This window comes from Cervus canadensis, chromosome 8, assembly GCF_019320065.1.
Source record: "Cervus canadensis isolate Bull #8, Minnesota chromosome 8, ASM1932006v1, whole genome shotgun sequence".
In the NCBI taxonomy this organism is placed as follows: domain Eukaryota; kingdom Metazoa; phylum Chordata; class Mammalia; order Artiodactyla; family Cervidae; genus Cervus; species Cervus canadensis.
This window is the reverse complement of record NC_057393.1, coordinates 29730490-29962736: the sequence shown is the minus strand read 5'-3', so window position 1 is coordinate 29962736 and position 232247 is coordinate 29730490. Positions and strand designations below refer to the sequence as shown.

Sequence of the window (232247 nt, the reverse complement as noted above, 5' to 3'; positions counted from 1 at the left end):
TGGCTTAACCATAAGGTTCATCTGACAATTTAGAAAGACCTGTAGTGAGAATTGGGGAGGTTAGGGAAGTTATCAGAATAACAGTTTCTTTCAGCAGAGGCCGTAGATATGGATTCTAGTGATGAAAGATGTTTTTCCTATGAGCAGGTCTCAAATGGTGAAATTCATCACTAGCTTTTTTCTGTGACTTTCATATTATAATCTCATTCTACACAACACCCCTCTGGTAATAGAACTGATGTTTCTGTATTAGGAGATTAACTGAATCATAATGTAGAGAACTTGGCCTTGGTCATGAAGCTAGTTAATGGAGCCTCTATAAATAGCATGCACAGATTTGGGTACTAATGACCATATACTGAAAACCTTGCCTTTTTATTAATGTGTCGTTTCCCTTACTTTTAAATCTTAACTTCTTTCCTTACTTTTTCAGATACCATTTCAACATAGAATATTTGCCAAGGAATTTAGGAGAAATGAAAGACAAACTATTTAAAAACTAATAGTAACCTCAGTGTTTTCCACTAGTAGTAATTTCTGTTAACAGTTTTAATATTGGCTTTGGAGTATAGATGCAGATATGTAAGTTATCACATACACACATAGTCATGTTTAGTATTTTGGCCTAATCCTCTGCCATGCTTGGATTTCACTCTATGATCCTTCAGAAATAAGAGCAGGGTATGTTATCATCTCTATTTTATTTAAACAGAGTAACTAGGCTTATGAGAGATGCTATGAATTGCTCAAAATTTAATAACAAATTAATGTTATTTATGAGACTTAAATGCTAGACTATTAACCTCCAAGTCTTCTGCTTTAGGATGCTTCTAGAATGTGGATGTAGCCCAGAAAGCTGTAGTCCTGGACAAATCAGACACACTTGAAATCATATCCTGGCTTCCAATTTAAGTTAACTTAATTTTTTGAACTGTAATTCTTTGTTTTTTTTTAATTCCTTTATTTGTAAATCAGGAATAATATTAGTTTCTAATTTAAGAATACAGTAAAAGACCAAGTACATAGTATGTGCCCATTAAATGTTTTTTTCTTCTAGGTTAGCTTTCTAGTATCAATCTTTGATAGTTTAAAAGTTTTTCCCAGGAAGCTAGGCATTGAGTACTGAAACCAATATTTTGTGCCCTCCACTACATGAATATAAATGAAGCGCAAGGTACACTTGTGAAAATGAAAGTGTTAGTTGCTCAGTCGTGTCCCACTCTTTGCGACCTCATGGACTGTAACCCGCCAGTCTCCTCTGTCCATGGAATTCTATAGGCAAGAATACTGGAGTAGGTTGCCATTCCCCTCTCCAGGGAGTCTTCCCAACTCAGGAATTGAACCCAGGTCTGCATTGCAGGCAGATTCTTTACGGTCTAAACCACCAGGGAAGCCCAAGGTAACCTCTTACGTTGATTTCATTTTCTTCACCTAGTCCTATGTTAAAATACTTACTCATTACTTTATATGTATATGTCCTCTCATCTTTATTACAAATAATTTGTGACTAGGGAACCATGCCTTCATATTTTTATGCATTTCTCATTTAAACCATCAAATTGCATATCTGTATTGATTTACTTTCTAGTGGAAAAAAAGCACTGGCTTCCTGACTTTGGTTACTATGCTGCTTATTTTCAATTTGCCCCATCAAGACCCACTTTGTACTCTTTTCTGTAAACTGAGGCCAGCAACATAAAAGAGATTATATACACTGTGATCTGATAGGATTTATACCAGGATGCAAGGCTAATATAACACTCAAGAATCAATTGGTGTAATATGCCATATTGATAGAATAAAGCACAAAAATCACATGGTCATCTGAATGTGGAAAAAGTATTTGACAATATCTGACACCCTTTCATCTGGAAGTTCACGGTTCACGTATTGCTGAAGCCTGGCTTGGAGAATTTTAAGCATTACTTTACTAGCGTGTGAGATTGTGTGGTAGTTTGATCATTCTTTGGGATTAGAGTGAAAACTGACCTTTTCCAGTCCTGTGACCACTGCTGAGATTTCCAAATTTGCTGGCATATTGAGTGTAGCACCTTCACAGCATCATCTTTCAGGATTTGAAATAGCTCACCTGGAATTCCATCACCTCCACTAGCTTTGTTTGTAGTGATGCTTTCTAAGGCCCACTTGACTTCACATTCCAGGATGTCTGGCTCTAGGTGAATGATCACACCGTCATGATTATCTGGGTCGTGAAGATCTTTTCTGTACAGTTCTTCTGTGTATTCTTGCCACCTCTTCTTATCTTCTGCTTCTGTTGAAAACAGTGTCAGACTTTATTTTTTTGGGCTCCAAAATCACTACAGATGGTGATTGCAGCCATGAAATTAAAAGATGCTTACTCCTTGGAAGGAAAGTTAGGACCAACCTAGACAGCATGTTAAAAAGCAGAGACATTACTTTGCTTTGCAACAAAGGTCTGTCTAGTCAAGGCTATGGTTTTTCCAGTGGTCATGTATGGATGTGAGAGTTGGAGTGTGAAGAAAGCTGAGCGCTGAAGAATTGATGCTTTTGAACTGTGGTGTTGGAGAAGACTCTTGAGAGTCCCTTGGACTACAAGGAGATCTAACTAGTCCATCCTAAAGGAGATCAGTCCTGGGTGTTCATTGGAAGGACTGATGCTGAAGCTGAAACTCCAGTACTTTGGCCACGTCATGTGAAGAGTTGATTCATTGGAAAAGACCCTGATGCTGGGAGGGATTGGGGGGCAGGAGGAGAAGGGGACGACAGAGGATGAGATGGCTGGATGGCATCACCGACTCAATGGACATGAGTTTGAGTAAACTCTGGGAGTTGGTGATGAACAGGGAGGCCTGGTGTGCTGTGATTCATGGGGTCACAAAGAGTTGGACGCGACTGAGTGACTGAACTGAACACCCTTTCATAATAAAACATTCAGCAAAACTTGGAATAGAAAGGAACTTCCTCAACCTGATAAAGAGCAACTAAAAAAAACAAAACAAACAAAAAAAAGCAGAACATATAGTTAACATCAAACTTAATACTTTCTTCCTAAGATCAGGAACAAGACAGGATGTCCACTCTCACCACTTCTACTCGACATTGTACTGCAGGCCGATAGCCAGGGCAGTTAGGCAAGAAAAAGAAATAAGCATCCAGATTAAAAAGAAAGAAAAAACATCTATATAGTTGCATACAGGTTTCTTAGGAGACAGATAAGGTGGTCTGGTATTCCTATCTCTCTTAAGAATTTTCCACAGCTTGTTGTGATCTGCACAGCCAAAGGTTTTAGTATAGTCATTGAAGCAGTTGATGTTGTTTTTGGAATTCAGGTCAAGAAGCAACAGTTAGAACTGGACATGGAACAACAGACTGGTTCAAAATTGGGAAAGGAGTACTTCAAGGCTATATTTTGTCACCCTGCTTATTTAACTTGTATGCAGAGTATATCATGGGACATGCTGGGCTGAATGACTCATGACCCGGGATCAAGATTGTCGAGAGAAATATCAACCACCTCAGACATGTGAATGATACCACTCTAAGGCATAAAGCAAAGAGGAACTTGATGAGAGCCTCTTGATGAGAGTGAAAGAGGAGAGTGAAAAAATGGGCTTAAAACTCAACATTTAAAAAACTAAGATCATGGCATCCAGTCCCATCACTTCATGGCTAATAGATAAGGCAAAAGTGGAAACTGTGATAGATTTTATTTTATTGGGCTCCAGAATCACTGCAGATGGTGGCTCCAGCCATGAAATTAAAACTCTTGCTCCTTGGAAGAAAAGCCATGACAAACCTAGACAGCATATTAGAAAGGAGAGATATCATTTTGCCAACAAAGGTCCATATAGTCAAACTGTGGTTTTTCCAGTAGTTGTGTATGAATGTGAGAGTTGGACCATCAAGAAAGCTGAGCACCAAAGAATTGATGCTTTCAAATGTGGTGCTGAAGAAGACTTTTGAAAGAGTCCCTTGGACAGCAAGGAGATCAAACCAGTCAATCCTAAAGTAAATCAGTCCTGAATATTCATTGGAAGGACTGATGCTGAAGCTGAAACTCCAGTACTTCGGCCACCTGATGCAAAGAGCCGACTCATTGGAAAAGTCCCTAATGCTGGGAAAGGTGAGGGCAAGAGGAGAAGGGAGAAACTGAGGATGAGATGGTTTGATAACATCACTGACTCAATGGACATGAATTTGAGCAAACTCTGGGAGATAGTGAAGGACAAGGAAGCCTGGTGTGCTGCAGTCCATGGGATTGCAGTGTCCAGGCATGACTTAGCAACTGAACAACAACATTTACAGGTGACATGATCTTGTATACAGAAAATTCTAGAGAATCCACACAAAAATTTTTTTAAAGTTGAGCAATATACAAAGTCAATTGTATTGTTACACTAACAATAACAATTCTAAAATTCCATTTATGATAGCATCAAAATGATAAAATGCTTAGGAATAAATTTAATCGAAGAAGTGCAAAATTGTATGTTGAAAGCTACAAAGCATTTTTTAAAGGAATGTATAAAGACCTGAGAATAAGGAAATAGATGGAAAGACATGCCATGTTCATAGATTGGAAGATTTAATATTATTAAGTTAGCAATATTCTTCATGGGTCTACAGATTGAAGACAAACACTGTTGACATCCCAGCTGCCTTTTGGGCAGAAATTAACAAGTTGATCTTAAAATTCATCTGGAAATGCAAGGAACCCAAAATAGCCAAACAATCTTAAAAAGGAACAAATTTGGAGGATTTATACTTCCAGATTTCAAAACTTAATGCAAAGCTACAATAATTGATACAATGTGTGACTGGCATAAAGATAAATATATAGCTCAATGCAATAGAATTGAGAGTCCAGAAATAAACCCTTTTACTATGGGCAATTTGTTCTTGACAAGGGTGGCAAGATAATTCCCTGGGGAAGAAGTCTTTTTACCAAAGACGCTGGATAACTGGATATATACTTATAAAAGAGTGACGTTAGACCTCATATCATGTACAAAAGTTAATGCAGATACCTCATAGACATGAATAAAGGAGCTAAAACAAAATTCTTAGAAGAAAACAACAGTAAATCTTTGTGAACTTGGGCTAGGCAAAGCATTGGTACAACAGGAAAAGCGCAAGTCACAAAAGAAGAAATAATGCTTCAAAGGGTAACATCAAAAAAGTGAAAAGACAACCTATTGAATGGAGAAAATATTTGCAAATCGTGTGTTTGATTAGGGGCTTGTATCCAGAATGTATGTTAAACAAAAGACAAACCAGTTTTAAAATGGATGAGGATTTGAGTAGACATTTCTCCAAATAAGGTGGACAATTGACCAACAAGCACATGAAAAATGCTCAAAAATCATTTATCATTAGGGAAATACAAATCAAAACCCCACTGAGCTGCCAACTTCACACCTACTGGAATGACTGTATCCCCCAAAAGACTGGCCATATCAAGTGTTGGCAAGGGTGTGGAGCAAGTACAACCTTCAATGCTAGTGGCAGGATTATAAAATGATGGAGCTGCTTTGTAAAATAGTCTGGGGATTTCTCAAGTGTTAAACATAGAGTTGCTATGGCCCAGCAATTCCATTCTTAGTTTATATATATATCTACAAGGGAATTGAAAACATGTCCACACGGATATTTGTACATGAATATTCCTAGTAACATGACTCATCTTTCTGAATCAGAGAATAAATCATTTTGCAACCCCTAATGAAATAAATCAGCCAAAGACTGTTAATGCTGAAACCATTAGGTAAAAGGTTGATTGGGAGCCGAATATCTAAATAATGTTGAAATATCACCCTGTGGATCATTTGCTAGTCATGAAAGTAGAAACTTGACATTATAATGGTGAAGCTTTCTGGTTGTGACCATTTTAACCCAATCAAAATTAACATTACCAGCAACGGAAGACAGGATCTGAAAGGGGAAGAGGTCAGCCAGTGTGCATATGCCGTGTTAGGAAATTGCAGTTTGGCAGTTGCCCAAAGAGGAGAGAAGAGTTGGAACACCTGGAAAGTGGCTTTGACAAAGTATGATGATTAGCTATTGATCAAATGAGTGAATTATTAATGCAAACAGCACCAGATCAATACGGTGACTGACTATCCCAGTTTGCTTGGAACTTTTCTGAGTTTGCCCATAAAAGTCCTGTATCCTAAAAAACTTCCTCAGTCTCTGGCAAACTGGAAAAGTTTGGTCATCTTACCACCTCAGTAAAACTACCTTTGCCTCTTCCCCCGAGTCCTCACCTTCCCTGCCCCAATTCTGGACTTTGTAGGGGAGAAATTGAATAACAAAGGAAACTGCTAAAAGGAGTGACATTTCTCTCTCCAGCAATAGCTGGTCCCTGAGCCAAAAAAGGAGAGGGGCTTTAAACCAAGTGTGAGTTTCTTTTGTGGGTGGTGAAAATGTTCTAAAATTGATTGTAATGATGGTCGCACAACTCTGAATATGCTAAAAACCACTGAATTGTACATTTAAACACTGAATTATATATAATTTGTATCTTAATAAAGCTGTTTTTAAAAAGTGAATGTGAGAGAGTTTTAAATTAGATTAAATTAGCTTGGGCCTTTTAAACCTGAAAGAGACTGAAAAGCTATAGGAGCTGCCCAAGATGTCAAGGGCAAGAAAAGAGGTGTGATGGTTTAAGACAATGGTGGAAACAAAATACTGTTTCTTGTTTGTTTTGCATTTAGTTTATATCTCTCAGTAAGATGGCTACACTGGTTTATTCCCTGCAACTAAGGGTTATGACTAAGACACCTGAAGAATATTCATTCCATCTTGTCCTGTTTAGATGCTAAATTTTATCCTTGGAAAAAAGTCACACAAAGAGCTGTGTGTTTGAATTGCATTGCTCTAGCTCTCATAGAATTAAAAAAAAAAAAAAATCAAACCACATTGGCATTATGCCACTGGTTTATAATGGAGATGTAATAGAAGACACTTGTATAATAAAATATCCCTATCAGTGTGTTATTGAGGTCCTAGAGGAGACATGGTTTCTTAAGTATTAGTCTGGGGAGTAGCTGGGCTTCTGAACAGTTGGTTTGTTTATATCTTATGTATATGGAATTATGTTGTTATCAAGGTATTTTGTATGCTTAACCCTTTTCCTTACTGAAGCTGCCACTGAAAGATAATGATTTCCTAATGGGATTGTTAATCATGTAGCACCCCCTGGAGCTTATGGGAGAGGGCACATTGACCCAGGCTAACCAGTTAGAATGCCTCATTCCTTTGTCCACATTGTTTAGTCCAGAGTTGGGACTAACCACAAAGAGGGCCAAACAGAATCCAACCAAGGACTTTTCTGGAGCTGTCAGAAAGAGATGCTCTCTTTTCACTAGAGTCACTAGCTGTAAGACCTATGTAAGCATAGTTTTTGAGGCCGTCTTTGCCAGCAGGTAAAAAGAGGCTACTTAAAAATGAAACCAACAGGGACATCCCTGGTAGTCAGGTGGTTAGAACTCGGTGCTCCCAACGCCGAGGGCACAGGTTCAATCCCTGGTCAGGGAACTAAGATCCCACATGCCAAAAAAATAAAAATTATAAAAAAAAAAAAAGAAACCAACAGAAAAGTAAATGTCCAGATAACCTTGTTTGAGTCTGTGGACCTAATCTGTGCCTAAAGGTAGTTCCATTCACAGACTGTTCTGTTAAATAAGCCAATAAATTTCCTTTTTGTATTTATGCCTGTTTGATTTGGATCTTTGACACTTGCAACCAAAAGAGGCTTGACTGATAGAGTTCCTGATTCAGTTTTCCTCTTTAAACTGACAGAAACTGAGTCAAATATGTATCCCACAAGTAAAAAGGATCATACTGAATAAATTTTGTGTAGTGGGCTTGTCCCTTGTTTTAACTGTTTCTATCGTTTCTCTTTACTCATTTTATCTTGCTATATTTTATATATTTTTAAAAGTCACTTAAAATCCTTTTTATAATAAGGCACTAAATAGTAGAGGCACTAAATAGGTTCCTATGTTATCTTTAATCTGGATTGGAATAAAGCCAAGAATTGATTCCTAGTAGACAGAATCAGTTTCTTACCCAAACTTTACCTCATTTTTTCTCCCAATTCTGATTTTGTTGTAGCAATCACTCTGTGTCCCATGTTATTGAGGAAAGGCCAACTTCACCCACAACTTCAGGGATGGGTCTGTGTAATCTATAAGGGTTACCTTATTTTCCTTGTCAGGAATTGATTCAGAAATGTGGGCCACTGGGATGCCAGGAGACGTTTGCTAGTAGCTTCTATTTCTAGGACACTTGCTGAAAATGAATTAAAATGAATTTAAAAAAAAATCAAACCACATTGGCATTATGCCACTGGTTTGTAATGGAGCTGTTATGTGTTATATGTGAATATGAGTCTTGAAACAGTTGCAGCTGTCCTATGACCTGTTTGAGAATGAAACTGATGCCAGAAGAGAGCAAAGTCAAAAGAATGTGAGGGAAAGGGAGCACAACCACTGGAATAAATCAGTCCTGCGAACTGCATTATCTCTGGGCTTTCGGTTATGTGAACCAATATTTTCCTTCAAGCCACTTTAAGTTGGGTGTACTCTTTATGAGGATCCTAATGTAATTGGGCTTCCAGGTAATGCAGTGGTAAAGAATCCATGTGCCAATGCAGGAGACTTGAGAGACTCAGGATTGATCCCTGGGTTGGGAAGATCCCCTGGAGAAGGAAATGGAAACCCACTCCAGTATTCTTGCCTGGAAAAATATGTTAACAGAGGAGCCTGGCAAGCCATAGTCCATGGGGTCACAAACTGAGCCCATGACTGAGGACATTGAGCATAATATAATTGGAGAATATAGTTTTAGCAATGATTTTTTTTAGATTTGACCAAAAGCAAAAATGGGACTACAAGTGGGATTACATCAAACTAAAATCTCTGTACAGCAAAGAAATATATCAGTGAAATGAAAAGGCAACCTATAGAATGGAAGGAAATATTGGCAAGTCATATCTGATGAGGGTTAAAATCCAAAATATATAAAGAGCCCATACAACTCCATAGGGGAAAAAAATTGATTTAAAATGGGCAGAAGAATTGATCCAAATAGACATTTTTCCAAAGAAGACAAAGAAATGATCAACAGTTACCTGAAAAGATGCTCAACATCACTGGTCATCAGCGAAATGCAAGTCAAAACCACAATGACATATCACCTCATACTTGTTAGAGTGACTATTACCGAAATGACAAATAATTGTTGGTAGGGATGTGGATAAAAGTAAACCTTTGTGCACTGTTGGTGGGAATGTTAACTGGTGCAGTCACTATGGAAAACAGCATAGAGGTGCAGAATTAACGTGAGCCAGCAGTTCCACTTCTGGGTATTTACCTGAAGGAAATGAAGCTGCTGTCAAAAAAGATAAGCATATTCATTGCAGTATTATTTACAATAGCCAATACATGGAAACAAGTGTCCATCAGTGAATGAATGGATACAGAAATTGTAAGATGCTGTACACCTAAGACTAACAGCTTTGTAAATTGACTATATTCCAATAAAAAAAATTTAAAGAGTAATAAGTTGTAAGATACACACGTATACATATATACACAATGAACTATTATTCGGTCAAAAGAGATGGAAAGAAATCCTGCCATTTGCAACAACATGAATGGATGGACCTTGAGGGAGTTGTGCTAAGTGAAATAAATCAGACACAGAAAGACAAATGCTGTATCATTTCACTTATATGTGGAATCTAAAACGATAAAGGGAACTCAGAACAGATTGGTGGTTGCTAGAGGTGGGGGTGGGAAAAAAGGGTAAAGGTGGCAAGAAGGAAAAAATTGGAGAGTGAGTTTCCCCTCCAGCCTTTGTTGTGAAGGTTTCATAGCAACCTTCTTTAGCAGAATTAAGAACTTTCCAAATCTCTACAGTCTGACAATTGCAAAGGAAATATATTTAGAAAAAGTCTTACTGGTAACTCACTGGCTTGACTAAGTTCAAAGCCCTCTAAACCTCCTTACAGCTTAAGCCAGTCAGAGTTCAATGAAGTTCAGACACCTATTTTAGAGAATGCACTTTATACTTAGAAATTGCTCAGAAGTCAATTACAGTTCATGTATTTGAAAACAGGACACCCATAAACAAGTCATCCTGTTTTTTCAACTCATTCACAGCTATCTGCTCACAAGATGCCAAAAAGATGGTCCTTACCTTTATAGGTCAAAGATGAACCCCAAGTCGAAAGTAAAGATTATGAAAATAGCAGTTTTATTTATGTGGCTCATATCGATATGCCTAGCACTGTACTTGTTGCTCTATGGATACAACTCCCATAGTAAAAGAATTTAAAGTTGAAATTATATGATTGAAAGTTCAGATTTTTTTCTTTTAAATAAAATATGGACCTCTTCAAACTCCTTTTGCAAATAATACTTGGTAATCTCTCTCAAATATGTCCCCAAATATCAGGTGAAAAAGCTAAGTGCTAGCAAAAGCACTCCCCAGATTTCTCCGTATGTGTGTGAACAAACATGAACATACAGAGAAATGCATTTTTAAGTCTTGACAGTACACTTAAAGATACTATCCAGCAAATTTTCACTAATTTGGCCATTTTCATGTTCTCAGTTCACAAAACTGTCTATAATAATAATAGCAGGAGTCCAACCATAAATTATAAGAATGCATTTGGTATTATGAGTTTAAGTAATTTCCTAGTAAAAGGCCACCATATGTTAAGGTAGTACCATCCCACTGTGATAAGAATAAACAGCTTTATCTTGACAGGTTGTTTTGGTGCTGTTTTGCTAGAACGCATATTCCACAGAATTCAACATCTTACATATAATTTCTTTTAGCTTATTTTCTTCATTCCTCCACTTCTTCTGAAAGCAGCCACTATCAACAATTTCTTTTGTATCTTTCCGGAAATTTTTATAATTACTTGTATTTAGTTGCTGGTAAAGCTATGTGGTTTTCTTTTTTTTTTTTTTTGCTATGTGGTTTTCTATGTGATAATTACAATACTTAGATTGCCCCTCCCATGTTATTTTTTGTCAGATGTCTTCCCTGTTTGGTTACTTTCATATTGTATAGGTGTCCCTCAGTATCGAGGGGCGATTGGTTCCAAGATCTCCCTGGATGCCAAAATTTGCAGATACTTAAGTCCCATGTAGAAAGTGGTGTAGTTTTTTTCTGTAACCTACGCACATCCTCCTGAATACTTTAAATCATCTTTAGTTTACCTATCGGAGAAGGCAATGTCAACCCACTCCAGTACTCTTGTCTGGAAAATTCCATGGACAGAGGAGCCTGGTAGGCTGCAGTCCGTGGGGTCGCTAAGAGTCGGACACGAGTGAGCGACTTCACTTTCACTTTTCACTTTCATGCATTGGAGAAGGAAATAGCAACCCACTCCAGTGTTCTTGCCTGAGAATCCCAGGGACGGGGGAGCCTGATGGGCTGCCCTCTATGGGGTCGCACAGAGTCGGACACGACTGAAGCGATTTAGCAGCAGCAGCAGCAGTTTACCTATAATGCCTAATACAATGTAAATACAAATAGTTGTAAATATCACTATAATGTAAATACTATGTAAACAGCTGCGACTGAATGGCAAATTCAAGTTTTGCTATGGAACTTTCTGGAATTTTTTTTTTTTTTCAAATACTTTTGGTCTGTGATTGGTTGAATCTGTGAACGTGGAACCCAGGGATACAGAGGGCTGAGTGTTTTATAAAAGTCTCTTGAAAATTAATAAAACAAAAAAATTGTGTAGACATTTTTCTATTTTCTGATATCACCTTTTTTTCCCTCAGGACTCAGAAGAGTATTACTCTCTCCAGTGCATAGCTCTTTATGCTAGCCCATTTTCTTCTCTTGTTTCATGACCTATCAAAATATATTTTATCATGTGATGTGAAACAGAGACCTAAATTGTTGTTATTATTTTTGGCTGCCCCACTAAGCTTGCAGGATCTTATTTCCCCAACCGTGGACTGACCGCGGGACATGGCAGTGAAAGTGCTGAGTCCTAGCCACTGGAACTTTTTTATACTAAAATGCTTGTGTCTAAAAAACATTGAACTACTCATCCAATTCTCTCTAGTTTGTCAATGGTTAAAATTTTATTCTTTGACTTTACTAGGGACATTTTTCTGTACCATCAATAACTAAATTTACTATTTTTTAAAGTACATGTTTTTAAGTTTTTTTTAATTAATTCAGTCAGTTCAGTTCAGTTCAGTCACTCAGTTGTGTCCGACTCTTTGCGACCCCATGAATCGCAGCACGCCAGGCCTCCATGTCCATTACCAACTCCCCGGAGTCTTCCCAAACCCATGTCCATTGAGTTGGTGATGCCATCCAGCCATCTCATCCTCTGTCATCCCCTTCTCCTCCTGCCCCCAATCCTTCCCAGCATTAGGATCTTTTCCAATGAGTCAACTCTTCGCATCAGGTGGCCAAAGTATTGGAGTTTCAGCTTCAACATCAGTCCTTCCAACGAACACCCAGGACTGATCTCCTTTAGGATGGACTGGTTGGATCTCCTTGCAGTCCAAGGGACTCTCAAGAGTCTTCTCCAACACCACAGTTCAAAAGCATCAGTTTTTCGGTGCTCAGCTTTTTTCACCATCCAACTCTCACATCCAAACATGACTACTGGAAAAACCATAGCCTTGGCTAGATGGACCTTTGTTGGCAAAGTAATGTCTCTGCTTTTAAATATGCTATCTAGGTTGGTCATAACTTTCCTTCCAAGGAGGAAGCATCTTTTAATTTCATGACTGCAATCACCATCTGCAGTGATTTTAGAGACCCAAAAAATAAAGTCTGACACTGTTTCCACTGTTTCCCCATCTATTTCCCATGAAGTAATGGGACCAGATGCCATGATCTTAGTTTTCTGAATGTTGAGCTTTAAGCCAACTTTTTCACTTTCCTCCTTCACTTTCATCAAGAGGTTTTTTAGTTCCTCTTCACTTTCTGCCATAAGGGTGGTGTCGTCTGCAAATCTGAGGTTATTGATATTTCTCCCGGCAGTCTTGATTCCACCTTGTGCTTCTTCCAGCCCAGCGTTTCTCATGATGTACTCTGCATGTAAGTTAAATAAGTAGGGTGACAATATACAGCCTTGACGTACTCCTTTTCCTATTTGGAATCAGTCTGGAGGATAATTACTTTACAATATTGTGATGGTTTTTGCCATACATCAACCAACATGAATCAGCCACAGTTATACATGTGTTCCCCCATCCTCTTTTTTTTAAAAAATCTACATAAATATTTTAGTAGTTGACTATTTTGTTAGGCTTTAGGTCTAGTTCAATGAGTTCATTAATTATTTAAATTTGTTCTTGGAAATTTGTTTATTCTTCCAGAAAAATTTCACTGTATTTCAGGTTTTAATATGAAAAAATAAGTTTACAATTAGTAAAAGTATTTTTAAGTTATTATTAGTTTAATTACTTGTATGTCCTTTTTGGTCTCTGGTTATTCTAAATATTCCTGTTTGTTTTACAGGACAAAAATGTGCAAATTATTTTGGTGAAGAGTTTGGAAGTAATTATTTGATTACTTCATATTACTGTTTTTAGCTTATGCCATAGGAACATGAATATTAGACTCAATTAAAAAATACAAAGGGAAAAGCAATATTTTTACTGTTACCACTGGATATCTATTTTAAGATATTGCACAAGAAAGAAAACCTTTCTTAAGTTCATGTGTAATCATTAACTAAAAGTATGCAATTCTTTGATTATCTTGAACATTGAACTTTTGTAGATTCTTCAAAGTTACTTAAGTGTAACCACTTATTAATCAACATTTGCTTACTAAGTAGAATGATCCAGCATATTTTTCCCCCAAGTCGTTATGATCCAATGTTCCCTTCTACTGGATTATCTCTATGCAATCAATTATTTACAGAACACACACACTGAGTCATTAAGAAGAGATTTTTGGAAACTGTTTAGAAGAGACCTGGGAGAAATCATTTTACTTAAGACCATCAGAGCTAACACCAGAATCCAGCCAGCTTCCCTGACACCTTTACATGTTACAGTCTTTCTTAGTACAGTCTTTAAATATCAGTTATTACACTTTAAAAGAGAGAAGTCACAGAACACCCTATCTGATAAAACAGAAGCATTCCTGAAAATGTGTATGTATTTGACATATTCAGATTACATCTTCAGGGCAGTAGGAGAGCTTGTGATTTAGAGAAATCCTGTGGTATATACTTTGATAAAGGGAATCACCACACTGTTTTTGTCTTTTGTGTAAAATTTTACTTACATTAAATCATAGCATCTTGGAGGTCTTCTGGTCATACTTTCTCCCCAGAGCATACTTTCTCCAGTCCTTTCTACACTGTAAGAAGTGGGATGACATCTGTTGATGTTTTTGCTGAACAGATATGGAGCATTATTCTTTGTGAGTTGTGGGATGTAGGAAAGTGTTCTGAACCTCCGTTTCCTAATTGGTAAAATTGGAATAAAAATGCCTACCGCATAGGATTATTGTGAGGATTAATTTAGATAAAATTTTAGAGTACCTACATAGAAATATATTTGTTATTTAAGAAACCCATGTGAGGTTGATATGTAAGATGTTCATTAAATGGGTGTTCTCTTAATGCCTGTAGATCTTTGATAAAAATGTTGAAGGTGCTAAAGCCACTGCAGACTCTTTTGCAATGCTAATAGAGATTTTCTTCAGGTTATATCATTAAAATCATTTTGTCAATTTCCTTAACTATATAGTGGTTCAAGCAATTAAAGGTCCATGTAAATATGCTCTCATTCTGTCCATAGAAAACATGATGTATCTTGTCAGGTGCCTTGCTGAGTTCAAGATATACTATACCTACTGCCAATGTAATAATCACATCAAAAAAAGGAAATTAAATTACAAAGAGTGTCCTGTCTATGTTTTCCTCTAGGAGTTTTACTGTATCCAGTGTTACATTTAAGTATTAGTCCATTTTTATTTTATTTTTGTTCATACTATTAGAGAATGTTCTAATTTCACTCTTTTCATGTAGCTGCCTGATTTTTCTAGCACCATTTATTGAAGAGACTGTCTTTCCTCCATTGTATACTCTTCCCTCCTTTGTTGCAGACTAATTGAAGATAGGTGTATGGGTTTACTTCTGGGCTTTCTATCTTGTTCCATTGATTTGTATTTCTGATTTGTGCCAATACCATGCTGTTTTGATCACTCTAATTTTATGGTATAGTCTAAAGTCAAAGAGCCTGATTCCTCCAACTGACAGTGTCTTTTACAGAATAGAAATTTTAAATTTCAGTAGAGTCCAGCTTGTTAATTTTTGTTTTCTTTCATGGGTCATGCCTTTGGTGTTGCATCTAAAATGTCATTTCCAAACCCAAAGTCATCTAGATTTTTCTCCTCTGTTGTCTTCTAGGGGTTTTATGGTTTTGCATTTTACATTTATGTGTATGATCAATTTTGTGTTATATTTTGGGGAATGGTATAAGATATGTATCTAGATTTTTTTTTTGCATGTGCATTTCTAGTTTTTCCATTATTTATTGAAAATATTATCTTTTCTTCATTGTATTGCCTTTGATCCTTTGTTAAAGATCAGTTAACTATATTTATAAGGCTCTGATACTGGGCCCTCTTTCTGTTTCATTGATCTATTTGTCAATTTTTTCTATCGTACTGTTAAAGTCTGGTAGTGTTAGTCCTCCAACTTGGTTTTTCTCCTTCAATATTGTGTTGGATGTTCTGGGTCTTTTGCCTCTCCATATAAACTTTAGAATCAGTTTGTTGATATCCAGAAAATAACTTGTTGGGATTTTATCAAATTGCAAAGAATTGACATCTTGACAACAGTGAGTCTTCCTAACCATGAACACGGAATATTGCTCCTTCTTTGCATTTTTCATCAGGGTTTTGTAATTTTCCTCATACATATTTTGTTAGATTTATTCCAAGGTATTTCTTTTTTGAGGTGCTAATATAAATGGTGTTGTGATTTTAATTTTGAATTAAATTTTGATTTGTTCATTGCTGGTATATAGGAAAGTGATTGACTTTTGTATGTTAGCTTTGTGTTGTGCTACATTGCTGTAATCACTTACGAGTTCCAGAAAGATTTTTGGATTTTTTATATAGATAGTCATGTTACCTGAGATCATCTTCCTTCTCCCAACTAGTGTATCTTTTCTTTCCTTTTCTTTTTTTTTTTTTTTGATTAGCTATGAATTCTAGTTTAATGTTGAAAAAATGAGGTGAGAGGGACATCCTTGTCTTGTTCCTGATCTTAGTGGGAAAGTTTCTAATTTCTCATTATAGGTATGATGTTAACTATAGGTCTTTTATAGACCATCTTTATCAAGCAAGGAAATTCCCTTCCTCATTGCTCCTAGTTTCTGAAAGTTTTTATCATGAGTGTGTGTTGGGTTTTATCAAATTATTTTTCTACTTCTATCTATGGATATGATGTGATTTTTCTTCTTTAGCCTGATATAATGGATTACATTAATTGATTTTTGAATGTTGAACCAACCTTGCATACCTGGGATAAGTCTCAGTTGTTTCTGATCTATAACTCTTTTTATACATTTTGGATTTGACTTGCAATTATTTTGTTGAGAATTTCAGCATCTATTGTTTTATGTTAAATCAATTAAGAATAAGAAAAATAAAGATTTTTATTTTACCTTCACTTATTCCTTCTCCAGGGGCTTCCCTGGTGGCTCAGTGGTAAAGAATCCAGCTGCAGGATTTGATCCCTGGGTCTCCCTGGAGAAGGAAATGGCAACCCACTCCAGTATTCTTGCCTGGGAAATCCCATGGGCCCTGGGGAGCTATGGTCCATGGGGATGCAAAAGAGCCAGACATGACTTAGTGACTAAACAACTGCATAACATTCCTTCACCGATTCCTTCTCTTTCTTTATGTATATCCAGGTTTCCAGCCTATATCATTTTCCTTCTCTCTAAAGAATCTTTTCAAAACAATTCTTGCATGATAGGTCTATTGGCCTCAAAGTGAAAATGAAAGTAGCTCAGTTGTGTCCAACTCTTTGCGACCCCATGGACTGTAGCCTGCCAGGCTCCTCTGTCCATGGAATTCTCCAGGCACGAATACTGGAATGGGTAGCCATTCCCTTCTCCAGGAGGTCTTCTCAACCCAGGGACCGAACCCAGGTCTCCTGCATTGCAGGCAGATTCTTTACAATCTGAGCCACCAGGGAAGACCATTGGCCTCAAATTCCCTCAATTTTTGTTTTTGTTTGTCTGAGAAAATCTTTATTTCCCCTTTATTTTTTTTAAAGACTTTTTTTTTTTAATGTGGACCATTTTAAAATTCTTTATTGAATTTGTTACAATATTGCTTCTGTTGTATGTTTTGGGTTTTTGGCCCTGAGGCATGTGGGGTCTTATTTCCCCAACCAGGGATCAAACCTGCATCCTTGCATTGGAAGGTGAAGTCTTAACCACAGGACCACCAGGGAAGTCCCTCTCCTTCGTTTTCTGAAGGATACCTTTGCAAGGTACAGTATTCTGAGGTTTTGTTTTGTTTTTTTCTCTCAAAACTTTACTCTCTACTTACTTGCATTATCTTAGAAAAGTCAGATGTAATTCTTTACTTCTCACTAGGTAAATGTTTTTTCCTCTGAATTATATTAGGATTTCTTCTTTATCTTTGATTTTCTGCAATTTAAGTACATATGACTAGCTGTAGTTTTGTTTTTGTTTGTTTTGACATATATCTTGCTTGATGTTCTCTGGGGTTCCTGAATCTGTGCCTTGGTATCTGATATTATTTAGGGGAAGTTCTCAGTCATTATTACTTCACTTATTTCTTTTGTTTCTTTCTCTTTTTTCTTCTGATAGTCCCATTATGTATATGTTACACATTTTGCAGTTCTCCCAAAGTTCCTGAATATTCTGTTGTGTTTTTTCTTCAGTTTCATTTCTCTTTGCTTTTCAGTTCCAGCATTTTGTATTGAGATATTCTCAAATTGAGATTTTTTTTCCTCAGTTGTGTTCATTCTACTAATAAGCCGATTACATTCATTCTTTATTTCTGTTCTTATTTCTATTAAGTGCTTTGATACCAGCATTTTATTTTGATTCGTTCTTAGAATTTCTGTCTCTTTGCTTACATGGTCCATCTGCTCTTGCATGCTATCTACTTTATCCACTAAAGCCCCTGACATATTAATCATAGTTGCTTAAAATTCTTAGTCTGATAATCCCAACATTCCTGCCATATCTGAAGCCTGCTTCATCTCTTCAAGCTGTGTTTTTTGCCTTTAGGAATGCCCTGTAGTTTTTTCTTTCTGGCCACTCTGTGAGGCATGTGGAACTTCCCAGAACCTGTGGCCTCTGCAGTGGAAGCTCAGCGTCTTAACCACTGGGCCACCAGGGAAGTCCCATATGCTCTGTAATATTTTCCTGATAGCTGGACATAGTGTACTGGGTAAAAGGGACTGCTGAAGATAAGCCTTTAGTAATGTGGTACAGTCAGGAGTGAAGGGAGAGGAAGTGTTCTATGATTCAGTGATTAGGTCTCAGCCTTTTTAGATTGTGCCTTTGGACTGTGAACTTCACAAGTGCTTTTCAGCTCCCTCCCTTAGGTGAGACAAGAAGGCTAGCGTGGGCTGGAGTTGGGTATTTCTCTTCCCCCAGGTTGGTTCAGCTTAACCCAGAAGGTTAAGCTCTGAAGGCAGACTGTTAAGAAAGAATTCTCCGGTATATTTCAAATGATTACTTTTCCCTTCCTCTTGCAAAAAACATTAGGAGATTTTTCTCTGATACTCACTGTGAGAACCTCCTCAAGGTACAACTCATAGGTGTGTGGGGCTCCCCTATAACTTGAGGGCCCTGGATCTGTTTGTTTTGTTTTGTCCGCTCCCCACAGCATGTGGGAATTTTAGTTCCTGACCAAGGATTGAAACTATGTCCCTATATTGGAAACATGTAGTTTTATCCCCAGGACTGCCAGGGAAATTCCCATCCTCTTGAATCTTTTTGATGTCTCAGACTTGACTGAGATCCAGTCATTCAGAGGAGATTTTTTAAGATCCAGAAGCAAATGAATGTCGTCTTGGGAGGGATTCACAGAATTGCTTTTTACTGATTTGATTAAAAATTTTGATGAAAGTAAGCTGGAATTGCTGATGTTCAACCTTAGCAATGTGGACATGAATGACTGAAGACAGTATTTATTTACAAGATGGGCGACTCCCCAGACCACCCTATCATTCAGTGGTTCTGGAGGGCTGTTCTGCTGATGGATGCTGAGAAGTATATCTAGTTACTGCAGTTTGTCATGGGAACATCCTGAATAACTATGAATAGATTTGCCTAACTTTATGGTTCCAGTGGTCCTCAGGTGTTCACAATAGAACCATGGGGGAGTCCTGAAAAACTGCCCAGAGCACACACGTGCCTTGAATTACCTCCAAATGAACCCTTTGGAAATTTACAAGAGAAATTTCTCAGGGCTGTGGAGGATCCTCAGGGATTTGAAGGTGGATTAAGCGCCCCCAGCCTTGGGATGGTTGTTTGTGGGTGTTTTTGTGGAATCCTGCTTGCACTTTTGTATTTGCCTAACAGACTTGACAGAGGCAATGGCAGAAGAGCAGTCTCAGGGAATGACTCTTGGTCTCATGTGCACTTGCCCAAGTTCAGATGTGGGATCTCAGTCCCAGGTCACATTCTTGCATTTTCTACCACAAATTATCAACAGGGTAATATCCACTGAATACACTAATTATGTTTCTATTCTATTGATGTTATGCTGCTGTAGGCAAGGCCCTTAATATTTTATATATTTAAAAAAAAAAAACCCTCTCAGTGACCCTGACTCTCAAAAACGGAACCTCTATCAATTAGTCAATTATAGTTCAGCTTTCTCTACCCTGGCACTGGTTCTGCAGAAATTGCAGTTCATGGATTTTTGTTCTAGTAAATCATGATTCCCTGTACTCACCTGACTCCCCAGTTTAGGGGGCAGCAGTTTGCCCTGTGAGCTCACTTCTCTTGTCCTTCTAAGAAAAGTTGCTGACTTTTCAGTTTGTTTAGCTTGATATTTGTTAAAATGGATTGATAACTTTCAAGCCACTCACATGCCAGAACCACCCACTTCTTTTTTCATTTAATATTATGTGTATATTCCATCTGTGCCAGTACATGTTCTATAAGCATTTGTTCTGATGAAATTTAGATCCTCTACTCTCTTCTTTTGGCTATGCAAAATATGTAAGTACAAACAAGTAAAAATCCTGCTTGTCTTGGTCGACCACAAATTGACACCTGCCATGGGTGCTTGCCATCTACCTCTATAAGAATTAAATTACATGCTGCTGCAGCTGCTGACCTCCAACACCCCCTGAAGGAGTTTAGGGTGGTAGAGCAAAAATGAGGCACTCTACTCCAGGGAACTGACGGGACAGGTCTTTAGATAGATATTATCAGAAGCTCATTTTATGAGTCCAATTCTTGTATCTCCTCATATCTAAAAAAGCTCACAGTGACGATAGTTTCTCATGACGAGCAGAAACTTCACGAGACCAGCAGAAACTTTCTACAAAAAATATGTGCTTGACTGTATGTACTCTCCCTCTGCCAACATCACATATATACTGTCTTTTCCCCTACCTCTTTGGAACAGTTTCTCAGAGATATCTGAGGTGTTGTTCCCTGGGCTACAGTTCTCACATTGCCCCAAGTAAAACTTAACTTGTAACCCTCATATTGTGAATTTTTTTTAGTTGACATTTTTAAGCATGATTACAATTTATGTTAGTCATCTTTGATTCCTCTTACTTGCAATAGATGGCATGAGGGTTTTCATTTTATTTTTAGAAAATGATCCTGTTCACACCATGCCACTCATCGGGTCTTCTCTTAAAGCCTGATGAATATTACCAAGCATAGCTAATTTGCCCTCACAACTTACTTGCTAGCCAAATCCAGTAAATAAATCCTCCTCCATTCACTTGAGAAATAGAGGTCTAACATCATTATCAGAGAATAACTTAGGTCTTTTGTTAGATCTGCAACAATGGTGTTGCTTTTCAATTTTTAAAAAAACTTGCTTAGAGTTTGGCAACTTGTAAATCTTGATTTATGTAATGGATCATTTAAATTTTTTAATTGTCTTTTAGTAACAGTTTCTTCTTTTGCCTGAGAGTTCTGAAGGGATGCAAATTGGAATTCTGTGTTAATTTAAAAGCTTTAGTATGCTAGCCAAGGAAAGCTGACCCCTGTATGCTGGAGGTTTGTTGCTTTAGTTTTTAAGCTCCTTGGATATTGTCCTTCACTGTCATTTAGTCACTCAGCCGTGTTCCTCTCCTTTGCAACCCCATGGACTATAGCCCTCCAGATTCCTCTCTCCATGGGATTTCCCAGGCAAGCATTACTGGAGTGGGTTGCTATTTCCTTCTGCAGGTGATCTTTCTGCCCCAGGGATCAAACCTGCATCTCCTTCATTCACAGGCAGATTCTTTACCACTGGACCACCAGGGAAGCAGATACTATCCTTTATTAAAGCCAGAATTTCCTACAGAGGCTTATGCATTTTTTTATCATCCCTGGTAAAGGAATTTCATTTTGCAAATGTTGACAACTAATGTGTAAACATGAAAAAAGCTAATGGTTTAGAGGGAGGAAGAAGGCTCTGAGCCTTAGAATTGCGCATTGGTATATATGCAGTATACACAATGTACTATAACTCTGATCAGAAGCACATGATGATAACAACTTCTGAAACATAGTTTTAAATGCCAGGAAAGGTAACCCAGCAGGACCCTATATGGCCTTTCTGGAACAGACCCCTCCCTTGTATCCTCTGCTGAAGTACCCAGATGATAGTATCTGATACACGTTTTCTGAGTTGTTTCACAAATGTTAAATTGGAGACGACTCTTGAGAGTCCCTTGGACTGCAAGGAGATCAAACCAGTCAATCCTGAAGGAAATCAGTCCTAAATATTCATTGGAAGGACTGATGCTGAAGCTGAAACGTCAATACTTTGGCCACCTGATGAGAAGAACTGACTCATTGGAAAAGACCTTGATGCTGGGAAAGATTGAAGGCAGGAGGAGAAGGGGACGAATCTCATAAAATACCACCACCTGGGAAACTTATTGATTAAAGTTCTATATTGATTCTTATTTGGGAAGAGATCAGGGAAGGCCTTCTGTCTGTGTCACAGAAATTAGGCAGTAGTCTATTGAGGCAGGCATCAGAAAGACAGATATCATCTTTAAGGTGAGCGCCGGGGGCAGCTTTTCGAAATCCCTGAAAACCTGATCTGCCTTGCCTGTCAGGCTTTCTCCTCGTGACCTTGTCATGGGTGGGATCTCATGAGCTGGCCTTTTCGAAACCCCTGAAAACCTGATCTGCCTTGCCTGTCAGGTTTTCTGCCTCATGACCTTGTCATGGGTGGGATCTCGTGTGCCGGCTCCCGGCATCTCCCCCTTTTTTATTTTTTAAGACAGCTAGATGGATCTCAGTTGCGAGCTTTTGAGTGCTCTGCCAGAGAGTTCTGACAATGCAAGGAAGGAAGTAAAACTAGGGCTGCTACAGCAGCATAACTGAAGATAGTTGATAGGATATTTTTTCCAGTAATAAAGTTAGAAAAGGTATGAAAAAAATCATTAGCAGCTCCTGCAGCAGTAAAGTCCAGGCGGGAATGTTCTAAGGTTTTTATCTGACTGTGAAGCTTTCCAAGATCTAAACTAATGCTGGAGCTATTCCATACAGCTGAAATATGATTTTTAATGCTTTCCCAATTGTAATCTGTATCATTTACTTTCAGGGGTGTTACACAGATCCATCAATAGTTGGCGTGACAGGATAGTGCTAACTTTACCCTTAAAGCCTGCAACTCAGTTCCAATATGCATGACTGCTTCTTTTAGGGCATCTATTTTTACTTCTAATTTTCTATCTATAAATTCTTGTATAGCTAGAGCTAAAGAAACATTTTTTGACATATCATTGACATATTGAGCAGTACGTACCTGTTGAGTCAATGATATCGCTGCCACAGTGACAGAGGTAATTGCTGTTATCAAAGCTGAAATCCCTAGAATAAGTAGTCTTACAAACCTTTGGGAACGCATTAAATCTTGTAGTTGTTGCAGAACGGCTAAACCTTAATTGTCATACCAATAGGCATTCACTGTGACAGGCACCATAAGGTAGGGGGGACGTTGCAGCACCACAAAAGAACAAATATTATACTGAGGGGTTAAACAGGATGAAAGCATGCATTGTTCACAGTAGACTATATTTGGTCCACCTGAATAATTCATTTGTATATGAAGCCTTTTTGAATCATTAGTAAACAAAAAAACATAAGGGGAGGGTAAACAAGCCAGCACAGAATAGGTGGAATTGTTTTGTGGCCAAGATAGAGTAACAAGGGAGGTGGCAGCAAGGGCTCTCCAAATTTCTGGTTGCCAAAAAGTTTTACCCTTAGTTGTATAGGACAACATGGGGGGAACAAATTGATTATAATACCATCTGCTGGCCACCAATGGCCAAGGGAAGGAATCATTTTTTCAATTGTTAAACCTACTGACATGGTCAGAAACAGATCCCAGATTCTGACTTGGATTTGGATTGCTCCAGTCTTGTACCGAATAGTTTCTGCCTCTTGGTATTCTATAATCTATTCTCGAATTATAAGTACAAGATTTTCATACCGGATATCCCAGGCAGTTGTGTATAGTTTTCCATACGACATCTGAAGGAGCAACATCAATACAATTGGGATATTTTGGTGGAGCATTAAGGAACAAGGATTTATAGGGGTCAAGGACCCCAGGCATATGGGCCTGTAATATCCAAACCAGCCGATCTCCTGTTTTATCTGAAAATTTTGGTGCTGGGGAATCTGTCAAAACTGCTTTCTTGGAGGTTCCAACACACCCCTCCTTAGAGGGAGTGATAAGATCTCTTGTATGACTATGGGGAAGTTAAAGCAAAGGGGAAGGTCATCCGTTAATCCCCTAAAAGTATAATGATCTTTATTATAAGAAGTATAGGATCCTCCCAAGAGTTGAGGCTGGTCGGGGTTGACCCGTATAGGGTCATTGTTCCAAGTAACTACTTGGAAGGTGAGGGGATCAGGGAAATATGCCCAGTATTTTTCTGATGTAGAAGAGGTAGCACTTGCCTGGCAAGACAGTAAAGCAAGCATAGCAATAAAAACCCTTTCGGGAGGGGCTGAGGATCCCTGTAGAGAAGCTATTACCTGTGCTAGATGGCAAAGTGACTTAATTTGCCCCCATGTGGGTATGGAGGCTTGTTGAGTTGCCCGCGCAGGACGTCCTGGTGGTTTCCATTTGTTCTTCCGGGATCTCCATTGCCGGTTGTTTCAGAGTCTGCTGGACCTTCTAGGTGGGCGGCGGAGGCAGGGGCAGAGGAGTGTCCTTCTTCTTTCGTGGTCGAAGCAAAGGGGGAACCGGATGTCTGGGGGACTGTGACATGGTGAATCAGTCTGTCCGGGATCCAAATTGGCTACTCAGCACCCTGGGGGAAAATACAAGCACACCCTCGGCCGCTGGTTAGTAATGGGTCAGGACCCCTCCATTGTCCTGAAAGAAGGTGTTTCCATTTAACCAGAGGTTTTGTACTCTGCTGCTCTGGACTCCAATGTCGGAGCACTGCAGTAACCCCAAATGAATCAGTGTTTAGATTGCTTATCACAAAAAGAGCGTGTTGTAGAATATGGTGAGGGAAACTATACTTAAATTCACCTTTCTGTAGTTTTAAAATTTGAGTTTTTAGGGTCTGATGTGCTCTTTTTACGATGGCTTGTCCCTGTGGGCTATAAGGGATACCTGTGCTATGTTTTATATGAAACCTTGTACAAAAATCTTGAAACGATTTAGAAGTGTAAGCAGGGGCGTTGTCAGTTTTAAGACATTAAGATAGCACAAGTCTAACAGTGAGGGGTTATTTTTGGTAGAAGCAGAATGAGCTTTTATATGTATTTACTTTAAAGTAACAAAAGATTTTAAAAACAAATATAAATCACTTAAAGGCAAAGAAATTCATAATCTGTTATTGAAAGATTCATTCTAAGAAAACTTTGTTCTCTTAACATAGAGAGTAGACTAAATTCCAGTCTGTTACCAATTTACCAGATAGCAAACAAACAAAATTTTTCAGTTAATCTTAGAAAAGTCTTTTTTATAAATCTTGAAGAACTAGCAGTATTTTTTTTTTTAAAGGCATGAGAGTGAAACCATACAAGGCATGTTTAAAATCTAATTAAATAATTGACAAAGTAGCCTGGTCATTGCTGTGACTTATAACACTTTAACGTGATAACTAAAATTATAACTGACATTTTACCAGGACACATCAGATTTTCATGAATTTCACATAATTTCTAGGATATCTATATAAGTAACATCAACCATACAATATAACCTGAGAATATTTATCACTCCTCCAACAATAATTCCCATGCAATTTAACATGTCAAATGAACTCAGGTAGTTTAATAGCTCTTTGGGATGTCTCAGGGGCCCTCTGAAGCATCCCAAAGTCAGCTAGAAGTCAAGCCATTTAGGCAGTTTTGTCAATAAATATCAAAAGGGTTTATAGTACTCTGTCAGGTAGATCATATAGATCACTGTGAAATAATATATTTACTTAGCCAAAGTAAAAAAGATTTTAAAGGTAAACATAGAACAGATCACTTCAGAGGTAAAGAAACTTAAAGTCCATTATCAAAGGCAGTTCAACGTCTCAAGAAAACTTGTATTTATGCACAAAACTCTTCCCTCGGAGTGCACTTTCCATCAAACCTTCTTAACATTTTCTGTACCCATTACTTTGTTCTCCCATTCTGAAACAGCCACCTGTAAGTTAGACCTACTTCCTTTTCCCTTCATAAAATGTAACTTCATTCCTCATACCTTTTTTACTGAATACACACATCCTACTTTCTTTAAGCAACCAAGAATTTACCTTTATATTAGCATTCTATAGATTGGTGAACATAAATACCAGTGATAATTTCTAAAAAAATTCTAATGAACATCTCAGGATGGCATCAAACATTATTTATTAATATCTAAAATCTTTAGTTTCTCTGTAAGTTAGTATTCAGTAATGAATGTTTCAGAATCTTATTTTATTTGGAAATGACCTAGCTATTTAATAAACTTCTGTTATTAGTTTAGCACAACTTTAGAAATTTAGGTTACCAAAATCTAGAGAAACTGTTTTAGACAGACATTTTTAATCTTAATAAAGTTCAAAAGCTCATATCTCATTTACCCCCCCCCCCTTTTTTTTTGAAGTTTCTTTACTTGAGGTACTTTCCTTGCTGACAAACTTGTAACAGATATTACAATATAATGATATTTAACTTATAATAAACCTAGGCATAATGAAAATATTTTACTTGATGTTAATTACTCTAAGACATGTCTATATTAGATAGGTCAACAAACAAACATTAATATCAGGTATTTAATACTGAATATTTTCTAGTTTACCTGAACCTGGAATTTATTGTTTAATTTAGAATTATTTGATTTGTAAGCACTTACCTTTTTTTTTTAAGTCAATTAATTAGAGCTCTTTTACAAATTAACCTAAAAATATTACCCAGAGACAAAGACATACCAAAGCATATTTAGACAGACACAGTGCAAGATATAGCTTCATTTTTTAAGTTTGGTCATGAATTAGATATTACAATATAAAATTTACTAGTTTATAAAAAAATTGAAATAAATAAAAATTTTTAAAGGCTTTTTCCCTTTTTCCCTCAGTCTCAGGAGTTAGAGATGGTCTAGATAAATATTCCTGAGAGCCCTGGTCCTGAGAGCCAGGAAAGAAAATCAAGTTCTAACAAAAAGCAAAATGGCCATCAAAAATCACAACACAGAACACAGAGTTAAAACACACACATATAAACCTGGCAGTCCTCATCAGACACTCCCTTAAATACAAGAATACAGTCTCTCAGAAAACCTTCTATAGTGACACAGAACTTTAGATGTCTTCAAAGGTTTTAAGAGGAGGAAAGGAAAAGAAGGAGGAGGAGGTGGGAAAGGGGGGCAAAAAGGGTGGCCTTACAGACGTCTCCTGCCACCTGCAGACACCCAGGCGTTACGGGACTTTTCCCTGGGCTTCCAGAGAAGGGAGGACTGGAACTCGGCCCTACAGGAATTTGAGTTCTCTGCCAAGAGGAGGTGATCAGTCTCCAATCCTCAGCTCAAGCTGAGGCCCTTTGACCAAATTCCTGCATCCAGGACCAGGGGATTAGAAAAACGGGAAGAATACGAAGGGCTAAGGAGAGGACAGAGAGAGGGAAGGGGAGAGAGGTCAATAAAGTCTCCTGTTCCTTACCGATCGGGGCACTCTGGCCAGTTGTCTGCGTCAGGAGGAGACCAGGGACAAAAGGGTCCCAGTTGCGGCCGCTGGGTCTGGTCCATTGGCAGGCAAGCTGGCCTCTGAGTACCCCGGGTGGTCAGGATGTCAGTCTCAGCGAAGAAGAGTCCCCACCAGGTGCAGGAAGGGGGACCCCTTCCAGGGCCTGTAACTGAGCTCTTATAAATGAATTGTCAGAGACACGTGTGCTGACAAAGCAAGAGATCTCATTGGAAAGAGCACCGGGGTGAAGGGCAGGAGGGTAAGGGAACCCAGGAGAACTGCTGTCTTCTGGAAAACAAGGACATTGCTCCTGGATAAACGTAGAAAAGAACTGAACACTGGTCTTTTTAACTTTAATTCCTCTGCGGTTAAGGAGTTGCATTATGATTCCAATAAAAAGCTGTCTTTCTTTTGACCCACTGTTACCCATTTTTGTTACTAATTAGAAGAAAAAAGAAAAAAGGAAGAGGCTTAATTTAGAGAAGAAGGAAAGAACCTGAAACGTACCCACCTTTCTTACCCTACCTTTCTTATGCAGGGGGCCCTGTAGCGCCCTAGTGGGGTTCTAAAACCTAAAGCCTACCCACTTTCCTCACCCTACCTATCTTATGCAGGGGGGCCCGCGGTGCCTTAGTGGGCTCCTAGCCGTCCCGAAGACTGAACAATGCGGGGGATTACCTTCGGGTTCCCTATTCGTGGCGCCACTTGCCGGGGTCCAGCCTCAGCAGAATCCAGGGGGTACCCTCAGGATGAACGGCGTCGGCGAGAGAGAGAGAGAGAGAAGACACGTGAGACCAGCCTTGATAGGGCCAAGTCTGCGAGGGAGAGAGAGAATGACCAGACGGGGGTGTTTGCAGGGTCTGGCAGAGTCTGGCAATTCTTTATTTTTTACCATAGCTTTTATACCCTAAGTTAGTACATTTCTAAGGGGAAGATAGTTTAACATTAGGTCAGCTTGTCCTTCACGAAACCAGGGTGTTTTCTGCATACTTCTTTGTACATTATCTTCTGGCCTTGGGGTCTATTAACATTTTATGCAAGTCAGGTGAATGTAAACCCATTTTCTGTTTCTCTGGTTACCTTAACTGAAAGGTAGCAGTCTCATAGGGCAACAGTACAGAGTAGAAGTATAACCTTGTTAACACAAAAATTAATCCTTCTGCAGAAGTTGTCAGTTGCGTTTATCTAAGAAGTTTACCCCACACTGACTCTGCGGCTTCAGTGAGGCAGCCTCTGCCTAGCACTCCTGGCTGACAATTAGCAACCATCTCATTGTTACCACACTAGGGCTAAGTTCTTATTTCTCTAGATCTTTAACTATATTAACAATGGTTTCTATAACACAACCTTAGCACATTAAAAGCAAAACACAGCAAGCAAACGTCAACCCAATAACCACCTTTAGAATAATTTTCCTTATGTTTTCTAATAGGACTCCTTCACCCCTCAAAAATGCTCTATGTCTATTAGGGCTTTTATATAATCAGGTTCTTTATGCTATTTTATGATTAAGATATTATAAGCAATCATGCATATTAGTACCAAGGGCATAAATGCATTCGGCTAACAAACTACCAGCAAAGGAGTTTAAATTAAAACACTCCTTTCACCCTGGATAATCTCATAAAATACCACCACCTGGGAAACTTATTGATTAAAGTTCTAAATTGATTCTTATTTGGGAAGAGATCGGGGAAGTCCTTCTGCCTGTGTCACAGAAATTAGGCAGTAGTCTACTGAGGCAGGCATCAGAAAGACAGATGTCATCTTTAAGGTGAGTGCCGGGGGCAGCTTTTCGAAATCCCTGAAAACCTGATCTGCCTTGCCTGTCAGGCTTTCTCCTCGTGACCTTGTCATGGGTGGGATCTCGTGAGCTGGCCTTTTTGAAACCCCTGAAAACCTGATCCGCCTTGCCTGTCAGGTTTTCTCCCTCATGACCTTGTCATGGGTGGGATCTCGTGTGCCGGCTCCCGGCAGATGACAGAGGATGAGATGGCTGGATGGCATCACTGACTCGATGGACATGAGTCTGAGCAAGCTTCGGGAGTTGATGATGGACAGGGAAGCCTGGCGTGCTGCAGCCCGTGGGGTCAGAGTAGGACACTACTGAGCGACTGAACTGAAAATCACCGCAACATGGAAAAGATTAACTACTTGATGATCAGGAGCACATAGCCCCCAGACCTCCTGGAGTCTTAACCCCTCTGACACCGCCCTGTTACCTCACCATCAACCAATCAGAGAGTTGTGCACAAGCTGATTGCCTACCCTGGGATGCCCCTCCCTCAGGTCACTTTTTAAAATGCTTTGCTGGCGCCTAGGGATGGGTTCTGGTGTTTTGAGCAGTACCTCCCCTGGACTCCTTGCTTGACGGCCTGTAGTAAGCGCTTGCACCTTTCTTCAGCACTCAGTAGACTGGCTTTACTGTGCACGGGCGAGCGGGCCCAAGTTTGGTTCGGTAGCAGAAATGCCAGAATTATGACAAAAGCAAATACACAAGGCTAACAGACACAGATTTCCTGTTGTCTGCCACCGGCCACAAAATGGATTCCTGTCGAATGCCACTTGGCAGAAATTGCCACTGATGAATGGTCAGACATCCAAAATCCCACATCACTGGTACCAGAGAAGACTAATTTGATCAACAAAAATCTGAAAAGCCACTTGGCTAGTGAGAGCCAAAAAGCTCAATACTGTTTATGCCACTCACCAGAAGAGCCAGGAAAGGTAAGCTGTGGACGTCACTCCGTTGGAATGAGGTTCATTTTCAGGCATGTGCTTCTCTTGGGCTTTGATAATAGGACTCAGGTGGGAAAGTCGGTAAAGCTTTCTGGGTGGTTTCCTCTCATCACTGCTTCCTACTTTCTGTTTTCTTAGGACATATTCTGCCCTGCTGCCTGCTCCAACCCCTCCACCCCCCACTTGCCCTTTCCAAGGATGGTTGGGTGGGGTGATCTTACATCCCATGAAGGTGGAATTGCATTAAAGGGGTTCTCTTAGCTCTTCTGCATCTGCCCTAACTTTCTGTAGGTGAAAGCTTAGAAAACCTCAGTGTTAACTCTCAGCTCTCCTAACTGCCTCCTTCCATTTTGTTGTACTGTTCTCAGCACTTGGTAAGACTGGTGTGGTAAAGAGTTGGGGATTGTGCAGTCTTGAAACCCCACAACTTAGATGGGAATCAAACCCAGCCAAAACTGAGGTTGGGACTTGAGCCCATGGGCTAGGACTCGAATCCACTGTCTTTTAATTGATATCGCACACCTGGTCTCAGGACTTAATGAAACTCAGGTTCTCTATGTTTCAGCACAGAGGAATTCAGGGAGAGGCAAAGCGATAGGTAAGAAGTGGGTTTATTTAGAGATACACACTCCACAGACAGAATGCTATTCATCTCAAAAGGTGAGAGACTCTGAAATAATGGGGTGGTTAGTTTTTACAGACTGGGTAATTTCATAGGTTGATGAGTGGGAAGACTTTTCCAACTATTTTGGGAAAGGGACAGGGATTTCCAGGGACTGGGAAAACACTTTCGGCCTTTTATGGTTGGCCTTCATACTGTCATGGCACCTGTGGGCATGTTATTTAGCATGCTGATATATTACAGTGAGGGTATAATGAGGCTTAAGGTCTAATGGAAGTTGAATCTTCTGCCATCTTGGACCTGATCAGTTCTAACCAGTTTGTGTTCGACTGTGTCATTCTTGAAGGGTTGTGCCCTGCCCCCTTCTCTCCTGTTTCACTCTTTCTTGGGCTCCTCTAGATTATATTCTGTCAGCCCCACAAAAGACCTAGAAAAGTCTATTAAAAAATAGACTGATTTCTCCTCAACCCCCTTTATGGTAGACTACGCCTCCCTGCTGCATTTCAGCAGAGATGAAAGCTGCTGTGGCTCTTTTCTGTCTTATAAAGGTCTTGTTTCCAAGGTTTTGTTGGCAAGCTTTTCATTAAAGGGTCAAATAGTAAATATTTGGAGCTTTGTTACCCAAGAGGCAAAATTGAGCAGTCTCTCTTTTTTTCTCTTTAATTAGGCTGTGCTGGGTCTTAGTTGCAGCATACAGGATCTTTGTTGCTGCATGAGGGAATCTTTTAGCTTTGGCATGAGAAATCTCAGTTGTGGCATGTAGGATCGATCTAGTTCCCTGACCGGGGAAAACCCAGGTCCCCTGCACTGGGAGCAGAGTCTTAATCACTGGACCACCAAGGAAATCCCCAAATTAAGTAGTTCTTATTGAAAGGCTGCTCATATTGAAGAGTCTTGTTTGTTCACATTTTACAATTAAAAATGTAAAAATCAGTCTCAGCTCCAGGGCCAGACAAAAATATAGGGGTCAGATTGATTTGTCCCATGGGTGAAAGCAAATTTTTGTCTAGTTCATGTAGATTTCTTTGTGTCCTCACTGGTGAGTTTTTAAAAAACCTATATAGTAATGTCATCTTTCCAGCTTGTTTCTGTTAGTATAGTCAGAGGACTGTGCCAAAAACCACTATGCTAATATCATGCCTTTATCTGATCCTGGATCTGATCTCATTCCAAGACCTAAATCATTTTCTGCTGTTACAGACACATAGAAAAGTGTGGAAGTTCATCTCACAGCTATCTTCTCAAAAGATAACTAAATGACTTTGAATAAAATATATACATTGTTCAGGTGTTAATAATCCAGAACATATCCACTGGTACTAGTGGTAAATATTTTTGTGAATTTGAATGACCAAATTATATTTAACCTTAGACCAATCATTAAAATATAGTATAAATTATACACATATGTATGTGTACGTTAAAGTAGACATTATTCTTTTGTTAGTCTCTGTTGATAGTCTGTATATAACCACAGAACAAAGGGCTTTCTTGTGTTGACCACCAAAATGGTTCCACTGAATCCTCCCAATGATGGTGTTTGCACTTTAATATGTTGGTAAGCATGTCTGGCTGCCATTATTGTAGAATGTCCTAATTTTTGAAAGAACATTTGCCTTACTAGGGGAAGCAGGTGATGGGGAATGTCCAAGGAGTTTCAGTCTAGGAACACTTAGAAATGGTTCAGTTCAGTTCAGTCGCTCAGTCATATCCGACTCTTTGCGACCTCATGGACTGCAGCACACCAGGCTTCCCTGTCCATCACCAACTCCCAGAGTTTATTCAAACTCATGTCCATTGAGTCAGTGATGCCATCCAACCATCTCATCCTCTGTCGTCCCCTTCTCCTCCTGCCTTCAATCTTTCCCATCATCAGAGTCTTTTCTTTTTTTTTTTTTTTCATCAGAGTCTTTTCAAATGAGTCAGCTCTTCACATCAGGTGGCCAAAGTATTGGAATTTCAGCTTCAACATAGAAATGGTTAAGATGGTAAATTTTACATTACACATTTTTTACCACAACACAAAAAAATTTAAAGATATTATTACATAAATAATTATAATGATAATTATGTAAACATCAGAAAATACAAGCAAAAAGGAAAATAAAATCACCCACTACGTTTTATTGCATGGATGCATTAAATCATATGTAGATTCACATTTGGACTTGCTATTTTATAACCTGACTTTGCAAGCAAAGTTTACACTATGTTTAGTTTTTTTTTTTTTTCCCTGGCTATGCTGGGTCTTAGTAGCTGCGCATGGGCTATCCATGGTTGCCGTGAGCAGGGGCTGTTCTTCCTTGTGGTGGGCTCCTCACCGCGGTGGCTTCTGTTGTGCAGCATGGACTCTAGGCACGTGGGCTTCAGTAGCTGCAGCTCCCAGGCTCTGGAACTTGGGCTCAGTAGCTGTGGCTCATGGGCTCAGCTGTTCTGCAGCATGTGGGATCTTCCCGGACCAGGGATCGAACTGGCATCCCCTACATTGCAAGGTGACTGTTAAACACGGACCACCAGGGAAGCCCTTACACTATTTTTAACCATGTTTTAAATTCTATGTTCTTAATTGAAAATGCAGAGGAGTAGGATATTTCACACTTCTGCAAACTCTAAGACCTCAAGGCAGAAGTGCAATGGCACATTTAGGGGTACACGCCTTTCTGTTGATGCTTCTCTTTTTAGGTCATGTGTCCTCGGGAGAAGGCAAGTCTCCTCCACTGCTGATTTGTCAGCCAGCTTTACTGACATCTTTCAGTGGTTCCTTTTACATATAAACCCATCTTTAGAGGCTTCTGGTACTTTGAGGACAGGTGTGTCTACCTGTCTCTGGGGCTTTTCAGTCACATGTCTATCTACTTGGGTAATGTAAATACACATCTGAGCAAGGTTAACGATTAAATTGTTGAGTTGAAAGGTCAGAAGACCTGTTGTTGGAACATCAGAATAGGAGATAAAGAACCTCTTGAAACTGGCCTTCTACCTTCTCTGAGGAAAAGAATAAGAAACAGCACAGTCATACGAGAGTCTTCATCCCAGAAGTGATCCAGGAATCATGCTGGATACTTTCTGCAACTCTAGTTTTTGGGTAAGAAATCACACTTATTCTCACTGACTCTTCTCAGCTCAGAATAAGTAGAGTAGCCTAGAGTAACCACTAATAAGAACTAGAAAAGTTAGATATGCAGTTTGTCTAAAGTTCAGGGGTTTTTTGTTTGTTTGTTTAAAGATAAGTCATAATATCTCCAGAGGATATTCTATGTGGGAGAGATAATATATTTATTTTTCTAAGATACGTTTATCACATCCCAGACTCTTTTCTCGGAATAGGTAGCTGCAAAATTGCCTTCTCTAAAGAAAAATATGGAAAAAGCTTCCAATTTCATTCATCTTAGGAGGAATTGTTTGTGGAGTAGGAGGAAGAAGAGATGATCTATGTTTGAGCTTTGCTGAGAAATGTTGTTGTTGAAATGATACTGATATGTTCTAAAGGAACTGGCAGTTAGTGAGATGGACTAGAAGTTGAGGCTAGGGATGCAAATTTGGGCATGAAGAGCACTGAGACAATTTTTGAACCGTTAGAGCAGAGAATTCAAGACAGGGTGCGTAACAGTACCACATGGTTTAGTGAAATAGAAATTTAGGGATTTTGAGAAAGTCTGATTGGCAGACTCCTAGCATCAGAATCAACTGGAGTGCTTGTTAAATTAGCTTAACCATCTTAGCAATTCTTTCACATTCTAAAGTTAGATAATTTTACAAGGAGAGTAGGAATGAGATAGCAGAGCACATGGACACTTCCCATCCTAGAAAGAAACTGAGCCCCAAGGTGCTCGAGGCCCAGACGTGCATGATGTTGAAAGCTCAGCTTCCCTGTCCACCAGTGCCAAATTGAATCTCAGAGACAGAGTTCTGGGTGAAGTAGAAAAGAAGAGCTTTATTTCTTTGACAGGCAAAGGGGGCCACAGTGGGCTCTTGCTCTCAAAACCATGTGTCCCACCTTGCAGAAGATAATGAAGTTTTATAGTAATTGTTCAAAGAGAATGTGACCAGCTCCTGGACATTCTCCTGATGGGTTGGTGGTGAGAAAAGTAGAAAACATCATTGTCTCCAGCTGGCCTGGGGTCTGAGTGCTTGTGGGCAGCATGCTATCTTTAATCATTAACTTCTCCCACCTGGAGGGGGTTTCGGTATCTGCAAAATAGCTCAAAGATATTGTGTGTATCTGTTGATGGGGAAGCAAGGACCTTGCCCCAAGGCTTCTCTTGACCAGTTTGTTTTCCCTCATCTCGCATCCCCTCCCTTCCCTAATTAAAAACTGCTTGAATCTGCCCATCAGAACTCAAGGAAGTTTCTGGAGGGTTGAATGGAGGCTGTTTCCTATAAGGCTTTGTGCCCAGGAACCCCACTGGGTCCTGCCCAGTATCATGTACACCACAGGAAAGGGGGCTTACCATGCCCCAGGATGACATGAAGTCATCTCAAGAGAATTCTTAGAATCATTTGACAGATCATCTTGGTCAGGGAACCTCAATCTTTAAAGAGTGTGCAAAGAGCTGTACAAAGCAAAAAACGTCTGCAGGAAGAGAAAGATCGACCCTCACATGACTCAGATATAAGCACTGGTGCCCCCACCCTCACCTCACAAGATACTTCTGTTTATTGCAGGATGTAAAGTCTAGTAGGAAACTTGCTGGGAATAAGCCTTCCCTCCAATACGCCTCTGCTGCTCCTTAGCCTAAGGCCCCTTCAGGTTCCAATTTAAGCACTTGGGGCCGTAGGAGATTAATTGCCCTAGTGTAGCTAAGCGCTCTGCTGCCTGCAGGTTTGGTGTTTGCCTGTGAGTTCGGTCAGTACTAAAAACTAGAATAAGTTTTTATATCCTAGGATTATTCTCCTCTTTGGATTGTGGCATGGTCCCTCTTCTTCCCACAACTTGGCAGATGTAGTGAAATTAAATTTGTATAGATGGTGGAGAAATTCACTTAGAATCACAGAAAGAAAGGTTTTTAGAGGTTTGCATCATTTGGTCAGAAAAGTCACCAAACAGCATTAAGTAGTGATGTTTATATCAGTGGAGTTGGATAGGAAAATACAGCTAGTTGAAGGGTCAGGCTAAATAGGGATATAGAACTGAGTTAGAACTGTTTGGAAGTGAGGGTAGGGGTGGTAGTGGACTGGGGTTGGTATTCTCTCTTCAAAAATGCATATATCCAACAATCATTCCATTCTGATCCCCCAGAATTCCTCATTGTTGGATAGCCCGGAGGTGGACCTGCCACTTTGTTTTGAGCAGACTGTTCTGGTGTGGATTCCCTTGGGCTTCCTTTGGCTCCTGGCCCCCTGGCAGCTTCTCCATGTATATAGATCCAGGACCAAGAAATCTTCTATAACCAAACTCTACCTTGCCAAGCAGGTAAGGGAACTCCACTATTTTCAAATGAATTTTGTAGTATGCAATAGAGAACATTTCTTGGTGGTTCAAGTGTCTTCTTCCCTGTCTGTGCCAGTTTTCCCAGGTTCTGCTGCCTCAGGTAGAGCCATGCTCTGGAGACCCCTGCTTCCATCTGCCCTGTGCCTCACTGACCCCCTGCCATATTCCCTAGTTAAGATTACTTTGATTATTGCATAAGAATGATTCTGAAGTCTTATGGATATTGGACTCCAGACACACCAATGATGAGTAATCAGTCAGTCAAATAGCTGTCTCTTCAGCATTTGAGAAGCAAACACTGGATTATCTATCTTTGCTGCATGTGTGTGTGCTCAGTTGTATCCAATTCTTTGTTTCCCCATGGACTGTAGCCCACCAGGCTCCTCTGTCCATAGAATTTTCCAGGCAAGATCACTGTAGTGGGTTGCCATTTTCTCCTCCAGGTGATTTTCCCAACCCAAGGATCAAACCCACATCTCTAGTGTCTCCTGCATTGGCAGGCAGATTCTTTACCACTAGCGCCACCTGGGAAGTGCATATATGTATCTTCAAGCTGTTCTAATTAATCAGGAGAGTATAATTCAGTTGGCATCTACCATGAGGTAAAAATGAACTACCAAAAGTGTCTCCGCACCACTCAGGCAATCTGAACATCATTCTTCTCCCCAGACTTGGATCTGAAATAGGGCTCCTGTTCCCCCCAAAGTCAACCCTGGGTCTGGATGGTCGCTCACCCTAGAGGGAGGACGGATGTGTGCTCACTGTGACCTGCCTGAGTAGGGAAATAATCTAAAGGGGCTGCAGGAGAAAGCCCAGGAGGAATGAGGGTAGGTGCCTCTTAGCTGGCTGCACTGATTAATGCAGAAACGATCTTGTGGGAACTGAGAGATCTTCATTTGAGCTTGTAAAGCGACCTCTTAGTAACTATTACCTGCTGCTTTTCACTGGGGTTTTTTCCTATCTTATCCTGATTATTAAATAGGATTTTAGACAGACAGATTTGGTGTTCTATAAGCATACAGATCAATGAACCCAGCTTGTTGCAGTCTAAAAAAATGCAGGAAGAAATTTGTCCAGAGGAAGTTGAATTCGCACTGACACTCTGCGGTAGTGTTGGGCCTTGTCTCCTCTGGGTAGAATAACAGTCTGTGAGGGCTTGGACCTGGGCCACTGTCTCCCTCGTAGAGCCGAGTGCCTGGCACAGGGCCGAGCACTTGGCATGGCATTTGCTGAACGCTGGTATAAATCCATTCCAGGAACAGGAATGGGATCAAGAGTGGGTCACTCTGAACATCGAACATCATGCTTCAATACCTTGGAGATGAGACAGAGCTTCTGGCTAGTCAGTCAAGTTAGAGAGCTTCTATCATTTTCTGGAGCTTCTAAGCAAAGGTTGGATAATCAGTAAATCAGTATCATAGCTATTAACTTTAAAAAACTTTATTGAGAAATAACTCACATATCTTATTAATACAATCTTACCCATTTAAATACAGTTTTTTTAGTATTTTCATGATCTGTGTAAGCCATCACCACAGTCAATTTTAGAGCATTTCCCCCCTCAAAAACAAATCCTTTATTCATTAACCCATATCTCCCCACCTCCCCTAGCCCTAAGCAACCAATAATCTATTCTTTGTCTCTGCAGTTTCCGTATTCTAAACATTTTATATGAATGAAATCCTATAATATATGATTGATTGGATTCTTTTACTTGGCATAAGGTTTTCAAGGTTCATACATGTTGTTCAAGGCTCAACCATGATATTCCATTATATGGCTATATCACGTTTTGTTTAACTTTCATAACACAAACCTCTAGATAAAACTCAATAGATAAAAATAAAAGCAGTGTATTTGGTTTTTTTTTAAATTTCTATAACTAATGATCCACTTACCCTTGCTCATAGCTTATAATTTATACTTTTTTTTGTCCTCCACCCTGCGAGTGAAAAGTACAGATTAGTTTCCTGTTAAAAATTTCAAGATAACTGGTTTATCCTCTGAAACAGTCCAAAGTATAACTCCTCAGAAAATAAAAATTCACTCCTTCTATGAAATTCACCTTCTTCTTGGCTCAATCCTCAACTTGATTTCATTTCTTCACTTCCTATTCTACTTGCCTTTGGGCTGTTCCTCTCTGACTCTCTTTTTCAAAAAAAGTATTTCACTGCATTGCTTGGCATGTGGGATCCTGTTCCCTAACCAGGGATTGAGGGATGTTAGTTCCCCCACCAGGAATTGAACCCACATCTCTTCCATGGGAAACATGGAATCTTAACCACTAGACTGCCAGGGAAGTCCCCTCTGACTCTTTTAAATTGTTATCATTGTTTGGTCATTAGTGCAGTGTTTATCTTATCTGGACTAAGTCAATTTGTTTGACTAACCTGATGAGAGACTACCAGTTTGTTCAAAGGTGCACCCTTTGCTAAAGGGACCCTGTGCCCAGTAGGTGATTTCATGAATTGAATTAAAAATGAGTGAGTGAATGAGCTCATATTAAGTCTCAGGGGAACAAAAAAGGAGTTTTGTTCTAGAGGTTATGAAATGGGCTGAGGTCAGATATGCAGCAAAAATGGGCTTATTGTTGAGCCAGTGAGATATGGAAATCATCTTCAAGTATTTGTAGAAGCTTAACATAGGAGATTGTCTGGCTCATTCTGAAAGTGTCAGTCAGCAAGATCAAGTTAAGTTGGTGTGGGTTGTTCCAAGGGAGCTAACTTTAGCTAAACATACAGAACTTTTTCTTGTGTGTGGATGATTTAGCTTTTTTATCCTTTACTCTTGTATAAGTGTAAAGACAGAAAATCAAAGATACAGAAATTATTTTCCATTCAGCTGTATCAAAATTTAAGAACCTAAATTTGAGACAGCTTTATCAGTTGACTTTTCTTTGAGAGGGTTTTAAATAAGTTCAGTTGTAAAGACCATTACAAAGGTGGAAGAACTTTCTAATAGTAATAACTATCTGATAGTAGAATGGTCTCCTGGGGGAGATATAGTTCCTGAAATTGTTGAAACTGAAGTTATACATTTGTCTGCCAGAGAAGTGATGAAAACAGACACCCTATGTAATGGGTCAGAGGTTCAATCAGAGTGCTTTCATAAAGCCCCGGGGAAAGGAAGACTGTGCAGAGGTGGAAAGATACTAAATATGGCCAAACCACTTTTTTTTTTTTATAGTACCAATGAGGTTGTGTCTCCTTAGGAAGTTGAGTTCAGTAAACTCCATGTGCACTTGAAGCTCCTCCAGTGATTCAGAGGTCGAGTGCATAGCCTATTTAAGGACTTGGTAATCATTAAACAGGGCTTCTCTGGTGGCTCAGCGGTAAAAAATCTGCCTGCAATGCAAAAGATGCAGGTTTGATCCCTGGGTTGGGAAGATCCCCTGGAGAAGGAAATGGCAACTCACTCCAGTGTTCTTGCCTCAGAAATCCCATGGACACAGGAGTCTGGTGGGCTACAGTCCATGGGGTCACAGAGTCAGATACAGTTCAATGACTGAACAACCGCAGCAATAATTAAACAACCATAATGTTCCCTTGAATGGGATTAAAAAATTGTTTCTGATTATAAAAAATGCATTGCTATAGAAAGCTTGATTATGTGATTATTGTAGAAATTTTGTTGACTCTAGGGAAATAGAGGATGAAATCATTGATAATTGTTATCACTCTGACTTCTGTTTTTAACATTTTGGGATGTTTCCTTTTACTCTCTTTAAAAAACTAAATAAAAAAAGACAAATGAAAAAGACACTTCCCTCAACCCTCTACCTTCTAGTTTTATTCTCCAGAGGCTGCCATTTTAAATTATTTTGATGGCTACCTCTGTATCTGCAAATAATGTTTTCATTCTGTGTTTCTTGATCCATCGACTTCAATAAAGATCTATTTATATACTCTATAAAAGACAAGGAATTTATTCATTGACCCAACTCCCTAGCTTCCTTTGCCTCTTTTCTTCTTTCTCTCAGTCCTTGAATCCTATATTCTCTATTAATTCAGTCCTTTAATTAGTTTCTGTTCTTCTGTAGGTTATACCTAAAAATCTGCCATCAATTTAATTTAATTTGTCATGCCATGCAGGGCCTGCAGGATCTTAGTTTCCCAACCAGGGATTGAATTAGGGGCCATGGCAGGAAAGCCCAGAATCCTAACCACTGGACTGCCAAGGAACTCCCCTCGTTTCAGTTCAGTTCAGTCGCTCAGTCATGTCCGACTCTTTGCGACCCCTTGAATCGCAGCACGCCAGGCCTCCCTGTCCATTACCAACTCTCGGAGTTTACTCAAACTCATGTACATCGAGTCGGTGATGCCATCCAGCCACCTCATCCTCTGTCGTCCCCTTCTCCTGCCCCCAATCCCTCCCAGCATCAGGGTCTTTTCCAATGAGTCAGCTCTTCGCATCAGGTGGCCAAAGTATTGGAGTTTCAGCCTCAGCATCAGTCCTTTCAATGAACACCCAGGACTGATCTCCTTCAGGATGGACTGGTTGGATCTCCTTGCAGTCCAAGGGACTCTCAAGAGTCTTCTCCAACACCACAGTTCAAAAGCATCAATTTTTCAGTGCTCAGCTTTCTTCACACTCCAACTCTCACATCTATACATGACCACTGGAAAAACCATAGCCTTGACTAGACAGACCTTTGTTGGCAAAGTAATGTCACTGCTTTTAAATATGCTATCTAGGTTGGTCATAACTTTCCTTCCAAGGAGTAAGCGTCTTTTAATTTCATGGCTGCAATCACCATCTGTAGTGATTTTGGAGCCCAAAAAAATAAAGTCTGACACTGCTTCCACTGTTTCCCCATTTATTTGCCATGAAGTGATGGGACCAGATGCCGTGATCTTAGTTTTCTGAATGTTGAGCTTTAAGCCAACTTTTCCACTCTCCTCTTTCACTTTTTTGCCATTTTTTCCCCAACAATTTTAAACTCTAGTTCTTCCTTTCTTCTTTCTTAATTGAGGTATAACATTGTATAAGTTGAAGGTGCACAATGGGTTGATTTGATACATTTATATATTGCAATATGATTACCATCATATCATTGGCTAACTAACACTTCTATCATGTCACAAAATTATCTTTCGTGTGTATGTGTGAGAGACAGAGAACATTCAACATCTAGTCTCTTAGCAACTTTCAAGTATGTAATACAATGTTTTGACCATAATTGCAGTGCTGTGTATGACAAACTTGTGGTTAGAAGATAAGTTCTGGAGATCAAATGAGATTTTTTTCAGTTTATAGTCTTTTTAAAAACTGAGGCACAATTGACATATAACATTATTAGTTTTAGGTGTACAGCATAAGTTTGAAATGATCACCGCAGTAAGTCCCTCACCATACATAGTTGCAAAAACTTTTTTCTTGTAATGAGAACTTTCAGAATCTACTTTCTTAGCAACTTCAAATATGCAGTACAGTATTGTTTACCTGTAGTCACCATGCTGTACATTGTATTCTCCGCTTGAACACTTTTGCGTAAGATAAGAAAATTAGTGCCTCCAAATTTCTTGGAGAACAGCCTCATATAAAACTTTCAGAAAAAAAAAGAATAGTAAATAAAGCCTTTGGGTCCCTGCTTTCTAAAAATGTTGATCTGCATATGGAATGCTAGGTTCAAACATTTTTTTCAACTCTATAAAGATGTTGCTGTGTTATTCCCCAAATCTTGTGCTACCAAGTTAGAATTCTTCTCATTCCTTGTTATCCTCTCTAGAAACTTTTATCCTCTTTATTCTTGATGTCCTGAAATTTCATGAGCATGTTTACATGGGTCTTTTTTCATTCAATGGATTCTACACTGTTAATCTAAAGACTCATGTCTTTATCATCTCTGGAAAATTTTTATTTACTAATCTTTTCATTTTTTCCCTCTAATTTTAAAATTTCATCTCTCTAGACCTTCTTTTAGACATTAGACTCTGAATTGATCCTCCTCAAATTTTTTTTAAAGATACTTTAAAAAATTCTTATTTTTGGCTGCTCTAGGTTTTTGTTGCTGTTCATGGGCTTTCTCTGGTTGCAGTAAGGAGGGGGCTATTCTCTAGTTGCAGTGTTGGGCTTCTCACTGCTGTGGCTTCTCTTGTTGCAGAGCACAGGCTCTAGGATGTCTGGGCTTCAGTAGTTGCAGTGCATGGGCCTAATAGTCCCATTGTATGTGGAGTCTTCCAGACCAGGGATCGAACCCATGTCCCTTGCATTCGCAGGCAGACTCCCAACCGCTGGACCACCAGGGAAGTCCTCAACTTCTTTTCAGAATTTCTCTTTTTCCCTGTGTTCTGAGAGATTTTCCTATTTTTTTCTTTTAATCATCCTAAAGGGCCTTTATTTTAGCAATAATGGGTTTGATTCCTAAGAATCAAATTCTTAATTCCTGAACAAGAAAAAAAAAAAATTGGCCAAGCAGGGTGGCCTGTGAGTTGTTAGCTCCTTGAGTAGGGATTGAACCTGTGCTCCCTGCAGTGGAAGCACAGAGTCCTAATCACTGGACCACCGGGGAAGTCCCCTGAATATACCTTTTTCTGACAGCAACATATTAATGGATGCAACATCTTCTCAAGTCTCTTACAGGACATTAATTTTAAAATAATTTAAAATTCTCTTCACTTAATTTCTGTTTGTTCCATCTCAGAATCAGTTGTTCTGTTTCATTATCTTGGCTATCTTCTTCACTAGTATTGATTTTTCTCAACTTTTGGTGGTTATTAGTGTTCTGTTTGCATTTATAAATAGGGGACTAAGTCAATGATCACTCACCTAGAGCCAGATCTTGGAATGTGAAGTCAAGTGGGCCTTAGAAAGCATCACTACGAACAAAGCTAGTGGAGGTGATGGAATTCCAGTTGAGTTATTGCAAATCCTGAAAGATGATGCTGTGAAAGTGCTGCACTCAATATGCCAGCAAATTTGGAAAACTCAGCAGTGGCCACAGGACTGGAAAAGGTCAGTTTTCATTCCAGTCCCTAAGAAAGGCAATCCCAAAGAATGCTCAAACTACCGCACATATCACACGTTAGTAAAGTAATGCTCAAAATTCTCCAAGCCAGGCTTCAGCAATACATGAACCATGAACTTCCAGATGTTCAAGCTGGTTTTAGAAAAGGCAGAGGAACCAGAGATCAAATTGCCAACATCCGCTGGATCATGGGAAAAGCAAGAGAGTTCCAGAAAACCATGTATTTCTGCTTTATTGACTATGTCAAAGCCTTCGACTATCTGGATCACAATTATAAACTGTGGGAAATTCTTCAAGAGATGGGAATACCAGACCACCTGACCTGCCTCTTGAGAAACCTGTATGCAGGTCAGGAAGCAACAGTTAGAACTGGACATGGACCAACAGACTGGTTCCAAGTAGGAAAAGGAGTACGTCAAGGCTGTATATTGTCCCCTGCTTATTTAACTTACATGCAGAGTACATCATGAGAAACACTGGGCTGGAAGAAGCACAAGCTGGAATCAAGATTGCTGGGAGAAATATCAATAACCTCAGATATGCATATGACACCACCCTTATGGCAGAAAGTGAAGAGGAACTAAAACGTCTCTTGATGAAAGTGAAAGAGGAGAGTGAAAAAGTTGGCTTAAAGCTCAACATTCAGAAAACTAAGATCACAGCATCTGGCCCCATCACTTCATGGCAAATAGATGGGGAGACAGTGGAAACCGTGTCAGACTTTATTTTGGGGGGCTCCAAAATCACTGCAGATGGTGATTGCAGCCATGAAATTAAAAGGTGCTTCCTCCTTGGAAGGAAAGTTATGACCAACATAGATAGCATATTTAAAAGCAGTGACATTACTTTGCTTTGCAACAAAGGTCTGTCTAGTCAAGGCTATGGTTTTTCCAGTGGTCATGTATAGATGTGAGAGTTGGAGTGTGAAGAAAGCTGAGCGCTGAAAAATTGATGCTTTTGAACTGTGGTGTTGGAGAAGACTCTTGAGAGTCCCTTGGACTGCAAGGAGATCCAACCAGTCCATCCTGAAGGAGATCAGTCCTGGGTGTTCATTGGAAGGACTGATGCTGAAGCTTAAACTCCAGTACTTTGGCCACCTCATGCTAAGAGCCACCTCATTGGAAAAGACCCTGATGCTGGGAGGGATTGGGGGCAGGAGGAGAAGGGGACGACAGAGGATGAGGTGGCTGGATGGCATCACCGACTCGATGTACATGAGTTTGAGTAAACTCCGAGAGTTGGTGATGGACAGGGAGGCCTGGCGTGCTGCGATTCAAGGGGTCGCAAAGAGTCGGACATGACTGAGCGACTGAACTGAAGTCAATGAAGGTATGGCTGGAGTAGGTTTCCTGGCAACATCTAGATCTGCTTCTCCAGGTGGCCTCTTCTTGCTGGGAGGACTGTCTGTGAGCTCTGAGTCCTGAGTGACTGTCTATACCCACTGGCTTCCCTCAAGAGCAGGATGCTAGCTGGTACCTCTCTACCTCCGTCTGCTGAGTGAAGATGCATTTACTCTGGAGCTCCATTACCCACCCTATCCTCCTCCCAGAAGGATTCAATTTCTTTAGCAAATGCTTCTGTTTTAGCTGGCTTAAGGGTGCTAGTGGCAAATATAGTTGTCTGTGGAGTTGCCTGATGGTTTGGGGGTGGGTAAGAGAATAAAGTGACTGATATAACTGTGCCAGTTCACAGAACATCAACGGAGACTCACTTCTGTCCTGTTTTCCATTCTTAATCTCTGCCAGGGTGGACTAGAAAGAATAGATTTATAGTAAGTTAAGACTCTGTCTTGCAAGTTATACCTGTTGGCTTAAGCAACACATTTTATTATCTTATAAAACAGGAAATCAAGTGCAGCTCCTGGATTTGTTAATATAGCAATTCAAGAATATCAACAGGAAAAAAAAAATATCAACAGGTTGATTATTTTCATCTTTTTTTCTGATAACCTCAGCAAATCAAGCCAGTTATCAAGCCGGCACATGATTGCAGGATGACTGTGGCAGCTTTCACATACAAATGCAGTCATGCAATATTTGTCCTTTTGTGTCTGGCTTCTTTCACTTAGCATTGTGTTTTCAAGGGATTCCTTCATGTAGCATGTATCAGTATTTCATTCCTTTTTATGGCTATAGACTACACAATTGTACAGATTCAACATCTTGTTTTATCCATTCATCAGTTGATGGGCATTTGTGTTTTTTCCAGCTTTCGTCTATTTGAAAAATGCTGTTAAGAACATTTGTGTACCAGTTTTTGGGTGGACATAGATTTTCAATTTTCTTGAGTATGTATATGCTTAGCAATAGAATTGCTGAGTCATATGGTAAATCTGTCTAATATCTTGAGGAACTGACAAACATTTTCAAAGTGGCTGTACCCTTTTACATTCCTGTCAGCAAAAAAAAAAATTTTGGAGCATAGTTGATTTATAATGTTGTTTTAGTTTCAGGTGCACAATATGGGCTCTAACATTCATCCACACCAATACTTGCTATTCATCTTTTTGATGGAGAATATTATATATCTACTATCCTAGTAGATGTGAAGTGGTATCTCATTATGGTTTTGATTTGCATCTCCCAAGTGACTAATGATGTTGAGCATTTTTTCCATCTGCTTTTTGGCTATTTGTATACCGTCTTTGGAAAAATTTATTCTTTGCATAAACCCTTTACGCATTTTAATTGGGTTATTTGTATCTTTTTGCTGTTATAGAGAGTTCTTTATGTATTCTGGATATATGTATCACTTTGATCAGTGAGGGAAACCTTTTTCAGAAGCCCCCACAAGCTGCCCCTCAGAATTGTGGGCATATCTCTCTTTGGCCAGAATTGTTTTACACGTCTCTGGCAAAAGCAGTCCCAGGCCAGAGGAACAGGATCACCAGGATTGGTTTTAACTCACTTCATAGGGTTGGAGATAGGTGCAGTTTCTACCCAAGCTTATGACTGAGCTGAGTAGCGTACATATTTTACAAAAGTGGGGGTTCTGTTAGGAAGAAAATGGCTTTGAGGAGGCAACTGTACCAGTTAGTGTCCTCACAGGAGGCAGATGACTGAGGCAAAGTAACATGGTGACAGGAGGTTGTATTTACAAAGAAACCTGGGGCTTAGCAGTGAACTGTTACCACTCCAGGCTCTAAGGGACAACGGTGGAGAGTGAATCTGCTGGGGCAGACAGAAGACACAAGCGTAGTAACCAGTAATGTCTATCTCAGGGCCCCCTTTCACTGCTTTTTCTTGTGTATATTTTAGACCACAGTTTTCTCTGCTCTTTTACCTGATGCTATTGACTTGTTTGCATTTTGTTTTCTAAAACTGCCTTGTTTACCAAGCTCACTCACCCTCTTCCATTCATAGTCTCAGTACTACTATGGATTTATTTCTTGGGTACTTCTTTACCATCATTTCAATGGGATAGGAAAGGCTGGGAAAAAAGTATACTAAACCTGATATTTTTTAAAATGCTTTTTACTGTGGTAAAATTCACATAACATAAAACATACTATTTTAACCATAGTTAACTGTACAGTGGTACTAAGTGCAACTCTTACCATCATCCATATCCAACATTTTTCACTTTCCTAAACTGAGACTCTGTCCGCACTAAACACTAAGTTCCCATTCCCTCTCCTCATACTCCCTCCTGCCCCTGGCATCTACCAATGTATTGGGTTGGCCAAATACTTTCTGACTCTATGAATCTGACTATTCTAGGTACCTCGTATAAGTGGAATCAAACAGTATTTGTCTGCACCTACTGTATATTGAAATGTATTTTTATAAACCTGATATTTTGAACTGAAAACCCCTATCTTTTTCTGTGCATATTTAAAAAACATAATTGAAGATGGATGAAACTGGAGCCCATTATAGAGAGTGAAGTAAGCCAGAAAGATAAAGAACATTACAGCATACTAACACATATACATGGAATTTAGAAAGATGGTAACGATAACCCTATATGCAAAACAGAAAAAGAGACACAGAAATACAGAACAGACTTTTGAACTCTGTGGGAGAAGGTGAGGGTGGGATGTTTCAAAAGAACAGCATGTATACTATCTATGGTGAAACAGATCACCAGCCCAGGTGGGATGCATGAGACAAGTGCTCGGGCCTGGTGCACTGGGAAGACCCAGAGGAATCGGGTGGAGAGGGAGGTGGGAGGGGGGATCGGGATGGGAAATACGTGTAAATCTATGGCTGATTCATATCAATGTATGACACACACAAAAAAAACATAATCGAATTCATTGAATGCAATGTTATGGTCTACTTTTTTGCACCTGAGTGTTAAATCACTTCACTCGTGTCCGACTCCTTTGCAACTCTGGACTATAGCTCACCAGGCTCCTCTGTCCATGGAATTCTTCAGGCCAGAATACTTGGGTGGGTTGCCATTTCCTTCTCCAGGGGAATCTTCCCAACCCAGGGATTGAACCCAGGTCTTCTGTATTGAGACAGATTCTTCACTGAAAGCATTGCCTAGTGTTACCAACATTATTCTTAAAACATAATTTTTCAACATAGTTTTGATGTCCAAAAAATAGCTTATCGCATGAGTATACTATAACTTATTTTAACAACTCTTCATAGTAATGGCTTCTCTCAACTGTAAAAAGAAATAATAATCACAAGCCTCAGTTAAGTAGGTGGAAAACCAGAAGAGGGAGTTCTCACCCACTATAACTATAGCAGAGCCCAGCAAAGAAGAAGAAAGCCTCTTCTTTGTAAGCAAGGACTTGGCCAAAGAAAAACCATGGCCTCCTTGTTTACTGTAGCCCTTCCAATTTCCTTTTCCTCTTTATGAAAGTGTTCTTCCCATGTCATAGGGGCACTTGCATGTGGCTTGCCATGGTTTCAGACCCCAAAATGCAATCCTCTGTTGAATAAATTGATTTTTGCTGGAGAAATATCTGGCACTTCTTTCAGATCAATACAACAAATCCCTCCACCAATGTTTTGGTTTATTTTAGGTTTTATAAATTCTTCACTATAAAGAAAGAGACTCCAGTTAACATTCTTGCGCTTAAATATTTGCCTGCAGTTCAGATTATTTCCTCAGAATAGATTCCCAGAAGTAGAACTACTCTATCAAAGTATACAAGCAACTTAAAACTTTTGAAACATAATGGAAAAATTTTTTAATTTAGGAAGGTTTTTTATCACCTTATAATCTCACCATGGAAGTGTGTGAAAGTGCTTATCTCTGTACTTTTGCTAGCACTGAGTAACATTTTTCTTTAATTTTATATGAAAAAATGACATTCTATTTTATTTTGCATTTCTTTAATAATGTGACTGAGTTTTAAAAAATGGTTGAGAATACAACTTTTAAAAAATGCATACTGTGAGAGTCGTGAGTTGTTTTATTTGGGGCAAAGTGAGGACTATAGCCTGGGAGACAACATCTCAGATACCTCTGAGAAACTGATCCAAAGAATTAGTGGGGGAATGTCAGTATATGTGTGATTCTGGTGAAGTGGGAGTGCATGCAATCAAGTACATATTTTTTGCAGAAGGTTTATTCTAGTCATGAGGAGCAGATGTCTCCATAAAGATTTTAGTGCTTTTCTAGATATGAGGAGATACAAGAATTTGTGTTCATAAAATTAAACTCCTAAAAATATAGTTTTAGATAGAAGATAGTTCCCACTGGTTGCCCACCACCACCACCCTGAGCACAGAGTGCCTCATTTCTGCTCTCCACCAAGAACTCCTTTCAGGGGGTGTTGAAAGTCAGCAGCTGAAGCAGTATATGATTTAACCCTTGCAAAGGTAGATGGCAAGTGTCAATTTGTAGTTGACACTTTATTTTTAAATTGTCTGTTCACTCAGTTCATGTTACTTGCTCATTTTTTTAAAAATGGGAGTATTCATTCACTTTTTATCTTTTGAACAGATAATTTGCAGAGGGTTTCAAAATTCAAAAGCTACAAAAGGATACATGATACTCCTTGTCATTCATTCCTGTCTGAGGTGGCAACCATTGATACTGGTTCCTTGTATACTCTCAGAGATAACCTGCTGATGTATAACATTTTCTACACAAATGTTAGTACTAGTCTCATATACATCCTTCTGTGTCTTGGAGGTCCTCCCGTTTTAGCACTTAAGATCTGCTTCATTCTTTTATCTTTGGCTGTGTTGGATCCTTGTTGCTGCTTGGGCTTTCCTCTAGTTGCAGAGAGCTGGGCTACTCTCCCTTGTTGTGCACGGGCTTCTCATTGCAGTGACTTCCCTTGCTGTGGAGTGTGGGCTCCGAAGTGTGCAGACTTCAGTAGTTAGTTGCAGCACACGGGCTTAGTAGCTACAGTTCCCAAACGATAGAGCACAGACTCAATAGTTGTGGTGCATGGACTTTGTTCCATGACAAGTGGGATCTTCCTAGATCAGGGCTCTAACCCATATCTCCTGCATTGGAAAGTGGATTCTTTACTACTGAGGCACCAGGAAAGCCCCTGCTTCTTTCTTTTTAATGATCACTTGAGATGCTGTTATTTGGATATACCACAACTTACATCCCCTACTTGATAGAAATCCAAGTGGTTTCTAACCATCTGCCATCAAAAGCAATGCTGCAATGAGTATGTCTATAGGATAAATTCCTAGAAATAGAATTACTGGGTTAAAAGTATATGGACTTAAAAAAAGTATGTGGGCTCAATTGCTTTGTAGAAATTTTTTTTTTTTTTTTTTTTTGGTTGTGTTGAGTCTTCGTTACTGTGTGTGGGCTTTCTCTAGTTGTGGAGAGCGAAGGCTCCTCTCTAGTTGCGGTGTGTGGGCTGCTCATTGTGGTGGCTTCTCTTGTTGCAAGGCATGGGCTCTAGGCACTTGGGTGTTGCAGCTCTCGGGAAATAGAATGTGGGCTCAGAAGTTGTGACTTAGTTGCTCCCTGGCATGTGGAATCTTCCCAGACCATGGATCAAACCCATGTCCCCTGCATTTTTATCCACTGAGCCACCAGGGAAGTCCTATAGGAATGTTTGACAATGTAAATTGGTCCTTTTTGATATGGATTGCTCAGTGTATTTCTAATCAGTTTGTATGAATTTAATATACGTAAGCCTGTGGCAAAGGTTTCTTCCTTTTCCTTAGCCTGGGGAGTGGTCTGCTGGTTTGTAGTCTCTTTATCCAGGCATCCTCAAGGGTGAGTGCTTTAGCTCTAGCTGGCACTATTTTATCTCCTAATTTACCTAAGTAAGTAAAGTCACTCAGTTGTGTCCGACTCTTTGCAACCCCATGGACTGTATGTAGCCTACCAGGCTTCTCCCATGGGATTTTCCAGGCAAGCGTATTGGAGTGGGTTGCCATTTCCTTCTCCAGAAGATCTTTCCCACCCAGGGATTGAACCCGGATCTCCCACATTGTAGGCAGATGGTTTACCATCTGAGCCACTAGGGAATTTACCTAAAGGCAAATATAAATTATTGTTTAAAAAGCTATGATTTTTTTTTCCCAAAAAATCTTTACAGTCTCCAGTGAGGAAAGCAGAATATACTTAAGAAAGATGCATTCCCCTTATAAACATGTCTTTGACTCTATGCCTTGCTAAGAAATAGCACTTGTCTGATTAAAGGTGCTTTTGTCTTCCTTCTTGGCTGGTTTTCATTATAAAGGGCCCAGGGACTTCCTTGGTGGTCCAGTGGTCAGAAATCTGTGCTAGCACTGCCGGGGGTTGTGGGTTGGATCCCTGGTCTGGAAGCTAAGATCTTGCTTGCTGTGCGGGGCAGCTAAAAAAAAGAAAAAAAAAAAGGGAAAAAGAGGTGGGGGATGATATCGTTGCCTGAGCTGAACCGTTCTGTATGAATGAGGCTTATGGAATGAGTAGGCATAGATGGATGGGAAAAGGAAGCGGTGAAGATGGGGAGCTGATACTAAAAATGTTCATTTTGAGGAGTTGAGATACTACTGGACCTCCTCAATGGAGGTAATAATTTTCCCTTCTGATGGGTGGGCCATAGTTCTTCAGAACAACATGTATCATGTCTTATGACCTCATAAGACAAATATTGACATCTGCAATCATTAACTTCAAAGTTTATATGAGAAAGTGGGATATTGACCTAGGAGAGGGAATGGTGCCATCCCAGTGGAGGCACCTCCTCTGGAGGGGTGGAGGAATTCCCCTTTTAAATCTATTTTATTAGTTACATATTGCTATGCAATAAATTATCCCCAAACTGGATGAGATGGTTGAATGGCATCACCGACTCAATGGACATGGGTTTGGGTGGACTCCAGGAGTTGGTGATGGACAGGGAGGCCTGGCGTGCTGCGGTTCATGGGGTCTCAAAGAGTCGGACACGACTGAGTGACTGAACTGAACTGAAGCAGTTTAAGAATAAGCACTTTTTTTTTTTAACTTCACAGTTTTCATGGGTCAAGGATTTAGGAGCAGGTTATCTGAGTTCAATGTCTGTCATGAGGCTGCAGTTAATACACAGGCTAGGACTAAGGTCATCTGAGGGCTTGATTGGAGCTAGAAGCTCTGCTTCTGAAATGACACACCCACATGGCTTTTGGCAGGTCTCAGTACCTATCCAAGTAGAACTCTCCAAAGAGCTACTTGAATGTCCTCACAATGGGGCTGGAAACTTCCTTGTGGTGAGTGAGCTGAGCAAGAAAACAAAGAGGAAGACATTGTTTTCTACGCCCTAGTCTTGGAAGTCACACACTATCACTTCTGTCATATTCTACTCATTACAAGCAAGTCAGAGTTCACCCCATACTCAAGGGAAGGGGGAACTAATCTCTAATTTTTGAAGGAAGGAGTACCAGGGAATTTGTGGACATATTTTAAAATCATCGCACTCAAGACTTCCCTGGTGGTCCAGTGGTTAAGAATTCTCCTTCCAGGGGCCTCCCTGGTGACTCAATGGTAAATAATCTGCCTGTCAATACAAGAGACATGGGTTCAGTCCCTGATCTGGGAAGATTCTACACGCCGAGGAGCAACTAAGTCCATGCACCACAGTTTCCGAGCCTGTACGTCACAACTACTGAGCCCATGTGCTCTAACTACTGAAGCTTGCACCTAGAGCTCATGCTCCATTACAAGAGAAGCTCATGCACCACAACTAGAGAGTAGCCCCCGCTTGCCACAACTGGAGAAAGCCTGCAGTAACGAAAATAAAATAATAGCCAAAAATAAAATAATAAAAATCCTCCTTCCCACGTATGGGACATGGGTTTGATCCCTGCTCACAGAACTAAGATCCCACATACTACAGGGCAACTAAGCCGGTGAGCTGCAACTACTGAGCCCACACACCTCAGCTAGAAAGAAGCCCCCACACCGCAATGAAGGTCTAGTGCTGCAACTAAGACCTGACACATCCAAAACTAAATCTTAAAAAAGTCACTTCAACATTCCTTAACATTTATCATAGCATACTTTGAACTTTATCCCATTGCTTGAACTCTATGTATTAATTGAAGAAATACTTATTGTTATCTGAATCACTTTATCATTTTTATTGAGCTGTAGTTGATGTACTATATTATATAAACTATAGATGTACAATATGATTCACAGTTTCAAAGGTTATACCCCATTTATTGTTATATATAATCCCTGTGTTACATAATATACCCTTGTAGCTTATTTTATACCTAAGAGTTTGTACCTCTTAATTCCCTACTGCTCTTCTCTCTCCCCACTGGTAACCAATAATTTGTTCTCTATGTCTGTGAGTCTGCTTCTTTTTTGATAATAGAAAGGAATATAATATAAAAATTCACTAGTTTGATATATTTTTTGGATTCCATATATAAGTGATATCATACAGCTATTTCTTTCTCTGACTTATTTCACTAAGCATGGTCCTCACCAAGTCTATCCATGTTGCTGAGAAGGGCCAATTTTCATTCTTTTTATGGCTGAGTAGTATTCTATTGTGTGTGTGTATTTCAGTCACAACTTCTTTATGCATTCATCTGTTGATGGACACTTAGGTTGCTTCCATATCTTGCACTGCCTACCATTTTTACCATCCGTTACTGGGAACCATTACGTTCTAAAGAATGATATCCTCCTAACAGCGGTCTTTTGCCTTCTCAGGTGATTGTTGGCTTTCTTCTTGTTCTGGCAGCCATAGATCTGGCTCTTGCACTCACAGAAGACACTGGACAAGCCGCGATTCCTGCTGTTAGATATACCAACCCAATCCTCTACCTGCTCACATGGGTAAGGCTAATCATCAGTTCTACCCTGTTTATCTTCTCATAGCCATCCAGCTGAAATTCGCTCTTGTGGAATGAGATTAAGTTCAATTTCATCTACCTTTTTCAAAGGGCCTATGTAATAGGGTAAGACAAATGTTAGCTTTTCATTTGCTTTTAAACATGAATTTATAATGCTTTCTTCTTAGGGTAAGTACTAGCATTAATGACTAAGATATGTACGTTATGGCTTCATATCTTGCCATCTAAGAATCACAGATGAAATCCAAGTTTCTTGATGTAAAATAATTTTCTAAATGTTGTAAACATTATTTTTAAATTGGTGACTCTTAATCAACAGATCACTGAGTCTAGAGCTATTTGTATAGATTTGACAAACTTATGTCTTTCCTACAGGCATGGTTTTGGGGGCGGGGAGAGGGAGATCTGTACAGTGTTGGAGAAAACTATTAAATTTACTACCATCATTTTGTTTTATTTATTTATTTATTTGGCCACACCATGTGCCTTGTGGGATTCTAGTTCCCCAACCAGTGATGGAACCCAGATCCCTAGCAGTGAAAGTGCTGAGTCCTAACCACTGGACCACCAGGGAATTCCCATTATCATCATTTTGAAAGAAGAAGATATAACATAATTGTTCAGATTCCTAAACTATCTTGAAAAATCAGAATGCCTGGCAACTGTGGGCTGACATTCCCACAGGGCAAGTCAGCCAGGACTGAAGCAACCAGTCACTTTAGACCAGGCTCAGTGCTATCCTTCAACCTCACTTCACTTGGTAACACGGTGTGCCTGGCCCCTGTAGGGAATTTGTTTTGTTGTTATGAAACAGAGAAAGGTCTAGGCAGCAGTGTATTGGAACGGACTCACAGAGCTGACTGTGCCTCTCCTCCCAACCCCAAGTTTGGTGACATGAGGCTGGAGATTGAAATCCACCATGACACTTGTATTTGTACCATGGAAATTCACACATGCCTCAAATTCACGCCTCTGTTTTCAGAATGCCGGTTTATTAGCACAGCACTGGGTCTAGGAAAACAACATTGAATTCATTTTTGTTAAGTGAAATAATGTGAGGCAAAGTTTTTTTGTTGTTGTTGCTAATTGGTTAGTCTAATATTATTAGAAAATATTATGATACAGATACCCTGCACCTATTCAGAATTTTCCTCCCCCATCTGATTGCTGTAGTGCCTAAAATTATTTTCTTGGTCTTTGGAAAGATTCTTCTGGCTCCCAAAGTTACCCCATTTAGGGGGTGACCCTCTGTGTTCTTGGCTGACTCCCCACCCAAATGTGGTGAATAGAGACGGGATTCAGTTCAGTTCAGTCACTCAGTCGTGTCCGACTCTTTGAGACCCCATGGACTGCAGCACAACAGGCCTCCCTGTCCATCACCAACTCCCGAAGTTTACTCATGTCCATTGAATCAGTGATGCCGTCCAACCATCTCATCCTCTGTTGTCCCCTTCTCCTCTCGCCTTCAATCTTTCCCAGCATCAGGGTCTTTTCAGATGAGTCAGTTCTTTGCATCAGAGAAGGGATAGGGAAAGGAGATTCCAGACAAAGCACCTGGGTCCTGAAAGAGTAAGGTGGGTGGTATCAGGGAGGAAATGTACTAGTTGGCATCAGATTAGTTACAACAGTCTCCGCCTTCAGCCTCCATTTCTCCCCCTGTTCTCTGACATCTCTCTTGCCTCTTGTCCTTGGATGGTGACACTATTTTTCCAAACATGATGTAAATTTCTCTCTAGGTCCTGGTTTTACTGATCCAGCACAGCAGGCGATGGTGTGTGCAGAAGGATTCTTGGTACCTGTCCTTATTCTGGATTCTCTCAATACTTTGTGGCACTTTCCAACTTCAGACTCTGATCCGGGCACTCTTAAAGGTAAGGAGGAGAGGGATGGTGCCGTGAGGAGGTACTCCTGGGCAGCTTCTACATTGGAATAAATGACATCAGGCCAATTGATTTCCAGGGTAGGATTGTATTTAGGGGATTTGATAACAGACTTTAATCACGAGCATTGATACATAGGGGCTGTTTAGATTGAATTCAGATAAAAGGCTCATTTTCTTTGTTTTTTCTCCCTCATAGGACAGCAACTCTAATCTGGCCTACTCCTGCGTGTACTTCATCTTCTATGCATTCCAGATCCTGGTCCTGATCCTTTCAGCATTTTCAGAAAAAGATGACTCATCAAAAGTAAGACTTGAAATATGACCACCTCATATGTTATTTAATTGGATGGTATCTTGACAAATGTAACTCTGAGATGTCAAGGTCTCATGAAGGTCCCACAAGCCCAGAATACAGTAATAGAGATGATTTTGTGTCACAAGGATACAAAATGACTAGAATTTGGAAACATTAACTTTTATATTGACCCACCAAGCTTCAGCATAGACAGTTAATTCATATATCTATGCCAAAAATCTGGTTATCCTTCTACTGGTGACCATTGCATGTCCAAACAAACACATTGAACAGGCCACTTCAGTGTCATATCTAGTTTCTAGCACAGCATCTATTTAGAAACATCAATTTCTGATTTTAGAGTTCCATTGAATTCCTGTTTCTAATTGATTTACTTTCTGATTTTTTGTGTCTTGCAGAATCCTTCAACCACAGCTTCATTTTTGAGTAGTATCACCTTTAGTTGGTATGACAGGTAGGAAATGCCTGGAGTGTGGCTTATCTCTATCCTTCACCCCTCAGATCTTCGTTTTAAAAGTACCTGCTGTGGCCTCCATTTCTCCTCTACTTAGAGTCAGAGAATGTTGAAATATACAGATCAGTTTATTGCATTCCCTTCACGGGGCAGATGGGGAAACTGAGGAAGGAGGGAATTTTTTTTTTTTTTTTTGTAGCCTGGAGTGGAGAATTCCACCCACGCTAAAAAAAAAAAAAAGACAGAAGGAAAAGGAGGCAGGAGGGGACAGGAAAAGGGAAATTTGGGGGCAAGGAGTGTGGCACAGACTTGGGTAAGGGATGAATAGCTGTCCTGGGCTGCCAGGAGATCTAGAGCAGCCATCCTTGGCCTTTGTAGTTGCATGGACCCCTTGGGCAGCCTGGTAACACCCATGAATCCCTTCTCAGATATTGTTTTAAACATGTACAATAAAAGACATGAAATTGTAAAGGGAAACAAATATACTGAAATGTAGTTACTGAAATAGTCTTTTAAAATCAAATCTGTGATATAGTAACACTTGTGCCTCTTTGTGAATGCATTAAATAACAAGACCCAGTGCTGGGTTTTAGTTTCATAGCAGTGATAAGTGTACATGATGAGTGTACATGAGCCATGAAAACATCTGTGGTGTCTCCTGGTAACAAAGGCACAAATACTCTGTTTTACAACTGTGGTTGGTTGACTACATTCGTATTAGAACTAGGAAAGGCTGCGTTTCAGTTAGAAGCTAATAGGAGTAAAGATGTAATTTGTTTTCCGTCCATGTTCTTGAACCCCATGTTGAGGAGCCCTGATCTAGAGAGACACTATAGAGGCGGCCTCTGGGTCTGCTCATTTCCTTAAGGGCCTCTTGGAGGCCCCTCAAGGGATGTCAGGGCAGCAGAGAGGCAGCCAATATATGAAGAGAAAGGAGCAGGATGTGGATAGGTGATGCTCTTTTGGTTCTTAATTCAGTAGAACCCCTTCCCTTTCTCTCATTGTTTTCTCCCACCTTCCATCACCCCTACCTTCTCCCTTTTCTGCTCTCCCCATCTCCTCTTTAGCCCTCTAAAGCCCTGCTCCTCCCAGGGCTAGGAGCTTGGGTAGCAGGGTAAGGGAGAAGCCCCATTCTTCTGTCCCTCCATCCTGGAACTGGATGGTTTTGACAGAGGCAGAGAGGAGGCCACCTCTGGCCCCCCTCTGCAGGGCCTCAGCCTGTGGCTCACTCTTGTTCCAGCACTGTTCTGAAAGGCTTCAGGAAACCTCTGACACTTGAAGATGTCTGGGATATTGAAGACGCAGCTAAAACAAAGGCACTAGTCAGCAGGTTTGAAAAGTACATGGCAGAAGAGCTACAGAAGGCCAGGCGGGCGTTCCAGAAACGGCAGAAGAAGAAATCCAAGCGGAACCCTAGAGCCAGCATGAACGGCTTGGACAAGAACCAGAGTCAAAGCCAAGATGTCCTTGTCCTGGTAACTTTGCCATGAGTGTCTGTTCAAATGTCCTGCATGTCATTGGTGTCCTGGTGATGGTGATTCTGTCCTTACATTTCGATAGCACTTTACACTTTGCAGTACATTTTATATTAGTAGTAGTCACAATACTATCACAGTACCTTAGTGATGGATGCTTGGGGGTGTAATGTAGTACTATTCTCTCTCCTTTGGGGTATATATGAAATTTTTCTCAATGTCTTTTTTAGCAGAAAAATAAAACAATACCTTAGCATTGCTAGAATTTGCATGTTGGTGGGATTTAGTGTTAGCTAATTTATTTTTTTATTCACTTGAAAATATTTATTGAGTATCACTGTGCATTGGAGACCATTCCGGACACAGATATAAAGAGTCCTGAAGGAGTCCTCATCTTTAGAGAGCTAGAAAATAACTAATAAACCAGTACATACGTTACCCTTTCAGAGCAGGAGGTGCTATTAAGAAAACATATTCATGTATTTGGGGTGAAGTGCTTCCTTAGAGTAATAGCAGAAGCTTCAGAGGAGGTGATATTTTGGCAGCGATCCAAGCGATGAGAAGAGCCCATCAGAAGGAAGCCTGTTCCACTCACAGGGGGCCAGGTTGTGAGGCTGAGAGGGGAACATGGTTGGTTTGTTTGGAGAGGAGAAAGAGAGTGCGGGAACATGGAGAGAGAGAGGCTGAGTGTGCAGGGAGGTGAGTGCAGGAAAGAGGGCGGGTATAAAGTGGTGTAGACCCTCATGGGCCATGGTGAAGAGTCTGGATTTTAAGTCTGATGGAAAGCCAGGGGAAAGTTTTGAGCAGAGGAGTAATGCAATCAGATTTACATTTTTAAAAGTCCACTTGGGCAGCTGCCAGGAGAATGAATGATTGGGGTGAGTGGGGGCAGTGGAAGCTAAGAGGTAGGCTGAGGCAGTTGTTCAGGCAAAGAGCCTGATAAGATGGGACCTCAGTGACAGCCATTATAAGAGGATGCCACTGAGCCTGAGAATCTGGAATTGGGGGCCTGGTAGGACAGGAAAAGGAAGTACTGGGTGAGTGGTGGTGACACCCCACACCGTAGATTCCCAGGGTTGCTGAGACAAAGCAGCACAAACTGCATGGCTTAAAACAACAGAAATGTATTGTCTCACAGCTCAGGAGGCCAAGGGTCTGAAATCAAATCATCAGGAGGACCACGCTCCCTTCAAACCCTACAGAGGAGAAAGCTTCTTTGCCTTTTCCATCTTCTGGGTTTGGCCAGCAGTCCTTGGTGTTCTGTGGCTTTTGGATGTGTCACCCCACTCTCTGCCTCTGTCATCACATGGCCTCTTCCCCTGCCCCCCATCTGTCTCTTTTCTTACAAAGACACCAATCATATTAGAGTAGGACCCATGATGCACTCTCATGAACTCATCCTGACTTGATTACATCTGCAAGGCCCTGTTTCCAAACAAGGGCACAGTCTAAGGCACTGGGGTTTAGGACTTCAACATTCCTTTTGAGGTGGATTCTATTCAACCCATAACATCCCACAATAACCTCAAGCAAGAGGAGAATGAAAAGTCTTCTAAGCATCTGAAATATATATTCATATATATGTTAGCATGTCCATGCCCTTCCCTCCCACAATGCCCCACAGGCCCCCCTCAGAGTCTGTTCTATGTTTTTACATGCTATTTTCATCTGCTTTGTTGCCTGTTTTCCTAATTCAAAATCGATTCTAAGCATCAGTTAAGAGGTGAGAGGGGAACAGTGACAGCAGCTAAAAAGGTGGATGGGACCAGGCAGTGAAGAGAAGACTCAAATCTGTTCATTGATGGCCGGAGGGATCAGGGGCTAACACTCGGGAGCTGGTCAGTGAAGACAAAGTCTTACACCATGCACTTCTGCAAGCACTGCTTGTTTGGTTTTGTCCCCAGGAAGAAACTAAAAAGAAAAAAAAGAAGTCTGAGACCACAAAAGACTTTCCCAAGTCCTGGCTGGTGAAGGCGCTCTTCAAAACTTTCTACGTCATCCTCCTGAAATCATTCCTGCTGAAGCTGGTGTATGACATCCTCACGTTTCTGAATCCTCAGTTGCTGAAGTGAGTCCCCAGACCCTGGGCTGTCTTTTTAGGGCCTCCCCTGCCACTCTGCTTTTTGCTCCTTGTATATGCACGCAGGAGCCTATTACTAAGTTTCTAATTTTTAAAAAATGCTCATAATTTTCTTCCACCTTACAGCATTGTGTTCGTGAAAAGCACATGGCATGTTTCAAGGTCTAAAACAATATGTCCTTTAGCCTTCCTCGTTCCCATGTACTTTTCCTCATAGGAAGCCAAGTACTTCTTAGGGGCGTTTCTTTAAACAGAATTGCTGTGAGCTGAGATGTGTCCAAGAGGTGGGCCTCATACCCCAGTAGAGGCTTGTATGCAGCCTTTGTAACCTCATTGCTCCCCAGTCAGGCATTAAGTGGGCGGTTCCAGTTAATCATGACATGACTTCAGTCTGCCAGGATCTATGGAATACACTATCCTCCAGGGCAAACCCTTCTAACTCACGCTGGATACGTGTCCTAATTCCTTTCCGGGAATAAATCAACTTGCCACACACACAGCTCCTTCTACCAGGGGGTAGGGAAAGAGAGGGTCGGAGAAAGCATGGCAGCGGCGGCTCTGGGCAGCCCACAGCATCCTGTCTCACAGCCGTGGGTCATCAACACTTAGCCCCGGCTGCTCGTCTCCAAAGGCGGGAGTGCTGGCGTGGCGGTGGAGCTCAGTCTTCCAGGAGCACTGACCAGCTGCAGTCACTTCAGTTACCTCCAGGGTGGGGCAGGGCAGCTGGCTGTGCACCGTGAGGGGAAGGAGCCCTCGGAGGCTTGCTGTCAGCACTTACTTGGTTTTGCCCTGGCAGGTTGCTGATCGCCTTTGCAAATGACCGTGAAGTATATCTGTGGACTGGATATCTCTATTCAATTCTCCTCTTTGTCGTGGCCCTCGTCCAGTCTGTCTGCCTTCAGTGTTACTTTCAGCTGTGCTTTATGCTGGGCATGAAAGTGCGGACCACCGTCATGGCGTCTGTATATAAGAAGGTATGTGGGGTATGCCAGGGATCACCAAAGAAAATCCCCTGAGTAAACACGAGCCTTTGTTCCACGATTGAGGAAAACTTGATGGAAGTGATAACTGACCTCAACACTGAATTTTGGCGAAACATACAGCCTTCTTTAGATATTTCTTTGGAAATGAAAATGTGTGTATATAGACACAGAATATGTGTGTGTGTGGCGGGGCGTGGGTGGTGGTGGTGGAGTGTACCCTACTGCAGGGGAAAGCTGGCAGACTCTTCTCTGCCCAGGATCTTCCTTTCAGCCTTGAAGGCTGGCATACCATCTCTCTCTTTTTTCTCTCCACAAGCTGACAACACCTTAGGATAGACTGTGAAGTCAGAAAAGAAGCTGACCAAGGGCAGACTTTTAAAATCACTAACATTTAAACCAAGTACTATGAGAAACTGGGCTCATGAGACCTGGTGTATCCATCTCAAATCACAATTTTACCATAGACTAGTATACTCTGTGAACCAGGGCTCCATCTCCCTGGACTGCCTTTTGCCTAGTGATTTCTTTTTCACTCTTGAGTGGCAACCAACTCCTCCTCTGCCTGATTCTCTTTTTGGATTTGTAAATATCAACACCCTCACTCTGATTATTAAATTCTGCAGACTTGGGAGCTTTTCCATTTCCTTAAGATAATTTTGCCCATCTTCCCTCTGACCTGTTGCTTTATTATTATTATTTTTCCTATTTTTCCGCATGCCACATGACATGTGGGATCTTAGTTCCCTGACCAGGGATTGAATCTGTGCCCCTTCAGTGTCTTAACCACTGGACTGCCAGGGAAGTCCCTGACACATTGCTTTTAGTGTTTTATTTTCTCAGAGCAACTTTATTCCCCTCTGTCCTAGACACCAAGGTGAAGTCTCATTTTTTCCCCTTAAGAATTGAAAATAGACAAGTGTTGTTGTTGTTCATTTGCTAAGTCATGCAACTCCATGAACAGCAGCATACCAGGCTTCCCTGTTCTTCACCATCTCCCAGAGTTTGCTCAAACTCATGTCCATTCAGTTGATGATGGCATCCCACCATCTCATCCTCTGTTGCCCACTTCTCCTCTTGCCCTCAATCTTTCCCAGCATCAGGGTCTTTTCCACTGAGTCAGTTCTTCACGTCAGGTGGCCAAAGTATTGCAGCTTCAATTTCAGCATCAGTCCTTCCAATGAATATTCAGAGTTGATTTTCTTTAGGATTGACTGGTTTGATCTCCTTGCTGTTCAAGGGACTCTCAAGAGTCTTCTCCAGCACCACAGTTCGAAACCTTTAATTCTTTGGTGCTTGGCCTTGTTTATGGTCCAACTCTCACATCCATACATGACTACTGGAAAAACCATAGCTTTGACTAGACAGACCTTTGTTGGCAAAGTAATGCCTCTGCTTTTTAATACGCTATCTAGGTTTCTCATAGCTTTTCTTCCAAGGAGCTAGTGTTTTTAATTTTGTGACTGCAGTCACCATCTGCAGTGATTTTAGGGTCCAAGAAAATGAAATCTGTCACTGTTTCTACTTTTTTGCCATCTATTTGCCATGAAGTGACGGGACTAGATGCCATGATCTTTGTTTTTTGAATGTTGAGTTTTATGCCAGTTTTTTCACCTTCACCAAGAGGTTCTTTAGTTCCTCTTTGCTTTCGGCCTTTACTGTAGTCATCTGCATATCTGAGGTTGTTGAGATGTCTCCCAGCAATCTAGATTCCAGCTTGTGCTTCATCCAGCCTAGCATTTCGCATGATGTACTCTGCATAGACGTTAGATAAGCAGGGTGACAATATACAGCCTTGACGTACTCCTTTCCCAATTTGGAACCAGTCCATTGTTCCATGTCCAGTTCTAACTGTTGCTTCTTGACCTGCACACAGATTTTGCAGGAGGCAGGTAAGGTGGTCTGGTATTCCCATCTCTTTAAGAATTTCCCACAGTTTGTTGTGATCCACACAGTCAAAGGCTTTTTAGTATAGTCAAAGAAGCAAAAGTAGATTTTTTTTTAATTCCCTTGCTTTTTTGATAATCCAGTGGATGCTGGGCAATTTGATTTCTGGTTCCTCTATCTTTTCTAAATCCAGCTGTACTTCTGAAATTTCCCAGTTCACATATTGCTGATGCCTAGCTTGAAGATTTTGAGCATTACCTTGCTAGCATGTGAGATGAGTGCAATTGTGCTGTAGTTTGAACATTCTTTGGCATTGCCCTTCTTCGGGATTTTGAAAACTGACATTTTCCAGTCTTGTGGCCACTGCTGAGTTTTCCAAATTTGCTGGCATATTGAGTGCAGCACTTTCACAGCATCATATTTTAGGATTTGAAATAGTTCAGCTGGAATTCCATCACCTCCACTACCTAATGCTTCTTAAGGTCCACTTGACTTCATATTCCAGGATGTCTGGCTCTAGGTGAATGACCACACCATCATGGTTATCCAGTTCATTAAGACCTTTTTTGTACAGTTCTTCTGTGTATTCTTGCCACCTCTTTTTAATCTCTTCTGCTTCTGTTAGGTCCTTGCCATTTCTGTCCTTTATTGTGCTCATCTTTGCATGAAATGTTCCCTTGGTATATCTAATTTCCTTAATGAGACTTTTAGCCTTTCCCATTCTGTTGTTTTCCTCTATTTCTTTACATTGTTCACCTAAGAAGACTTTCTTATCTCTCCTTGCTATTCTCTGGAACTCTGCATTCGGTTGGATATATCTTTCCCTTTCTCCTTTGCTTTTGCTTTTCTTATTTTCTCAGCTATTTGTAAGGCTTCCTCAGACAAGCACTTTGCCTTCTTGCATTTCTTTCTTGGGGATGGTTTCAGTTCACCACCTCCTGTACAATGGTACAAACCTCTGTCCGTAGTTCTTCAGGCACTCTATCTACCAGATCTAGTCTCTTGAGTTCCCTTAATAATTGAAAATGGTCAAGTAAACTTCAGTTTAAAAAATAAAAGAAAGAAATAAAAATAGAGTAGTGATTCTAAGCCTGATGAGAAAATTCATCCAGAAGGAGATGATACTTTTAATAGGTCAGAACATCAAACAGTTAGTTGCCTCTTCTTCCTTTTTTCATCCACCACTGAAGTGTTCTATCATAGCAATTTCTCTGTTAAAGTTCCTGGTTTTCTCCTTTGCCTTCCTCTCTTAAAACTCCAAGATGATTTTTATCTTTCCTGAGTAGATGCTGACTGGACGAGAGACCCAGAGAGGTGATCCAGATGTCTTAAGATCAGAAGTCTGGTCAAGTTCTTTGAACCCTAGATAGCCTCACACTGGAATTTGTCTTCTACAAATTTTTTAATCCCTTTATTCCTTCTGGAGTAACTGTGTTTCTGTTGGTTTGCAGGATATGAGGTCACTATCCAAGCTGTCTCAGATATATCTGTGAATGTACACTTTTACAATTGTGAGAATACATTCCTGCCTCTTTGATTCTTAATATATTCCAGGCTTTGCAATTGTCACAATTCATACAAAATGTGTAAAATAGAGCCTTTAATGAGACACCCATTCAAATAAATATTGCTCCTAAAATAGAATTTAAAATTGACTAATTTTATGTTTAGATTATACTTCATTTATGAAATGTTGTGAAATATATTTTACATCCATTACCAATTCATAGCTCTGTGAAGTAACCGCATCATCGCTGTTTTAGAGAGAAGTAGGGCTTAGATCATTTTAATGACTAGAATCACATAGACAGGCCCTGACTCCAGACAAGGGCTATTGGGACTATATGCTTGACTTTTTCACTCTATTGAGATTTATTGAGAAAAGAAAAGTATAGCAATTACCTTGAAAGGTAGTTAGATAATACTTTTTTCTTTTACTTTTCGATACCAAAGGGGGGGTCTAGCAGTGGACTGATTTCTCTAGAACCTTGGTAGCCTAACATTTTGGGAAATTTCCTTCTTTTTACTGTACAACAAAGCATCCTGATATATTCTAAAGACTACATTGATGGATTAAGATGACAGAGCTTTTAGGAGGAGACTGAAGGTGGTAGCTAGGGCCACTCATAGCCCATACACTGCCTTGTGGGAATTAGGCTTTCCTTCCTTCGGAAAGATGTGGGCCACACCAAAGGGTTGCTTGGTGAGCGTAGTGTCAGCTGATTTCATGCAGCTACCCCCTCAGCCCCCACTCTCTTGTCTGGGAGCATTTGTACAAGACACTGCTATAAGTCACTGACTGTGGGTCTCAGCCTTCTCATCTCTCTGAAATGATGGCTCATGATACAAGATTCAGGGATTTAGATAGTGCCCTCAAATTTCCTGACAATAAACAAGTCATTTTGCTTCCAGTATGTGAGCCCCACAGTTTTCCTCTCCATTCTAAGGTCTCTGTCCTTCTTGGGAATGGCTGCAGCCTCCTTACAGTATGGCTCCAGATAACATTGCCCCATTAAAGTCTGCAGGGACAGAGTCAGTATAGGCTTCCTCCCTTCATTCCTCTGTTCCTTCCATTCTTCAGTATTTGATTTCCCCACCGCGTGTAGGTGATTCAGTAGTGAATTGGGCAGGGGTAGCTCTTGTCCTTAGAGTTTTCTACTGGTGGAGAAATAGGAAAACACAATTAGAGTTCCGTGTGATGAATGTAATGGCAGAGATAAGCATTGGGAATACACAGAAGTATCTAACCCAAACTTGGGAGTCAGGGAAGGCTTCTCAGCAGTTCCACCTAAGCTGACACTAAGGGATAAATAGGAATTTTCTGGGTAAGGCAGTGTGTGTGGGGGGGGAGGGCATGTTGGGGACAGTGGAAATAGCAGGAAAGACTGGTCAAGAAAGAGAACACTAAGATTTAGCAGCCAGAAGATCACAGCCCCTTGGAAGTTATGGCCATATGGAGCCAATCCTTCTACTGTCTTTCACTTCCTTCCTGAATCCCCTCTCACTTCCCAGTCTCCTTGGCCTTGTCCATGTGTCTCAATTCCAATCTTTATTTTCAGGCACTGACTCTATCCAACCGGGCCAGGAAGCAGTACACCATTGGAGAAACAGTGAACCTGATGTCTGTGGACGCCCAGAAGCTCATGGATGTGACCAACTTCATCCACCTGCTGTGGTCAAATGTCCTACAGATTATCTTGGCCATCTACTTCCTGTGGGCAGAGTTGGGACCCTCAGTCTTAGCAGGTGTTGGGGTGATGGTGATCCTAATCCCAATTAATGGAGTACTCGCCACCAAGAACAGGGCTATTCAGGTAAAGAAACAGTCACTGGGGATATGTACATGTTCTTCAAAGTCTAAAGTTTTCTTACTTTATTCTGACTGGTGATTGGAGTTTGGGCAAGGCAAGGCTCATAGGAGACTTGCCACTGTCCCAAATGAACTTGGCTTTATCTTCCCTTTCCATCTTCTGACCACTTTTAGGGTTTATATCTCCTGTCTTCATTCATGTCCCTAATTGGAGAGAGAAGAGCTGCCCAGGGACCCTGCATATAACTTTTACACCCTGCTATGCTGGGCTGCTCTTAAAAAGGAATTATGACCCTGGTTCTCTATCATAGCACTATAAACTAGCCACACAGAGCCATCACAAGAGCAACCCAGACTTTATGCCTAAATCCTGGCAATAGACCTTGTTCCCACCAGGTAGCAGAGCTCCCTGTGGACAGTCCTTATCTCTGCCAGAAATCATATTCTGGATGGCTGAACTCGATGGTATATGTGACTTATTTGCACTCACTGAGTTACAAATATTGGCCAAAAATTCATTTGGGTTCTTCCTAATGCAGAAAAACCTGAATGAACTTTTTGGCCAACTCAACATTTTAAAAATGCTTACTGCACACCCTATTTCTGGGGGAACATGGCAGCAAATTAGACAAGGCTCTTGCTCTCATGAAACTTACATTCAGCTTGAGGTGGAGATTCAGGCCATAAATAAGTAAAAACAAGGAAAATGTCAGTAGTACTATGCAGGGAATCAAACAAGGTGATGTGATCGTAGGGAGTGGTTTTAGGTCAGGAAAGGCCTCTGAGGAAGAGACATTGAGCTGAACTCTGGAACCTGAGGGTGAGGGAGGAAGACTTGGGTAAAACCTGGGAGGAGGGCAGAGTCAGGCCAACACTGTTCAGGCTCAGAAGGGTGGTGAGTGTGGCAGGAGCAGGGAGAGCAAGGAGGAGAGTGTACCCATCACTGGGTACCTCAAGTTCTCACCGAGCAACAGCTGCAAGTACCACTGAGATGTAGCATCTGAAGCAAACCTGGACCTGCTCACGTGGATGCTTGTTCTGTCTGTTATTCTTTCCTGGCAGGTTAAAAATATGAAGAATAAAGACAGCCGTTTAAAGATCATGAATGAGATTCTCAGTGGGATCAAGGTGAGAAGCTGAGCGTGGGCATGGTGGGAAGCTCTCTGGGCACGGTGACAGCCGCAGTAGCCTCTTGGCCTTAACAACCTGCTTGAGGTTGTGGACTCCTGCCTCTGAGCCTGGGTTGTGTCCCATGGCTCCTGATCCATCCAGCCACAAGTCTCCTGTTTCTTCTGCTACTCCTCTCAGGCCTTCTTTTGATCAAGATTTCTATTTATGTATCTTAAATAGCTTGTTTTGTTCTTATATTTTACTATAAAGGTTGTCCAATGTGGACAAAAGTCGAGAGAATGCTATAACGAACCCCCATGGACTTACCACCCAGCTCCAGCAATTATCAGCAGGACCTAACCTGTTTCATCTACATCCCCACTACCCACTTCATGCCCTGCTAGATTATTCAAAAGCAAATCTCAGATAAACACTTTGTGTGTATTTCTAAAAGAATGACTTTAACGTAATCACAATACCAATAGCATACCTAAAAACAAATCCGTCTTTGATACCATTAAATTTCCTCAATTGCCTCATACAAGTGTTTTTTTTTTTTTTGCAATTATTTTTATTAGTTGGAGGCTAATTACTTTACAATATTGTAGTGGTTTTTGCCATATATTGACATGAATCAGCCATGGATTTATATGTGTTCCCCATCCTGAACCCCCCTCCTACTTCCCTCCCCATCCCATCCCTCTGGGTCTTCCCAGTGCACCAGCCCTGAGCACTTGTCTCATGCATCCAACCTGGACTGGCAATCTGTTTCACACTTGATAATATACATGTTTCCATGCTGTTCTCTCAGATCATCCCACCCTCACCTTCTCCCATAGAGTCCAAAAGTCTGTTCTGTACATCTGTGTCTCTTTTTCTGTCTTGCATATAGGGTTATCATTACCATCTTTCTAAATTCCATATATATGTGTTAGTATGCTGTAATGTTCTTTATCTTTCTGGCTTACTTCACTCTGTATAATGGGCTCCAGTTTCATCCATCTCATTAGAACTGATTCAAATGAATTCTTTTTAATGGCTGAGTAATATTCCATGGTGTATATGTACCACAGCTTCCTTATCCATTCGTCTGCTGATGGGCATCTAGGTTGCTTCCATGTCCTGGCTATTATAAACAGTGCTGGTGATGAACACTGGGGACACGTGTCTCTTTCAATCTGGTTTCCTTGGTGTGTATGCCCAGAGTGGATTGCTGGGTCATATGGCGTTCTATTTCCAGTTTTTTAAGGAATCGCCACACTGTTCTCCATAGGGGCTGTACTAGTTTGCATTCCCACCAACAGTGTAGGAGGGTTCCCTTTGCTCCACATCCTCTCCAGCATTTATTGCTTGTAGACTTTTGGATAGCAGCCATTCTGACTGGCGTGTAATGGTACCTCATTGAGGTTTTGATTTGCATTTCTCTGATAATGAGTGATGTTGAGCATCTACAAGTTTTTTTTATTTTATTTTTTACTGTTGGTTAGTTTGAATAAGGATCCAAAAACTGTCCATGTGTTGCATTCAGTCAATAGTACTTTTAATCTACAATAGCCCCTTGCCTGCCCCCTTCCTGGTCATTTGATAGAAGAGTTTGTCTTATTTCCTATGCTTACCTGTAAATTGGTGGTTAAATATAGAAAACTTGAGTAGATTTAGGTTTATTTGGGTTTTGTTTTTGTTTGGGATGGGGTTGGAGGGCAAGGGGTTGGGTAGTGCTGTGTGCTTCCAAACTTAGTGATGGTGAGTGTTTATGGGGTCTAGGCATTGTCAGCCTAATTCACCCCTTATTCTTTCACCAAGAGCAGTGATTTGTGGCCCTGGCAGCACATTTCAATCTCCTGGGAGATTTGTAAAACCCACTGAGGTTTGGGCCTTACTGCAAACCATCTAAATTGAACTCTTGGTGGGGTGGTGGGGGGGGGGGGGGGCGGTGAGACCCAGGCATGTATATGTTTTAAAAGCTCCCTAAGTGATTCCAATATGCAGCCAAGGTTGAAAACCACTGTCATAAAGGTTTTAGCAGCCGCTATTGATCACTGCCTTGTTCTATTATTTCATTGCCAACGGGTGATGTTTTAATTCCTTTGTTCCTTTGGCATTGCTCAGTGGGAATTCTGTAATGAAGAATGATCTTTAATCAACTAGTTGGCTACTCTAAAATAAAGGACAGGTCGGATAAATATACACTTCTGTCCTCTATTCACTAGCTTTCAAAATAATACATTTCATCAAATTCTTTTTTAATATAGACATTTTTTGAATTCCTGGACTTTTTAAAAACTTTTTATTTTGTATTAGGGTATAGCCAATTAACAACACTGTGATAGTTTCAGGTGAACAACAAAGGGACTCAGACATATATACACATGTATCTGTTCTCCTCCAAACTTCCCTCTCATCCAGGCTGCCACATAACGTTGAGCAGAGTTTGGCTGAATTGATGGACTTTAATATTACCCTACACCTCTTGAAAATGAAAAGAGGCCCCTTTGAACATCTGATATTTCTGCACACAGAGCTCTGATATGCCTTCTTGCCAATGTGCAAAATGAGAAGATAGACCTGATTTTGAGTCTTAGCTCTTTCCACTCACTAGATGGTGACTTTGGGCCAGGTACTTAGTCACTCTCAACCTGTTTCCTTATTGTTAAAATGGATACAATAATTCTGAAAGAGTAAGCAGCTACTTCTTCCTGGTTTGCCCAGAACTTTCCCGGTTTAGCAATGAAAGCACCAAGTCCTGGGCAGCCCCCTTTAGTGCCAGGCAAAGTTTGTCACACTTAGGATTAAGTAAGATAGAGTACATAAAATGTGTACCTTGTAAGCTGTCAACACATGCAAGCTGCCTTTCTGTTGCTGTTCAGTCACTAGGTCATGTCCGACTCTTTGTGACCCCATGAACTGCAACACACCAGGCTTCCTTGTCCTTCACTATCTCCTGGAGTTTGCTAAAATTCATGTCCATTGAGTCAGTTACCTTTCTGTAATCACCCTTTATAAGCTGAATTTGTACCTCCCCAGTTTGGGGGAGTATTTCCTAAAACCTGTGTGGGTGGGTTGTATCTGAAATCCGTCTGGGGCAACAGTGTAAGCTGTGCTCTTCTCTATTATTAGATCCTGAAATATTTTGCCTGGGAACCTTCATTCCAAAATCAAGTCCACAGCCTCAGGAAGAAAGAGCTCAAGAACCTGCTGAGATTTGGGCAGCTGCAGTCTGCAATAATGTTTCTCTTATACTTGACTCCGGTGCTGGTGAGTGACAGGAGTCAGTGGGCGGGGTCAGCTTCCTGGAGAGAAAGGTCTGTTTAGAAAGATGAAAGGTGCCTAGCACTTCTAGGCCTGACCCTGAAATCCAAGGAACTTTGACCCACTTCTTAAGTAATCATGCTGTTCTTCCTACCTCACTGCCCCTAGATCTAGTTTCACCCTTATGAACAGACAATTTAATTACCTGGCTGCCTGGAGTTAACTACAGGGAATTCAGCATGAATGTGGTATCTAGGCATGGTCTGCACGGGAAGGCTTCTCATCTGTAGGAGAAGAAACGCTGATCATAGGAGCCAGGATTCTCAAGCTCTGGTCCTAGCAATGCCATTGGTTGACTTTGTGACCTCAGGCAAGATATTTCCTCCTCTTCTGGGCTCAGATTTCTCTGTAACATGGAAAGGTTGAGATAATCCCTAAGACTCCTTAAACCCTGATACAGTACTTAGAACAAGGCTGCTTGATCCCTTTTGGGAATAGATCACTGATGGCTCTTCTTTTCCAGGTGTCTGTGATCACATTTTCTGTTTACGTCCTGGTGGATAGCAGTAATGTTCTGGATGCACAAAAGGCCTTTACCTCCATCACCCTCTTCAACATCCTGCGCTTCCCCATGAGCATGCTTCCCATGCTAATCTCCTCCATGCTCCAGGTGGGTAGGATCTCTCACTGCCAGTTGAGTGTGCTCAGCTGCTCAGTCATGTCAGACTCTTTGTGACCCCATAGACTGTGGCCCACCAGGCTCCTCTGTCCATGGGATTTTCCAGGCAAGAATACTAGAGTGGGTTGCCATTTCCTTCTAGCCCTGGTTAAAAATCTTAGATTCCAGAATGACTGGTCTGTCCTTTCTCATATCCAAATTCTGCTGGTGAACCTTCACTTAGAGAGATTGGTTCGGTCTCTGGAGACCAACAGCATGATTTAGTAAAGTCACAAGTTCTTTGAACCCCCATTTTTCTGACTATAAACTGAGGATAATCATACCAATCTCATATACCTAACAGGGAGACACAGTTTTGAGAGTGTTTCGTGAGCCTATGATGATTAGCTCTGCTCCTGGAACGTTTCTAAGCCCTTTTCTTGGTTCAGTTTCCTCCATATTTTTCCAACACTCTTAGGATATTTATAAAGCATTGGGGAAATATGGCACAAAAGGAGAGAAAAGGCTTCTCTCTCTCAATTAAAAAAAAAAAAAATTGGTCTTTTTGTTGCAGCATGCTAACTCTTAGTTGCGGCATGCGGATCTAGTTCCCTGACCAGGGATCAAACCTGGATCCCCTACACTGGGAGCACAGAGTCTTAGCCACTGGATCAGGTGACTTCCCTTTGTCCAAAGACTTCTCTTTGTATGAAACCACATGGTGGTAAAACCAAATGCAATCTGGGAGCCTCAAGCTGTCAGAAAACTAAGTTTGGAATCCAGTAGGTTTAAGATGGTCCAGAGGGAGTGTCTGGGTCCTGAAAACTGAGCACAGTCACTGAGATGGACCAGGTGTCAGATCTCAGGAGGATGTTCCCAGGGAGGTGGCAGACTGGTGAGGCAGCCAGGATGACAAAGTGTGGTGACCTGTGTTCATCCGGAGGTGACTGGCTTCAGAGAGTTCAGGCCCTAGGAAGGAGCGGGATTTAGGAGGAGCTCTTCTGGTCCTGGAGGGTGTTAAGAAGGCTGGTAGATCTGGCTGAGAAAGAAACAACACGCTCTTTTTAGAGTCGGATAGTTTATCACACAGATAGCAAAAGCAGGATCAACAAAGGTGACAACTCTCTGCAAAACAAAGGGGCCAGATGAGCAGGCAAGTGGGCAGTGAGGCCCTCTACAGGAGCTGATCCATACCGCAGCCATGCAGTTCTATAGCCCACAGTTAGGCAGAAAGTGCAATGCCTGCTTAGTCACTCAGTCACGTCCGACTCTTTGTGAGTCTTTGAACTGTAGCCCACCAGGCTTAGATTTTTCAGGCAAGAATACTGGAGTAGGTTGCTATTTCCTCCTCCAGGGGATACTCCCGATTCAGGGATCAAACCCACATCTCCTGTGTCTCCTACATTACAGGCAGATTCTTTACCTGCTGAGCCATCGCGGAAGGCCCCCAAAGTGCAGTACTTCCTCAGAACCCAGGTCGTGACAAGAAGCTGTCTCATGGCAGCCTGCCTGGAAGGGAGGAAGTGAGAAACATCCTTGTAAATCCCCCCAACTTCTCCTGTTCCAGGGGGACCACAGGGCATCCTGCCAGTGCTTATGTTACCTGCAATTTAAGCCTGGCCTAAGTGGAGATATGCCAGGTCACTATGGTTCCATGGCCACTTCCTCCACAGAGGGTCCCAGTAGTGATTCAGGACACTGCCTGGGTCATCAGAACATGAACTCAAAGAAAATGCCAGGAGCCCAGTTACCAGAATCAGACAGAAATTTTATCTTGGAAGAAGGCAGAAGACACTTTCTGAATCTAGGTCCGAAGCCCCGAGACAGCACAGGAGAATTAACTTCCCACTCACCCATACCACCACCACCGCAGTGAGTTTTCTGAGCGGCTAAAATAGAGCCTCTTAATTTTCCTGTGTTCAGAGTAGGGTGGCTCCCAGGGCTGAGATGTGGCTGAGTCAGGAGTGGGGGAGTTGGGGAGTGGGTAAGGGGCCAGAGGTTCCAGCTGTGGCAAATCGCAAATCATGGGCAAGAAGCCTGGCAGGTTGACTGTCTGCTTCCACATCCAAGGCTGATGACGAAGTCACACTCCTTGTGCTTGTCATTGAACTTTGTTCCTCTGTGTCCTTCTCTAGGCCAGTGTTTCCACAGAGCGGATAGAGAAGTACCTGGGAGGGGATGACTTGGACACATCTGCCATTCGACATGATTGCAATTCTGGTAAATGAATTTGGAAGTTGCTTCCCATATATATTCACAGTGCTGGCACCAGGACTTTGATATACAAGGGCAGAGCAGCAGCCAACTGAAGGAAAGGGAAAGCCAAGGGACTTATCTTGCATCTATATTTGCACTGGTTATTACTTAAATTTTGTGTTCATTTAGAACAGATTTCTTAGCCAGCCAGATTGCCAAGCAAAGCTGGGCCAGCTGTTTTGAGAATAAGTGGGGAATCCTGCAAAGGACCTAGAAAACAGAAGTCAGGATGGAGCCAAGTATGTGGAATTGGGAAGGGGGGCTGAAGTGAAAGAACACACAGGTTCTAAAGGTTTAAGGATTGAGGGGCATTCATAGGCAGAACAAGCCATGGTTCTGGAATCCAGGGCAGGAGTGGCTGGGTTTACATGTGGAAGTGGAATTTATACAAGAGACTAGGCAACAGAGGGCCTGGGAATGTACCCAGAGTGTCTGTAGATCAAGAATCTGGGCTACCAACTGGCTTGGGACTCCTAAGTAAATAAAGGACTTTGTATGCAGGCGATGCTTGGTCTCACCCCCGGGGCTTTCATTTGCCTCTTGTCAACTCCTGATTTAGCACCAGACAGAGGAAGGCTCTGCTGGAGGAAGGAACAAGGGACACATGAAGACTGAGAAAAGGCAGACAGACATGTGGGGACCTACATCTGACTTAAAGACAGGAATTTTTCTCAACAGATAAAGCTGTGCAGTTTTCTGAGGCATCATTTACCTGGGACCATGATTTGGGTGTCACAATCCGAGAGTGAGTTGCCTCCTTTTCTTCTTGCTGTATTTTAGGATTCTCCTTGCTGGTCTTGTTATAGGGAAATTCCATATAATATAACGCATGGGGAAATGAGCTGTGCACATGTTCAGTTAGATACTAGTGCAGGTTAGACCCCGGGAGGGATGAACTGACAGCAGTCCCTAGGACTGCACCTGCCCGCCCCCCACCGCCGCTTTCCTCCTGGGGGACAGTACAGCTGAGAACCTGTGAAGACATTTGTTCTCCAGATTGTGGATGGAGGTCGTGCAGGCTGGCGGGTAGCCTAGGTCTCTGGATGTGCCAGAGGATACTCACGAGAACCTGAACTCAATTTAAGTTCATTTATTCACTTAAGAAGAGTTATCATGAAGGGCCTGCCTTCTTTGCCCAGAGGGGATGATGAGAGCTGCTTCTATAATCAACTTCAGGTCTGGAATTTTTCATCTACACAACCCCTCCTCACATTCTGCCCTGTAGGTCACCCCCTGCCTTAAGCCAACCCTTTCTTGCCACACTCCTGCATATGTAGTGTGTTCCTTCAGCGCTACGTGTATGTGCCCCAGCCCCATCACTGAGCACAGGCCACAGGGTGCGCTAGGAGCCCGAGCAGGCCAGGCTTCTTTTTCACAGCTGAGCACACCTAATGGTCTTCCTGCCACACCCAGGACTTTCCACACTTCTCTCCCGTTTCTCCATCCTCTAATATGGACCCTGGAGCTTGCCCCAGCATGTGTCAGGCCAGAAGCCCTGAGCCCTCCTAACCTAAAAGCCTCAACTTTACAGAAAAGAGAGTGGACGTAGCTCCCCCTTTGCTAGTAGTAAGTCTAGAAGGAGCCCAGCTGGATGGGCAGGTTCAGAAAGCCTGAGAACAAGTTTCCCATGTTCCTAACGTTCTAGGAACTCAACTATTAGGGCCAAAACAGAGAGTTTCCAGGAGCCTGGCCCAGTGTGGGCCCCTACCCAGCCACACTCAGCCAAATCTCGGGAAGAGGGCAGGGCATCTGTGCTCTCAGTGAGCATTTTATTGAATGGCTCTTCTCATTGAATAGTCGAGTTTGGGATGCATTACTCTGTCCCAGCCCCATTAGTTTAGAAATTGAGAGTCCAGGAGAAGTGAAACTCTAAGATCACACAGCTCAGCTGTGGAGAGTTGGGATTTGAACAAATAGGGTCTTGTTCAATGGTGCCACATAGTTCTGAAATTATTTTTCCATTGGAAACTGGCTTTTTGCACAAACAACTTATAAATTAAGCCTTACTCTCTAAAGTCTTAGAGAAAAAAAAATTAAAGGACTACTTTGGAACTTTGTATATCCAAGATACATTTTCCAATCTTGAAGGAAAATCTTCTTTGGCATCTGAGAAGTGGCATGAGCATCTGCCCTCCACTTCCTTCAAGTACACTTCTGTCTTTCAGTGTGAACCTGGACATTATGCCAGGCCAGCTGGTGGCTGTGGTGGGCACTGTGGGCTCTGGGAAATCCTCCTTGATGGCAGCCATGCTGGGAGAAATGGAAAATGTCCACGGGCACATCACGGTCAAGGTGAGAAGGAATGCCAAGGAGAAGACTCCTGACATTCAAATGTGGGCAGCACTAAGACTGCTGCCTTCTCACGGGGAGAAAGAATCTGATAACCACTCCTGTCAGGTTGCTGTTGGTGGGGCCTCGGAGACATCTCGGAGACTTATAAACTATAGATTCTTTGCCCTACTCCACATGTACAATCATATTCTGGGGTAGATTCTAAAAACCTGCATTTTTAATGAGCTCCCCAGGTGATTCTCATGTGCATACTGCAGTTTGAAAGCTGTTGAAAGATGTCTTCTTTCAAAGTATAGGTAATTCTACTATAATCCATGTTTCTGAAATCCTCCTGATCTACAAAATTGTACAATAAAAATAAGAGGACTTGGGGGAAAGAGCTGGAACAGATTAACAAAAACATATGTAGCCAGGCTACCAACAAAAACAATAAGAGCAATAACAATAAAAACAGTATCATTGTAAAATCTCCACTGACTATTGCACCCAGCTTCACAATTAGTTCTGGGCCTCTCACCTCTTCCTTTGAGAGCTGGGTGTTCAGTGCAGTTCAGTTCAGTCGCTCAGTCGTGTCCGACTCTTTGCGACCCCTTGAATCGCAGCACGCCAGGCCTCCCTGTCCATCACAAACTCCCGGAGTTTACTCAAACTCATGTCCATTGAGTCAGTGATGCCATCCAACCACCTCATCCTCTGTCGTCCCCTTCTCCTCCTGCCCCCAACCCCTCCCAGCATCAGGGTCTTTTCCAATGAGTCAACTCCTTGCATGAGGTGGCCAAAGCATTGGAGTTTCAGCTTCAGCATCAGTCCTTCCAATGAATATTCAGGACTGATCTCCTTTAGGATGGACTGGTTGGATCTCCTTGCAGTCCAAGGGACTCTCAAGAATCTTCTCCAACACCACAGTTCAAAAGCATCAATTTTTCGGCACTCAGCTTTCTTCACAGTCCAACTCTCACATCCATACATGACCACTGGAAAAACCATAGCCTTGACTAGATGGACCTTTGTTGGCAAAGTAATGTCTCTGCTTTTAAATATGCTGTCTAGGTTGGTCATAACTTTCCTTCCAAAGAGTAAGCATCTTTTAATTTCATGGCTGCAGTCACCATCTGCAGTGATTTTGGAGACCCAAAAAATAAAGTCTGACACTGTTTCCACTGTCTCCCCATCTATTTCCCATGAAGTGATAGGACCAGATGCCATGATTTTAGTTTTCTGAATGTTGAGCTTTAAGCCAACTTTTCACTCTCCTTCTTCACTTTCATCAAGAGGCTTTTTCATTCCTCTTCACTTTCTGCCATAAGGGTGATGTCATATGCATGTCTGAGATTATTGCTATTTCTCCCGGCAATCTTGATTCCAGCTTGTGCTTCTTCCAGCCCAGCGTTTCTCATGATGTACTCTGCATATAAGTTAAATAAGCAGGGTGACAATTTACAGCCTTGACGTACTCCTTTTCCTATTTGGAACCAGTCTGTTGTTCCATGTCCAGTTCTAACTGTTGCTACCTGACCTGCATACAGGTTTCTCAAGAGGCAGGTCAGGTGGTCTGGTATTCCCATCTCTTTCAGAATTTTCCACAGTTTATTGTGATCCACACAGTCAAAGGCTTTGGCGTAGTCAATAAAGCAGAAATAGATGTTTTTTTGGAACTCTTTTGCTTTTTCAATGACCCAGTGGATGTTGGCAATTTGATCTCTGGTTCCTCTTCCTTTTCTAAAACCAGCTTGAACATCTGGAAGTTCACGGTTCATGTATTGCTGAAGCCTGGCTTGGAGAATTTTGAGCATTACTTTACTAGCATATGAGATGAGTGCAATTGTGCGGTAGTTTGAGCATTCTTTGGCATTGCCTTTCTTTGGGATTGGAATGAAAACTGACCTTTTCCAGTCCTGTGGCCCCTGCTGAGTTTTCCAAATTTGCTGGCATATTGAGTGCAGCACTTTCACAGCAGCATCTTTCAGGATTTGCAATAACTCAACTGGAATTCCATCACCTCCACTAGCTTTGTAGTGATGCTTTCTAAGGCCCACCTGACTTCACATTCCAGGATGTCTGGCTCTAGGTGAGTGATCACACCATCGTGATTATCTGGGTCGTGAAGATCTTTTTTGTGCAGTTCTTCTGTGTATTCTTGCCACCTCTTCTTAATATCTTCTGCTTCTGTTAGGTCCCTACCATTTCTGTCCTTTATTGAACCCATCTTTGCATGAAATGTTCCCTTGGTATCTCTAATTTTCTTGAAGAGATCTCTAGTCTTTCCCGTTCTGTTGCTTTCCTCTATTTCTTTGCACTGATCACTGAGGAAGGCTTTCTTATCTCTCCTTGCTATTCTTTGGAACTCTGCATTCAAATGGAAATATCTTTCCTTGTCTCCTTTGTTTTTCGCTTCTCTTCTTTTCACAGCTATTTGTAAGGCTTCCTCAGACAACCATTTTGCCTTTTTGCATTTCTTTTCCATGGGGATGGTCTTGATCCCTGTCTCCTGTACAATGTCACGAACCTCTGTCCATAGTTCATCAGACACTCTGTCTATCAGATCTAGTCCCTTAAATCTATTTCTCACTTCCACTGTATAGTCATAAGGGATTTGGTTTAGGTCATACCTAAATGGTCTAGTGGTTTTCCCTACTTTCTACAATTTAAGTCTGAATTTGGCAATAAGGAGTTCATGATCTGAGCCACAGTCAGTTCCCGGTCTTGTTTTTGCTGACTGCATAGAGCTTCTCCATCTTTGGCTGCAAAGAATATAATCATTCAGATTTTGGTGTTGACCATCTGGTGATGTCCATGTGTAGTCTTCTCTTGTGTTGTTGGAAGAGGGTGTTTGCTATGACCAGTGCGTTCTCTTGGCAAAACTCTATTAGCCTTTGCCCTGCTTCATTCCTTTAACAGAGAGGGAATGTTTTCATGGCATCTCCATCAGCACTCTTAGCTTCCCCATAGAGCTAAATTTAGGGGATATTATAGGTACTTGGAATCATTTCACCAGCCACTACTTGCACCCCAAAGAGGCATGTCTGTAGATTTTTTAGCTTTTCTTCTTAAGATCTTCACATATTGCCAAGCCATTCTTCTTCATTATAAGAAAACATGCCCCTGATTACTTAGCATTGAAAAGCCTGGAAAATTTTTAAGAGCCAACACTTCTTCCACATTATACTGACATTTATTCCCTGATTTACTGGTCATTAATGAGATAGTTTACATTAAATAAACATGCAGCATAGCAGAGCAGACTCTACAGATTTAACTCTGTCTACTAACTCCTTTCAGGACACTTTTTCCTGCTAATTCATAAGCAAGTTTGTCCTCAAACCCAAGGGCATTTACCCTCTGTCTTTTCTTTTGACATGATCAGATTCATGCATCAGCCTGGTGTCCAAATTTCCATCTCTGAGTCCTTGCTTCCTAAGATGTCATCTATCTGGTTTACCCCATCAGTGCTGGCCCTCTGTTGGTCCTAGTAAACTCACCAGGGTCTGACTAAAACCCTGTTCTAGACGCAGCATGTGCATTCATCCTTCAGCTTTCAGATCATGGCTAGAGAGTGAAGGTCCAAAAAGGAGACTTTAAATGATGCATGGGATGTTGAATTTTTCTCCCTATTTGGTGCAATAAATACATGCACCTTTATAAAGATCAGTTGTCCAGTCAGCCTGACATTTTTTCAAAGCTACGTTCCATTTGTTCCTCCCACCTCCACCAACCCCTCCTTCAACCCTGCATTTCCAGAGGTACAGAGCAGTCATGTGGTCTGATCCTTCCCATCCAGGGCTCTGTAGCCTATGTCCCACAGCAGTCCTGGATCCAGAATGGCACCATAAAGGAAAACATCCTTTTCGGATCAGAGTTGGATGAAAAGAAATACCAGCAGGTTCTGGAGGCCTGTGCCCTCCTCCCTGACTTGGAAGTGCTGCCTGGAGGAGACATGGCTGAGATTGGAGAGAAGGTATTTGGGACACGAGGGGATCCCAAAGGGTGAAGGAAAAGAGCGGGGATGGTGAAGAAGTCCATGACAGTAAAATAGTTGATCAATTTTGGTAGTCAAGTCTGGAACAAATATCAGAAAACTTGAGTTTGCACAATATTTTGTGCAAATAACTCAGAAATTTAAAATTTTGTACCTGAAAGCAAATATAAGAGTTGTGTAATCTAAAGGAAAGATAATGAATCTAGGACCTGGTTAACTAACCAGCGGCTAACCCAAGGTAGACCTCACAGGTAGAAGGCCAGAGGCAGACCGGAGCTGTCTGAACTCTAATTCTGTATACTGATGTGGGCCAGAGTAGGGCTCTAATAATCTGCAGTGAACACATAGAAATCTAATACATTATTAAATGCCTTTCTTAAAAGTTAATTTTTAATGACCATTTCATATTATATGAATATAATATAATTTGTTTACAAATCCCTGATTACTATTTATTTAGGATGTTTTTATCCTCTTTCCCCATTATTAAAAATGAATATAGCAGTCTTTTGGGGAAAGGTCTTGAGGTTAGGAGACTGCAGATACAGTTCTTGTTTCTTAATTCAGCATACATTTCTTGAGTACCTGCTATGTGCCAGATACTATTTTAAGTGCTGGAGTTATATCCACAAACAAACAGAAAATCCACCCTGATATAGCTCTACATTCTCCTGGGGCAGGAAACAAAAACAACAACAAAATAAGTAAATTATATGATATAAAATGATAACCTGGGCACACATTTAATTATTAGATTTAAAGTTATTTATTTGAATCAAAGATATTTATTTGTATAAAGGAACTTGTGTTACTGAACCCACGTCCAGCTGCCCACCATGCAACAAAGCCAGCCTACTGACGCTGAGTTGTGGTACAGCAAAGTACAGCGTTTATTGCAGGGCCAAGCAAGGAGAATGGGCAGTTAATGCTCAAAAGACTGGAACTCCTCCGTGGCTTTCAGGAGAGGGTTTTTAAAGGCAGCATCTGGGGTGAGGGTTGCAGCTTGTCGACTTTCTTCTGATTGGTTGGTGGTAAGTGACAGGGTGCTGTTTCAGGACTCTTAATCATCGACCTGGTTCCAGCCAGTTTCAGGTCTAAGTGCTTATGGTCAGCGTGCAGTTATCATCCTCCAACTGCATGAGAATTTTTGTTTCTGCAGAACAATTTAGAGATATGCAAGCAGATTGTTACATATACCCCTTAAGGAGGAGCTAGGGCTCTGTTTTATAGCTGAACTATTGTTTCTTGATTGCTTTTCCTTTGTTTCTACATTCTCTCGCTTCCCTAATTAGTAACTGCTTGAAACTCAGGAAGGCCAGGGAGACTAAAGCTTTTTTTTCCTACAAATAAGAAACAGGGGACACAGAGGGGCTTTTGTACCCAGGAGGTTGCCCTGCAGGGTCCTGCTTTGTTTCAATCCTTCCTTTATGTTCCTTAATTTGAGGGGAACAGGTATGAGCCAAGAATGGGAATAAAGTTTTGGATAGAGATGTTTATCATAAATTCAGTAGAAGAACTCAGTTTTAGGGGGACTCAGTTTCAGTACTTAATAGAAATTATTTTCTTCCTCAGGGTATAAATCTCAGTGGGGGTCAGAAGCAGCGGATCAGCCTGGCCAGAGCTACCTATCAAAATTCAGACATCTATATTCTGGATGACCCTCTGTCAGCTGTGGATGCCCATGTGGGAAAACATATTTTCAACAAGGTCTTGGGTCCCAATGGCCTATTGAAAAGCAAGGTGAGAACTTAAAGTGATGAAGACATGAAGAAGGGCACACGTCTTCTAGGACTGCTGATCCTAAAGCAGATTTCCTTATTTTCCTGTCCTCCTGAGGAGATAATATCATGCTGGTCTCGCAGGAAATGGCCTGGTGAGGTCTCCCATCTAGTGGTCATAGCTTATGTGAGAACTGGGTAATTTGAACCTTATTCTCTGGTTCCAACACTGAGCCTCTTATTAATTAAGGATGATTAATTATGATTTAAAAGTCCTTAGAGATCTGTGGTATAAGAAGAAATATATTTGGTTTTGTCACTAGTTCCTGGCGTAAAACTTGTTCAGTTGCTAAGTTGTGTCCAAATCTGCAATCCCATGGACTGTAGCACGCCAGGCTTCCCTGTCCTTCACCATCTCCTGGAGCTTGTTCAAACTCCTGTAGACATGAGTCCACATGTGATGGGAAGACAAGTGATGGGAGAACTGGAATTTTCAGCCCCAAACACCAGCCTCTGGAGAGAGGAAGATGGGCTAGAGTTTGGATTATAAAAATTCTTGAATAAGGAGATTCCAAGAGCTTCTGGGTTGGTGAGAACATGAAGGTAGTGGGAGAGCATAGAAATTCTGCTCAAGCACTCCCTCCAGCAGCAAGTGTAGAGTGGGGGCTGGCAGCACTCTATCTTGTGTTTGGCTTGTTCCCATCAAGATTTTTTTTAATGCTTCCACTCAGGCTGGCAGGGTTGACAGGGCGGCTGTCCCTCTGAGGCCTTTTGCCTCTCTCTCTCTCGGATCAGTGAGTCAACAGGAACTCACTTTCCCTCCTATCTTTGGTCCTGGTTTCTGTCCTTAAAGCTAATTGGCTGCATTCATTCTTGAACTGAATACCCACTCTGGGCCTGGTTCATTGCAAATACTGGGCAAGCAGATGAAAAGTTTTCATCTCTGCTCTCAAGTGACTTATCTAATTGGCAGACATATCAAAAAGCAAGCAATAGTGTTATAACACAAGAATTATTTTTAATGGCAATCTATACAAACTACTATCTGGTGGGTTTCCCAGGTGGCTCAGTGGTAAAGAATCTGCCTGCAATGCAGGAGACTCAAGTTTGATTCCTGGGTTGGGAAAATCCCCCTGGAGAAGGAAATGGCAACCTACTCCAGCATTCTTGCCTGGGAAATCCCATGAACAGAAGAGCCTAGCAGGTTACAGTTCATGGGGTTGCAAAAGAGTCAGTATGACTTAGCAGCTAAGCCCCAACAACAGACAAACTACAGAGGAAACATTGGAGAAATACCCAGTTCTTGCCTCGGGACTCAGGAAAGGCTACCAGAATGGTTGACTTTGAGCTGAGACTCAAAGATGGGCATCTTCTGCATCTTCCTGATACGAGTGACCTAGTGTCTGTGGGGCTGTCTGTAGAAAGCAGAGGCAGTGGGCTTGGGCTATTGCTCCAGAGGCTCATCTCAACACCATGACCCCTATTTGAGCCTTATTGCTCATCTGCAAGTGTTCATCTTTCTTTGAGTGGAATCCTTGTGTCAGGAGTCAGTGTGGTCCATAAATAGACAACAATACAAGGAGTGCCAAGTCTTCCACACCAGGGAGGGCCTGGGCCAAAGACAAAGTTCCTTGCCCTGTAATGTTTCTAACATGCTAAAATAATCTGGGCAGTTCTTGTTAGACCAGTGGTTTGCTGGTTAGTGAGAGGGCAGTTAGTTTTGCGTGCCTCAGTTGTATTGATAACCCTTGATCTCAAGTGACATCCCTAAGCCTAAATCTTGGCTGCCCAGAAAGCTGGAGGGAAATATGTGCAGGGCAAACCTCATTGTCACTACAGGAAAATAACTAAATATATTCATGATGACAAGAGTCTCATTTTACACACAGGGCCAGATTTTAGGATGAGATGCTGGCAAATAAAGAGGAAGTAAAAGAAAGAGGTCAAGTGGTCAGGGCCACATTTGGAAGCAAAACCCCACAGTGACTCTGGTTTTCCTTTTCAAGAGTAAGCTAAACAAGGTGGTCACAGGATCGTCAGCACAACTTACTGTTATTTTTACAGACTCGAATCTTGGTGACACACAGCATTCACTTTCTTCCCCAAGTGGATGAGATTGTGGTTGTGGGGAATGGCACCATCCTGGAAAAGGGATCCTATAGCACACTGCTGGCCAATAAAGGATTGTTTGCTAAGAATCTGAAGACATTTGTGAAACACACGGGTCCTGAAGATGAGGCCACAGGTATGTGAAGAGGATTGGGATAGGATAGAACTTGTGTGTGGACGGGACAGGAGTAGAAAACTACCACTATTTATCTACTAACCTGTTCAGTACCCAGTGAACTAGATTTGGAAGTGAATTAGCCAGAGATCCAATATCTGTTCTTTCTGTATTTTGTGTCTCTGTAAAGCAACACAAACATAGAAATTTTTTATCTGAGCCAAACTAGGGGCCTATCCGGCTCATCTGGCCTCTGACATGCAATCATAGGGTACTCTTTAGAAGACGGGGCTTCCCTGATAGCTCAGTTGGTAAAGAATCTGCCTGCAATGCAGGAGACCCCAGTTTGATTCCTGGGTCAGGAAGATCTCTTGTAGAAGGGATAGGCTACCCACGTATTCTTAGGCTTCTCTTGTGGCTCAGTTGGTAAAGAATCCATCTGCAATGCGGGAGACCTGGGTTTGATCCCTCGGTTGGGAAGATCCCCTGGAGAAGGGAAAGGCTACCCACTTAAGTATTCTGGCCTGGAGAATTCCATGGACTGTATAGTCCATGGGGTCGCAAAGAGTCGGACATGGCTGAGTGACTTTCAGTTCAGTTAGAAGATGACTGGAGGTATGGGGTGATTAGCTCTTGTGGGAGAGACTCCGGGGGCAGAAGGGACCCCCTTTAAGGGAATGCCCTGCTTCTAGTCACATATTCCACCCTACCTATCCAAACTCACTAAAATCACTTCCTGGACAGCTTCATAATACCTGGTATTAATAGTGTACTGCTAAATCGTTGCTAAGCGCTAACAAAGGAATCTTGACTAACATACCAAAAACCACTGGGTGTTTCAAACCAGAACAGAATCATGGTAGTTGCATAGTCTCACAGTATACCACAGGAATGGCCCCTACCAAATACATGACCACTGGGGTCACTGATTAGTTCCAGGCAGTAATGGAGCCTTAGTCTCTGAGGTCCCTCCCAAGAACCTGCCAGCAGTCATCCCAGGCATGGTTTTGGGTATCTGCTTCAGGTGGCGATTACTAACAGGAGGTCAGGACTGAGAAAGCAAGATCTGGAGCGTGCAGGGGCATTCTGAGAATCAATCAGAAGAGGCAGAAACTTCAGAGCCTGGAAGTAGGAGCACATTCAAGCCTCGAGGTCAGAAACATGTGATAGTTTCAAACCACAAGAGTCAGAAAGAAAAGCCTAGAGGGAGGTGGGAGGGGGGATCGGGATGGGGAATACGTGTAAATCTATGGCTAATTCATATCAATGTATGACAAAACCCACTGAAATGTTGTGAAGTAATTAGCCTCCAACTAATAAAAAAAAAAATTAAAAAAAATAAAAATATATATAAAAAAGAAAGAAAGAAAAGCCTAAACCAGGAAGTCTATAAACACTGGCAAGACAGGTCAGAAACAAAGACTGACCTTTGGTGTCTTAGGTGACCTTAGGATGGTGTGGGCTACAGGGATTGGGAGCCAGCCGAGGAAAGCTGGGCAGGGATAACAGCAGGAAGGAAGGGGTCAGAGCTTTCCATCAGCCTTTATGTGCTCTGGGGATTGGCCTGGAGAAAACAAAAAACACCTGCCTGGGAGCTGAAGGTCTCCAGCAAAGGGCAGGGTCTGATGCTGGATCCCTCTGAGTTACTGCTCAGGCAACCACATCACCACAACCTACACAGTTTTCTCATTCTAACTCTAAACGTTTTTCTTCTGATTTGCCTGGATCTGAGTTCTGTTTATCTAAACCCCTATGGGTAGACGGCCTCTTTGAAAAATCCTGTCTTTTGTGTACAGAGTTTGCAAACCCTTGTTTTGGGACACACTGATAGGCCATTTCTGAGAAGTTGTGTAAGCCACAGTGCCTGGCATGCTGTTGGCGTGGTTTCCAGGGCTCAAGGTACAGACCCCAGACGGCAGAAGAAAGGAAGGGGCAAGAGGGCAAGGTAACCCGTGTCAGTGTTGGCTCGGTGTTTCCTAATTAGCCATTGTAACAAACCGCTACGAACTTCGTGTCTTACACGACAGAAATGTATTATCACTCACTGTTCTAGAGGTGAGAAGTCCCAAATCAAGGTGTCAACAAGATTTGTTCCTTCTGAAGCTGACAGGGAAGGATCTATTCCAGGTCTTTCTCCGAGTTTCTGGTGGTTTGCTGGCAGTCTTTGGCATTCTGCTATAGATACACAACATCAACCTCTGCCTTCATCTTCACATCGTTTTATCTCTTATGTGCATTTGTGTCCACATTTCCCCTTTTCACAAGGACATCAGACATATTGGATCAGGGGCCCATCCCACTGGGCCTAATAGAGATGTTCTCTATTTGGTGAGAACTTTCCTTTAGAGACCCAGATTCAATCCCTGGGTGAGGATGATTCCCTGGAGAAGGGAATGGCAACCCACTCCAGTATTCTTGCCTGGAGAATTCCGTGGACAGAGAAGCCTGGTGGGCTACAGTCCATGGGATCACAAAGAGTTGGACACGGCTGAGTGACTAACACTTTCTTTTCACTTCCTTTACACCTTGAGACATGGTTTCCTGTTGTTTTCTGAGCATACTTATCGTAGCTGATTTAAAATCTTTGTCAGTAAGTCCAACACCTGTGCTTCCTTGAGTACAGTTTCTGTTGACTGCTTTTTTTTCTTCCCGTGTATAGCCCCATACTTTCCTGCTTCCTTGTATGTCTCATTTTTTGTTGAAAACTGATCATTTTAATTAGTTTAACAGTTCTGGAAATATAGGCTGTCTCCTCTCCTTCCTCCACCAGGGTTTGTTGTTGTTCCTCCTCCTAATGTTTAGTTTCTCGAACTAATTATGTTAAGTCTATATTATTTATCTCATGTGGTCATTGACGTTCCTGCTTGGTTGGGTTAGTGGTCAGATAATGACCAAGAGGTCAGAGGTTTCCTTAAGTGCCTGCAACCAGTAAGTCACTCAGCCTTTGCTGAGAGGCTCTGTGGAAATGAGCGGTGGGGGGACATGTCTTTTTTAATAAGCCAGAAGGCAATTTACAGTTCCATCTCTGTCTTTGTTGCCTGCTTGCCCAGAGTTTGAAGTTAAACCAGAGGTAAGGGAATAAGACATTCTCAAGTCTTTCTTGGGTAGGTGTGCAACCCTATACATGTGTATGACATACTTGATTGCTAAGAATATACTGAAGATATCAAAACTCCCTATGAATATCTTATTCCCCAGATTTTTTTTTCTTTTAAGTTCTTGGTCAGTTTCTTATTTGCCCCAACTGTTATCACTGACATGGGCAGTTGAGATGTTAAACAACTGCTGATTGTTAGAGCCAACTCCAAGTCAGGCCCAATAAAGACAAGCCCTGTGAATGGGGTTTTCCAGAGGACTGCCAGACTGGTCAAATAATGACAATTGTCCAGCAATGAGGTTTTGGGAATGTTCTGAACCCACACTGTTCCCTCCAGCAGCTGCTAGGTTACAATAATTGTAATTGGTTTACTGTTGGTTTTCTAGACTACAGCAGATCTAAGGAGAGGGCAATGGAAATAGGGTAAATTAAACTACTACAAAGCTTACTGTTCTTTCTGAGATTTAGCCTTTTTTCTTAAATAAGTGCTCCTTGGATTTTTGCAAGCCTTTGGTTAACTTCAAAGTTATGGAAAATTTGGTTTTGATAATTTTTGGCCATTATGCTCACTGCTTTTACAGAAGTCTCAATTTCTGGAGGTCATTACCATTTTCACAGCCCAAGCTGTTTTACCTTTTCAGGGTATGCTTTTTAAAAATGCTTTAAATTATTTGAATTTCAAGCAGAACATTTTAAATTTGCACTCACCTTTTTAGTCAGTTCTGGAGATTATGATCTACTGTTTGCCTCCTATAATCCTTAAAAGTTCTTTCCTGCTCCAAAGGAACTTAGAAGTTTCTGGAAATACTCTTCTTTTTGCCTTTTCTCTTCCAGTGAAATATTAACTCATCTTTCCTTTATTCTGGTATTTCTCAAAGAGATGCCCTAATAAATAGTATTTCTGGAGTAAAAGATTCCAACCTGTATGTACATCTGAGATCTCTTGTCAAGGCCAACAAGACCAGAAAAGACTTCACTCCTTGTTCATGGGGCTGTGACAGCTCTATGCAGCTCTCTCCCTAACTTTTGCTGTGTCTCCTAGTCAATGAGGACAGTGAAGATGATGACTGTGGGCTGGTGCCCAGTGTGGAGGAAATCCCAGAGGATGTGGCCTCCTTGTCCATGAAAAGAGAGAATGATCTTCGTCGAACACTGAGCCGCAGGTTGGTCATCTGTTCAGCTGGCAGCCCCCATTACTTCCATAGTTCCCCTTGATCATTCTTTTTCTCTCTCTCTTTTTTTTTTTTTTTCCTGAGTGTCCATATGGATGCTCCCAGCTCTCCTTTTGTTTCTGAGCATGGGGAGGAGGGTTGGGGTGGTGTGTTTCTCCTATGATCATCTGCTCTGAAATGCACTGTGATGCAAACAGAACGACTTTGACACCTGCTTCCAAGAAGACACTTGGAAGGAAAACCTCCCCTCTCAATCTTTCAGATCTAGGTCCAGTAGCAGGCATCTGAAGTCCTTAAAAGACTCCTTGAAAATTCGGAATGCGAATATCCTGAAGGAAGAGGAAGAACCAGTGAGAGGACAAAAACTCATTAAGAAGGAATTCGTACAAACTGGAAAGGTGAATGCCACAGTAAAAAGTACCATTCAAAAAAAAAAAAAGTACCATTCATGAGAGGTGATAGAAGGCTTGAGATTTGAATATTTTTAAGTTTGATGATTTGAATATATTTGAACATATTTATAGAGGAATATGTCTTATGTGCTCTGCCAGTCTTTAAATTTACCATTGAAATTTTAGCAGAGGCTCTAGACACTTTATCAAATCGTACTTCCATGAAGAATGACACATGTCCTGTGAACATCTTCCTACCACACTTCGCATAGTAAAAGCAACAAAAATGAGATGCAATTCTGGGAGCCAGAGAATACCAATCTATCAAGCTCATAGCACACAGTTCAAATTAATAAAACTTAAGACCAAGCTCTTAAATTTAAGGTATTAAACATTAATAAAACAAGGTCTGTGGTGTAGCCTTATCTGTCCCATTCTGTTTTTATATCTGTTCCTCTTAATTTCATCTAGAAGTTCATTAATAATCTGATGGTTATTTACCCTGAATTGTATTTCGGCATTGATTATTATCTTGCCCAGTATAGAAATGTGATACCTTACCAAATTTTGCTACCTGCTATCCACTTTTCCAAAGCACTGCATTCCCCTATGATTGATATTCTGGTAATTCCTCACCAAAATTCAATAATATGTGTTAGTTGCTCAATTGTGCCTGACTCTTTGCGACCCCATTGACTGTAGCCTGCCAGGCTCCTCTCTCCATGAGATTCTCCAGGCAAGAATAGTGGAATGGGTTGCCATTCCGTTCTTCAAGGGATCTTCCCAACCCAGGGATTGAATCTGGGTCTCCTGCATTGCAGGCAGATTCTTTACCATCTGAGCCACCAGGGAAACACAAAATGCCAATAGGAATTCTACTAACACTGAGGTGGGGGCTTTGCAGGTGAAGTTCTCCATCTACCTGAAATACCTACAAGCAATAGGATGGTGCTCGATAGTCTTCATCCTCTTGGCGTTTGTAATCTATTATGTGGCTTTTATTGGATCAAACCTCTGGCTCAGTGCTTGGACCAGCGACTCTAAAATATACAATGGCACCAACTATCCATCCTCTCAGAGGGACATGAGAGTTGGCGTCTATGGAGCTCTGGGAATAGCACAAGGTATGTGTGATGGCTACAACAGTTGTCCCTGAGACAATCTGTCAGGTCCACTTTGCCTTGACTTGGGAAAGCATTTGCCATTGTGTCCCTAGCACAAGTCTTCAGGGGTCCCTGTGCATGGTGCTGACTGCACTGCTTCCATTTCTAGGTTTCTTTGTGTTCATAGCGAATATCTGGAGTGTCTATGGTTGCAACCACGCATCAAACATCCTCCACAAGCAACTGCTGAACAATATCCTTCGAGCACCCATGAGTTTTTTTGACACAACACCCATAGGTCGGATAGTGAACAGGTTTGCTGGTGTAAGTATCTCAAGGGCTGTAAGACGCATTTATGGCTGAAGATCTTTCTGTTTCTAACAGGGAAAGAATTCTCATTTTCCCCTAGACAACACTGGGCAGTTCCAGTTCTTTGGTCCCACTCAGCATGCAGATGTTTCTGGAATACCTTATGCATGGTCCTAAGGGTCGTGGGGATACAGGGATGAACCACTGTGGCCCTTTAAGTAGGCCACCAATGAGTGAGGGAGATGGCCAAGGAAATAAAGGATGATGATAGAATATGGGAAAACCAGGAACAACAATGCGCACAGTGGCATTCTGGGAGTATGAAAGAGTGACAGAAAAAAGAGGACCAGCTGTATCTGGATGACCAAGGGTGGGAAATGTCAGAAAAGGTGAGATTTATGTGGTAGAGGTTAGCCAGAAAGATGGTGGAGGGAGAGGGGGTGGGCCGGAGGCACTAGAAGCAGGATGTGAAGGACTACTCTGCAGAGGGAAAAACACAAGTGAAAGCAGAGTCACTGGTTCTGACAGTGAGTAAAAGTGATAGTGGGACAACCCTTGGTCACCGCTTGGTCACTGCTTCTAGTCCTGAAACTCCCATCTTTGACACTTTACAAATAAGTAAATGAGGTCTGGGTTATAGAATCTTGTGGTTTTAATGGAGTTCTGGAACACTGTCTCCATTGGCTGCAGATTCTAGAACCCTTAGCATTTGTTCATTCAACATTTATTGGGTACCTTCTATGAGCCAAGGACTGTACTGGGGATTGAGATGCTCAATAAATGCAAAGGTCATAGATGGCTCTCTACCATGGACCAGACTGAACTCATTGATTCTTAATGAATATGAGGTGGAAATTTCAGGAACAGAGGAAACCAGACAATTCAGAGTAATATTCAACTATCACAACAGAATTTTCAAACTTTTGTTTGTAGAAGAGGGCACACATTTTTAATAATGTCTTAGCAGCTCTGAGCCCTTATGTGTTTGGTCTTGTAGCAGACACAGAAAGTCTAGCTCCCAGCCTACAGCCAGGTTTTGGGGACATGGCAACTACTTCACAAGTGGGCTGGCCCCCACTTGTCACCTTCCTCTGCAACAAAAATGGTGGGCATGATGTCACTGGAGACAATTTACATGGGCTTTCTGCTGTTTATTAAAGCCTTAAAAAGGACATAATTTTGGATGGGGAGATTTCTCACAGGAATTTTGCAAAGATTGCACACTCTTTTCCAGGGTTGTAATATATATATATGTATTATGCATGCTCATTCACTTTGGTTGTGTCTGACTCTTTGTGGCCCTATGGACTGTAGCCCATCATGCTTCTCTGTCCATGGGGATTCTCCAGGCAAGAATACTGGAGTGGGTTTCCATGCCCTCCTCATAACTGTGTCCAGGGTTGAGAGAAAAAAAGTTCTCACTATCAGTTCTGTGCAGATTACTTTTGACCATTAACTGGCATAGATTATCCATCCTTCCTTCCTCCCCTACCTCCATCTCTTCTTAAAGGCTCAGCCATCGGCTCCAGGGGATCTGGGATCTAACTCTTATGGTCTGAGTCACCTCCGCCACAAAACTCAGCATACAGTTAATGATAATTTCCTTTTTCATGCAAAAACAGCAAAATATGACTGTTGCCTAAGTAACTCAATATAAGTTTTCTGTGTTTTCTTTTTCAGAAGATTAATTATGTATATACACATATAATTATCTTTATATATAATATGTATATATGAATAATAATACATATCATATATATTAAACATTATATATACATTTTATAAATATAAAATATATATAATAATACATATCATTATTTATTTGGAACATGGGAAAAAGGAAACTATCATTAATTGCAGAGTGAGTTTTGTGAGGGAGGTGGCTCAGACCTTAAAGGAGAATTAGATTCTGGGTCCTCTGGAGCAGGTGGCTGAGCCCTTAAGAGGTGATGCAAGTAGGGGAGGAAGGAAAGATGGAGAATTTATACCAGATAAGGGTCAAAATGCAGAAAGTGAAGAGGAACTAAAAAGCCTCTTGATGAAAGTGAAAGAGGAGAGTGAAAAAGTTGGCTTAAAGCTCAACATTCAGAAAACTAAGATCATGGCATCTGGTCCCATCACCTCATGGGAAATAGATGAGGAGACAGTGGAAACAGTGTCAGACTTTATTTTGGGGGGTTCCAAAATCACTGCAGATGGTGACTGCAGCCATGAAATTAAAAGACGCTTACTCCTTGGAAGGAAAGTTATGACCAACCTAGACAGCATATTAAAAAGCAGAGACATTACCTTGCCTGGTTAAGGCTATGGTTTTTCCAGTGGTCATGTATGGATGTGAGAGTTGGACTGTGAAGAAAGCTGAGCGCAGAAAAATTGATGCTTTCGACCTGTGGTGTTGGAGAAGACTCTTGAGAGTCCCTTGGACTGCAAGGAGATCCAACCAGTCCATACGGAAGGAGATCAGTCCTGGGTGTTCATTGGAAGGACTGATGCTGAAGCTGAAACTCCAATACTGTGGCCACATCATGCGAAGAGTTGACTCATTGGAAAAGACCCTGATGCTGGGAAGGATTGGGGGCAGGAGGAGAGGGGGATGACAGAGGATGAGATGGCTGGATGGCATCACCAACTCGATGGGCATGAGTTTGAGTAAACTCTGGAAGTTTGTGATGGACAGGGAGGCCTGGCATGCTGCGATTCAAGGGGTCGCAAAGAGTCAGACACGACTGAGCGACTGAACTGAACTGAAGGGTCAAAAGTAATCTTCACAGAACTAATAGTTGGTGAGGGTTTCTTTTTTCCTCTCAACCCTGGACAGTTATTTGCATTCTGATATGACTAAGCAAATTCCCTACCACAACTGAGAAGGTGTAAAATGTCCCAGGAATTCATGAGCACACCATCTCTCCTCCTGTGTCCCTAGGATATCTCCACAGTGGATGACACCCTCCCCATGTCTTTACGCAGCTGGGTCTTGTGCTTCCTGGGCATCATCAGCACCCTGGTCATGATCTGCCTGGCCACTCCCATCTTTGTTGTCGTCATCATTCCTCTTGGCATCATTTATGTGTCTGTTCAGGTAGGTTTGGAAATGGCTAGGTTTCCCTCCTTCTCTACTCATAAAAGCTTAAGTTCTCTTGTGTTTATGGCTAGTCACTCCCCACCCCTCGAGCATCTTTGCCATTGAGTCAGATATTAACATACCATCTTCACGATGGTGAGGTTGTTGGTGGCTTCTGGAAGAGGCGTGCTGAGGCTGCTTCCTTGGTTGGCTTAGGTTGATCTACTTGGAGATGTCCCTCAGCAGGAGCCCAGTCTCTTTCACTTCAGGGTAGTTCTCCTTTCACTGGGGTGTCTGTGGCGGGGCGGTGGGTGGGGGGGTTCAGGCTCAATTCCAGTGTGGTCTTGAGGGCACAAGTAGTTTGACAGCCAAGCCTCAAGGGAAACTAGAGCAAGTAGAAAGGGCTCCATGCCTGTAATAAGGGGAGGGAATGAGGGGACGGAAGCTGTAGAGAGAATTCTTGTCCCAGCAGCTACCTTTGGGATGAATTGATCACCTTGAGAAAATAATGCTGAAGCCCTTCAGTGAAGGGTAGCCTTGTGGCTGTGATAAGTTTACACTCCTGGGCTTTGTGTTGAGTTCCTCAGGTACATTGTCATCTCTGTTAGTAACAAACCAACAAATAAAAGGCAGGATATTTGAGGAAACTTCCAGGTAAAACACTTTGAATTCTGACTCTCCCATGCCTAGCTCTCTCCCTAATTTCAACAAATCCTCTGGGCTTCCGTGGTGGCTCAGACAGTAAAGAATTCACCTACAGTGCAGGAGACCCAGGTTCAATCCCTGGGTTGGATCCCCTGGAGAAGGGAATGGCTACCCACTCCAGTATTCTTGCCTGGAGAATTCCATGGACAGAGGAGCCTGGCAGGTTATAGTCTATGGGGTCACAAAGAGTCAGACATGACTGAAGCGACTTAGCACGCATGCATCAGCATACCTTTCTTGAGCCATTTATTGTCCATCTCTCCTTTCCAAACCCCTTGTTCCCCAGCTGCCTTTATCCCTTTAGAGACCATTTTTCTCACTACTGTCAATTAGAAATATGTGAAAAAAAAAATATGTGCAGATTCTTGGGACCATATGGATTAGGCTGACAAAACTCTTTAGATTATTCCAGATTCTAGGGCTGTGGCATAGTGTCTTGCTTTCATGCTCCCCTGTTCCCCACCAACCCCAGATCCTCCCATCGTCCTCTTCCTCTGAGCCTCTCTCATCTCTCCTCTAGTGAGAGACCAGATCAGATGTGGTCTTGTTCAGATGTGGGCTCTGGCCTCAAAGTAATGAATGTTGGTCATGGCCACAAGGGAAGAGGTAACAACATATGTGATGTGATCGTGTGACAGAGTCTTCATTTTTTTGGGTCCAGATATTTTATGTGTCTACTTCCCGCCAGTTGAGACGACTGGACTCCGTCACCAGGTCCCCAATCTACTCTCACTTCAGTGAGACTGTGTCAGGTTTGTCTGTTATCCGCGCCTTTGAGCATCAGCAGCGATTTCTAAAGCAAAGTGAGACAGCGATTGACACCAACCAGAAATGTGTCTTTTCCTGGATCACCTCCAACAGGTGAGACTGCCCCCGGATATTCACCCAGACATGTGTGCTTTGCAGGTCTGTGTGTTTGATGTTAGCTGTGGGAGGGAGGGGTGGCCCGAAATGTGAAATTCACTCTGGCTAAACACGCCTATCATGTGAGAAGAGAGGAGAAAGCATGAGCTTCGGAGTCAGACTGGTCCCTGTATCTGCTCTGCTACTTCCCAAGCGGGGGGAGTTGTCTTGACCCCTCAGGAAAAATCTCGTTTTCTTTGTTTTTACAATGACTGGAACACAACCTATCTCATGGGCTTATGGAGGAAGTCACATGACACTGCTCAGCATTTTGTAAGAGATACTGTCCAGGTGCTGGGTGAACCAGACATTCTGTTTGCTTCCCTGAGACTGGATGTGAGGCTATCCACAGGCAGGACAGTTTTTGTAGGTGGGAAAGAAGCAGAAGTTGGAGGGAGGAGAGCTGGAAAATTTTAGGTAAAATCAGTAATGACAGAAATGAAAAGCTCAAATCCTGTGACGTGAATCCAAAAAGGCTGAGCAGTCTTGGTTCCTCCAGCTTCATTAGACCTTGGCATGTCCTTGGAGGAGGGAGATCTTTTCCAGGAAATGAAAGTTCTTGAGTGGTTTCTACACTGTCTTGCAGTGTGAAGGGCAGGCTAATGATGCTTAGTATTATTTGGAACATGAAGAGGTCAGAAATTTGATTGTAAAGATATTTTATATCTTAGATACTTTCCAAGAAGGAAAGAGTCATTTTTCTGTTGGATGCCCCTTGTAAAATATGTATCATATTTATTTGTAGATGTGCTAGAATTATTTGTACAAATTTAGGTAAGCACATTTTACTGTGAAAGTCAGTTTTTATAAATTACATCAATCGATATACTATTCTGTTCTCTACAAAGCCCAACATATCTCCCTATTATCAGCTCATACCTAACTTCTCTCCACCTCCTACTTTTTCTCCATCTTTTTAAAATCATGAAATCAGACAGGGAACATTGAACCTTCCTGTGGTGACTACTTTCTAACCTTACATATGAATTCTTGATGCCATTGTTTACCATGCCTATTCAAAAGAACCCATTTGGAACATTTGTTAAAATGCAGATCCCTAAAAGTCATTCCCTGAATCTCCTGGGTAAGAGTCCACAAATTTTTGGCACAAATTTGTATATTTTTAACAATATCCACCAGATGATTCTTATGATTTGGCAAGTTTGGGAGGCACTGAACTATAGGATTCCCCTAGTTTAGCAAACTCTTCCAGTATCTTTAAAAATGCAATTTATTTTCCAAAATCCAAAATTTAAAAGACTTTAGGAAAACATGGCATAGTTAAACTGAGGCACCTCCTAAGAAGGCAGTCCTATCAACTCAAGCCCTCTCAGAATGTCCTGGGAGCCCCACGCTTGCTGGGTAAGGTAAGGAAGGTGACACCTCTCAGTGACACCTCTTTCTCTGGTTCTGTTGCCCGCCAGGTGGCTTGCAGTTCGTCTGGAGCTGATTGGGAACCTGATCGTCTTCTTTGCATCCTTGATGATGGTTATTTATAGAAAGAACCTAACTGGGGACACTGTGGGCTTTGTTCTGTCCAATGCACTTAATGTGAGTCTGGTTGGGAGTTTGGCTGAACTAATGCATTATTCTTAAATGCATGGTATATCCTAATTTAAGGATTAGTCTAGGGTATACCATGGAGTCCATCCTCTGGATTCCTTTTTAGATCCAGATGGACCAGGAGAGACTGTGGTTCAAACCCTGTCTCCATCTCTTACTAATTGTGTAACCCATGGACATGCTCCTTAACCTTTCTAAGTAGGTGCCAGTGTCATCTGGGAAACTGGATATATATTTTGTTTCTCTGGGGATTTAAGAAAGCAATCTCGTGTGATTCAATCTAATAGTTTCCCATCTCTTTGCCTCTTTACTTGATTATAGTCAAAAGAAAAAATAAGTATTTCTTTTATAATATAGCAGTAACCAGAAAGTCTTTTGAACAAATAACTTCTACATTTATTTTGTTAAATCACAGAATAATTGGAGTTCACTTTAATGAAGAATATAGAGTCTAATAAAACTATATAATGCATCCCCCACTTGACTAAGGGATAAATATCAGACATTATTTCTTACTGCCTAAGACAGAGACTGGCACCACAGTAAAATTTTAATAAACAATACTCATTTAATGAGTCATTTGGCCATCTTTTATGGAAACGTTCTGAACTAATATTTTGGGGGTCTGCATAGCTACCAGAAGGCTCTACATAGTGCTGTTTTCAGTTGGAGTCCATAAGACCCAAAGGTGATCGTGGTGGAAAAGGACTCTGTCATTCACCAGAATCACTGGGTTCCTTGTGCCACTGCCCTCTCATCCCCTCAATTCTAGGCTTATTAACCTAGAACAGACAGGGCGAAGAGTTGGAGAACTATTAGACTGAACCAAAAGAACATCATTCAGATATCAACAATTTATATGGTCCAGCCGACATCAAGTGGTTACCCTTAGTCCCCAGCCTCCTGAGCTTTCCCTGTCTCTAACTACCATGTGCTCAACAAAGATTCCTGAGAGTATGTGCCAAGCCTATGCTTTTGCCTGTAAGAAGACTGCATCTTAGAAGCTTGCCTCTGAGTGACCCACAGATGCCCTGGACTCTGGCCCAGGTCATGACAGCCATCTTCCTGTTGGTTAGATTTATCTCTGTCATGGCAGGAAGGCACTTGAGTTTACTGGGGTAACAGAGGACAGGGGTCCTCGTGGATGTCCCACCTTGAGGGTTGGCTTCTCAATCGAGCTGTTGTTCATTGAGAGCAGAGAAAGGCAGCAGCTTTTTAGAAGGCCTTTTCCTACTCCATGTCTTTCCTTATGCTTTCCCCATTGGAATGCTACCCCTAAACCCTAATGACTTATAGGTGGGAGAGCCAAGTTCAAGTCCCAAAACACTAACAGCCAGTCTATCTAGCCTCAGTTTTGGCGCCAGGCCACTCCAAGCCCCTGGTTTCTTTCCTGTGAGCACCACAGAGTTGAGCACTCAATTGTCCTCCCACCATTCGATGCTCTGGCCTCATTTCCTCCCCCAAGGAGGTGTGGATTGTCTCTTATCCTCCTCCTCGCTGTCTTGTAGAACCCGGCTTAGTGCTAGGTACCGAGGAGGCACTAGATTAACCTCGTGGTTTGACTGGTTGGGTTGCTTTGAGCCTCAGATGATCATCTTCTGGTCTCTTTGTAGATCACGCAAACCCTGAACTGGCTAGTGAGGATGACGTCAGAAATAGAGACCAACATTGTGGCTGTTGAGCGAATAACTGAATACATAAACGTGGAAAACGAGGTAAGGAGGAATCAGAGGAACCCAGGGACAAGGCTAAAAAAAAAATGCTGATGCTTTCAGAATGCGTCTTCACTTTATCTAAAGATTTCTCACAGGGTCATAAAGGTTCTCTGTAAGTTTCCCTTGCTCTGACAGAAAGGACCTAGTTTTTTGAAACCTAGAATAGGTAATGGTTTGGGAGAAGTCAGGTCTTGGGATTGCATGAAGTTAAATGGTGGCTTCATTCTCAGAGCAACCTCTTAGCATAGGGTTTCTTTAATTGAATAAGGTAGAAACCTTCTCAGCCATCCTGGTGGCTCAGATGGTAAAGAATCTGCCTGCAATGTGGGAGACCTGGGTTAGATCCATGGGTCGGGAAGACCCCTGAAGAAGGAAATGGCTGGAAGAACCAGTCTAGTTCAGTCTGTTCAAAGCAAATGCTCATAAGTGGCTGGGACACTGCTACTCTGTTCTGTGACATGAATCCTAGGGGGGATTGTTGAGTGAGTTGTCACCACGTAAAGCACTTTTCCTCCTGTCTCCTGGCCAGGCACCATGGGTGACTGATAAGAGGCCTCCAGAAGGTTGGCCCAGCAAAGGGGAAATCCAGTTTAGCAATTACCAAGTACGGTATCGACCTGAGCTGGATCTGGTACTGAGAGGGATCACCTGTGACATTAAGAGCACGGAGAAGGTAGGTGAAGCTGAAGAAAGGCCTGGGTGAGTGCCTGTGGACATAGAAAACCATTTCTTCATTCAATTGAAGTGAGTAGGTGGGAACACTTCTGATGTCCTGAGGTGTAGGGACACAGTGCCACCACTAGAGGGCAGGATATCCACAGAGGATCAAACAGACTTACTAAGCTCTTAAGGGCTCTCTTGCTCAGCCCTCCCCTGCCTCCCAGCTGGCATCCTCTTCTCCTGTGGCAGATGGGCTCATTTCCTATAAGCCTCAAGACTTACAGAGGGGAAGTCAGGAAGCAGCGACCTGGGGAAGGAACTGGTGGAACGCCTGTGTGGATGTTGTCCCTGCAGAGAGAACGGGCTGGTTCTCCTCCTGCTGTGCAAAGTCCTAGTATGGAGTTCTTGTTCTCTGAGGACTTGGGGTCTGATACAGGGCCAAAAAATTGTCTGGGCAACAGTGCTTAGGTCCACGTTCTCAGACCTGATGGCAGGCCCAGTCCTTCCCTTCTCCTCACGTCTAAACAAGATTCTTAAAAATATATTAATTTCCAGGAATAATTAAAACAACAGATGTGTACATTTCCAGTAGTCAATGTAGTTGTCAGCCAGCTACAAGTCAGGGGGTAGGATGGGAAGGCCATCCTTTTCTGACATCTAGGCACTTTCCCCCCTCCCCCTGCCACCAAAACCACAGTCTAACATCTTAAGAGATGCAGTAGCTAATCACTGTCTTTTCCACTTTTAAGTATGAATGCCCCAGGCTAAATTGTTGTCCCCAAGAATTACACGATGAACTAACACGCAAAAAACTGTATTTACAGATTGGCGTGGTGGGCCGGACGGGAGCTGGGAAATCGTCCCTGACAAACTGCCTCTTCAGAATCCTAGAGGCTGCAGGAGGCCAGATCACCATTGATGGGGTAGACATTGCTTCCATTGGGCTCCACGACCTCCGAGAGAAACTGACCATCATCCCCCAGGTAAACTCTAGGACGTACTCACATGCAGCTGGTTCCAGAGGAAACATGCAGCATCTTCTTGATGTATGTTCATTTAGCAGTGTCATTTCTGTTGTCTACCTGGGATACCTAAGCTAGTTCCCTAAAATACACCACTTCCAGAACTTACAAAAAGTAGTTTTTGCATTTTGGAGGTAATATGCTTGTGTGACTCAGTATCTAAACAGTAGGTGGCAGCATCACAACAGAAGTCAAGTGGAGCAGATGATTATCTGCAGCCCATCGTGGTTCGCAGGACCTTTGCAATCAGCATTAGCAGTTTTGCCACTGAAGCTTGAAACCATTAAGCTTTATTCTCTGCATCTGATGTGGTTACAAGAGAGGGGAGAGAATCTGCAGCAATTTTTTTGCCAGTAAGTGGAACAGTTAGTGTATCAGCAAGAAAGTCTTCCCAGAAGCCTTGCTCTCTGGACCCTTCCAAACAAGAATGCCCTGGAGGCTCTGGGTGTGTGGTCCTGATCGGAACCTGTCTGCCTCTGCTTGCTGCAGCCAAGTCTGGGGGTGGCTTTGGCTGGTCTGGTGTTTGCTGCCTTAGTTACACTTTTCTGTAGCCTCTTCAAGAGCATAAGAAATTCTTCTCTTGTGACTGCACTACTCTTTCCTGTGCATGCCCTTATTCCCTCCACCTTCATTCACACCATGAGTTTTCAGTCTGTGTGTGGAGGAGGTGGGATATTCCTCTCATCTTTTTAAGAGATGCTGAGGCAAACTTGGAGATCTGTAGATGAATTTCAGAATGAAAACAAAACCAAGGACTCCACTTCTTTTCAAATAAATATTTTATTTATTTGGCTGTACCAGGTCTTAGCTACAGTACTCAAAATCTTTGATCTTTGTTGCAGCGTGGGGGATCTATCTAGTTCCCTGACCAGGGATCAAACCCAGGCCGCCCTGCATTGGGATCGCAGAGTCTTAGCCAGTGGACCACCAGGCACATCCCCCAAGTACTCCCCTTAATGCTGTGTTTAGCTCAAAGCTGTCATCAGGGAAATCGTGCAGAACCTTGACCACTAACTAACCAGCTTTCCATCTCAGACCTGACTGCTTTCTTGGCCACAAAGACCTGGTTCTTTTTCTGACATTGGCCCCAATAACTACCTGGTCCCTTGACTTGCAGGACCCCATCCTGTTCTCTGGGAGCCTGAGGATGAATCTGGACCCCTTCAACAACTACTCAGATGAGGAGATTTGGAAGGCCTTGGAGCTCTCTCACCTCAAATCTTTCGTGGCTGGCCTGCAAGCTGGGTTGTCCTATGAAGTGACAGAGGGTGGTGACAACCTGAGGTAAGGTTTCATACCCCACTGCTCGCACAGGCTGTGGATGCGGCAAGGGGACCACTCCTTTTGTTGCTCGTGCTTGGTGGCAGCTGGTAAAGAATTTTCACTCTCCAGGTCTAATTCCTAGTGCATAAAAGGAACCTGTTGTGAAGATTAAGACCGAAGTGAATGTGCTTGAAAACCTTTGTTAATAAACAAACCCTCATGAGACATTACAAATGTGAGTTTGCAGATCCCACTCTTGTGCGGGTTCTGAGGTGCACTCAGGCCGAAAACAATCCCCAATGTCTGATCCAGCCCCAGAGAGACTGATGTAAGTGGTGTGAGGCACTGCTGGAGGTGTGAGTTCTAAAAGATGCCCAGAGGCCCTGATCTAAGGGGCACCTGGATGATGGAGACGTGCAGTCTGCAGGGTCCTTGTAACACCATAACCCAACACCAAGATTCTTTTGGCTTCACAATCCTTTTTACTGTTTCAAAGCATTTCTACACATGTTGACACTTCACAGTTCCTGTTGGCTAACAAGCTGACCTGGCATTTCCCCTATGACAACCTGTTTTTCCCCTCTACAAACTGGTGGTCAGTTCTTAGCCAGAGCCAGCAGCTCAAGGGTGGGTCTTCCTGCAGTCCCTGCATGGTGAGCAGGGCTTAGACCATTAGCAGCTGAAGCTCAAAAAAGGGAAGGCTCAGAAGCTCAGTTAAAGGACCTGCCACTCTGGCCTCACTTGGGAGCTTGCTGTAAATACAGAATTTCAGACTCTGGACCTACTATCTGGAATCTCCCCTGTAGCAAGAGTCCCGGGTGATTTGTGTGCACACTAGAGCAGGGAAGCAATGACGAGCAGGTTGAGTCCTTAGTAGGTGGCACGCTAGCATCACTAGGCAAAGTCCCGTGCCCAGGCTGTACCCCAGACCAGTGGAACCAGGGCCCCAGGGATTCCAGTGTGCAGCCCCAGTGAACGCCTATGAGCCCTGGTAGAGAACACCCTATGTTTGTTCTCCCTCAGCCACAGACCTGGGAACTAGCAGAACTGAGGTAGGTCTTCAGGCCTATTAAAAATGCTGTTCAAACATTCAGTCAACAAATATATATTGAGCACCTACTGAAAAGACAGAGGAAAATGCCATAGACACACCCATGCCCTCCTAGAACTGACGTGCGATGGAGAAGACAGACATTGGACAAGTAAATTCTGCACAGTAAATGCCTGAGGTGTGCAGGGCCATGGGGGCCGATCTGGCAGGCTCTGATAGGGCCCAAGGACAGAATCACACCACCCTTCTTGGACCATGCTGAGACACATGGCATTACCAGTGCCTTAATTTCAGATCTGGGGTGGTGGATGTTGAAACTTAAACTCTTTGATCAGAGACTAGAGATCAATCAGCTTGGAGATCAAGCCCTCCACAGCTAAAAGCCAAACTGATACCTCAGCAGCAGCCTGTTACTATGAAGTCCATATGAGCCAGGCAGGATTTGGGGAAGTTAAAGAAACAGTTTTGCAGTATCTGTGTTCTTACATTACGGAGAAAAACTGGAAGTTCATCTTGGGTGACTTCTCATCTCCTGCAGAAATTTTCTTGCAAGGAATTACAGAACTTTAGTCTAGCCACCCCCTGTTTAATATGTTCCCTAATGGCCACGGCAGGAAAGAACAATTAGCAAATTCCCGAATATTTCCTCCACATCATTTCCCAAAGCTTCTTAATGTAAGTAAGAGGTCCAGCCTTCATTACTGGCTTTTAGCAAATTAAAGCTATTTGCATCTTACAGGCATATTTGAATTCCACATACACTGCATCTCACACCAAGACATCATCATGTTCATTAGATGTTCATTAGCAATGGTCTCCAATCAAGGCAGAAGGCCCCAAACAAATAATTAGACTTGAGGCTAGAATTACACATTAAAATAAGGAATGGATTTACTAAGAGCACTAAGAAATGCCACTGGGGCATTCTTGTGTGGTGTCATCCTATAGTAATGATGTCAGGTCAAATACTGCTGAAGCAAGCTTGGTGGCAGCCGTCTTATTTTGAAATTGTTGCTGGTGTACTGAGATATCACTGTAGCTAAATGCAAGGTACTAGCCCTGGGCTAGTGTTTTCCAAACTTGTTAAACATGAAAGTCTCCTGGGGTGTATTCAAAATACCTGTTCCTCAAAATTGTGCAATTTGCAGAGACGTGGATGGACCCAGAGGCTGTCGTCCCGAATGAAGTCAGCACAAAACCTATTACTTATATGTGGAAGCTAGAAAAATAAGACAGGTGAACTTACTTGCAAAGCAGAAGCAGAGACAGATGTAGACGATGGACGTATGGATAGAGGGGGAGAAGAGGAGGCGGCATAAATTTGGAGATTGGGATTGACATATATATATATATACATACTACTATGGATAAAATAGCTAATGAGCACCTACTGTACTGCAGAGGGAACTGTACCGTCCTCACAGGTTTGTGAGGACCTAAATGGGAAGGAAATCCAAGGAAGAGGGGATATATGTGTATGTCTAGCTGATTCACGATGCTATATAGCAGAAACGAATACAACTTTGTGAGCAACTATACTCCAACAAAAATTAATTTAAAAAATACATATCCCTAGCCTCCTCCCCATTCTGGGAATGGAGACCAGAAGTATGAATTTTTTAATTAAGTACCTGGGGTGAGTCTTCTAATTAATTAAAGGTTTGGAAAACACTGCCCTTGGCAACAATGAAGAGCTAGTGGAAGAGGGTAAGGCATTCTAACGGAATAGAGGTGTGTGGGTTTTGAAAGTCTGATCTGGGACGTGAAATGTACCCTCTCAGACCCTCAAGCCTGGGTACTCCCTGGTCCTTAGGGGCTAATGCTTGGTTTCTTCCATTGCTGCAGCATAGGGCAAAGGCAGCTACTGTGCCTGGCCAGGGCTCTGCTTCGGAAATCCAAGATTCTGATCATGGACGAGGCCACTGCTGCGGTGGATCTAGAGACAGATCAGCTCATCCAGATGACCATCCAAACTGAGTTCTCCCACTGCACAACCATCACCATTGCCCACCGGCTGCACACCATCATGGACAGTGACAAGTGAGTAAGGAGACAGCCTCATAGCTGGCTTAACCCTTGGTCAACAGTGATAGCATCAGTTGTGAGATATCTTTACAGAAGACTTAACCACCAGCATTTTACTGTGAAGAAATAGAGGCTGAGAGATTTCAAGTAATTTGCCCAAAATTATACATCAGGCTGACAGGGTTAAGGGAACTGTCTTGAAGGTAAAATGGGAAACTGTGTGTAACTATTAGCCAAGTATGGGCGGTGGAGGCCCAAACCAGGAGTGGCAGATGTTGATCCGGAGACCTTTTAGACTATATAGGGTCTCAACTGCTCCCCAGTAAACAGAATCTTTCTGTTCCTTCTATCTCTGACAATTGAAAATGGGGATAATGTCAGTAATCTTGAAATTAGAATAGACTCCCTTTTAAAATCAATGTGTTGGTGATGGACAGGACACCTGGCATGCTGCAGTCCATGGGGTTGCAAAGAGTCGGACACAACTGAGCTACTGAACTGAACTGATCCTTAAACAATGTGTATACTTAAAAAAAGAAAAAAGCTTACATGAATAGACATACTGCATATATTCCTGTTTTGTTCAGTATTCCACATAGAAGTCATCTGTGTTGATGCAGATGGCTGTGGTTCACCCTCGCTCCTTTGTAGCCTGGAATGAGTAAACATACTGTTACCAGATTGGCTACCTTAACCTGCTGCAGCGTCCTAGTCCACAGACTCCTCGTCTTGGCCAAGGAGGTTCTTTCTCTGCTCAGATTCCCAGTCAGTAACAAAAGTGATGCTAAGGCTGAAACGGCATAAGCTTTATTCGATGGCCAAAGAATGGAGAAGTGGAAATTAGTTGGCAAATCAACTTTCTCAACCCCAGAAAAGACACCAATTATATACGATAGTTGATGTAGAAAGGGAAAGAATTGGAAAGAGTGGGAGGAATATTCATGACTTATCTGAGACCAAGGTTGTGATTTGGAGCCAAACTAATGTAACCCGCCTTTTCAGTCCTTTCTGGGCTTTTCCGGTTGTTGTCATAGCAACTGTCCTTCTCAGGTGCTGGTAGGTACATCATTTAGCATATGCTAATTCAAACCAGTCAACTGTAAAGGAAATCAACCCTGAATATTCATTGGAAGAGGACTGATGCTGAAGCTCCAATACTTTGGCCACCTGATGCAAACAGCCAACTCGCTGGGAAAGACTAAAGGCAAAAGAAGTGGGCAGCAGAGGAGGAGATGGTTAGATGGCATTACCAACTCAATGGGCATGAATCTGAGCAAACTCCAGGAGACAGTGAAGAGGAAGGAAGCCTGGCATGCTGCAGTCAGTCCATCGGGTTGCAAAGAGTTGGACATGACTTAGCAACTGAGCAAAAGCAATAATATATTACAGTGAGCACATAATGAGACCCAAGGTCTACTGGAAATCAAATCTTTCACCACCTTAGAGTCTAGTTGGTTGTAACCAGTTCTTGTTTTTCTCTTTGCAGTGTCCTCCTGAAACTTAGATAAGAGCAATTGGTTTCCATTCGAGGGAGGGGCAGGGGTATGATTATGGGGCAACCACTTTGGTACAATGCCATGACTTTAATAGTAAGTCCTGGTTATTCTTAAAAATGCCAAGGTTTGAGACACTGCTTTCTAACACTTTCTTTTCTGTTTCAGGGTAATGGTCCTAGACAGTGGGAAGATTGTAGAGTATGACAGTCCTGAAGAACTGCTGAAAAACCCTGGCCCCTTTTATTTTATGGCCCAAGAAGCTGGCATTGAAAATACGAACAGTACAACGTTCTGAGGGCAAGTCTTATGGGTTAGAGGACTATTTAGATCATTTATTTTTTGTGAAGCATATCATACATATAGAAGTGTGCGCAAAATGTATGCTTTAAAGAAGGATCATAAGTGAGCACCTACGTCCTTACTAAGATTTAAAAAAAAAAAAATCAGTATTACCAGCAACATCAGAAACCCCCTGATGATTCCACTTTGATCATTCTGGCTGGCTACCCACCCACCCTTCTCCAGAGAAACCACCATCTGATTTTTGTGATAATTATTCCTTTGCTTTTCATTTTGGTCTTACCATTTTCCTTAAACATATATCTTTAAAACAAAAAAACTTAATGTGAATGGCCTGATTCACACTGCATGTATTCTTGCTTCTTTTGTTCAGTATTATATTTGAGATTCATCCATGTCCAAGCACGTAGTGAGGCTGCTTCATTCTCACTGCTCTGGAGTACAGCAACATGTGAACAGGCCTCAGTTTATCCAGTTTAGGTTGGTCAGCAGTGGGGTGATTTCCAGGGTTTGTTGTTTTTCCTGTTATGAACAGTACTGCTATGAGCATTCTGATACACAACTCCTAAGACACGTGTAAGAGTTATAACGTATAGCATAACGTATAGCAATGGGAGGTATGCATAGGTTTAAATGCATATGGTAGGTAATGCCAATTTAAAACTTTTTTTTCCCCCAACTTGATGAGTGTGAATTGGTGTCTCCTTGAGGTTTTTAAATGTATATTTCCCTGGTTACTATTGAGGTTTCCATATGTGGTGTCTGCTGGTTCTTGTGCATAATGCTTTATCTTCTTGGATGCCTTCTGAATGTTTACCTTAAACTGCTCAATCTCTAGCATTTTTTAAAAAACTGAAGTATAGTTGATTTGCAATATTGTGTTAGCATTTTACCTGTGAACATGCTTTGAGACCTGAATTGAATCTGAGCTCTCTTAAGAGGAACTGTGAATGTTTCTGCCTGCCACCTGGGGGCGTTACCCAGAAGAAATTTGAGTTAAATACTCCACCGAGAGGTTCCAAACATGGTTGGTGGGACTTCAAACCACAATCCTGTGTGACAGCCAGCTTGCACAACGGTTGAGGTGTCCAGGTTTCAGAAGTCCCTGGGAGCCTTGACACATGACCCTTCTCCTTCCAGGCTTTTTTGTGTCACGTTATTCTGGGTTCAACATATTCTTTACCTCCATTTCAGCGATGCAGTTTTGGAAGATTTTTATTCTTTCATCAGTGTAGTCATTTGTTGACCGAGATGCTCAGAGACTGACACTTCCTAAACGAGGGACCTGGACAACTGTGAGGCAGGATTAAGAAGAGACTTGTTTACTACTGTTTGCTGGTCCCATCAGCATCACTCTAGCAATGCTTGTTTCCCCACAGCGGCAGTTTTTCTAATACTCATAATACCAGGTGGTCATGACAGCACCCGCCGAGCAGTGCCCCTTCTGGGAAGTCCGGGCTTCAGTTTTAGTGCCTCCAACCTCTGCCTTTTTGTTCCCACGGTGCTATGGGTCGTGTCTGCTTTTGCATTTGCTAGCTCTCTGGTATTTGCTTTTCTTTGGCCCTTTCTCCAATGCCTATTTAACTATTCTTTATGTTGTTCTGTTAACCTGTGATTTCTGTCTCTTGCCTAACCAAATGGGTAGAACCTTGGAGATAATGCAGTCTAAGTCTCTTATCCTTCAGCTAAGCACCAGACTGAGAGTGGTTTTATGAGACCCACGATCAAAACTTGTTTATGGCAGAGGCAGGACCAGAAACCAAATTCCTGATTTGATTTAATGATTCCTTTTCCTCCTATAACGGGAGAGGGTTTTTCATCTACCTTCTCCTGTGGATGCAGATACAAGAGAGGGGAAGCGGTCTTTTTTCTCAGTCATGCTGACTCAGACTCAGTGAAGGTGGTGGGAACCAGAGCAGCCTGGATCCAAACCTTTGGTGATGACTCCTCCCCTCCAAATCTTCTGTTAACCCAGGACTCCGTAACCCAGTCCACACTCTGGACCCACTTACCATGATCACTCTTTCCTACTTGCCTCCTGAAGTCCTCTTTTTTGCTTGTCCTTGAAGCATTAAGATGTCCCTGTTTTTGTCCTTGACCTGCCTCCCCGAGTTCCTCCATTTTCTCCTTAATTTCATACACTCAGTGGTTTCAACTTCTATGCATATGATTCTCATTTCTAGCCTCTAGTGTTGAGATTCATATGTTCCATTGCCTCTGGCATTATCACCTGGATATCCTTCAGGCATCTGACACTCACTACTCTGACAGGTCCTCTACTTCCTCTGTACTTTCTAACTCCAGTGGTGACATCACTGTCCACTCGGTCCTACAAAATGAAAACCTGTGTAGCACTCTCAGGTTTTCTTTCCTGATCAATCAGCCACCAAGCCCTTCCAGTTGCACCCCTGTTGCTCTTGCCATGGTTCAGATTCTCCTCACTGCCATCCTGGGCTAAGAGCATAGGCATCCTTGCCTCCAGGGCTGTTTTCCTCAGATACACCCACCCACAGCTACCAGAGCAATCTATTATGAAAAACTGACCATGTTACCCCTCTGCTTAAACCCTTCATTCAACAGCAACCAGAATAAAGTTAAAATCCCCTAGTATGGAATAACAAAGCTAACATCCAATCCAATCTCATGTTAAGCTCTAGTGACATTAAAACACTTTTAGAATCCACTTGCACCACCCCCACCCCCACCACCCCCCCCCCCACACACACACAAACTCACAATTACTGTCTGACTCTAGCCTTTTCTATCCCCTCTGCTTGGAATCCCATGATTACCTCTAACTCACTAAGACTCAGTAAGAAGTCATCTCCTGAGAGCCTTCCCTGATCCCCTCTCTTCTCAACCCCCATACTAGCTTCAGCACTGTGGTGGATTTTCAATCTGTGGGGCAGCTCTGCATCTGAAAGGCAGTTCTCCATGGACTCCTCCAACTTAAGATTCTGGGTGGGCAACCAGGGTGCGGCCCTGTGACAAGGTTCCACTAATCTGACACACCTGTGCCAGATGTTGATTCAGGAGCTGGAGACACAAGCACAGGGGAATCTGTCCTGGCGAAAGTAAGAGTCAGTGTCATCATCCAGGGGTAGCAGTGGCGGTGACTACAGCTGGGCGCAGTGACGCTGTGTGATAGCAAGCATTGTTCCTGGCTTCGAAGATTCAAATTGGCTTCCTTACCCTCCCAGAGGGCCAGTGAGCCACGTACTATCATTTGAAAACTTCCTTTCTGCTTAAGTTTACGAGTTGGGGGGCTGTTGTTTACAACTAAATAATGCTCCCCAGCAGCACACTTAATTTGCTTTTACTGAACTTATTATTTTGTTAGATAGTTTTTTGTTTGCATTTCTCTACTAAGCTGTGAGCCTCTTGAAAACAATTTCCTACTGTTTTGTTATCTCCAGTGGCTGGAATATAGTAAGTCCTCACTTTTTTTTTTTTTTTGAAAATCAAAAAATTATAAAGATTTTCAAAATAATCTTTATAAAAATGTAGCAACAGGGTTGATGCACATTGGTGACTTTAAAAACTAGCAAACGATATTATACAAACACTGATGATCCCTAAACTGCTACAACTTAGATTTAGTTAGCAAAACCCATATTCAACTATCAATGTGGATTTATGTTTTCCACATAGACTAGATACTAAATTGACTTTTGGAAAGGTTTCATATTCTTTGAAGACTAGACAAAAGTTGTAAAAATGAAGGGAAGAAATGGATTGTAAGAACACTCCATTTTCATAGTATCTCTTTTTACTTTGTATGCAAGTAATCTGTTATGCTATAGAATTTAACTGTTTCAGTATAAAAAGCAACTACTTAGGAAAGTAGTAGAAAAAGCGGGAAAAAAAGAGAGTATACAGTATTTCTTTCAAGACTGCTTTGGTTCTCACTGAATGAAGAATAGTCTTCCTTTCTTCAACTCTAACAGTCAAGCCCTTGGTTGACACAAGCCCTTGGTAGTCTCCTGAATGGACGGTCACCTTGGTCCTCGCCATGACAGCCATCTGGCCATTCTGCCTGATGACTGCTGATTTCAGGTCCACTTGTCCTGTGGATGTCAGGCTCCTCCGGAGCAGCAGTCTTTGGAACATTTATCTGTTGCTCAAGTCCACAGCCACTTGTTCCTCTTTGGGGAACAACCTTATTGGCATCCATCTTATAAAGACTGTCAAGGTATTTTCTGGTTGTACCTCTGAGCACAGCTGTCTCCCCCGGTGCTTGGTGCTGTAACGCCCTGGACTGCTGGCTCCTTTGTTAGCTGGCACCCAGCAGCAGGTCATTGCGATCTGGTTTGTCAGGGTTTACATTCTGGCATCATAAAGATGCCTCCTGGTTCCATAAACATGTGCTAAGCTGATGCATCTATTAGTTCCAATCTAAACAATTCCACTTTGGCTAGCTTTTCATTTTCCTTCATTAAAACGTCTAAAGTTTTCTGCATACTTGGCTTTAGTGTTAATGGGTTGAACAGAATCCTTTTGTTTTATTGGAACCTAGAGTTAGGGGTATGGCACAAAGGCCAAATTAGGCCTGCTATTTTTATAAATAAAGTTTTTGCAACACAACCATGCTTACTTGTTTCTGTATTATCTATACCTGCTTTGTGTTACAATGAAGTTGTGAGACACTCTGGCCTAAAAAGCCTGAAGTACTTACTATCTGGCCTTTTATGGAAAAGGTTTGCAAATTCCTGCTCTAAAATCAACAGTGTAGTCTGGACTGGATCATGTTTCCATTCTCAGATAATTTGCCTCAAAAATGTCATGTGGCTCCAAACCTGCAACAGATAGAATAATGGTCCCCAAAGACGTCCGTGTCTGAATCTTCAAAACCTTAAGGATTTACCTTACACAGCTAAAGGGACTCCGCAGATATGATTAAGGATAATAAGATGGCAGGCTGTCCAGGTGAGCCCAGTGTTATTACAAGGATCCTTCTAAGAGAATGAAGATGATGTGATGACAGGAAGAGACAATGGAAGATGCTGTGCCACTGGCTTTGAAGATGGAGAAAAAGACCATAAGCCAAGAAACATAGGTAGTTTCTAGAAGTTGGAAAAAGGCAAGAAAACAGATTTCCCCCTGAAGTCTCCATAAATAATGAGCCCTAGCAACCTTGACTTTGGCCCAATGAAACTGATTTCAAATTTCTGACCTCCAGAACCGACAATAAATTTGTTGTTTTACACTACTAAAGTAGTGGTAATTTGCTAAAGCAGCAATATGAAGCTAATACAATATTGTAAGTCCAAGTAGCTCTGATAAAATTGCTACTATCCTTTAACTGAAGTCAGTTTAATAATTCATTGACCTTCACTGAATCCCACTGTAGTGTGAATTTGTAGAGAGGATTATGTCATCTTTAAATTCCAGCTAGGGACTTCCCTGGTGGTCCAAGGAACTGGTCCCTTGGTGAAGACTCCGTGTTCCCAATACAGGGGCCCTGGATTTGATTGCTGGTTGGAGAGCTAAACCCCACACACTGCAACTAAGAGTTTGCATGCTGCAACTGAAGACCCCGCATGTCACAAAGAAGATCAAAGATCCCACTTGCCACAACTGAGACCCGGCGCAAATATACATTAAAAAAAAAAAAAAAGCTAACTTTTAAAGTCCAGCTGGAAGTGAGTATTGAATTCAGTGCTCATGGCTCTCACCCCTTCTATCAAATTGCAAAGATCTTATTCAGCTTAATCCTATTTGGAGGTAAAATTTTGATCTCACCTGAGAGGCTGCAGGAAGGTCCTTTTTTCAAGAGTCACGGTGATGCTGATGACAGGAGGCGACCATGAGAGATCAGGGATCTTTCAGCTTTGCTGGTCCTGAACCCGGGGAAGGGCTGCCACGGGAAAAGATTAGAGCTTGACTCCTCTTGGAGTCCCAGGGGACACCCAGACAGGCGGCTAGCCCTGGTGACATGGTCCTGCTGATTCTGTAGACCCCCACAAGTCCGCTTGCTCCCAAGAAATGTTCCTGAGTGGAGACACTGCTTGCTTCTGCCACTACACGCCTTACCTCTGGGACAGCACTGTCTGTTCCTTCAGGTCACCTGTGAGTGGTGGTAAGGAATAAGATACTCCTAGGCAGCTTGCAAGGGCGGCAATCTGTTGTAGAAAACTCCCAAACTGATACACACAAAACACTGTTGTGGATCTCCCCTGACAACCACAGTGGGCTGCATGAAAGGAAACAACGCAAACTAGAGATGGGAGAGACGAGCCCTGCTCTGTGGTACTGAACCGTCTGCCTCACCCAGCCCAGGTGAAATGTGAGAGCTTCATCAGTGCGATGTACTAATAGATGGGAGAGTTTAAAATCCTGTGAGTAGGGCTTCCCTGGCAGTTCAGTGGTTAAGAATCCGCCTGCCAATGTGGGAGACACGGGTTCGATCCCTGATCCAGGATGATCCCACATGCCGTGGAGCAAAGCCAAAGCACCACAACTATTGAACCTGTATTCTGGAGCCCAGGAGCTGCAACTACTGAAGTCTGCAAGTCCTAGAGTCCATGCTCCATAACAAGAGAAGCCATTGCAATGAGAAGCCCACACACCCCAACTAGAGAGTAGCCCCTACTCACCACAACCATAGAAAGCCCAAACAGCAGTAAGGACCCAGCATAGCCAAAAATAAAGAAAAAAAAAAAAATCCTGTGAGTTGTAACGACCAGAGAGATGATTTAGGAGTAAGTTATATGATACTCAAGGTTTCTCAGTCCTTAGGGCTAAGGTTCTGCAAGGGAAACACAAGTCAGAGCACAACTATGTTCTTTTAGAGCCTGTTTGTACTCCTGACCCTGAAACAGAATGGACACAGAGTTCCAGCTTCACAGTTAGTTAAAAGAGTGAAACAAAATTCAATCTTTATTAAAACCATGTAATTCTAGAGCTCACAGTTCACAAAAATTTGCAGAATCATCTTATTTGTTCTCACAATAATCTTGAGAGGGAGATCCGTAATCTACACACTTTAGATGACAGGAGATTCCCACCACCACTCCCTGTTCTCCGAGGACACTTGGGAGAAAGCATCACTGAAGAGCTGCCTCCAGGCAAAAAAGGGAGCACACTCATGACAGGAATTAAGCAGGCAAACTGGATTTGGAAATTTCTGTTGTGTCAGAAACATATGACACCCTTTCTTTCCATTTTTTTTTTGGTAATTCCTACTCTTCCAATGGTAGGCTTCCCTGGTAGCTCAGATGGTTAAGAACCTGCCTGCAATGCAGGAGACCTGGGCTCGATCGCTGGGTCAGGAAAATCCCCTGGAGAAGCGAATGGCAACCCACTCCTGTATTCGTGCCTGGAGAATTCCATGGACAGAGCAGACTGGTATGCTACAGTCTATGGGCTTGCAAAGTCAGCCATGACTGGGCAACTAATACACACTTTTCCAATAGTGAAGTGAAGGGAAGTCGTTCAGTCATGTCCGACCCTTTGCGACCCCATGGACTGTAGCCTACAAGGTTCCTCTGTCCTTGGAATTTTCCTTCACTTGTGGCTCAGCTGGTAAAGTATCCGCTTGCAATGCAGGAGACCTGGGTTTGATCCCTGAGTTGGGAAGATCCCCTGGAGACGGGAAAGGCTACTCACTCCAGTATTCTGGCCTGGAGAATTTCAGGGACTGTACTGTCTATGGGGTTGCAAAGGGTTGGACATGACTGAGTGACTTTCCAATAGTAGAAAGTTCTTTTAAAAAAATAGCCTACACAGGTAAGTTTAATGTGCATACAAATCACCTGCAACCTTGACTCAGAAAGTTTAGGGTGGGGCCTCCATTTCCAGTGAGCTCCCAGGTTACATGGGTGGTGATGCTGCTGGACTGAAGACCACACTTAGAAAGGCAAGACCTAGCAGCCACTATGGAGAACAGTATGGAGATTCCTGAAACAAACTAAAAAATAGGAGGAAATATGCAGGATCCTCACCTGAGGAGACACACAGGACGGTAGGCTGGCGAGGGAACACAGCCCGGCCTGCTCTGGGAGGAGCATCCCGTCGCCTCTGAAAGCCTGACCAAGCCCCACTGATGATGGACACAGGGGAGGAAGACAAGGGAGCCTGGCTACAGTACTTTGGCCACCTCATGCGAAGAGTTGACTCATTGGAAAAGACCCTGATGCTGGGAGGGATTGGGGGCAGGAAGAGAAGGGGACGACAGAGGATGAGATGGCTGGATGGCATCACCGACTCGATGGACGTGGGTTTGAGTAAACTCCGGGAGTTGGTGATGGACAGGGAGGCCTGGCGTGCTGCGATTCATGGGGTCGCAAAGAGTCAGACACGACTGGGCGACTGAACTGAACAGTTCCAGTAGGTGGAGCCCTTGTTCTCCCAGTGCAGCAGCAGCAGCGGCTGCTCGCCCTGAGAGCAACCTCTACCAGAGCCCTGGCAAGGTGGGGGGCAGCCTGAGCCAGCAAGGACAGGAGCCTGCTGAGTATAGGGAAGAGACACGCAGCTGCCCTTCCAAGCAGAACCAGAGAACTTCCTGGCATCTTCATCAGCCATGGACTGAAAACTCACTACGGACACCTACCTTGTCTGGTTTGCACTACCCAGGCACAGCTGGCTCAGCTTGCAGCCTGGCCAGCACCTCATCCTACTTACGGTACATGCAGTAAGTGGGAGAACCCAGGTCTTGCAGCCCTGCTCTGCCATTTACTAGCTGTGTGGTCTAGAGCTACTTGCTTAATTTTCCTTGAACTTCCATTTGTCATCTTCAAAATAAACAGTGATACATAAAAAACAAAAAAAACTAAAAATTGGGCTATCACATGATCCAGCAATCCCATTTCTGGGCATGTGTATCTGGAAAACACAAAAACTCTTAATTTGAGAAGATACATGTACCCCCATGTTCACAGCAGCACTATGTACAAAACAGTCAAGACATGGTAATAACCAAAGTGTCCGTTAACAGATGAGTGGATAAAGATATGGGGCATATAGACAACAGAATACTACTCAGCCACAAAAACAGAATGAAATAAAGCCATTTGCAGCAACACAGATGGACCTAGAGAATATCATATTAAGTCAGAAAAAGATGAACATCATACCGTATCACTTATATGTGGAAACTAAAAAAATGATAAAAATGAACTTATTTACAAAACAGAAATAGACTCACAGACATAGAAAATAACTTATGGTCTACCAAAGGAGAGAGGGGGAGAGATAAATTGGGAATTTGGAATTAACAAATACACATCACTATATATAAAACAGATAAACAACAGGGACCTACTGTATCAGCTCAGAGAAATAAAGTCAACATCTTGTAATAACCTATAGTAAAAAAAAAAATCTGATACATATATAACTGAATCATTTTTCTGTATACCTGAAATATTGTACATCAACTACATTTCAACAGAAAAATAAAAGTAAAGAAAAAGACCTAGCAGACATGTTAAATGTTTAAACAATACTTATCTTTTCATAAACTTGCTCCCATCCCAATGATCTCCCCTTTGTTAAGGATTCCATTTCTCTAATTTCATCTTTATAGGATGCTGCTTTTTTCCACTCACAAGCAATCTGAAATCCAAGCCAGTTAGCTTTTTTTTTAAATTAGATTTTTCTGACCTTTGATCTGTCCTCCCCTCAAATCATCCTGCTATCATTAAGCTTTCCTATAAACAGACAATCTGCTTAGGAAGCTTAAGTAACCAGAAGTTTCTCATCAAATCTAAATTCCTTGACCTGGACCTCGGGGCTCTCTAGTTTGTTTGCTATGTGCCAGGCAATGTCCTAGCACTCTCCATGTACTAACTCATCCCACCCTTACCACAACCCCAGGAGGCAGAGAGCAAGTATTATCTCTATGTTAGATAAGGAAGCTGAAGCCCAGGTTGGGTAAGTTGCCAAGGTCACAATGCACTTGAGTGTCTGCAGTCAGTCTGGCTCCAGAACAAGGTGGAAAGGTTCAGCCCGATCCAACTTTAGATTCAGGCTCCATCAAAACCTTGATGTAAAACTTGGGCAGGTCACAGTGTCACTGGACCCCATCTTCCTTCCTCGTAAAATAAGTTAGCCTCGCTGGCATATAAGCTTTTTCTCCAGAGTCTACCTTTCACCCACGTTCTCTACTCCTTAACCGTCTCGGGCAACTGCTTCATCGTCACCACCTCCGCCAGTGCTCCTGCTGCTTCTCCCCGCTCCCACACCCAACCTGGCTTGAGCTGCTGTGTGACCCTGTTAGTTCAGCACGAGTGCATCAGTTTCCATATCTGTAATGGCTGGGAAATACTTACCTCTTAGAATTCCCAGCTCTTCTGTTTTGCTAGGATTTTACTGAAAGAAATGGCTTAAAATGCAGCATGGACATATTTTGAGTATAGAGTGTTTCTGCCGAAATCATATTTGAAAAGGAATTCCTGAGTTTCTTCACTTAGCCTCTCCCTTTTCTTGAAACCTGAGCATCACTGAATCATCAAGAAGGTACCCCCAGAAACATGAGAAGTTCAGGCTAAACCAGGAAGAAAGTCAAGAAAACATACTTATGGCCCTTAAAATGCTTTTATTTATAAAATAACTACTTAAATATAAACATCTCTAGATATAAACACTATTCACGAGAGACTCTTGTGTTGCTGCCTTCTGATCAACCAGCAGACCCTGGGGTTGCCAAGGAGCCCCCGGGTGTCTCCCGACTGACAAGACTTTAAGGTGAAGGTGCATTTGGAGGAGCAAGGGCTGTACGCTGTTCTTCATGTCCTTTCTTGCAAGACAAAATTCATGATTTCCTGTTCCAAGGCAGGCTTTCAATCTGGGGCAAACCTTAAGAATAAGAGCCCTGCTCATATACAAACTTCAGGGGGGATCTTAGTGTTAGGATCAGTAAACATCTTCCTGAGGTGGAGGAGGTACAATCAGGCACTTTAGATTCTGTTTGGCTTAGACCATGGTCTCTGAAGCAGGGGGCACTGATGAAACAGAAAATGCTTCTTTCCAAGTCTAGGATAAGCTACTTCGGGACTGCTTACCCAAATTCAAATGAGATAAACGTGCATTACGTTCTCTTCATCTGTGGACAGTAGTGTGCTTGGAAGAAGGGAGAGGCATCCAGTCTCCCTCTGGGCTGGACTGGCTTCAGCCCATTGCAGAATGAATCCCCCGAAGGGAACAGTGGGAGCTCCGATCCCGTTCTCCCAAGAAAGTCTATCAACTATTGAGCTTCAGGAAAGAAGCCAGGAAACATTATCGTACACAGACCATATAGAGATGGTGTCAGCAAGGTGCGGAGGATAGCACCTAATGTGAAGAGAACCTTTCCTATGAAGGTTCAGGGGAAAGGAAGATTCTAAACATTTTTTAAAAGGAGAAAGTAGTACTAGGTTGGCCAGAAAGTTCGTCTGGGTTTTTCCATAAGATCTTACAGAAAAACCCAAAAGAACGTTTTTAGCTGACTCAATAGTTGAATTTTGCCCAATCTGGAAATGTGGTGAAATAAATAAGAAAAAGATGACAGATGACAGTGTTTTAGGGATGTTTAGAAATAAGGGGTGTGTGTGCGAATATGTGCCAGACACTGAGGTTTTAAAACACCAGATTTGGTACAATGTTGACAAACTTCTTGGCATATGCAGAGGCGCAGCCTGAAAGGGCTCCCAGAGAATTCATCCAAGTCGGTTTCTGGTCAGTTGATCATGGAGCATGGGGCCACCCCACTCAATATGGCACAACCAACATCAACTTCTTCTAATGCTATAGCACAGCTTCTAGCATAAATTGGATACTGGTCTTCTGATTGGAAATCTCTCATTTCCAAAGGCTGATCCCAGGACTTGCTTCTCTTTTCACGGTCACTGAATCGCTTGTAAGCACCAGGGTCCATTTCAAATTCTAGAGATTCTAGTGAGCATCAAGGCTGACAACCCAATCGAAGAGAACAAGACTTATGCCCCACTGTGCCATGGTTAAGCAATGTGGCAGGGCCAGTGTCTCAGGAGCAGGAGCCCTCTTGGCGGATACCAGAACCCTTCAGCAGAAGGAAGTGAAGGCAGCAAGGATGAGTGGGAAGCAGAACAGGCTCAGGTGTATTCAGCTTTGCGGATATAATTGGATGGAACATAACCCTTTTTCCCATTGACTTCAGCTAACCACCATTCTGTATTTCCTGTAACATCTTTAAACTCTAGGATCTGGAGTCTCTGATTGGCTGACACACTCAGTTCATTTGGGTTCCGTGCCTTGAAGGTATAAACAGCAAAATAGACCTGTGAGAGGGAGAGAAAGTGAGTTAGGAAATGGGAAACATCTGAGAGCAAAGCTACCCAAGAGAACTTCCCATGGTGACGGGTACCACCTGATCTGGACTATCCATTATGGCAGCCCCTAGACACACGGCCATTGAGCACTTGAAATAACAGCTAGTGAGATGAAATAACTGAATTTTACGTTTTGTTTAACTTTACCTAACTTAAATTTAAATAGCTACATATGGCTGATGGCTACCATAATGAACAGGACAGCTTTAAAGAAAACCAAAATTCACTTATTTTACTCTTTCAGAGTTGCCTTAAAAAGGGAAAAAAGCTTCAGTCAGTATGGAAAATGGATGAGACAAGAGGATGCTCTTTCATACTCCTAACACAGAAATTCTGTATTTAAAAATCTTTACAAAACAACAAAAAAAACCACATCTAATCTAAAAGTAAGAAAGGATGCTCTCTAGATGCCCATAACAGGGCTAGGAAGGAAAGCGAAGGTGGTGGTCCGTGATCAGGAGGAGGAACCATGAGGCCCGCAGGGGCACAGAGATGAACACACACCCAAGGGTGCTCAAGGGCTGGAGCTGATCAGGTTAGAACTGAGCTCCTTGCACAAAGTCACAATCTCAGAAAGGGCCATTTCCTGGTCCATTTCCACCAGCCCACTGGTAGGTCCAGAGCTGCGATGTGTGTCCTGGGCTTGTAACAGAACCACAGTGAGCTCACTGATAAAGGTAAGACACACTTGGAGACTCATGGTGGCAAGTGAGCAAAGGCAGGTGGCCAGGGATTCCTCAGCTGTGGATGTGAAAGTGGCTTTAAAACATGTAGGTTTGAAATGTTTATGATACAAACAAGGGGCCATTACAAAAAGAACAGGAAAAACTGAAACAGAATCAGAATTCTATTCCTGAATTCTAGAAATATAGCTACTTGAACAAGAAACTAAGTAGATGAGTTAAACAGCAGACTTTATACCAATGGAAGAATCAGTGCATTGGAAGAGTGTGAAAAGCTTCATGGTAACACCAGGTAAACGCTCCACAACACTATCACCTGTGAAGTCAGCCACCGAAGGTCCATTAGAGTGGAGCTGCCCACTCTCACAGCAGTGAGCTTCTGCAAGTCCTTTAAGGATTTATCTGTGGGTCCATCTCCAGGGTCACCCCCAGGCCGGGGCAGGCCTCGCCCACTCCTGAGAGCTCATCACCTGCATCCACAAGCACCGCAGTAACCATGGAAACCGGGCGCACTCACCTGGTTGCCTTCTGCCTCGCTGTTTGCTGGCTGATCGTGTCTGTCGTCCAGAGACAGCGCTGTTCTTGCGCCTGCTTTTACGAGGTCTCGACCCTGCCCATTACGCCCTGGCACAGAGGAACCAGCCATTTCTGGATGCCTGGGGCTTCGGGAGTTCCTCGGGGTAGGGGCAGGCTGGTGAAGGTCTCTGACCGCATCGCCCGAGTCCCAGGGCCTGTGCTGGGAGGGGGAGTCTGGGTCCGAGGGGCATTTGGAAGGACTGCCCTCTGAGTTTAAGGATGCGCTGATTGTTCCTTGGTCAAATTCTGTCTGGGAAGATGCATCTGGAGGCTGTTTCTGGCAAGGCCCTGAGCTAAAGGACACAGCCATGCTGCTGGGGTTGAAGGTCAAGGTGCCGCCACTGTTCTGCCGCCGCGGGAACCTGGGGGAGGAGCCGCCGGACTCGGTGGGGGACTGGCTGCCCACCGAGGCGTCGGAGTGGCTGCGGCGCGCGTTGTAGGGCTTCAGGAAGGAGCTGTACACAAAGCCCTTGGTGACTGCGGGGAGGAAAAACAAACACCAAGAGCTTTTCGTGGGAGGGGCAGCCGGGAGGAAATCAACAGAGAAACTGTGGCTTAAGGTCAATACTGAGAGGGAGACAAAGAGAACAGACACCATCCCAGGGCGCAAGGCGGATGGCAGAGATGAGATGCTGTGGCTGTCAGTCCAAGTGAGTTACAAGGGGCTTTGCTGAGAATTGAGAGACAGTAACAAAAATGACCATACACCTGAGCATGAGCAGGTGAAGACATTTTATAACAAGAGCACCAAACCCTGGGAGCAAAGGCTAAGGGGAAGACTTCAGTAAGGATGTGTTCAAGTCTATAAGAGTGTGGTTAAAAGGGATTTAAAAACCACCCTCAGCCTGACAGAGCCCCTCCCACATGCCTCCCTGCCCTCTCCATCCCTGGTTTAGGAATGCGGTGGAAATACTACTAGAGTAGGAAACTGCTTATATTAGTTAGAATACACACTTGTTCATGTCAATAAATTACCTAAGATGAGGACAGAGAGGGCCCTCAGCTAAAACCTTCAGCACAAATTAGGAACTGAGATCTCTAAACCATAGGAAAAACTGTTATAATATTGAATAAGAAAGAATTAATTATCTGTGAGGCAGGGACCTGGAGTATGTAACCTCCACTTGAGCAAGGGTCATCCCTGTCTTGACCGTCAGTGTGCTTCCTGGACCTAAAAAAAGGCCAGCTTGCATTTGTTCTCTTTTCTGAGTGATGGCAAGAAGTCCCCTAGGCAGACAGCAAGGGGTGGAGGGTCTAAGAACTGATCCTGATGCTGTGAGCTTTCTGCTACCACTTTACTCATCAGGACTGTAGAGCTAGGAACCCAAGGAGAGGGGAGCTCAAACAGTCTGAATCTTTACTAAGAGGCCATCGGTCTATCAGTGGCTCTCATCTGCCATCACCCTGGGGGCCCCTTCCTTTGTCCTGCCTTTCCCACTTCAATCTTTATTATTTTGGGTAAGCAGAATAGGGGGTTGAGAAAGGAGGAAAAAAAAATCCACAAAACACTTTTAAAGAAACTGAGAAATATTAAAGTTTTCAGTTCTCATGGTATGAATATGGGTGTTTATTACAGAGGCCACAATCCTTCTCTAAAACACTTGGGGCCGGATGTATTATGGAATTCAGATTTGGAGATTTAGGACTGGGTCAACAGCCCATAGTCAAACCCATTCAGGTTTCTATAGCAAAACATGACTAGTCACACCATAAGGGAAAAAGTAAGGGGTCATAAACAGCCTCTCATCATCTGTTCAGGTTTTGTCACCAAATGAGTTCAGATCAGGGCAGGTTTGGGCAAATCAATTCTTAAAAAAAAAAAATCCTCTGATTTTCAAAGCTTTTCAGATTTTGGAACTGTGGAAAAAGAATTATGGATTGGCATTATTCTTTGTATTTTACAAAAACAATTTTGCACCCCTTCCCCACCCCAACTCCCACCAGAAAGAAGAAGAAGAAAAAAAAAAGCTGTGAGCTGTTTTTAAAGTCATTTCCTAAATAGTCATGAGGTAAAATTATTGGGGGGGAGGGGCAAAAAACCCTATCTTAAATTCATATGTTCACAAAACACATGTAAAGAACTTATGGTTCACTCAGTGGTGGAGAGGGCAAAGGACCCTTCAGGCAGGATTCAGCGCCTGTAAAAGTTAAAATAAGGTAAGATCTTGCAAGGGAAGTAACAGAGTCTTCTCTGGAATTTAAAAAAAATAAAAATAAAAAACTGGTTTTGTTCTGTAATGACTTGAGCCATTACACTCTCTAGAGATGGAGAAAACTTTTAAGGTTATTTTTCCCTTTAATCAAAGACTCTCATATTTTCTGCTGGCCTACACAGGATTCAGGCACAGCTCAAATCACTCTTTCCCTCATTTAGAGTCATGGTAATCTGTGTCTGGGCTTCCCTGGTGGTTCAGCAGTAAAGAATTCGCCTGCCAATGCCAGAGACACAGGTTCAATCCCTGGGTTGGGAAGGTCCCCTGGAGGAAGGGCATGGCAACCCACTCTAGTATTCTTGCCTGGAGAATCCCGTGGACAGAGGAGCCTGGCAGGCTACAGTCCATGGGGTCACAAAAAGTCAAGATACAACTTAGCAACTAGACAACAACAATCTGTCCTCTACTGTTCTTACCTCCGTTGTCTATCAGCCAGCGGTTCTGACTGCCCATGGGGTCCTTCTTCTTGATCACACCCACCAGGTCACCTTCCAAAAGTGAGACATCCAGGTCCTGGGCTGCATTGAAGTTCCGTTCTGCCTGGAAGAGCTTTTCAGGGGGATATCTTGCCAGGAGCGAGGCCCGAAGTTCTTCTGACTGGAGCATATAACTTGGCTGAAAGGTAATATAAGAGACACCATCATCTAAACCCCTCCCTGGCTATTACCCCAGCAGTTGTATGTAATCATGTATGTTGTCAGTCTCAGAAACAGAGGTAATGACAGCCAGCTGCTCCCAGTTCCTATAACATGCTTCTGCACTGAGTCAGCCTGTGTAGCTGGAGGAAAACCATAATCTCTTAGGTCACGTTTTGGTGCCTTTACAGCTAGAGTAAGAAAATTTAACACATCCTTAGTTTTAGATCTGTTATCCTGTGATAAAAATACGTGGTTAAACTGCTACCTAAAGAATCAAAACAAGTAATATGAGTAGGTCTCCTTGTACTCTGCTATATGATTCTAAACAACTGAGACTTTCCTTATCTTGGCTTCTCATCTCCAAAAACAAATAATATTCATAAAATAAGAAAAAGTAAAGTGATAAAAAATGTGATTCCCTTTTTTAAGATCATTGGAGGAGAAAATGGCAACCCACTCCAGTATTCTTGCCTAGAGAATCCAAGGGACAGAGGAGCCTGGCAGGCTATATCCCTGGAGTCACAGAGAGTCAGACACAACTGAGTGACTATCACTCACTTTAAAATCATATAAAAATTTTTAAAATTAACTTATTTTTCAATTGAAAGATAATTGCTCTACAGTCTATGGGATTATATGGGACAAAAACACTGAAGCACAGACAGATCAGCAGTCTTGTAGATTATGACCCCATATGTCTTACCCTACTTTTCAGAATGTGGAAGAATTGAGTTCAAAATGAAAATAACTCCAGGTAAAAAGTGATCAGTCAATAACTGTTTGGCAGTATATCAGATAATTACTTTTTCCAATACATGATCAAAAATAGGGAGCCTGGCAGAATTAACATATCCTTAAACCAGTTCCCTTAATTGACTGATCAAAGTATTAATATTAATCCTTTATTAACTCCTTTCACTGTAGAGACTAGGCACCAAGACTGCTTTTCAGAGGGTATTTGAAGTCTGTACCAGCTGGCACACTGCTGGTGCCTAGTGATAATAAGTAAAGAAAGAATGAGCACATGACAGATTTGAACTCAATAACCTTTGTTCTCCAATTATTATAAAATATTTAAATTCATTAAATTGTTAGTCGGTAGAGACAGAGCTGAATTAATCAATAACGCTGATGATAGCTTACTTGAATAATGCTTACTACGTGCCAGGCCAATGCCCAAGTGCTCTACATACTTTAACTCATTTAAATCACCAAACAACTCTATGATGTAGCTAGAACAATTATTGGAGCTTTAGACATGAGGAAACTGAGGCACGTGCTCAAGGACACTGAGTGAGTCTCTGTCAGAACTGTGATCTGAACTCAGGCAGTCTTGCTCAGGAGTTTACACCTTAGCCACCAGGCCATATGAGTGTCTCTGGTTCCACTCACCATGCCGAGGAGTGGCTTTCGGGTGGACTGGCGGTCCATGGTTTTCCTCTCAAATGGTCTCTTGGCGGTGGGAAGAGACTCTGGGAAGAAGGTGAAAACCTGGAGCTGCTGCAGGACCCTGCTGTGCTCCTCATGGAAGACGGCAATCAGGTTCCCCTCCCTACCGGTGACTTTGAGTAGCTGGAGTCCATTCACAAGAACAGAGACAGAGGGGAGAAGAGGACACACGTAAAGGACCCCAGGACTGGCACAGTCTCCTTGAAACTCCTCAAGTGTGAGCCACCAACACTGTAGCCAGGAGCCCGCAGGCCCAGTGGCCCGGCTCCGCCAGGGTGGCTCAGGAAAGCAACCATTCAAGGCCCTGGGATCCCAGCACCATCAAGGCATCAAGAATTCCACTTCCCGATGGGCTGGACCCAGTGATATAGTTAATCTGCCTAGCTTAATAATGGCTTGACAACCCTGACGTGTATTCCCCAAAAACTTGGGGAGAACCTGGGAGTCCCCTTCTCCACAGGGAGGGAGGGTCTCACCGAGAGCAGCGGCTTCAGTTGCTCCAGCGCCTGACGCACGAAGTCACAGTGGGCCTCTGCGTAGCCGTGCACGCAGTTGCTGAAGAGGTCCTGCGCGTACTGGTGGAACTTGGGCAGCTCATCTAGCAGCTGGGCATTCAGGGCCTCATAGTTGTTCCGCGCCGACTGCAGCTCCTCCAGGGTTTTCTTGTCCTTCAGCTTCTCCGCCCGTTCTGTACAGTTATAGAAGTCCAGAAGCTTGTCGAAGCGTTTCTGCACCAGCTTGTGGGGTCCTGTGAACATGCTCAGTAACTGATTCAGGGGAGAGATGACCAGCCGCTCTGTCCTCTCTTTCTGTGAAAATGAGAAAGGCATGGTGTTCATGCCTCTCTTGAATTTGTTATTTTTAGAATACTCTTAAAAAAAAAAAAAAAAATACTCTTCAGGTCGCTTTTGTTCCATCTCGCACCACCTGCTTTGCTCCAAGCTAAACCTGTGCAGATCCAACAGCGTTCTGCCTACCTGATACCAGGTGTCTGCACACCAAGCTTCTCAGCTTGTAACTCTTCACCCAGCAATCTGCACACACCAAAGAGTACACAAAACAGCTACACAGTTGACAACAAATGCTCAACTACATACATTAACATGATGTTGCATTATAACCCAGATGTGACCATCTGTCTGGTATCACTGATGTGTACATGTCTATACATAACCTGAATTTAACTTAAGGTTTAATTATTAAAAGTAGAATTACCATATGATCCAGCAATCCCACTCCTGGACAAATATCCAGACAAAGCTATGATTCAAAAAGATGCATGCATTCTCATGTATTCATAGTAGCAGCACTATTCACAATAGCCAAGACATACAAACCACCTAAATGCCCTGCGACAGATGACGGGATAAAGAAAATGTGGTACATAAACACAGGGGACTACTACTCAGCCGTTAAAATAAGAATAATGCTATTTGCAGCAACATGGATGGACCTAGACATTATCACACTAAGTGAAATAAGTCAGAGGGACAAACATTGGATCATACCACTTATATGTGGAATCTAAAATATGACACAAATGAACCCATCTAGGACACAAAACAAAATCAGAGACATAGAGAACAGACTGGTGATTGCCAAGGTGAAGAGGGTGGAAGAGGGAAGAAGTGGAAGTTTGGGATTAGCAGATGCAAACTGGTATATACAGAATGGATAAACAACAAGGTCCTACTGTATAGCACAGGGAACTATATTCAGTATCCTATGATAAACCATAATGGAAAAGAGTATGAAAAAGAATATATAAATACACACACACACACACATATATATATAACTGAGTCACTTTCCTGTACAGAAGTAATTAACACAATATTGTAAGTCAACCATAATTCAGTATAAAATAAAAAGATTTAGTTGTTACATAAATCTGGGGTAGAGAAACCTCCACACACCCATCATATCTTTTCTACTCATAACTACTTAATAATAAATCTGTTTTCACTTTTCAAAGATTTTTGTCTAATTCTAAAGGGATAGATATCAAGGGCACAATATGGATACAAAAAGAACATAAATAGGTACTTAGTAAATTTTTACTAAGATTCTACTGTCAGAATACCTGTAAGCATCCCAACTATCATGTTTTCTTTAGCTTTAAGCATTCAGAGACCTCCAAGAAACTATCAAAGCACATCCATTTCTACTCAGGATATCTATCTATCTATCTATCTATCTATCTCCATTTAGAGTTTCCCAAGCAATCTGACACTTAGTAGTCTTTATAAGGTAGTTTGTGCCATTTCAAAGATCTACTTGTTAAACTATTAACTGTGCCGAAATATTCCTTTTAAAATCATTAATCCTTTAGTTGTTTTCTTTTGATCAGTTATCAACAGTGATACCAGGTTAAATTTCTGAGTTTTCCTTTGTCCCCTGAAATTGGGCTGGTCACTAGATAGAACCCTGGGAAAAGGGCCAATGCAAGAAAAGTGGGCTGAAGAGTCACTCACAAAGTTTGTGAAGAGCTGGTCACTGATGTAGCGATGCACCTTCTCGAACTGTTCCAAGTCTCTGTGTCCCTTCTCCACGCACACGTCCCACATGCTCACGGCAGCTACCACCTTCACACATGCTGATTCCTGCGGCCAGTTACAAACACGGGTAAGACCAGACAGAACTTCTGGCCTCCATCATCCACTCTAGATAGCAGTTAGCAGTCAGAATCAAACTGACATGCCCGTCCAAGGGCTGTCACCCACTGCTATGGAGACAAGCCTTTTAAGACCTGGGGGCTCTGGTGTCCACTTGCTATGCATTTAGAAAACATGGGGGAAAAAGTGGTTAATAGGGAGATAACAAAGCTAGAGGAACTGTAGGAAGAGTCCTAAGGCAAGGGAAATACACTTGGTCAAATCTCTCACTTTAAGCCAGTGTGCTACTGAAAAGTCTTATAAGCCCTGATCTTTACTTAATCAAATTTTTATTTCCTTTTTTGGCCATGCCCTGCAGCATGCAGAATCTTCGTTCCTCAATCAGAGATGGAACCCATACCCCCTGCAGTGGAAGCGCAGAGTCTTAATCACTGGACTGCCAGGGAAGTCCCCTTAATCACAATTTTAAAATAAGGAGAGTTTGCTATTTTTTTTTTTTTTTCCACATGTGGGAGGCCATCTCTGATGCAGAAAAGGCTAGAAAGAGATCTCTTTGTCATCAAGCCTTTGCCAGCTCCTATATAATATATGTGGCAGAGTCAGGCCCATTTGAAAACTTAACAAATGTGCCAGAAAGAAAACCACCACAATGGAGAGTTTGCTATTTAAAAGAAATGTAGGAAGCATATCATATCAGTGGGGATTACTCAATAAATGCTAATGACAGACAACTGGATAAAAAACAAAAAGCTGGATTCCTACCTCAAACCTTATGTGCTAATGTGAATTTCAGCTAGATTTATGACTTTAATATAAAAGATAAAATGATAAAAGTACTGAGATATAGGAGATCTTTTAAAAAATTATCTTGGAATGGAAAAGACCTTTTAAAGTATGACACAGAATGAAGAAACCATAAAAGTTTTATCAGATTACACAAAAATAAAACTCTTCTACATACAAAAAAAACCATTTTAAGCAAATTCAAAAGTCAACAAACTGGGGGGGAGGGGGTATTTGTAAACCATCATCTCAGATAAAAGGCTATTTCCTCCAACATATACAAAAGTACTATAAGTCAATAAGAAAAGAACACTAAGTCAATAAATAAGTGCCCCCAGAATGTAAACTGATACAGCCACTATCGAGAATAGTATGAAAGTGTTAGTCACTCAGTTGTGTCTGGCTTTTTCCCAGCCTGTGGACTGTAGCCTGCCAAGCTCTTCTGTCCATGGAATTCTCCAGGCAAGAATACTGGAGTGGGTAGTCATTCCCTTATCCAGGGGATCTTCCCAACCCAGGGATCAAACCCAGGTGTCCTGCACTGCAGACAGATTCTCTACCATCTGAGCTACCAGGGAAGCCCAAGAGAACAGTATGGAGGTTCTTTGAAAAACTAAAAACAGAATTACTGTATGACCCATGAATCCCAATCTTGGGCATATTCTCAGAGAAAACCACAATTCAAAAAGATACACACAACTCAGTGTTCACTGTAGCACTATTTACAATAGCTGGAACATGGAAGTAACCTAAATATCCACCAACAGAGGAATGATAAGGAAGATGTGCTGTATGAACACACACACACAATGCAATATTACTATATTACTCAGCCATGAAAAGGAACAAAACTGTCATGTGCAGAGACATGGAGAGACCTAGAGACTATTCATATGGAGTCTGCTTGGCTGTGCTCAGTCATATCTGACCCTTTGTGACCCCATGGACTGTAGCCCACCAGGCTCCTCTTTCCATGGGGATTCTCCAAGCAAGAATACTGGAGTGGGTTGCCATTTCCTCCATACACAGTGAAATAAGTCAAAAACTGAAAAAAAAAAAAAAAATCATATATTGACACATATATGTGGAATCTAGAAAAATGGTATAGATGAATTGATTTGTAAAGCAGAAATACAGACACAGATATAGAGAACAAATGTGTGAATACCAGGGTGGGGGACGGAGAAAGAGGAGAATGGGATGGATTGGGAGATTGGGAGTTACATATATATACTACTACATATAAAACAGATAACTAATGAGAACTGATTGTGTACAGTCAGGGAACTCTACTCAATGCTCTGGGATGACCTAAATGGGAATGAAATCCAAGGAAGAGGGGATACACGCATACATGTGGCTGAATTACTTTGCTGTACTGGAGAAGCGAACACAACACTGTAAAGCAATATACTGCAATAGATAGCTAATAATTAGTAGATAACTAATGATAAATAAATAATAGAAATGCCCTCAAATATACCCAAATCACAGAAAAGAAATACAATGACTTAAGTCATCAGTATGTGAACCAAGAACTTCCAGTTGTACAACCGATGTACAAGCTGAATTTAGAAAAGTCAGAGGAACCAGAAATCAAATTGCCAACATCCACTGCATCATAGAAAAAGAGACTTTCAGAAAAACATCTACTTCTGTTTCATTGACTACACTAAAGTCTTTGACTGTGTGGATCACAACAAACTGGAAAATTCTTAAAGTGATAGGAATACCAGACCACTTTACCTGTCTCCTGAGAAACCTATATGCAGGTCAAGAGCAACAGTTAAAACTAGGCATGGAACAATGGACTGGTTCAAAATTGGGGAAGGGGGTACATCAAGGCTATATATTGTCACCCTGCCTATTTAACTTATATGCAGAGTATATTATGCAAAATGTGGGCTAGATAAATCACAAGCTAGAATCAAGATTGTTGGGAGAAATATCAACAACTTCAGATATGCAGAGGTTAACCACACAAATGGCAGAAAGTGAAGAGGAACTAAAGAGTCCCTTGATGAGAGTGAAAGAGGAGAGTGAAAAAGTTTCTTTAAAACTCAACATTCAGAAAATGAAGATGATGGCATCTGGTCCCATCACTTCATGGCAAATAGATGGGGGAAAAGAAGTAGTGGCAGATTTAATTTTCTTGGGCTCCAAAATCATTGCGGATGGTGACTGCAGCCACAAAATTAGAAGATGTTTGCTCCTGAAAGAATAGCTATGACAAACCTAGACAGTGTATTAAAAAGCACTGATATCACTTTTCCAACAAAGGTCCACATAGTCAAAGCAATGGCTTTTCCAGTAGTCATGTACAGATGTGAGACCTGGACCATAAGAAGGCTGAGTGCCAAAGAATTGGTGCTTTCAAACTTAGTGATGGATAAGACTCTTCAGAGTTCTTTGGACAGCAAAGAGATCAAACCAGTCAATACTAAAGGAAATAAATCCTGAATATTCACTGGAAGGACTTATGCTGAAGCTGAAGGCCACCTGATGTGAAGTGCAGACTCACTGGGAAAGACCCTGATGTTGGCAGAAAAAGAGAAAGAGAAAAGAAAGAAAAAGGGAAAAGAGAGCAGCAGAGGATGAGATGGTTCGATAGCTTCACCAACTCAATGGTCATGAATCTGAACAACTCTGAGAGATAGTGATAGACAGGAAAGCCTGGCCTGCTTCAGTCCATGGGGTCACAAAGAGTTGGGCACGACTTAGTACCTGAACATAGCAACATTCCTTTGGCAGTTTTTGAATTATGCACCATTTTACTTAGTTAAAAAACGATGATAATAATAAGAAAAAATAATTTTTTTAAAAAGCAAAGAATCTCTTTTAAAGGAAATTATTTCACAGGATGAGACTTTCCTGTGTGAGGGACAGGGGTATATGGTATATTTATATAAACACTAGTCTATTAAATAATCTCCAGCAGATCTTCTTGATCCCGGAATCAAACCAGGGTCTCCTGCATTGCAGGTGGATTCTTACCAGCTGAGCTCCCAGGGAAGCCCTAATTTCTATTAAATCAGCAGAGAAATTACAGATATTAAGAGAAAGGGTTCTAGTTCTGGATCTGACTTCATGAAGGAAGCCCTGCCTCAGGCAAAGAAGACCGGGGCCTCCATGATCTCCTAAGTTCTTCCAACTCTCTAGACGTATTCGTGGCTCTAACAGCCTTAGAGGCCCACGGACAGTTGTAGATGAATACGATTATTAGGAAGCATGCCCCCTCACCCCCAATAGGAACCACTGTCTTACTATTTGATCTTCAAAATGATTCTGACAAAATGAACTGTGATGAGTGCTTCTTATATAACTGGATATAGGAAACAGGGGAAAAAAGGGTGAAGACTGAAAGAGATGAAGGAAAAAGCTAGGTTCCCTTACTATATGAATACAACAGTGCTGATCTTCTGATGTTTAACTTTTAAATAATCTGCAAGAATCCCAGTAAAAAGCTTGTCATGATATAATGGTCATTTGAGTCCAGGTTATTCCACATTCGTTAAGCAATATGCTGGATGAACAGCAGAACGGCTGGAATTAACACTGTCAGCAATTCTAACAAGAACAAGGTCTTTACTCACCCGGATGTGCTGGAGGTAGAGAGACAGGTCTCGGATAAAAGACTTGATCAATCTTTCTTGCATTCGGAAGTTTTTCTCTGTTTCTTCAAATACTTCATCTTTAATCTGTTCAAAGTAAGTAAGTGCTGTTAGCAAATGTGGACTCTCTCTCAGCTGATCTTACTAGAAATGCATCTTTCTTAAGCACATCTTTTGTTTAAATTATAAGCCTTTGATGTTTCTCTGAATCATACGGAATTGGACTTAAGCACTTCTCCAGGCTTTGACAGTGCTCCTGAGTACACACAGGCACGCCTGTCTCCACCCAGCCCCCCTTTGCTCCTGACAAAAGCCCCTGGCTGGTCAGGCTGCTGGCTTCACTGGTGCGGCTGCCCGGCCAGGTGTGCCCTCGCTCTCCCTGTGCCAAACCTGCCCATCTCCTTTAAAGCTGAGGTTAAATCCTGCCAACATGAAGCTCACTCTCACGGAGCTCCCGTTTACTTAAGTACCACACTGTGTAGAGATCAAACTGCAAAGCTTAGCAACTGATTCTTTAGTTGGTATTTTCCACTGACTGTATCACATTCGCATGGTTCAGCACATGAAGTCTGGAGACTCTGGATCTTCTCTGTGGCTGTTTTACAAGTCACTCAGATTTTAGACTTTAAATTTCCTTACATGTGACTTACGGTGTTGAACTAAGTGATCTCCTAAATCACTTCTACCCTCACATGTCCACAATTTTGTCTCCGCAAACAGATGATAAACTCCTTATGGGTGTCTAAAACCATGATAACTCTTACATGGTGACAGATTTGGTTTCCTGATTTGTCTTTGTACACGTTGTAAGCAGCTTAAGGCTCAGATGGAGGGTTGTGGGGGGCAGTAGATTTAAATAAACAGTAAAGGAACTTCCCTGATGGTCCAGTGGCTAAGACTCCATGCTCCCAATGCAGGAGCCCTGGGTTCAATCCCTGGTCAGGAAACTAGATCCCACATGCCACAGCTAAGACCCAGGGCAGCCAAATAAACAAACAGTAGCTGTAGGGTGTTTTACCTACCAGCTAGCAAACACCAAGAGGGTACTAAGAGGGGAATCTTACCAATTCACACCATGTAGGCTGCCCTGTAGAGCCCTGAAAAGCAGCCAAAGACATGCTGAACCTTCAAGGGCAGGAACCTCACCTGTGGAGCAAAGCCAGTGAGATGCTTCAGGTGACTGCTAACCCGGTTGGATTTCTTGATGATGGAGTGGATGTTCAGTTTGGAAATTTTCTCCATGAGGCTATCTTCATCACCCTTTCGGTACTTGAGAACTGGGGAGTGAGTCAAACTGGTGAGTGGAGAAAGCCCTCTTCCAAGCATGGATAGACTACAAACGAGACTAACAATCCAACTAAAGCTAGTGCTTATTTTCAAAGAGCTTATGACTGAGTACACAAAATGTTAATCCAAATCACCATTTATGGACAGATTGGATACCCAGAGAACAGCAGAGACTGGAAAAGATTAGAGACAAGGAAGGAAGGTCACAGAGGTACAAGGAAAAAAGCCTAAGATCTGGAGTCAAGGCAACCTGAGTTCAATGCCTGGGTCTGTCATTTCATCAAGGTGTGGCCTTAGGGAATTCCTTGATGGTCCAGTGGTTAGGACTATGCACTTTCACTGCCAGGACCCAGGTTCAATCCCTAGTCAGGGAACTAAGGTCCTGCAAGCTGTGAGGCATGGCCAAAAAAAAAAAAAGTGTGGCCTTAAATATTTCACTTAATTTCTCTGAACCTCATTTTCCTTTCCAATAAAATGAAGACATTAACAGTACCTGCCCACCTTAAATGGTCTCATCCACAAATGAGATATTTATAGCCAATCATCTCACACAGTGAAATGCTATGCAGGAGTTGTCTGACTGTGTGTCATACATCAGTCAGTCTGCAGAAAACCCCAGAAATAACAGAAGAAGGATAGCAAGGGAAGTCTGGGTGGCAGAGAAAGGCATACTTCACTGTTGTAGGAGATGAAGATGACATTATATGAAGAGATATGAACCAAGACAATGGGCTCGATGGCCAGAGGGCTTTAATAGCCACAGCCAACACTACACATAAACATGGGTGACATGGCTGAAGCAGGAGGGGAAAATGGTTTCAGATAAATATGCAGAATAGTAGAGAGACAGGCAGAGAGGCTACATTATAGATTCTTTGAGGATATGAACGATAAATCAGTTTATTATAGCATGGTCACCATGCTATACTCATTGAGTATTCAAAATCAAAGTTTTGACAAGAGATTTCATGAGACAGAAGACATGGTTCAGTTTGTCCTCTATCATAAAGGAAGAGTGGGTGGTTTGTCAACTGACTGCACAGTTTTGGGGGTAAGCGGAGGGGCTCAGAACAGAGGTAGGACTGATAGGGCCAGAGAGGTAGGGAAACGGGGCTTTTCTGAAAGAAGACAAGAAACTTCTAGCTTAAGTGGAAGCAAACATGCAAAGAGATCCAAGAATGGACCAAAAGGGACTCCTTTCAATAAGAAGGCAGTCACTCAACTTGAAGGAACTGTCCTGATCAGCAGCCATTCTCTAACTGGTCTTCATATCTCCTGGGAAAGACTCATTGCTATAAGCTTTGTCACAGATGCCTTATTTCCAACATGCATGGCTGTGCTTTTATCATCATCATTGCTTTCTTTCTTTCATTATCTCATTTTCCCCAAATTCTATTACCATTTCTTCATCACAGCACTATTACCTACCATCTGCCTGTCCACCTCTGGTTTAGTAATTAATTCTTTTGAGGAGGAGAACATTCTCAAGGGCGTGCCTCCTTTTCAGCAAGTACGTTTTTCTTACCCAGGTCCTTTCGACGTTTATACTCATTAATGTTAACGTTGATTTCCTTGACTGCAAGGACTGCATTGGTTAAAGGCACTTTATCTGGGTGGGATTCAGGGGTGGAATTCAATAACTCCATCAGCAGCAATGGGTAACGCATTACTCTCTGCACTGGTTTGATGAGGAAGGAGCCCAGGTTAATATAATTTGTGCATCCCCTACAAGAGAAGGGAAAACAGAGACTCTGGTCAACTGTCAATAACACCGGGTCTATAGCCAGTATTTGTTACTCCTAATACAGCTCTGTTCTCTTACTCTACTTCCCAACTTCATTCATTCACATTTACCAGGCACCTAACAAGTATCAGGCAGTGTTCTAGCGTGGATTTAGCAGTGAACCAAAAAAGTCCCTGCCTGGTGGGAAGAGGCAGACAAAAATCAAACCAACATCATACAAAGTGTCATTTGGTGGTAAGTGCTATGGAAGAAAATATAGCAAGGCAGGGGACTTGCCGTGACCTCTAGCTTCTGTCTATGAAAGAAGAAAAAAAAAAAGCGGCAATAACTCACCATTCATTGTACAGGCTCCTATAAGGCAATGAGCATGAAAAGAAGAAACAGCTGATTAGAGAAAATACTGATGCTGATTTTCACATTCCTCTCAGAACATATTAGTCCAACTAATGCCTATTAGCTGGGCAGACAAAAAACACACGAGATAAAAGGGGAATTGTGAATGTTTATGGTGGCATTTCTAGTCTATTAAAAAAGTCAGTAAGCCCCTAACTTCACTCTGACCTATTCAGACACATATTACATCCTCACAACTTGTCTCCCTAAGACATGAGAATCTCATGATGGTTAAGACCAAACGATCTTCCTGGCAGCTTCTTACCTGAAAATGCTAACCTTGTATGTATAAATAAAACTGATTTTAATGGATAAAACTACAAGCAGGAAGCTACATAAGATTTCCATGATACAGAACAGGAAAAGGGCAAGTTACACAGAAGGAACTCCAATAAGGTATCACTTATACTTAAAATACGATAGATTTATAGATGTCATAAGAAGTCTAGAGAGACATGGGAGTGACTTCCAACAGGCAGAACTAAAGAGCTATGATGGAATGAAGTGCTCAAAACTCCTACTTAAGATCTGCCAAGGAGTCCTGAAGATGCTTCTGGATCTTCTCATCCTTCTCATAGATTTCCAGCAATGAGATGGCCTCATCGTGATTCTGGCAGTAAACCTTGTATGTTCCTTCAAGCTCATCTCGGTGATCAAGAAACACAGGTCCTGTGGAAGATACACAGACACAAAGTGTTTTCAGTAACTTTCTTCTCAGCATCTTAAATGGAAGCTATATAACCAAACTTTAATACCAGATAATCCTATCCCTTAAACAAGAATCTGTTTCCCTGTAATAGCTTAAAATTCTACTTATTTAACACAAAATTAAGAGAACTATCTCATCCATGTATTTATACGTATACACATACACACACCCTATACACATACACACACCCTATACACATACACACACCCTATACACATACACACACCCCACACACACGCCCACATACCCAGTCCCTGAAACAGCCTCCAGTCCCTTTTCAGTCAGGCAATCAAGTACTCTCTACATAGTTATGTGATCAGAACCTATAAAGACCCCTTAGCTCCCAAAGCCCCAAATCTCCACAGAGATAAAGAGATGCTTCTATGGCAGCAGCTTCTAATCTTTTCTTTGTGCATAAATTAAATACAAGGACTATAAATGAAGTTTATTATATTAAAATATCCATAAAACTCCCTGAATCTATGATATAGTAATATATGTACTTCTTTATAAAACACTGAACAGCAAAACACAGCAATGAATCGAGTACACCATAATTTCAAGTATGACGAGTGACCTAAGAAACTGGTAACATGGGTTGTTTCTGGGATTTCGAGATACCTGCAACAACTCAATGTGATAAGAGCACGTGACTTTAGTTGGTGAGAGTCACTGTTCCCTACAATCATATCTTAAATCAGCGCTACATTTTTGTTATAAACTTCTATCCAAGTTGGTGGACTCCTTGAAATCTACCCACAGACCCCCCCCCCCCCCAGTCTACACCAGTCAGGCAAAGGAACAGTTCGTAAACACACTTCCACAGAGCCGTCGCACTTAGAGCAGCTGCCTGAGCATGCAGACTTCCCTGATTTGTTAAAACTCTTGCTCTTGCCCCTCTTCCCTCTCTCAGTGAGCCTGCTCCTTCCTTCTTCAGCTTGCACTGCTCCCCAAAAGACAGCGTCCTCTCATTCCTGAGCTTCTTCCTCAACATATGGCCCTACTTACTGCTTCCCTACAGGAACCTCTCTCTCCCAGCTGCTCTGGGCATGAACCACTCCCTCAGGGAGCCCCAGCTCTCTCTGGACAAGGTCCCCTGTTTCCTCCATGTCATGTCCCATGGAACTTCCTATTCTCGTGCAGAGCACTTTTCACTTAAACGAAATGTGTGTCCTTAATTATAGCTCCTTCCTCCAAGAGCCTGGACTATGTCCATACACATCACACTTGTGCTGCTGTCCCTGGCAGCCTTACTTTGTCTAACCCTGCAGCTCAACAGGCCCAGGAGTTTAAGAGTGGGGCTGCTTCCTCTTGACCTTCAGGGCCACCGTGGAGACCCTGAGCCACCAGTGTCTCCACCCACTTTCACCAACTGATATCTGCCTGGCTTCTTCCCTTCGTATCCTCCACCCTCCCTGCCCCCCCCGACCCAGCACTCCTAGAACCTTCAGGCTGACACCCATGACTCTGCACACATCTCCATTCAAGGGTTTCCAACCCCTCCCCCGATTTGTGACTCTTCTACATCAACTACAACCTAGTAATGCTATGCCTTAATTTACAGTGTCTTTTCAAAGTTAGGTCACAACCCATGAATAGGTCATGGAATCTACTTTATGGGTACGATCAACACATATTTGAGGAGACAGAATGGAACAGAAAAGAACAGAACAGAAAACACTGGCCACAGTGAAAGCATGCGCACACACACACACAGACATGTATCCTGGCCGTGATGTAAAATATATTTCTTTCTGTGGGACAGGTTTAAGATAATTAAAAGCCAGTTCCTTACATATTACCACATATTCAGAGTCTCCTGGTACTTCTTCCTCATCTCAACCTCCTCATGTTCTAAGTCATCCAAGCCCCCGAACACCGACTATTCTCTCCTTCCCTGTGGACCCTTGGCCTGCCTGCACTAGAATTCTTCTCTAATCAGGCTTATAAGTTAATTCAAAGACACTTCCTCCAGCATCCTGAATTACCTTGGAGTTTTACCACATTATCCACTGTATACTTTCTTCATTTCTATTCCTGGGTGATTAAAAACTGCTTGGGAGGCATACTTTTAAAAGGGGAGTTAAGCATACTGCAGAGCAGTTTGTTTTTTTAAAAAAATGGAGATGGGGGACCAGGGTAGAGAAAATACATATGTCATTTCTGTTATGAATCTCCAAAAGGAAATATAAGAAAACTAATAACATGAGTTGTTTCTGGTTGAGAAAAGCTAAGTGGCAGGGACAGATAGAGTTTTCATTAAGCAGTTCTTTGTACCTTTCAAATTTTAAGCCATGTGAACATATTAAAAGCAAGTTACACTTAAAATATATATTTATATATCAAAATATATATTACATATTAAAATAAACTTAAGAAAAATAAAACACTGCTTATGCAATTCAAGTCAATCTGCCCTTTGCAAGTGGCTGAACAATGTTTTAATTTGCCTTCTCTGACTTTCCAGAACCTTCCCTTATCAGATATGCAAAACCTTGTCCTTTATTAATTCCCCCTGAGTGCACTGCCTGGCCTCCTGTGGACCAAGACTGAAGCTCCCAGCCTGGAGCGCTCATTCAGCCTCAGTTTTGCCTACTGTATATCATGGTCACGGCACACTGTCCCTCCTTGTAAAGCTAACCCTCCTCTGAGGCCATAAGCCCTTTGGTTCCCAGGCCCTCTCCTCCCCCATCCTCTGCGTGCCTTCAGCTCATCTCAGTCTGCTACCTAAATTCCTGGTGTCTTAGGGCAAGAGGGGAAGGGGAGAAACAAAATGGCTGAAATTGTATGGGGTGAGATTATGGATATTCTGTTTTCATTTCTTCTTTTATTGTTGTCATAATATACAGGTAATAACATCATTCTATAAAAATGGGGTCACCATGGTTTCCTCCAGTCAATGTGTGCGTCTCCTTCCTCAACTTCCCTGACCTCTGGCCTTACCTCTGGCCTCTCCAGGGAGACTGAGAGCAGGACCCCAGTCTTCAGTTTCTCTTGCTATTCCATAAAGTACTATTAATACATAAGCAGCTGTTCTGTACAGAGGCTAACAGCATATGCAGAGACAACAGGAAAGACCGGAGTTTGAATGTCAATCCAACAGAGTACTAGCCATGTAACCCTGGGCAAATTACTCCCCTGCAAAAGTCTCAGTTTCCTCATCTGTAAACTAAGATTAATAGCAGGTCAGCCTCATAGGGCTGTTGTAGGGAACAAGTGCAGTCAAGCTTGGCATATCCTGAAAGGGTATGTGGAATTAAACCCTGGAGAAACATTAACAAAGCTGCACTATCACCTACCATCCCACAGCCACCACCCCTTTCTGCAGGAGGGCAGAGGTCTGACTATTCTTATATCCACTTCTCTCCCTGGTGAGTCAGGTCAACACCACCTAGCTTAAGTCAACATCATGAGCCCATTCCCCTCTCTTGTGATCTTTGTAGGCATATGCATGTGACCAGTTCTGGCCAATGAAAAATAGAGAATTCCAGTGAGGGGGCTCTGGAAAGGTCCGCTTATCCTTAAATGACACAGGGTCACTTTTTCCTTCTGTTGGATGTTGTGATATGTGTAGTGGGATGGTTAGAACTGTGATAGCATCTTGTCACTTTGATTTTAATAAAATACCAAAGTGATAGGAAGTCCCCTCCCACATGGTACCAGAGCTGGTCTGTATGACCAGTAAAATATGGCAGAAGCAATGGCATGTCACATCTGAGATCAGGTTATAGAAGACACTGGCTCCCATCTCAAGCCGCCTCTCTCTCTTGGATCACACAGTTTGGGGAAAGCTAGCTGCCACCGCCATGAAGGTGAAGAGGCCTACATGGCAAGTAACTGAGGCCTGATGATCTGAGTGAACTTTTGGGACCAGATCCTTGATTGAGCCCCAGATGATGGAGGCCCAAATAACAGCTCGACTCCAACCTCATGAGAGACCAAGAGCCAGAATCACCTAGCTAAGCCACTCCCAGATTCCTGAACCAAAGGAAATGTGACCTGTTTCTGTTTTAAGGCACTAAATTTTAGTATAATTTGTTTCACAGCAATAGATAACACAATACCCTTGTTTATAAGAAATAGATAATTGTTTTCCAAACGTTTTTGACAATGACCCACGTGAATAAACACATTTTAAATCATGACTCAGTGGACATATATGTAGAACTGAAATAAAAATTTCAAAAACTGTAGTTATTATTTACAGTGCATTCTGATATTTTCTATTTCATTGGAACTATATATATACTGGGTGTTAATTTTTTTAAATAAATCATTCAGCAGATTTCTTTATTAATAAGAGTAAAGATAAAGAAAGGCAACCTTTTGAAGATCAATTCTCCATGTCACTTCTACATGATTTGGGACAGCTTTTATTCCAGATTAGATTTCCAAGGATGTTTGTATAACAGACAGCCTTGGAAGATAGAGACAGATTCCCCTTCCTGAACAGATGGCAGCTTTGTTCCTGACCAGAATAACAAAGACAATGTCTTCTTCCTACACAAAGTTGGACGAATCTGCCAGTAGCCTACTTATAATACTGGGGTTTATCTAAATGTGATTGGTTCCTTAGCTGTAAGATAAACCCACTGAGTTACTGGGTCCTAAAATGATCTCATGACCCACTAACAGACGGCAACTGTCAATCTGAAAAATATCACACCATGTAACAACAAAAATTTCTTCTATTGCAAGCATCTGATATCACCACAAAGTAGACCAAATAACCTTGGAACTAAGTGACTAAAACTTCATTTTCCCAGTAAAACTATTAAATACCAGAGCTCTTCTCCTGTCTCCTACAAAAGAAAAAGAAAAAAAACAAAACCTGTTTCTGAAATAACAGCAGGGGCTCATACCTATGGTATCGCTGATTTCCAGATCAGTCAGTAAATGTTTTGAGACCTTAATCACCATCTGCATATTTCCAAAAAGCCCCTCAAAATCAATGTTTGGTATCTGAGAAAGGAAAACAAAACAAAGATGCATGGAAATAAAATTAATAGCGTATCATTCACATTAGGAACATCTCTTCAAGGATGATACAAAAATTGCTCAAGGTTATCTTCACCACTCTCATGAGGTTTCCAGAATGGGAACATCTAACATCACCTTCAGTGTCACCTTTTGTCCTTGATCCAACTACTTTCTGCTCCCCCACCCCCATTACCATAGTAAAATGACTGTAGAACCAATTTCTGTAACTGCATAATAATTGTACAATTATTATACTGAGACACAAATTCCACCCAGGACCCCAAATCTGATGGCACCATCCACTTCCTAGAGTTCTTGTGAGTGACTGCTCCAGGAGTCCACACCCAAGCTGAGCCCAGGTGGTCAAGTAACAAGCAACAGGATTGACTGTAAATCCCTAGGATACTGTTAACCTTCCCCCTGCCTCATCTCCAGCATTTAAGAGAGTGTCTAGCATACACTCATTAGTAAGAGTTTCTGGAATAAACCTGTAAATCAGATGCTACAGCCAGGAAAACCATCACCAGACTTCATTATATTAATATTACTGCACAGCTTCCCAGTAAAGCATAAAGTGCTAATTCTAGACTCACTAGAACTGTTTTCAGGGAGCCACAGAAACAGGAAACGTCCTAGGAGTCATTGCAGTAACTTAAGTTAGTAAGTTAATAGTGGACTTGATAAGTGACAGGATGGTGCTCCCGTACCCTAAGCCTAAGGCCTGGAGAACCATGTTCATGGCAAAGTTCACTTTCTCCCATAGTTCCCACCTGTGCCTGTTGCAGGGGTACCATGATCCGCTCAATACACATCTCCAGATCCCGGATGTAGTCTCTTTCTGTCTGAAGAAGTTCCTCTATCACCTTGGCTCTCTTCTCTAGCATCCTTTGCTCTGGGTTTTCAGTGGACACAGAACCAGAAGGGGCCATCAGTGATGAAGACTGGGAGGAGAGAAGCGTCATTTCTGGAAGGAAAAAGAGAACGGGTCAACAGCTATGAAAGCAGGCCTCTGCAACAGTTTGAGTTGAAAAGAGCACATTCTTTGAGAACCGAAGGTCTCATGATTGTTGACCATCAGGAAATCTGATCCCCAAGTCCATTCTAATCACAAAGATGAAGAGCTGAGCAAGCTTGCAGACAGACCTTCTCCCATCGTGAGATACCATTTCTAGAATCTGTCCTAAAAACAAGCAGCTGGCCCATTTTATGAGGACAAACCAGTGGCCACAGCAACCTTGCAAAGGAGGCTGAAGGAGGTGCTGTTCTTATAAAGGACTGTTTTCACTTAGGTATAAAACCTGTTTCAGGAACTTAGCAGCAGAGATTCCAAGCTGGAAGTTATAAACACTGATATAGCACATGTTAAAAAGAATATTATGGAAACATAACAATGCCAGCTAAAGGAAAGACAAGAACTAGGTAGGAATTATCTGAGATCTGGGTGACTGTATGGCCTACCTTAACCCAATTACTGTGATGGCAGATTAACATTAGTATATAATAAAATATTTAAGAATTGTTTGGGCTTCCCTGATAGCTCAGTTGGTAAAGAATCCACCTGCAATGCAGGAGACCCCAGTTCGATTCCTGGGTCGGGAAGATCCTCTGGAGGAGGGATAGGCTACCCACTCCAGTATTCTTGGGCTTCTCTTGTGGCTCAGCTGGTAAAGAATCCGCCTGCAATGTGGGAGACCTGGGTTCGATCCTTGGGTTGGAAGATCCCCTGGAGAAGGGAAAGGCTACCCACTCCAGTATTCTGGCCTGGAGAATTCCATGGACTGCATAGTCCATGACATCACAAAGAGTCAGACATGACTGAACGACTTTCACGTTCTTTCTCCCTGTCAAAACAATAATGAAGACTCACAAGCAAGTTCTGTTACTTCAAATATCCTGGAAGATACAAATGTACTATAAATATGAAGTTCTTTAACAGTATTTTCAATCAAAAAAAAAACCTCTGCAGCCACAAAACATGATCTAAAACTGAAAACAAATGCATGTTGTCACTAGCTTTTACAAATACCTGTTACTTAGATATATATGATGAAAGATCTACTATCTTATATATAAAATGAGATGGCATTTATTTTAAATAGATGTTAAATGCTAAAATAAACAACAAAGAAAATTTCAACAGTGAAGCAATCTCTGCTGTTTATTTCAAATTCCTTAAGATCCACTTTAAAAAATGACAACTTTGGTAAGTAAACATACTAGCAAGTCTGAGTAGGATTACAAGAATATTTTTACCCAGATCTAAGAAGTGAAACGGAAAAGGCAATGGCACCCCACTCCAGTACTCTTGCCTGGAAAATCCCATGGATGGAGGAGACTGGTAGGCTACAGTCCATGGGATCACTAAGAGTCAGATACAACTGAGCGACTTCACTTTCACTTTTCACTTTCATGCATTGGAGAAGGAAATGGCAGCCCACTCCAGTGTTCTTGCCTGGAGAATCCCAGCGACGGGGGAGCCTGGTGGGCTGCCGTCTATGGGGTCTCACAGAGTCAGACATGACTGAAGCGACTTAGCAGCAGCAGCAGCAAGAAATGAAAACACAAGTGGTCAAACTATTAAACTTATGGAAAACTAAGCTTTCACAGCAGATTTTAGTCTCCAAAACTCTTCCCCACTGCCCCTTCACTAAGAATTTAGGAATTCCAATGTTTAAAAAGTGTTAACTCAGATTCTGGTTTCTAAAACCCAATCTCCAGTAAAAGGAACCAGAGTTCTTTGGAGAAATGGCTCTTTCCAAGGCAACAGAAAGGTAGATGAGTCTGAAACATGGCAGAAAATAAGGACACACTGAAGTAAATGATGGGACTGTGTTGAAAGGGCAAGGAACCAAACTAAAGGGGCTCCCACTGGCCAAATCTGTACAATTCGAGTATCAAAATAAATAAGCACAGCAATGAATTTTAATCACACAGCAATGAATTTTAATCTGTTGACTAAAATAAGAATCCATAAACTCTCATCAATAATATATACGTACATAAATAAACAGGGGAGAAGAGAAATGCTTTTTCTTACGGTAGAATGTCAGCTAATAGATACAGAAGAGGACTTCCCGGTGGTGCACTAGATGAGGATCCGCCTGACAATGCAGGGGACATGGGTTCAATCCTTGGTCCGGGAAGATCCCACATGCCAAGCAACTAAGCCTGTGTACCACAACTACTGAGGTTGTGCTCTAGAGCCAGCTAGCCACAACTACCAACCCTGAGTGCTGCAACTACTGAAGCCTGGGTGCCTAAAGCCTAAGCTCCACAAGAGAAGCCATCACAATGAGAAGCCTGCACACCACAACAAAGAACAGCCCCTGCTCAACCCAACTAGAGAAAGCCTTCACAACGTAATGAAGACCCAGCACAGCTATTAACAAATAAATAAAATTATAAATATATATATATACACACATATATAAGAAATAACAGAATTAGAAAAAAAATCAGTATTTTGCAGCCATCAAAATAAAATTTAGTTCAGGCACAAGCCATCAATGGATGATTCCAGTGTTAGTGATAGGGTTTTGATGATGATCAGGATATCTGCATAGTTTAAAACTGGTTACTATACATTACTTATTCAAAAATGAAAAAGTGACTCTAAAGTGGAGAAATAGGTAACACCAAAACCTACTATTCAAAATTAACACTACCAGTTAAGGAAAAAGACATCATGTGCTTCCAAATGTCATGTCTAGAAACAGCACAATATCCCTATGTGATATTCCAGTCAAAAAAACATAATCTGAAATGAATCTTGAGGAAACATCACACAGACATAGGGATCTGTAACCTTCAAAACGTTATGTCATAAAAGACAGAAGAAGCCTAAGGACAAATCCCCAATTAAAGATAACTGAAGAGATGACAAGTAAAGGCAATGTGTGATCCTGAACTGAATCCTGATCTCAGGGAAAAAATGCTAAAAAGGACATTAATAGGACAAACTGATGAAACTGGAATACAGTATAGACTGTAGATTGGCTACATGATTAAACCAATTAAAAATTTCCTGAAAAAAAAAAAATTTCCTGAAATGGACAGCTACATGCAAAAGAATGGAATTTGAACATTCTCTCACACTCTATGCAAAAATAACTCAAAATTAATTAAACATCTAAATGTAAGATCAGATACTATACAACTCTTAAGAGGAAAACATAGGCAGAACACTCTTTGATACAAAGTGCAGCAATATATTTTTGGATCTGGTTCCTAAAGTAAATAAAAGCAAAAATAAACAAATAGGACAAATAGCTTTTGCAGAGCAAAGGAAATCACTGACAAAATAAAAAGCCAATATTTGAAAGGGGAAAATATCTGCAAATGATATGACCAAAAGGGATTAATACCCAACACATATAAATAGCTCCTACAACTCAATAAAAAAAATTTTTTTTTTTAATGGGCAGAACGGAATAGACGTTTTTCCAGAGAGGAAATGCAGATGGCCAACAGCCACGGGAAAATATGCTCAGCATCTCTAACCTTAGGGGAAATACAAATCAAAACCACAACAAGGGATCACCTCACACTTGTCATAATGGCCATCACTGAAAAGAACAGAAATTAACACCTGTTGACAAGGATGTGGGAAAAAGGGAACCCTCCTATACTGTTGGTGGAAGTGTAAATTGGTGCAGTCACTATGGAAAAGAGTATGGAGGATTCTCAGAAAACTAAAAATAAAACCACCACATGACCCAGCAATTCCACTCCTGGGTATATATCTGGAAAAAAAAAAAAAAAAAAAGACCAAACAAACACTAATTCAAAAAGATACATGCACCCAGGAATAAAGCATAGCAGCATTATATACCATAGCCAAGACTTGGACGAAACCTAAGTCTCCACCAACAGATGAATGGCTAAAGGAGATGTGGTATACATACACAATGGAATACTACTTAGCCATAAAAAAGGACAAAAATGTGCCATTTGCAGCAACATAGATGGACTTGGAGGGCATTATGCTAATGAAGCAAGTCAGACAAAGACAAATACCACATGATATTACTTATATAACAGAATCTGAACAATACAACAAACTACTGATTATAACAAAAAAAGCAGCAGACTCACAAACATAGAGAACAAACTAATGGTTACCAGTGTGGGCAGGGAGGCGTGATGTAAGGATAGGAGAATAGGAAGTACAAGCCATTGGGTATAGGATAGGCTCAAGGATGTACTGTACAACACAGGGAATGTATTCAATATTTGGTAGTAACTGTAAATAGAAAATAATGCTTAAAATTGTATAAAAAATTTTAATTAAAAAAAATTCCTGAAATGGCACATCTATTATGGTCATGTATGGAAATATCCATATTATACACTGGTACTTACCAAGGAGCACAACATATGCAACTTAGTCTCAAATAGTAAAGAAAAAAAGTTCATGTGTGGGTGAGGGTATGGGTAGAGAAAGTGAGAGAATGAAAACAAAAAATGGCAAAATGTTAAATATTGGCAAATATAAATAAAGATCTGTATACCACTGCAATTTTCTATAAATTTGATACTATTCAAGATAAAATTTAATAAGACAAAATTTGAAATTTTCTTTCTGGAACTACTTTTTTGGATAGAATGAATGACAAAATTTCAAGTCTTACTTCAGAGTGTTAAATTATGACTAAATTAATTGTAGTCTACATAAAATTTTCAATGGCCTTATTTTAAATTTTATTTGCAATTTCAAACCTATGGAATTTCAGTCCCAAATACAGTTGCCAGAAGCAGCAAGTTGAGAAGAGAAATTTATTTTCAACACAGAAATTTATTTTCTCCCTTTCTGAAAAGGGAGAACACTTACTGAATTCCTACCATGTGTCAAGCACTTTATATGTTATGTCCCTCTACTCATTTAATATTCACACCAAAACTCTGAAGTAGTATTATTATTCCCATTTAACAGATAAGAAAACCCAGGCTTTGAGAGACTGACCAATTTGTCCCAGCCTCTGTAGTGAGTAAATAGCAGTTCTGGGATTTGAATCTAAATATATTTAAATCCAAATCCTGAATTTAATCCACTTAATCCTGCACCATTCTGCCTCCCTAGCCTGGAATTTCAACTAGAAAATGTCAGGGCTTATTTCCCTCAAACCTTAAAAATCCCCTGGAAGCTATTATCTCCCAGGAATCAAAGTTCTATTAACTATAATACATGAAAGTATAAGATGCCAGAGCACTCATCAATTTGAACCCAGCAACCTACACTGAGACTCAATCAGATTTTTATTTATATTTAAAAAGAGAAAGAAATCATAATAACAATTCTTTTAAAATATCACAAAGCCATTTTTCCCCCCTACAGGTGGGTTTATAAACTTTTGAAAATACTTTAAAAAACAGAAAACATCCCTGAGGGATGTTTTTGCTAATTTGCAGTTTTCTGGGCACCATCCCCTGGTGGCTCAGATGGTAAAGAATTTGCCTGAAATTCAGGAGACCTCGGTTTGATCCCTGGAGAAGGGAAGGGCTACCCACTCCAGTATTCAGGTCTGGAGAATTCCATGGACTGTATAAGTCCATGGGGTCACAAAGAGTTGAACACGACTGAGTGACTTTCACTTCACCCCTGATAAAATGCTAGGCACTTCTGAAGATACGTGTCATCTCCAGGCTCCACATACACATTAACACTCAAAGATTAGGTCCAACTAGGAACATCTGGCTTGAAATGGCTCCAAATGTAAAACTGTTATTCCATTATTCCAAACATACACTAAGGGGGAAAAAAGATCTACAATTAGTTTGCCAACAAAGGTCCATATAGTCAAAGTTATGGTTTTTCCAGTAGTCATGTATGGATGTGAAAGTTGGACCATAAAAAAGGCTGAGTGCCGAAGAACTGGTGCTTTTGAACTGTGGTGTTGGAGAAGACTCTTGAGAGTCCCTTGGACTGCAAGGAGATCCAACCAGTCAGTCCTAAAGGAAATCAATCCTGAATATTCCTTGGAAGGACTGATGCTGAAGCTGAAACTCCAATATCTTGGCCACCTGATGTGAAGAGCCAACTCATTAGAAAAGATCCTGATGCTGGGAAAGATTGAAGGCAGGAGGAGAAGGGGACAACAGAGTAGGAGATGGTTGGATGGCACCACTGATTCAACGGACATGAGTTTGAAAAAGCCCCAGGAGATGGTGAAGGACAGGGAAGCCTGGCGTGCTGCAGTCCATGGGGTCACAAAGGGTTGGACACGACTGAGCAACTGAATAACAAGTTAGAGAGAGCCCCCTACCCTGAGAGCCCATGAAACTCACACTCCCTTATTATTTAACTGGGGAGCCTTGAGAAAGTCCATTTTCACCTCTGGGCCTCAACATCCTCATTTGCAGAACTGTTGAGCAAATTAAACAAGGTAATTACTCAACCCAAACTAGTCCTTTTACCACAATGGGCCAGAAGACGCCATCTGCACTAAGTAAAGGTAAAATGCACCAAGGAGAAATGATTCAGGTACCATAAAATTCCACTCTTCTGTAAGAACAATAAAATCTGCGAATGGGGAAGCACTCCAGAGGAAACTGAGGCCCAGCAGCACCAGCTAACAACAAAACGTGCAGACTAGTCCCACTCTCCTCCTCAGGCAGCCCTGGAGGTGATAAGCAGCTGGAGCTGGCAGCACAAACTTCTGACTGTGATAAAACCAATAGGGATGGGTGTTTGTTTCTTTTGTTTCTTTTTGTTTCATTAACCCCACGCCCACCCCCCCAAAAAATCCCAAGACATCCCCATGCCCTAAGGTTAGTGCGCGGTCCCAGGCTCATTCTGAAGAGTTCCTAGGAAGCGATTCAGTTAACCGGCAGCTTCCCACAACTCTACCCACCACATTCCAAAGCAGAGTTAAAGAGAACAGCCACTCACTCTTCCCTTGCCTCTGAAAGCTGGCTCTTTGCTGGGGAAAATCTCTCAACTGGCGAGGTTCCAAGCGGCACTTGAAAGAGGCGGCCAACTGTTCTACCTGCTTTTGTGGGGGTTTCAGCAACCCCGGACATACCTGCAGCACCAAAATGCTGGTGCAAGAGTTCCCATGGGTCCAAGGCCAGGCTGGCAGAATAGAATCTTCCCAGAGCTCTGGAATGCTCCACAACCCCCTAAAATCCTTTGAATAGGGTAGGCATTTCCCCCAGGCTTTCCCATATTTACATATGAATCGTTCTGAGTCCCCCAGGCTATCACAACAGGGCCTGTTCTAAAGGATGGAGCTGGAATCCTCCGCTTCCTGGACTGAGATGCAGAAGAGCAGGCCCAGCTCTGCTCTGACTCAACCCCTTTTCCCTCTTAGCTTTCTGTTCCTAGTCCTACAACTGCCACAATTTCACTTCAGGAGTTTTTTAATCAGGAGTGTTATCTCCTTTTCCTACCCCTTTTAATGTGTTGTTTTTGGATACTCTTTTCAGGGAAGAAGTCTTATGATAAAAGGCAAACATGTAAAGAGGGCAGCATTTGTCTACCTTTCTGCTCTTGGAACCTCTTGTTCTGCAGTCCCTCTCCCAGGCCCCACACAGCCCTCACTTTCCCCAGCGCCCTGCTACTTCTAGGTACCTTATCCTAAAGACATCAGAATGCAGATCTCACCTAGCTGGTCCCAGGACAGCAAGAAATGCTAACATTTACACTTTAAAAGGAAGTGTGGAAAAGAAAGTTGCAGAACAACATGCCACTTCTGTTTTTAAAAAGAAGGTGGAGGAAGAGATGGAGAGGGAGAAAGAAAAAGGTGAGAAACATGCAAAAACCTCTACATATTTCCATATACACACATATAATATGTAAGCACACAGAAAAATGTATCAGAGGAGAACACACTAAACTCCTCAGACAGGGAACTGGGATTGGAGACAGGATTCATGGAGATTGAGTTCAATCAGTACTTTTAAATTTCCTAAGAATCTAGTAATGTACTACCACTAATTTAAGACAAGCTGTCATGCTAGCCAAGATTCATCTCTATGGGTGAAATTTTAAGCAATCTGAGAGAAGAACTTCTGGTAAAGAGCCATCCCACTGCGAGAAGGATGGCACCATTGCCTAACTCCAGGGTTCCTGCTTCCTTCTACCATTAAATGGAGCTCTTTTTGGCTTTATATTTTAACAAATATTTATAGGACACTTACTCTGCATGTCAAGCATTGTTCAGGCACTTTACAAATACTGGTTTATTTAATCCTCATAACAATCCTCATATTATCCCCATCTTACTGATTCATGAAGAGAAATTTTAACTAGCCCAGTATGTGGAAGATGAGAGCTCACACTGGCTTCAGAGCCTACAACTGCTACTCTGCCTCTAGTGCTTTTTCCAGGCAGGCAAATCTTGGCAACTGTGACCTGGAAATCTACTTGTGGGTTTTGGTGACTGCCTGATAGCTAATGACAAAATTGTGATTTTAAAGCACACTTAAGCTCTTGTATAGCCACAGGTCACCCACCCACCATTTTGACTGTGAACAATTACGTATTTAAGTATGTATACTATATGAATGTCCATATCATTACAGCTGTAAAACCTTACTCAGGGGACTTCCCTGGTGGCAGAGGAGATAAGAATCTGCCTGCCAATGCAGGGGATATGTGTTCAATCCCTGATCTGGGAAGATTCCACATGTGGAGCAACTATGCCCATGTGCCTTGAGCCTGTGCTCTGCAACAAGAGAAACCACCGCAACGAGAAGCCCAAGCACTTCAATGAAGAGCAGCCCTCGCTCACCACAAGTAGAGAAAGCCCACGCATAGCAATGAAGATCCAGTGCAGCCAAAAATAAATTAATTTTAAAAAACCCTACTCAGTATGATGTAAATAATTCCTCAGAGAGAATCAAATCGGCTTAGTTCCTCAGTCATGTCCCAACTCTTTGTGATCTCATGGACTGTGCCCACCAGGCTCCTCTGTCCACAGGATACTCCAGGCCAGAATACTGGAGTGGGTAGACTTTCCCTTCTCCAGGTGATCTTCCCAACCCAGGAACTGAACCTGGGTCTCCTGCACTGCAGGCAAATTCTTTACTGTCTGAGCCACTAGGGAAGCCAAATACATACTCAATAGTATTCCAGATAATTTATGGCAGTAATCATATGCGAGTAAAGGCATCTTTATCAATGCATAAAGAAAATTTAGAAACAACAAAAATTTCTTCCCAAAGGGGCCTGTTAAATAAATTATGGCATATCTGCATAATATCAATATTGTACTATGCAACCATTAAGATACAGATTTATATTTGTTAATACAGAACACTGTCTACTGTCTACTGTGCGCTGCTAAATGGAAAAAGGCTACAAAAGAGTTTGTGAAAGAATTGCCATTTTGTTAAAAAGGGGAAAATATTTTCATTGCACATATCTGAAAATGAAAAGTCTTGAAGGGGACAGGAATTCTGATATTTTTTCCTTTCTTTTTAACTTATTGTATTTTCTACTTTAGTGAACATTCAGTATCGATACAACAAAGAACAACAATGTGGAAAAAAGAACACTTGCTATGAAACAAGAATATTCTACTACTCAGTCCTCTCTCAAGTACCCTGTTAAGTTTTTTCAAATTGTCTTCACTTTTTAACAGTCTGAGATTTCTTTTCCGACCTAATACCTTTAAACTGCTGAAAAAAATCGGTAACAAAACATTGATGAAACAACAATTTGCTAGTCTAATAAAAAAAGCAAAACCCCCTCCTGCTTAGCAAATTGTCTAGAAAACTCCGAAAGGAAGCAACCTTTGTTAAGTCTGCTTATATTCCCAGCAGGCCAAGTGGAAGAATCATAAATCCTGGTTTTCCATGTGCCCACATCTCCAGCCAGCCCACCCAGCCCCCACCACTTCTTTTCCTTCAGCACCTACTTACGCTTATTTGGAGAAGGCTTATCCCGCCAACATTAAACTTTCAGCACTATGGTCTCTGGCTTTTCTGCAGGACTCATAGACTCTTCCCGACCACCAGACCTCAGGGAGGAATCTATTATATTTTGGTCCTCAATCTCAACAGTAACTAAAAAAACTTTTCCCTGGGCCTTTTGCTCAGTGACTGCCCTGCCTATTTTGGCAAGTAGCCTCCAGTACAATCCCTGCTGGGACAGTTTCCACCTCGGAAAACCCAGCTCAAAGCTTCCCACCTCTCCCTTCTTCTACCAGAGCCTACCCAATCCTTTCGAAGAGTACACAAGAGTCAAGGACCCAGTCTGCAACTTCTTACGCTGCCAGGATAGCAAAATTAATACTAGATTCTTTGAAACACCATTTTTGAACACTCACCAAATCCGAGAGAGAAGTGCTTTAAACTATAAAGTTATTACTATTGTCAAATCTTTAGGCAGCAGAAGTCAAATAATCAAGAAGGCAAAGATAGTGTTTGTAAAAAAAATAAATAAATAAATAAATAAACCATCACTGTTTAATAAGCAAATTTTGATTACAGTCAGCCAACAAAACTTTACACAAAAGCTTTATTTTCTAAACAGACCTACATCTGATGTTTTCTTTACCAGGTCTCTTGAGGGAAAGTATAATTGCTCTAAATGAGAGCACTAAACAATGAAATGACTTGCCTGACACCACACAGCTAATAACTATTCAAAACTTAGCATCTCTAGCTGGGGCTTTCCATCAAATATCAAGGGTTCTGGGTTACATGGTTTTTCGATATGAGTGTGGCTGTTTCCTACATTGTATTTCCATTTTTGATAATTAATAACACTAAAATATTGCTCATCAACAGGACCCTCTGGTTATTTTTGTCCTACTCTGTAAAACCCAGACTTTCTTCTGCTTCTACTAGTTTACTTTTACTCCTTTCCATTTGTTCTCATAACATTTTATGGATCTTTTAAGACTGTACAAAACAAAACAAAAACTAGTTGATCTGAGTTATAATTCTGCATGAAGTTTTAATAACAAAAAATATGAATATTGAATAGAAAGCTACCAAGCAGAGTACTCAGAGATGGGGCAAAGTATAGAAAGTTGAAAAGCCCTCCAAAGCTTTCTTCCATTTCAGACAAGTCATTTCATCTGTCTGATACTCAAGAACAGCAAACAAAGTAGGGAGAAAGTAGGTGGTCTTAGACATAAGTTCATAAAACAAAACAATTATACAAAATGAACTTAAGCACTGTGTATTTTACTACGCTAATTTAAAGAAGTAAACCCAGTCTTTCAAAATAAGGGTTTTTTCCAAGCGTAATCCAGTATTTTCACAGTAAAATCTGATTAAGCCCTAGGATATCAGTCAGTATTATCTTATTTTCTAGCCGAAACTTTGGGGAAAAAAACAAAACCTTGATATGAAATTGGGTTTTCCCTGGACTCCAGTCGTTCATTCTGTACAGGCTTAAATGAGCTCTCAGCACCCCAACAGTGACTCTATTTCCCCATATCTCCTTTGGCTTTCATTTCCAGGGACATACGTGGAGCTGCTTCTAGATCCTGAGAGGGCAGCAGGCATAGGGAGTGTGGCACCCAGACTACAGGTCAAAAGACCCAGAAGCAGCCCTCACTTTAACCTGACATGTTACACAGCCTCTCTGGGTTGTTGTTTCCTGGTGTGCATGACAAAAGCGTTGGTCCTTGGTTACTTTCAGGCTCTAAAATCTTATGTACACTCCCACTCTGTTTTTTCACTTACTCCCTTCGGTTTGATATAACTAACACTACTCTCCAACTAGCTCCACAAGGAGTGTCAGCAGTGACTAACCTGAGAAGTTAGTCACTTCCTGTCTGCAAGCCTAGAGGCCTGTGCCCAGGCTGCTATCACGGAACCTAGCACAACATACTTTAAATATTTGTTCTTTTATTATTCCTTGAACCTAACAAGCCCAGCTTGTCTCTGTGCCTTTCAGCTCAACTACTGTCCTTTAAGCCCAGCTAGAGGAAGGCTTCTTTAGTCTTTGGATTACCCTTCACTCTAAACTTCACTTCTTGAGTAACAACACAAAATAATACTATCTATCTTTTGATGTACATGTTCTGTGCCCTCAAATAGAATATATTTCATTGGATAGCAAACATTCATTGAGTATTTATTATACAGTAAGTATTAATGTAAGAGTCTAGAAACAACATCTTCATTGCCATCATGGAGATTAGAATCTACCAGACTTTTCTGCATACTGCATATGTACCTAATCTACACTAATCAGCACAGCAACCAGCACTTAATAGATGACAGCAATTATTATTATTTACTGCTCTGGGCTTCCCTGGTTGCTCAGTGGTAAAGAATCTGCCTGCTAACACAGGAGATGCAGGAGACATGGTTCAGTCCCTGATTGGTCAGGAAGATTCTCTGGAAAAGGAAATAGCAAAACATTCCAGTATTCTTGCCAAGGAACTCTCAAGGACAGAGAAGCCTGGTGGGCTGCAGTCCACAGGGTCACAAAGAGTCGGACATCACTTGGCGACTAAACAACAACAAAAACAAGTATTACGCTGCTGTGATTGTGAAGGAAAACACTACTCAAGTTTTAAAAAATCATTAAATATCCTAACTTTTGTTTGCCTTAACTACTGAGCTGCCACAACTATGATGTTAGGCTAAGTTAGGTTTCAATCTTCCCCTAAGGGGTAGGGGCTGAAGAGCAGAGGAAACTGAATTCTAAATCTTCAAATCACTGAGGAAAGGACAGGAGAATTCTAGATCAATGGGAAGTGGAAGCATCTCCATATCTCAGTAGACTCTAAGATACACATTTTCTCATATTCTAACATCTCAGAAATGGAGATGTATTTTTCAGTAACTAGCAAGTTAATTAGTCTTCCAGTTAGAAGTAGTCTTTCTAATGCTACATAAAATTATTTAGTGTCTTACAACAGAGGGTTTTAGATTCAATGACATGAAATATGTTTTATCTGTTTGTCTCCTCTCAGCTTATGATTTGAAGAAAGGACTTTCCTGACACCATGGAATGACTTCTGTGACCTAGAATCTAGCCCTTGCCCCCTGCTGTGGGGCCAGGTACACAGACGTGTATCTTCCCGTCACAAATGACTATGCATTGAACTGCCACACCTCTCTTACTTGACAGCCTGGGGGCACTTTCTGGTTTCTCAGGAGATAAGGAAACCTGTGGTGTTCGGGTGGGAGTGTCAGGTTTCAGAGCTCCCAGCCCGACATGACTTTGAAGGCTGGCCCTGCCAGGGCACTGCAAGTGAGCCAATTGGATTCACCCCCCTCCTATGCCCACTTCAACATCCTCAGGACCACAGGCAATATGATGCCCAAGAAGACTGCCTCTCCCTATCCAACCTCAATTTCTTGCCTTTCCTGGTTTTCTTTTTGCTTTTACAGAAGTCTGGAATCTCCCCAGATAGTATTCCCATTTATTGTTGAAGAAATATTATCTAAAAATAATGTAGGTAACGGTTCTTGGGTTGAGTAAGCTCCAGGAGTTGGTGATGGACAGGGAAGCCTGGTGTGCTGCAGTCCATGGGGTCTCAAAGAGTTGGACATGACTGAACTACTGAACTGAACGGTTCGTGGAGAAAGCAGACAGTCTGGCTCACGTAAGAAGGCCAACTCATAATCCCAGAAGGCAGGACTGCCTTACCTTCTCCTTCTCTAAAGCTTCGATGATCTCCCAACCCTTGACAAAACAGGTCCCTATATTTATTTCCTTTCGCCTCCACATATTTTCTCTTTCTCTCTTCTTTGCTTCCTACCTATCTATCTTAATCAGCCTGTCAGTACAGCCTGATTTTAAAAAGTAAACACAGGAAACTTTGTTCAACTCTATGCCCCCCTCAGTCACAGTCACCTCTGTTTCACTGTGTGTGTGAAAGGTCTTGAAAGAGTGGTCTTCATGCAAGAAGACCTCCTTGCAGACCTCCTCCCCCATCTAATTTCTTTCTAATTAATTCTGTGTCATCACTGTATTTCCATCAACTGATAACCTCTAAAAATCCATGGCATCATACTTGACTTCCCTGTGGCATTTGAAAGTGTTGGCCATTCTCTCCTACTCTAAGCCTTTCGGTTTTCTTCTGCCCTCCCCACAGTGTTCCCTTCTCCTGCCCCATGCTGTAGGCATCTCCTAGGCTGGAGTTCTCAGATGCCCACCCTTTCCACAGTCATTCCGGTCCTCAGAGAAGTCATCCACTCACAGTGTTAGTGATCACATCTCAGAGGGGGAATCACCATGTGCAGGGCCAGCTCTGACTTCTTCCTCAGGCTCTGGCCTAAACTCCCATTTGGTTTCTAAGATTTCGATACACTAGTTCTTCCCCACACTGTATTCCTCTTTGTCACGACAACTCTGCATCTTTGCTCATCGACTTTCTCCAACCAGAAATGTTCTCCTTGTTTCTCTCTGCCTATCTCAACCCCACTACACCTTTAAGCTTTAGCTAAAATTCAAGCATCTTCCTAAAGTCTATTCCATTAACTCAAGTAAAAACTGAGCTTTTCCTCTTCTGATTGTCCACAGCATTTACTGTCTAAGCTAGACACTTCCGTACTTTATTTAATTATTCATATTTTTACACTTTGTCTTTTCAACTTATCTAAAAACGCCTATGGTGGTGAGGGGTATGGGGGGTATCCTTCCCAGCATACCCCAATGCTTGGTACAGTGCTAAGTACAAAAACTAGTTAATAAACACCTGTGTAATCACATTCAAAGGGAATATAGGATCTATGTGCTGGAATAATATAATTGATGATGATGGTAGCAGATTATGTTTATTTAGCATTTACTATATGCCAGGCTCTGTTGCACTACTCTAAATATTTACACATCTAAACTCACCTATTTCTGATAATACTATCATGTATGTCAGTTTTCATACAAAGAAGGGTAATGCCATAGGATGTTCAAACTACCACACAGTTGCACTCATTTCACATGCTAGCAAGGTAATATTCAAAATCTTTCAAGCTAGGCTTCAACAGTACATGAACCAAGAACTTTCAGATGTATAAGGTAAATTTAGAAAAAGCAGAGAAACCAGAGATCAAATTGTCAACATTCAGTGGATTACAGAAAAAGCAAGAGAATTCCAGAAAAACATCTATTTCTGCTTCACTGACTACACTAAAGCCTTTGAAAGTGTGGATCACAATAAACTGGAAAATTCTTAGAGAGACAGGAATACCAGACCACTTGACCTGCCTCCTAAGAAACCTGTATACAGGTTAAGAAGCAACAGTTAGAAATGGACATGGAACAACAGGCTGGTTCCAAATTGGGAAAGGAGTACATCAAGGCTGTATATTGTCACCCTGCTTATTTAACTTATGTGCAGAATACAACATGCAAAATGCTGGGCTGGATAAAGCTCAAGCTGGAATCAAGATTGCTGGGAGAAATATCAGCAACCTCAGATATGAAAATGATACCACCCTTTACTGACAAAGTTCTGTCTAGTCAAAGCTATGGTTTTTCCAGTAGTCATGTATGGATGTGAGAACTGGACTATAAAGAAAGCTGAGCACTGAAGAATTGATGCTTCTGAACTGTGGTGTTGGAGAAGACTCTCAGGAGTCCCTTGGACTGCAAGGAGGTCCAACCAGCCAATCCTAAAGGAAATCAGTCCTAAATATTCATTGGAAGGACTGATGCTGAAGCTGAAACTCCAATACTTTGGCCACCTGATGCGAAGAACTGACTCACTGGAAAAGACCCTGATGCTGGGAGAGATTGAAGGCAGGAGGAGAAGGGGATGACACAAGATGAGATGGTTGGATGGTATCACTGACTCAATGGACATGAGTTTGAGTAAACTCCGGGAACTGGTGATGGACAGGGAAGCCTAGCGTGCTGCAGTCTGTGGGTCGCAAAGAGTCAAATATGACTGAGTAACTGAACTGAACTGTAGAAAGCAAAGAGGAACTAAAGAGCTTCTTGATGAATGTGAAAGAGGAGAGTGAAAAAGCTGGCTTAAAATTCAACATTCAAAAAACTAAGATTGTGTCATCTGATCCCATCTGCTGCTGCTGCTGCTAAGTCACTTCAGTCATGTCTGACCCTGTGCGACCCCATAGATGGCAGCCCACCAGGCTCCCCCATCTCTGGGATTCTACAGGCAAGAACACTTGGAGTGGGGTGCCATTGCCTTCTCCAAATCTGATCCCATCACTTCATGGCAAAAAGATGGGGAAACAATGGAAACAGTGACAGACGTTATTTTCTTGGACTCCAAAATCACTGCAGATAGTGACTGCAGCCATGAAGTTAAAGGATGCCTGATTCTTGGAAGAAAAGCTATGACAAATCTAGACAGTGTATTAAAAAACAGAACAGAGACATCGCTTTGCGGACAAAGGTCTATATAGTCAAAGCTATGGTTTTTCCAGTAGTCATGTACAGATGTGACAGTTGGGCCATAGAGAAGGCTGACCACCAAAGAATAGGTGTTTTTCAACTGTGGTGCTGGAAAAGAGTCTCTAAAGTCCCTTGGACTGCCAGGGGATCAAACCAGTCAATCCTAAAGGAGATCAGTCCTGGGTGTTCATTGGAAGGACTGATGTTGAAGCTGAAACTCCAATACTCTGGCCACCTGATGCGAAGAGCTGACTCATTTGAAAAGACTCTGATGCTGGGAAAGATTGAGGGCAGGAGAAGGTGACGACAGAGGATGAGGTGGTTGGATGGCATCCCCAACTCAATGGACATGAGTTTGGGTAAACTCTGGGAGTTGGTGATGGACAGGGAGGCCTGGTGTGCTGCGGTTCGTGGGGTCGCAGAGTCAGACACGACGGAATGACTGAACTGAACTGAACACCCTGAAGACATTTAGTGTCCCTGGTCCTTGTCTCAAAAATGCAAGAAGTAAAAAAAAAAAAAAAAAGGCAAGAAGTCCTCTGTGTCCTGCCACTGAGACAACCAAATGACACTCCACCCATTTCCAAACCCAGGGCTGAGCTCGGCAAGCCTCAGAAAGCCCGCTGCCTCCAGCGCCCTCCACATATCAGATCGGCACTATCCCTACAGCTAGGGTTTCAACTAGCTGATTCCCCACCCTAGCCTTTACCACTGCCATCTGGACCATGGATGGGCACCTAATCAGCGACCAGTTAGTTCATATGATGAGGCCTAACTAAAAAATTCAGGCTGAATCAATTGTATTCTCTCCTGGGAACCTGAATTAAGAACTATCATGCAGATTAGAAAGAACAAAGGCAGAAGCACTGGACAACTATGGTTATGTGTAATCTAGTAAAGGAGTAGAAACTCTAAGTGGACGGTGTCGGTCTCGAGTCAGAGAAAACTAAAGCAGAGGCCCAGAGAAGAGCAAAAACGTCTTGAGGAAAGATGGTCTGTGAGAGAGAGACAGAGAAAGGGAGCAGCGGGTCCACAGGGTGCCTGGCGTCAGTCCACCCATACTAGAACAGCAGCCTTCGCCTTCCCCAGGGGTCTTAAGGTCGTCTCTCTCCAACCAGAACATGGCACAGTGTTTGGTACTCAGTAAATTTGTTACAGGTACATGAATGGCTCATGTACGTTAAAACAGAATGAAATTAGAATAAAAGCTGTAAAGTGAAGGTTAGTACTCAGTTGTGTCTGACTCTTTGCGACCCCATGGACTGTAGCCCACCAGGCATCTCTGTCCATGGAATTCTCCAGGCAAGAATACCAGAGTGGGTTGCCATTTCCTTTTCCAGGGATATTCCCAACCCAGGGATCAAACCCATGTCGCCCACATTGCAGGCAGACTCCTTACTGACTGAGCCACCAGGGAAGCCCCAAGCTGTAAAAAGGGCTCTGAAAACAGTAAAGCATGTAAATTAAAGTGGTACTACTATTACTTCTGCTGATGATAAAATGTCATGGTTCATTCTGCTGACCTTTTGTTACTGCCCAGTTAATTCTAAAAGCAGGCCCCTGCTCTCTGGAGGGGCAGAGACTTCTTGGCATCTGTTATACTCATTGCTTGTAATCAGTATATGAAGTGAATCAAGAAAAAAAACTAATGCCTTGGATTGATGGGCAGATATTGTATTCTAGTAGCTTGAATACAGATTGTAGCTATAGAGATGTATTCACACACTTGCAATGAAAAGAAACCTTGACTATATGAGAGTCCTAAAAACTCTGAACTATCTGTTTAACACTGGCAAAAGTGCCTTCAAATTGTGCAGTTTTTACCTTGGGGGAAAAAATAAGATTTTCTTGCTCCACTGCAATTGTAGTCCAAACTTTTAAGAAATCGCTTTTACAGTATGCCCTCCATATCCACGGCTTCTGCATCTGTGGATTCAACCAACTGCAGAGCGAAAACATTCTTAAAACTCCAGAAAGTTCCAAAATACAAAAAAAAAAAAATACAAAACTTGAATTTGCCCCCCTGTCAACTGTCTACACAGTATTTACATCGAATTTACAACCATTTACAAGGTATTAGGTATTATAAGTGGGAGATACCTAGTGGCTCAGACAATAAAGAATCCGCCTGCAATGTGGGAGAACTGGGTTCGATTTCTGGGTTGGGAAGATCCCCTGGAGGAGGGCATGGCAATCCACTCCAATATTCTTGCCTGGAGAATCCCCACAGACAGAGGAGCCTGGAGGACTACAGTCCACGGGATCGCAAAGAGTCAGACACGACTAAGAGACTAAGCACAGCACAGACATTATAAGCAATTAAGATGATTTAAAATATATGCAAGGATGTGCATAGATCACCTGCAAATACTATGTCATTTTATATGTGACTTGAGTATCTGTGGATTTTGGTATCTGCAAGGGTGTGAGGGTGGGGCAGGGTGTTGGTCTTCAAACCAACCCCCTATAGATACAGGTATTAGGAGATGACTGCATATCCCCCATCGCCACTTCCCTCCCAAACTCCCTGCAATACATCTCGTGCCTCTGTTGCTCCTGGTCCTCGCCTCATGTACCAAGTGAAAAGTCTTTCCTCAGAACACATCCCCTCATATCTCTGCTTCATGCAACACAACTGAGCCCATTCCGTTTGGAGCTTCCTCCCTGGCTCCCCTAACACAATACTTTTCTGCTCTTCTAAGTTCATTTATTCAAAATGAACCTAAACCTGCACTTCTGGCTTCAACCATGGTGCTGTAGTAAAAGCACTGGTCTGGGCATCCAGAGATCTCCTGGCCACACGGTTCAATTTCTCTGAGCTTTGTCTCTCCATTTAAAAACTGAGTGGGTTGGATCTAAGTATTTTTTTCATACTGTGACTCACATTTTACATTGTGGTTCAGTATATACATACATACATTTATGTAATCCATGTATGTATGGGTATATACACACAGAAGTAATACAGAAGTACTACACACTTTTACTACATGAGATGTACTTGAAATTTTCTATTCACTTCTATTTTATTTTTCAAAAAATGCTAGTTGCAATCCACTAAATAGATTTCAAACTTAATCATGGCTATTTACCCACATGTATAAAATAGTGGACTTGTTGAAATGTCAGGTTCCTTCTAGTAATAATATAAAAGGATTTTGTGTTACAGCCTTCCAACCTTGAACCATTAGCCTTAACTTGCATCTGAATTCAGCCTATTTCTCTCTGTAAGAGTTCTTCATATAGGTATCTTAGTATCACTTAAATTAACCTAGTTAACATAGAATTTGAAGCACTAGGTCCCCTTCCCATTGTAACTATTAATGGTCTTCAAGTGAAGTGAAGTCGCTCAGTTGTGTCCGACTCTTTGCGACCCTATGGACTGTAGCCTACAAGGCTCCTCTGTCCATGGAATTTTCCAGGCAAGAGTACTGGAGTGGGTTGCCATTTCCTTCTCCAATGGTCTTAAGTAAGTGTTAATCACTCAGTCGCACCTGACTCTTTGCAATTCTGTGGACTATGTTCCGACAGGTTCCTCTGTCCATGGGATTCTCCAGGCAAGAATACTGTGGAGTGGGTTGCCATTTCCTTCTCCAGGGGATCTTCCCAACCTAGGTATTAAACCTGGGTCTCCTGTACTACAGGCAGATTCTTTACCATCTGAGCCACCAGGGAAGCCCATTTATGTTCTTGGCAAGCGTAAAATCCTAGTATTGACTTTTGGTCTAGTAATGATAGAGTAGCTTACACTGTACTAACTTCACTACTGAAAACTAGCAGCAACTCTGGACAAGATATTTTTGAAAACAACTATGTGCTGGAAAGCCACCAAAAACAGCCAGAAACTGGAGGGGATACAACTCAAAACATGGGAAGAAAACTAGGTAAGATCCCTGTTTATCTGATAGCCCATTACCCTCACCCCAAAGGAATTCCTAGTGTTTTAGCATGCGGGAAATAAAGCAAAACTTGAGAGGCAACCAATGGTAATCTTATTTGGCTGCAGAATCAAAGGTCGTGGGACTCTGAAGTGACTTGATATTAAGGAAGATATCCTGAAAAAGAGGAAGTTGCAAAGAGAACAGCCCCAAAAGTCTATACAGAAATTCCCTTCAAATCCCGAACTGTGCATGCAAGTGATGTGACTAGGGAACACAGTAGAAAGCAGCAGCTGAAGGCCAAAGAGCCAAGCAGACATTCACAACTCTCTGCGAGTTGAGACGGAGTTTGAAATCTGAGTCCCTTCAAGTTAGGAGGTTCAATAAACATGTCCAGTTGGAAACCTCAGCAGAGCTGCACCTCAGGAGCAAGGCCCACCTCCCGAGATGAGGAGACACACCCTAGGACTAAAGGCAAAACCGTAACAGACCTGCCCTAACAAGAATCTAAGCTTGAGGCCTTCACAGGAGAATGAACTGTTAATACAGGTCAGGGGAAGGAAAAATCCTGGCAGAACAGCTTGGTTTCTAGCCTGGGAGATGGTCAAGGAGCAGGCACTGAACAGCACTTTGCTTCTCAGATGCAGTAGGTGGAGCGTGGGGAACAACGGGAGAGAGGAAGGGATGGGCAGTATACCTGTAAACACAGGTCTGAGGACAGATGTCTGTCCAGTGTGGGGTCAGTCTGGATCTCAGAAAGGAGGGAACCATGCAGTGACAGTCGGGGAGGGGGAGGACTTGTTAGGGGGAAGGGTGGTGGGTGGATAAGAGATGAGGAAATCACAACTTATGAGCACCTACTATGTTCGAGACATGTGATTAAGTGTTTTATTTATATTATCTCACTATGAGACAGGTACGATCATCTTCATTTAACAAATAAGGAATCCAAAGCTCAGAGAAGTTAAGTAATTCGTCTAAAGCTGAGATATGAATGCAAGGCAGAAGTCCAAACGTGTTCCCTTCTGTAAGCACCTGCTGTGACTCTTTCAGGAAGGGCAGTGGCACCTGTGCTATAAAACAGCTAGCAAAGCTGGAAAGCAAAAAGATCTCTGGGACAGAATAAGATACTGTTTCAGGTCAAGGAGGGTATTAGAGGTATGAAAAGAAGTGTTAATGTGAATACACTATCAAAAGTTAAGTCCTCAAACATAAAGAGAGAGAGAGTTATAAAAATGGAAACGTTATCAGGTGGAACTGAGCTGGTCTCAGAGAGCTCAATGGGCACATTACAACACTCCAGAGAGAAGGGTTTGACTCCTAAGTGAAACAACAAACACAGTTAGGAGGTTCAATACAATAAGGAACTAACAAAAGGAAACAAAGTTCATCTAAGGAACAGCTGTGGGGGAAGGGAAAAGGAGCGACGCAAAAAAACTAACAGAAGGCATCACAGAATCAGACTTTTTTAAGCTGGAAAGAATGTAGAATTCATCCAATCCTTATCATTTCAAAGTAAAAATGCACCTCGGAAAACATAGCTAGCTGCTTAATATCTCAGCCTCCCAACTAAAGCAGAGTTTGGTTTCATTTTTTATCTTTACAAATGCAGGTAGAGGGACTGCTTTGTCCAAAACAGCGCCCTGGAATTTCAAGTTAAGTCAAGTCTCTGTTGAAAAGACCACTGGATAAACCACCAGCAGTTCCAGGAACACAACAGGGACTTATCTTTTCAGTGGCTCCACCACAATTCTAACCACCGGGCCTATTCTGAAGGAGACCTGGACGAGAAAGCTTCCACTTGGGAGGAAGGTGTGAGATGGATTTTCTAGATCGTTCACATTTTCTGACTCTAATCCTTCTCCTCTCATCATATTCTGCACTCTCCTAAACTGGCCAAAACCATAAAGTCTGCTTGACATGAGTATAACACACATAAAAAAACCAAGATTTAAAAGGAAGTTCAGTAATTGCAACAACAAAATAAAATAAACACAGTTCATTTCAGAGACCTGGAGAAGACAAACTGGCAAGAAAGAAAGAACCTCTAATGATAAAAGACCCTTAATATCCCCATTTTACAGATACCTTAAAGTTCAGGGAGACAAATTCACCTGAATTAGCTAACATATACAATGCACCGTTAAAAATATACTCTTCTCATTTCCACAAGAGGTCTGGTGTGCACCATTCACTTAAGATTCCTAAATGTCAAGGAGTGAACCATCTATAAAACAAGTTAAGTCTTCTTTCCCCCTAATGTCTAAAGAAGTGCAGGGATTGAGAGAGAAAACAGGCCAGGAAAATAAATTTTCACTTGGTGCCCTGATAAAGGACTTGCCCAGGCTCCATAAGATAAACAAAGCATATTAAAGTAAAAACGGAAAGATCTTTGGATTACAGACCCTGACAAAAACCAACTCAGGTAAAGGAGAGTTCCCATGAAAGCAGTCTGGTTTTGAAAGCCATGTCGCAAATTTACAGCACTATGCATGCTCTTGGCTGTTCTCACTCAGGATACACTTATTAAAAATTTGGGGCCAGTTTCCTTAAGTTTACAAATGCTCCTGGTACCTAGAAGAACTATTCCTTTTATTTATTCCCAGGTCTTATCCTCTAAGAAGGCTGTCTGAGTTCCTACCTTGGGCTCTCCTCCTGTTCTGCACAAATTCCGAGTGTCTCAAGGTGCTCGGTGCTGTGCGGCGGAAGCAGCTATTCCTTTTCCAAGTTTCTGGATCATTTAATCTTCTCTCTTCCTCTACATGCCAGCTACTCTTCTCTAATGAAGTGCCCCAAGGAATGCCACCATGATGTTCTCCTTGGTTCCCTCTCGTCCACTGATTTCTCGGACCCTCTGGGAAGACCCCTCTGCTCCCAGGTGCTATCATTCCTGGTCTGTTGATGCCATTACATTCTAAAGTCTTCCTCTGGTGGAGAGAATCTGCTCCTCTGTAATTCTGAAATTTATATTCACAGTTTGCAAATAAAGAATCAGAGCCTCTATTCTCCATATCAAAACTACTCTGATCCCCGGCATGAATCTTGGTTTTGAGATCGATTTTATCATTTTGATAAACATTCCTGTTCCCGTCACGGTATTTGACAAATTCATTACCTTCACTGACACCACTCAAGTCTGGGAATTCCACAGACTGACCATTAGTATAATTCTCAGGAACATGATCTAAATCCGTGAGGTCTCTATGATAAAAATTAGTTTCTTTACAATCCTCAAGATTGTAATTACAATTCCTGCGGTCTATATGCTGGGTTTGAGGCTGACCAAAATTCCCCACAGAATCGTCCAAATCCCTGCAGTCAGTCCACTGTCCAGTTTCTTTAGAGTTCTTAGGATTATGGTTCAGATTCTGATGATTTACGCAGCCAGTCGTCTCCCCATATTCTCCAACTTTCCGGGTTACCACGGGGCTTCCAGTAAACCAATCATCTTTAGTCGTGGAGTTCGGATTCCCATCATTTACATTTTCTGAATTATAATCACAACAGCCTGGAGTCACACTTCTGTTGTACATACAGTCCTTTCTACTTTCCTTTGCTTCCTCATCGTCCACATAGCTTGGTTCACTCTGTTCAAAATCCCAGTATCCACAATGCCTTTTTCTGTAGGGCCGATTCTGCCTTGTGGTTAGGTGTCTGGAATCCCAGTCATCCTCTCTGTAAAGTCCACCCAGCACTGGAAGGTACCTTTCCTGTAGACTCCTGCAGTCTTCATACTCACGGTTAGAGCTCCAGTCCCCGTTCTTCTGCAATTCTTTTTCTTTCTTCATCTCGTGGGTTTCACACATATTCACTGTGCTCAGAGACACACGTTTTTTCTCTCTCTTCCATGGGTCTGGGTTGAGCTCAGACGAGGACAGGTGCAGGGTAGCCCACGGCGGTATCTGTCCTTCTTAAAATGTCTCCCAAAGCACTTCAAATGCTCTTGCTACTCCGGTCGGAGCACAAACAGATGTAGAGTAATTTCCATCTCAGGATCCAATCAGTGAGCTACTCTAGCTTTCCCCACGGAGCCCTGAAGGTAATTAGTAACTAGCGTTCTCGTGATTGGAGTTGGCAGTTTTGTTTCGTGTTTCCTTCAAGCTGGTCAAACTGGCTTGGCTGCTTTATGAGCTGAGGGCAGAAGCATTCTGCCGCTCTACAGGCTTTGCAGAAAAAGCAGAGTGAAAGAGAAACAGCCCCCTTCAACAGCCCGAGGTAAGATCACGTAACATTTTCATCTGCCTCTTTAATCCTTTAGTAATCAATCAGGGCTATGAATACATGCTTTCATGTGCAGCGCAAACTGGACCTCCACTGCCCATCCTCTGAGTCTGGCTTTACCCCTTGGACATCTGAAACTCTTCGGGACACCCTTCCCTTTAGTTAGAGGCAGGACTCTTCCGTCTTTGAGAGCTTTGCTTTTGTGGGATTCAGGTTACCAGTTAGTGTATACTCAAATCACAAGCTGTTCAAGCTGTCCACAGGCACGTTGGCTATCCCACTCAAGGAAGAAAAAGTCCATCTTTTATTCTGATTTGGTGTGTGGGTAATTTTATAGTGTAAAAACTCTTCCCCAGAGGAATACAGTTATGTATCCTTTCACATTTTCCTTGACACTTGTCATGCCAGAGAAGCATCAAAACCATTCATCTTCTGGGACTTCCCTGGTGGCACAGTAGATAGGAATCCCGTCAATGCAGGGGATACGGGTTCAGTCCCTCATCTGGGGAGATCCCACAGGCCACAGAGCAATTAAGCCCGTGTGCCACAGATACTGAGCTTATGCTCTAGAGCCCTCAAGCCACAACTAGTGAGCTTGTGTGCTGCAGCTACTGAAGCCCAAGAGCCTAAAGCCTATGCTCTATAACAAGAGAAGCCACTGCAATGAGAGGCCTGCACACTGGAACGAAGAGTAGTCCCTGCTCTCCGCAACAAGACCCAGTGCAACCAAATAAATAAATTATATATTTCAAAAAACTCATCCATCTCCTAAATTTCTTTTCCACCTAATTCATGTAGCATATTTAGGAACAGGAGAATGAGACTGGAAATCAGAAAGGTGGGTATAAAAATAGCACTTTGAATTCATCCAATAATAGATTACTTTAGGTGAAGCACAGTGGAAGAGATAAAGATGAAGTTAGTCTCTCTTATGATGCAGGAGCAACACACTGTAACGTATGATTAGAGGTGAAGTACCGTAACAAACACAAATGGTGATGGCAAAAAGCAGAGTCTCTGGTGGGGCAACTGCAGTTTCACAGCAGTAGTGTTTGAGCTGTGCTTTCAAGTAAAAGTAGGGTTTCCAAAGACTTTCCACACATGGGAAACTAGGAAAGGGGGAACAGTTTGAAGGATACCACGTGTGTATAAAGTAACAAGGATCATGCTTGAGGGGTAGGTTCAGGCAGATCTGAAAGGACTGAGGCCACTTATTTTATTTAATGAATAACAAAGGGTCATTGAAGGCTTCTCAGAGAGTGATATGCTAAGAGAGTCTTTAGTAAGATTACACTTTCAGCTATGGTCATCTATCAAGTGTCCTTGAACTTTTATCTAATCCCTATTTGTGAAACAATATAAAGAACCTTAAGGAGACCAGGGTTATAAGCTTTGTCAATAATTAGATGTTTACTCCTGGATAAACAAACTGGTTCCAAATAAGGAAAGGAGTAGTCAAGGCTGTATATTGTCACCCTGCTTATTTAACTTATATGCAGAGTACATCATGAGAAACGCTGGGCTAGAGGAAGTACAAGCTGGAATCAAGATTGCTGGGAGAAATATCAATAACCTCAGTTATGTAGATGACACCACCCTTATGGCAAAAAGCGAAGAAGAACTAAAAAGCCTCTTGAAAAGAGGAGAGTGAAAAAGTTGGCTTAAAACTCAACACTCAGAAAACTAAGATCATGGCATCTGGTCCCATCACTTCATGGCAAATAGATAGGGAAACAATGGAAACAATGAGAGACTTTACTTTTTTGAGCTCCAAAATCACTGCAGATGGTGAGTAGCCATGAAATTAAAAGACTCTTGCCCCTTGGAAGAAAATCTATGACCAACCTAGACAGCATATTAAAAGCAGAGACATTACTTTGCCAACAAAAGTCTATCTAGTCAAAGCTATGGTTTTTTCAGGAGTCATGTATGAATGTGAAAGTTGGACTATAAAGAAAGCTGAGCACCGAAGAACTGATGTTTTTGAACTGTGTTGTTGGAGCAGACTCTTGAGAGTCCTTTGGACTGCAAGGAGATCCAACCAGTTCATCCTAAAGGAAATTAGTCCTGAATATTCATTGGAAGGACTGATGCTAAAGCTGAAACTCCAATATTTTGGCCATCTGATGTGAAGAACTGACTCATTAGAAAAGACCCTGATGCCGGGAAAGATTGATGGTGGGAGGAGAAGGGGACAACAGAGGATGAGATGGTTCAATGGCATCACTGACTCAATGGACATGAGTTTGAGTAAGCTCTAGGAGTTGGTGATGGACAGGGAAGCCAGGCATGCTGCAGTCCATGGGGTTGCAAAGAGTCGGACACGACTGAGCGACTGAACTGAATTCTTGGATAAACCACTTATTCTCTCTGGGACTCAACCTATCCATTTATAAAATGAGGCAGTTGGCCCCAGTGACATCCTTGATTGCTTCAGTTTTAAAAATTCATGCTTCTGTTTTCCTTGAAACTCCTTTTCCTTTCCTGAAACACTGAATGTATTGTGATACATCTTTGGATTCTATACTAACAGAATTAACCTCTAGATTGTTAAATCTGATTTTCATGCAAAGTTTTTTGTTCTTTTGTTCTGCTGCAGTAGCAGCAACAGCCCTGGCAGCTGCCATGTTGTCAAGTGTGTTTTATGGGCCAAGATCAGGATGAGGACTAGGAAGCTGACATAAATGTTCTTTGATCTTCACCAACTATGAGGAGGATATTGTATTATTTTGCTACAGATAAAGAATCTCTGAGACTTTGAAAAACCTGTCCAAGATCACAGAAACCAGTACAAAGAGGGGCCATAATTTAAACCCAGATCTGTCTGACTTCATGGCACTAGACTAAGAGGAGTATCTCAAAAACATAGGAAAAATTTCATTTCCCTCAAATCGAGTAAGCAAACAAGCACACTCTATCATGGTCTAATTCATGGTCTAATTCTATTCATGGTCTAATTCACACTCTATCACTGCCAAGGTGAGTGTGCACACACTCCACCCCATGCACCACACAGCCATTCCCTCTCTGTCTTCAGTCCTGGCTTACCTTTACCCTGCCTGAGTGTTGACCTTCGACACCCAACTGAAACGAACACCCACACCAGCACAGTAACAGAAAGACTGTCCAGGACTTGTGACTTAGTCATCTAAAATCTCCGGCTTAAACGCAATAAAGATTGTGATTCTGTTCACAAACCAACAGGATGACATCATTTAAGAGGACAGCTTTGACTATGAGTTATACAGAGTGACAGTGTAAAAGAGGGCACATGAGATGAGGAATTAGGGCAGCTAGCTTCCAGAAGTTCAATTTTGGCTAATAACCAGTTTATAGCTATGCTTAATTTCTCTGGCTGTCAGTTTTCTTATGCGTAAAATAAGGAAGTTAATAATTTCTCTGCCACTTTAAATTTAAACTTCTATGATCTTATTTCTAAGCAAAAGTGAAAAGTAAAGATTTATCTTTCCCTGTTATGGAAATGGAAAAGTTCCTTTTAGCAACTTCAAATCTTCCATAAAGCTAGCATGGTGAGAAATAGGCCTAGTAAATCAACCAGGAGAATAAATAAAAGAGGATAAATTACAGGTGAGACGAATACTAGTTATAAAACAACCCAGCAGAAAAGGTTACATGAAGGCAAAAAGAAATGATCTGTGGATGAATGAAGAGTGAACAGCTGGTTAAAATAAAAGGCCTCCCTTCTCCCATCCTTACTCCCTCTCTCTTTTTCTAAGCCCTACTGCCTTTAGGACTTTAAAGATACAGTTTGCATAAAAATGTAAACTGTCTCAGCTTTACCTCACTACTATGACCCAGAGCTAATCAGAAGTTGTGAATGGATTACTCTTCTCATGTAATAAATCTGTGTGCAAAGAAATGTGGCCCAAGGGGATGAGGAGAATAACTTTCCCATTTTTCTCAATTCCAGGCCTACTGGTGAAATACAATCTTGTAGACAGTTATCCTCCGTTCCATCTGACGTAACAGTCACATTCCACAGGCTCTTTTCAAAAGCCTGGAGCAGCACTCTGCCATGATGCTTGTTGTTACTAAGGGCTTCCCTAGTGGCTCAGACAGTAAACAATCTGCCTGCAATTTGGGAGACCTGGGATCAATCCCTGGGTTGGGAAGATGCCCTGGAGAAGGGAATGGCAAACCATTCCAGTATTCTTGCCTGGAGAATACTACGGACAGAGAAGCCTTGTGGGCTACAGTCCATGGGGTCGCAAAGAGTTGGACATGACTAAGCGACTAACACACACACAGAGGGTGGGTGATCAGCTACAATGTCCCTCTGTGGATAGAAACTCTGTGAGCATAACACTAGAAGTGAAGGTGGGGCAGCAGGATTTAGAGGGTGAGAGAAGAGACACAAAGCATAGAAAAGGCAAAGGAACAAAAGAGAGGAGATAGATTTTTAAAAAAATAAAACCTAGTAAGAAAAGGTAATCACCCTCACTTTCTAAGACTCTACCCCAATGACACTCTGATTCCCATAGAGTTTGCTATTTTTCAGAGCACCAAATATCCCTCTCATCTTACCTGTTACTTTATTATACTTGTTTATCTCCTTTTATTACACTGAAAGCCTGAGGGCAAGGGTCACATCCAATCTCTAATACAGCTCTATACTGGGCCACACAGGAGGTACACCCAGGCTTAATGAGTTGATATGGTCACAGGCGAGATTCGATCAAGGCAGAGGGCAGGAGCACTCACAGGCTGTGCCTTTTTTTTTTTTAAATCCTGACCCTACCACTAACTAGCTGTATCATCTTGGGAAAGTTACTAAGCCTGTTTCTTGATCTTTTCATCATCAAATCCACCATTCTACTTGCATCTATACCCATCTGTTCTGCCTTCCCTCTTGTTAGAATGGAAAAACTGTCTCTGCTCTGATCAAACAGGCCAACCTCTCTGCTGGCTCACTGCTCCCACTTCCGCCTGACCCTCAAAGACTTTATTCCAGCAATTAGCCACTGCCACCACCACCTCTTCAATGCGCCCACTCTAACCACCAGTCTCGTAAGGCTGTGAGTGTTTCCCATCCTACAAACATCTGTTGGCTCCTCAGTCCAGTGCTGCCTCCAGGTGCTACCCCGTTACTTTGCTTTCCTTTATAGCATACTTCTGCTTTCGAAGACTTTTGAGCAAATATTCAATGCCTCTATTTCCTTACGTCTCAGCCCATAATGCGGGAGACCAGGGTTCAATCCCCGGGTTGGGAAGATCCCCTGGAGAAGGAAATGGCAACCCACTCCAGTATTCTTGCCTGGCAAATCCCATGGACAGAGGAGCCTGGCAGGCTACAGTCCATGGGCTCACAAAGAGTCTGACACGACTGAGAGACTACCACACACAATAAGGCTTTTATCCCTTTGTTGTCATTGTACTGAAACTGCTCTTGACAAGGTCATCCAATCCAATGGCCATTTCTGGGACTCACCTCACTTGGCCTCTAATAGCTTTTGGACACAGTCACTTTCTTCCTTGAAGAGCTTCCTTCACTCGACTGGCTGCTCCTTTTCCTTTGCTGATTTATCTCCCTAGTCTTGCATATTTCTAAACAGTGGCTGCCCCAGGTCTTCTCCTTTGTACCCAGCTACCTAGCATGGGCTTCCCAGGCGGCACTAGTGGTAAAGAACCTGCTTGCCAATGCAGGAAACCTAAGAGACTTGGGTTCGATCCCTGGGTGGGGACGATCCCCTGGACGTAGGGCATGGCAACCCACTCCAGTATTCTTGCCTGGAGAATCCCATGGAGAGAGGAGCCTGGTGGGCTACAGTCCATAGGGTCACAAACAGTGGGACACAACTGAAGTGACTTAGCATGCCCCACACCTAGCACACAGCAGGAACTTAAGGAATTCCTAGACTAGGAATGTGGTTTCCATTCTTTGTTCAGCTGCCTTTCAGCCTATGGGCTACCCTGGTGGCTCAGAGGTTAAAGTGTCTGCCTGCAATGAGGGAGACCCGGGTTTGATCCCTGGGTCGGGAAGATCCCCTGGAGAAGAAAATGGCAACCCATTCCAGTATTCTTGCCTGGGAAATCCATGGACGGAGGAGCCTGGTGGCCTGCAGTCCACAGGGTCACAAAGAGTCGGACTGAGCGATTTCATTTTCACTTTCAGCCTAAGGGTTAATTAGGAGGAGTTGTAAAGAAGATCCTATCATTAAGGTTAAAGAAACTCAAGGGATATCAATACAGCTGCAGCCTCCAGCTATGTGCAAAGAGAGGATCTGGAAATGAAGACAGCTATCTAAGATTAAAAAGTAAATTCCCCAGTAAAGGAAGAGATTATGAACTAATTAAAAGACAATTGACTGGGACAGAGGCAGACAGACACACAGAGAAAAAGAATCTGGGAGTACTGTAAAAAATAAAAAATAAAGACTAGAATATAGGAAAACAAGAGAGTTAAAAACAGTTTAAACCTTATGATGAACTTAAAGATGAGTTAGGCGAAGGTTACAAATCTTGGGGATGTTGCTAGTAAGAATGGGTCAATATTTTGAAAACTTAAGTAACTTCATGATAAGCTAGCAGTCAAAAGTATATCTGTGAGGAAGGATTAAATATTTATATATGTATATATCAATACATACATATATACTCTTAAATCCATAGATACATGTAATTTAACAAATAGTTTTCAACAGATGAGAGTACTAAAAAATGTTTGGCATAAATGAGAGTCCTAAAAATACATTTGGCATAAATTTCTTTAAACTAATTTACTTTTAAAATATAAATTTATTTATTTTAATTGAAAGCTAATTACTTTACAATATTGTAGTGGTTTTGCCATACATTGACATGAATCTGCCACGGGTGTACATGTGTTCCCCATCCTGAACCCCCCCCTCCCACCTTCCTCCCTCCCCATCCCATCCCTCTGGGTCATCCCAGTGTACCAGCCCCGAGCACCCTGTCTCATGCATCAAACCTGAACTGGTGATTTGTTTCACATATGATAATATACATGTTTTTAATAATAGTCAGGACATGGAAGAAACCTAGATGTCCATCAGCAGACGAACGGACAAGAAAGCTGTGATATATACACACAATGGAATATTACTCAGCCATTAAAAAGAATACATCTGAATCAGTTCTAATGAGGTGGATGAAACTGGAGCCCATTATACAGAGTGAAGTAAGTCAGAAAGAAAAAAACACCAATACAGTATCCTAATGCATAAATATGGAATTTAGAAAGATGGTAACGATAGCCCTATATGCGAGACAGCAAAAGAGACACAGATGTATAGAACAGTCTTTCAGACTCTCTGGGAGAGGGTGAGGGTGGGATGATTCGGGAGAATGGCACTGACACATGTATATTATATGTGGCATAAATTATTTTGGAAGTAAGCTGTCAAGAGTCAGTCGGGATCCCTCCACCTTGAGCACTTGTAGATCTGAGTTGTTGTTCCCTACCACCCACTTTCAGATGTCAAGCCGTCACTCCTTAAGTCGCAGCACGCTGGCAATACAGGGTGGCGCAGCAAGAAAGCGCGTAAAGCTGCACAATGAAACGCGCCTGGATCTGGATCCCAGCCCTCTCACTCACCAGCTGTGAGACTGTGGGCAAACCTCGGCTTTCTCATCTAGCAGATGTGGACAATTCTGGGAATTGGAAAAGTGTATAAAAGCACCTTGCACATTGTTCAACAAAGAATAAGCACTCAATTAGTTACAATTTCTGTCACCATTCAGTTCCTATCACCAGTTCCAATGTCACCATTTCATCTCCTATCTTCCAGACCGCTCACTCCTTGGGCCTCTTCTCTTTTTCTCTGTCTATACTTTTTTTCTTTAATCTCATTAAATATCATGGTTTTAAATAACATCTATGTGCTAATAGAATTGCTCAAAATTCTCCAAGCCAGGCTTCAGCAATATGTGAACCGTGAACTTCCAGATGTTCAAGCTGGTTTTAGAAAAGGCAGAGAAACCAGAGGTCAAATTGCCAACATCCGCTGGGTCATCGAAAAAGCAAGAGGGTTCCAGAAAAATATCTATTTCTGCTTTATTGACTGTGCCAAAGCCTTTGACTGTGTGGATCACAATAAACTGTGGAAAATTCTGAAAGAGATGGGAATATGAGACCACCTGACCTGCCTCTTGAGAAACCTGTATGCAGGTCAGGAAGCAACAGTTAGAACTGGACATGGAACAACAGACTGGTTCCAAATAGGAAAAGGAGTACGTCAAGGCTGACTATTGTCACCCTGCTTATTTAACTTATATGCAGAGTACATCATGAGAAATGCTGGGCTGGAGGAAGCACAAGCTGGAATCAAGATTGCAGGGAGAAATATCAATAACCTCAGATATGCAGATGACACCATCCTATGGCATAAAGTGAAGAACTAAAGGGCCTCTTGATGAAAGTGAAAGAGGAGAGTGAAAAAGTTGGCTTAAAGCTCAACATTCAGAAAACTAAGATCATGCATCCGGTCCCAACACTTCATGGCAAAGAGATGGGGAAACAGTGGAAATAGTGGCTGACTTTATTTTTCTGGGCTCCAAAATCACTGCAGATGGTGATTGCAGCCATGAAATTAAAAGACGCTTACTCACTGGAAGGAAAGTTATGACCAAACTAGACAACATATTAAAAAGCAGAGACATCACTTTGTCAACAAAGGTCCGTCTAGTCAAGGCTATGGTTTTTCCAGTGGTCACGTATGGATGTGAGAGTTGGACTATAAAGCAAGCTGAGCACCAAAGAATTGATGCTTTTTCTTTTTTTCTTTTTTTTTTTAGTGGGAAGGAAAAGAGCGCAAGGGCCCCGCGAGCACCCACGTGCTGTCATTTTCCCTCTCCCTGCCGCCGGGACCGGAGGGAAGGGACACGTGCGCGCACGGAGGTGACAGCCGCGACAGGCGCACGCCACCAGCCCCCCGGCCCCGCTCGCCCCCCCTGGGAAAGGGGACGGCGGGGCCACCCTGCGGCGCCCCCGGACTCTCGTCCGAGCCATGCCTCTCCCCGCGTCCCCCGTCCCAGCCCGCGGGCGAAGGCCCACGGCGGGGAAGCGGAGGAGGGCGCAGCACCCCGAGGCCGGGAGGCGCCGTCAGGGGCGCCCCTCTCTTCTCCCTCTCCTCGACCCGCTCTTCCCCGCGCCCCCGCGTGGAGGACGGCGGCCCCTCGACCGCCCGGGGGAGAGGCAGAGCCCGCGGAGGGAAAAGAGCGAGGGTGGCACGGACCACCACAACGCCCCGGCCCGGAGCGACAAACCCTTGTGTCGAGGGCTGACTTTCAATAGATCGCAGCGAGGGAGCTGCTCTGCTACGTACGAAACCCCGACCCAGAAGCAGGTCGTCTACGAATGGTTTAGCACCAGGTTCCCCACAAACGTGCGGTGCGTGACGGGCGAGGGGGCAGCCGCCTTTCCGGCCGCACCCCGTGTCCCGGGACGAAGGACTCTCCGCACCGGACCCCGGTAGAATTGATGCTTTTGAACTGTGGTGGTGGAGAAGACTCTTGAGAGTCCCTTGGACTGCAAGGAGATCCAACCAGTCCATCCTAAAGGAGATCAGTCCTGGGTGTTCATTGGAAGGAATGATATTGAAGCCAAAACTCCAATACTTTGGCCACCTGATGCGAAGAACTGACCCTTTGGAAAAGACCCTGATGCTGGGAAAGATTGAGGGCAGGAAGAGAAGGGGATGACAGAGGATGAGATGGTTGGATGGCATCACCAACTCAATGGACATGGGTCTGGGTGGACTCCAGGAGTTGGTGATGGACAGGGAGGCCTGGTGTGCTGCGGTTCATGGGGTCACAAAGAGTCGGACATGACTGAGCGACTTAACTGAACAGAACTTATGTCTATGTGCTCTCAAAACTGGTTCCAAATTTATGTCTCCAGGCTTAACTCCTCTGAACTCTGGCCTCTACATCGAATTGTGCAGTTGACCTCTGCCCTGTCCCACCTCCCCCAACAACCAGAGTCTCCTGCACTCTTCACCATTAATTGAGAAATTACTGGCAACTCCAGTCCTCCAGTTGCTCAACCTCAGCGTCGTTCACCTCATATCCAATCAGCTAGCAACTCCTACTGGCTCCAACTCAAATATACCTTATATCAATGTATGACGCTCAAAATAACTGAGCACTTCCCCTCATCCCCACTCTACTATCCTGGCCCAAGCTACATCATCCCTTGCCTAGATCAGTGCAGTAGCCTCCTAACTGGTCTCTCTGCTTCTGTCCTTGTATCTCTACCTACCGTCTATTCTCAACACCACAGCCAAAGTGACTCTATCAAGATCTAAGTCACCTCATGCTGCTCCCCTGCTCAGAACCTTCCTGGGGCTTCTCTACTTTGAATGATGGGCTTACAAAGCCCACATCTTTGCTAAACTGGCATCCTTGCTATTCCTCAAACACCAGGCATACTCTCATACTTGCTATTCTAGTTGCCGGAAAAAAACAACCCTAACCCCAAAATGGCTTGGCTGGCTCCCTACAATCTTTCAGATACTCATTCAAAGCCTTAAGGCATTACCTTAAGGGGAGACATTTAGGAGCAAGATTCCAGATGCAGAAGAGGCTAACTCTACAAATTACCATCCACTGCACTGATTTAGATAAACAGGGTCATGGCCAATATGGAAAGTAACTACAGCTATGACTCAAAGGCAGCTAGACAGACAGAAAGGGTAATAAACACAGGTCAGATTCACTATGATCACTAGAGTTTCAAAGATACACAAATATGAATGATACTACTATATCTTTTTTATTAATCAGTGTATATCCAGTGCCAGATCACAGTATGTGTTCAAGAAATACTTAGTGAGTAAAAAAGTCACTTTTCATTGAGATTTTCCCTGATTCTATAGGTTCTTTCGCCTTCTAATAATACATATATTTTTACTTACTTATCGTCTCCCCAAGGGGGCAGAGATACCTGCTGTAACTCTAGAACCCTGCCTGGAATATAGTAGGAGCTCAACCGTATTTATTGAATAAATTACTGCCCTAGAGTTCTTCCTCTTTGGGGTCTTGCTGTTGAATACATCTGATAAAATAAACATAGGAGTCCACACACTCAGGTAACTAGCCAGCACAGCAGGACCGCTTTTGACGGTGGCAGGAGGCGGGTCCTTTCACTAAGTGCTGCAAAGCCTGGATGAAATCTAAAGCCCTGGAGCTTTTGCAGCTTTTCCACCCCTCTGCCTGGAGCTGAGGGTGAGGAAATGTTCACAAACCTACACTACAAACTGCAAGAAACAGTGATTCACAGGCCAATTATAACGAAATTAACCATTTCTAGCTACCTATCTTGACAGACATTAAACCATCTATCCTAAGAGGAAAACTAGCTTCTGTCCTGAATCACAGACCCCAGATGGCTTCTGACTATGGTTGCTGTTTCATACCAAGAAAAAAATCCATTATCAGTAACTGAGCTAATTTTTACTGAGCCAACACCCTAAACTAGATGTTACACAAGCTGAGGATACTATTTTGGTTTGTTTGTTTGTTTGTTTAATTATGTCTGACAAACTAGAAAGAAAAATCATTATTTCTTTTACAAAAACTTTTATATCTTGAAAGACTACAAAATGCCTTAGCTTTAAAACTCTATTTTTTACTAGTTTAAGAATTCTTATACCTGAGGCATTCCAAGAAGTCTTCAGAATAATAAATTGCTTCTATACGTAGAAAAACTATACTTTTAAGTTTTAAAAATCTGTCTGGAATATTACGTATCACTTCAGTGTACAGAGGTTATTATTCCATATCGACCATTCTCTAACTGGTTAACCTAATGACTCTCTTTAGTGGATATTAAATCTCATCCAATATCTTGCTGAAAACATTACTTTTCTGAAAAACATATCCTGATTTAATGTGTGAGATGTGTGTGTGCTCAGTCGTGTCCGACTTTCTGTGATCCCATGTACTGCAGCCCATCAGGAACCTCTGTCCATGGAATTTTCCAGGCAAGAATACTGGAGTGGTTTGCCATTTCCTCCTCTAGGGGATCTTCCCAACCCAGGGATCCAATCCGCATCTCCTTTATCTCCTGTATTGGCAGGCAGATTCTTGACCACCAGCGCCAGCTGTGAAGGACAAGGAAGCCTGGTGTGCTGCAGTCCATGGGGTCACAAAGAGTCGGATATGACCGAGTGACTGAAAACCAAACAAAGCGCCACCTATGCAACAGTCATTTAAAATTCAAATTAAAAATCACCCGGAGAGTCTCTGGCCAACCTTCCTCTTGGCATTACCTTAAAGGGAGAAGTTTAGGAGCAAGATTCCAGACAGAAGAGGCTAACTCTATAAATTATCATCCACTGCACTGATTTAGATAAACAGGGTCATGGCCCACATGAAAAGTAACTATAGCCATGATTCAAGGCAGCTAGAGAGACAGTGTGATAAACACAGGCCAATATCAGTATGCTCACTAGAGTCTCAAAGATACACAAATATGAATGATACTACTATATCCTTTTTATTGATCAGTGTATAGCCAGTGCCTGGTTCATAGTATGTGCTCAAGAAATACTTGCTGAGTAAAGAAATGAATGTACAACCCTGACAAATTCAAGCATGCGAACTTCTCCGAGAGGTAGAAAAGAACTATGATATGTTAAAATGAGATTCTCTCAAGGCTACAGGATATAGTCCTCAACAATGTTTCTAAAAGAAACATATACTGGGAAACCTGAAATTGTGGACTAACCCTGAATATTTCTACTGCTACAGAAGCCAAACTATCAGATTTGAAGGTACCCTTTTTTGTTGCTGTTGTTCTATTTTGGTTTTCTTTTGACCATGACACATGGCTTGTGGAATCTCGGTTCCTTGACCAGGGACTGAACCTGGACAACAGCAGTGAAAGCCCAGAATCCTAACCACAAAACCACCAAGGAACTCTTGGTACTGTGTTTTAGACGTGGACTTTAATTATTAATTAGCAACTCACTTGACCAGAACCTCCTAGAAAGCAGACAAAATATCTAAGTTTGTTATTATGTACCTTGTCCTTAACACAGTGCCTGGCACCAACATTTGCTGAATGAATAAGTCATTGACCTGACACCATTCTGAAGTCCACTATAACATGTCATTCCTCAATACACTATACTCACAAATATGCCTCCTAATGTTCTACCCTTCTACTATAAAGAAAGCTGAGTGCTGAAGAATTGATACTTTTGAACTGTGGTGTTGGAGAAGACTCTTGAGAGTCCCTTGGACTGCAAGGAGATCCAACCAGTCCATCCTAAAGGAGATCAGTCCTGGGTGTTCATTGGAAGGACTGATGTTGAAGCTGAAACTCCAATACTTTGGCCACCTGATGCGAAGAGCTGACTCATTTGCAAAGACCCTGATGCTGGGAAAGACTGAGGGCAGGAGGAGAAGGGGATGACAGAGGATGAGATGGTTGGATGGCATCACTGACTCAATGGACATGGGTTTGGGTGGACTCCGGGAGTTGGTGATGGACAGGGAGGCCTGGCATGCTGCGGTTCATGGGGTTGCAAAGAGTCGGACTTGACTGAGCGATTGAACTGAACTGAATGTTCTACCCTGTATATGTCCAACTGAATGCAGAGTTCCAGACAATAGCAAGGAGAGATAAGAAAGCCTTTTTTTTTTTTTCTGTTTAAATTGCTTGCACATTTTATTTTTTTAATTTTTTTCCATTTATTTTTATTAGTTGGAGGCTAATTACTTTACAATATTGTAGTGGTTTTTGCCATACATTGACATTCTTAAGTGAACAATGCAAAGAAAGAAAGAAAAACAATAGATGGGAAAGACTAGAGATCTCTTCAAGAAAACTGGAGATACCAAGGGAACATTTCATGCAAAAATGGGCACAATAAAAGACAGACATGGCAAGGACCTAACAGAAGCAGAAGAGATTAAGAAGAGGGGGCAAGAATACACAGAAGAACTGTACAAAAAAGGTCTTAATGACCTGGATAACCGCAACGGTGTTGTCACTCACCTAGAGCCAGACATCCTGGAATGTGAAGTGGGCCATAGGAAGCATAACTACGAACAAAGCTAGTGGAGGTGATGGAATTCCAGTTGAGCTATTTCAAATCCTAAATGATGATGCTGTTAAAGTCCTGCCACCAACATGTCAGCAGATTTGGAAAACTTAGCAGTTGGTCACAGGTCTGGAAAAGGTCAGTTTTCATTTCAATCCCAAAGAAGGGCAATGCCAAAGAATGTTCAAATTACTACACAATTAAACTTATTTCACATGCTAAGGTGAGCACATGTAAGGTAGTGCTCAAAACCCTTCAAGCTAGGCTTCAGTAGTACGTGAACCATGAACTTTCAGATGTTCAAGTTGCTTTTAGGAAAGGCAGAGGAACCAGAGATCAAATTGCCAACATCCACTGGCTCATAAAAAAAAAGCAAGAGAATTCCAGAAAAACATCTACTTCTGCTTCACTGACTAAGCTAAAGCCTTTGACTGTGAGATCACAACAAACTGTGGAAACCTCTGAAAGAGATGGGAATACCAGACCACCTTACCTGCCTCCTGAGAAATCTGTATGCGGGTCAAGAAGCAACAGTTAGAACCAGACATGGAACAATGGACTGGTTCAAAATTGGGAAAGGAGTACATCAAGGCTATATATTGTCACCCTGCTTATTTAACTTCTATGCAGAGTACATCATGCAAAATGCATGCCTGAATGAATCACAAGTTGGAATCAAGCTTGCTGGGAGAAATATGCAGATGATAGCACTCTAATGGCAGAAAGCAAAGAGGAATTAAGGAACCTTTTGATGAAGGTGAAAGAGGGCAGTGAAAAAGCTGGTCTAACACTCAACATTCCCAAAACTAAGATCATGGTATCTGGTCCCTCACTTCATGGCAAACAGATGGGGAAAAAGTGGAAACAGTGAGAGACTTTATCTTCTTGGGCTCCAAAATCACTGCAGACGGTGACTGCAGCCATGAAATTAAAGAACACTTTGCTCCTTGGAAGAAAAGCTATGATGAAACTAGACAGCATATTAAAAAGCAGAGACATCACTTTGGTGACAAAGGTTCAAGTAGCTATGGTTTTTCCAGTAGTCATGTACGGATGTGAGAGTTCAACCATAAAGGAGGTTGAGCGCAGAAGAATTGATACTTTTGAACTGTGGTGCTAGAGAAGACTCTTGAGAGTCCCTTGGACTGCAAGGAGATCAAATGAGTCGATCCTAAAGGAAATCGCCCCTGAATATTCACTGGAAGGACTGATGCTGAAGCTGAGGTTCCAATACTTTGGTCACTTGATGGGAAGTACTGACTCATCGGAAAAGACCTTGATGCTGGGAAAGATTGAGGGCAGGAGGAGAAGGGGATAACAGAGGATGAGATGGTTTACTAGCATCACTGACTCAATGGACATGACTTTGAGCAAACTCCCAAGAGATAGTGAAGGACAGGGAAGTCTGGCATGCTACAGTCCATGGGGTCACAAAGAGTCAGACACGACTTAGTGACTGAACAACAACAACCAATGTCAAGTTGCTTTCTCAACACAGAAAAGGTCACGTTCGACTCTTCTGCGACCCCATGGACTGTAGCCTGCCAGGTTTCTCTGTCCACAAGATTTCCCAGGCAAGAATAGTGGAGTGGGTTGCCATTTCCCTCTCCAAGGGATCTTCCAGACCCATGGATCAAACATCTCCTATATTGCAGGTGGACTCTTTATCACTGAGCTACCAGGGAAGCCCAAAAGCTGAAATACTGAACAAAAAGTGAAAATTAAGGTTGACCGGGACAAGAGTACAAAGAAAAGTGATCAGGTTCTATCAGTTAGTATTGTTTGTAGCCATTGCTATGTTATGAATGTATTTATAAAGCTCGTGTGTTTCAATGGCCCTGTGTGCTAACAGTAAGTCACTCTTGCAAGTAAAATAAATATTCATAAATTTATTTGCACAGTATATTTTATATAAGCCTGCATTGGCAGGTGGATACTTTACCACTGGGCCACCAATGAAGCCCTCTATTATTTTAATACTACCCAAATACATTTGCTAAGTTTCTTCCAGTGCTTGTATTCGCTACAGATTATAGTTCATTTAAGTATTTTTAACAAAAGAAATGCAGAGGAGATGCAAATATTAATACTGAACTATTATGCTGTATGTTGTTGCTGCTGTTGTTCAGTGGCTAAGTCGTGTTCAACTCTTTGCGACCACATGGACTGTAGCACGTCAGGCTCCTCTGTCCTTCACTATCTTAAGTTTGCTCAAATTCACATATAGTGAGTCAGTGATGCCATCAGAGGGCAGACAGAATGAAATCCACAATCACAGAAAACTAATCAAACTGATCACATGGACCACAGCCTTTCTAACTCATCCATGAGCCATGAGTGTAGGGCCACCCAAGACAGATGGGTCATGGTGGAGAGTTCTGACAAAACGTGGTCTGCTGGAGAAGGGAATGGCACACCACTTCAGTATTCTTGCCTTGAGAATCCCATGAACAGTATGGAAAGGCAAAAAGATAGGACACTGAAAGATGAACTTCCCAGGTCGGTAGGTGCCCAATATGCTACTGGAGATCAGTGGAGAAATAACTCCAGAAAGAATGAAGAGACAGAGCCAAAGCAAAAACACCACCCAGTTGTGGATGTGACTGGCAATGGAAGTAAAGTCTGATGCTGTAAAGATGCAAATAACTGACTCATTGGAAAAGACCCAGATGCTGGGAAACATTGAAGGCAGGAGGAGAAGGGGACGACAGAGGATGAGATGATTGGATGGCATCAGGCACTCAATGGACACGAGTTTGAGTAATCTCCAGGAGTTGGTGATGGACAGGGAAGCCTGGTGTGCTGCAGTCCATGGGGTCACAAAGAATCGGATATGACTAAGCGACTGAACTGACTGACTGACTGATGCTATCTAACCATCTCATTCTCTGCCACCCCCTTCTTCTTTTGCCTTCAATCTTTCCCAGCATCAAGGTCTTTCCAATGAAATTAATATGTTGTACATTATTTCAATAAAAATTTTTTAAAAGATGTGAATATTGTCACAAATTTATTGTCTAAAATTTGAATTAGCAAAACAAAATGGCTTTCAATGGCAAAGTCAAAATCATAGCAAGCAGACAGAATATTTTAATTGTTAATAAATAAAAAGAATAGGAATTTCCCTGGTAGCCCAGCCGTTAAGATTTTACCTTCCAATGCAGGGGGTGTGGATTAGATCCCTGGTAGCAGAGCTAAGATCCCACATACCTTTTGGCCAAAAATCCAAAACATAAAATAGAAGCAATATTATAACAAATTCAATAAAGTCTTTAAAAATGGTGCACATCTTTTAAAAAAGAATGTATATATGAATAACTGAATTATTTTGCTGTACAGCAGGAATTAAAACATGGCAAATCAACTGTTGATTTCATTCAATAAAACTTAAGAAAAATAAATACAAGTAGCTGCTAGAAAATAAAAAAGAAAATCTGTCTGTTTAAAAAAAAAAAAAAAGAGTATGAGCTTATGCAAAGCAACATGTACCCTAATGGCCCCACCGAAGACGTTTTCGGATACACTCAACAATTCAACCAAACATCAACAGAAACTTTTTCTGTGTCTGAGATATCAGTCATAAAACAAAGACCAATGCCATCAGCCATCAGATAGGGTAACCAATGCTTTGTGTATTTAAAATTTCGCTTTAAAAATCACTTTTAAATATTAAATATCTGTGGTATTATTTTACAGCTTTTAAACTATTTTTATTTAACATTTATTTTGTGTTAATATTCCCTTCTTTTAATATTTTATATTATCAGATACCTATTATGTTAATTTTCTAATTTTGATAAGTATCAATATTTTATGATTATGTAAGATATTAGGGTTGGGGAAGCTGAGTGAAAGCATATGGGAACTCTACTATTGTTGCAACTTCTTTACGAATCCAAAATTATTTTAAAATAAAAAGTTAAAAAATATTTCAAAGTTTATTATCAGGTAGAGAATAATTTTACATGTCATTAAGATATATAATCTAATATTTTGGTTCATAATAATAACACATGCATTTATTTCATATATATATATGTATATACACATACATAAAAACTCTGAAACTTTTAGTATAATCCTAACAGAAAAATTGTTCACTATTATTACAGTTATCACTATTATCAAGAACATATAAAGAGCCTTTTTTTTAGAAAATACAGAATAATTTATAATTTTAGGAATTACCAGGAATTCCAATTTCTTGTTTCTGAACCTCAATGATTACTATCCTTCAGGAATTTGGAAACACTGGCTGACCACAAGCAACTGACAGAAATAAATGCAAATCCTCTCTGGAGTCATGTTTTAATTCATCTCAGATCTTGATATTTTCCAAATACTATGACTAGCACACAGAAAAAGATAACCAGACACATGATGAGTGTAGACCATATGAATGAGAACCATGTGACATTAAAAACACTCCCAGTAAGACTTAATACCTTGAAATTATCATCAGTTCAGTTCAGTCACTCAGCCATGCCCGACTCTTTGCGACCCCATGGACTGCAACACGCCAGGCCTCCCTGTCCATCACCAACTCCTGGAGTTTACTCAAACTCACGTCCATTGAGTTGGTGATGCCATCCAACCATCTCATCCTCTGTCATCCCCCACAGACTATAAAACAAATATCTTTATCATATGTAAAGAAAGTAAAAATCGAGCTGAAAGATACCTGCAGGAAACAGAAAGCTATAAAAGGTAACACATCAGATTCGAAGAAAAAAAATAAAAATAGAGCTTCTAGTAAATGAGTCCTCATGACTTCATAATTCCAGAGTCTTAAGAAGGAGCAATATGAAGAAGAGTATAAAGGCTATATACATTTATGTGTGAGCACTCATGGAAATCTATACACCATCCTATACTTAAACTGAATCCATTCAGTGTATTCCCTGTTGGTCTAACTAAATTCACACTGATACCCATAAAATGGAGTTGAATGTAAACAAATAGTCATGTATATTCTGCTCTAAAACCACCAAGCACAAACCAGAGCCCCCAACTGACTACAGTTCAAATAAATAAAGTCATACCCCTTCTTCCTATACTTAAGTCTTGCAATTACAAGTGTTTCTTAAATATATTTTCTAATTTCTCAAACTCCTATTAAATATCTACCATATCATAAGCATAGCTAGGCATCTGCCCATTCATTTTCTTATTAAAAAAAGTAGAAGGAGTAATAGCTATAAAGAACCTATTTTTAAAATAACCTAATTTTGGGTCTGGCTCACTACTGGACTACTTTGCTACTGTTAACTATATCTAACAAGGAGACCAGAATCTTAGCACCAATAATCCCTAGCTCCCTAGTAGTCCAGACTCAAAGAAACAGTGGAGGTAGGAGATCTTCAAAAGCTCTGGAAGGTAGAACTGAAACTTCAATTTCATTCAGTTTAACTAAATTCAACTCATTAAGTATTGACTGAGTCTACTACATGTTGAACACCACACCAGGTGTGTGGAAAATGGCACACCCACTATCACACAGTAGCTGTCTTCTCATTAGGCTTAAAATTTTCATGGAGAGGTATATAAGTAACTAAATATTAATCAGGATTAGACAAATACTATATCAAAAGTTCTTTAAGGATTTCCCTCATGGTTAGGAATTCATCTGCCAATGCAGGGGACATAGGTTCAATCCCTGGTCTGGGAAGAATCCATATACTGCGAAGCAACTAAGCCTGTGCGCCACAGCTACTGAAGCCCACTCACCCTGGAGCCCATGCTCAGCAACAAGAGAAGCCACTGCAATGAGAAGGCTGTGAACTGCAACGAAGAGTGCCCCCACTCACCGCAACCGGAGAAAGCCCACATGCAACAGCAAAGACCAAATCCCACCGAAATATATAATTTTTTTAAAGTTTTAAATTTTATGCCTTAAAATTGAAGATTAGAGATTGTATGGGACTGCACTGGAGGGTTAAAGGCTGGTATTCAAACTGATTAATTTCTGCCTCTTCCAAGGGACTGCTTATATTGCTGGATGTACTTTTTTATGAAGACAGAAAAAGATGACTTTAAGAGGCACAGTCAGTGACTGCAAGAAATAAGTAATTTCATCATATTAGCGATTGATACAAATAATACACCTATTAAAAATCAATCAGGTCAACAGTAACACTAGCAATATTGTATATGGTGGAGTCAGATAAAGAAAAGTCTTCCTGATTAAGACTATACCCACCTACTGTGGGTCTTTCATGGCACTGAACTTTTAGAATTAAAAAAAAAAATAGTAAGAACACCAGCTGAATTATTAAATTAGTTCTGAAAAAAGAAGGTCAATAGAACAGGACTTCCTTGGTGGTCCAGTGGTTAAGAATCCGCCTGCCAATGTAGGGAACACGAGTTCAATCCCTGGCTGGGGAAGATTCCATGTGGCACGGAAGCCCCCACGCCCTAGACCCTGCGCTGTACAACAGAAGTCACTGCAATGAGAAGCCTCTGTACCACGAGGAACAGCAGCCCCACTTGCCCCAACTAGACAAAGTCCTGGCACAGCAACGAAGATTCAGCCCAGCCAAAAATAAAATAAATACATTAAAAAAAAAAAAAAAGGTCAGTGGAATAAAAAAAGAATACCAATTTCATCCATTAGTACCAGTCCATTATTGGAATGTTGAATATAACATTTCTCTGGAACAGTACTAAAAATATCATTATTGAGAAATTATTGCCACCTAGAATTTGAGAGAGTTTTGTTCTGCCACCTGCACATCTAATGCAAGAGCAATTTACAAGTATATCTCAAAAACCATATGTATAGAAGGTGATGGAGAATCTGAAGCTTGCTATGGCTTTGAGGATATAGCACTGAGCCAGGGTTCCCTTAGGATTCCTTTTCAGGCCCTCTGAAGTCATCAAGCTATCTGGCATTCCCCCAAGAGTTCAGATACTCATATTAAACGAACACCCTCTTGAGGACACATCTAAGTACTCACCCTTGTGCTTTACCTTGAGAGCAAATGTTAACCGCTGCCACAAATGACTTGTGAGTCCAGTGACCGGTCTGGTCTCTAACTCATCACCCTGCAAGTGCTCCAGGACACTCTCCCAGAGCCATACCTCTGATTTTGGAGTTCCCACAGAACTATGCCCACTGGCACAGCACTTCTTGCCTGAGCATATTTTAGACAGAGGTTTCCTTTCTTTCTGTAATCCATTTGTTTTCCACCTTTCAGAAAATTACTCAATTTCTGGTCTTCCAATAATACTCTTTCTTCTTGGATTTTTTTTTTTTAATTCACTTTTAGAGATCTAAAGGAAAATGAAGTTGTTCAGTTGTGTCCAACTCCTGAGACCCCATGGACTGTAGCCCTCCAGACTCCTCCATCCTTGGGATTCTCCAGGCAAGAATACTGCAGTGAGAAGCCATTTCCTTTTCCAGGGAATACCCAGCTTTTATTTATTAGGATCCTGCAACTCCTAGATCCACAGAGTGCTTTTTGTTACTGACTTCCTTAAGGAGATATAGGTTTAGAGCTTTCTAGCACGTATGCCAAAGGGCATGCACAGTCATGCTCTCCTTGGGCCCTAGACCAGTTGCTATTGTCTCACTCTTTTCTTACTTTATAAACTATTTCTTCTGGCAGTCTGGTGAACACAACTGGAGAATACACCAGTATTCTGGTGAATACCACTAAGTCCATGCGCCACAACTACTAAGCCTGTGCTGAGAGCCCAGGAGCCACAACTGAAGCCCGTACGCTCTAGAGCCTGCACTCTGTGACAAGAAAAACTGCCACAATGAAAGTCCCTGGACCACAACCAGAGACCAGCTCATGCTGGCCAAAACTAGAGAAAAGCCCACGCAGCAACAAAGATGCAGCACAGCCAAATAAATAAATAAAAAGCAAATCATTCCTTAGTTGTCCATCAAAAATGGTAACATATTCCTAAAAACTTGGGTAGGCTGTTATTTGGACTTGAGGATATCAAGAAACAAGTATATACTATCTTCTAATCACTTACCTCTAAGTTGTTGGAGTTCCGTGTTCAAACTCTCAATGTTACTCTCGTAGAACTCAAGATTCTGAAGGGTCTCTGCCCTCAGTGATTCCTCTTGCTTCTCCTCCAGCAGTAAGTTGAGGTCTTCCCGAGCCCTGCGGCACATATCCAAGTCCTGTTCCATCTCCTGAATCCTCACCAAGACCAAGGGACACTGGGAAGTTTGGTCCAAAGTCTTGTCCACGTTCTCAGGGCCCTCCTTTTGTAGGCTCTCCCAGCCAGGACGGTTACAGGTTAAGAGCTTGGGGGGTACTGCATTTGTTCTCTGCTGGGCCGAGGGAGGCAGGGGAGCTGGGCGAGAGGGTCTCATTGCCAAGGGTGGATCCAGTCTCAGGTTCTGGTCTCCCGGCACATGCGGAGGAGTGGGTGCTGGAGTACAGGGACGGGGCGGTGGGGGCCTTAGAGCTTTTCTTCTTTCAGGCAACTCCTGCTGAGTCATTAGCTTCGAGGAACCTCGGAAAATATCCTTTTCGGAGTTAAAGTCCATGATTGAAAAGTGGCGCAAAATTTTATCCGGTTCTGGGCAGGGCCCTGACAAGCTCTTCTCAAACTCTATCAGTTGTTGTGTCAACTTGGAATCCAGGTCCGTGCTGCCTTCTCCTTGTGACCGTGTCATGGCTTCCAGGGCAGGTGCCTTGTCTTGCAGACCAGGCTTCACCTCTGATCTGTCTGGGGCGGAGCAGAAGCTGGAAGCACTTTCTTTGGGCGTGCAGTGCCTTTTTACACATCTTGCCAGGCCCTGGAGCTGAGAGCTCAACTGGCTGGGTCTGACTGCCCTGGAGGCAGTGAGGGAAGAGGTGCTGTGAAGAGGTGGCCCTGGCTTCTGCAGGGTTTTCGGCTGGGAGTATGAAGTTCTTCTGGGAGGTAGGCTGGAGTAGTCTCGAGTCCTTGCTTCTAGAGGAAGAGAGTCAGAATACTGGTCTGGGCTTGGGTGGCTTCCTCCTCTCATAGAATAATACTGGTTTCTCTGCCATTCAGGATGAAAAGGTAGTGGAGGTTGGGATGCAACACCATTGACAACCTCTGAAGGATCCTTCGTGGAAGAGCATTTGACAAGAAGCTGCTCGTGCCCCGCACTTGGGCTTCTCGGGGGCCCTCCTGAGGGGTCCGTGTCCCAGTGAGACTGTTTATTTTCTTCACACTCAGAAGTCAGGTGCTCCAGGGTAGAAGTGGATGTTTCAGAAATAACACAGTTGGACTTCTCTGCTTTATACTCATGAAATTCATGTCTTTTTCCTTCTGCTTCTAAGGAGTTCTCAGAACAATCCAAAGGTGTGTCAGGAATGTTGGTGAGGTCGCTCTCCTGTGGCAGATCCATGGTTTCCTCCGCCCTTGTTTGAGGACATAACTTTACAAAACGGTAAGGAAAGATGCCTGTCCTGCCCTTCAGTGACCCTTCGAGCCAGCCATCTTCCAGGGTGCCCAGGATTCGGATTTTATCACCTACTTCAAAATCCAGCTCATTTGGCTCCAGGGCCTGGAATCTGTAGAGAGCAATTCCGTAGGTGCCCGGCTGCTCACTGTCCTCTTCTGCCTCTTTCTCTTCTGCTGTACTGGTGTCTACCTCACCGTTACTAATGCCATCATCACAATTTCCAGAACTCACCGATTCATCCACAGTCCTCAGGGGCCCCAAAAGCTCTACAAAACCTTCTGGAAAAATGCCTCTTCGACCCTCTAGTTCCCCTTCAAACCAGCCTGGCTCAGGAATTCCAATAATGGTAATCACATCCCCTTCTCTGAAGTCCAGCTCCTCATCCAGCTGGGCAGAAAGCCCCATCAGCGCCCGGGCTTGTCCCATGGAATATTCGGGAATCTGGAGAAGAGCACTCTGTGAGTGCCACTGCCGACTCTGTGAGGAGAGGCAGAGCTCCCTAACACACGAGGCTGGGAAGAAGCCCCGGGCACCCCAGCAGTTTCGGCCCTGCAGCCAGCCACCAGTGAGAGTGCCATCGAGAATCACTAGGTCACCTAAAGAAAGAGAAGAGAAACAGAGATAATGACTTCCATTATCACCCCAGGAGGATAGAGGTATAAGTAATAGTGCAATTCATCATCTTAAACACCTACCAAATTCAAGGGAATGTAAATCTAGAGTTTTCAGGGCATAAACACTTTTTGACAATTTGGTGACAATACAGTGAACATTCCTGTAAACCTGTGGTTTCCAAAATGTGGTCCTCAAAACGCTGGGGGTGGATTCCTAAGATCTTTCAGAGGGTCTGTGAGGTCAAAACTATTTTTTTTTTTTTTCACTTCATCCAAAACAATGTAATGTGGCAAACTGAATACTGATTCAAATAAAAGAATCGAGATTTCTTCTATTTTTAAATTAAATTAAAAAAAAAAACTGTTGAGTGCATTGCACGGCTTGCAGGATCTTCGTTCCTCGACCAAGGATTGAACTTGCACCCTCAGCAGTAAAAGCACAGAATCCTACTTACTGAACCACCAGGAAACACCCTAGATTTCTTCTACTAAACCAAAAAGACGTCTGCGAAAAATGTAAACAAATGTTACTATTCTCACTAAATTTTTTTGTTTAGGAAACTACTTATTTTTCATAAAATGTTATTCTTGTTATTAATGTTAATATGCATTTTAAAAATAAATTGAAAATTTTTAAAAAATCTCAGCTTCAATAGCTAATGTAAATATGAATAGACTCACAGAAGCAAGTACTCTTTAGGTTCTCAAAAATTCTAAGAATGTAAATGAGTCCTAGGATCAAAAAGGTTGAGAAATGCTACTATCAACAAGTTTGTATCACTGGATTTATTTATAAATGATGGAGAATATATTCATTTCCACTAGAAGCCTTTGAATAGCTTGATCTAATTTGTCACACTAAGTTATATTCGATATCAAAAATTAGCAAAGAAAGAAATCTTCAAAGTCCCTCCTAAGCAATCCTTATCCTGAAAATACATCATAATGAAATCTTAAAAGAGTGTTCAAGTAATCAGGACTTTGTTTTTGAAAATAATCAGTAATTTCAATATTGTTGTTTCAAGCTATTGTCACAAAATATACACTAAACAGTTAGCATCTGTCTTGCTTCTGAAGAAGGTGAGGCATGGAAAAGACAGGGCACAGTGCTTGTTTCTGAAAAAAATGAAACTATAATTCAACCAATTATGATTCACCCCAGTTTAAAAAATTCCTCTATAGTTTTGCAGCAAATTGTTTTGCAGCAAACTTTTAATTTTCTAATTATGAACTATTCATTTTGTAGATTATCAATTTTAATTTTTTTTAACTTTCTTAATATCTAAGTTAATTTCCCTTTCATGAGTAGAGGTGATTAAGGACTACAACTGCCCCAAGTAAAATAAGACCAGGAGAGCAAAGCACCTGGCAAAATCATGAGGTCTTTTATAGTCAAGCATACTTGAATGTTGGATTATCGTTTAGGGTGTCAATTTATATGCTCTTTTTATAAAAATTAAATCTATCTTCTTACCAAGTGAATTAGATGCAATACTGGCAGGTACCACTTCTCTTTTTTGTTTCAAGAATCTGGTATAATGCCTTTCACACAGCAAGCACTCAATGTCAACTTCATTATTAGTGAAGATTCTTCAATTTCCCAATAAATGTACCTTCCCTCCAAAACTAGCTCCATGCTGCCAACTTCCTTTTGTTCTATGATTTCTTCTCTCAAAACATTTATTCCGTTCATCACTTGCTCTTTGCTACCATCTAGTCCAACTCTCATCATCTCATTCTTTTAAAGCTTTCCCTAGACACTGTCTCTTCCAATCTACCAAACTAAGACTATAAACATACCAATTTTATCATACCCTTACCCTGCTCGAATGTTTACCATGGGACATGAAGCCTTTTTCCTATTAACCAAGGCTTCTTCTATAATAATCCTATTCTTACTACCTGAAATATATTAAAAGAAAATAAGCTTGCTCTGAATATTCTCCAAAGAGATTTAGTTACTAAGCTACCAAAAGAAAGTGTTCCTGAAAGTCACTCAGTCGTGTCTGACTCTTTGTGACCCCATGGACTATACAGTTCATGGAATTCTCCAGGCCAGAATACTGGAGTGGGTAACCTTTCCCTTCTCCAGGGGATCTTCCCAACCCAGGGATCAAACCCTGAATTGCAGGCAGATTCTTTACCAGCTGAGCTACCAGGGAAGCCCAAGCTACCAAAAGGCTGTTCTTATGTTTTCACCTCAATGCAACCTGGCATTCACATCCAGATATAACCTCCCCCTGCCCCATCCCCAGCTATCCAATATTATCTCACCTCTGAGAGCCTAATTCCACACAAGGGGACTTTCATTGTCTTCTAGACAAGCTTCTCCATCCAAAACCTTAGCATATTTCTCTAATAAACTTTAGAGGTCTACACACATCTTGGTCATCTGTAATCTACTAAAGAAATTATCACTTATATCAACAATTTTGACACTTGTATATTTATACACTATACAGCTCCTAATGTAAGATTTTTGCATTTAGTGGTAGGCACTAAATCATTCTCACTGATTTCATACTGATTTGCTTAGATGTTCCTGAAAAATAGGGTCTTGGTCCTATATTTTTATTTTCCCTTTAATTTCTGATTCAATATCCCACTGGTCAGAGCTTGGGGTCCTGAGAATTACAAGTGACTTTTCCCCATTCCAACAGGACCACAGAAGAAACTCACTGGAGACATGGCTACTATTCAGACACAACAAGCCCTTTAGTGAATAAAAATAAAAGTGTGTCATAACTCCCACTCTATTGGCTTTGAAATGAACTGGCTTTTTTAAAGCTGCAGAATCAGAATATTTTCTTGTAATGCCAGATCTCTATGAAATCCTTACAGTAGGATTTGTTTCCCTATTTTCTGCTGAGTGAGTGTTTTGATAGGCTTTATTATCTGCAGACTGTCATTCTGTTGATTATTTCTATATAGAAAGGTGAATTTTTTTTTAAAGTCACAATTTAGTCCCTGAGAAGTACTTCAGAGATAATTTTGTTGAATACTTTTATTTTATATAGCCCTGTTACTGAGTTTTTTGCATTCTGATTCTTTAGGAATGGAGGCTACTTGGTGGTCATTTCCAGATTTCAAAAACAACAATATGAGGAACTCCTGGAATACAGTGACCAGATTTTGAGAATAGAAAAATAAGAAGTGGGGTGACTCTTAGGGTCAGCCTGAGCCTTTTATTTATGGACAATTAATCCCAGTCACCACAGTGCTTGTTTCTTCTGGTTAAATTTTTATATTTGAATAAGAAATTCATTAAGAATAAGATGATAAGAAGTCCGAGATTCTGAATACAAGTAGTCTGGCTCTGCAGGTATTAGGTCCTCACTGAATCCTAGTGCCCAGGGACTCTGCTCTACGCAGACTGACCACACTCTTTACCCAGGTGTCCGCATGAGCCGTATCAGAACCTTAATCCTGACATCTCACATGCAGGACACCAGAAATTTATGACACAAGTGCTTTAAGTGATAATTATCATTTATCTATTTATAAATAAATTTATCAATTTAAATTTTATTGGTTGTTTTGGGGGGTAGGGAGGTAGTCTAGAAGCATGGGGTTGTAAGCAAGGAATAAGCATTCTGTATTGTGTAAGGCAATTAAATATTTCATCACTCTCACTTTTTTTTCTCTTCTCTTTCACTGTCTTTTCTTTGCCATACTCTCATTTTGTTTTTTTGTTGTCTCTCTCTTTTCCGCCCCCTCTGTATTTTTTAGGATAGCACTCACATTGATCTTTCTAAGAGACAAACTTGTTTCTGAATTTAAATATAACTCAAACTATAGGGAACAGACCAAAACAAATGGGAAGCTTCAGGGAAAGGACAAAGGGTGACACCTGCTGGAAGAACCACTGGTGGTTTTCATTCCAAATAGAATCTCCCTGGAAAATGTATATACACACAAACTTCATTATCAAGAAACAAGGCCCCCTGAAGCACATTTATGAGCTCCAGGATGAGAACAATAAAATAGCTAATTTTTACTGAGTGCTTACCCTGTGCCAGATGCTTTAATGTATAACCTTATTTAGTCCTCACGACTACCCTGAGGTAGGTATTATCATTTGTAGATAAGGACACTGAGGCCAAGAGAACTTAAGTAATTAGACCAAAGTCAATAGCTACTGAGTTGTGAAGCTGGATTTAAATCTAGGAACATCAGAATTCTTACCCCCTAAACTATACTGCTGGCTCTAACTATATAAAATATATGTTTATTAATCATACATACATATAGGTAATATAATTTTATAGTTAAAATAGATATACTTTTTCTCTTATTTCAGTGATACTTCTGAAAGGTAAGTAAATAACAACTAAAGGCAGTATGGTAAAACAAACCAGATCTCAAACATTATCCCACATGCTCTTAAAGGTTTCCAAATCCCTCTCGACATACAGTAAATCACAGAAGAAGAGAAGCTTCACTGCTACACTGAAGGATCAAAGGAAAGGTAAAGAAACAACAGGGAACTGGATTAATAGTACTAGAGGACAGGGATAAAGGAATGTATACACTCATGAGCGGAGACACTGATCTTCATAAACCATATGTAGTAAAAAAAAAAAAAAAAGAAAAGAAAAAAAAAAGAAAATCAGAAGAATTAAAATTACTTCTGTGTCTCATGCTAAACTTCCCAGAAAAATAAAAATTGTATACATATACCTAACTTTCCCATCTTCAAAGGCTGTATGTCCTAATCAGAAGACATACAGAACTAAAAGATGTGAAAAGCATAGAAGGAAAGAAAGCTGAATAGTCAGTGTGTTAACTGGCAGACAGCAGAGTATCACAGAAGAGAACAAAATAAAACCATAAATAATATATCTCTTTCTATTCTCTCTTTTCCTATGCACCCCCTGCCCAACATTCTTTCCTTTTGAGATCTGCTTATGTTTTTAAGGGGCTTCCCAGGTGGTGCTAGTGGTAAAGAACCCACCTCCCAATGCAGGAGACTTAAGAGACTCGGGTTTGATCCTTGCGCCAGGAAGATTCCCTGGAGAAAGGCATGGCAACCCACTCCAGTATTCTTGCCTGGAGAATCCCATGGACAGAGGAACTCCTCAGGCTTAACTTGTTAAAAGCTAGTTAAGATAAGATCTATAGGCTCCAGGATCCAGCCGATCTTGAGTCAGTCTTCGGAGAGGTGACTTGTGGCTGAAAGGTCCACACCAGGGTCTTCATGAGAATCCCTTGGGTGGCCCTGGGATTCCTGAGGTGGATTTTAACTTTAAAGCAAGTTCACAACACATTAGTCCAGTCTTCTCAAGGGAAGCATTCAGCAGAAAATCTGTTTAGTACCTAAGACAATTTTGTGCTTAGTCTCTCAGCCATGTCCAACTCTTTGAGACTCCATGATCTGTAGCCCACCTAGCTCCTCTGTCCATGCCCATGGATTTTTCAAGCAAGAATGCTGGAGTGGGTTGTCATTTCCCTCTCCAGGGGATCTTCCTGACCCAGGAATCAAACCCACATATTCCATGTCTCATGCACCGCTTGTGGATTCTTTACTAACTAAGCCATCGGGAAAGACTACACAAGATACAATATGAAGTAAACAAACTAATTCCAGAAGCCACATTCTCAAATTCCTTAAATGTTGTAGACATACTGTACCTTCCCATATAGTATACTGTTACACACAGAATAATAGATAACAAAGTCGTATCAATGTTGTTAGCCACTGGGCTCTGGCCCTTTCTCCACACCTTCTGACTGGTCTGACGGACGTGGACTCAATCCTCCAATGGAAGAACTGTGAGTATGAACAGATAATGTCCCCTGCTATAACATCTTCCTCTATTTCTGTCTTTGCAACACTGATTTAGCAAAAATGTATTCCGAACAGAGGTAGGGCTCAGTGTAAAGTGAAGACAAGAAACTGTGACAACTGATTTTGAGGATTAAGGTCAAAATCCACTTTTCCTTTCTTCTCACTGAATAAAGGTTAGGGAGTTTGCTTGGTCTCTCTCCCCACCTCTGTGCACACTCTCTTTCATATGTGTACATGGTTTAAGAAATTAAGCCTATTCCAGGACTTCCCTGGTGGTCCAGTGGTGAAGAGACTGTGTTTCCATCGCAGGAGGCATGGGTTTGATCCCTGGTAGGGAACTAAGATCCCACATGCCATGAGGTATGGCCCAAAAAAAGAAAAGAAAAGGAAATTACGTCTACCCCTTTAGAGACATACTCAAAAGAGTAACAATATTAATATATCCAATAAATCATACAATTCTGATGACTGCTGTGAGTCACAAAACTGCACTGATCATAAGCCTCCGTTCGTGGAACACTACTGGTTTCTGTGCTTATGCAGAAACGTATGGACGGACGGACGTGGTTTAGTCACTCTTTAGACATTCTTAAGTCTTTCAGAGTACATGAAGCAAGAAATACTTGAATACAAGAAATACTTGAGACATGACTATGACCATCTGTTTAAAACCACTTCCTTTTAAACCTGTTCTGATGAGAACTTTAATAACATTACCTAATAGTTGGGTAGGAAAGGGAATGTTTTGCATCTCTGCCTTAATTTGCAAACCACAATTCCTGCTCTATTACTGTACATTAATAAAGAAGCCTTAGTACCTAAGACTTGACTACACAAGATACAGAGAATGAAATGAGACTACATTTGTGAGAAAAAAATACTGTAGAAATTATAAAATGTTACTCAAAGATAAGGGTTTATTACTGTCAGCTCTGTCTTAGTATTATTGAAGACTCTCTAGAGGTTACTTAGAAAAATGAAAAAAAGAGCAAGTTGTCAAAATGGACTGACCCCACCAGTATTATTTTAAACAGTCTACTCTTGGGTGATCAACTTACCTCGATGGAGAGGAAGACTGTTCAGCTCTAGGGATGTAAATTCACAGATACAGACATAGAGTCTCTCACCCTCTTTTAGACTTGGAATGGTAACAACTTCTACAAAACTGCTGGGGAACTGTCCTGAAAATAAAAGCAAACATTTCCAGTATTAAAATTCTTTAAAAAAATAAATAAATAAATAAAAATAAAATTCCTTTTTTCTGTTCGGATACCAGGACAAAAAACTTTTTTCTGAGCTCATTTATAGACCCCAAATTAAAAATTCACTGAGTACTCATAGCTGGAAAATCTATTTTAGAAAATGTGCAATGCACAAAATAGGGTGCCTGCAGAACACAGAGAGTGCAGTTCAATCCAATAAGCATTTAATGGGTGTCACTCTATCAAAGGCACACTGCAGAAGGGAAAAACAGTAAGACAGTCTTGGCCCTGAAAGATCTTAAAATCTAGTTCAGACACAAAATCTAGTTCAGACATAAGCAATATTTCAGTCTGAAATCCAGTGTCAACTCATAGGTATACAAATTGCTATGGAAGTTCAGAGAAGGCAGAAAATGGGTCAGGAAGAAAATGAAAAATTTTACGGAAAAAAACTACAGTTGAGTCTGAAGATGGGCAGGGTTTTAACAGGTAATAGTAGATAGACAGGCCTGTCAGTTGGAAAGCATCAGAAAGTTTAGCTGATTCCACCTTCTATATATCTCTTGCATCTGTCCACTATCTCAAGACTCATCGCCTCGGTCCAAGCCACAGCTACTTCTCACCTCGATGCAACAACTTCCCATCTCGCCTCCCTGCTTTTGGCTTTGCCCTTTCCTATCACTCTTCACTCTGAAGCAGAGTTTTGTAAAATACAAGTCTACCTGTGCTTGAAGCAGCAGCCTGTTTCCATAACCCCTTTCCACAGCATGCGCTGTCCTCCATGATCTAATCTCTATTCATCTCCCTATGCCATCTCCCCCACCTCAACCATTCACACTTCATGCCAGACTGAACTTTTCTCAGTTCCTCCATGCTCTTTTCCTCTTTGATCCAGGGCCCCTGAATAAGCAATCCTCTCTACCTATCCTCTTTGACTTGCTAACTCTGACACACCATATTTATCCTAGCTGAGGTATCACATCTACTGGGAAATAATCTATTATCCCCCAAATATGGGTTAAGTATCAACAGAGTCTGTTCTCACGACTGTAAGATATACTCCAAGCCAGACATACATAAATACATGCAAATTAAGGCTGGATTTAATACAGATGCATATTGTGGGAGAAGAACTTTTAGCCTCCTCCTGAATTCATGAAAGAAACTGGTACTAATCTATGTTTTCAATAATAGAAAAAAGGAAACCAGGCACATGCAAAGTGGGAGATAAGTGCTTCTAGGGTACAGAGCAACTTTAATAAATTTAGGTCACCCAGGGATTTAGGAGGGCAGCTGGTACCTAACCACATCAACCTTTTAAAGGAACCTGCAAGGAGAGATGCAATGATAACAGACGGTCTCTCCTCGCTGGTAGAAACCACGGCAAACACATACAGAAAACACAAAAGGATCTGAAGTTTATTTATTGGGCTTGCCATTAAACCTTAATTTTTAATATGGAAAGAAGGGAGGGCCTATGGCCTATTTTGAATGTGAAGAATCATAAGCCTCTTACCTGTCACATCCTCTTTCTTTCCTAGAAGCCAAAATTCATCCACCACTGCCAATACCTCAATAATATCTCCCACAAAGAGTGGCAGTTCTTCTGACACACTAGGGCAGAAGTCAAAGATGGCTCGAACCACTGACCCGGCCTCCATCTTTTAAACCTGGAAAGAAAGGTCAAAGAAATGGGGAAGTAGAATTATTTAAGACACTGCAGTATAGACCTATAGCTTGAGAATTATCATTAAGATATAAAGGTACTTATAATGAAGTCAAAGTAAATAAGAAGTTTGTACTTTAAACCAATCAGAATGCTATCTCATTTATTTCTTTAGAAACAATAATTTCCTCATACCTTTTCATTTGATTTTCAAAGTCATTCTGGAATCGGAAAAAAAAAATGACCTATAGCTATGAGTAATAGAAAACATGCAATGTGGAAATACAGACTTTCCAATATGCCTGAGGAAGGCAATATGGAAATTAACATTTTTAAAGTACGAGGCAAGAGGGTACTTTTTTTTTTTTTTTAAGAGGGTACTTTTAAAATATGGTATTTAAAAGGTAGGGAATTGAAATATGGCATTTCATCTATTCCCCATAGCCATCTCTTTTTTATTTATTTCTTCCCTTTGTATTTCCAAATAAATTTTTTCAAGTTTAATTGATATAATTGACGTATACCTCTGCATAAGTTTTTGCTTCCCTGGTGGCTCAGATGGTAAAGAGTCTGCCTGACTGCAATGCAGGAGACCTGGATTCAATCCCTGGCTTCGGAAGATCCCCTGGAGAAAGCAATGGCAACCCACTCCAGTAATTTCATGGACAAAGAGAAGCCTAGTGGGCTATTGTCCATGGGGTTGCAAAGAGTTGGACACGACTGAGCAACTAACAGAGTATATTCTGCCTAAGTTTAATGTGTAAAGCATAATGATTTGACTTACGTACATCATGAAGTGATTATTGTAGAAAGTTTAGTGAATATCCATCATTTCATATAGATACAAAATTAAATGTATTTTAAAATTACATTTTAAACATGTATTTTTCCTTCTGATGAGGGCTCTTAGGATGTACACTCCTAATAACTTTCATACATAACATATGCAGTATTGGTTATACTGATCATGTACATTACATCGCTAGTACTCATTTATCTTACAGTGAAGTGACTGAAAGTCGCTCAGTCGTGTCCGACTCTTTGTGACCCCATGAACTGTAGCCTGCCAGGCTCCTCTGTCCATGGAATTCTCTAGGCAAGAATACTGGAGTTGACTGCTATGCCCTCCTCCCAGGGATCTTCTCAACCCAGGGATTGAACCTGAGTCTTTTGCTGGGAGTTTATACCTTTTGACTGCCTTCATCCAATTCCACCAGCCACCTCTGCCCTATCTATGGTGACCAGAAAATCTGATCTCTTTTTCTGAGCTTGTTTGTATCTGAAGTATAGTTGACCTACAACACCATGTCAGTTCCTGTTATATAACTTGGTGGTTCAATAGTCCTATACATTTCAAAACGATCACCATGATAAATCTAGTCATGATATGTCATCATACAAAGATAGGAGTTATTAACTATATTCCCCACACTATACATTTCATATTTGTGAATCATTTATTTTACAACTGGAAGTTACTTCTTAAACTCTCATCTATTTCTTTCCTCCTCCCGCCCACCTCCCCTCTGGCAACTACCTGTTTGTTCTTTGTGTCTATGACTTTTTTTCTGTTTTATGTTTGTTCATTTGTTTTTTAGATTTCACACATTGTGAAATCACACAGTATTTGTCTTTCTCTGACATTTCATTTAGCATAATGCCCTTTGATAATTCACATTATCAAAAATGACAAGATTCCATTCTTTGTTAAGAATTAGTAATATTCCATTATATATACACACACACACACACACAGATATATAATATAACCACATCTTCTTCATCCATTTATCTACTAACAGGCACTAAGTTTGCTTCCTAAGTTTACAGCTTTTGTAAATAATGCTGCAATGAACACAGGGGCTCATCTCTCTTTCTGAATTAGCTTTTGTCAGATAAATACCCAGGACTGGGATTTCTGGATCACACAGTAGCCCTGTTTTTAATTTTTTGAGGAATCTCCATACTGTTTTTCATAGTGGTTGTACCAGTTTATATTCCCACCAACAGTGCATAAGGGTTCCCTTTTCTCCAGATTACATCCTTGCCAACACATGTTATTTGGTCTCTTTAACAGCCAATATGGTAAGTGTGAAGTGACATCTTATTGCAGTTTTAATTTGTATTCCCTGATGACCAGTGGTGTTGAGCATCTCTTATGTGCCTGTTGTCCATCTGTACACCTTCTTTGGAAAAATGCCTAGATCTTCTGTTCATTTTTTTAACTGGGGTGTTTATTTGATGCTGAGTTGGTTATATCATTTGCAAATATCTTCTCCCATTCAGTAGGTGGTGTTTTTGTTTTGTTGATAATTTCCTTTGCTGTACAAAAGCTTTTTAGTTTTGCATAGTCTCTCTCCACAACTACCTTAAAGATGGGGGTATTGAGGCTCAGAAAGTTAGATAATTTAATTTGTTCAAGATCACAGAGTTTATAGCAGCAGAGCCAGGATTTGGACTGAGGCAATTCTGGTCCCTACTTACTTCTATTTTAAAAAAAGAAAAAGTAATTCGACCTGAATAACAGCAACAGTAGTGCAGATTTAAAATGCATTGAAAAATAAAAATCCATAAAAAGAACAAGAAAGATTATGTAGATGGCGCCTCCAGACAAGAATGAGTACACTATACCACATCAAGAATGTGTTTTCTGTTCAAAGAAGCCTACAGTTCAAACTTGCATACTACCTGCCATGGTATCTGTGCTGTTATAAGACAATGTGTCTGTTATTCTCTGTCAAGGGAGCCTAAGTGCATGCTCACCTGGTGGCTCAGGTGGTAAAGAATCTGCCTGCAGTGCAGGAGACCTGGGTTCCATCCCTGGGTTGGGAAGATCCCCTGGAGAAGGGAATGACTACCCACTCCAGTGTTCTTGCCTGGAGAATCCCATGGACAGAGGAGCCTGGCAGGCTACAGTCCACTGGGTCACAGACAGTCAGACACGACTGAGCAACTAACATTCCACTTCAAGCAACAGAAAGGGAGGCAATAAAAAGGAAGGCATATGTACTGGAAACCCTCAGGATTACTTTACTCTTCTCCCAGGTCTTTTACAAGAAGCAACAGAAGATCTCCAGAGTGTAGAGGCCCCAAGTCTACTGTTCTTTATTTGCCTCAAGTATTCATTTGGTGCTGGTAGAGATGAGGATTCTAACTTTCATCCCACATATAACTATGCTAAGTCACTTCAGTGTGATTCTTTTCGACCCCATGGACTGTAGCCTGCCAGGTTCCTCTGTCCATGGGATTCTCCAGGCAAGAATATTGGAGTGGGTTGCCATGCCCTCTTCCAGGGGATCTTCCCAACCCAGGGATCAAACCTACATCTCTTATATTTCTGACATTGGCAGGCAAGTTCTTTACCATTAGCACCACCTGAGAAGCCCCTACATATAACTATAACCAACATCAAAAAGCACCAAGTGCCTAATTGCAAAAAAGAATAGTTATAGCTTCGTTAAGTTTACATTCTAAGAATGACATGGACAAATATTTAGGCACATAATAAATTGTTTAGTCTATTAATGTAAAGTACCTGTAAGATTTTAATGACTCATGCAATACAAATGTTACGTATTTCATTTGAACTACTGAGTAAAAAGAGCTCATCTTTGTGTTCAGTTCAGTTGCTCAGTCGTGTCCGACTCTTTGCGACCCCTTGAACCACAGCACGCCAGGCCTCCCTGTCCATCACCAACTCCTGGAGTTCACCCAAACCCATGTCCATCGAGTCGGTGATGCCATCCAACCATCTCATCCTCTGTCGTCCCCTTCTCCTCCTGCCCTCAATCTTTCCCAGCATCAGATCTTTTCCAATCAGTCAGCTCTTTGTATCAGGTGGCCAAAGTACTAGAGTTTCAGCTTCAACATCAGTCCTTCCAATGAAAACTCAGGCTTGATCTCCTTTAGGATGGACTGGTTGGGTCTCCTTGCAGTCCAAGGGACTCTCAAGAGTCTTCTCCAGCACCACAGTTCAAAAGCATCAATTCTTCGGCGCTCGGCTTTCGTTACAGTCCAACTCTCACATCCATACATGACTATTGGAAAAATCATAGCCTTGACCAGACGGACCTTTGTTGGCAAAGTAATGTCTCTGCTTTTTAATATGCTGTCTAGGTTGGTCATAACTTTCCTTCTAAGGAGTAAACGTCTTTTAATTTCACAGCTGCAGTCACCATCTGCATTGATTTTGGAGCCCAGAAAAATAAAGTCAGCCACTGTTTCCCCATCTAAGATTTGCTATGAAGTGATGGGACTGGATGCCACAATCTGAGTTTTCTGAATGTTGAGCTTTAAGCCAACTTTTTCACTGTCCTCTTTCACTTTCATCAAGAGGCTCTTTAGTTCTTCACTTTCTGCCATAGGGTGGTATAATCTGCATATCTGAGGTTACTGATATTTCTCCCAGAAATCTTGATTCCAGCTTGTGCTTCCTCCAGCAGAAACTTTTTTCCTATAATGAGATGACTTGGGTATACAACGGAAAAGAGAAGTAGCTAGTAACATTCCCCACATCCTCTCCCACCACATATTTTCTTTAAGTATTAAAAGATATACAAATCTTCCCTAGTGGCTCAGATGGTAAAGGATCTGCCTGCAATGCAGGAGACCCAGGTTCGATCCCTGGGTTGGGAAGATCCCCTGGAGTAGGAAATGGCAACCCATTCCAGTATTCTTGCCTGGGAAATCCCATGGACAGAGGAACCTGGCGGGCTATAGTTCATGGGGTCGCAAAGAGTCAGACATGACTGAGTGACTAACACTCACAATTGAAAATCACACACTGAGGAGGCAGCGTAATGTGAATGCAAATTACTGGGCTCCTGGTGTCAGAGAGATCAAGGTTCAAATCCCAACTCCACTATATATTAGCTTTTTACCTTGGATATATTACTTGGGCTTCAGCTTCTTTTTTCAAAAAATGGACATAATCCTACTTTCATAATAACCATCAAGAGGGTGATGATAATGATAAAAGTAATTATACTAATGCCTAATAAGGTAACGAACAGATTTAAGGGATTATATCGGGTAGACAGAGTGCCTGAAGAGCTATGGATGGAGGCTCTAACACTGCCAAAAATACGGTTTTTCCAGTAGTTATGTACAGATGTGAGAGTGGGACCATAAAGAAGGCTGAGTGCCAAAGAATTGATGCTTTTGAACTGTGGTGCTGGAGAAGACTCTTAAGAGTCCCTTGGACAGCAAGGAGATCAAACCAGTCATTCCTAAATGAAATCAATGCTAAATATTCATTGGAAGGACTGAAGTTGACACTCCAATACTTTGGCCACCTGATGGGAAGAGCTGACTCACTGGCAAAGAACCTGATGCTGGGAAAGATTGAGGGCAGGAAGAAAAGGGGATGACAGAGGCTGAGATGGTTGGATGGCATCACTGATTCAATGGACATGAGTTTGAGTAAACTCTGGGAGGTAGTGGATGACAGAGAAGGCTGGTGTGCTGCAGTCCATGGGGTCACAAAGGGTCAGACGTGATTTAGCAATTGAACAACAATGCCTAATATTTAATTAGCACTTCTATATGTAGCACTATGACTTCCCTCCTTGGGTCTTCACAACAACCCTGCTGTATATAGTTGGTTCCCATTCTGCAAGCTCAGAGAGGCGATGTAAACTGTCCAGGGTCACATAGTAAGTCAGACATGGAATAGGAATGCAGATCTGTCTGTTTTCAAACCCATAACCAGTATGCTAATAGTGTGAAAGCACTTAGCACAGGGGAAATACAGTAGGTGCTCAATAAATGTTAGCAGTTTTTATTAAACATCATTTCCATAATCAGCTACAAGATTAAATCTGTCAACGATATAGCATCATCAAAGAATGGGATATTTCAAGTATATAAACACTACATAATTTACTATTTCAACGTGTCAAACGTGGTTAACTTTGACCATGTTTAAAACCTAGGCACATAACATAAATCCTTGCCATCATCAGAAAAGACACTAAACACTAACTTAATAATAAGCTCATTATTAAGACCGTTCCTTACTGTACTCCTCTTTTTTTTTTTTTAACCTTGTATTACTGTACTCTTCTGTAACACACAGTACCAGTGCTATGTAAGTTTTAGGTTTTTCTCTTTTAATGTCAGCCTTTGCTCTGCTCTCAGTTTATCTCCTCTGTCAACTTTTCTACCTCTTTCTAGATCGTTGTTTACAATCTGCTGGGAGTGGCAGGGAACCACACACACACCGCCAAAATTATTAAAAGTGTCTAGATAAATAAAAAGTAAGCATGCTCCAAATAAGAGGTTAACAAACTCTTCTGCAGTAGTAAAGTACATGTGGTAGTGCTAGAGTCCTTCAACAGTTATTTTTTATGTGCTCTGAGGCCCCTTTCTTAGTTTCTGGCTGTCTTCCAGACAGCTGAAGTTGCCAGATGTCAGATTTCCACATAAGGGTGGCGTCAAAAATATTTCTTTCCCCTAAAACAAACAATTTTTGCGAAATCCTTAACCATCTATACATTATTAAAACAACTCAAGGTTGAGCCAAGGTAGATATTATTTTCCTTTTCCTACTACTATTGTTTCTCAAATTTCATCTATCAGACTAAATATATAACCTCATTATCTAAAATATCAAGGAGACAATTAGCATAAGCCCCAGAGAGTGACTTAGAGAGCTACCCTGTTCCATGGAGGAGTAACCTTTGTGAGCTGAAAGGGTTAAAGCTTCTCCCCGAGAACCTTCCAGCTCTACCAGAAAATGACTCAGGAGCAGAGGAGGGTCTGGCTCAATAAATACTTTTACTGACTGACCTCCTACCCTATTGGAAGGAGTGCGTAATCGCTAAGGAATACACACCCTGGAAGTGTGCTGCAGTCAGAGCCTGGCTAAACTACAGGATTTGTGGGTGAGACCAGAAAGGTCTTTATGCCCTCTGTTTTATGCGGAATAGCGTGAATTTCATCTGTCTTCTCTGTACACACTATGAAAAGCAACAATTATTGTTTCTGTCTGGGCCGTTTTAGAAGCCAGGACTGGGATTCCCTGGTGGTCCAGCAGTTAGGACGAGGTGCTTTCATTGTCGTGGCCTGGGTTCAATCCCTGGTTGGGGAACTAAGATCCTATATGCCGTGTAGTATGGCCAAAAAATATTTTGAAACTTAATCATAACTAGTTTACACATAAACTGTTCCACCAACTTTAGATGGAAGCAAAAAAGAACTATTAATACATTGGAAATCAGAATGCAGATGGGCCTGAGAGAAAGCAGAGGAAATAAATGCCTGGAGGGCATAATGTCTGGGACATCAGAAAATTTGCTATGACAGCATTTCTTCTCTTGCTGGTGAATGCCTGTCTCTCCAGCTTTGCAGAGTCACTCTGCATGTGAGATGCAAAGACCCTTCATTCTTCAAACCCTCATAGGATATAAAACTATATGAGGGAGGAGATTTTTGTCTTGTTTTGTTCACTGGTCTAGAGCAATGCTCAGTGAGTAATTTTTGGTGAGCGAATGATTTACTGAACTTCAGGAAAATACAAAGAACTGTTCATATCAAAATCTCTACTTCCACTTATCTGAAACTAAATTAACCATCTCTTCTCCACAAAGAGTTTTATCATCCAGCTTGAGTAACAGTGTCATATAAGTCTCTCAGATCAAACATCAGAATCTGATACTTCTTCATCCTCTATAATCCAGGCAGCACACTAACCGCAACAGCTACCATTTGAGAATTTATCACATTCCGGACACTGAGCTAGGAGCTTGTACTATCACCACACTGCAAGGTGGAGACCAAGCTGCTCGAGTCAGGGTCCCTGGCTTCAAATCCCAGTGCCACCACTAAACAACATACTTAACTCTCTGACACAAAGCCAAACCAGAAGCAGAATTCAAGTCTATTTGACTCCAATGCCCATGTACTTTTTATTGTAAATGTTACTATTTCTCTTACATCTCACTGGTTCTTCCTTCAAAATCACTGAATTTCCATTTTCCTCTCTTTAGTTCTCCAACATTTTATTATGTAAAATTTTCAAACAGCCACGCCGAAAGAAGCTGACACCCACCATGTAGAGTCTACCATTAAGATGTTACTGCGGACACTTTGTCACATATCATCTAGTTCCCCATTTTTCAATCCATGCTATGTTTTAATGTATTTAAAATATTTATTTTTCATTTTATCTTTGATGTATTCAAAATATATAACAGATATTTTCCCCAATACTTCAGCATGTATCTTGCTAAGTCACTTCAGTCGTGTCCGACTCTGTGAGACCCCGTAGACGGCAGCCCACCAGGCTCTCCCGTCCCTGGGATTCTCCAGGCAAGAACACTGGAGTGGGTTGCCATTTCCTTCTCCAATGCATGAAAGTGAAAAGTGAAAGTGAAGTTGCTCAGTCGTGTCCGACTCTTAGCGACCCCATGGACCGCAGCCTACCAGGCTCCTCCATCCATGGGATTTTCCAGGCAAGAGTACTGGAGAGGGGTGCCATTGCCTTCTCCATCAGCATATATCTTAACTAGAGTTTATTATTTGTTTATAATGCATTTTCTTTTGGGGAAGTGCCATTTTCCTCTCTTTTTGGCTAAAGATACAATTTTTCTCCTCACTAATCTGTCAGTGAACCTGGTTAATCTTTTAAACGGTCAATTTTTACACATTACACAGTTGCTTAAGAATTTACAAGATTTTCCTACTCTCTATAATGCATTCACATATTCAATAAATTTTAGTCAAGCCAAATAGAGTCAATCAAATTCCCATGCAGGCTAAAAATCTGGCTCTGCTGGGTAGGCTAATCAGTTGATGACTCTTTAACCCAATATTCTTTAAATATTTATTCTCTAATTCCGTTGGAGACTAACAGGAACATTTAAACTCTCCTCTATTGTCCTAAGCAACTCAACTCCTATCCCAAAGTATCTACCCTACACAGGACAAAGTAAGACCCTGTAGATAATCTGACCACTATCTAATAAGGAAACAGGCTTCTTTCCATGAGGAAGAGATCGAGAGAGCAGAAAATTGATTCATAAATCTGCAGTGATTTTTCTTTGTTTTTGGTGGAGGGAGCCTGGCAGGCTATAGTCCATAGGGGAGCAAAAAAAGGAAACGGCAACCCACTTCAGTATTCTTGGCCTGAAGAAATCCATGGACCAAGCAGCCTGGGGTTGTAAAGAGTCGCATGTGACTGAGTGACTTTCACTAAGGATATTTTGACACTTTCAATGGACTAAAGACCTTGGCAGTAATCTCTCTAACCAGTTTTACTTCTCTGATGTACCAAGGAACATTCAAGATGTTGTGAGATGAGCTGTAGTTCCTGCACCCAAGAAACCTGGCTTAGTCCCCACCATTTCCCCAAAACATGATGAGGACACTAATCATATTGTCCCCAAATACAAGAGCTCTATGGTCACTATAAACCTGGGGAAGGCTATAAGCCGTATTTCTCTCTTGCAGGGACATTTTACTAATTAAAGATTGAGTCAATCCAGCCAAGAACTCCTTTTTAATTCAACTTATCTGGCACAGCACACTTTTTTTAGGTCAAACTTTATATTTTTTTAAACTGTTTCTCACTCCACTTATTCATAAATAGTCCTTGTGCAGTCCTAACCAAGCAAAAGGCTCTCTGCTCCCATAAAGCACTTTCTGTCCAAAACCTGTTCCTTTGTTTACACGCTGTTTTTTTTATCCATGGTGGGCTCCACTGTCTCTCCACACATTTAAACTGCCTCCAGATGATGCCCTTCTCTCTTGCTCAAGCCCATATCCGCTGTTCCTGTCTCAGTCCCTTGTTCTTTTATCACCTTGCAGTTCTGTGAGAGATCAGGCTGAACATGTAAAAGTTGCAGCCATGAGAGTGAATGTATTGAGTATTAATGAAAACACATCCACAAATAAAAATAACACTTAAAAAAGTATATCATGCAACCTGTGTGGCCATCAAAAGAACAGGTAAACATATACATACAATGGAGTATTATTAAAAAGGAAGGGCATTCTGACACATACCTCAATGTGGATGAACCCTGAGCATACTATGCTAAGTCACAAAAAGATGAATACTATGTGATTTCACTTATATGATACATCAATAGTAGTAAAGTTCATAGAAACAGAAATTAGAAAGGTGGTTACCAGGGGATGGGGGGAAGGAGAATGGGTACAGAGCTTGTTTGTGACAAGGAAAGGTTCGGAAGATAGATGATGATGATGGTGGCACAACAAAATGAATGTATTTAACGCCACAGAACTGTACACTTAAGAATGGCAAAATGGTAAAGTCTATGTTTTACATAGACACACACATATATATATATATTTATCATAACAAAGATTTTTAAAAATCTATGTCATAAGATGTGGGAGAATGTAGAAGGCAGCCTAGTAAACTTCAATAATTGCTGACAAGCAACATATCTACAAGTCTGGACATACTTCATTAAAAGGAAATCTCCTGAGATGACAAACTTTTTCCCTGAAAGAAAAGTGAAAGAAAGTGAAAGTCGCTCAGTCATGTCCGACTCTTTGCGACCCAATGGACTATACAGCCCATGGAATTCTCCAGGCCAGAATACTGGAGGGGGTAGCCGTTTCCTTCTCTAGGGGATCTTCCTAACCCAGGGATAGAGCCCCGGTGTCCCACATTGCAGGCGGATTCTTTACCAGCTAAGCCACAAAGGAAGCCCAAGAACACTGGAGTGGGGAGCCTATCCCTTCTCCAGTGGATCTTCCTGACTCAGGAATCAAACCAGGGTCTCCTGCATTGCAGGCAGATTCTTAGATATTGATATCAAACCTGGAACAGACTGAGAACACTGAATATTAAAGCCAGGGTTGGGTGTCTTCCATTCCCCCTTCTAGGTCTGTCTGTCCTCCCCTCCTCCACCTTGCTCTATGCTCCATGAGGCTGACCCACAAGAATTGCATCAAAGTGTTCCCTTGCCTCTGGCTTCCAGTTTGGTTCAGCCAATGAGCATCACCAGCAGGAGAACTGAAGGCAGAGGGATGGTAAGGTTGGGTGTTTATTCCCATTCATCTTTTCCAGCTGGGCTATGAGTTGGCTTGGCTGTGTCATTCTACTAAAGGCCACAACTAATATAAGGAAGCCCCTCAAAGCAGCTCTTTTTCTTGAGTCAGGTAACAACCCAGTTTCCTGCCCCTTGAGGCCTGGGTGGCTCACTGGCTATCTCTGGGGTACAGTACAATTCTCCAGTATTTTCCCTACATCTGTCTGTTCCTAGCGGGACCTCCTCAAATTACCCAATTTGAGTATGCCTTCTACATTCTGCTGAGCCCCTGACAGATACATGCCCAAAAGGATTCTTTTGAGTTTATGAGAACCAGGCATGAAAAAATGGAGACAGAAAATACAGGAAATCATACAAAGTTAGTTTCCTAAATCTACCATCCTAAATCTAGATGAGAGATAAGAGGAAGAGAGATAAATTTTGAAGGCTTAAAATATATTTAGAAAAAGACTAATGCCTGGGTTCCTGTGCACCCACCCTTCAAAAAAAAAAAAAAAATCCCACTGTTGACAGATTTGGTGCATGGGCCCAGACTCCAAATTGCTTTCAAATTCTGAGCAATCTATTTCACAATCCATTGTGTCCTAGGAAAGTAGGACACAATGTGTGAGAGCTTTGAAAAGGTACTATATTCTTTCAAACAGCACTGATGACACCTTGCAAGCGCTTCCTAATATTGCTCAATTTAGAGTATAAGTCTTTCTGGACTTTCGGAATCAAATTTGTGAAGGGATTTCCTGAACTAGATGACAGTTTCTCTTCCTTTCCTGTTTGCTCCTACAAAGTGGGTGTGCTGCAGGAGCCCATGTACATCTTTGCCAACCTGAGAAGAGCTGGAAGAGGGTCCCCTTTGGAGGGAGTCTCCAGTATAGGTTCCTGCAAAGGAATATGTTTGCCTGAGCATCTGGAAAGTTCCTTATGTCCTGAAACTGAACTCTCCATAAAACATCAGTTTCGGAGAATGGAAATCCATTTAAAAAATTTCAAATCCAAGCAATGAAAAGTAATCTTTAACCTCAAAAAATAATTGCACAGTTCTCTTATTCTTGGCAATATAGGACTAATAAGAACAGGCTCTTTCCTCTGGGCGAAAGGGTAAGAGGTGTCAGAAAATGAAGCTTAAATCTGTTTCAGGAAGGAAATGAGAGAAGCTAAGGAAACATCATTTCCTCCTCTGGTTTATGTCACCAGAGCTCGTTGTGGACAGAAGGTCAGCAGTCACTGCCAGGTGATTACTCAAATAGCCAGCAATAGATGAAGGGGAAAAGTAGATCCCATCTTGAGCATGGTGGCCCCCATGAAGCTGAGCAGCATGGCCTGGGCCAGCTGTCCTCAATCAAGTATCTTTCTCCAACCCACTGTGCTCTCCTGATGACAGCAGCACTGAGTCACAACATGCACTTTGCGAAACATGTTATGGAATACTGGACTGTAAGAAAAAATAAAAAGCCTGCTCTGACGTAGGAGGGATGATCAGAGAAACGAGGGTAGAAAAGGAAAGGAATCTGCTATCATAAACTGTCTTACGGGGTATATTACTTTTTGTTTATTTCAAACTTGTCCCAAGTTGGAAGGCAACAACCTCAACAGACGGAACAGGACACAGATCAGAGTTTCCACCAGTCATGGAAGGGTCCTTCAGTCCTCTTCAGGATTTAAACTGAATAGTTCTAATCTCAAACATCTAAATAGTTCTAATTTCTTTTGACAAAATTTAAATTAAGAAAGCTTCAAAGACTTCCTTGGTGGTCCCATGGTTAGGAATCTGTGCTCCCAATGCAGGGAACCCAGGTTCAATCCCTGGTCAGGGAACCAGATCCCACATGCAGCAACTAGGACACAGTTCAGTTCAGTAGCTCAGTTGGGTCTGACTTTTTGCGACCCCATGGACTGCAGCACGCCAGGCCTCCCTATCCATCACCAGCTCCCAGAGTTTACCCAAACTCATGCCCATTGAGTCAGTCACGCCATCCAACCATCTCATCCTCTGTCATCCCCTTCTCCTTCTGCCCTCTATCTTTCCATCAGGGTCAGGGTCTTTACAAATGAGTCAGCTCTTTGCATCAGGTGGCCAAAGTATTGGAGTTTCAGCTTCAGCATCAGTCCTTCCAATGAAAACTCAGGCCTGATCTCCTTTAGGACGGACTGGTTGGATCTCCTTGCAGTCCAAGGGACTCTCAAGAGTCTTCTTCAACACCACAGTTCAAAAGCATCAATTCTTCGGAGCTTGGCTTTCTTTACAGTCCAACTCTCACATCCATACATGACTACTGGAAAAACCATAGCCTTGACTAGACGGACCTTTGTTGGCAAAGTAATGTCTCTGCTTTTTAATATGCTGTCTAGGTTGGACCCAGTGCAGCCAAACAAATACATAAATAATAATAATAATAAAAAGAATCCACCTTGCAATGCAGGAAACACTGGTTTGGTTCAATCTCTGGCCTAGGAAGATCCCACAGGCCACAGGGCAACTAAGCCCATGTGCCACAACTACTGAGCCCCTGCTCTGGAGCCCTCAAATTGCAATTCCTGAGCCTATGTTCCACAGCTACTGAAGCCCAGGTGCCTAGAGTAGCCTCCTTTTCACCACAGGCTTCCTAGCTCAGTAGGTAAAGAATCCAGAGACACTGGTTCGATCACTTTCACTGGAAGTAGAGACAAGCCCTCTTCAGCAACGAAGACCCAGCACAACCAAAACAAAATTAAGTAAATTAAAATAAAAAAAGAAAGCTTCAGGACTGACTCTCCTCGGATAGCTGTTTCAACTGACTTAAAGGATTCCACACTCCACCCCCACATTAAGCTGATATTTTTCTTCTTTAGTTATTTTTTAAATTGCTTATATATCTCTACATCAATTTTGTCTTTTTCGACAAACCACACTGGTGGAGGAAGGTCCCAAGATTAATATTTCAGAATTACCAAATTTGAGGAAATATACATTAAAGACATTTTTCAAATGGGTCAACCTAACAATTCCTTTAAGTACTGGCTCAGACTTTCATTTCTTAAATCCGGCATGAATCTCAATTATGAAATTTAAGAATCACTGACTCATAAGTATATACACTGGACATGTCTGAGCTAAGCAGCCTAGTGACACATTAAAATTAACAGCTCCAACACGCTGTGTCTACAATAAATGCCCAGACAACAGAACCCATAGCAGCTGCAGAAGCACAGATTAACTTGAAACTACAAAGTGAAACTTCAGGGTGAAGTGCAGCTAACAAGGAGCAAGACAAACATGTGATAACAGGCGGTTTTTAGGACAATTTCCAGGAGATGTCTAGAAAATTTATTAACCTAAGCTATGAGGATAAATAGCACAGAGATCTGCAAGGTAAGCGTCTTTTTTCCTTTCCTTATCTCTTTCAAGCATAGGCTTGTTTTTTGGCTAAAGAAGATTTAAAAGATAAGGCGCTTCTCTACCCTTCAGATATTCAGAGTATAAAATATTCTTGATATTTTGGAAGAAAGAATCAGGAAAGGAATTTAGAAAACTAAAGATTCTGAGGAAGAAAAATAGGGAAGAAAGAAATTGTGCAGCTGGAGTTAAAAATAATTGAGACCACTCTCAGGGTGAGTGATTTTAGGTCATTCTATGCAGTACCAGCATCCAATGACCATGGAAAAGAGGGACCAGCAGTTTTATCTGTTGTGTTGTTTTGTGTGTGTGTGTGTTGTGTTGTTTAGTCTCTAAGTCATGTCCAACTCCTTTGAGACCCCATGGACTATAGCCTACCAGGCTCCTCTGTCCATGGGATTTCCCAGGCAAGAATACTGGAGTGGGTTGCCATTTCCTTCTCCACGGGATATTCCCGATCCAGGGATCAAACCCATGTCTCCTGCATTGGCAGGAAGGTTCTTTACCACTGAGCTACCAGGAAAACCCCTCTACACTCTTTTCCTATGAGTCTGGCATTTTTCTTTTTTTTAAGATTCCATGTACAAGTGAGATCACAGTTATCTTTCTCTGAATTTCTAAAGTGCACCTCTTTCAGACAGTTGCTATATACATTTAAAGTAATTATTGATACTGCATTTGTTTCTATTTGCCCTATTTTTTGTTCCTTAAAGCAAAGAAGAACTAAAGAGCCTCTTGATGAAAGTGAAAGATGAGACTGAAAAAGTTGGCTTAAAACTCAACGTTTGGAAAACTAAGATCATGGCATCGGGTCCCATCACTTCATGGCAAATAGATGGGGAAACGAAACAGTGACAGACTTTATTTTCTTGGGCTTCAAAATCACTGCAGATGGTGACTGCAGACGTGAAATTAAAAGATGCTTGCTCCTTGGAAGAAAATCTATGACCAACCTAAACAGCATATTAAAAAGCAGAGACATTACTTTGCCAACAAAGGTCAGTCTAGTAAAAGCTATGGTTTTTCTAGTAGCCATGTATGGATGTGAGAGTTGGGACTCTATAAGGAAAGCTGAGCACCAAAGAATTGATGCTTTTGAACTGTGGTGTTGAAGAAGACTCCTGAGAGTCCCTTGGACTGCAAGGAGATCCAACCAGTCCATCCTAAAGGAAATTAGTCCTGAATATTCATTGGAAGGACTGATGCTGAAGCTGAAACTCCAATACTTTGGCCACCTGATGCGAAGAGCTAACTCATTTGAAAAGACACTGATGCTGGGAAAGACTGAAGGCGGGAGGAGAAGGGGATGACAGAGGATGAGATGGTTGGATGGCATCACCAACGCAATTGACAAGAGTTCGAGTAGGCTCCGGGAGTTGGTGATGACAGGGAAGCCTAGCACGCTGAAGTCCATGGGGTCGCAAAAAGTCAGACACAACTGAGCACAGGAACTGAACTGCTCTGCAGTAAAGAGAGCTCCACTTGCCACAACTAGAGAAAGCCTGTGCAAAGCAACAAAGACCCCGTGCAGCCAAAAATAAAGACAAATTTAAAAAGAAAAAACTTTCCACAGTCTAGATTTAATATTATACCATTTTACATACAATATATGAACTACATAATGGAATAATTCCATTTACCACACCATCCTGTCCTTTGTGTTACTGTTGCCATATATATCATTTCTACTTTGTGTTACTGTTGCCATAGATATCTGTGGTAGCTTTAAAGTAGATTTCAAAAATTTTTTGATACTGCTCCCTATTTCCTCTCCTCCTGAGTGTGGGCCATACTAGTGATTCATTTCTAACCCACAGAATACAGTGGTAGTGACAGTGTGTGATTCCCAAGACTAGACTGTGAGGACACTCAGGCAGTCTTATGCAGAAGCCCACACAGTGAAAAACTGGGGCCTCCTGCCAGCAAGCACGTGAGCAAGCATCATGGAAGGAGATTACAGAGTCCCAGCCAAGCCTTCAGATGAATGCAGCCCCCACCAACATCTTGATGGCAACAAGTGACACATTCTGAGCAAGAAACACCCAGCTAAGCCACTCCTGAATTCCCAACCCACAGAAACTGTAAGATAATAAGTATTTATAGTGTTTTAAGCCACTAATTTTTGAGAAAATTTGTTACACAATGATAGATAATTAATGTAGTATATTATAAATCCCAAAATACAAGGCCATTTTTGTTATAAACAATGAGTTGTCCTTTAAAGAAAAGGTCTTTCACTTTGGCCTGTACAATTACCACTTCTTGTGTTCTTCACCCCTTTCCGCAGATCTGAGTTTCCTTCCGTTATCATTTCCTCTCAGCCTAAAGAACATCTTTTAGCATTTCTTGCAGTGTAAGTCTGTTGACAACAAATTTGCTCAACTTTAGTTTATCTGAAAGCATTTTAATTTTACTCTCATTCTTCTGAAAGATTTTTTTGCTTAGTACAGTCTTTTGGATTGGTGATTTTATTTTTCTTCTTTCAAATTTTAGAGATGTTGTTCCATTATCTTCTGCCTATTTCAGATGAGAAGTAACCTGTCATTCTTATCTTCATTCCCCTGTAATATCTTTTTTCTCTACTTTTAAGAGTTTTCTCTTTGTCTTTAGTTTTCAGCAATCTGACGACAAAGTGTTGAGGTGTATAGTCTTCTCATCTACCCTGTTTGAGGTTCACTGAGATTTTTGAATATATAGAGCTGATATTTTTGATTAAATTTGGGGAAATTTTGGTCATCATTTCTTCATCTTTCTTCCTCTCTTTATGAGATTCCAATTAGACATATAAACTACTTGATATTAACTCACTGGCACTACAGTTCTATTCTCTCCTGTCCCCAATCTTTCTTCTCTCTGCATTTCAGCTTGGATAACTTCTATTTATCTGCCTTATAGTTCATTGGCCCCTTTCTTCTGCAGCATCGCTCTTGCTCTTAAGTCCATCCAGTTAATCTTTACTTCAGCAACTATACTTTGAAGGTCCCTATCATTATGTCCTATTTACATCAGCTGCTTTAAATTCCTCATGTGCTAAATCTATCATTTCAGTCATCACACAATGCATTGTATCTTTCCCTCTGGGTTCTCAAATGAATGTCTTAAGTGTTCATCAAGGTCTCTCACCTCTGGTTTGACTAGACATTCAGTGTTTCTGAGCAACGTGCACCCTCAGGTATCTCTGCTCAGCTCTTAGCCCCACAGAAGCCACTCTGTGTCGGGCCTCACCGAGGCTTGCCCTGGGCACACCCCTTCCAGCCTGTGGCCAAAGACCTGAGATAAATCCCCAAGAAGATTCCTGCTCCTATATCCATTTGCTGCTGTCTACTTCTTTACTCAGACCTACAAATCTCAGCCCTCTCAGAGCCATGAAAACAAAAGCAGATGGCTGTTGTAATAAGCTATTGAGATGTTGCAGTTATCTGTTGCATAGCCAAAAAAAAAAAAAAAAGACAAAATGTGATGTTAGTTTTTTTGACTGGATCAGCTGAGCACTTCCCTCTTCCATCAAACATGCATAACTCTTATTTTCTGGGTAAACTATTATCTTCTAAGATCCAGCTCATGGTACCTCCTCTACGAAGTCTACAGAATTAGTCCTTATCCACTACCTGCTCTATAGGGCAGGGGTCCTTTTTGTCTATTTTATACATTGATGTATACTGAGCATCTAGAGCACTGCTTGGTACATAGCAGGCCCTCCATAAATAGTTATGGATGACTTAACACACAACTAATTTAAGTTATATATCAAAATGTACATTCACATTCCCAATCTTACAGGATCTCACAGGACTCACTCCTACATTAGAAAGGTTGGGCTTTGATTTTAGGTACTTGGGAGCACCTGAAATGTTTGAGTAAGCAAGTATAATGGTTAGAATTAGAACGGGTTTTAAGTATCTGAGCACTCCCAAACACAAATGTGTGTGTGTACACATAATTTTTTTTCCCAGATAAAGACAAAAAGGTATTCCAAGGCAAATCATCCAGGTCATTTATCTTCATATCATTTTTAAAAAACAGGTTTATTGAGTTGCAACTCACATACTATAGAATTAATCCAAAGTGTACAATCCAATGGGTTTAGTAAATTTCCAGAGTTGTGCAACCTGTACCATGATCAATTTTAAAACATTTTCATCATCTCAAAAATACACTCCATACCCATTAGCAGTCACTTTCCATTTGCCTCCAAAAATCTCCCCATCCATCCCAGCCCCAGACAACCAGTAATCTACTTTCTCTCTAGACTGAAAGATTTGCCTTCTCTAGGCATTTCATACAAATGGAATCATACAATAGGTGGTCTTTTGTGACAGGCTTCTTTCACTTAGCATGGTTCAAGGTCTTTATATAATTTTCAAATATAAATATGAAACTTAAAACACAATAATTAAGAGCACAGATGACAAAGCCAGACTATCTGGATTTACCTCCTAGCTCCACCCCATGTTAAGGTGATTTGAGGTAAGTTACTCAACTTCTCTGTGCTTTAATTTCCTCATCTAGAAAATGGGTTTAGTAATAGAACCTGCTTCATAGGGTCACGGTGAAATTTAAATGAGTTAATATAAATACAGCACTTAGAAGAGTACCTTACACGTAGTAAGCACTATACAGGGGTCAGCTGCTATTATTACTGTTGTTGTTTTTGTTGCTCTCATCATCATCTGCATTAGAGAGCAAGACTATGGACAGATATTCTCAAAATCCTTGTCATAGCTTTAGGATGTTTTTTGGCATTTAATGGGTTTTTAAATGAGTGTCTCAGGAGAAAGAAGTGGGGAATGACTAACTGCTAAAGAACACAAGGTTTCTTTCCAGTGTGAGGAAATGTTCTGGAACTAGACAGTGGTGAGGATTGCACATATGTGTAAGACACCCAAAAAAACCCCACTCAATCATATACTTTAAAAGGATGAATTTCATGGTTTGTGAATTATGTCTCGATTTTAAAAACTGAGTGTCTCTCTTGTTTTAGAAACTGCTATATTTCAGGCTAAAAATAGTGAAAGCATACGTGGATATCCTGCCTTGAAAAAAGCCAGAAATTTAAATCACTTCCCTACTTATGCTCCACTTTGTCCTTCAAGTGTTTCCTGTATTTCATGTATTAAAAAGGTATTTATGTTTTATTCCCACTATTAGCTGCAGATGGAGGGTAGGTAATACGGTGTTTGATTATGTGAACTTTCTAGGGCATGGCTACATAAAGGAGTAAATTTAAAAAGAGAAATCATTTTTCACTTCTAAATTATATTAAGTAATAAATACATTCAACAGTTAAGAGCTCAGATTTAAGTCAGAATTAGTTTCAGTTTTTGGTTCTGCCATTTGTCAAGCTATGTGAGCTTGGGCAAGTTACTTAAACTACTCAGAACTTGTGTTTCCTCATCTGTAAACTGAAGATAACAATAGTAATTTATTTTATGGTGTGTATGAGGATTAAGTTTGATCATGTAGGGAGCTTCTCTGGTGGATCAGTGGTTAAGAACCCACCTGCTAATGCAGGCGACAAGAGTTCAATCCCTGGTTCAGGAAAATCCCACGCACCACAACTACTGAGCGCAGGCGCCCGAGGTCTGATGCTCTGCAACCAGAAGCCGCCACAGTGAGAAGCAGGCGTACCCCACTCACTGCAACTAGAGGAAGCCCTTGCACAGCAATAAAGACCCAGCACAGCCAAAAATAAATAAATAAGTTTGATCATGTAGGTAAAACCTTTAATACATTTCCTGGTAAATAGTAAACCCTCGCACATTTTGTAAATGTCAGCTATGAGGATGGTGATGATGATAATGAAATGAGAGGAGAACTGTTATCATCGCTCATACTGATGATGACAATAATAAAGATGAGGCAGCAACTTCTGGGTGGGGCCAACTGCTCAAAATTGCTAGTCTTTTTGAAAGGAAGGGGCAGTAATGTGACTCTTTGTGGTTACTGGTCACAAGGACAAAGCAATTGACACCCCCCTCTACCCTAAGTTCTAAATGAACTACATAGTTCTATATCCCACAAAGATCTGGCGGCAGTTTTACTTAAGAGATCCTTGCCTATGGGTCTAAGAAAACCTTTGCCAAATGCCTTCCAGGGATAGCAGAGGAATATGAAATTAATTAAATTAATATCCTATGGAACTTACACCATCCTTGTTCTCAAGCCTTCAGACTTAGGCTAGGACTATACTACTGACCTTCCTGGGTGTCTACCTGGCTGACAGCAGATCATGGAACTTCTTAGCCTCCATAATCCTGTGAGCCAATTCCCCAAATTAATCTTTTAATAAATGCAAAAATAACTAATATCCTAAAAAAAAAAAAAAACCTTCTAAAAAAGTATCCTCCATTTCCAGGAAAAACATTAACACTACTGTCAAGTCCTTCAAACTCATACACCTCTTAAAAATTGTTTTTTGACTTGACATTTTTCAATTTGAGATTTCCCCTGCCCTACTTATACTCCCACCATCTTTTCTTTGGGACTATGGCAATAACTTCCTAAATGGTTACCCACCAGTCTTATCTCCCTCTGTTCTATTTTCTACACTGTACTAGGATTATCTTTTTAAAATACAAACTCTCATAATTCTCTACTGCTTAAAGTTGAAAAGAGTTTCTCATCCATCACTGCTAAGAAGTATCTGAAACTCCTTTGTAAACTGTACAGAGCTCATCATGATCTGGTTCCCACACATATGTCTGGCCTCATCTGGACACCCTCCACCCACCACACACCCTAAACTCTAGCCTCATCCAAATACTGGCAGTTCACTGCAAGGTACTACATTGTAACACATATTATTACAACACATCTACAGACTGCTTTTCAATCATATTATCTCCAGTATGTGCTGTTGCTACCTGTGACTACGGTAAATAGGAAGTGTTTATTTTTGTTAAACTGAGCACTGCAAGGAAGAACACTCCATAACTAGCAAACCACCTCTGGTTGACACTTCTGTTGTGAATAATAATAATACTTTAGTTTTTAAGCATTTGGAGTCACCAGAAGAGAATATTGACCAAGTCTGACTCCCAACTATGGACTCTAAGAATAAAGTTTGAATATACTGGTTAAATTCAACACAAAGATTTCCAGTAATTTACTGTTATCAATACCTTTAATTAAAGCAAACCTCTTCTTAAGATAGCAAGTTAATTTCATAATAAAAGTGTAAGCAGTACTATAACAAACACATAAAATGTCCTTATTCTATGTTAGATTTTTAGTCTTAGTTTTATTAATTGTTGGGCTTTAAAACTAGATGAAAACACTGACATTGAGATACTTTTTTTAACAGTCATCAAGCCACTAAATATTGGTGAAAGTGAAAGTGTTAGTCGCTCATCTGTGTCTGACTCTTTGACCCCATGAAGTGCAGTCCGCCAGGCTCCTCTGTCCATGGGATTTCCCTGGCAAGAATACTGGAGTGGGTTGCCATTCCCTTCTCCTGGGGATCTTCCTGACCCAGGGATCAAACCCAGGTCTCCTACACTGCAGGCAGATTCTTTACCATCTGACCCACCAGATAAATAAAGCCAAATATAGCTTCACACATCAATAATTTTCTTTCTTTTTATTTTTATATTGACTAATTACCCTGTAGAACTATTATAGTTGACTAGTGAGTCAAGGGAACAAGACTAAAAGAAAAATAAAACAAAATTGGACTTCATGTCTACAGCAGTCCAAATATTATTATAATTATTGAACAACATCTAGACAGTGGCAGCATAAAGAACAGATAATAAACACTATAGGTGTGAAGACCATACATATTAGTATTATGCTCTACAGTCTGGCTAGCAGCTCAGGAACAAAACACAGGACCCCAACAGGCATTAACAAAGGTCTGATTTTAATGTAAACTCATTCTCCTCTTAACTGACCCTTCAGGGATTCTGTTTCCTGATAAGCAGATCTAAACTATAAGACAATAATATCCCAAGGAAGTTCTGGCACTGAGCCCCAGAAATCCTTAAAGAAACAGACACTGTCTGAAAGAAGAAAACCAGACCACTCTCTCACTTCTCCATTCCCTTCTCTGACTCTAGGGACCATGAAAATACCTTGCCAAAGAGAAGCTATAAAATTCCTTCTGAGACAAAATGTTTTTTAAATAGAGATATCTGTTGCTGATTATGTCATTCCCTATCACCTGGAACATTTTGGAAGACTCCTCGGAAACGACCTCTGGACCAGACCAAGTTGTATGTGGGTCAGTGAAACCTTTCTATTTATGGAGACTGAATAACTTGGAACCTCCAAGAGTGACTGACAGATTAAAAGTGTAAATTAACTCACAACTGGGAAATAAGGTTGCATCATAGCCATTCAAAAAAAACCCTGAATGTGGGAAACTACATGACAAGACTCTTTAACAAAATAAACTGTAATCAAAACTTAAAATGAAAACGAAAGGAAAGGGAACTTATCAATTAAAAACTACTTAAGAAATGTATTAGCTGAATGCAATGGGTGCCATTTCTTGGATTCCAATTCAAACAACTGTTTAAGAAACTGAGACAAATGGGAGAAATTCAGAACATTGACTAGCTTCCTGATTATATATTAAGGAATGACTGGTGCTTTTTCTTAGGTGACAGTAATGGTACTGCTGTCATATGTAAATAAAACACAATTCTTTTTTTTTCCTTCTAAGTCACTAGAACCAGAGAATCTTAAAAAGGGCAAAGGGAGGTGGAACACAGAAACAAACTCAGCTTTCTACATCTTAAATTGAGTGTTGGATACATGGGACATTTGTTGTATTGTTTGTTCTTTATTCATTTTTGCAAATCTCAAATATTATTAATTATTAGGAAATTATTATTTTTAGGAAAAGGTCAAAAAGCCAGAGAATGCAAGCTGGATGGGTAGTTTCAGATTCCCTTTCTGAGGTGCCATTCGTTTCTGTCTGCAGAGTCAACACAGGATCTGGGAAGAAACTCCCCAGCCAGTCCAGGCTGCAGAGTCCTCCCAGTCCCCCTACACCTCACACGAGTGAGTAGCGTGGTGAACGTGAAAAAAGGACAATCATCACTAACCATGTGACTGTGTAAGTCATTCCTGGTCTTCAGGCAGCCCCTTACCTGAGAGCTGCTATGGCATGCTGGTTAAGAGAGTGGGTGCTGGAGAAAAACAGGCTTGAGTTTCATTTCCTGTTCTATCACTTAACAGCATTAAAAACTTTAGGGCAAGTTTCCTAACCAACTTATACCTGAGTTTCTCCAAATGCAAAATGAGGATTACAACAGCACCTTCCTTATAAAATTGTTCTGAAGATTAAATAAGAATGCAGTTAGGACTATGACTGGCTAAAATATTAGCTGCTGTTAGTATATTATTATTGTTGTTTTAAATTCCTTTCCCTTCATTTGAATTCAGACTCCTAGTGAACCCCAAGACATATTCATAATTATAATAATATACTTATTGCTATCATCATTGCTATAGGAAAGAGAGAGAGATCTGAGTGAAGTAGAAATAGGGACGTGGAATTAAAATATACGTGGACAGTTTGGATCAGATTTGAGGGCCAGGTAATGTGTCAAGCTGTAGAATAATAGTAGGTAAAAATAATGGTTAAGTGGTATTTTTCAGGACCTTGACTCAGACAATGGTCTATACAAGACAGATGGGTCTACAGCTGTGGCCTCCAGGACAGCATTATGGTGTATTTGTGTCAACCCCACCCCCCCTTTTTTTCTCTTAGCACCCTACAGAGTGCTATTTAATATGATTGAGCCTTGCTTTATAATAAAGTGACCAGGTATATGCAGCATGACTGCTCATCATGACAATCCTGAACCAGATCCAGAAACAATAGAAATGCCAAAAGGTTTCTGCATGCTGGGGATGGGAGGAAGAATAAACTAGAAAGGGGGAGGACATGGGGTGTGACGCTGGGCGTTCAGCACCACTTGGCATATCCACTGCAACTTTTTTTGCTGATGGGGCAGATCATTTATCCTAAGAGAATCAATCACCTCCTGAAAACAATGCAGAGTGTGTGCCGGCCCGGAACCTATGAACCCACGTCAGCACTGACTATTCTCTCTGGGGCCCTACTCCCACCATGTGCTTGTCAGCAACACAGACACACTCCACTTTCAAAAACCACAGCGTGGCTAAAACGGATGTAGAGAAATTAACTCTGTGGCTGGGTTGACAGAAACGCTTACAAGGTCAAGTAGGAAACTGGGACTCTACTAGTTTATCGAACCCATGAGGCTAAGAAAACTGTCTTCCCTTACCTCTCCCTTAAGACTTCCCCTCTCTATAACACAGAACTGCCTCCTTACAGATTGACTCATTTTATGGGTTCCATCTGTTGAGGGCATGCTACGCACTAGGCAAGGCTCAAAGGTGCTTGGGATTTATCAGTGAACAAAACAGGTTCCTGCCCTTGAAGAATTTCCTCCTGGAGGGATGGGGAAGGCAGACAACAAGATTTGAGGAAGTGACAGGTATCTCAGCAAAACGAAAAAGAGCAGGGTAAAGGAATGAGTTAGGAGGGGAGGGCATTGGATGTTGAATCTATCAGCTGATAACAATGTTAAAAATTCTGTCACTTCCGGCAATTTAGTACCATACTCCTTCACCTCACACTAGCAGAAGGTGATTAGGGAAACAAGACAATATTTTGGGCTTATTTCAGAGTCAAAAGAAAATAAATTACAGCTATTTCCTCCATACTTTTTATTTTCTGAAAGATAAATGCAAATGTGGTCTAAAAAAGGAAGGTGCTAACTGAACTGAAGCAGAGTGACATCAAATAGATTCCTCCTCTCCTTCAAGCTAGTCTTCAGTCTGCTGGAAGATGGACTATGACTTCTCCATACTCTGTAATGAGGCTGGGCTGTCTGTGCACTCAGACACAGCCTGTTAGAAATGTCCAAGTCATCAGCAAGCAATAACCCCACCTCTATAAACTAATCATATCTTTCTTACAGCTTTTTTTCCCCCCAGAAGATCAGTCAAAGCAAGAGAAACACGAGTTGATGGCCTAAACCTGAAAAAGGAGGGGTGATGCACAATTACATAGCCCAATGTTAGCTGAATTCTCCTCCTTCAAAAAGTAATCCCCCCATACCTACTCCCCAAAGATCAGAGAGAGAAACAGTTTAACAGGGATTGATTCTAAAAGGCAGGATCAAAGATTTCCTTTTCTATTTGCAAATTTTCTACAATTAAGAGGCATAATTTTTATAATTAAGAAAAAACAGCTAGCTTATAAAAATCATGTACCAAAAGAGATGGCCCTGAGAACCTACTGCCCAACACTCTAGCAGTTATGACTGCTAAAGAGCTACTTGCTGAACCATCTCAAATTCTGAGAGATATACTTAGGTGAGATTTATACCCAGAGCAGAGACTGATCCACAGAGCAAGGAAACTATAATTTTACATATCTTATATTTACAATCATGCTGATGACTTCAGTTATGCTGAATATGGTGCTCTCATCCTTCACACCAGCTTTTTAAATTCTCACTCTTAAAGCAGGAGGAAAAAGATGACATAACAGTGAAATCAGCTTATATTGGAATTGTGAGATATTTACCACAAATTTATATATGCAGTGTTCAGAAATACTGAAGACTTTTATTAATCTTCTTATACTTGAAGCTAAAGTTCAGCTTAGGATTTTGGTTTGCAGCCTCCTGACACCATCTTATTTCTCTGGACACAAATCCTGAAAAAGTATTTGACAAGGCTTAATACCCATTTATGATGAAAAAGCTCAGTAAACTAGGAGTACCTAAAGGAGAATGCCTTAACCTGACAGAAGTGTCAGTCACTCAGTCATGTCCGATTCTTTGTGACCCCGTGGACTGCAGCCTGCCAGGCTCCTCTGTCCATGGAATTCTCCAGGCAAGAAAACTAGAGTGGGTTGCCATTCCCTTCTCCAGGGTAACCTGATGAAGGTACACCTAAAACCTAAAATAAACATTATATAAAATGGGGACACTTTAGATTAATTCTCCTTAAGAATGAGGACAAGATAAAGATGTTCACTAACATAGCAACATTTTTGACATAGTTCTGGAAGTTCTGGTCAAGGCTGTGAAGGAAAGATAAACAAGAAATACAAGGATGGGAAACAACAAAACTATCAGTATTTTCAAAGGACATGATTAATTATGGGGGAAAAGAAACAACAGTAAACAACAGACTATTTGAATAAGACAGTGAAGCCGGGCTGCAAAATACAAGATTAACTTACAATAATCAATACCATTTCTCTTAAACTACCAATAGCCAACCATAAAACAATAGTAATAGAAAGACACGATTCACAATAGTAACAAAACTGTCAAGTATTCAGAAATTAATTTAGTCAAGAATATCCTCTTAGACCTTTATGGAGAAAACTTTAAAGTTCTAATAAGGGACTTAAAAATGAGCTGATGAAGTATTCAAGGGTCATGACGTCTGCAACTAATAACTCAAATGGGTAAGAAAAAATGGCACAGAAATGTAGACAGGGAGTAATAAAGCAAATATAGCAATGTGAATCTAGCTAAGGGATATACAGGAGCTCTTTATACTAATCTTAGAATTCCTCTGTTAGTTTTAAATTATTTCCAAGTAAAACAAAAATTCTGGAAAAAAAAGTGAGTTGAATAAATGAAGAGACACATGACATACTTCTGAATGAAATAAGCTAATATCAAAAAGATGTTAAGCCTCATTCAAATAATTTATAAATTCAGTGTAAGCCCGATAAAAATTTCTCACAAAATTTGAGGAACTTGATAAACATACTGCAACCATTATATGGAAAAATAATGACCCCAGAGTAGCTAAACAAATTTAAAAATAAAAGAGATGGGATACTTGCTGTGCCAGTCATGAGGATGTATTGCCAAATCACTGTAATAAAATTAGAGCAATAAAAAACAGAGCAAGAACTGACAAACTAATGGAACAAAACAGAGGCTTAGGGATAGACTAGCGTATCCATGGAAACCATATAGGAGAAAGAGGGTATTACAATGTAATGAAAGAAATGATGGGTTTTTTGGATATGTTACTGGAAAAACTGGCTCATTAATGGAGAATAATAGGGCTGGATCCCTATCTAACTCATGTGTAATGTGGACTCTAGACAAATTAAAGAAATAGCAATAACTTGGGGACTGGCAGGGCCTTCTAAAAACTCTAAAAGCATAAGACATAAGCCAAAGAATTTACTTATTTCATTATATTGAAATTAAGAATTTTTATTGATAAATGGACGACACAATTAACATATAAGAAAACATCTACAAAGTGATGATGAACGAACATCTATAAATTGTCTTCCACGAGTCAACAGCAACAACCCAGTAACTTCAAAAGAAAATAGGCTAAGACAGGAATCAGTAATTTCTAGATAAAACTATATGTATGAGATGTTTATAATCATTAGTAATCAAAGAATACAAATGAAAACGGCTTTGCCCCTATGAGATTACAAAAGGTGGAGACCGAGAGAAAGCTGAGTGGTGGTTGGGACATGATATAAGACCCCTCGAACACTCTGGCAGGAGAGATTGGTACAGCTATTGTGGGCAGGCATCTGGCACAATCTGATCAAATTCAAGACATGAAAGCCCATGACCCAGTGATTCCCTTCTAAGTGTATACCCCACACTTCTATTACACAGTTTTAGAAGTGGACAGGTATGAAGATGCTCACTGCAGCAATATTTGTGCTGGTAGGAAGTAGGGACAATCTAAGTATGTATTACACGGAGAGGAGATAAGCAAAATTGTGGTTCACACACGCACACAGAGCATGGGACATAATACAGCATTCAGAAGCAAAGAATTAGATGTACACGTAGAAACACAGGAGGGGAAAAAAAAGCATAATGAAATGCATCATTACCAACTAAAATGCAGGGAGGAGGATAAGGGAAATAAAAAAAAAATTTTTAAAAATTTAAAAAAAAAAAAAAAAGACATCTTTTAGGCTCCTTGCATGTTTAACAAGAAGAATTCAAATGACCTATGATGAAAACAAAATTAGAATTGTTTCCTTCCCCTAAGTTTCCAACTTTCCTAACAACAAAAGCAACTTTGGTTGCCAGTTTTGTTGATGAGTAACAGCTTTTCATCCTTTTTCAAGCAGGAAGGGAAAAATTCAGGGATCAGCAGAGTACTAAAGGGATCAGGGGAGAATGGTCACGAAACAGTGTTTTTGTTCTCATGACCTCACAACCTGACTGAAAAGAGCCGATTACCTCTTGATTAGGAGTGAGATTAGGAGTGATTCAGCTAAGGGCACATCGGTGGCATCAACTTTTCACGTCCTCTGAAACTACTTACTTTCAGAACCTTTTCATATATATAATCCTCTAGCCTTCCCACAGAGATCCCACACTTCTTAGAATCTAAAAATTCTAGAGCTAGAGAGCACCTGGTTATCCTAAGATGAGCAAACAAAGGCCAGGGGACTGCAGTTCAGGGTCACACAACTGGTATGAATGGGAAGCCCTCACTGACTGTGCCCTTGTCCCCTTTCTGTCTCTCTGGCCCAGCAGCCAAAGTGATTCTATTAAAACATAAGTCATCAGAAGCTTCTCTGTCCAAAACGCTGAACAGGCTCCCCCCCTCACTCGGAGTAAAGGCCAAAATACTTTACAAAACCGCCTACACTGCTATGCACACCCTGTCCCCGACCCCAACTCCTACCACCCCTCATCTGCTGCACTTTCCCCTCACCCACATGGGGACTGCTTGACCACCATGACCTCGCTGTCCCTCACACATGCCAAACATGCTTCTGCATTACGGTTTGGAACTTACTGACCCCTCTGCCTTCTGCTCATTCCCTCACTCCTCTCAAGACCTAGATTGAAAGCGATCTCAGTAGAGGCCTTCTTAGACCACTCTGCACTTTATGAGTGCACTCCTCCTCCTCTGCCACTTACACCTCTTTCTGTTTCTTCACAACACTTACAATCATGTGACCATGACCCATTCACACATTTATTTCCTGTCTGCCCCCATGCTACCAGAATATCTACTGCATGAGGGCAGGGCTTTTTCTGTTTTGTTCACAGCTATATCCCCAGCACCAAGAACAGATCTGGTGCTCCATTAATATTTGTTGAGCCTTGGTTTGTTTACCAATTCTTTCATCATAAGGTTGATCTGTGATATGATTTTATGACTGCTAGTTCATACCTTTCTGCCTTTCCAGGTGAGAGACTGATATCTTATAATTAGCTCCTAGCCAACAAGACTAAGTTATCCAATCTTAAAGGTTAGTTTATTCAGATGATTTCCTAAGCAAGGCATAATAAGAAACTATTTAATATTAACTGAATTCATGTTTAAGGGTTGCCATTTCCTCCTCCAGGGGATCTTCCCAAACAAGGGATGGAATCCACCTCTTCTGCACCAGCAGGCAGTCTTTACCACTGGGCCATCTGGGAAGCCCACTGTAGGGTAGGTAATACATTAACTAACTTCAGAAATGACAGACTAATAAACCTAAAAAACAATGCAAGCCTTATATCTGGTAGTGGGTATGCAAACCTCCATTTGCATTCTAGTTTAATTGCTTTTGTCACTTTAAAAAGTTCACCAAATTTTAAAAGTATCCGTAATCTGAACAGTCACTGAAGTGTCTGAAATATGAGAAAATCACCTTTTGCTTATTTCAGCCCAACCCTGATAAAGTGAGTGGGAGAGATGAGAAGAATAACAAGTTTGAAGATTCACTAGGAAATCTGTTGAAACTGTTTCCTTCTGAGGCAGAGAAATGAGTCTAAGGGCTCTGGAGGCTTCCTAAATTGCAGTCTCCCAGTTTAGGGAGGATAAAAATCTATACACAGTCCCCTTAACCCTTTTTCAGAACCAGAGCCTCATGGAGTCTTCCACTATGTTCTAAAAATGATATTCACTCTGAGTTTTTAGGAGACCTAAATGATGATTCAAGAATTACGACTTATCATGTACTTTAAGAGGAGAAAAAGTGATGTAGGTTCAATCAGTGCTTGAAAGAGGCTCTGAACTGCCTCTTTTATGTGGATCAAAGAGCAATGTGAAGGGGTCTCTGCCCGTAAGAGGGACACTAAGAAGAAAGGAGCCAGAAAAGAAACAAGAGGTGGGAAAGGCTCTACTCTGGAGCTGCAAGACAAAATAACATGTACATATTTGGACAGATTGTCTACGAAGATTATCACATCTCGGCTGGAAATTCACACAGTATGAACACTGTATAGAAGACACCTTATCACATTTCCGAGGCAGAATGTTCTTGGCTTATTGCAAAAGTTATCTCTGCACTGCAGAGATCCCATCCCCAGGCCAGATTTTAGCAGCTCTCCACCATACACAAAGCACTCCATTACAGTCTCTAAAATTAGTGAATTCTATGTTAACACAGAAGTAATTTGAAAAGTCTCTTTTGACTTACATTTACTCAACAATGATGAAGTGACTGGGAGCATTGAGAGTAACACTGAATTTGAAGATATGCTATGCATGATGCAGAGTTTTAAAAAAAACATGTTTTCTAAAAATCGTTATTGTCACAATAAGTGACATATATTTCAAATTAACAGGTAAAATCAGGGAACTTTAGAGATGGGAGTCTTAGAGATCCTTTAATTCAATAATTTAGAGAAAAACAGGTGCTGAGGTTTAAACTAACTTGCTCATCACCTTGAATCAATTCTATGCCGTGAGTAATAAACACGGCAACAGTCTAAGAAACAACACCTGTATGCTGGCACATACTTCACTCTTCAATATACAGCAAGGAATTAATCGAGCCTGTAACTTCAGCTATACAAACATGTGCAGCTAACCTATGTGTGCTAATGTCGCTTCAGTTGTGTCTGACTCTCCACGACCCCATGGACTATAACCCTCCAAGCTCCTCTGTCCAGGGGATTCTCCAGGAAAGAATACTGGAGTGGGTTGCCATGCCCTCATCCAGGGATCTTCCTGACCTAGGGATCCAACCCACGTCTCCTGTATGGGTAGGTAGGTTCTTGACCACTAGTGCCACTTGGGAAGCCCAGTTAATCTATGCTCAAACACTAAATATTAATGCTACCACTGGCTTGCCACATTCCACACCAGTGATAGTGAAAAGAAAGCTCACATTACTACAAAACAATTACTGTAAAACAGACCTAAAGGCAAATTACTAACTACAGAATAATTTGTGAGTATCCTTCATTACTATATAAATGAGACAGACAATAAAGGATAAAAAGATTGCATGTAAAGTGGAGTTTTTTCATTTAAAATTTAACTGTATACACCAACCATTTTCCACAGCACCTAACTTGCAGCAGACCTGACCTGTTTGTAAGCCCAGTATTCCTTTATTCAACTGACAGCATGGACATCCTTTTTAAGGTTAGATGCCTTGAGAAATTGATGCCTGGTGGACATCAGTACCTGCGTCAGGAAAGCAGGTGTACCAAATTCCACCAGAAGCAAACTTGCATCTCTAGCCAAACAGGTCTTACTCTCGTTTCGGAAACCGTCCTTCTCTGCCTCCCTGACACAAAATCACGTCCTACTCCGACTGAAAGTGACGCTGTGTGAACCAAAAGAATTTCTTCATCTGTAAAATAACGCTGGATTTTTTTCCAGAGTTTACAAATATCGCCTCATTGCCGGAGTGGCAGGGCGGTGCAGTGCAAAGATCCCTGGGCTTGCCTGACACAATTTAAAACGCCCACGTCTGCACCCCTCGGACTGCCGGCCACCTGGCTTCTTCGAGTCCCCAGCGCCTCCTAGGGCTCGACCGACCTGGACCGGAGGGCTCCAACGAGGGCCCGGCGCCCGCTGCCTGTCGGAGGCTCCCGGCAGGGGTAACGGCCGCGGCCGGGCAGGGGCGGCGCAGGCCCAGCATCCCGGCGCGTCCCTCGGGGCCCGGGTCCCCTCCGCCCGCCGCCCCTAAAGACCGAACCGCCCAACCCGGCCTCGCCCGGCCCCTGACCTGCTCTCCGCTGCCCGGCGGTCCCTCGGCGCAGCGGGCAGCTACGGCCGCACGTCCCAGGCCCGCTGTCACCTCCGCCTCTGCAGGCAGCGGGCGGGTCAATCCCGCGTGACTCAGCGCCGCGGCTCCGCCTCCAGTCTAGGCTTCCGCCTCGCCCGGACCGCGCGGCCCGGGGGCGCCACGCTTCGTCCCGGCGCGCCCACCCCCTCAGGGCCAGCCCCGCGCTCTAGCCCCCAGACGGCCCGCCCCGTGACGTCAGAGGGGGTGGTGCTCCAGAGCCTCTACCCCGGGAAACTGAGGCAGCCGGCCGCGCGGCGCCGACCCTGCTGGGCCAGCTCGAGTGTCAACCCCCCGTGGCGCGTTCAGTTCTACGTGCAGCTCTCTCTGGTCGAAAGTTCCTTTCCTCCCTTGCTGATCCCTCACCCGCTACACTCCCCATCCAACCTGGGCGGGGGTGGGGCGGGGGGTGGGGGGTGAGTTCCATTTAGAGAAGGCCCATTAAATTCCTGTCTACGGTGCGGTCCTCTATGTTGCTCCGAGGTAGATCCTTTTATCACGTCACAAAATGCTTGCCGTTCACTTCGGCCTGTTTTTTTCTGAGGAACTTCTCTCAGGATTTCGTCAAGAATTTGAGAGTAAGGAATGACAGAATGCCAGAACTAGGCAGGGCTGAGAGCACGCTTTTAACTCGTTCGTGAATCCTTACAGGATGTTCTTTGTGTGTTAATGGCCATAAAGTCACACTGCTTGGCTTCTTGCTTGGCTTCTTGCTTGAATTTCTGTGCTTGGTTCCTGGGATCTATCTGGGAGATGCTCAAGAAGATGAAACAAGTCTATCACTGTGAACACATAACAGATAAACCTCTACAGATGGTCCCCACTTAAAATTGTTGGACTTAAGATTTTTCCACTTTAAGATGATGAGAAAACGGTAGGCATTCAGTAGAAACTTCAGTAGGATTTTCAATTTCAATCCTTTCCTGGGCAGGCGATTTGCTCTAGGACACTCCTGATGCTGAGAGCGACAGTAAGCCTGCTCCCAGTCAACCACAGGATAAGGAGGGCAAACCACCAATAGGCTTTCAACCATTCTGTACTCATAAACAATTCTGGGTTTCACTTTCAAAATACACTATTCAATAAATTACATGAGATATCCAATGCTACTGCTACTGCTAAGTCACTTCAGTCGTGTCCGACTCTATGTGACCTCATCCCTGGGATTCTCCAGGCAAGAACACTGGAGTGGGCTGCCATTTCCTTCTCCAATGTGTGAAAGTGAAAAATGAAAGGGAAGTTGATCAGCCATTAGCGACCCCATGGACTGCAGCCTACCAGGCTCCTCCGTCCATGGAATTTTCCAGGCAAGAGTACTGGAGTGGGGTGCCATTATCCAATACATTATTGTAAAATAGGCTTTGTGTTAGACGATTTTGCCCAACTGTAGGTTAACGTAGGCTTCCCTGGTGGCTCAGTAAAAAATCTGCCTGCAGTGCAGGAGACCCGGCTCCATTTCCTGGGTTGGGAAGATACCCTGCAGAAGAAAATGGCAACCCACTCCAGTATTCTTGCCTGGAAAATCCCATGGACAGAGGTGCCTGGCGGGCTACAGTCCATGGAGTAGATTAATGTGAGTGTTCTGAGCACGTTAAAGGTAAGTCAGGCTCTAATGTTGTGTATGTTAGTTGTATTAAATGCATTTTGGACTTAGGATATTTTCAAATTACCATGGGTTTGTCTGGACATCCCACTGTAACTGGAGGAAGATCTGTATTTCAAAATTCTCATCAGATATTGTTTCTCCTTTCTATTACTTGTGTGTGCTTGTTAAAATATATGTAACATCAGTCAGTTCAGTTCATTCGCGCAGTCATGTCCGACTCTTTGCGACCCCACGAACCGCAGCACGCCAGGCCTCCCTGTCCATCACCAACTCCCGGAGTCCACCCAAACCCATGTCCATCGAGTCGATGATGCCATCCAACCATCTCATCCTTTGTCATCCCCTTCTCCTCCTGTCCTCAATCTTTCCCAGCATCAGGATCTTTTCAAATGAGTCAGCTCTTCGCATCAGGTGGCCAAAGTATTGGAGTTTCAGCTTCAACATCAGTCTTTCCAATGAACACCCAAGACTGATCTCCTTTAGGATGGACTGGTTGGATCTCCTTGCAGTCCAAGGGATTCTCAAGAGTCTTCTCCAACACCACAGTTCAAAAGCATCAATTCTTCGGTGCTCAGTTTTCTTTATAGCCCAACTTTCAAATCCATACATGACCACTGGAAAAACCATAGCCTTGACTAGACGGACCTTTGTTGACAAAGTGATGTCTCTGCTTTTTAATATGCTGTCTAGGTCGGTCATAACTTTCCTTCCAGGAGTAAACGTCTTTTAATTTCATGGCTGCAATCACCATCTGCAGTGATTTTGGAGCCCAGAAAAATAAAGTGAGCCACTGTTTCCCCATCTATTTGCCATGAAATGATGGGACCGAATGCCATGGTCTTAGTTTTCTGAATGTTGAGCTTTAAGCCAACTTTTTCACTGTCCTCTCACTTTCATCAAGAGGCTCTTTAGTTCTTCACTTTCTGCCATAAGGGTGGTATCATCTGCATATCTGAGGTTATTGATATGTAACATAAAGTCTACCATTTTAAACATTTTTAAGTGTATGGTTCTGTGGCATTAAGTACATTCACATTACATCACCTACATCCATCTCTAGAACTTTTCATCTTCCCAAACTGAAACTGTATTCATCAAACACCAACCCTTCCTTCCTCTCTCTCCTCAGCTCCTGGCTACCACCATTCTGC

General features: G+C 41.7%; 2 protein-coding genes and 2 non-coding genes across 8 annotated transcripts; 2 read left to right on the top strand and 2 right to left on the bottom strand.

The window, feature by feature from the left end:
• The first annotated feature begins 29708 nt into the window (after positions 1-29708).
• On the top strand, positions 29709-105589 carry ABCC2 (ATP binding cassette subfamily C member 2). Of its 4 annotated transcripts, none has more exons than XM_043476757.1 (33): positions 29709-30094; positions 33671-33813; positions 35968-36141; positions 53195-53320; positions 55074-55208; positions 55416-55523; positions 55934-55989; positions 57230-57464; positions 59369-59532; positions 60341-60518; positions 65471-65725; positions 66784-66849; positions 69949-70086; positions 70604-70750; positions 72874-72958; positions 73673-73739; positions 75160-75286; positions 79065-79241; positions 80835-81002; positions 83045-83225; positions 87344-87464; positions 87736-87871; positions 88770-88989; positions 89138-89292; positions 92201-92356; positions 93705-93904; positions 95371-95497; positions 97123-97224; positions 97754-97897; positions 98709-98867; positions 100024-100190; positions 103066-103260; positions 104907-105589. In XM_043476757.1, the coding sequence occupies exons 2-33, from the start codon at positions 33781-33783 to the stop codon at positions 105034-105036; spliced, it is 4632 nt and encodes a 1543-aa protein (XP_043332692.1). In that variant the 5' UTR covers positions 29709-30094; positions 33671-33780; the 3' UTR covers positions 105037-105589. The 4 variants fall into 4 exon arrangements, with proteins under 4 accessions (XP_043332692.1, XP_043332690.1, XP_043332689.1 ...); XM_043476755.1 differs by having other exon boundaries at positions 33643-33813; XM_043476754.1 differs by having other exon boundaries at positions 33636-33813.
• Positions 105590-115558: 9969 nt separating this feature from the next.
• Positions 115559-229604, bottom strand: LOC122446048 (dynamin binding protein). 2 transcript variants are annotated; one of them, XM_043475748.1, is made up of 17 exons: positions 229434-229604; positions 196928-197081; positions 195268-195390; positions 186397-188403; positions 139780-139973; positions 138892-138991; positions 133842-133989; positions 133261-133278; positions 132709-132908; positions 131043-131173; positions 129879-129983; positions 125362-125490; positions 123364-123696; positions 122831-123010; positions 121217-121415; positions 118529-119064; positions 115559-117277 (listed from the first exon to the last, which is right to left on the bottom strand). In XM_043475748.1, exons 2-17 carry the CDS (start codon positions 197070-197072, stop codon positions 117092-117094), a joined length of 4734 nt encoding a protein of 1577 aa, XP_043331683.1. In that variant the 5' UTR covers positions 197073-197081; positions 229434-229604; the 3' UTR covers positions 115559-117091. The 2 variants fall into 2 exon arrangements, with proteins under 2 accessions (XP_043331683.1, XP_043331684.1); XM_043475749.1 differs by lacking the exons at positions 186397-188403; positions 195268-195390; positions 196928-197081; positions 229434-229604 and adding an exon at positions 162801-164813.
• Positions 126007-126154, bottom strand: LOC122446936. The gene has a single exon (XR_006271078.1). It is a non-coding gene; the product is annotated as a small nucleolar RNA SNORA12 (small nucleolar RNA).
• TRNAE-UUC lies at positions 131486-131557 on the top strand. The gene has a single exon. It is a non-coding gene; the product is annotated as a tRNA-Glu (tRNA).
• Positions 229605-232247: the final 2643 nt, after the last annotated feature.

Bases quoted from the DNA above. Each gene is read 5' to 3' on its own strand.
- LOC122446048 (XM_043475748.1), bottom strand. From the start codon at position 197,072: ATGGAGGCCGGGTCAGTGGTTCGAGCCATCTTTGACTTCTGCCCTAGT. The intron at 121,416-122,830 runs GTGAGTGGAACC...ATTACCTTTCAG, and splicing joins GAAAGCCACTCCTCGGCATG to CCAAGTTATATGCTCCAGTC. The intron at 119,065-121,216 runs GTAAGAACAGTA...TCCTCCCCGCAG, and splicing joins CTGGCTGATAGACAACGGAG to TCACCAAGGGCTTTGTGTAC.
- ABCC2 (XM_043476757.1), top strand. From the start codon at position 33,781: ATGCTGGATACTTTCTGCAACTCTAGTTTTTGG. The intron at 70,087-70,603 runs GTGAGTGACAGG...CTTCTTTTCCAG, and splicing joins TATACTTGACTCCGGTGCTG to GTGTCTGTGATCACATTTTC. The intron at 72,959-73,672 runs GTAAATGAATTT...TTTTCTCAACAG, and splicing joins TCGACATGATTGCAATTCTG to ATAAAGCTGTGCAGTTTTCT.